Source organism: Cynocephalus volans, chromosome 10 (assembly GCF_027409185.1).
Source record: "Cynocephalus volans isolate mCynVol1 chromosome 10, mCynVol1.pri, whole genome shotgun sequence".
Classification (NCBI taxonomy): Eukaryota; Metazoa; Chordata; class Mammalia; order Dermoptera; family Cynocephalidae; genus Cynocephalus; species Cynocephalus volans.
In genome coordinates this window covers 20,025,820-20,314,177 of record NC_084469.1, presented here as the reverse complement: position 1 = coordinate 20,314,177, position 288,358 = coordinate 20,025,820, and the positions used below count along the sequence as shown (strand labels likewise).

Below are 288,358 nucleotides of genomic sequence, written 5' to 3'. Positions count from 1 at the left end.
ACCCTGGAATGCTCACTGTGTCCCTCAAGGTGGGGATCGACACTGCAAACGTCTAGACCTTGTTTTCTTTTGTGTGTTTGTCTGCAAGGAAGGTTTTGAAAATGGGATTGGGTGGGGCATATTCTCTGGGGGCATGTGTCGTCTGAATGCAACAGCCTGGGACTGACATGGAAGAAAAGGAGAGCCAAACTTTGGAATTCACTGAATGCTGAGGAGAGTTATGGGTCATCTCTTAGAGCAGGAGCTATCACAGTGGGAAGTGGCCTTAAAGGTCATCACTTCCAACTTCCCCATTCTATAGAGGTCAAGAGAGAGAGAGCTTGGCTCACCCAAGGACACACTGTAGAGCCTATGGGGAGAAAAAGAAAAACTGTCAAGTCATGTCATATGTCAGATAAAGACTCATTTTTTCACCACCATGATGACAGGCAACATACACCACTCTGGAAGAAAGATCCAAGGAATCCTTGCATATACCACCTTCTACCATTTGAATACCTTAAAAGTAAGGTTTCCATGATTTTTCTGAATAACCCTGGCAGATTTGGTCTCACTTCTTAGTTCAGGGCACCTCACAGCAATGCAAAACTGGTGCCTTTATTCACTTCTGGCGCCATCCCCGAAAAACCATGACCCAGGAGAAAGACATCAGATGAACCCCCTGTGAGGGATATTCTACAAAGACCAGTATTACTCAAAATTGTCAAGCTCACCAAAGGAGACACAATGATTAATCGTAATGTGGCATCTTGGATGGGATCCTGGAACAGGAAACTAAACTAGTTTATTCAATCAAACTAGTAGAATCTGAATAAAGTGTAGAGTTTAGTTAGTAATGTAACAATGCTGTTCCTTAGTTGGAACAAATGTACTATAGTAATGTAAGATGTCAACAGTAGGGAAAATTGGGTAATCGGACACAGGAAATCTGTACTAACTTTGCAAACTTTCTGTAAATCCAAAACTATTTTTAAATAGAGCATTTATTTAAAACTTTTTTTAAATGGTGCCTTTCAATTTTCCTCAGTCTGGAAGCTTTATAGGATGTTTCATTACAGTGTCCATAACATGGTAGGTGTGGAACCATAAGTATTTGAGAAAGGAAAGAAGGAACGAGGGAGGGAGGGAGGACTAGAGAAGAGAGGAAGGAAAGGAGGAAGGAAAGGAGGGAGGGAGGGAGACACTGAGGCACAAATGCAGAAGAAAATCAACCAATGAATGGATAAACGATGGTATGTCCATACAGTGACATATTAGCCGGCCTTAAAAAGAAATTAAGTACTGATTAAGGAACTCAAACAACCTTACAAGAAGAAAACAAGCAACCCAATTAAAAAATGGGCAAAAGAGCTAAGTAGGCATTTCTCTAAGGAAGATATACAAATGGCCAACAGACATATGAAAAAATGCTCAACATCACTCAGCATTTGGGAAATGCAAATCAAAACCACACTGAGATACCATCTCACCCCAGTTAGGATGGCTAAAATCCAAAAGACTCTGAACCATAAAAGCTGGCGAGGTTGCGGAGAAAAAGGAACTCTCATACATTGTGGGTGGGACTGCAAAATGGTGCAGCCTCTATGGAAAATGGTATGGAGGTTCCTCAAACAATTGCAGATAGACCTACCATACAACCCAGCTATCCCACTGCTGGGAATATACCCAGAGGAATGGAAATCATCAAGTCGAAGGTATACCTGTTCCCCAGTGTTCATCGCAACACTCTTTACAATAGCCAAGAGTTGGAACCAGCCCAAATGTCCATCATCAGATGAGTGGATACGGAAAATGTGGTACATCTACACAATGGAATACTACTCAGCTATAAAAACGAATGAAATACTGCCATTTGCAACAACATGGATGGACCTTGAGAGAAGAGAATTATATTAAGTGAAACGAGTCAGGCACAGAAAGAGAAATACCACATGTTCTCACTTATTGGTGGGAGCTAAAAATTAATGTATAAATTCACACACACACACACACACACACACACAAAAAAAAAAAAAAAAAACGGGGGGGGAGAAGATATAACAACCACAATTACTTGAAGTTGTTACGACAAGCAAACAGAAAGGACATTGTTGGGGGGGAGGGAGGAGAGGGAGGAGGGAGGGAGGTTTTGGTAGGGGGAAAAAATAATCAACCACAATGTATATCGAGAAAATAAAATTTTTAAAAAAAAAAGAAAAGAAAAGAAATTAAGTACTGATACATGCTATAACATGGAAGAACTTGAAAACATTATGCTAAGTGAGAGAATTCAGACATAAAAGACCACAAATTGCATGATTCCATTTATGCGAAATGTCCAAAGGCAAATCCATAAAAGAGCAAGTAGATCGGTGGTTACCAAGGGCTGGAGCGGGGAGAATGGGGAATGACTGCTCATGGAGACAGGGTTTCATTTCAGGGTGAAGAAAATGTCCTGAAATTAGCAGTGATGGCTACACAACCTTGAGAATATACCAAAACCACTGAATTTTACACATTTTTTTTTTTGGTGTTTTTTTGGCAGCTGGGCGGTACAGGGATCCAAACCCCTGACCTTGGTGTTATAACATCATGCTCTAACCAACTAAGCAAACTGGCCAGCCCCTGAATTTTATGCCTTAAAAGAATGAAGTTTACGGTATGTGAATTATATAATAGATTTTTAAATAAAATAAATGAAAATATAAGAAAGTAAACACAACCCAATCTATGAAGTTCACAGTGTGCTGGAAGAGACCATTTCAGTCCAGGTGATTGCAAGGGTCTCCCCCCAAACAGGGGCAGCTCCATGGGGGCAGGAGCCATGACTATTTTGTTCACCATTGTATCCTCACCATCCAGCACAGTGCCAGGTCCCTAGTAGGTTCTTAGTAAGTACTCATCAAATGAAGTAGTGTGTTAAGTCCTGTGACAAGGTATATGTACAGGTGCTATGGGTGACAGAGAAGAGACGAACTTTCTAAGGTGTTCAGAGAAATCACAGGCTGCGACATGGACAAGATTTATGGCACCATGACACTGTAGAGATTTTCAAAGCTCTCCCTAGTGACAAATCCATGCAATCCTGAGTCCCCAAGCAAAGCCCGGCAAAGGTGGCTCCTTCTAGCCCATTGCTCACTCCATGTGCCCTACACACTTCCTCTTGGAAAAAAACTCACTGAGGAAGACCGACCCAGTCTAGACCAATTCAGTCTGTCCTGGGAGCTCTTAGTCTAGAGAAAGTGATGTAGACACACACACCCTGCCTCTGCGACACAGTGTGCTGAGAAGGACAATAGAGGTTTGAGCAAAAGGTAGTGGGAACCTGGAGCACCAGTTCATAGATCCTGGGCAGCGGCAGATCACTGAAGGCTTCCCAAAGGAGGTGACATCATTTCAACCAGAGGGCCCTCGAAGCATAAGGAATGGGTTGATTCTGAAATGCAGGTTCTGGGTTGGTATGTCTCCACTATGCCCTCCATGAATAGTTGCTTGTTTTCTTGTTCCTCCTTTCAAGGAGGACCATAGATCCTCAGATATAGTCTTTAATGTCATCACCAAGCCCCCAATCAGACTCCCACGGTGACTCAGCTACTCCAAGGTAAGTGCCATAAGAAAATAAAGACTGCTTTTTGACTTCTGGAACCAATAAGAAGGAAGTGAATATTCTTTTAATCTGGTTTCCAGTACCTCAAAATATTGGGAAGCTATGGCTGGGAATTGAGAGTGAATGGACACGTCAGGGACTCAACAGAGAGCTCTCCTTGAGGAGCCTGAGCTTAGAGGGCAAGGAGTCTGCAGAACCAGGCGTTGCAGTCTCAGCAGAGTGTCAGAGTCGGGAGAGCAGAGGACTAGCAGTCAGAGGGAGCTGGATGTAAAACTCAGCCCAGCCATTTGCCAGCTATGTCACCTCAGGAAATATAAAGTCTGAGCCTCAGTTTCCTCATGTGTAACGTGGGAATATATTGCCCACCCCACTGGGTCACTTTGGGAGTTAAAAAAAAGATCATCATGTATGTAAAGCATCCTGATCAATGTCTGGCAAGTGAGAGACACTCAAATCTGCAGATATTATTTTTCATTATTATTTCTATTACTATTATAATTATAAAGATACTTTGTTAATTTGGAGAGTATTTGAAAATAAATTTTCATCAAAACAAAAACAAAAACACCTCACTCTCACCCTCCTGTTTATTTTAAAACCTATTTGAAGAACAAATTAAGCTCTGGTTTTTATCCTGGGCTCAATTGCAAAGGGAGTTTCTTTCCCATCTTGTGATGAGTAAGCTGTGATGAAATCACAGAACCACAGAAACTGAATTCAGCTCCTCTGTCTTTCAGCCTTGTCTTAAAAATGAAATAAAACAAAAAGGCTATCGGCCTCATAACCCTCGGTGGATATGCTGAGGATGAGAGATTTTGTTCCTAAAATATCTCCAGCTTTAAAGTGAAATCTGATTTTAATGTCCATTTCTTATTAAGTCTTCAGCATTGCCTAATGCACTATTTTAAAGTAACACTTTATAGATATAGAAACTCACATGTTTTAAACAGAAGGAGGAGGAGGAGGAGAAAGAAGGTGTGGGGAGGAGGGGGAGGAAGAAAACGGGAGGGGAGGAGGGGAAGGACAGCGGGGCGGCAGCAGCGACTGCTCTGCACCCACCAGCTCTGACCCTGGCTAGCTCATTAACTTTTGTTGCTAATGGTACCTCCTCAGGAAGAACATCTAGTCTATATGGAATTGCTCTGGGAAATTAAAGGGGGTGCATTACATGTAGAAGTTCTAGGAACCAGGTTTGCCACGTTTGTTTTACCTGTCTATCAATCAGCATATGCTCCCCCCAAGCCCACCACCACTGACCGAAATACACTTGGAAGTTGTCCTTTTGTCTGCCTCCTAAATCCTACCCATCCTTTAGGCTCAGATCTCCTCCCCGTGAAGTCTCTGGAGACCATTCGCCAATTCTTTTGTTTTGCTGAACTAGACTCACAGAACCTTAAGGGTAAAGTGGACAATAGAGGTTTCTTACACACCCTCAAATCCTGCCAATTCCCAAGCCATCACCCTGCTGCTGCTGAAATGTCTCTGGTGAACGGGGAATGCATTACTGAACATGGCCATCCACAGATGCCCCTGTTGACTAACTAGAAACGTGGCAGAGCCAACCTCAATTTCCCTGCTGCTTCCATTCCGAGGGCCCAAGCCAGCCTCTGGCTGCAAAGGGTAAATCTCATTCCTCCTCCTCAGCAGGGCTGGTTCCTGGGCTTACGACCTGTGCAGTCACCCAGGGCCCTGTGCTCGGAAGGACAGCTATATGATAGGCTCTGCTTTAGCCAAAGGGCATTCAGGGGTATTTAGGTCATGGTCCCTGCCCCCCTGTCTGGAGGGGTGGCAGACAAGTGAAAAACAAGAGGCTCTCAACGTGTGGTCCCTGAACCATCAGCAGCAGCATTACCAGGGAACTTAGAGATGCAAAATCTCAGGGCCCCACCCCCGACCCACTGAGTCAGAAATGCTGCAGGTGGGCTCAGCAATCCATGTTTTAACAAGCTCACAAGGTTATTCTGATGCACTCTTAAATTTGATACAATGCAATATTATACAGCCATTTAAAATTGTTTCGAAAGATACTTAATGACTTTGGAAAATTATATTGATATGACGACAAAGTTGGGTGGAAATTTGTTTACAATATCACATACAAAATAATGGGGGAGCAGAAACTATAGACAGAAAAGTATTGGAAATAAATGTTACGAAATATTAATGGTGGCTCTCTCTAAGATTAAGGTGGTTTTATTTTTTGTTGCTCCATATTATCTACATGTCCCACTTTTATAGACAGAACGTTATTTTTACAATAGATGATTATAATTCACCAAGGCCCTGCCTTCTTTGTCAAGGTTGTTCAGCCTCATTCACACCCGGGCCTGGGTAGCTGGCCGAACTTACATGCCCTTTCCTTCCTACGATAAGATTAGGCCTCTATGTCCACATTACCGAGCTGTAAAGCCATGTGACTACGTCACTTGTCGAATTAGTGCAATAGCTATGCTAATTGTCTGGTTAGGCAATTCATAACCAAAGCCAAAACGTTTCATTATTTTAGTTATACTAAGTTTTCATTTGTATTGTCAGGGCTAGGACTCAAGACCCTTTCAAACCCATTGTACAGACTGGGTCACAAACCCCTCACATGCCAGGTTGGGTCACCAAACCCCTCACACTCAGGTCCACAAGTTCTAGGTAATTGGGAAAGATCCCGGGAGCCATTGGCCGACGACACAAGCTCAGTCCTCAGCAGCGGTGGTGGCAGTGGCGGCGGCAGACTCTAGGCGGGTCCCGGGGACACTGGCAGCAACAGCCTCCAGCAGCAGTAGCAGCCTCCCCACAGCCCCCCCCCCGGGGGGGCATCCCGGAGATGGCAGGTGCCGTGGATCACAGCCATTCGTCCTTTATACTTAAGTCATAACCCAGGACACCTGGGTGCACATGTGCAATTGCATTAGTCAATAATCAAGGAACACCTGGGCGCACGTGCATACTTACAGCAAATGCTAGGCATGATTTTGAACATCTAAAAAACAAAAAGATTCTGAATGTCTGAGGGGCCGTGACCTCTTTCCTATATTTTCCCAACAAGAGCTCATCCCAGATCTGGATTGCTTCCTCCAGAGCAGTAGGAATCTAGCCCTTTAGCCTCTTGTCTAGAGGAGGAAGAACATTTCATGAGTGCCTACCATGTGCTAACTACAGACTAAATGCTTTGCACATGTTGACATATTTAATCTCCCCAAGGACTCTAGCAGGTTGGTTAAATCATCCCTATTTTACAAATAAGAAAATTGAAACTCAGAGGAATTAAGTAACTTCTTCAAAGATCAGGTCTCTTTTCAGTCTGTGCCATTTCAACCAGTAGGGGTTTTTAACCCTTGCTTCATTTTAGAGTCTTCCAGGAAACTTTAAAAAAAAAAAAGAAAAGAAAAACAAAAATAAAAAACCAAGCCTGAGCAACTCCTCAAATCAATTAAATCAAAATCTCTGGGGATAAGCCCTGGGCATTGGTATGTTTGACTAATACCCCAAGTAATTCCAATGTGCAGCCAGAGATCCATGGGATAGTGCCAATTCCTTTGGCTTTTAGCCCTACACCCCCTCAGTAATATGGTAAACAGGAAAAACTTGCTTCTGGTGTCTCCCCCCAAGACCAGTTGGGTTTAGTAAAATTGCGCCAGTATGGCATTATTGTTCTTGATACTGCTGGATGCCATGTGCTTATTGTAAAATAATCATTGGGAACAGGAGGAACCACAATAGATCAAGGCCAAAGTTGAGTATTAGCATTTATGTGTTAATAGAGAAGCCCCAAGGCCTCAGCCAGGTGGGGGTTGCTGTTTAAACACTGATGATTTAGATGGGATTTCAAATACACTGGACCATCTAAGCTGCTGATCTGATCATAGATACTACATCCAAAAAAGAAAGTAAAAAAAATGTTTTAAGAATTTTAAAAATTAAAGCATGGTTGTTTCTTTTCAGCTTTATCCCATCGCTGTTTTCAGGTTGTTTCTAGGTTTCCTCCTTGCTCAAGTAACCACTAGATGGTGCACATTACCAAACATTAGCCCTGAAGTGGGGCTGCATTTGTCACTTTGCAATGACTAGAAGGGAATCAGAGGTAGAGTTGCCAGGTTTAGCAAATAAAAACGCGACTCCAAGTTAAATTTGAATTTCAGATAAAATATTGCATGGGACATACTTATACTAAAAAAATTACTCCTTGTTTATCTGAAATTCTAATTTAACTGGGTATCCTGTATTTTATCTGGCAACCATGGGGGATTTTAGGGAATAAGTAAACAATTCTGTAGCTCTCAGCTTTTTCGAATACTAGAATTTCGGGTGGCATGCTTGAAGGGATTAAAAGACTCAAAACAAAATGAAACGAGCCAGCAATTAATGTAAGACATTCACAACAACTATAGTGTGACAATGTCTTCAGGTCCAAAAACTTTAACAGTGACCCCTCCACTACCTGTTTTGCCCCATGTCATTGTGTCCCTGCTCTTAGGTAATCGAAGAAAAATTCTTAAATTCTGCAGCAAACTCCCTTGCTTTCTTAGGCAAGGGCTTGATGTGACCTTACCTATGCGTTCTAGCTCTTAAAGTGAGCTGGATCTACACTGCTTTGAGGCATATAACCGTGTGTTCAACTTGACAGAGAATAGCAGAGATAGTCATTTGTAAGAAAAATAAGTTTTACACGCTGATCAAAATTTAGTGGCATACATTTAAAGATTGTTGTCACACCTCCTGCTCATAGCTGACATAACCTTAGCCAGCCTCAATTTTAATTCCTCCTGGAGAAGAAAAGCAAAGCAGAAACTTTACCCGCATTCTGAGCTCTTTCTTGACACATGTTGGCCAATCTCCCTTCTTGACCACAAGCTCTCTACAGGAAGGAGCTGTGTTTACAGCATCCCAAACAGAGAAAGGCTGGAGTGCAACCTTGAATTCAGGCACCATACCTTGAATCGGTGTTGCATTCAATGCACTTGCATTCCAGATAATTGATTGCTACAGTTTTGTAATCCGAGCTATGGTTCACGGGGTCTACCTGTGTGACAACTGGGTCCCTGAGCATAGAATAGGGAGATGAAAACAAGAAGGAAGAGTATTGAGGAAGGTCAGTTTGGAAAAGTTAACCTTAAAGGCCCCCCAGATAGAGCCCCCTCTGATATGTGACTACTCTCTACTCAGGCACAGAGGAAGGTCTGACAGTCAGAAATCTCAGTTCAAAGCCTACCGTTAGGATCCATTTTTTTCTCCTGTGAAACAATTGCTTGCAGGAGTAGATACATGGAAGAACACATAGGTGGTACAATCTATACTTGACTCTACTCTAGATCTTGTGAACACATTGCGAAGAACCAACTCTAGGCAGCCCCATGGGCATGCTGCCTCCACCATAACAAAAACAGAATATTTATTTAGCTGGGGGAGAGGGAACACTTGGAGGCCAGGGATCTCTTCTTGGTAGATTCCTGACAAGTTGTGGAAGTCCCTTTGGACTCTGAGGAGTTTAGAGACGCTCAGCTGCAGAATGGGTGTGTGGTCCCTTTGCTTCCTGCCAGTGATCCTAAGTTAACATCCCCACACCTAGGAAAATTTGGGTCCTAAAGCAGCACCCTGTTTAGACAGCCTCATAAGAATAGTCAAGCAATGACATGATTTGGATATTTTTGCTCAGTGAGATATCCTGAATTCCTTAGGTCAACGTGGATAAACATGAAAAGGAAAAGAGCCTGCATTTTTCAGATTTTCCTCATAACCCTCAAGGCATAACGGTCCTAGAAGAAGCTGAGCACTCCTACTTGGGAGGGTAGGAATCAAGATCGATTGAAGTGAGTCATCTTTACTCCCCTGCTGAGAGGTTCCCATCCCCAGGAACTCTGCCAATCTTCATGGATTCATTCCACACACATTAGTGAGTGCCTTTTTATGTGCCAGGTGCTGCAGATAAAAATACCACATGATTTTGCAAATGAGAAAACCTAGACTCAGAGAGTTCCCAAGATAACATAGCAAGTGATGCGGCTGAGATTTTAACCTAAGCAGTCTGACTGCAGAGAAGCTGGAATATTCAACTATTATAGAAACTTCAGCAACCATTGAATTGCAGTCCCTATTCTCAAGGAGGTTATAGTCAAGAGAGATAGATAAATAAATGAACAAATAAATAAATAGAGACAGATCAGTGCTAGAGGGGAGTAAAACAGGGATGCCATGGAGGTACAAACAAGGGGACCTAGACCAAGTGGGGTGGGAGGTGAGCACACAGTAGTCAAGGGAGGTTTCCTAAGATAATGAAGTTGGAAAGACAAGGAAGAATCTACTAGGGAAATAAGGGGAAGAAGTGTTTCCTTGCATAGAGAGAACAACAGAGGCAAAGTTTCTCATGTGTTAAGTAGCTTTAAGAAGTTTGTAAAAAGATCAGTGATTGGAGCAAAGGGTGGGAGTGACCAAGAAGAGTAGTGAGAGGTGAGACTGAAGAGGTGGGCAGGGGTCAATATCACACCAAAAGTTAGATTTTACTTTGAAACCAAGAGGGAGCCATTGAAGGATTTTAAATCGAGGGGCAAGTTATTCTAAAACTTTATCAAGTTTACTTGAGCAACATTCTGAAAAATGGACTGCAGGGGGCACAAGCAGAAGCTAAAAATACTCAAAAGCATCTTCCAAACCTGCTCCAGTCTGAACCGGTTGTCCTCCAGAGAAGATGCACTGCTTTCATTGTGGCTGTTCATTGTCTTCCTGCGCAGGCTCCTATCTCCCTCTTCTTGTCCTCACTTTGTCAGAATAGATTTCCATTAAAAATCCTAAGAAAAATTGATTTATAAGTAAAATTTCCAAGTTCTTGTAAGTCTGACTCGTCTTTATTCTGCCCTTGCTCTTGATAGATAGTTTGGCTGGGTATAGAATTCTAGGTTGAAAAACATTTTCCCTCAGAACTTTAAAGGCATTGTTCCATTGTCTTCTGGTGAGACCAGTCTGATTCTGTTTCCTTTGATCTCACATATATAAGAATTATCTTGCACCTTGCATCATCTTGGACATTATACTTCAGCTGTACTGGCCTTCTTGGTCCTTGAACAGATCAAACTTACCTACCTACTTGTTGCCTTTTCCTGGAATGTTCCCCAGGTCCTCTTACGGCTGGCTTCATTTCATTCATCAGGTCTGAGCTCAGATGTCACCTCTCAGAGAGGACTTTCCTTACCAACTAACTAAACTGGAAAATACTAGATGTGTAAAAAATGTTTATTGAATTAATTTAAAATAATGAATCATTTAAATATCCTGTGGTAATATTTTTAAAAGGTGTTAGTATTTGGACTGTGCCAAATTCACATTTTTATCCATTTTTCAATTGGCTATCCATGTGGGGAAAAAAAATATTATCAGATCCCTGCCAGAGACTTCCCAGCCTCTGAAACTGTAAACAATAAATTTTATTTTCTTTCTAAATTACCCAGTTCCAGGTATTTTTGTTACAGACAACAAAAACAGACTAAAACAAAATGTAAAGGAAAAACTAATAAATATTCTAGAATAACATAAAATGTCTTCATGACCTCATAGGATGGCAGATTCTTAAGCAGGACACAAAAAGCATTAACCATTAAGACAAAACTTAATAAATTGGACTAGATTAAAATTAAAAACTTCTGTTCATCAAAAGACATCATTAAGTGAGTGAAAATACAAGTGAGAAAAGACATTTGCAGTACGCAATACACAAGGAACTCATTTTTAGAATATATAAAGAACTTCCACAATTAATAAGAAAAAGGCAGCCAACCAAGACATCCCAATAGAAAAATGGGATGGGCAAAAGACAAACACCTGAACAGACACTGCACAAAAGAAGATATCCAAGTGGCCAATAAACATATGACGATAGTGGTCAATTTTACAATTCATCAAAAAAATGCAAATTAAAAGCACAATGCAGTATCACTACACAGTCACTAGAAGAGCTAAAATAAAAAAGACAAATAATATGAAATGTCAGCACGTGTTTGGAGTTTATAGAACTCTCATATTCTGTGGTAGGTATGTATATTTATCCTTTCGGAAGTAGTCACTAAAGCAAAATGCATGCTTACCCTATGACTTAGCAATTCCACTCCTAGGTAAATACCCAATAGAATTGCATACAGATGTTCATATTTACCAAAAGAACGTTCACAGCAGAACTATTCACAGCTCAAAAACAACCCAAATATCCCTCAACAGTAGAATGGATAAATTGTGGTATAGTCATAAAATGGAATACTATTTAGCAATGAGAATAAATGAACTGTTGTGACATGCAATGACATGAATGAACCTCATAAACTTACACTTAGTAAAAGAAGCAATACACAAAAGATTTTAAATTCTATGATTTCATTTATATAAAATTCAAAAACAGGTGAGAATAATTGATGAGTTTAAAGTCAAGATATTAGTTGTCTGTACTTTTTATTGGGGTGGATAGGTAATAGGGGGCTGGGTAGAACTGAGAGAGGGCACAAGAGGGATTTCTGGGTGTGGGTAAAGTTTTAACTTTTTTTCTTTTTTGGAGGCTGTCCAGTACAGAGATCCAAACCCTTGACCTTGGTGTTATTGACACACACTCTAACCAATGTGCTAATCCACCAGACCGGCATTAGCTTTTGATATGGGTGCTGGTTCCATGTGTGTACTCACTTTGTGGAAATTCATCCATCTATACACTTATGATTTGTACATTTTTCTATGTGCATGTTATATTTCAATAAAAAGATTTCCAGAAATTGCTGTTGTGGCAATTAAATAATAAAATAAGTTAAAGAAGTCAGTTCAGTGCCTAGCACATGACAAGCACCCATTAAATGTAAATTGTTAAATTTCATAGTATAGATAGTGACGTGTACCCATAATGAGACACTTATTTAGCAGCACAAAAAGCAAATTTAAACAACTGAATTATACCCATTGGGATGGCTATTATTAAAAAAAAAAAAGTGTTGGTGAGGATGTGGAGAAATTGGAAACCTATGCACTATGGATGGGAATTTAAAATAGTGCAGCCACTGTTGAAAATATTATGGCAATTCCTCAAAGACTAAATGTGAAATCACTGAATGATCTAGCAATTCCACTCCTGGGTATATACAAAAAAGAGTTGAAAGCAGGCACTTGAAGAGGTATTTGTAAACCAAAGTTTACAGCAGCATTATTCACAATAGTCAAAAGGTGAAAACAACCCAAATGTCCATCAACAGATGAATGTACAGTATAAATAAAATGTGGTATATCCATACAATGGAATATTATTCAGCCTTGAAAAGGAATGAAATTCTGACACATGCTACAACTTGGATGAACCATGCAGACAGTATGGTAAGTGAAATAAGTCAGACACAAAAGGACAAATATTGTTTTTAAAAAGTCCATTCCCCTCTGCTCTGCAACATTATCTTTGTCATAAGTCAAGTGACCTAAATGTGTCAGTGTGTTTCTAGAGTCTCTATTCTATTCTATTAGTGTATTTGTCTGTCCTTGGGCCACAAGGCCATACCATCTTAATTACCACAGCTTCACAATAAGGCATGACATGTGATGGTATAATTCTCCCAGCTCTGTTCTGCTTCAAGGTTGTCAAAGTTATTAGCATATCTATATATATTTTAGACTGACTCTGCTTATCAACTTCCATTCCAAAAAACATGCTGGGACTTTGACTGGAATTACATTGAATCTATAAATCAATTCGAGGAGAATAGCAATGCTTTCAATTAGGAAATATCCCCATTATGGAGATGAGAAAACTGAGGTTTGGAGAGATTAAGTAACTTGCCCAAGGTCACACAGCCAGGATTTGAACCCAATGCTGCTCTCTTCTATGTCTGTTTCCAGAGCCTTCACAATGAACGATTCCTTCTAGGTAGACTGAAGTATTTCTCCTACTACTGTCACCCATTGCCACTTGAGGACAGAGATTATGTCATCCATGTTTGTATCTCCTTAGCTCTTGGACAGTGCCCAGTACTAAGAAACTGCTCGGTAAATGTCCATTGAGCGATTTGTTAAATAGGTGAATGTGTGAGGGACCGAATCACTAGCTTTTGAGAACACTATGCCACACTGACTGCTAAATGCATTTGTTTTTGCCCCTTAGATACAAATACCTAAATAAACAAACAAAACTAACATTACTTAAAGCAGAATTTTTTGTTACATTTTAACCCCTAAGAGCCCGAGCCTTACCACCTAACTACTATCTGATTTCTTCTAGGGCTCTATCTAACTCATTCTCATTTTGATCCAACTGCCATGACTGACTTGGAGTAACTACTACAGTGCCATATGATCAACATTACTATATGTAGGGGAATTTGGTTGGATTTGGGCAGCTGTGCATTCACATCCCCTCTCTAACAGCATGCTAGTTTCCTTTATTGGAATTACTTCTTCTGCACCAGGCATAGACTGGTGGGTCCTACCTACTCCTAGCTGACAGGTTGGCAGGTGATCCAAGATTGACCGATCTCATGTTCCTTCCCTGGGATTGGAATCTTGAGCAGGGATTGGCCGCAGCATCATCCCACCCCGGCCAGCACTGACCACGCAGCTCCTCCTAGGGGACCACTGTTAAGGTTTCCCAGCCATGCTCTCCAGTCTCCTGTCAATTCTTTGAGCCCCTGGTAGTCTTCCAATAAACTTCTTTTTTTGCTCAAGTTAGTCTGAGTTGCAACCAAAAGATTCCTGATACAGAATCTAATACCAGAAGTGGGATGTTGAAAGGCTACACAGAAGAATTTGAGTGAAGGGAAATAATTGATATCTAAGAATTTAGTAATTCTTTGTTATGTTGTGATAGACAGCTGGTTAAACTGTTTCCTAGTGAGCCTTGAGATTCAGACTGTGTGCTCCCTGAGGCTTTAAAATGAAAGTATATTGTAGGAAAACTTTTGAATTTTGGAGTGTGCTGAGAACTTCTTCAGCAAGGTCTTCCAAGAAACAGGTAAGATTAGACTGAAACTGGCCCATCCGAAAAAGCAAGAGAGGGAAGAAACTACAGGTTTGCTAAGAGTTGCCTTTTCCACCAATGTTCTAAAGTTACAGCTGCTGAGAGTACAGGAAAAGTTCAATTCTCCACCCTCAAATTAAAGTTAACAGAAGAAAGGGGGGAACATGGGAACCAAACGAGAAATAAGATGAAGGCCTTGGAGAGTCCCCTCTCAAGTACCTCCTGTTATGTCTTGAACAAAGAAGTAAACGTTTCCTTTGGGAAGATGCAGCAAGATGCAGCCTGCAAACAGCTCTCGACAGTAGTTAAAGCTCCTGTCTCATAGGGTTGCTGTGAGGGTTAAGTGAGTTAAAAAACACATAAAGCCTTTAGAACAGAGCCTACCCCATAGCAAGCAATCAATAAATGTTATTCCTAATGTGTTTACTGTTATCATGAGGAATGGGTAGTTTTGTGAGTCATCCCCACCCAGACTAATGTTCTGGGTTTTCTCAAGTAAAGGCCAAGACGGAAATATTAAACTGAAGGGATAAGGGTATAGCCAGAGCCCCTGGGCCCAATGCTGGTAGAACCATATTCCCAGGTAGATTCTTGTTTCAAAGACTGTAACTTGATAAGATCTCTGACTCTAGGTTACTACTCATGGCATTAGCCAGAAGCAAATAGATAAAATCCCATTAACTTTTTAAGGGTGTCATTTTGCCAAAGAAACCTCAAGCCTGGCCCACAGTAGTCTGTGATAGCAATTTCTAGGCCCTCAAACCACATCAACAGGAAGAGAGGGGCTAAAACGGTGCAGCTTTCAGAAGGGATATTCTCCTCAATGTGCATGTCATACGGTCCCATGAAAGACAATCAACGGGAGAGATTTTCCCAGAGAGATGAGGAGGGACCACAGAGGGACATGGGCAAAGGGAAGCCTTTCAGAGGAAGACCTGGGGAAGCCCTATACTCACTGCCAGAGGGCGACGCCTGTGTGATCGTAGCAGAGTAAGATATGTGCTAGGGACCAGTGACCACTGTGAGTTGTTTTCTGTCCTTTCTCTTTCCAAATGAGAGTTATTACTGCAATTACCCTGTTCTCTCTCCACTGCTGTTTACTGAGTGTATCAATCATGATTAAATTTACCACTTAGCCTCAGTGGACCACACAGGACTAATAAGAGCTCCATTGACGAGGACTGCACCTCACCCAAAGAACCAGAACCGGAGGACACTGTGGCTTGTCTCTTTGGGGGAAAGAGGTTGACTGTGTTTTAGGTAGAGGGTGGATATTTTCAAAGGCATGTTGCCTGGCATATAGGTGAGTATGGATATTGGGCAGCTAAAGTGGGTGGACTATACTGGACATGTGTTATTTTAGCAACCCAGCATCCACTCACTCTTCTGATAAAATAACCTCCTCCGAATATGGTTTGATTGGCATCCCAATCCTGCCCACAAATCCAGGGATGGGCCTTGAGTCTCAAGCCCATCAGCATATCCTATCCCCATCTCTGAAATTTGATGCATACGCTAAGAAAAAGAAGAGTTCCTCCTCCTCTCTCCCTCTCTCTTCAACAGAAATTACTAGAAAAAGAACTTCTCTTCCCCTGGGTGGCATCCTGTGAAAATGTGAGATTTGCAGTCACTGTGGGCATGTGTGACCACAAGGACCTCATGAAGCCAAAGGATGAAGCCGATTTGACACCACAGAAGGCAGAGCAAGGAGACGGGAAAAGCTGGCCTTTGGTGACATTGTTTGAATCTAGTCGTCACCTGAATCAGTCCCACCTCAGCCCTTCTAGTTACATAAGTCAAAATATCACCTCGTTGTTTAAGCCAGTTTTAGTTAGGTTCTCTGTCACTTACAGAGTAAGAGTCCTAACAGGTACATTAGCACGATTTATGCTTTCATCTTTTAATAATAAAACCTGTTATCTATCAAGAGCTGTATGATTTACAAGACATTTGCATACACAGACTCCTTTGATCTTGACACCTCCTCAATAGGGCAGGCAGAACTTGCATTACCAACCTCCTTTTACCAGATGCGGAAACTGGGTTTGGAGAGTGTCTACTTTCCCCCAAGACATTCAGCCAGTCATTAGAGGGGCTGGAGCTTGACCCCAGGTCTTCTGACTCCAAGAAAAAGTCTCATGTTGCAGTAGAAGTTGCACAGACCCATCACGAAATGTAGCTTCTGTTCTCAATTCTGCAAGAAAAACAAGATAGACACGCACCCAACCCGATGGATGTCCTTTTCACCTCAAATTCTCAACAGCGGTGCCGGGATTTCAAATCTGGAGCCCAGAACAGTTGCTTCTGCAGGAGGGGAAAGGACTCTGAGATATCTCTGAAGCAGTCATGCGGGAGATCATTTTCCCTGTGGTTTCATTGATTTTATGACAAGGGAGTCTGTGATCTTAGTTGGAAATATTTATGCTTTAAGGAGAGAAACTCAGGAGACTCAGTCGTGTCTGTAGGCCACTCACTCCCAAGGACCTTCTTAATTTAACGATTCCTCCCCACCAGCCCCCCTTCCTCTGTCAGTCTTTCTTTACACGGGGCAGGGCTGAGTGGGTGATGTATTTATGGGAGTGGAGCCCCAGAGCCCACGTGGAGGAGTAAATTACAAGTGAATGCACCTCCAGGATGGGGCAGCCTCCCTTGTCCTAGCGGCACTTCAAAGCTTCCTGAAAATCCCCCAAGGAGAACAGCCAGTCTCAGCAGGGCTCCCTTCAACCCTCTGATGGCTTTGTTAGACACCTGTCCAAGTATTCTCCAAGATCTGCAGACTTTAACTCATTTGTTTCCACATCCCTCTCACACGGTTAGCTGTACCCCTTTGCAGAAGGAGACACTGAGGCACAGGAAGGCCCCGGTTGTAAATTTAGCAGGCACAGGAGCTGAATCGCCCTCCAGATGCCCTTCTGGGGTTTTGTCCACCAGTGCTAACTTCCCTGAAGAGCCAGCCAGGACTATGTCTCATCTATCTTTGAATCCCCACCTTTGGCACAAAGTATAGCCAACAGCTGGGGCTCAATACATTTCTGTGGATCTTGTGGACAATTTTGCTGTCGTGGTCTTTAGGCCAAATCTGATTAAAGTCCAATTTGAATTTCCAATTCCTTTGGGTCACAGAGAATAAAGAACTTAAGATGCTCATAGACATTAGATAGTGTCCAGTTTGATTTCCTCAGTAACTCTTCCAGATACCAAAATAAAAATAATTTAGATTAGTAAAATTGCTTTGTAAATTACAAAGCCCTTTTACTTATATCCTGCTGTTCATCTCTGCAACCCTGAGGCTGGCACAGGGGTGCCTACCTCAGAAATGAGGAAATGGAGACACAGAGAGGTTGGGTAATCTGCCCAAAGTCACACAGCTGATAAGTGACAAAGACAGGACTCAAACCCAGATCTTTTTATTCTGAGTCCAGTATTCTTTTTTTTTTTTTTTTTTTAAAGATTTTTTATTTTTTTATTTTTTTTATTTTTTTTTTTTGTCGTTTTTTCGTGACCGGCACTCAACCGGCACTCAGCCAGTGAGTGCACTGGTCAGTCCTATATAGGATCCGAACCCGCGGCGGGAGCGTCGCCGCGCTGCCAGCGCGGCACTCTACCAAGTGCGCCACGGGCTCGGCCCCTGAGTCCAGTATTCTTTCTACCACATCATAACAAGGGGAGTTTTGTTTTGTTATGTTTTGTTTTGTTTTTGTCACTGCCTTCTCAGGGGCCTTGAGAAGCTACTGGAAGAGGAAGATGAAATTGAGGATGGGAAAACCCTGACTCTTCCTGAGGCAGTGGAGCAGGAAAATGAGGGTCATCTCCAAGCTTCTCCCATTTCTTGAGCACCTACTCCATGCCAGGTGCTGTGCTATGCCTCACCTGCTTCTAGGGAAGAATTTGCAGGGAAGCTGAGGCTTCAAGCCCCTGTCCTACCCATACCCGTCCTATGGTCCTGGTTAAGGGGTGTCACCAATTGACTGCACTAGAAAACCAGAAATGCCCTGAGCCCATATATAAAGAGGTTTTCCCACATTTGGCAACAGCCCTAAAATGTGCATGACATTATGAAAAATGAGTTGTGAAGCTGAATAATAAGCTCTCAGTAATCAAACCTAAATTTTGATCAATCATGGTAAAGAAAGACTGGATTATCTTTCTCTTCTGATTATGGAAAGTATTACAAAATCTTGTCATTTTGAGGAGTGATCAAAAAGTATATACTCAAAATGTAGGAAAGAAAGTAGTTTAAAGAGGTATGTTTGGGTAATTAATTTTTTTAAATTGTCATTTCTCTGCATTTTGTGATATTTGTTGGCTTTTAAAATGTATTCTTTTTATCATTTCTAACTATAAATAAATGTTCATTTTGTACCTAACTTATTGTAATTTTGCATTCTTTTTTCTTAAAGAGAGTCTTTTCAAATTGTAAAAGCATCAGGCCCCAGACAATTTATATCTGACCTTGCATGAGTCATCTCATTTAAATTCTATAATAACTCTGTGGAAGAATTATTATTATCTTCATTTTGCAGATGAAGAAACTAAGGTTCAGAAATGATCATTTTTCCCAGATCCCACAAACTGGTAACGAGCAGAGCCTGGTTTCAACCTCAGACCAGACCCAAAGCCCCTGCTTTTCCAACAAAATACCTGGAACTGGATAATTTGTAAGAAAACAAAATTTATTGTTTACAGTTTCAGAGGCTGGGAAGTCCAAAGTCCAGGGAACACTATTGCTACTATTAGGACCAACCTTTGTGGAAACTCATCTATGTTTCAGCCACTTATTGGTTTGGGAAACTTTGGTTTTAAAATATGTCTATAAATCTTTTGATACTCTTCCCTCCAAAAGGTAGACCCTAACTCCCCTCCTCTTGAGTGTAGGCTGGACTGAATGACTTGCTTCTAACAAACAGAATATGGAGGAAATGATGACAAATGACTGGCTCTTAACAGACACTGTGGCTTCCCTGTTGCTCTTTCTTGTATCACTCATGCTGTGGGTTGACTGAATTGTGTCCCCCAAAGTCCATATATTAGAAGCTTGACTCCCACTGTAACTGTTGAGAGTAGGAAATCCCATAATGCTAACTGAAAGGTGGGGTCTTGAAGAGCTGATTAGGTTGTAGGACCATAACGTGATGAATGGATTAATAATGGTGCTCAGGGGCATGGTTCTGAGGGCGTTAAAAGGAGAGCACATAAGAGTCTCTCTCTCTCTCTCTGCTCTGCCATTTTCTTCCTTGTGAGACCCCTGAATTGCTGTAAAGTCACCACCAAAGAACAGCCTCACCAGATGTGTTCCCTGGACTTTGGACTTCCCAGCCTCTGAAGCTGGATCTGGCTGGATCTCATCAGCAGAGGGAGGCCAGCAGCCTGCCATCACTCTGCCCCCAGTGGGGACCTGGGTGTAGACGTGGGGAAGGCGGGGGTCAGGCCTGTGTCCCATAATGTCTTGGGGCAGGGCAAGGTGGTGGCTGTCCCCATCCCTGGCTGGCAGTGCCAAGCCACCTTTTGCTGCAAACTCAGCAGAGGCCAAGTCCACCACGATCCAAGCACATCCCAGCAGAGTTTGCAATCCTGGGGGTTGCCTGTCCACCATGGGTTGGGGCAGTAAGTCCATGCAAAGGGGACATTGACTCCCCTAACCCTGGCCAGGGACCTGCATTTTCATTTTGCCCCCAGCCCCACAAATTACTTAGGCAGCCCTGTCCATTGTGCCTATGAAAGAAGAAAGCAATTCCTAAGAGTTAAAGTTTTTCTGACCCATTATTTGAAAGAAATCCCCCCCCCCCCACATGGCTCTCAGGAAAGGAGAGGCTGGGAAATATTCTTTTCTGCTGTGGCCAGGCTGAGGCACAGGGCCAGGGGTATGGGGGCTGAGAGACTTTAGCTAGCAGGCAGAGCAGCTGGCTGCCCGGGATCTGCTGTGGAAGGAGCTCTGCAACCTCAGGAATCCAACCCTATCCACAGCACTGTGGGGCCCTCACACTCGCCCATGAGGCACAGAACAGGCTGTGCTGCATTCTCAGTGACCAGAAACTTGTTCTGCATGCAGCAAGCCAATTCCATGTCATCTGAGGACACCACAAAAGCAGCAGGACACTTGGCATAAGGGAAGAGGACCCATGCAGAGGCTGGGGCAGCCACTCCATGTGACCTGTGGGCATCCTCTATGTGAGGGGCTGCTCCTTTGCATACAGACAAATCGCAGGGCCCTACACAGGCACACAGACTTGGCAAAGCGGGGGTCCAGGGCCTGCCCCGTGCAGCCAGCCAGGATTGTTGTGGAGTTTTATGGAAAGGATGTGGAGATGAGCGTTCACAGGCTTGTCACATGGCCCTGTTTGGAACAGTCCTCTCCTCTCTCCCCTTCCATTTCCTCATTGTCAAGTAAGGCATTTCCAGGCTGGGTGTCTCTCCCTCTGCAGGGCCAGGCAGGCCAATATGAGCAGAGTGGACAGTGCACTGAGAAGAGTCTGCTTCACTTGTCCTCTCTGGAGGGTGAGTTCTTCTCATTTCAAAGCAATACATTTCTTTTTCCATCAAAAATAATCTCCACATACTCCCTTGAGCTAATGAGCCTACTTGACTTGTCATTGGCATTCAAGGTTTATCCAGGACATTTGGGGCATTTTTGTTTGTCTGGGACTGAGGGGTCTCCCAGGATGAGGGGCTTTCGGTGCTAAAATGGGACAACCCAAGGCAAATGGGACAGTTGGTCACCCTATTGGCATTTAGATAAATGAGAAGCCAGGTAAATCCAGATGGTTTTTTAATAAAAAATTAACGATAATATTTATCACCTGGCTTCAGGAGGCGAGCATAACTTCCCAAGACATGAAACTTTGTCTTGAATTTTCTCAGGAAAGCCCAGAGGTGTTGTGGCGGTAGGGGAGTGACAGGGAGGACAGAGGACCTGCTGACTGGGCTCGTCCTCTTTGCCTTAAAGCTGAGTTCTGTTTAGAGAGCCCTTGCAACTGATAACTCACCTGGAGAACTGTGCTTTTCTAGAAAGACAAGTAAAGTGAGAGGTAAGTTCTGTGTGTAAACATGCCTACATGGGAGAAAACTGCTCAACATCCCCTAGGGACAACTAATTTTCACAGGTTTGCGCTATTCTTGAATATAAGTATCAGCCTACAAAGTCAGTTGTGCAAGAAAAGTAACTCTAAAAAAAAAAAAAAAAGCTCTTAGCTTAATTTCTATTAGGAGTCTCCTTTGTGTCATGGTGCTGGGAACTCGGTCTTAGCCAATCCTGGAGTCCCCGCTTTTTCTTCAAGGTTAACATCTAAGTCCAGAAGGGGCAGAGGAGAGAGTGCTTAATGTAGTGCCAGGTTGCAGGGCACGGGTGGGGACAGGGGCATCTAACCATACTAAGAGCAAATGTTTTTTGAGCATTTCCTCTGTGCCACACACGAAGTACTTCATTCATATGCATTTGCTCTTTTTAAAATTTTTTTTATCTCATATCAACCCTGATCTGGACTATTTCTATCTCCATTCTACAGATGAGTCATGGAGAAGATAAGAGACTTACCCAAGGATGACACAGCTAGTAAGAAGCAGAGCTGAGGTTTGAAACCAAGGGTCTATTCTAAACGCAGTCTACCTAATGCATTCATTTAACAAATATCGGTCGATCGCCTGTCACCGGGTCTAGGCACACAGGATGGAGCAGTGAACCAAGCAGACAGAGGCCCCTGCCTCGCGGAGCTCCGTTCTGGCCTCTTGGCTCCACTGCCTCCTTGAGGCTTCCACATCCTGGTCCTGGGGCATCTGTCCCTCCGGGCTGCATTTTTCCTTGTTCCCATTCTCCAGATCCAGTGCCTATCTTTTTACTTCCACACTTCTCCTAGGAAGATGGACAGTCTGGCTCAGACTTCTACTTCCAGCTGCTGTCTCACCACATCAGTGCCCAGGGGACAAGCTCAGCAGGGCCATTTCAGGCAGGCACCTCTAACAGGCACACAGGCCAGTCCTGCTCAGGGGCCTGATCCCCAGCACTCGTGGAAATCTAACTCAAACGGGGAACAGGGAGCAGTGGCCCCATTTCTCAGGAAGGTCTTCACACACCTCCTTTCCCCCTCTAATTCTCCCCCTGTCTCATGGGCAGGAAAACTGGCTCTAATTCATCCAGTTTGTCCTGTGTCCTGAGTTACCGCACAGCCATGGATTTTGAGTTTCAAAACCCTAAAGCCTTCTCTGCTCCGTATAGAAAATCCTTTCTCTCCAATTGGGTGTGTGTGGCTGATCCTAAATTGCAGAATGGTCAAGCAAGAAATTGTAGAAAATATCAGTTAACACTGCAGAATATTACTTCGCTCCAAGTGTCTTGCCTGCAAGTATCTCTACACTTCAGGCCCTGGGAGCACTTTCATGCACTATCAGTGCTCACAATACCCCTCAACATAATCACCTCTTTGTGCCTCAGTTTATTCATTTGTAAAGTAGGAATAATAACAGTACCCATCTCGTAGGATGGTTGGGAAGATTAAAATGGGTTAAAATGTATGAAGTGCTTAGAGCAAATTCTGGCAGAGTGAGTGCCATGTAAAATGTTAGCTATTATTATTGTCATAATAATTTATTGTCTTATTTGTCTTCCCCTTCACACATTTTACAGGGCAAGGACAATGTTTCAAAAGTTTATCTCTATCCTCAGCACACACCAGGGCCTAGCACACAGTAGGAGTTCGGTACATGTTAAATTTTAATTGAATGAACAAACCATTGTGTTTTGTTCTCTGTCTCAATAAAAAATCAGATTCAGACTTTTGGTGCAATGAAGTCACTTGTCTTCTCATTCACCACCCACACCCACCTCTTGCAGGAGATTATATTCCTTCAAATGTCAGAGCTGAAAAAGACCTGGGTGATCACCTGGTCAGGAAGGGGAAGCAAAGTGGCCATGGTCACCTGGTGGCTGAAAGAAGGATTCACAATCTGGCAGTCAGTGAGAATTCAATCACTTCTTTTGCATGGCTGTTTCTGAGATCCCAAGCTCATCCCTTCCTTATTCTCTTTACTCACTGACAGCACAGATGATGATGCAAGGTCAGGGTTCAAATCCTGGTTCCCATTCGGCAGTTGTAGAGCCTTGAAGAAATCGAGCCTCACTCCCCTCATCTATAAAATGGGAGCAATAATACAGAGTCTGCAGGAGTTTTGTGGAGATGAAATGAACTGTGTCTGTGTTTCTAGCACATAGTAGGAATGTTTGTTCTCTCCCCCTCCACTGTGACAGCAAACCAAAGGAACAGAAGACAGGGCTCTGTCTTCCAAGAGATTAAAATCAAGGATACTTGTATATTTTTGCAAGAGGAAGACACTTCAGCAGAAATGAGCTGCAGGGAAAGTCAAAGGAGGGGAAAAGTTAACTAGGGATGTTTAATTGGAGAGTCAATCCCAGTTTTGAAGGAGAGAAAGAAGATAGATCAGCAGAGTGGATTAGAAAGTTTTTCTAAAGTGCTTTTTGCAAGGCCTTCCCTGACCGTCTGTACCGAGTAGTGCCCCCTCATTTCCACCCTCCCCCCAGCCTTGTTTATCCACGGCATCACATCCCGACACACCCATTGCCCTTTCTATTGTCTGTGTCCCCAACTGTAACATATGCTCCATGAGAGCAGGGACCTGTCTGCTTTATGTTCGGTGCCATGTCTCCTTTTCCTAGAATAAAGTCGAGCACAAAGCAGTTGCTCAAAAAATACTTGTTGAATGAATAAGGAATGGCAAGTTACCAAGGGAGGAACTGAGAGATCTTGGGAAGAAAGAAATGATCAGACGGGGAAGAGAGTCTATGTTTGAAATATTGAGAAATACAGTGAATGGTACTGAGGTATTAAGGGCTGGGGTTTGACCATTTCCAATGGCAGAAAGAAGGCCCCTGGTTGTGGAGCTGGTGGAGTAGCTCCCCTCTCTAGCAGGCTCACATTCCTGACCTTTGGCCAGCTCCTTTCACTCTCATACCAACTGGTGAGCCCAGAGAGAGAATGCCCTCCCACTCAAGACTCCGGGTGCCTTTAGGTCAGCCCTTTACACGGGGATCATCTGAAGTCATAAGTCATTCTCCAATGCATCTGACTTTGTTGAGTGCTGGTCCGGGAAAGCGTTAGAGAGATGGGACACTCAGAGCCCACAAAGAACATGGTCGAATCACCAAGTATCTTGTTTGTGTTGGAGGTGAGGTAAAGCCTAGAAGCCTTCATCCATAAAACCGTCTGCAGTATTGCAAACATGCTTCATAAAAACTCCCTGGTGACCAGGAATGTACCCCTCTAACATGGGATATGGCTGAAAACACTTTTGAAAACCTGAATTGCTACAGGTTGCCCAGATTTAGTCGTGTGCAGTAGAGGGCACTGTTGATACAAATTATATCAATAACACCTTGACTCTATTATATCGACTATGGTCTTGCTGTGTTTACAGCTTTGCACAAACACTTAGTTAACAGGTGCACCAGGAGAGGAGCCTGGCTTACTCGAACAGTTTGAAGGATAACGTTTTCCTGGTCGGCATCCTGTTGACTGTAACTAGTTCTCTCTACAAAAACTTTCTCACCTTTTCAACACTCACCATATAAGAATGGCTTTTCTGCTAAAGATGTTATTTATGTTATTTATCCCAACAATGAATGTTTGGTGTTCTGAGAATCCCTGTGTTAGAAGAATGCTGAGTTGCCTGAAATGAGAGAACACAAGTCCCACCCAGTGGCTTGAAGAAAATCTAGACAAAGTAGGGTCAAGCCAAACTCTCCCAAGGGATGAACTTACCAGGGCTGCAAAGGTAGTTGTTTGGAAAACTGTTCCTGGTTTCCCTGTAAGCAATACAGTCTTTCAGGGAAGAAATCTGCCCCTGGAAATCCCAAAGTGGGGTGCATGAGAGTTTCTAAATGCCAAATATTGTAGGGATGTTCACCCACTTAGGGACTGGGCAATAGATCTGCATTTCTGGAAGCTCTGAGCTTACAGAATAAGGGATGAATAAAGGGTACTCTGGACATGAATAAAGAATGCCCCCCTTACCTCCAACCCTTCACCCTCTCTTAAGCAACAAGTCCCCAAGGCTGGCTCAGCTTCACCATATCCTGCTTGGACCAACTTGGAATGCCCAAGTCACCACATGGGTCAAGAAAGTACCAAGATTGTTGGGATATGCAGATACTTGGATCTTTCCTGGAGTCTAGAACTTTCACTGTTCTCAGCAAGCTTGCTTCTAGTTCTTCTAGCAAAGAAAACAGTAAATTCCCAAGAAGTACCGGTGCTCCTCACTGGCATAGGACTTTGGGACTGGGAATCCATGCTGACTCGGTGTCTTAGGACCAAGCAAGGGGAGCAGCCCCTCACCCCTCTCACCCCACCTCCACACAACAGCAGTGGATGGAGGTGCCAGAGAGAGGATGGGAAACAAAGGTGGCTTTCACCCAGAGCCAGCTGAGAGGGGACGACTGTGGCAGGTCTGCAGCCCTGAAGCAGGGTGCCGTCCTGTGACTCTGAGCTCAAAAATGTGTGAAATTTCTTTTTGCTGGGTATTCTACATCAAGCGGAACCTGTTCTCAGAGAAACATTCCATTTCACAGACCCTAATGGCTTTCCTCTGTGCCGATGCATTAATGAGGCTCCGGCTCATTCTAATCAGAAGGAAGCCATGCAGATAATTGCCTGAATTTTTAATTCAGGGTTATGATAGGGGAATCAAAGTCACACTGCAGTTGCTGAGGCTGCCTCTAGTTCCAGGCCATTGACTTTTGCAATTTTCTTTGATTTCCCCCTCCCCATCTCTTTCTCCCCACTCCCACTTCCCTCTCTCTGAGGCTTGGAGGAGACTGACAGTTTCGGGTTGGGGCAGGGTGGAGGAATAGGGGCAGCCCTTTGGGTCTCCTACACAGCCTTTCTTCCTCCTCCTCTTTTTCAACCCCTCCCCCACCCCATGAAAGTGTGATCCCGCCTGCACCTGTCACCCCAGGACTGGTTCTGGGAGAGTGCCCTGCAACTGGCCTTCCCACTCAGCGTCTTTGTGCCCGTAAGCAAAAACAGGAAATTTGCTCCAGGAGAGGATCCCCCTTGGCAATTGACTTCTCATTTCATCTCAGTTTTTAGGTCAGGAGAGAAATGAAAAAGGGAAAGGGATAGAAATCAGCTGGCCAGAGCAGCTCAGACTCTTCAAGTTCTTGCAAAGGCGATTTGCTCTAGATTGGTGCTGAGACCAAGGGCAGGTGGGAAGCTGGAGGAATCTAACCCTGGGGTCCTTCCTGGATTAATTTACTTCCTGACATGATAATCACTGAGTGCTAGGACTTGCAAAACTCTGAAAACTACAGTAGTGGAAAGAGGCGAAAGCAAACAGGTTGTACTATATGCCACCAACCTGCAAATGAGAAAGGATCTAGCAGCTGATGCTGAAGGAGGCTCCCTGACATTGGCGAGTTTCCCCAGAGTGTCCAGGACCTTGGAGTGATACAGAATTTGCTAGGCTAAGAATCAGCCTTTCTGGCTCAATTCCAACCAGCCAAGCTGGCTTTTCCAGGAGAACAAATGTTTTGCAAGGGAAGTTTCTTCTCCCAGCATCCTCCAGTGCTGGCTATAGCAACACTATAGGCAAATGTTTACACTTTAGGCCAATATTCAGCAGAATGATTCTTTCCCTTCCAGACTGAGCTCTGAATCACTGGGCACCAGTCACATGGCCTCTCAGAGCAGAATTTATCTCTACATCTCTGGCTCTGTATAGGCTCAGGATTCTCTCCTGAAAGAGAGAGGAGATATTTGCCCTGTGATTGAGCATCTGCGAGGTGCCAAGGACTTTATATAGCATCATTCCATTTAATCCTGATAAGTGCCTTGTGAGGAAGAGATACCTATCTCTGCTTTACAGATCAGGAAACTTGGGTTCACTAGAAAGAAACAGAAACCTTGCTGCCATCTGCACCTCACCTTCCAATGGAAGTTTTATTTTGCCAATCCAGAAATCTCTTTAAAGGTGCATTCCCACAGTATAGCAATGCTACTGCTAACACAATTTTCCCAATTGCAGGCTGCAGCTTTCAGAAATTATAAGGGGCAGTTACCTTTATTATGCTGGTGGAATTTGCCCTCCACGGGGCTTTTGTTTCCTCAATAAAATGTTGCCTCATGCTTGAATAGCACCCCTCTTTAAATGCCAAAGCCAAAGCAAGCTTAGATATGCTCTGCAGTCAGCCAAACACTGAGGAACAAAGGGGAGACGCCTGGACTCCTTAAGAACATTCCATCTCTCTCTCTCTCTCTCCTTGGTTGCTGGTCGTTGAGGGGATTCAAACCCTTGACCTTGGGGTTATCAGCACCATGCTCTACCCCACCTCTTTTAGACCAGTGGACCTCATCATGACTATGATATTTTTTGTGATACCACAGAGTGTCTCAAGAGATGTTTGTGAACCTCTGTTGAACTTTTAAAGCAAAATCAGTTTCCGTTTTCTTTTAATTAAAGAAGAAGGCGGCATGTGCTTAGGAACACCTTTAAGCAGAGTTAGGGTCTTGTTATTCAACCAATCAGCAAATATGTAATGAGCACCCCACCATGTGCCAGGCTGTGCCAGCCACTGAGGATGCTGAGATAAAAGACTGAGTTCTGCCCTCCAGGAGGTTACAGTTTAGCGGGCTAGATGTATGAGTAAATGCTCACCGTGCAGGGCAAGGGCTGTAGCAGAGGGAGGCACAATCTGCTATGGACACCGAAAGGAAACCCTGAAATTGACCCAACAAGATGGTATGTAAACTCTGACAAAATTGAGAGTGACAACTGGAGCCCTTGTTCCTGAGCCCGGAGTACAGATCCATTGAGGGATGAAAAACTCCATTCTAAACTTTGGTCCCTTCCCACCTCAAGAGCCATCTTTCTCTTAGCTCCCTGGAGATCCAGCCTGCTCCCCAGGTCCTGTGCATTCCAGCTCCAGCCCTGTGAACTTGGAGTTAATGATTAAACCAGGCATCGGTGCTGTGGCTGGAGGCCGAGGTTTCCTTGGGGTGAGCTGGGCGGCTTAGCTCTGGAAACTGCCAAGTTCCTGGCTCTGTTCCAGCCCCCACACCCACATGCAGCTCATTTTCAGAGTCGGCTGGAGTCTCAACAACACACAGTCCCCAAACCTCCTGCTACAAACCTAAGGCACTATGCTACAGTAGAAAGGGGGATGTAAAAGGAGATGGGGGTCTTGGGTACAAATGCCCGTCCTGCTATTAATTAACTGGGTGCCCTTGGGGCAGTCTCCTTACCTCTTCTGGGCTTCAAGTTCCTCATCAGTAATGGAAGGAGGGGATCAGAACGTACAGCGTCCTCTCGGCACTTCCATGCACTTCCTGCCTGGTAGCCTTCCTACCCATTTTGTCTTCTTCCACATCCTTCAGGATGTGCCATCATCTTCAGAACGCCTTCCCCAACGCTTTCCCCACAGGCTTTCCTTCTAGCCCCACAGCATTCTATGTCTCTCTGTCATGACATTTAGCCTATTGTTATTATTGCTTTTTTGTACCTGTCCCTACCCCAGTCCTCCTCCCCAAACTACACTGTGAGCTTCTTGAAGACAGAAGTGGTAGTTTATCTAGTCTGTACCCCTAGTGCATAGCACGGTGCCTGGCATCAAGTGTGTGCTCAGAAATTGTAAGTTTCATCCAATTAGAATCATTGTAATTATTGGTATTTGTGGACTGACTTCTACCATTTTGCTGTATTTTGTGTTTTCTTTTTATCTTTACTTTTCTTCTCTCTCTTTTTATTTCTTTTTCATTCTACCAAATCGATCATATTTTCTTCATTTTTTTTTTGTTTGGTTTGAAAGTTTTACATTCCATTTCTATTCTTTAGCAGAAACCCTTAAAATTTTAACATAAATATTTGTCTTAATGAGTCTAAAGTTAGTTAATATATCTAACCTCTTCCCCCAAAACATAAAACCCTTAGAACACTTTAATTTGTCCTTCTCGGGCCGAGCCCGTGGCGCACTCGGGAGAGTGCGGTGCTGGGAGCGCGGTGACGCTGAGTGCACTCACTGGCTGAGTGCCAATCACGAAAAAGACAAAAAACAAACAAACAAACAAACAAACAAACAAAAACTATATATATATATATATATAATTTGTCCTTCTCGAATCTCTGTTGTGTCCTAGTACTTTAGTTTCATCTCATTTTTTTTTTTTTTCTTTTTGGTGGCTGGCCATTTACAGGGATCTGAACCCTTGACCCAGGTGTTACAACACCACATCATCTCACTTTTAAATCCACCAAAATTGCTCTTTTTAAAAATTTTATAGTCAATCATTTAGATAAAGCAGTATGTTTACATATGTATTTTATTTTATTTTACTTTCACTCATATTGCTTTTTGCAATACCACTCTTACCATCTGGACTTGATTCCTTTTTTCTTGAAGTCCCTTAGTAGCCCCTTCAGTGAGGGTTTATGACAGATAAACTCTGTTTTTGCCTGAAAATACTTTTATTTTGCCATTACTCTTGAATAATACCTTAGCTGGGTATAAATTTCTACGTTGATAGTTATTCTTCTTTTGCACTTTAAGGATTATTTGCACTATATTCTGGCACCTTTGTTTGCTGATAAGATGTCTTTTGTCATTCTAATGACGTTCCTATATAGGAAATTTATTTGTATTTATCTTTGGTAGCTTTTAACTTTTTTTGGTCTCCATTATTTCTGCAGTTTAATTATGAAGTATCTAGGTGTAAAGTTGTTTTTATTTATCTGTAAAGAGACTCAGTATACTCCTTTAACCTGAGGGGTTCGTGTCTTTTTTCAGTTTTGGAAGCCAGCATCTCTTTAAATATTGCCATTTCCACATTTTCTCTAGGCTGTCTTTTAGGACATCTTTTAGAAGTATGCTGAACCTTCTCATTCTATCTTTAATGTCTCCTAACCTCTCTTTCATGATGTCTGTCTCTTTACTGATTCATATTTCATTTTGGGTGATCTTCTCAGATCCGTATTTCACATCAATAATTCTGTCTTCAGTTGTAGCTATTCTACCATCTAGCCCATCAATTAAATTTTAGTTTTCAATTACTATACTCTGCATTTAAAAAAAATTACACCTTTTCAGATTTACTTATTCTTTTTTACTATCCCATTCTTAACCTCTTTTTACCTTTTTAAGTACTTTATTTATTTATTTTGTTTTATTTCTTTTTAAAGATTTTAAACACACATATTTTATAATCTCTTTCAGAATGTGCTATATTCTCTGCAGTTTGGGGGATACTAATGCTCCTACTTGTCTTTGTTAACTCTCCCTCATGGTGCTTCATTTCCTTGTATAGAATGTCACTTTTTATTGTGGGCTCATCTTCACCAGGGATTATCTTTTGTATGGTTTTATGTATGCCTCTTCTAAGGCTCTAGTGATTTTGTTGCTTTGAACTAGCTCTTATACTGCCCCACCTGGACATTATAAACCCAAACTCCATATCTACATGTTACAGGCTTGGGATTACAATGTCTTGTGGGTGTCTGTTTTTCCACCGAGTCCCAGGTGGGGTATCAAGGCTCCTTGGAAACTCCCTAAGCTGGTGAGCATCTTTCCAGTTCCCATTCTTGTGCAGGGTAACCCTCAGAATCTAGCCCACATCCCCACCTCTCCCAGTCCTCAGAGTTTCTCTTCTGTACCTTCACTAGGTACTAGAAACATAGCCTCCAGCACAGAAAGCCTCTCTCTGAATCTGAGACCCCTGTCAACCATTATGGTCCCAGGGCTCACTTACTACTCTAGCTTCAAACTCTTCTCTGTATGTCTTTCTAACAAGCTCAATAATGTATTTGGAAAAATATTTTTTTATACGTAATGCAGATTTTCTATGTATTTGGAGCAGAAACAAGCCCATGTCAATCTGTCTCATTAACCAGAACCCTACAAAAATTTCTTTTTGATGAATGAATGAGCAATATCCAAGTTTCCTTTAAGTTCTGGACTCTCATTTCAAATATACTCACAGGAGAAGCCTAACATCAGAAATAGGAATCCAAGAGCCCTTTCTATCTTTCCATCTCTCTCTTTCTATGGGATTAGATAGAAAGTCCAGCGACTGCAATGGACACACGCTAAGGGTAATGTAAATAATATAAACTAGTGTTCTCTTCCAGTTACATTTGATGACAATAGACATAAAATATGCCTAGCTTTTTTATTATTCAAAATGAAAGCAATTTTATTGACCCAACTTGGGGAGTATTAGAACTAAAGAACTTTACAAATAAAAGTTCTTGCATTGCATTCTATTGCTAACAGTCTTAACAGTCAAACATCAAGAGCCACTCTGATAAGGTCTTCTTCATGGGCATTAGAAATGTCCAAAGCTATTGGAGGGAGACTAAAATATGATCCTCAGAAAATTCCCATTCGTGCTGAAGCAACTGAAGAAAACACTTCCTAGAATCTGCCTTTCTAGAATGAAGACAGGATAATAATCTGCTACATTGTGGAATTTTATTCATACTGCTTAGAAACTGCCCAAGAGAAGACTATGTTCCTTCATCCCCAGGGTATCCTTGTCTTGCCTATGAAAATCATCTCCATTTGTTTGGTTCTGCAAACACTGACTGAGCTCTTGCTGTGGCCCCTGCACTGTGCCAAACCCTGTGGTCACAGAGATAAATATGATGAGGCCCCTGTCTCACAATAGTCACAGTCTAGATGACATTGAACTTGAATGGAAAATGGAAACTTTTCTGTGCTTTCTTTCATTTGCTTTTTTCATTATTATTTATTTCCATTTTTCATTTTATTTTCATTTACTCACCTATTTAGAATCTTTGCTATCCCTCCTAAACAATTTCCCTTCCTTCTGAACGGTGGCAAGCAGGGCAGCTCCTGTGGCCCTTACTTCATGGCAGCCTGTGGAGCATAGGGCTGTTTCAACCAGCCCCTCCACATGAAATTTACTCTTCCTTTGGGCTCATAAAAGGGCAGAAGTTTCGAATAATCCAGCAGGAGCCTACTCTCTCCCTAAATCACAGAGCACCTTATCTGCACTTCTCTTTGGGCACCTCCCCTTTTCACCCTGTATTGTCATTGCTTCTATAGTTGTCTTATCTCCATCACTGGAATCTAAACTCCTTGAAGGCAAGGCTCATGCCTGGTTCATCTTTTATATACTCTATAAAGTTCTGCTCAAAAATTGATCTGATCCAGTCCAAAGGCCTCATTTCGCAGCTAAAAAATTGAGGCCCTGTGCTGTTAGATGGCTTGCTGGGGTTTGCATACACAGAGTGACAGAGAGTGACAGCAGCACTGGGACCTGTGTCTCTTGACTTTTCCCTGTCATGATACACTTAGCAAACATCGGTTTTCTAATACAGGGATTCTCAGACTGTAATGTACCCCTGGTCACCTGGAAGCTTTGTAAAATGCAGATCCTGATTCCATAGTTTCTGAGTGGGGCCTGAGGTCCTGCATTTCTAACAAGCTCCTAGTGATTCCAATGCTGCTAGTCAATGGGCCACACCTTGTCTAGCAAGGGTCCAATACAAGCCAGGTACTGTGTGCTATGCACACAGGCTATGGGGGTCAGAGGCGATGAGTTGGAAAGAGCAAGAAAGGTTTAGAAAGAAAAACCCAGACTCTCACAGCTAAAAGTTCAGAGGCTACAGAAAAATACAGACAGGAAATATGGTATGGTTATGGCGAAGGTCTGTCTGTCTGTACAGAAAGTTCTAGGTGCATGGCAAAAGGAAGAACAAATTATTTCCCCAGGTGAACCACAGAAAAAAGCCTTAATATATTTCCTTGTGGGTCAGCCACTCCCTCTCTAGTAACTAATGCCAACAATTTCTTTTTTTCTGAGTCCTCAAGCAGAACTGCACTAAAACAGCCTCCTTTAGTCATGCCTACTCCTGGGCCAGGGACCCCATCCTCTCATGCACCCACAAATGCTGCTGCAGCATTTGGGGCCATAACTAGACCAAGTCATTTAATCAGATTACACTGGCACAGACGTCAGCCTCTCTGGTCCCTTCGAGCCCACCTGCTTTTGAGAAACCACCTTGGAAAGGCTGTGAACACCTGAATTCTTAGTGTGGTGTTGAAAGAGGGGAAAATTGCAATGATAAGGGCTAGCCATCTGCCTACTAACTTTCATGCCTGTACTGGCTTTGTTCTGGAAGGGAGAGCCCCTTCACTACACTACTCTGATGCCATGAACCTGTTGTGTTGTGTTTTGTTTTTTTAAAGAGGAAAAAGAAAAAAAATCTTGTTCCAGTAATAATCTCATCTACATTTAATTATACTGCCCCGGGCATTTTTTTTTTTTCACTGGCAATGAATGTGGCCTGTAAAACAGTGTCTAGGGCCCTCAGGCTGTAGTCACTTCTTGCAAGAGAAGCTGAGATGGGATCCCCTGAGCCAGCCCAGAGTGACGTAGGTGTCCAGGGCCTGCACTGTTCCCCAGTGGGATGGGCCCACCAAATCTGACCATGAGCTCCCTAAATGGCTCTTTGAAAAAGGCTAAGAAAGCAAACAAAGATGAAGAAGGAAGTTCTCTGAAGGAGCCACACAAATTTTATTGATGCCAAGGGCCCAGCACTCCAGTTCTGTATATTTAATCCTTTCTTTCTGGAAGATTGACAAGGGGAAAGCAGCTAAGCTGAGTGGAGGGCTGCAAAGTCCCCAAGCCCCAAGTGAACAGTCAGAAGCAGAGCAGTGGCTACAGCAGCCCTCCACATTAGCATGTGGTGGGGGGAGCACTTTCAGAGGGGAGGGACCTGAGCAGTTGCCTAAATCACCCCCTGATTCATAGAGAAATCAAGGCCCAGCAAGGAGAAGGGATGCCTTTCCTGCAAATACCCATAGGGTATTTTAAATGCATTTATTAAGATGTAGGAATGAATTCTTTTATTAAATCCCCCCATTGGCATATTGTCACAGAGAACTTCAGAACTGATTTATGAAATCTCTAAAGCTATAAACCATCAGTCACCAGTAACTTGGCCACCATAGTAGTGAGTGTCCGCTATGGAAGGCACCAGAATTGGGGGAAGGGATAGTGGTTTGCTCCAAGTCGCACTGTGAGGTAATGAAAGAACCAGTCCCTGAACTCAGATCCAGCAGTTCTCAACTCAGTGCTCTCTCCACCCCACTAAAGAGATGTGGTATAATACAGAGTATAAATGAAAATATCATAGCACCGAACTTCACACCCACGTAAGGAAATAGGACTTGTGCTCTGAGGTTTACTGTTTGGCTAAGTGAGATATAAAAACAAACAAACCAATAGCTTCAATGTGTAATAAAAACTCAAGATTCAGTGAGTGGAGGAACTTGTTTTTAACAGTTTAATAAATTCCCCAAGAAAAGAACTAAAGAAGCAGAGAGTAGAAGGAGAGAGTTGACCATAAATGCAAGATTTAAGCAGAAATTTCATTTTAGACTTTAACCCAGAAATAAATTTGGGAAGAGTCATGTTTTAATAGCAAATACTTGAGCCCAGCTGGAGTATATGCTTTAACAAACACCCAGATAGTAAATATCTGCCTTTAGCTGGTCTGTAACCGTGCCCAGCCTGATTTTCATTACCTCCATAGGTCTTCAGATTCCTGGCTTCCAACAAGATTCCGCAAACTGCTGCATCTTGGTTCCTAAAGAACCTGCATATTACTGATCTGCTTTTCTAACATTGTGAGTCCCAAGCCTCTTTTTGCTGCTAACGTTGGACCAAGTATTAGTTACATTGCCAGTGACCATGTGAATTCGTATCAGCTTTTCTAAAAGGCAAAGTGGCAATGCATATCAAAAGCCACAAAAATGTCTATATCCTTCGGCTAAATAATCTCACTCCTGGGACTCTTCCCCCAAAAAAGGAGTCAAAAGAAGAAGAGTCCTAAAAGATGTCCATGATGGTGTTATTTAGAACTATCCAACAATAAGGTAACCAACAGCACATCTCTAATAACAGCTACCATTAGTTGAAGAACTTCTCTGCCAGGTCTTTACATGGTTTACTTCTAAAACTCACAGCAACTCTGCCATGTCGCATTATCCCCACTTCACCGAGGTGGAAACTAAGGCTCAAAGCACAAGGCCATGATTGAATCAAGGTCACATGAGTAGTAAGTGGTAGAAGCAAGGCTTGAACCCAAGGCTGTGTGACTGTGATGTCTCTGCCTGTTCCACTCACCCCTGGGATTTGCTTGGGACCATGATACTAAGGCAGTGAGGCTCAGGAATGAGCCATGACAGAGTGGCTACCATGATAAGCATAAAGAAGGTGTTACTATGTTAAAAAAAAAAAAAAAAAAAACCTTCCTGAGATAACATTTAGGGTAAAGAGAAGGACCCCAAATTAAACCTACACTGTGATTTTAGTTTTCATTAAAATATGCATAAAAATTCAAAGAGATCACAGAGAGAAACAGGTGGGCTAGCATTTTGAGGGAAGAAATAGGTAGGTGCTTTATCCTGTTTATATTTCTGTAAATGTTGTTATGCCAGTGTCTTAACAGCAAGCCTTAAAAAAAAAAAAAAAAAAAAAAAACTGATTTGACCTGACCTGAGCACATGAATGTTTTTCTCTCTCTCTCCTACTTTTGAGTAACTTCTCCACCCTGCTAGTTCTTCTCTCGGTTTCATGATGCCTGCACCTTGCTGAAACCACAACTTCTCCCCGCAGGAGGTTGCTGAGCACCCAGAAGGGAATCACTGGCAGGTCTTTTTCAGTAGAGGTGAGAGGATGTTGGAATTATGACATCACTATTCAAATGGTGGAGGAGACAGGGGGAGCATCAAACAAATTCACATGCCAAGGAGAAAACCGGTGGCCTTTTATGGCTCTGTTTATGGGAAGTGCCTCACCAGCTAAAAGGTCAGGAGCTGATGTGTCCAATGGCACTGGAGCATTACATGAAACTGTAAAAATAGAACCTTATAAAAATTCATAAGTTCATGAAACACCCGCTGGACTGTACAGGTTAGGGGTATGGTGGGCAGGGTTTTGTCAGGCTCTGGAAAAAAGGAAGAATGACAGCCACATCGTGAGCACCTAGAATGTCCTCAGTACCATCGCAGGCCCTTCTCCTAGTGAAAGAATGCTGACGACAAAACCATGCATTGAGAGCTTACTGAGCGCCTGCCCTTTATGGCGCTCTGTCTGTATTAACTGATTTACAACCCTGTGATAGATTCTATCAGTTTGCAGATGAGAAATCGGAGACTTAAGGAGGTTAAAAAACTTGCCCAGCTGAGATTAAAGCCCAGGTCTGCCGGAGGACACAGCCCCCTCACCCACATGATCAGATCTGAAGGAAAGGTCCTTGAGTTTCTTGCCTCTTCAGCAAAAGAAAGAGGTGATATGTACTGTAATGGAAAGAACGTGGCCCCTGGAACTGAAAGAATCCAGGTTTGCATCCTGACTTCCACATTCAGTAACTTGAGTAAGTCACTGAATGTCTCTGAGCCTCGATTTTTTCATCTGTGAAATGGGAGCCTCACTGGAGTCCAGCACAATGCCTGGCTAGAGTGGGAGTATTTTCACTTGGTTATTAATCTATCCCTTACCGAATCTAGAGGAAGCACTAATGTCCTGATCTCCCCATCTCCAGTAAAGCTGCTGTTAAAGGATAGGTACTCTCCACATAGTGAAGTAGGCATGAGAGGCTCGGTGGCCCTCAATGAGAAGGCACCAGTGACCCAGGGTCGCACCTCCAGGCTGCTACCTTTGGCTATTTCCTTCCCCTCCAGACTGATGCCTCTAAGCTTTGCCTGATCCATCCACCAATGGGATTTCTCTTTCCTTCAATGGGAGTTTTCTCCCTTTTGACTATTTATTCCCCAATCTCTTAAGACGTTTATCTTAATCCTCATTGTGCCTAGTCATTGATGTCCTTGTTTTGCATCCTTTTCCAAACTCACCAGATGCTATGTGCCCTGACTGTTCCACAGTGTTCTTTGCATCTCCTGTAGTTGGCACACAGAAAACTCCAGTAGGGTACACTCCACTAGGCAGTGACCATGTCTGCATTCCTCACCTTTTTATCCCCAGGACCAAGCACTATGCACAGCATATAATAGTTGCTCAATAAATGTGTGCTAAATGGGTGAATGAATGAATGAGTGAATGATTAACAAGTAGTTTGTCTGGCCTGAGTGGAGAGTCATCCAGTAAGTCCTTGCAGAGGACCTATTGTTGGCTGTGGGAGGAGAGTCACAAGATAGAGGGTCTGCTAGGCTCGCTGGGAGTCAGAGAGGATTATGTACAGCATTTCTGTTACATGTTTTATATGACGTTGTCTCATTTAATCCCCAAAAGAACCATATACATGGAGTGGAAACCCCATTTTGCAGATAAGACTGACTTAACTGATAACACAGTAAGGTGGGAATTCTAACCCAGGTTTCCTTGACTCCAAGCCAATGTGACTTCCTCACCCCAGAAGACCACTTAGCATGGGCTCTGAGGCCAGACATTTGAATTTGGATCCCAATTAGCCTCTTACTAGCAGTGGGAACTCTAACAATTCACAGGACCCTCCATATCTTAATTATCTTATCTGTAAAACAGAGGTAATAATACTTCTTACTTTAAGGGCTGTTGTGGGAATGAAATGAGATAACACAAGTAAAATTTTATGAGCGAAACGTACAGTAAGTCTTTGGTAGCAGCATTAGCAGCAGCAGCAATAGTAGCAGTAGCAGTGGTAGTGGTAGTAGAAGTCATGGTGGGAGTAGTGACAGTAGTAGCAGTAGTGGTGGCAGTAGTAGTAGTCATCATGGTAGTAGTAGTACCAGGGTGATTTTAATTTCAATGTACCCAGAAGCCATGGTAGTAATTTGAGGTCCCATGTTCTTGTCAACTTAACGTACTTCCCCTCTGGGAGAGAGAGTGAGTATAGGAGTGGAAGAGGGATGGAATTGAAACTGGGGACCCTGTTGTCCAGATGACCAGGAGAGCTTCAATTCCCAAGCATGGCCGCAAGGTGGGGCAGGGATTTGGCACTTGGTACGTCTGAATACACCTAGGGAAAAATACCTGGATTAGGAACTGGGAGTATCCGGAGGAACCTAGGAGATTCCTGATAAATTGCAGAGAGTTGGTTACCCAAGCTTCAGAGATGATTTTACCTGTAGCATTTAAGACATCAGGAGAGCAAGGTTAGGCACAGGAAAGCAGGAAGGGCATGTGAGGAGAAAGCAACAGGGAGTGACCTAAAACAGTGGTTCTCAACTTGTTTCTACCTGACCAGTGATGCTGGAACAGGGTTCACTTGTGCCCCTCACTTCGAGCTGGGGTGGGAGCACGTAGGCCACAGATTATGAGCAGTTCCCCTTTCTCTCTCACTCATCTGGACCCTCTATTTGGTGGTGGGTGTCACAGAGTTTGAGAATCACAGATCTGGATCAGATCGTCATGACCAGAGGACGAGGAGAGAGCGTGTGAAAGGTGGAATCATATTTAAAGAAACCACATGTGTTCACTATGGCAGCACATGTAGTAAAATTGGAACAATACAGAGAAGATTAGCATGGCCCCCGCACAAGGATGACATGCAAATTTGTGAAACATTCCATATAAAAAATACAAATAAATTTTTAAAAGTCATGTGCACACAGAGGACTAGAGTGGAACGCAAGGTTGAGTATGGTATGTGGATGACAACACCAAGATCATGGCTTTGGAGTCAAAGGAATCTGGATTCAAATTCTAGCTCTACCCCTATAGCTATGTAAACTTGGGCAAGGGGATAAAATTAATATCAACCTGGTAGGGGTATTGTGCAGATTAGACAAGACAACATCTGTAAAGTGCTCAGCATGTGCCTAGTAGTAACTACAGTAACTGCTTGAAGAAATGCAGATATTAGTATTACTATCATTCTCATCTCACTGGCGTGATGATGAAGAGAGATTGCTTTCAAGCAATCCCATCGATGTTATAGAACCTCACTTGGGTACTGTCTTGTATTTGGCTCTATGTGTGCCATGTGTGATAGAACTGATTTCCCTATGAGATTTCAAGGCCCCTGAGGGTAAGATTAAAACTCACCCACATGTCTCCTGCCTTTGCACAATTCCAAGTATAACTCTGGACATAGAGAAGTTGGATGACCAATGCATTTGTCCACTGGTCATTGTGCAATTGATAGCTAACAAGTTTTCCAGCACAGCACCTAACAAAGCAATCCAACAATCATTTGCTGAGCACCAGCTGTATGCCAAGAACACAGGGTAATCTACTTTGGGGAGGCTGTCCTAGGTGTTCCTTTTTAATGGCTAAGCTATGACTCTGGGGGAGTCCATTGTACATCTTCCCTCCACTCTGACCAAACTGACCCCACTTCTGGACAGAAACACTGGCATGGAACAGAAGGGACAGTACAAGAAACTAACTTGGTTCAGTGAATTTAGGCATTTGTTTTTTGAGCTCACAAGGCCATTTCTTGAGGGACTAGATGAAATAGACGTGTGAGTTACTCAGACACTGAAGGAAAGAAAGAAAGAAAGAACTGGAAGTCCTGCTTAGATAAACTCAAGAGAAACTGGAGAGGTGAAGGTCCATTTTAAATATCTTCTCTGGCCTCTGCAGTCCTCCTGGCATCATTGCTCTTTCTGCCTTACAGGTCTCTGTTTCCTCATCTGGAAAATGAGGGTGTTAGACTAGCAGGTCACCAAGGTCATTTTAAGGACCCTGGACACAGTTCCATGTGGAGACTCCAAGTGAAAGAATTCTGGCTCCTTTCCAGTCACTAACTCCCCATGAGTCCAGGGCCCAGAGCCATTTATCCTGCAGCACCTCAGCTTCCCCAAGCGCAGATGAGCTCAAAGGTTGCTCTAGATGACCTCCAAGGACCCTTCCAGCTGGGACACCGATGCCACTTCTAGAGTCTTCCCAGTTCTGCCTGCTGTGCTCTCACCCCTGACTCAACACTGTTTGGGGTTTGAGTGGTGGGTGAGTTTCACTTTATCTCTCTCTCTCTGTGTGATGGGTAATTTTCATGATGACATACACCTCCAGAAACAGCATGGGACATTTCAGGTGCACGGAGACAGATATGATTGTCCCTTGATATGAGGGGTAGAATTGACTGGGTTGCTGTTGTCCTTGGAAAATTACCACCCCTCTCCATATGGCTGTTTCCTTCGTTGCAAAGTGGGAGAATATGCTTCATACTTTATCAGTAATATTACCCCTAAAGAAAATTTGAAGGGCAATTCTGCTATTAAATATCTCAAGCAGAAACTTTGATAAATAACTCCTTTTTTTCAAATTACAAGTTGAATGGCCTCTTCTCCTGTGCACCTGCCCTCTCTTCAACCCAGAAATACAGGGGCTCTTTGGAGCGTATTTACCCCTTAAAGAGGAGGAAAGCACTAATATAAGCTTTCTCCTTCACCCTGATTTGCCCTCATTTCATTGCTGGCTGAACATTTTCTGTGCAACCAGATGTATTTGGATAATTAATATTCAATAAGTTGAATGGCTGACATTCAGCAACTGGATGACTCTGCTAAAAAAAACCAAGTGAAGGCAGGGTCTTATAGATGAGTCTAGGAAGGCGCCTGAGTGAAGGTACATTGTGAATTCACAGAATGTGGGGTTAGATCAGAAGCCACCATGACTGCAGCACATGACCCAAGCCTCTTTGGAGAGCTCCTTAGGTAGGAAATGGGCTCAGGTGAAGAGGCAGTGAGAAATGAGCAGTCTTACCATACCTCGGAAGACTGACTATGTGACTGATGACTTCAACCCAAAAGGGCTGAAACTCAAATACCTGTCATAGGACAGGGACTTTTGATTTAACAGGATCCCTGTGGCTACTGCATGGAGAATAGACTGTAGGGAGTGAGGGAAGAAGTAGAGGGACAGACGAGATGAGAGGAAAGATGACTGGCATGACTGAGAGGACGTAGATGCTAAGAAGTGGTCCCTCTGGGTTTCTATTGAAGGAAGGGCCAACAGGATCTGCTGAAGGATCAGATGCAGGTATAAAAAAAATGGATGAGTCCTTGTGTTGGGGCATGAGCAGCTAGAAGGATGGAATTGCCATTTATGGAACCAGGAGAGAATGCAGGAGAAGGAGGTTTAAAGAGGGAAGGAAATGTGTGGCCTATCCGTCCCCGCTAGGAGAGCTCAAAAAATCTTACAAAACCCTGTCAGCAGAGCATGCTATGCAAGCAATATTGCAAGGTGAGAAGAGCCCTGGTTTTTAAGAGTCAGAACACCTGGTTTCAAGTCCCACATTTGCCGCTCTCTAGCCGAAGGATCTGGGGCACATAGGGTAAGCTCTCTGTCCAGTCTACTCATCTTCGAAATCTGTGTGTGTGTGTGTGTGTGTGTGTGTGTGTGTGTGTGTGTGTATGTGTGTGTGTGTGTGTGTGTGTGGATACATATATATGCTTTGTAAAATGCAAAACATTACACTCAGAGGCAGAGATACAGTGAAAGGAGATCAGCCTCTGGAACAAAAAAAAAAAAAAAAAGAGAGCTGGGTTTTGAGCCTCTTACTAGCTACATGATGTTGGGCAAGTTTCTTAAACTCTCAAAGTCTCGGTTTCATAATGTGTAAAATGGAAATAACACTGCCTACCTTGCAAGATTGTCATGAAGGTTTCTGAGATAAAACTTTTAAAGCATCTAGCAGAGAGCTTGGTACATAGTAGGAGCTCAGTATATTATGGCTCTTATGACCCATAAAAGTAAATGTCATATGTGTATTTATTTGTGTGTGTGTTGGCCTTCTAAGTGTGTGGTCACCTGTACAAAAAATCAGGGTGACCACAAAGTCTGGAGACATAGATGTTATTATTTCATCATGTATTGTAGTATAATATCAATAAATGATTTATTATGTATTTGCCCGTGGCCACCCAATGTGCTGTATGAGATTATGAGCTTCCGGGAAACTGCTAGGAGCTCAGAAATAATAAAAGATGAATAAGTATCCATTCAAACTTTCTTGAGACAAGGGACCTCATCTTTTTTTTTTTTTTTTTTTGTATCTTCTACTGCAGGCCTATTTCAAGGACTATACCTGAAAGGTACTTAATAGATAGGATCTAAGAAAGGGACCTTAGAGATCTTTTTGCTCAACCACCTTCATTTAAAACTAAGAAAACCAGAGCCCAAAGAGGGCCAGTGACTTGCCAGAGTGACCTGGCAAGTGAGTGGCAGATCTAGGGCTAGTCTTAAGCTCTCCTGACTCTTAGGTCGATAGCTTTCCATTCTACCTCTCGTAGATGTGGAATGAATGAAACTGGTAAACTCAAGATCCTTATTGACTTGGACCCTTTTTGATGGACTCATCCAATCTGACAAAGACTCAGAGGGTTTCCTTGTAATGACAACAAGATTGAGTGGGGTTCTTGAATAGTCCCTTGAGCTTCTTGGATTTCTCTGGGGTCTGCAGTGTTTGCACTGGTCTAGACATTTTCCACCAAACCTCCTGGCAAATATTTGAAGGCCTTGATACAATGCCATACAAATAACCATATCTAAAGCTCTCCCATGTAAACAGCCTGAAGTCCTTAGTCAGTCAGCAGCGATCAGAGAAAAAAAACCCAAAATCACAGCTTGGCTCCTCAAAACAGTTTTTAAAAGGAAAACCTCAAAGACAACCTAAAAAGTGACCCGTTTTTGTTGTGGTCAAAGTGACAATTGTTACTTAAACCATTCATTGAAAGCTGGGAGAGGGGTGTGTGTGTGTGTGTGTTTATTTTAACAGCTCTTCCAGGATACAGAAGAAATTCCCTCTGGTAGTAAATGCTGTTTTAAAAAGTAACTTTTAAACTTCAAAAAATCATGTGCCTCTTGTTCTGTTCCAAGTGTTGCATGAACAACATTTTAATTTTAATAAAGGTAGGGGAAAGACTTTGGAATTAGTTTAAGTGGAAAAGAAAGAATGTTTTGTTATGGAATTATGAGATGGTTCATATATGAGGGTACTTCAAAAAGTTCATGGAAAAATTTGTATGATCTTTTAATTTTATTTTTCCACGAACTTTTTGAAGTGCCTCGTAATAAGTTGCCTGTCATCGGCCAAGATATATTACACATATTAGCAAACCTAGAAGTAGCACTAAAGATTTGTACAGGGAGATGGGGAGAAAGGTACATGAAATCTCAGGAATGGTAGTTAAAGTTGATACCAAAGAAGCCACAGCCAGTAACCACAGGTTAGAAATCCCAGGACCTTGCCTAGCCTGACTACCTACACATCCCCATCCACCACTCCCAACCTCCATAAAGTCTTCATGTAATCATAGTTACTTCTGCATTCGTTACCTTCAAACCTTGTAAGTTGAGAGTCCTACTTTCTAAAATCTACTTTATTTTTCCCAGATAACCACAGGTTAATCGATAAATCACCCCGTGGTGATCAGTTAGCAAATCCTTTAACAGAAGCAAGTGACATAATAACCTTAATGTACTATTATTGATAATAATAGCAACTAACATTTATTGATGGCTCTCTTGATAACAACACCATGCATTATCTAATTCAATCTTCACTAAAACTATGAATTTGCACTATATTATCTCTATTTTTACCAATGTAGAACCTAGGTTCTAACTAGTGCACTATTTTAGTGTAAATACATGGAGGCTTTTTAGAAATGATTGATAAAATTTCAGGATTGTAAAAGCCTCTAAAAGAGCCTAGGCTCTTAGCATAGTATCTTGCATCTTTATTCTTATCACTAATATTTGATTGGCAGCAATTCATAAGCCATAAATAAGACCATACCACAAAAATGTTTGAAACTTTTAAAATTAATATATTGACATATCTTTAAATAAATAAATAAGGATTAGAAAGTGTCAACAGTGGTTAAGATTAAGAAAACTCGTACTTTCTCATTTGGCTTTAATTTTTTTTACAATGATTGTATATTACCAAGAATTAAAAAAAGAAAGAAAGAAAGAAAGTTATTTCCATGTTTAGAAAATAAGAAAAGATTCCAGTACTGCAGCAGGACACTGACACCATGGATACAAAAAGTCAGTCATCTACGCCTACCTAGAGCTTTATGACTTGCAAAGCACTTTTGTATACCCACTCCACTTTAATCTTAATTATAATCCTATAAGATATGTAATATGATGCCCATTTCTGGGCAAGAAAACTGAGGCTCAAAGCATTTATAGTGTGCATGACTCAAAGTTATTTGTATCTATAAGGTAGACTTGGGTCTATAAGAACTTGGGTCTCTGGACTCCAAGTGCTCACATATTCCAAGACCCCAGGAATTTCCTATAGTCACTTATCCATGCCCCCCAGGCCCTAAATACTTTCTGGATTCTGCTCCGACATCTCTTCCTAAAAGTTCACATTGTGAGTTTTACTCCCAGGAACTACTATTTTGAAAAGGATATCCGTAATGTAATAACTGCTCCTGCTTGCTGGGGAGATAAAGATAACGCTTCTTAACCCTTTGTGGGAAGATGATACACACATTGAAAGTATGAGCACAGCACCTCCAGAAGTCCTTCCCTCCCCTCGCTGCAGACCGCATGCAGAGCCCACGTCATGGGAGAAACTCCCAGAGAAGCACAACCAACGTCAACCCTTACTGCCTATTTCCTAGGTGCCAAGCATCTTCCACTCTTCTTTTTCTTAAATCACAACCAGAATAGCATCCCCATTTTCAGATGGGGAAACAGATTTAGAGAGATTAAGTCTCCAGCCCACAGCCACGGACAATGAGAGGTGGAGCAGCAATCAAACCAGCAGTCTGCTCCCACCTCCCACACGCTTAAGTGCTGCCCTTGGCTGCCCTTGAGGAGAATGCAACAGAAAAGAAAGAATCGGTGACCCTGTTTTGGCTTTTGAAAGCATATATGTGTGTTTGCATGTGTGCCTGAGTGAGTGTACAGAACAGTATGAAGAAACAGATAAACCGAATAGCAATTGCTTAGAGAAAGAGAGGAGACTGGGAAGCAGGTAGTAAACAGGTGAGAAAAGAGCCTTTCTCTTTTTGCTTTCTACGATTTTGATTGTATGAATTTTTGTAATGTCTATTAGTTTTTTTAAGTTGCAGTAAAATATACATAACTTAAAATGTACCATATGACCCATCTTTAAGCGTACAGTTCAATAGCATTAAGTACCTTCACATTGTTGTGTAACCAGTACCTCCATCCATCTCCAGAACTTTCACCTTGTAAAATTGAAACTCTGTACCCATTAAAGCATAACTCCCCATCCCTCATCCTCCCACCCCTGGAAACCACTACTTTACTTTCTGTTTCTATGAATTTGGCTATTTTATGTACCTCATATGAGTGGAATAATACCGAATTTGTCTTTTTGTGACTGGCATATTTCACTTAGCATAATGTCCTCAGGGTTAATCCATGTTGTAGCCTGAATTTCCTTCCTTCTTAAAACAGGATAATATTCGATTTTATAGATGTACCACATTTTGTTTATCCATTCATCTGTCAATGGACACCTGAGTTGCTTCCAGCTCAGTGTGAATAATGCTGCTATGTATATGCGTAGACAAATATCGCTGTGAAAACCTGCCTTCAATTCTTTTGGGTGTATGCCCAGAGATAGAATTGCTGGATCGTATGGTGATGTTTATTAGTTTTATAATTTAAAAAGTAAAAGTCTTCTTTTAAATGAATGCTCACATTGATTAGAGAAATATTCAATAATGAGACAAGGAATATGACAGTGAAATCGACAGGCTTAGGGGTCACTGTGGTTGTCATGGGCTGCAGGAGCACCATGGAGCTGTGAGCTTCCTAAGGAAAGGACCAGCCTTGCAGCCTGATACCCAGCCCCACCCCATGCCCACCACCATGCCTGTCTTCTGGTAGGTGCTCTGTATAGATAAACTAAATCCTGTTGCCCTAAAGAAATGGCTTCAACAGAACACCTAGGCAAGTAACAAATCTTCTCAAAGGAAACAAAAGGACTACATGGAAGCAGTGCTCTGGGGACAACGGACGACAGGACTTGGCCGTCTGCTCACTCACTGCATGACCTTGGGCACATGACTCCTTGGGCCTCAGTCTTCTTAGTTCCGTGAAGACTCTGCCCACCTTCTATCATCACAGAATTATTGTGAAAGTTCACCATTCATTCATTTATTCATTCATTCAACAAATACCACATGCCTTCTGGTTCAGGCCTAGAACAAATTCTAAATAAGAAAATTTCATTCAATAAACAGTGTTTGTGTGTCCATTTCGTATTATTTTATATAGACTTTTGTACTGTTTTAATTTTGTATTCCTTGATTCATTCTACATTGAGATGCCTTGTCTCATTCCTTTGTTTTTAAAGCCAAGATCTCAAAAGATAAAAGTACTCAGAGATCTCTGAGAGCTACAGGAGAGAACTCCCAGGTCAGGAACTTCTGGGAAACTGTACATTGCTCTGCTCTCTGAAAAACCTGTCAGCTTTTCTACTCCATAATAGTCATGTCCAGCTTCAAGCAGAAGTTAATGAGGTGTGCGGGACAGTGATGGGAAAAGGTCAGGCTCCACATCACTCCTGACACCACCGCTAAGTGAGGGCCACGGAGGGGAACTAGCTATAGGGTAAGAGAGATGGACCAGAAAGCAATATCCAATTCATTAGCCAGTGCTTCTGAATGTGTAGAAAGAGGCCAAGGTCCAGCCTATAGACTGTGACGGAACATTCTTACAATGCCATGACTCTGAGCAAAGGCCGAGCAGAAAGCAGAGGCTCCACCTCTGTCCAGGGGCATCTGGGGGCATTTTTCCTTTAGTCTTTGCCTCTCTGCCTCTCTCTATCTCATTCTCTCTCTCTCTCTCCTCCCTACCTTCTTTCATTTCTTCCTTTTTCCTTCCTTCTCTCCTTCCCTTTTATCTTTCTTCCCTTTTCTAAAAAAAAAAAAAGTTTATTTTTCTTACATCTTTTTCTCATTATCCCTCTTTCCTTTTCTTCCTTTTTTTTTTTTTTCTTTCTCCCAACCCATACCTGCAATCCATTTCTCCTTACATACTTCTTTCCAAATCTTAACAAATTCCTGAAAGGCAGCTATCTGGTGACCTCTAGCCAGGTTTCTGCCTACCCAAAACCAAAATAAAATTGACTACTTTCATGTATTAGAACACAGGTCCCAAAATGGGGGTGCACAAGATGATAGATTGAGAGACTACAGGATGAAAATCTTAGGTCTTATTTTTATAGTTATGGCAATTCCATCCATTTTTTGTGTGTGTTAGTTTTATAATGAGCATAAAATATTAGTTTTATAATGAGCATAAAATATTAGTACTTACATGTAGTAAGTGAATTAATTAATACAAATAACAGGAACAAGGTGTTTAAACTTTTTTTTTTTTTAACTGTGAGGAGTATTTTGGGAAAAACATTTACAGACTACCCCTTTAAAGAAAAGCCCTTTAAAAATTTAATAGCACTTTATTCAAGTCATTCCTACTTACAGACAGTGCCTTTGACTGCAACTCACAGGGCACTTCTGGGTGCACTTAGGACCTGAGCTGTGGGAGGGTGGAGAGATGCTGCACACTGGGAAAATACCCTGAGTCTGATTTCCAGCTACATGTCTCTCTTGAGAAGACCCCTCACTTACAGTAGTGCCTCCCACACTCCCTTTTCTTTTTCTCCTGCTCCTTCATTTTTCTCCATTGCACACTGTCATCCTACACACTGTGTATTTACCTGTCTGTCTCCCACCCTCGCTGAAGTGTAAGCTCTGGGAAGACAGGAGCTCTGTCTGTTTTATTCGCTGTTGCATCATCTGTACTCAGAATAGTGCCTGACATGGACATGTACTTGCTGAATGAACAATTGAATTATTGTGAAAATTCACCACTTATTCATTTTTTCATTCATTCAACAAATATTGCATGCCTCCTGTTTCAATAAGTGCTGCAAAGGATCGAGTTAGAAACTCAAACAAGGAATGAGGGGTTTCCATTAGAAATAAGGTCATAGACCTTCTCTCTTCTCTTCCTTTATTTTTCTCAAATCTAATTTCACAGCAACCGTGATGCTGAATTATGCTGACTTAAAACACTCTCTTACCCCATGGCCAGACTGAACTCCTTGAGAGTAGGAATTATATCTTTAACATCTTTAAATCCCCAACATTTTACTTTGAGTAAATGCTTAATCAATGTTTGTTGAATGAATAATTAAATGTAATCTGGGCCTTGGATGTGCAGAAAGGTGGACGCAGCACAGAGCAGAAGACATCAGTAAGAAGCACTTACAGAGTGCCTGCTGTGTGCAGTACACACTGTTCTAAGTACCACAGAGCAACACAGAAGATTCAAGAAGTTTATTTCCTGAGCTTTTGAGATTTACAAATCACTTAAGGAAGATAAAATATACAATCATGTAATGCCTTAAGAATAGCTTTAAGCAGTTTTATGTTTCCAGCAAACACAAAATAATAGGTTCAACTGTGATAAGGTAAGTTCATAGGCCTGCCTGCCAGCCCAGTCAGTGAGCACTGGGAACCAGCTGTGCTCTGTTACTGCCTGAGGTTCTGGTGCTGCAAAGATTAGCAAAAATGTAACCTTGCCCTTGAGGAGCTTCCATCTAACAGGTGATGAGGTCATTCCGACAATGGGGGCAAAGAGCTAGACCAGAGATAAGCACAGAGGACACTGGAAGCAGAAAGGAGGGACACAGAACCCAGGGTTCCTCAACCTTGTACCATGGGCATTTTAGACTGGATAGCACTTTGTCGTGAGGGCTGTCCTGTGCATTGTAGGAAGTTTAGCAACCTCCATGGCCTCTGCCCACTAAATGCCAGTAGCAACCCCCAGCCATAACCATGTCTCTAAACAGTAGGACAAACCACATCATTTGTGAGGCCCAGGGCACAAAGAAAATGGGGGACCCTTTGTTTAAAAAGTAGGAAAAAGTGCCATTATAGATACTCAAATACAAAGTTTTTTCATTTCCTAGAGAACAGGGAGACTAGCAGGGTGGGTGCAAACTCTCATCAGTGTTTGGATCCCACTCCATGATTCAGTGCACATGCTTGTGGCCCACCAGCTGCCACATTTCCCCTCTGACTGGCCACTGGACCATACACTTGCCCGAGCTGAGGGCATGGAAGTCAAGCCAGGCATCTCCCCTCCCCACAGCCTGCTTCTCCAACCCATGGCAAACTGGTAACCCCCAAGGGCATTGTGAGCTCCACACAAGGATACCCTTGGATCGGGGGTGAGCAAAAGGCTTGCCCCCACATGGTCTCTTGCCTAATGCTGCATGGCACTGCCAGCCTAGGGCAGGGGTGGTCACTACCGTGCCTCACCCTGAGATGCCGTGCCCACGATCAGCACCCCCTAATGGTGTAGAGAGCAGTGGTGGTTACTGGGTAGGAGTGGGGAGAGAGAGACCTGGCCAGGCCAGGGACACCAGGGAGGTGCAGGAGCTGGGAGGGAGGTAGGGCCACATGAACTGACACTCCTAGCCCTGGCACCTGCTCCATTGTTCCATCAGGTTTCACTCACAAAACAATAATTTAAAGAGAAAATACTGTGTATTGCAAGACCGTGACTACAGAGCATTAAACGCCAAGCACACCCACAAAGCTGGCCCTGCCAGACATTGCCAAATGCCCCCTCTACGGGTCAAAACCACGCCCAGTTGAGAATCACTCCTTAATAACTCAACCTGGGTCAGGTGGGGCTTCCTAAAGGAACCTAAAGGATCAGCTCTCGGCCGATCCCAGAAGGTTACAGAGGGGAAAATTATTAGAAGGGACAGAGCTGGCAGCTCATGAAGTTCAAACCAAGTTTTCAGGAAAGCTGCAGAATCTGGTCTGTCAGGAAGGACCCCTTTCAGGGGGAGGAAATGGTGGGTGAACAGGTGCGTAAGTGGAAATTAGCAGGGTACTGTAGGGGCCAACAGGGAGAATGGCTTGGCAGGGAAAGGGGCAGAGGGGTCTTATAATCTTACTGAGGTTATCGCTGAACTTTCCTGTTGCTCCTCTGTGGCTTCTGATGAGTTGCTGAACATCTATGCCTCATCCCTCCTAAGGCCCTGATGGATGGATGCTGAGGGACACCCATCAGCACCTTTAAAGAGGCTCCTTCCACGGAGACCCTCATCTGCGCCCTGGTTTCCATCCCCTGCCCCACCAGGGACCTTCACTCCCCTCCTGCCTGCAGAAAGTCAAAGGCTCACTGGAGGTCTCCATCAAAGAACCCACTGGGGCACTTTCTCTCTAGTTGTGTCACCTTGGGCAATAATCGTCGAAGAGCTAGGAATTATTGAGAGCTTGTTGACAGCGTCTCTTCTAATCACTTTACACGTATTGACTCTTTTACTCTTTATAACCTCCCTGCTAGGTAAATGCTATCTCTATCCCCATTTTAAAGATGGGAACACTGAGGCATAGAGAAATTTAGTAAATTGCCCACACATATTGAGTTGCAAATCCAAAATCTGAGTCCTGGCAATTTGGCTCCAGAGTCTTCATATTTAACCATTTCGCTCAATTTTGTATAATGGAGATAATGAGAGTAACCTCAGGTAATTGTAAGGGTCAAATGAGATAACAGTGTAAATCTTAGCACAGTGATGTAGGCAGGCAATAAATAGTCACTACTACTGTTACTGTTGCTATAAGCATTCTTTATAAAACAATTTATTAATGGCACTCACCTTCTTGAAAACTTTCAGAGATTCTTCATTGACTAAGGAGAGAAGTTCAGACCCCGAGTCCTGGCATTCAGTGTTTGCTCATGATCAGCCCTGCCCTTACTTTCTGATGTCACCATTAACAGGATGCCTCCATGGTCCAGACAGCCCAGCCTGCTCTCCACCCCATCACCTCATTACCTGCTTTCATGCCTTCAAGTCTCTGCTTTGCTCTCCTTTCTACCTGAAATGCTCTCTGAATTCTCCTCAATGTCAAAATCCTACTTACCTTTCAAGGGCCCTAAGCCCCCACCAAACTTTGCTGGTTCCCCTACTATTATTAACATTTGCTGCTCTTTATTATTCCAGGTGGTTTACACATATTATCTGTCCTGCCAATTTCTACATTGTCTTCTACTTTACCAAGGAGAAAACTGAGGTTCAGAGTAGCAAGTTACCCAAAGTAAAAAGCACCTAGGAAGCAGCAGGCACAGGTTTTAAACCCAAATCAGCCTGACTCCAAGGCTCATGCTGATTCCCTTATGGCACCTTCCTCTTGGCTGGTACAGAAAATGTTTGAAGCCAGGGAGAGCTGCATTTGAATCTGACTCAGTATAAGCAACAACAAGCTCTCTGCAATTCAAGCTCTCTGAGCGTCAGTTGAGAAAACTAAAAATAGGAATAATAATACTGTCTCATGGGAAGTTATGGGGAGTAAATGAGATGCTTTATGTAAAGCAGTCAGCAGAGTGCTTACGGTAAAGCCTGTTCCGTTCTGTCTAGCAATAGAGGTGAGAGTATGCCTGTCAATCTCTCCCTCTAAACAGCCAACTTCGTTAGAACAGGGGTTGAATCTTGTTCATCCCGGCAGTGCCAGACACCTACCACAGTGCCCACCATGCAGTGGGTGCTCAATAAATGTTTGCTGCATTGACTCAGCAGCCCTGCATTGCTCTTGACCCCCAGGCCTGAGAGCAGGCCTGTGTCTAGTCACCAAGGCATAAAAGGACATCCTGGCCATCCCTTAGCATGAGGCTGAGTGGCACTCTAATGCCCAAGGCAGAAATCATGGACAGCACCTCTGACCAGACACACCAGGCAGAGCAGGACAGAACCCACCCTAGGATCAGAGGAGAAGAGACATCGGTGGGGGACACACAGGTAACATCAAGTGGGTAGAGGTTCCTGACTCATAGGCTCTTTCCTGGCATCCTTTCATGAGAATAAGGGGAAAAAAGAGCTTTTTCATCACTGAAGCATGACATTAGGAGTGGAAATTGGAGTATCTTAATTGTGCCTTACTCTGAGGCCTTGAACTGTGCTTTGTACTAATCTTGTCATTATACAAACACAGTGTCATGAAGAACACACTAGGGTCTGGACACAGAAGACTTGGGTCTGAAGGTGGCACCTTCTGGGGGGTTATCACCTCTCTGAGCCTCAGTTTCCTCATCCGTGTAATGTGAATAGTAACACCTGCCTCGCCTTCCTTGCAGGACTCTTGAAGATCAAATGAAAGGAGAAAGTTCTTTGCACACCATAAAACACTGTACAAATATTATAGTTCTTTATGCGCCAGGTATCTCATTTGACAGGAGAGACTTTGATCTCTCTCTCTCCCTCTCTGTCTTTCTCTGCCCCCCGCCCCGCTACCCAAGGCAATCATGAGATTTCTCTGTCTGCTGATTGTTCAGGGTTCTTCTGTGCATTTGCCCTCTGTTTGGGTGGATAGAGGCCTTGAAAGGTACAAAAACACCAGAAGCAAGGCACTTAACATAGGATTAGGAGTCCAAGTCCAAGTCCAAGGTTCCACCTCTTAACCCTTTGTGGGTCCTTGGGCCAGTCTGTGCTCTTGGAGCCTCCATTTCCTCAGCATTAAATTGGGGATGATACTGCTTACCTCATAGGTTTGTGAGAAGGAAAAGGGGCAGAATGGAGCAAGGGCACCTCGGTAACACTTATTTGACTGTTAATCTGAAAACAGATTCCAAGAAATTGTGGTAAAGATTATTGCTTCTTTTTCTAAATACCATAGCCTAGCACATATCGTTTACTCAGTAAACATTTATGGAATACCTACTGTGTGCTGGTCTCACCATTTATTCCATAAACACTTATGGAGTGCTTACTGTATGCTGGGTCCACTTGCCAATCTCACTTTTCTTAGGCGTTTTGTAGTAAAAGAAATAGGAGTGGATTATTGTTCTGGAGTGAAGGCTCTCTATGCTAGGTGTAGTATTTATTAGTTTAATACCATACTAGGTTGTTGGTTTTTAATTTAATCTTTTACAAGCTACTGGGAATACCCTATTTCTGAAAATGACGCAGCAGAAGGATGTGGGTTGTTGAATCAAAATGAGAAAAATCTCCTCTACCCTTAAGAGTTTCCCTGGCAAAGACTGTCTAATAGCAGCATGTTTGGGAAATAAAAGCTCAGAGCTGGAAAGGATTTTTAGAAAGGAAACTGCTGGCTGGGAGTGGTGGGGTTTGGGATCTTCCTATATCCATTTGTTATTCCCTCACAGAGCTCCCCAAAGTGCTTCACACACAGTAAACACTTGGTAGTGTTTGTTAGTGAACTTACACCAGAAGCTGCGCATTTAGAAGGGACAGAAGGAGTGAGGGAGGCCCTGAGCCATGTGCTACGATTGAGCAAGCACTTGATTAGTGGCCTGCTTGTGCAGTCCCCATACAAGGTGTTTTCCTATATTACCTTGTTTAATTCTTCTAACAACCCTATGGGGTCTACATGCCATTATTATCACCACTTACATATGGTGATAATATAAAGGCCGAAAGAAATTAAGTAACTTGTCCAAAATCATACCTACACACACCACAGAAAGCAGCTGTTCTATCTTTCTCCAAAGCAGGATTTCCCTAGTGCCCTGTGCTGTACCTCTTGGGAAAGTCATGTCTTGTCCCTGAATCTGCTTTCTTATCCTGAAGAGGAAGAAGTAAAGTGAGATGACTTCAAAGGTCCCTTTTGGACCTATGGATTTCTACGTGCATAGATGCTTTATCCAGGGGTGGACAAACTGTGGCCCATGGACAAGATCCAGCCAGCCAATTGTTTTTATAAATAAAGTTTTATTGGAATACAACCCCACATATTCATTTACGTGAATGAATACATAATTCATTCATGTATTGTCTATAACAGCTGAGTTGAGTAGTTATGCCAGAGACTGTACGATCCACAAAGCCTAAAACATCTACGATCTGGCCTTTTACAGAAAAAGTTTTCTGACTCCTGGAATACAATACTCTACAGACTTTAATAGTGATAAACTATACATGGTGAATAGAAAAGAATCTAGAGGGCCACAAGTCAACTGTAAACAATTGAGGGGGGTAAGGAGTGACCTCCACTGTTTACATTTTATACTTTGGAATTGTTTATTTAATTTACTTTTTACTAAGTTATAACTTACATACAGCAACATGCACAAATCCAGTCTTATGATGTATCCCCATCTTGATCAAAATATCGAACTTTTCTAGCACCCCAGAAACCTCTATCTCCATGGGTTCCTTTTTTCCACTTCTTTTCAGTTACCCCACTTCTTTGCATGGTTTCATGATATGCCTCTTCTTTCTAAATATGTGAGAGCCTGACATACTCCAAGAATCCACAGTTGCTAACTCATTTAATCTTCACAAAAATACAGTAGAGTATCAATATCATTTTGCACATTTAGGTCTGTTTGTCTCCAAAGCTTGAGCTCTATTCTCTACTATGTATCTTCCACCTCCCCCCCTGCCCCAGAATTCCCCTTTCAGCTTCTCATCTCCCCAAACAATGAAAGCTGGAGACCTTCCTCTTTCATATTGCCCCAATCTCATCCCCTTCATTAACTTACTCCAGTGGCTACAAGCAACCTCCTTAGACTGTTCTATGTCTTATTTTCCCATCTTTAAAATGGGGTTACTATATTAGTACAACACTACTTTATCCTATGTGAAGCATAAACAAAGACGATTTCAATTATACTCTCTTCTTCCATTTGGGGGAAGTTTAACTGAAGGGTTTTATGAGATAACTCATTTAGTTAGCATTTGTGACCTGCATCCTGAAAGACTATCTGCTGGTCTACTTACACTTTTCTTTTTAAATTTCCAAATGCTCACTTATTGGTGGGAGCTAAAAATTAATATATAAATTCACACACACACACACACACACACACACACACACACACACACGGGGGGTGGGGGAGAGAAGATATAACAACCACAACTACTTGAAGTTGATACGACAAGCAAACAGAAAGGACATTGTTGGGGGGGAGGGGGAGGGGGGGAGGGAGAAGGGAGGGAGGTTTTGGTGATGGGGAGCAATAATCAGCCACAATGTATATCGACAAAATAAAACTTAATAAAAAAAATAAATTAATTAAAAAAATAATAATAATAAATAAATTTCCAAATGAACAGATGGGTGTCTGTTCACAGTTCTATGGTTGTGATTACTTGGTGAGCACCTATATTGCACCAAGTGGCATATATAAGGTAGGTCTGGGCAGGAGGATTATAGGAAGTTGCTGGATATGAATAGCCAGATTACCTGGAAGACATCCCTGGACACCCACAGGAAATTTTCCCTGTACTGTGAAACTTCCTGTATGCTCACATAGTTGGTTGGGGTCAAGAGAAGAATGGGTTTGCTGACACCTGAATTTTGAGAGACAGGGAGGCTTGGGAGTCAGACAGGGCACACAGCAGTTGAAACTACAAATCAAAGCTTTGTTGTTAAAAGGGAAGTGATTGCTGGCTTTTTAATGGGTTTTTCCAGCTTAACACAGAAACTGATCTTCATTACACTTGATGCTTCTATCATGATAGTGAGTGAGAGACAGGAAAAGAGATTGTTCTCTCCTGGGACATTTACTCCGAACACTTCATTATCCTGCTTGAGAGGAGCTGGGTAGGCAGAGAATGTTCTCCCATAGGGTAGAATTACGAGGGGCAAGGATCTGCCATATGTCACAACAAACTAGACAAGAGGGAGAATGAAGGGCCCTCGTTTCCATGAACTTATTATCCCTTTTTCAGGGAAAGAGGGACAGAGATAGGTGTAGACCTCCCCCAGAGCTCCATGCACAAAATCACCCCCTTTCTTTCTGGCTCCCAGCACAGGTGGCCCAGATACCTGTAGCAGACCCTGTATTTAAAAGAGACATCCTAGCCCCTTAGCAGCTTGATTTGGATCAATTACGCCATCAGCCCTCATACATCTAGGAGATTCCATCCTGTACCTAGCAGATGAGAGCTGCAGGACCCTTCCTCCTCCATGCTGAAATTCCTCTTTATTCCTAAACTAACCCAACTTCCTCCTAACTATCTATTGAAAGTGGGAGAGGTGCTTAGAAGCTGCTTTGCAGTTTTCCTGCTGATAGTGAATTTTTGTTCCCAATCTCACAGTCCCTCCAACTCCAGCGCTGGATCTCTCTGAATCTGAGAACCCTAATATGCCAGAGAGGCTAGATTTTGCTCCTGGTAACTGGCTTCCTGCCCTCCCAAATTGTAAAGTGTGAACACTATTATTAGACAACGGGGTTGCTCAGATGGTCTCACTCAATGTATATAACCCCCACCCCCACCCCCGCACTATAGGTATCAGTAGTACCCCTGTTTCACAGATGAGGAAACTGAGTACCAGAGAGGGGAAGAGGATGTCCTCTGCCCCAGGAGCTATGGGTCTGTGAGCGGTGGATTCTAAGAAGCTCCTTCTGCTCTTGGTCAGGTCAGGTCCCAGCCTGTAGGTTTGGGTGCACCTCTGTCTCCTTCCTTCTCATTGGCGTCCCCGGGAGATGCGGGTGAAACTCCAACAGTGTTGAAAGGCCCATGGCTTCTTTCCGGGCACCGGTCAGGGTGGGAAAAAACCTCTTTCCTTCAGCGGCTTTATCAGTGCCTTCTCTGCTTGGCCTGCGAGACTGAGACTCCCGCCACCGCCGTGGTGACCTAGCTTCTGCAGAGCGTATCGCCGCCCAGGAGCCGCGTACGTCCTGAAACTGGGAACAAACCAGAAATCCGTGGGCCCAGGGGACATGCGGCTCCAACTGTCCATCCAGCCGCAGGCCAAGCTTTGCTTTCACTGCTAGGAAAGAGGCCCCACAATCCTACTTTTGCCCCCAAAGCGGAGGCGCTTTGATATTCCGGGTTTAAGCCGGAGCGGGCGGCCCAGGTCCAGCTCCCTGTGGCTTGGCCAGGCTGGAGGCTGGTGCAGCCCGGCTGCTGCGGGAGTTCAACTTTGGCTACTCCCTGTGAAATGAGCGCCTCTTTCCGAGGGTCCTCCAGGCCTCCTTCATTCTCGCCTCCGCTCTCGGGCCTGCAGTTCTGCAAATCCAAACCTCCAGACTTGGAGGGAAAGGCCTGGGGCCTGGAGAGTAGTAACGCAGGTACAAATAAAAGGGGTCCCTGCAATCTACACTCACCCCACCTAGCACCACCCCACTTCTCCCAGGTCTCCGCGCCCCTTCCCAAGTGGTCAGTTTCTCCTCTGCCCCGCGGGTTCTCCGGGGCCCCCACCTCCGTCCTTCCGGACGCCTCCGAGGCTTTCTACTCTTCTCATTCTCCCCCACCCCCTTCTTCCAAGAGCACCCCAACTTCCTCCAGCTCTCACCTGAACCCCTGAAGCGCAGTTTCTTCTCTCTGGACTAAAGCCGAACCCGCAGCCGATGGAAAAGCCCCCGCGCCTAGGCTGCAAGCCACTTGCTTCACAAGTCCAAAGGTCAGCTGCAGTTGGGCTGATGAACGGAACCAGTAAGGAAGGGCTTCAGTCCCGCAGCGTGAGTACGATGGCCCCTGCGAGCCCAGTTCCCGGCCCGGCCCGGTTCGCCCGCTCTCCAGGTCTGCCCCTCATGCTGTCCCTCTCTCTTGGTTTTCCCCCCTCCCCACCACAATTTGCATGTCGCCGAAAGCCGGGTCCTTCCCACTAATTTGCATATCTTATATGGCCTAATGGTGGCGATCATGGCAAGTTAGAAGTTTTCTGTCTCCTCTCGGAGGAGACTCCGGGACCCCGGGAGTAGCAGGTGTCTAGAGGCTGAAGGGTGGAGGGGTTCCTGGACTTGGGGTTCGCTTGTGAAACTCCCCTCCACCCTCCTCTGGCACCCACCCACCCCCTCGCCCCCTTCTTTTTCCGTCCTTGGAAAATGGTGTCCAAGCTCACGTCGCTCCAGCAAGAACTCCTGAGCGCCCTGCTGAGCTCCGGAGTCACCAAGGAGGTGCTGGTCCAGGCCTTGGAGGAGTTGCTGCCGTCCCCAAACTTCGGGGTGAAGCTGGAGACGCTGCCCCTGTCTCCCGGGAGCGGGGCCGAGCCCGACACCAAGCCAGTCTTCCATACTCTCACCAACGGCCACGCCAAGGGCCGCTTGTCTGGGGACGAGGGCTCCGAGGACGGCGACGACTATGACACTCCTCCCATCCTCAAGGAGCTGCAGGCGCTCAACACCGAGGAGGCGGCAGAGCAGAGGGCCGAGGTGGACCGGATGCTCAGGTAGGCGCGGGGCCAGGTGGATAGTGCGCGCCCGAGCCCCTGGAGCTCCGGGCCCCGTGCCTGAGCGACGCTGCGCCCGACCGCTCTAGCCAAGCCTGTTTCCCACCACCGAAGTCCCCCGGGGGGCGCTCCGCTTCTCTCCCAACACCTGGACCCTTCCCAGTTCCTCAGCCGGAAGACCCCGGGGCCCCGAGTCTTCATTTCCCCTGGCCCGGACCAGCGGCAGGGACCCAAGGGCCTTCCCCGGGGGGCTGGGGTACGGCCCGGGAGAACCGGCGCCGCGGAGCCCTTTGCGGGAGGTTTGCCCCAGCGGCCGAAGGTGCAGCTGGGCGCAGTGAAACGGCCGCGGTCTCCCATCAGCAGAGGCTCGCGCGTCCGCAAGCGCCCGGCCACGCGTCTCTCCTCCGCGCTGCCTCGGGTCCGGGAAGCGACAGGCCCGCCTCGGCGACCTGCTGCTCTTTGCCGAGGGACAGGCGGCACCCGTGCGAGGCCCGGGATTATCCCGAATCCCCAGAGCCAGTTTAGATTTGAAAAGGGGAATATCTGTATGGAGGGTCAGGGTGAACCGGCGCGGATCTAAGCAAGCGAGGGTAGGAGGGGGCAAATGCGGCTGAGACCCCAGAGCGCAGCGGCTTTGGCCTCAGTCTGGCGAAGGAGGGCGTTTTCGGATCTTGCCACCGACACCCCGGCGCCCCCCGGGGAATTCAGGCAGGCTGGCCGTCTGTGCCCGGGGCCGCGATCTTTTGCCAGTCCTCCCCGATCGGCCTAGGCTTTGACAGCTGGTTACTAATTATCCACAGAGTCAAGCGGTTCCCTCGGACCGCACGTCGCTCCCGGGCCACTGCGCTTTGGAGCCCCTCGCGTGGCCTCTGACACTTAAGCGCCGCGGTTTCAAGGCTTCAGGGGCCAGCGCTGAAGTTGCGCCCGGGATTCGGGCGGCCTCAGCCGCACGACCCAATCCGCAGTTTGGGGTGGGATGTGACCTTGCATTTGAATTTGCGCTCCGGGGACCTGGCGGCTTGCCCTGTATCCAAGACAATCAGGGGGACTTCTAGATTTTTTTTTTTTTTTTTTTTAAGTATTTTGCTATTAACTCATAGGTTTGAGGTCTTCCTCGCCGTTTCCCCGCGTGGCTGCGATTTCTCCCCGGCCGGGGTTAGGACGCAGGAAGCTGTGAGTGGCGGAGGCCGAGAAGGTTTGGAAGAGGAGCCCCTCGGAGCGCCTGGGGCTCCAGGGTGGCCCGGAGGTTGACCAGGGCCTGGCGCACCCACCGGGCCCCGGCCGCCAGCCACCGGGGACCCACGGGGCCTAAGCCCTCCCGCCTGGCCGCGGGCGCCTGCTTTCCAGGGCGGCGCTGGGAAGGTCCGGGAAGCGCAGCAGACCCGGGGCGCCCTCCGCACCCGGCCCCGCGCCCGGCTGGACGCAGCGGCGATGTAACATAAACTGCAGCACGTGGAGTTGGGGTGTTATTAATTTATTTCTATAAATCATCAACAGAAAGATACACAAAGAGCCGTGATTAGGTTGAAAAGAGAGGCGGGTTATTCATTGTTGAAGTTGTAAACGCGGCTTAGAAGGGGAAGGAAATCAAAATGCAGACGTGGGGCTGCTCGCCGCTCGCCCGCGGGGCGCCCCCTGCCAGGCCCCCTCTCCGCCCCGCCGCCCGACCCGGGCTGCCTGAGCGCTCCAGCTGCGCGCGGAGTCCCAGGGCCGCCGACACCCGCAGGCCCGGCCCGGGGTCCCCGGACGTCACCCCTCTTCCCTCCCCAAAGCCCCGGGCTCCAGCGGGGCGGGGAGGTGAACTAGGGGCCCGCAGACCCTTGCTGGGGTGGGAACGCGGGACAGACCTCGAGGATTTTCTCCCTCTCCCAAGCGGGTGCTGCCTTCCCTCCCCCAGCCCCGGGAGTGTCGGACTTTATTAAAGCAATTTTTCAAGAAATGGCCAGCGGTTCCCAGGTCACTGCACAGTGGGCTCCGAGCGCCAGGCACACGCACTCCCCCCCACCTCTTTTTTTTTGCCCACCCTGTTTCCCAAGGGCAGAAAGAAAAGAAAAAGAAAAGTCACTTTTTGGAGCGCCTGGACGCCCTTTATACCACCTAGAAGAGAAAGGCGAGAAGGGAAGGTCGGGGACTGCGCGCTTCCTGGGCCCCTGTCCCCTGTCCCCGGCCCCTGACTTGCAGGCCTGGAGTTGGCTCTTTCCTAAGGAGCTGGAGCTGAGGCTTCTTAACGAACGCGCCGCGAACCGTGCTGGGGTCCAGGGCTTTTCTGCTCGTGGGCAGCAAAGTCATTGTTTGAGAAGGAGCGTGCCGGGGGGACACCGGGGGAGCCGCGGGCCGGAGCGTGACACCTGCGCTCTGAACACAATGGCCGCGCGCGCTGCTCAGATCAGCCTATTTATCCGGGGTGGGAACCCCTGAACGCGAGCTGCGTCTTCAAATAAAGAAACGTAACCAGCTCTCCCGGCCCTTCCCGGTGAACACAAGTGAATTCTGGGGTCAGAGAGCTATAAAGGTGTAATACGCCATCTTACCCTCAACGCCAGCCTTTTAGTGCGCCCTTAAAGGTTTTGCCATAGTTTATATAAAGTTTTCGTGGGCTTGTTTTTTTTTTGGGGGGGGGTGTTTTGTTTTTTAAAAATGTCCCCAGTTGTTGAGCTAATTCACTCTTTCCAGATAAGCATTCGCACTTAGAACTTTGCACTATTTTGCTAGGTTTCTTAGACACACAAAATAAACACAGGCAAAGAAATTTAAACAAAAAGAAAAATCGCTAGAGAATCGGTGAAAGCAGAATTAACTTTTAAAATCCAAATACATTTTTCTACTTTTGAAGCTATTGTTCGTATCTGTTGAAAGTGCTTTTCCACGTGGAAATATTCTCCAGAAATAAGCTTTTAAATGATCTCTGATGTTTACACGGACATGTCTAAAATGTTTATTATTTTTCCCTTACTCGTGGTGAATTCTCCACGTTTGAAACTGCAACGCACTTCTCATTTTTTTTGTTCTCGTGACTTCCTTATGTTATATTACTTAGAAGTACCTTTATAGATACTTAAGAAATTCGTTAACTTACATATAATTAATTTGAAAAGTTTGCATTTCTCAAAAATATCTCTATCAAATCCTGTATTCTCACGAATTTGATATCAAAGGCTTGCTAAAATAATCACAACTATTCAAATGCTTATAAAATATCTGTTTGATTACTGGGTTTTTTATTCATTAAAAAAATCATTTTTATTTGACATCATAGGTGCCGTTTAGAAATAAATCGATTATTACATTGCAGCACTGTATTTATTTTAGCCTCTGCTTTACACCATTTTTTGTTTCACCTGAAACAAATTTTCCCTTTATGAAAAAATCATGTTCTATCAAGCTAATATATACATCAACATAAAAAGGATGCTGTTTGTTATCAGTTAAATATGTAGCTGCATTAAATAAATAGTATATGTGAAGGTATTGCTTCTCTAATACTTTTGTTTTGTATTGTGCATTATTTTCTTAACTTGTTTTAAATATCTCTTATTTTTAAACACCTATTCAATAGCAAGAAAAGATATTAGCAAAGCTGAAAATAGTTTAAACAAATAAAATTCAAAGGCACTAATACAAGCTTTTTGCTCACCTGTGTTTATGAAAAGTGAAAAGCATAATCATGTTCTTATCCCAAACCTGAAATTTATAAGGAACATTGCCTTCCATATACTCTTATGCTATCAGAGGAGAAAGGTAAGAATACAGGAAAACAAGGCATTCAAAATCGTTCATGTTGGAAACTGAAATTATTCGTCCCCATTAGGTTTTATTTGGCAGGTGGGGCTGTCGATAATTTTATTTTTAGACTTTACTTGCCTTACCTCAGTGGTGTGATTCTTCAGTTCCAAGGAGAAATATCATATTTCTGAAAACTTTTAAGAAATACTGAAAATTATTTAATATTCGGCTAAGAAGTCCTCCTTGCTTCTCAGGAGGTGGACACATACCTTTCACCCCTATTTCATAAGAGACTGAGACACCCATTCAGAAGGAAAATAATGTGGGAGAGGTTGAGGCTGAAATTAGGTTTAGAAACTGAGGCTCCCCCATCATTGTAGGATCAGACAGCCCAGCCCCAAGCTAATGACATCTCCACTTTGCAGTGGGCCTCTTGCTTTTTAAGTCTCACATTCCAGGAAACGAAGGAAAGTGAAATAACACAAGAGCGTTTCTTTCTGCTTAAGGAGAGAAAGTGCTGGTAGTGCTTTCCCATTCCGGAAGATGAGAAGCCGTCTTCTTTCCCTGCTAATCTCAGAAGAAAGGGATGGAATGTACTAACCAGGGGCCTTCAGTTCGTCTTCTACTTAGTTTCCATTTTGCCTTCACACCTCACCAAAGGTTGTAGCTTGGACAGGTGGGGAAATAAGTGAGGATCAGAGTTTTGCGTCGAGTGTAGGTGAAACCCCTAGAAAGAGAATATTTCTCCTCATCTACCCCTAGCACCCTAACCATTTGCTTTTCTGTCTAGCGAGGACCCTTGGAGGGCTGCCAAAATGATCAAGGGCTACATGCAGCAACACAACATCCCCCAGAGGGAGGTGGTCGATGTCACAGGCCTGAACCAGTCACACCTCTCCCAGCACCTGAACAAGGGCACCCCGATGAAGACCCAGAAGCGCGCCGCCCTGTATACCTGGTACGTCAGAAAGCAACGGGAGATCCTCCGACGTAAGTGTTTTAATCCTGCCTCTGCCTCGCCTGGGAGTGACTTTTGCCCTAAGTCTGACCCCTGGGGGCTGCCTCAGTTTACCCTTCGTTAAGAAGCCCTTTGTGAGCATGTGGCAAATATAAGGAAGCTGGCAGGTGGGTTTAGCCTTCATAGTTGCTGTCCAATGGATTGGCTTATGTCATTTTCTTCTCTCAAGTCCCTCGCTACCCAGCTGGTTGCTTTGACAAGCCCTTCCGTGTATGCAGTGTACCTTGAACTTTTTAGTCCCTCCTTCAAACATATTTCTCTTTGAAACCAAGTAGGTAACAGATTGGAACATCTTCCCCAAATACGCCAAGCATCTCCCTTTGATATGTGACCACAGGTCAGAGTCTCCAAAGAAGACATTTCGTAGCAGTCAATATTATTGATCACTGTTACTTCTATTTTCCTCTTCTCTGGGAAAATTAGGAAAAATAGAGGGTGTTTGTTTACACAGATATATTTGGAACCTGGCCCTGTTCTTTGGGAGAATGGGGGGACTGCACTGAGTTCCGAAGCCATTTAATGTGTTTACTCACATGTACCAAAATGGGTAGAATTTGAGTACCTCACCTGGTGACCCTGTGTAATGAAGAAGCTACTTCTGGCTAAGGCAGGGCACAGTAAAAGTGTCTGCATTTGGAACTCTGACCCATCAGTTCTTGTAATTCCTATGCCCAGCCCAAAGTTTTCTTTCTGTCCCAAGATTTCTTCCGCACAATAGAACTGAGAGATTTTTGTTTTGAACACTAGGGAAGTTTGGCTGCATTTGAGTGACAAGAGTATGAATGGCATACTGTTTCATGTTAGGAAAGAATCCTTTGACATTACACTTCATTTTTATCAGCCCTGTTCCTAGGAAAATTTTGTGTCGATTTTCGCACACTATTCTCTGGGCCATGGGCTTCTCTGTCTTTGTCAAGATGTTAGCTTCTGTCACTTTGGGGGTTGGGTTTTTTTCCTCTTGCTGGACAGTCACTTTTTAAAATCACTCTTGTTTTCTGTTACACACTGCTCCAAAGTGATTACTTCAGTATTTTGTGTCTCAATGTTCATGGGCTGGAAAGGCCTTCAAGGTGGAAGGAAAGTTTTAGGCGTTCATCTCATGTTGTGGTCGTTTGCTCTTTTGTTGGAAGCATTAAATGGATAGATTAGAAGAAGCCAAGCCAAAGCTGTTTGCTGCTTAGAGGGGGGTGGCCTTTTAAAGTATGGGTTGACCCACCGTCCACGGTAACTAGCTCTTTCAGAATTTGTGTTCCTGACATGAAGCAACTCTCTGTAGTTTTTGAAAGTTTAAGAAAATACTCAGAAGCCACCATCTCCAAAGGCCAGAGAATCCTTGGAACCTGCTCAATCCAAGCCTTATGTGACAGCTCCAGTTTGAGCTGCCTCTCTGTGTTCAATGAGAGTTTCCTCACAAAGGAGAGAGGGGCAGAAAAGGCCAGCTGGAACCTTCTAATGAGACAGAAGTCCAAGAAAATTTCTCAAGACACTGAGAAGGAACATTTTCCAAAACCTTACAGTAATCTCTGCAAGGGAATTTTTTGTTGTCATTGTTATTGTTTTAAAGTCACATGAGACATAAAGCTTAGGAAACATTCCCCCATTCCGTAATTATGATACGGTCACCTATTTATGTGACAAACGCTATGCTGGGTTGTGGAATACACAGGTCCTTTTCTCCGGGGACTTACAATCCTATGAGGGAGTTGAGATGTTGGAGTAAATAATGACATTCACTTTTAAAAGCTGTTATAAAGGTAAACACAGGGGGCAGCAGAGGAATTGCCTGGAGACATCATGGAGGACTTCTAGAGGAGGTGACATTTGAATCAAGTCTTGAAAAAAGAATACAAGACACACAAGCATGGGATAAAAATTAGAAAGTGAGATAAATAAAAGAGGGACACATGTGGATGGGCTGGGTGGAAGAAGAAAGAAGGGTAGAACTAAAAAAAAGATGGTACATGATTACAAATTTTCTTCAAAAACTAAAAATAAGAGATGGTAATATATTCACGGGCTTATCTACACGCATAGAACCTCCTTGTCCAAGCTGGCTCCTGAGCCTATATAGAGGCTGCTGAAGCCAACTTCGCCAAATTAATTTTTATGGGTAAGGAACATTTTCTGTCCCCTTCTCCCTCCAATTAATCTGAAAGGAAGTGGAGGGGAGTTGGTGGTGGCTGGAGAACATGTTCTTCAAAAATTGATAGAGGCTGGAGCCAAGCCCCTGAGGTTGGTAGAACCTGGGTGTTTCTGAGCACATGCAGGCAAATCCACCTGCCTGATCCTGGCATGAGCTGGGTTTTGAACTGTTCAGGGTGCTGCCCCCTCAAAGGGTAGGTGAGAGACTGAGACAGCCCCCACCATTGGGCGGCCGTGAGTGTGTCTCACATCTACCACAGACAAAACTTCTGGAGTTGGTTTTATTACCTCTGCATGAGGCAGATTTGAGGGGCATGAGGGTGTATTGTTTGGGTTTTGTTTTTAGTGAGAGGTGATGCATCAGCTGATGAGTAAGTTGGAGCCTTCCAGTCTACAGGCTGGGTTCAGACCCCGGCTCCTGCCCCAAGTCCACGTGACTTTGGGGAAGTCACTTAACCAATCTGAACCTCAGTTTCATCATCTGTAAAATGGAGATAGCGATACTTCTCACATGGAGGGGTTGTGATAATCAGATGAAGGGATACATTTAGAGGGCTTTGCACAACACCTCCCAAAGAAACAGTTCAGTAAGTGTTAGTCATTATTATATTTGTTCACATCAAATGAAGATTCTCAGATCGATCCCAGGTCCTTGGGACGATCTGATCGATCCCAGGTCCACACTGGTTTAGGCTACTACTCGTGGAGATTATACAGGTGCCATGCAGGGCCCACAGTGAGGAGACACTGAAACAGACTCCCGATTGAATGCACTGAATGGGGAACTTCTTTCTCCCGCTTTGATTATCTCTCAAGCAACTGCACCTAGAGAGCGGCTGTGAAGACCAAATAAGAGCTGTGAAAGCATTTTGAGAAGTATAATCTCCATAGGGATTCGGATCACCGTCATCATCATCATCAGCCTGACTAGGGGTAGATGTACTAAAAGACTGTTTCATGCCCCTTAGGCTTTCAGCCCGTCCCATTCTACAGGTGGGGAAGCTGAGTGACTGGGGAATTGAGCAACTTGGCCACATCCTCCCATTGTCCCATTGAGTCAGTGACTTCCTGCTAGTAAGTTTGGCAGAGACTCTCAGGTCTCTAAAGGCATTGTTGGGCACCAGTGAAAACAGAGTCCTAAGGTGGCCTGAGAACCATTCAAATTGGGAAGGGCCCAAATCAGAGGCCCCAGTGACAAGGTCGGTCCATCCATCATGGAGACAGCTCATTAATTTGGCCAATCGGCGACTGGTTAAAAAAAGCCCAACATCACCTGCAGCTGGGATCCTAAGTCCAGCCTGGTTAGGGGCCCACTGCTTCCTCAAGATGGCCCAGAATGGAAATGGATTCTTGGACAGGTAGTAAGTTCCCTGCTGCTGCAAGAGGCTGGAGGACCACTTGGTAGGCTGCTATAGAGGGGATTCAAACATTAAGTAGTAGCCTGATGTTTGAACCTTGAAGATTTTGGATCCAGTTGTCCAAAGGAACAGAAAAGATGGCATTTACAAATGACAGCACACCCAGACTCATTACCGCAGAGCCCATTGTGACTGGAGGTGGTGGCCTTCAATGTTCTGAGACCTCAGGACTGACTCCAGGAACTGAGAAAGAAAAACATCAAGGTCTAGAACATGGGGACCAGGAACTGGGAGATGAATTTGTGATGTGTCCTTGCTCATCAGGGTGTTTGGCTGCTATGTTTATTCATCTGTAAAATGGAATTAACCACCCCTGATGTACACTGCTTCCTGCAGATGTGAGGTAGAGGGCAACAAAGTTCTCTTCTTCAGTAAAGTAAATGTCAAATCTCATTTAAATCATATAGGCTAAGGTATCACCACTGGGCCAAGCTGCCATCTTTCCTTCATTCATTCAACAAAAATGTAGTGAGGGTCACAATATGCCTGGGTCTTGGGAATTGGACAGACAGGGAGCATTGTTTCATCTACATTGTCTTGGGTCTGGCCGGTTAGCTCAGTTGGTTAGAGCGTGGTGCTGATAACACCAAGATCCAGAGTTCAATCCCTGTACTGGGCAGCTGCCCCGCACTCCCCCCCCAAAAAAAATAACCCATACACATTGTCTTTCTCTAGCTCATTAAATGCCATTCCTATACAGGCCCTGTGTTTGCAGTCTTCTGCACTTGCCATCTTTCAAATTTATGGGCAAATCTGTAAGACTTTTCCCTCCTAGGCTGTCTCTCTCATAAATTGACCACAGACACACAATCACACACACACATACCATTGCCTTTGAGATCTAAAGAGCATACAAAGCTACAGTTATATTTATTTCAAAACATTCTTCAAAAGGCTTTGGGTTGGGGGTTTTTCTATTAAATTAAAATTATAATATAGGGCCGACCCCATGGCGCACTCGGGAGAGTGCAGCGCTGGGAGCGCAGCGACTCTCCCGCCGTGGGTTCGGATCCTATATAGGAATGGCCGGTGCACTCACTGGCTGAGTGCCGGTCACGAAAAAGACAAAAACAAACAAAAACAAACAAACAAAAAATTATAATATAGATACCTAGAATAAATGAGGAGAGAGAAGGGGTTGAGAGACCTATTTAGTCTCTGAATATTTTGTCTAAGTGTAGATTGTACTTTTCGGCAGTTTTTCCCTAGACCGACAACTTGGTTGAGATCATCCCCTTGACATCAAAATTCAGGATTCAGAGTGTTGCTTCATGTCTGAGGGCCAGTGAACCAAAGAAAAAGAATTGATTTTCTTAATACGATGGTGGCTACGTTTGAGCTCCTTCACAGAAGGAAAGGGTGGTTTGTTGCAGCCGCAGAGATGGGCAGTGAGGGGCTGTCATGAGGCCTCCCCCTGTAGTCCCACACACAATAAGAGCAGATTGCAAAGCTTAGGGGAGAGGAATAAAGGTGTCTTTGTCTGTCTGTCTATCTGTCTGTCTGTCTGCCCAGTGAAGGCTACAGACCCTATCAAATCTACTCCTTTCTCTTTTCAGAATTCAACCAGACAGTCCAGAGTTCTGGAAATATGACAGACAAAAGCAGTCAGGATCAGCTGCTATTTCTCTTTCCAGAGTTCAGTCAACAGAGCCAGGGGCCTGGGCAGTCCGATGACGCCTGCTCTGAGCCCACCAACAAGAAGATGCGCCGCAACCGGTTCAAATGGGGGCCCGCATCCCAGCAAATCTTGTACCAGGCCTACGACCGGCAAAAGAACCCCAGCAAGGAAGAGAGGGAGGCCTTAGTGGAGGAGTGCAACAGGTAACATCACCAGAAGCTCACTCAAGCAGGCAGGCAAGCACGTGGACCCAAGATCTGTCCCCTTAGTCCTAGGATATTGAGACTGCTTATCCAGATAAGACATAGAAGTCTAGGTAGATCAGGGTTTCCCAAAGTATGTTCCACAGAATCCCAGTTTCAATTCACTAGTTAATAAATTTGAGAAACATCATATGGACACTTCCTCTTAGAGAGCCACAAAATACATTAATACATTAAAGGCTCTGAGAAGTCCTGCAGTCACAAAACCACTTAGCTGCGTTGAATTGGTTGTTGACCACAGGATCTGTCTTACGTGGAATACTCACTAACACCCCCATGAATTACTATCCTAGGGAAGATACTCTGGAGAATGCTGGTGTAAAATATGCTAGTAAAGTGAAAATCATGTGTGTATCCTCCATACACAGCAAAACCATCCCTTAGCCACAGATTCCGGCTGTGGCCTCCGCCAGTTGTCGCATACCCATTGGTATGAAACTTGGCAGGAGAGTAAGAATTGGTCGTATCTGTTCAGTCCACTCTGCCCACACTGACTCAACAGTGTTCTATTTGTATCTTAACAACTACATATAATTAAAAAAAAAAAAAAAACTATGGGAAATCCTTGGGCTATCTTTTTGTTTCATTCCTGCCCTGTCCTCTTTGACTCTAATATTTTCTAAAAAGTCTACTCTTTGCTCTGGCCAAGGCCCGTGGCTCTTTCTCTAGGCTGGGCTGGGCTGGCTTTGGCACTGGAAGGGTGTGGCCAGGGAGGTCAGACCAGGAAACAGGGAGGCAGGGCATTCAGCCTGTGTGTGCTACAGAGCCCTCAAGCTGTGCTCTGAGCCTGCTAATGAGGAGTCCCATGGCACTCAGTGGTGTCTAAGAATCTCTGTCACACCTGGATCTGGGGTGGCATCAGCACTGATAAAACTAGAGACCAACCATCTCTGTGTGCCTTCCTCTATAACCCACCTACCTGCCCTTTGGAGGAGATTTCTGGGGTGTAAGTAAGGAATCTGGATTCCCTGGCACCTTTACCAGAAGTCCTTTCAGAGTGATTTGAAGAGACTCAAACAGAGCCACAGAAGGACTTTGCCTCTTGTGTGGTGGGAAGAATGGCAAAATAAGGAGGAGTCAGGAGGCCCTATCTGGACCTTCCCCCTGAACTTCCTGCCACCAGCTTAGTCTCTTCTCAGCAGCCACACGAGAGGCCTGAGCCCCTGGCTTCCAGGGCAGCATAGCTTGCCCTATCCCTGTGCTCAGGTCCCATTCCAGCCATCTCCATCACATGATGACATGGGTTGGCCTTTCCTCAGGATGGCCTTTTCCCTAGCCTTCCACTCTTGACCAAGACCCCTGTGATCGTGCGTTTGGGGCCAAGCACTAGCGCCACCCAGCCGCCCTCACTTACCATCTCCCTTCCATCCATCCCCAGGGCAGAATGTTTGCAGCGAGGAGTGTCCCCCTCCAAGGCCCACGGCTTGGGCTCCAACTTGGTCACGGAGGTGCGTGTCTACAACTGGTTTGCAAACCGCAGGAAAGAGGAGGCATTCCGGCAGAAGCTGGCCATGGACGCCTATAGCTCCAGCCAGACCCACAGCCTGAACCCCCTGCTCTCCCATGGCTCCCCCCACCACCAGCCCAGCACCTCTCCTCCAAACAAGCTGTCAGGTAAGCAGGTCCAGTCCTCACCGCTGCGGCAACCCAACCATCCTGCTTCTCCCACAGGTCTCAACTGCTTCAAGATCTTTTGGAGGAGCAAATGTGTTGGGAAGGTCCTAGGGCTAATCTCTTCCCATTGCCAGAATATTGTCATGAAAATAGCATGTGGCTCTGGTCAGGTTTCCTCCAGGTCCTTGCTCAGCCATCATGGTGTAAGGAATAGCTTGGCCTCCAGGAAGCCCCTCACCCTGTTCTCTTTCCCTGTTCTCCCCGTGTGGCTGCTGACTCAGTGGGTCAGTGCAGCCATCACATCGTATGAGGGTACTTCAAGAAGTTCATGGAAAAACCAATGAAAAGATACTAGGAATCTTTCCATGAATTTTTTGAAGTGCTCTTGTATACGAAGAAGGCTGCCTTATTGGTGTGCCAGGTCCAAACTGCAGGCAGAGAGGTTGCAACCATGCCTTGTCAGTTGCTGTAATGGAGAACGGCATCTGGCCACCCTCTTCTATCCCTGGCCATATCCTTCCCCAGCGCTGTATCCAGCTCTAGCAGGAGAAGCCCAGGGGCCGGCAGGGAAGAGCCACTCTGCTGGTTGGCTTCTGTGCTCCATCAGGGTGAGGGTGGGGTCAGTCATTTGCAGTCTTACAGGGATGAGTTGGCCAAAGCCGACTGAGCACCCACTCAGTCATGCTTGACTGTGTGCAACTGTGTGCCAGGCCCTGGCTAGATCAGAACGCTTCTGCTGTGGGGTCTGGGTGTGTCAGGATGGAATCGTACATCCTCATTGTGGGAAAGCACCCCCATATGGTGATGCTGTGTCAGGCATAGGCTGGAGTTGAGCACTTCTCCCCAGGACCTTTGCGCTTCCAGGAAAGTGGATTTCCCAAAATTGGTGTGCTTCTTGGGGTCTCCTGGGAGCCCACATGGATGAAGTGTGGCACATCTCCTGCCAGCTCTGGGGAAGGGTTTGCAAAAGGAAAACCAAGCACTGTTTCCAATTCTGGGGTGTTTCTGGAACCTGTTCCTCCCCTCACCTTTCTGATGGGAAAGGCATGAGAGCTGGGAGCAGACCCAGGTGTTGGAGTGACCAAAACCACCAGGACAGGCTCAGAGCCACCAGCTAGGCAGTATCCAAGCATTTTTGCCTCCAATAAGCGCAGCCTCTTCAAGGGTCTTCGGGAGCCTGACAGTGCCCAGCAGGAAGCCTGTGCCAGGGCTGGGAGTTTCTCAGGGCCCCACTCCTCACAGAAGAGAAAGGGCTCAGCCACACAGGGAGAAAGTTTGGGCTACTCTTGAGAGGCAGAGAAGACCCCAGGCAAATACTGGCCTGATTGGAGAGTACTTAGCCCCTTTACAGAAATTCAAAGCACGGTTCAGAGGGCAGTGGCAAATGACATGTGGCCGGCACTGAGCAGGACCAGAGTACTTGCCTGCCACAGTGATCCACGGAGCTGAATCTAGAAGCTGAAGGAGGCGTGGCTGGGGCAAGGGGCATTATCGAGAAGACAATGGCCATTGTGCTGAGACCTGTGATCTCCACACCAAAGTCAGGGAGCCTGCAAGCCAAACAAAGGCCCAGCAGCTTTCTGACAAGCTGGGGTTGTGCTGAGGTCACCACAGGGTCGTTAGTTTAGGCATTCTATATTCTGGCAGGAGATATAGAGAGCTACGTTGGGGGGACAGGGAGCAGGTCCCAGAAACCGGGCAGGATGGGCAGGAAATGCAGCATGGAGACCCCTCTGATCAGAGTCTAGGAAGGGCATGTTCCACCAGAAGTGGGTTCTCTGGGGTGCCCCAGAAGTCTGGACCTTTATAAAAAATCATGCAATGGTAGAACTCGGAGGGACTTCAAAGAAAGAAAGTGAGGCCCAGAAAGAGGTAGTGATTTGCCAGAGTTACAGAGAGCAGTGGTAGCAAAGCAAGCACCACGACTAAAGTCTGCTCATTTTCACTTGCACCTTCCCGCAGCACAGCATGTGCTGAGAGTGTCCCAAGTCCCTCCCTGCAGGAGCTAGTGCTGGCAGAGCCTGTTGTCTGGTAGGGAAGATATCAAGCAGCATGGAGTCCCCAGAACCAGGTGGAGATCGAGGCTATCTTTGGGGGCTTCGGGGGTCTTTCCAGGGAGGGAAAGATCGTACTGCTATTTCTGGAGCAACAGTTATGGACCACTGTGTATATTCGCAGTAGCCACTCCTCTGCCTTAATTTTCACTCAGCTCATCAAGATAGTCCTTGCCCCACGCCCAGGGACTGGATTCTCTGGGTGTAGTTTTGAATCTTGGTTCTAACCAGGTTTATAATGTGGCTAATTCATGTAACTTCTCTGAATCTGAGTTTCCTGTTTATACAATGGAGGAATAGTACCACCTCAATACGGTACACGTGAGGATTAAATGAGTGAATGTATGAACACCACCTTTCCCAGTAAACCATACTATGATCATCATCATTGCAGTTATTGTCACAGAGGGCTAAACAAGTGGCAGCAGCAGAAATCCACTTCTTTTTCACATACTGGGGCATTATTCCTAAGAGGCCCTGGGACTGGAAACAGAGGCAGCCACTGCGCTGGTGCCTGGGTGCAGGACACTGGGATCAGAGCCTTGTGCCCCATCTCATGCTGCCAGGATGGCACATGCACTGTGATGGGGCTCCTGAATGATGCACCTGGGGCTAGGCAGACCGCAGGCTGGAGCCCAGCACTCAGGGAAGGCTTCTATCTGCAGGGCCTCACAGTGCCCATGGCCAAGGCACGGTCTCTAACCAAGCCCAAAACATAACTGAATGCAGAGTACAAAAAGAGCCACATTGCTGAGGAGGATCCAACATCCAGAATCAGCACTAGCAACCTCTAGGGCTGAGCTGGGGGGAAGCTGGGCCCCAGTCTCCCCAGTCCCCACTCCCCACTCCCTACCATCTCTCCTCTCCAAACACCAGCACCTGAGCCAAGAGGGCTGGCCATACCTTGGAGACAAATCTTCCCAAGAATCCTCTTCCTGGAGAGGCAGAGCATCCTTTCTTTAACCCAGCCCCTTCCCTCCCAGCCACACTTACTCTGTTGTGGCCCACTTGCCCATGATGACCACAGTGTGACCCTGGTCCTGGAATGTCCGGCACAATAGGGGTGGCAGGAGGAGCACTTTGCCTCTGTCAGCGGCTGATTGGTTACAAGGTGCCCTACAAACACATTGTCAGCAGAATCAGCTGTTTTCAGCGTTGCCCCTCCTTGGCTTTACAATCACACACCAGCATGCAGCCCTGGGTTGTCATGGCTTTGTCTCCCTTATGCATGCTTAATTGACAATTAAGTTGGGGCTTTGAACCAGCCTGGCTGCCGCTGATGGGCCTTCATCTTTCCAGTGAGTGTCACAGGGGCCCCCTTTGTTTGCTCGTCTTGGGGGCCTGAAGTTACTGTAGCAGGCTACGGGCAGCCATTTATCTTCAGCCTGGAAGGCCTTGATCTGCTCCCCCCATTCCAGCATTCGCCAGCAGGAGCTGTCCCTGGTTATAGGCCCCATGACAACCCATTCTGAGGCCATTGAGCAGGCCCGGAGTGATGGCCTCTACCTCCATTCTGGAGCTGAATCAAGAGAAAGGCCCCCGAAAGGTCAGAGGGCAGGGCCACGGCGAGGAAAAGGGCTGGTTGGAGACTGGTGCGTGTATTGATTGGCTCGAGGAGGAGGAGGAGGAAGTTGGCCTGAAGTGGAAGCTGGGCTAGCCTTGGCCCAAGCCTCAGTACCTGCTGCAGGAGCCGTGGTGGCCTTGCTCACTGCACGCTTCGCTCTGTCTGCAGCAGACTCACCTGGCCACCACCTGGAGGAGGCAAGGGAAGGGTGAAAGGTCTTCCTCAGCCTTCCCTCTCCCACACATAATGTCCTCACTCTTGTGCCACTTTTTGAGAAGGAAGTGGGGACTCATTCTCTTGGAAGGAAAGTAAGGCAGAGAAGAGGCCTTTCCAGGGTAACCTTAGCATGTCCTGAGCCACAGCCTCTTTACCTACCTAGAGACATTTACTTCTGTGGCTGCTTCTCCTCCTCGCTTTGAACCTGTTCCTCCCTTGCCAAGCCCAGTGGGCTTGAATTCCCTGACACAGGCTCAGAGATTGAGAAACAGAGAATCTCGCCTCCTGCCTCTCCCTCCCCCACCTTTACACTTCCCCTCAAGTTGCCTGCAGGAAGCTAACCCTGGGTCTTAGACAAGCCAAACTCCTGGGTGGGCTAACTGTGGGGTGCTGCTGTTTTCCCTGACACTGAAATCTGCAGGACCCAAGGAAATTTCAGAAGTTTCCAATGGCAAGTCTGTGAGTACATGTGAATAATTGTAACAGCTAGTGTTGATTGAGTACTTCACGGGTCCCAGGCCCTAGGCTGAGCACTGATGAGCACCTCATACATATATCATCTTATTTACGCTTCACGACAACCTTGCAGGGTGGAAATCACCTGTACTGTTATCCCCGTTTTGCAATCAATGAAAGCGAGATGTTTAGAATGTAAGTAATTTACCTAAGTTCGTAAGCTTAGTAAATGGTGGAGACAGGTTTGAGCTGTGACACACTGTCCATCTCTCTTCGCTTTGTGCACATGCTAAGAACTTTTCTGGCACAAAACTCAACACACGCACAATTTCCCCACAGTCCCTTCTCCCACACACCCACTGTTCCCCTCTGAATGACACAGGGGCTTTGGGAGGGATGGCCAAAGAAGTGGGCTCAGGGCATGGGTCTCCCAGTCTGGCTAGTTTACTGCTTCCTCCCCAACCATTGCCCCTGACCAAGGTGGATTCTGTGCCCTGCCCAGGGAAGAAATTAAAGCCCCCTCTTTCACAACCCCAGCCCCATCTGTGTGGGGATTTGAACTGCCCTTGCAGTCGGCACTGTCTGGGGCACTAAATGCCTTAACAACTTAATGTGGCTTCTGAGACAGCGCATGTACCTCAGCTCACCTCTGGAGCTCCGCCCCCTCCAAGGGCAGCCGACGAGGGGAAGGGGTTTATGAGGGCAGTTGTAAAAATATTCATCTCAACAGCAAAAGGTCCCCACAGTAAATAAGCCCCATTGTCCCTAAGTAGCAGATTATTTCAGTTCAGAAGAGAAACAAATCCTGTTGTGAATCGTCTGCTGTTGTTGGAAGCTCATGCTGACTGGGGGTTCAGTGGTGGACATGGCTCCAATGTCCTCCTTCTTAGGGACTTTTATCTGACTGCCATTTTATCTCTTGAATTTGAAGGTCATTTTATCTTGTGAGTACCAACCCATCGACTGCCACTAGATTGGGGAAGACAATCAGGATATTAATGAGATTAAGAGGCCCAGCCTTCAGGGCATTCTGCTGACAGCCTCCTCTTGATAGGGGACCAACCCTGGTCTGCATACAAAGACGCTGGGCTGCTGGGCTGCTGGGGCGTGGAGCTTCTGCACAAAGAAGCCAGCAGATACTGGAGTCTATCACCGAAGGCAGCCCTGCTGGCCGTGCCTAATCCCCCTGAAGGATCCTTAGAGGATTCAAGGACTCCTTGCCGCCTGCAGTCAGCTCTGAGGAGGACGGAAGCTCCTGCAAGCACTTAGCCCCAGCCTGCAGCTTATGAAAGAAGTGCTCTTGGAATCTGTTTGTTGAAGGGAAGTGACAGAACTTGGAGAGAATTAAGCCCCAGAGGTGCATTGGCCAAGATCTGTGCAAGGTCCTTTGAAGCTACCTGCTTCATGGGAAGGCACAGATCTGGCCTTAGGCCTCTGCCCACTTTTCAAGGGGAAGTAAAAACACAAATGAGGAAGGGGAAAATATATTTATTTATTTGTTTATTATTTATGTATTTAATATATACTTATTTATATATATATTTATATATATATTTATTTAATATAGCCCCAAAATAAAGTCAAATGAGGCTTTCAATCGTGGCTATCATCCTTGCTGTTCACAAGTACTCTAGAACAGGGTTGTAAACTTTTTCTGTAAAGAGCCAGGTAGAAAATATTTTAGGGGGTGGCAAACTTTTTTTCTAAATAGCCAAATAGTAAATATTTAGACTTTTCAGGCCATACTGTCTCAGTCACAACTCAGCTCTGCCTTTGCAGCACAATAGACCATATGTAAATGAACGTAGCTGTCTTTATTTATGGGGACTGAAATTGAATTTTATACAATTTTCACATATGATGATATGTTCTTCTTTTGATTTTTTTTCCAACTATTTGAAAATGTAAAAATCATTTTTACATAGCTCGTGGATCATACAGAAACAGGTTTGCTGACCGCTGCTTTAGGACAGTAGTTCGTAAACTTTGCCACACTTTAGAATCACCTGGGGAGCTTCTAAAAATCCAACACCCAGGCTGCACTCCAGACCTATGAAATCGGAATCTCTGGAGAGTGGGACCAGGCATCAGTAATTGTTAAAACTTTCGAGGTGATACCAATATGCAGCCAAGTTTGAAAAACAACTCTTAGAGCATCTCAAATGTTAAATTGCACACTGATCACCTGGGGATGTGTTAAAATGCAGATTCTGATTCTGTAGGTCTGAGGTGAGACCTGAGTTTCTGCATTTTTAACAGGTCCCCAGGTGCTGCTGAAGAGGATGGTCCAGACTGATTACTGGGGATCTTGGAGCTACTGAATTAGCAACTCATCTAAATCTGGTGGGCATAGCAGCAAAATCATGGGCTACGAAGGCAGACTTGAATCCTAACCTCACCGTGGCCATTTATTACTGTGTGACCCTGAGCAAGTCTCTGGAATCTCCGAACCTCAGTTTCTCTCTGTGTAAAATGGGGACACCCACTCATGCAGATGCTAGAAGGATTAAATGAGATAATATATGTAGAGATACGTAAGGCACCCCGATTTAACAGGCTCTTTTAAATGGTAACTATCATCATTCCTTGCAGAGCCTGGTTTTTGGGGGGGGGGTTTGGTTTGGGGGTTTTTTCCCCCTCTTTCCCTGTCCCTCTCGGAGGTTTAATTCAATCCTGATTTTTAGAGAATTTGAGTATTTCCAACTAGATACTCATTTTGGTGTTTGCAGCAGACTCAGGCTGGCTTCTTATAGCACACTGAGTACGAGGCGGTTCCCCATTCTTCCTAGAAGAACTGCTGTGTGACATCCATAAGGCATTTAGTGAAAGGGATCTGGGAAAGCACCATGGATTGGTTGTGGGGGTTGGGGGATCATGACCAGGTAGCAGAAGGTCAGGTTCATAAGATGACCATGAATTTCTTGTACCTAACAAGGCATTCTCCACCTTTAATTAAAGGATGTGTTAAGTGTCCCGCTTGTGCATATTGCTTATTTAGTAATTAGCCCTGGGAACCTGCCAATTAGAGGAGGTGTAGTACTTTCCTGGTGGAGGCTGTATCTGTGAAGCTTAATGGCTTTTGTTCCTCGAGAGGAAGCTTCCCCAAACTGCAGGCAAAGCAGTGGTATGGACGCGCAAGCCCACAGTGAGCATAGGGAAACCTCAGAAGCTCCTGAGGGCAGATTTTCTAGAAGCCACTTCCTTCAATCTGTCAGCATGCATTTACTTAAGATACCTTCCCATTATCCTCTGCTTTGACTTCAGCAACCTCCACAATAGCACACTTGTGTGAGTTCAGCCACTGAGGAGTCAACCAGCAAGGGACAACTTGGTCTCTCGACCTCTCTAATGCTTTTGGGAAGTCAAAATCCAAGTTTCTCAGGACTCAGTATTCTGCAGGTTCTTCCCAAGTTGGAGGAACACCATGCAGATGATCTTGAGCATTTAATGACTTCCCCAAGGAAAGCCTGCATAACCCTAGGTGAGCTGGTTACAGGAAGTCCCTTCTCAGGACCAGACTCAGATGGGTGTGTCTAGGTAGCAAGGTGTAGCGCCTAAAACAGGCTTACCTTGAATTGTGGTTCTGTCACTGTCTGGCAGTTTTAGCCTCCAACAAGTTACTTAGTCTCTTTGAGCCTCAGTTTCTTTATCTATAAAACAGGTATCATAGTGCCCATCTCCCTAGGGCTGTTATGAGACTTCAGTATGATATATCACACCCAGTGCTAAGCACAGTGCCTGGCAAGGAAGGTTAGCTGCTGTTGCAGTGTTATTGGATTGACTCAGAAACCTTCAGGGTATTGAAAGAGAGGAAAGGCTTTGGATCTCCCTGGGTTCTTGACAGGACTATGGCTTTGCAGTTTCAACCTGGAAGGAATGCTCTTTTCATGAAACCTGTTTGTCATTTGCAACATCAGAAACAATGAAACCCAAGTATTGGCAAGATCTGTGGTTCCCAAATCTCCTTCCCAGACTACATTAAAGTCATCCAGGAGCACACTAAAAATAGGCATGGCTCCCCACACCCACCCACACCTTTAGAATCAGAATTGGCTGGGTTGTGGGAGTGGCTCAGGCTTGGGAAGTTTCAACAAACGCCCTAAGAGATTTAGATGCACAGTTAGGGTTGGACATCACTAGGCTAGATAGAGCAGGAGAATTCTGAAGGAGTTGATAATAATCCTGGTGGCCCCTACTGAGCAGGGAGAAGAGAGGCAGCTTGGCGAGGAGTTGTGGACTAGGATTCAGGAGCCCAGAGCCAGATGAACAGGGGTGACCTTGGGCAAATCATTTAACTTCTCAGGAATTCTGGCAAATGAGGGTGTTGGACGGGGGCTTTTCAGCTCTGACAAGTTATTGCTTGGAGATTGCATGTCACATCCAGTCTTGGGGCCCAGGACTCTGCTGCTTGAAGTGTACAGGGAGGTTTGCTATTGTGATACTTTATTGTTAAACTCATCATCTGTCTCTCTCCCTCTTTCTCTCCCTCACTCCCTCGCTCCTTCCCCATTTCAGGAACTGTGTGCTGTTAGAAGCCTTCCACCTTTATTAGGGACCATTAGAGCTTTACAGCACCAGCAGATTGGGTGGAGCCAGTCACAATAAACAGATTTATAATGGGTATAAACGAGACACCTATAACTGCTGGAGGTTAACACTTTCAGGCCCTCTGAGTGGCAGCCATGCCTTCTGGCCCTGTCCACTGTGGAGTGCCTCTTCCCAGCCGGCACCTGTTGGACTAGGTTGGCAATGAAGCCAAAGTGAGTTTGTGTTCACCAAGAGTGGAAAACCTCTAAACAACATCTACTTGTGTAACAGTTTGAACAGTGGGCACAAAGAAAATGCTTAATTTATCTCAAGGTGTTTTACGGGTAGAAATAAGCAGCCCGTCCTTCTTGTTGTCTAGAACCCTACTGCCAGGTGAAATACTGGGTTTGCATCCCTACCTGTCAAAGAAAAAGAAGCAAACCAAGTATGCCTTATTCTCACCATCAAGAAGGTTCTTAAAATCTCTAGGCATCTAACTCACTATGTGTGTATTCTGAATGGTGGAATTGTGGGCTGTACCAATATCTAAGCCTGGGTTGGATTTCTTCACTCTGTTTTCCAGCCCTATACCTGGCATATGGTAGACACTTCAAATATTTGTGGAATAAAGATATCTATTATAGGCGGCTTTCTGTCCAAGAGCTTAATGTATAAATCTTCTGTTTTGTAAGTTTGGTATTCAGTTTTAGAGTTAAACTGAGCATGGAATTAATTTCATTTTATGTAACACATGTATATATTATTGTTTAAAGCATATTGTTCCTTTTGTAAAAAACAGTGTCATCCAGCTCCACCCCCATTATCACTGCTTAACTAAAGTACATATTCACAAAATAATGTCAACATTAAATGCCACCAGAAAGTTTGCAAAGAACATATTATAGTTCTTTCTCCCTAATGTTCTACTAGTTTCGTTTCTACCAGTTTAGTTTACTAGTTTAGTCTACTCGTTTAGTTCAGTTCTACTAGTTAATACTCTACTAGTTTAGTTCCTTTTACAGTCTTTAACCAGTATCTCTTGGGCAAGAAAAGAGCAAGACCTCTCTTCCTAAGTTTCCGTAGAGCAAACTGAGGTCTAGAAAAGGGATTGGGCTCACTGCAAATCAGATCATCTGGAGAGACAAACAAACTGCCCATCACTTTTTGTCACTGCCCAGTGATAGAAAACTGGGAAGCCATTAGTTTTCTGTGGTGCTCCCTGAGCACTTGGCTGGTACCCCTGTTCTCCCAGCAGAATGGAAGCCAGAAATCATCCACCTTCCAGGCTCTCAGTACCCAACACCTGGTGTTCCCTGGGACCAGGATCCATGAGCCTGTCAGGTGACCAGTGTCTATCTGTCATGATGATGGTGATGATGATGATGATAATGACATTGATGGAGTTGCTCTCAGCGACGGTGATGAAGAGGCTGGGGTCTGGCCAGGCAAAACCCCATAATGAGGCAGTTCTGACACTTGCCAGGCCTCAAAGGATCTTCTCCGTGGATATCCCCTCACAGTAGGACCCTGCTTATGAATAGGTCACAGTGGAAAACTTCTCTTTTCTGAGGCAATTTTATTAGCCCTTCAGTCACAATACAGATGTCTGTTTATAGGACCTTACTTTTGTGTGGACACCCAGTGGCTCCATCTGCTGATGGCTTTATAGCCTTTCTCCTATTGCCCAGACCCACTAGGAGCATCACCATTCTGCTCGTCGGCCAAGCCCAGGGACCTTTGTTGCAGCCACATTACCCCTGCCTGCAAAGGCAGCCTCTCAGAAAAGACCAGACCCCAGGAGCCAGACTGAAGCGGGGCACTGTCTGTCCCCCCAGTCTTTAGGCCTAATGATGCCCACCATTAACCCTTCCTAGTTTTGCCCTCATATCTTTGGAGAAATAGGCATTTAAGTTGCTCATGTTGCCACAGTAAATCTCCATTAATTGACCCTACTCCTTTCCCCAAAATCAACCCAATAGGTCCCAAACTGCGTTCTAACATGGTGAGTCTAAACTTGGGGTTCCCACCCACAGCCCAAAACCTTTAGTAAGGGTCAGCCTGTGCTAATGGAAGCACCCACTCCCATCCCCCTTAAAGAGCCCTAGGTGATGGGAGTTATGCTTAGGCCTCAAGAAGCAGAGAAAGGGTAATCCCTGTGCATCCCACTGGCCGTTTTTGCACAAGCTAAAACACTGCCTAAGATCTCAGGTGTGAGCAGCAGGCCCTGCTGCATCATAGTTACTCCTCAGTGCATTGCCTCCTGCCTTCAACCATAAAATCACCCAGATCTATCAACACTACTTCTTCAATTTTGATTATATTTTAACCTCTCTACCTCCTTGTCTCTCCTTCTTACTTACTCCTCCTTCTTCCTTAAAAAAAAAAAAAAAATGCTTGCCTCTCCCTAACCACAGAAAAACCAAGAGATTTAGAGGATATATCTATACCCCTTCTCCACCACTCAACAGACTGAAGGTGAGGGGGTGTGGAGCCTTCAGTCAGAGCTGAAGCATAGGTCATTCATTATCACTTACTCATTCAGCAAATACTTATTGAGTACCTAGCACAGGCTGGGCTCTGTGCAAGGTGCTGAAGACACAATGAGGAAGACAGGCAAGGTCTTGCCCTCATGGGGTTTATATTCCAGTGAGGAATGCAGCCAAGAAACAAGTAAACCCATAAAATCATTTCAAACTCTTAGTGGGTCGTAATGGGGAAGCTTAGCATATCTGGAGAGAGAAGAATGAGCTTCAAAATGCCACTGACTTGCGGGGAAGACCTTCGTAAGAGGTAGTGAAAACGACCTCATCCTCTGCAAACCTCAGCTTTCCACTCTGTCAAATGGGCACCTGTGGTACGTTGAGAAGCAGGCAGTGTAAAATATTCACATGTGTGAGGACTGCTCAAGTTCTTGAGTGCCAGCCGGTTGCTTTTATGTGCAGCAGCGGTCTCCAGGCTGAAATGCTCATTGAAGGCCCACCTAATGTTTGCCTGCAGAAACCAGTCCTCTGGCAAGGATGAAGTGTGGTAGCCAAGCTAGACCTTGTGGGGGAGGACACGCGGGGTTTCTGTTGCCCTTCTACCTCCCTGCATGTGCAGTTTTTGCAGGTGCACCGTGCACATTAGCTTCTGTTCTCAGCAACGATGCTTTTGATGGAAGACTTTTTTTTTTTCTTTTCTTGGTTACATTTACTTTGATTTTTAAAAGAAAACCAGTCTGTGGGCTTCTCTGAAGTATCACTCAACTTTTACCCCTTGAGTCAACAATGTTTACCATCCATGCAGGCTGGTCTGTGTTTCTCCTCTTCTGAATTGGGCTCCTAACTAAGCCACCTTAGGTAGAAAGGGATCTGGAATTGAAAGCAGCCCAGTGTTTAAATTGCTTTCATCTTGCATCAGCTTTTTCCTCCCAGGCTTTCAGATTTTTAGTCTACTAAACTCTTTACAAACATGAATCTATCCTCAGAGAGAAGGAAATATTAATAAGAACTGGCAAGAGTCCTGTGTTACAAATGAGGAAACTGAGGCAGCAATGGTAATTCATTTGAAAGTTTTAATTTCTGGAGTTCCCAATTTCAAGCCAGTGAATTGTTCACATTCTTTTATGTAAAATGAATGTCTCAGAATTCACTAGACTGAATCATTTGTGTCTCTGCCTCTGTGCTCAGGAAAAGCGACTTGAGTCTTAGGAGGAAGGTAGAGTTAGGACACAGTACTGGGCCCATAAAGACTGGCTCAATTCCTCCCAGCCCTCTCCCCAACACAATGTTTTGGCTTCATAGCAAAGACATTTCTGTCTACCCATAATTTATGAACATGGTTGTTTCCTTTTGGAAGAGTTTTCTCCTTCGTATGCTCCCTCCTGCCTGAGTTTAAATTCCCAGTTTCCAGACCCAATGGGGTTGGGCTGCGCTCTGCATGAGGTTAGGAACACAGGGAAGAATGCGTGTGATAGAGCCCCGGCCAGTTGAGTAATGTTTACTCTGTTGGTGGCTGGGACGCTCACTCGCGCTGGCAGAGGTCCACCAGCCGGGGAACATTCCTGCATTATCAGGGATGGGAGATTGGCTTTGAAATGTCAAGGGTGAAAGGCATCCCACCAGATTTTGGGTGCAGCTCACAGACCCCAGTGAAAGGAACCACCAGGCTTCAGTGCCAAAGGCCACATGCGGGGCAAGCTGAGCCCCACATTGCCCAGGAATCCCTACTTCCCTCCTCTCTTCGTACTAAAAGAGCAATTCTGGTCATGCATTTCTAGCTGATGTTGCTCCTATGTTTACCCAGCTTCTCTGACCATTATTTTTTCATTCATCATTCTGACTTCTGAAGAAGGGAGATCTCTGTGCCCATTTTATAGACAAAAAAATGCCCAGCACCTAGAACTGACTAGCCCAGAATCATTAGAGAGTTAAGGCAGAGAGAATAAGAGAGATTATTAGTTTAGAGACTAACACTGAGTTGAGAGTATTATCAACTAAGACTGTTGCCTTGTTGATATCTGAAATAGTGGAATTGGAGTCTCAACTGTGTTTTGAAGCTCGTAGGGCTGGGTTAGATATTCAGGGCTCTGTGAGCCCTGGTTCTAAGTCCCCGAAGCACAGGATTCTGAAAAGACTCTGTGGTTAGTGACACCCTGAGCATCTCCTCTCTGGGGTCCCCCAGTGTATTAGTCCGTTTCTGTTGCTTATAACAAAATGTCTGGAACTGGGTGATTTCTAAGAAAACAAAATTTATTGCTTACAGTTTCAGAGGCTGGAAAGTCCAGGGAACGCATCTGATGAGGGTCTTTGGTGGTGGCTTTACAGCAATGCAGGGGTCTCACATGGCAGAAAACAGTGGAGCAGAGAGAGAGCTCCTCATGTGTTCTCCTTTTAAAGCCCTCAGAACCACGCCCACAACCACCATTAATCTATCAATTTGTTACTCCTCACAGTCCAATCATCTCTTCTAGGCCCCACCTTTAATTACCAGAATAGGATTTCCCACCCTGTTTACAGTGTCACAGTGGAAACTAAGTTTTGGGGGGACATCAATCCACAGCCTCTGGTAAGGTAGTTGTGTCTGTCTTTGAACACACACGCACAGTTCTGTATAACCTGACATATGCATAAAAATTACCACACTTTGCCAAATTTCACAATAAAAACCACAGGGTTTATGGGAAAAATAGGATTAATGGTACAACTCTCAAAAACTTGTCAGTGACACAGTTTAAAAAGATAAGATTCCAGTAAAAACATTAGCAAAATTTTACACCTGTTAAATGGTTAAGAAATACATAAATGCTGTACAACAATAAATATGGCACTTGAGCTTGAAAAAGTCCTGAAATTTGCTTAAGGAAGTGGGCGTCAGAAGGGTTACAGGTTGTGAGTTACACTGAAGTGGTGGACAGAGAGGGTTATCTGAAATTGAAAGGAAAGTCGTAACTCCATATGTGCTTGGTTGTGGCTTACAGCAAACACAGTGAACTGAGGTAGCCAGTAGAGGCTCAAGGGGTCTGTGTGCGTGTGCACAGGTGCATTTAGTATATTCCCATGTGGCTCAGCTGGGTACAGAGACCTGAATTCACCTAGTGTTTCCCAAATGCAGAATTCATATTACACTCAAATTGTTCCCTAACATATCACTAGAATTGGAGCAGATAGGCACTTTCAATACAATTGTTACTGCAGAACTGATTGTTTTCTCCTTCTGCTAGAAGTGATGCTCCATGTTCGGGACATGGGTACTCAAAGCAGCTGAGCTCTCATCCCTTTATTTAATAAATATTCACAGCAGGTGGCAGGCTGCTAGGCTGTAAGGATGCAATAGTGAGTACAAAGCCATCTCTTCCTTTGAGAGGAGAAAGAAGTAAACATACTGTCAGAGTCCGGGGTGACTGACTCCTGCCGTTAGAAATCTCTAGCACACGTGGAATACAGAGGATGCAGCAGGATGAATCAAGGAGGGCTTCACAGAGGAGGTGACATTTATGCTCTTAAAGGATGTGACACAGTTCTCATTTGAGGGAAGAGCTTTCCAGGCAGAGGGAAAAGCATAAGCAAGGGCACAGAGGCAGGAGATGGCAGGGCCATTTGAGAAAGGTGTGCATGCTGGTGTGGCTGTATGGGATGTGGTGAGAGATGAGGAAATAAGGCAGACTGGAGTCATGAAGGCTCAATTCTGCCAGTCTCCATGCTGGGGCTTTCCCAGAAAGCAGTGAGGAGCCATCAGAGGTTTCCAAGCAGGGCAGTGACACAGTGCAATTTTGTTTGAGGAAAAAACCCAGGCTGCAGCAGTGTGATGAGCACCCTGAAGATGGGTGTTGGCACAGGAAGGCAGGGCAGGAATGCTGGCTTCTTGGAACCAGACACTTCTTCTATGCTTTCCACACTTCTGATCAGTCATATTGAATAGAAACCAAACGTCTGTCCCATATGCTGTCAGGAACTCAGAAATGACCCAGCGCCCATGATGCCCAGTCCTGGGAACAGGAGAAAGTAGATAACCTCCTCCCCAGGGCCTCTGGGATGTCTCTAGACTCTACCCGGGATGTCCTTGCTGCTGGACACACCTGCTGTGTTTCCTACAACCAATGATGAGGGCATGTCCAATAAGTGCCTTAAGCCAGGAAGTGAGTGGAAGGTGTGTGGTCACCATCCTGCCATTGTCATTCCTTCTGTGGGTCCTCTGTGGCTATCAACCTGGTATCTTTGGCCAGTCAATATTAAACCAGTACCCTTGTCATGTATTCATTTTGAGAGCTTGCAGTGGTGAAGGAAGAAGGGAAGACACCATTCCACTTCTTAACACAGGCTCCCTAGCACAGTGCCTGTCATATGATAGGTGCTCAATAAAGCTTTGTGATCTCGGCCTTCCTAAAAATGTGTTTTAGACAAAGACAGTCCCAAAGTAGGAGGTGTTTTGAGCAACTGCTATGTGCCTAGCATGGTCTGGGTATTTTCACATTCACTAACCCATTCAGTCTTTTTCCCGATGATCTAAGGGGTGGATATTGTTAAAGAAAAAACAAAAAAGAAAGAAAGAAAACCAAAGCCCAGGGAGGTTAAGTAATTTCCCCAAGATCACACAGCTATTACATGGTAGAGCCAGGATTTAAACCCAGGTCACCTGGCTCCAGAGCCCACGCACATGGCGCTCCAATTTCGTTCTCATTTCAAGAGCTCTTCCGAGTTTGTGAAATATGAGGACTTGGCCTCTCCTTCCTCTAACAAGAGCACCTGTTTCTGGGTATGGCCCGCAGACACCTTGTGATCCACCCTCCACCCCGCACCCCCTATAAGATGGCTGGCTGATTACAGCAACCCTCTCAGGGTCCACTGATTACAAAATCCCTGGTGAGAAGAGCAGCAGTGGGAAAAGCTAAAGGTGGATCTGGAGCTCATGAGCAGCCTCATGCCTAGCTCCCACGATACTGCAGTGACAATACCCACTCCTCACAGCAGGCAGTCCTCTGGCTCATAGACCAAGAAGCTGGAGTTCACTCAACACATTGATGGCCAAGCTGAGATCAAAACAGGGATCCCCTGATTCCGAGCCAGGACTCTATCCCTTAGCTGGAGGTTTTAAAAGGAATGTTCAGAGGTCTAAACCAATCTGTCTTTAAAGAGAGCAGCTCCACCATTACATTTCTTATATAATGAAGTTCTTGCTAGGGGAGAAAAAGTGTGAAAACCTCAGCAGCCTTGGGCTATGCTGCCTGCATTCTAACAAATGGCTCTTGACTCTCTCCTGCCATGGTCCCTTGTAAAGAGAGCTTTTGTTTCCTGCGGATATCCTTGGTTAATTATTTTTAAATAAATAATTGTGTAGCCTGTGGTAGGGGAGAAGCCTCTCTGTGACCCATATTTGATCGTCAGAGGGCTGGCCCTTTTCCTTCAGCCAAATTAAATAGGCTAAATCCAGAGACTGTTTGACTTGAGACTGAATCGATGATGGGGACATGCTGGGAGGTGAAAACACACCTCACTCCCAGCGTTATCACCACTCTCTCAGGAGCAGAGCATCTTGGGGAGGCAAATAGCTGATCAGGGAGTCAGACAAAGCAGGAGAAAAACAGGATGAAGTCCAGCTCTTCCATAAGGAAAGAACAGGACAGCAGCCAGACAGCCCTCCCAAGTTGCTTCCAGGGCAAAACATTAGTGGTTCTACTACTGTAGAATTCTTTGGAAATTGCTCTCTATGGAAAGATAACTCCATTCTGTAGTTGGAATCTGCCCTACGTTGTCTAGAATTCCAGAATCATAAGGCAAATATCTTGGAGTTCATTCCTATATCAGCCCCTTCCCTCCAGCACTCCCACCCACAGTTGCCATTTCTTTGGCATTATGCAAGGAGCTGTACAGATGTTATCCGTAATCCAAAATTAGCCCTGTTGAGGAAATATTCTCTCCATTTGACAAGAGGAAACTAAGGCACAGAGAGAGAAAGGAACTTTCTCATGATCACACATCTATTAAGAGCAAAGTCAGGATTTAAACCTGAGTTTGTGTAGTTGCAGAGCCCACAGTCTTCCTCCTCCCCTCCTTGTTAGAAAATTCTCCCTTTTGTTTATTTGAAATCTGCCTTTCTCTTTTTCCATTGGTCCTGCTCTGCCTTCGGAGCTCTCAAGGTTCCAGTCTCTTTCTTCTATACAACAACTCTTTGTACTGTTTGAAGCATCCTGCTGGGAACCCAGTGGCAAATGTGACTGGTGAAAAAGGTCCTAATTGAATCCAATGGGATGGAATAGAGGATGGTAAATAGGGGACTGAGGATCCCGCAAATAGGTGCAGAGAAAGATGGACAGGACCAGGCAGGGGCTGTTGATTTGGAGAGGTGGAAGCATTTCCTCCTCCTAATTTCACGGCTCCTGTTCTTTTCAAAAAATATAGAGCCCTAGCCCAGTAACCACAGAATTCCGGTGCTGTCCTACTGCCACCACCGTGCCCACCAGCAGCCCTTTGAATCAAAGGATGGGGAAAACAACCAGTAGAAAAAGCCCATAGAGCAAGCATTGAGCTACTTCATAGTCAAACAAGTTGACCTTGAAGGTCAGAACCCTGGTTTAGCATTTATTCCCCCACCTCCCCACCCCTGGCCCTCTTAAGCTCTAAGTCACATCAGCTTTGAGTAATGTCCTTAGGAGGATCCAAGGAAAACTGGCTTGGATCTCTTGTTGGTAGGCTTCATCTTCATGAATTAGAGGCTGCTGGTTATGGCAGCTTGCCAGGCCCCTGGGGGGACTTTGTGGCCTCCTCTGGAAGGTGGGGCAGGAAGGAGGGCAGGGGGGAAACAGCAACAGAATCAGTATGCAGGGATGGCTCATCCTGGAACCTGGGGAAAAGGAGAAGTATAGCCCAAGAGTTGGCCCACTTCTCCAAATGATTCCATGTCCAGAGCATTTGGTCTTCCTGTCTTGCAGGACAGGGCCCCCCAAATCATTATGTCAAATCCAAAGCAAAACACAGGAACACTTGGTCTTTCTAAGCATTGAGCTTAGGGTGGGGATGCCTCACAACCTTGTCCTTGGCTATTTCACAGGCACATCAAGTAGGATGTGTATCTGCAAACTGGACCCAAGTTCTTTGCCTCCTTCAGTTTCTTTCCCTTGACTGGTCTCTGTCCAGCACTTTCCCTTTACTGGGAGTAGACCTCCATTTTGGTTCCTGAGCAAGAGGGAGGGTCAGAGCGGTGAGGCTGTAAACACACTGTGTTCTCCCCTCCCTCGCAGACCTAACTGCAGTGGTTTACTAAGCCTCCACATCCCGCCCGTGTGTGCTGCCTGCCCCACCTCCCGGCAGACCTGCCTTTCCCCATGCCCTAGAAATCAGCCAAATGTGACCCCATCAAAGGAATGTGAGTGCCACAGCCAAAGACTCCTGGCTGCAGCCGCTTGCCTGTCCTGCTCTGCCTGTGTCCTCCTGGCCTCTTGGGCTTTGGCCCAAAGGTGGTACACAGAGACTGGTGCATAAGTCATGGCTCTTGCAGGGGTCACTACACAAGTGCCTCTTCTTCTTAAAATGGGGCTACTCATACTTTGCAGCCCCACATAGCCGAGAATGCCAGGGAAACGTTTCTAGAAGGCATTTTGAGGAATAAAAGAAATAGAAGGCCCATCTTAGCCAGTAATAGAAGGCCCATCTTAGCCCCTAAATCCTAAAAGTACTGTGCTGAAGCAACAAGTAGTAGAACCCATTCAGTTGTTCACTCAGATGTTTACTGAGTGGCCACCAAGTGCCAAGGTACTGGGAATAGATACAGCACTGAACAAAACAAAACAGATTAAAACGTCCTGCCCTCATGGAGCTTATGTTCTAGAGTTAAAGTAGAGGCCACGCCACCTTTATGATACAGAAAAACAGCTGATATTTCTTGTGGGTGGACAGGGGAAGAGAAGTCAACTTTGTCTTCTTGTCATCCACCCTTGAAAACGAGGGGAGCCGAGTCATCAGTGTTCCAAGGCCCCAGTGGCTCTAATGTTCCCCATCGGCTTTGTGTTGTTTTGCAGGAGTGCGCTACAGCCAGCAGGGAAACAATGAGGTCACTTCCTCCTCAACAATCAGTCACCACGGCAACAGCGCCCTGGTGACCAGCCAGTCAGTTTTACAGCAAGTCTCTCCGGCCAGCCTGGACCCTGGCCACAATCTCCTCTCACCTGATGGTAAAATGGTGAGTACACCTGGGCCATTGTAGCTCTGGAGCTGATAAGATAAGAGGCAAAACAAACACAACTTCTCACAAGGCCTGCCTGGAACAATGAGCCATTGTAGCCCCACAGGGAAAAATGGGGGCTGTCCAGAGTTGGAACGGAAAGGTAGAGCTGGTGACCCAGCCTTTGGTGGGGAGAAGAGGTGTTCGGTTTGAACCCAGCCAATAAATGTGACAGAGCACTGCTCTCATTTTATTGATTGAATGCCTCATAAAGGAGCAAGCCGGGTGGGACACTGTTTGTTTTGGGGCTGCCAATGACATTTGTGTTGATAAAACGTTCATTCACTCCTCCCCCCCAAGGCCTGCAAACCCAGTTTTTTAACCCAGAGAGCACCTCACTTTGAAACAAGCCCCCTCATTCTCTTTACCACCCCCTTGGTATTAGCAAGTTGGGATTTAGTGGATGGGAGGAGATGGGGAGAAGCTTCTTGAACTGGGATTCTGAAGGACACTGGATGCCGGTCAGTGAAGATCACAGCACAAAATGGCAGGTGGGTGGGGCGATGCTTGCAGAGTGTTGCAATTACCTGAGTTCAAATCCTAGCCCCAGCACGGAATAGCTGTGTAGCCTTGGGCAGGGTACTGAACTACTTTAGGTCTCTTTTCCTCATCTATAAAATGGGGCAATAACAATTGGATGGTTGGGGGAATAAGTGTGACAGCACTTGTGAAACACTCAGCACAGTGTTCGACACAGTAAATAGTCAATAAATCACAGTGTTGTAACATTCATGTCAATATTGTTCTCATTAAATAAAGTTCTATGTTCACAACCACAGCCCCGCACCCATATGTAAGTTTAGCACATTGGGTAAGGAACTGACGATTCGAATTTGAACTTTCAGGGTTCTAACCCTCTAGTAACACGCATGCGCAGGGCAGCAGCTTATGAGCGGACAGAAGCGTTAGAGGGTAGGAAGTAGGAGACTTCGTTCCTTGGGTCACCCCGGGTGTCAGGGGACGACGGGGGAGAGGGGGGTGCTGCCTTCCATGCTGAAGGTGGAGCTGCACACGTTCCCTCGGGCTGTCTGACCCAGAGGCAGGTGGGGGCCAGGATGGGGGAGGGCGACAGCGAGCAGGTGCCATTTTAGACCTTGACGTGTGTTCTGTATAGGCAACACAGGAATAGCAAGTCACAGGTCATCGAGTCCCCCGCTCCCTGGAGTAAAAACAAAGTGTCATTTCTCAGGGGAGCACCAGCCTGGCCAACTCTAGTTTCAGGGGAACTAAGCGGCTCTCTGCAGACAAAAATGAAAGGGCACTCCTGGGGGGGAGGGCATTCTGTAGCCCCCTGGCCCTTCCCCCATATTCTTCTTCATGAAAAACCATCCGTGTCAGCTGCCTTGTGAGAGGGACAGATGAGTCTTTGATTTGTTAAGAGTCACGTTGAGACCCAAACAAGGTAGGGTTAAGAATCACCCAGGCTTCTCTGGAGAAGAGGGCCTTGTGGAAGAGGTCTTGACTTCTCGGTGGATACGACCTCCACGTCTCAGCTCTTATTGCTTGAAGGTCCTTGGGGTTTCCTTTTGAGCTCTCCCGCTCTTCCTTCTCAGAGGCGAGCTGCCTCACCCAGGCTGGGGCTGCGCCCAATGCAGCCTGCAGACTGCTTTTTTCTTCCAATTCTACTCGGCAGTGCCCTAACTGGGCAGTATATTATTGGATTGATGATTGACCAAGACAGCACACCTCAACGTTAGCAAACACCTGGAAGCTTGTTTGCAGGGACTGGCTTTTCACTCGTCTCCAACACCCTGGCTCATATTTTGTGTCACTATTGCTGGATGCCCAAATTCAAGAGTCTGTTCTCTGTTAATTTATAACAAGCCCATCACAGGTCTTAGCCCACCAAGGCAAGAGTAGAGTACGGTTAAAAAGGAGTGCGGGCAAGAGACCAGTGTGTCCAAGTCTTGGCTCTATCATTTACCATCAGTAGGGTGGACAAATTGCTTAACCCCGGTTTCTTCTTCTGTAAAATGGGGGACAGTAGTGCCTATGTCATAGAGTTGGTGTGAGGATTGTTTATAGCTGTGTTGTTCTTTGGGTAAGCCCTGGTCTATGAATGACCATTTCTGTTTGCTGACTTTCAGTAGGACATGCCCTTAAAGTCTTCCCAGGGACTGGTTTTGGAATGCATAATGCTGGTGCATTTGAGCTCTCTGTTGCACTGTCTGTCCCCCACCCCCATGCCCAAATGGCACACATTGACAAAAAGCTGGCCATGTTTAAGGTTGAAGTCTGTTGTGCTGAATCTTTTTTTTTTTTTTTTTTTAAAGCACATACTGGATACTTCACAATATCAAGCAGTATGACCTAATGGTGAAAACCTCAGGCCTTGGAGATTTCCACCCCAACTCTACCACTCGGGCACATTTCTTAACTCCTCTAAACTTTAGTTTCTTTCTCTGCAAAATAGGGATAATGATACCATCCTCGTAGGTTATAGGCACATAAAGCACTTAGCACAGTGAAGGGACTATACATGGCAGCATTAATATAATTCAGGCTCTCCAAATGATCATTTAAGGGTCACCACCAATATATTTGGCAGCTCCCTGGCTTCCACCAGTCCTGGACACAAACAGAAAATAATGGTTACATTTTAGAGTGGGCAGTAACTTGACCAAGGTTGCCCAAACATAGTAAGTGGATGGGATTTAAACTCTGGGAAAACTGGGTTTGAATTCTGGCTTCTTCACTTGCCAGTCAGATGACATGAAGCTTGTCTCAACTCTTTGGAGGATCAGTTTCTTAATCTGCAATATAGGGACAATAATAATACCTGCCCTATTTTGTCATTGTCTATTAAGGACAGTCAGCAAAAGCACTTTACAAACTCTAAAGCAATACACATTTCAATTGTTTTTATCATTGGCATCTACATTTCTCTTGCAACACTAAAAACAAATATTGAAATGGCAGAGACCAGCGTCACTTCGTTGACTTTCTCCAAAGGACTACATTACCCAAGGGATTTAGTCTGAGGGCAGGTTACTACCTTTTTTTTTTTTTTTTTTTTTTTTTATTTTTTTTTTTATTATGACTCTGACATTTTGAAAAACAAGCCCAGCAAACAGGCTGGTTCTCTCTTGTTTGATGTGGTCAGAATTCCTTCTCTGTCATGTGACCCCCTAACTCATTTCTTGATGCTCATTTTAAAAACACAAACAAACCTGTTTGGTTTTTTCTTTCTTTTTTTTTTTCTTCAAATTAACCTTGGAAGCTATGGGGCTGACCAGAAGTATAGGGCGGGAGACAGCAACTTACCTGGGTGCTAGTGTGAGACCTTAATCTGAAGAGCTCTGGGTAGCAAAAGGTGGAAGACGGGAAGCTGAAGTATTCAGACAGCTGATATATCCTAATCCTAAGGAACCTCTCAGAGTACCTGATGCCCTCAGGGGTGTCTGGGTTAATTCAGAATGAGAGAAGACAGTCTTTTCTTAAAAATAATTTTAAAAAATGTTTTAAACTATGAATAGTAAACTACTTTATCATGAAAAAAAGTATGAGTGGGTATAAAACTCATAGCTCCCTTATAATTATAATTAATGGGAAAACATTAGAGACAATTCCGATAATATCAGAATCAAAACAAGCACATCTATTACACCTGCTATTGTGTAAGACTATTCTGAAAGTTCTAACCAATGCAACAGGACATGTAGACATATTAGTACTAACAAGGAAGAGACCCTGTTAGCATTATATGTTTGTGATGCGATTATACACTTGGAAAAATGAAAAAAATCAATGAGGAAAAGACACTAGTAGGAATAAATAAAAGAATTCAGTGATGTGTCTATGTACAAAGCAAATATTAAAAAACCGGTAGCTTTCCCTTACTAATCTGTCCTTAAAATATAGTGGTGAGACAGAATGAGGGTGCCTAGGACCAACGCTTATTTGGTAGCTTTGTCATTACAATATCAGCTCCTTAACAAAAAAGAAAAAAAGGAAAAAAAATTTAATATATACTGGAGATTTGGAAAAAGTAAAGAAACCCAATAATGGCTGATTTCCCCCAACCCATAGTAATAATTGTGGGGTGAGGGGGGAGTCCTATATAACAGATAAGAGCTTGGATTCGAGGGTCAGACAGAGCTGGGTTTGAATAACAGATGTACCATTTACTAGTTATGGGCTCTTAGGCAAGATACATATCTATTCTGAGCCTCAGTTTTTTCATCTGTGAAATGGGAATGACAGAAGTATCTAACTCATGGGACTATAGTGAGGTTTGTGAGTTAATGTATGAGCAGCGCTTAGTAGAGCCAGCACTCAGTGAGAGCTTCCCTGTGCTCCTGCCTGGTCTCTAATCTGCTCTCACTGGGGAATCCCAGGGTGTTTCTTCAGTTATTATTTTTAGCAACCACGTGTCTCTAGCACCAATAGTATAGAAGGCAGAAAACAGAACAGAGGATACATGCAAAGTGAGCAAGTGACAGTCATGTAATACCCATGAGCAAAAAAAATTTCTGAAGCAGGCTAGTAACTCAAAGGTAGTCTAAGTGGCATGAGGGCAGGGACTATTGTCTAGTTTACTTGCTGTATCCTCAACACCTAGAACAGTGTGTATCCCATAGTAGGTGCTTAATAATGGTTACTGAGTGAGCGAAAGAATGAATGAATGAACCAGTGAATTTGCTGTGCTAAGGAATTGCTGAGTCATGGCATTTTGGAAACTGCTCTTTGCAGTTCCCATGCCGCTCATGCTGTTCTTGTTTTTTCTCTCCAGCAGATCTCAGTCTCAGGAGGAGGTTTGCCCCCTGTCAGCACCTTGACGAATATCCACAGCCTCTCCCACCATAATCCCCAGCAATCTCAAAACCTCATCATGACCCCGCTCTCTGGCGTCATGGCCATTGCACAAAGTAAGTTCTGTTCTTGGTCAGAAAACTTGGGGGCAGGGAGAAGAATGGGAAGCGAGTCGGCATGATAAGAAAGGACCATAGAAGACCCCCTTCATACACACCCACAACTGGTAAATTTGGTTTAACTTCTTTAGTTTCTTATCTGTCTCCTCAACAATATTTGGATCGTTTAGCCTAAAACAAGATAAAATTATGGAATGGATTTGGTCACAGTTTACCAGCTGTGTATCCTGGGTCAAGTCATTGAAACTTTATGAGGTTCCATTTTCTCATCTATAAAATGGGTTGTTGAGACAATCAAATGACAGCGATTATAGACATTCTTGTAAATCTGTAAGGCTTGAATATGTTTAAGATCATAGCTTATACTTTTGTCTGTGTTCGTGCCTATCCCTAAGTATGTGGTAGGAGATTCATTGTGGTGGGAAAGATGGAGCAAGACATGGGCTTCTTTCTAAATGGGAAGTTTTGTGTGGTCATACAAGACCTCCTTGGCCAGTGGTGAAAATACACTGAGAGAGGAACCAAAGGGAAACTGTCATAGTATCTCTGAGCTTTGAAAACCTTAAGGAGAAATAGGTTGCTTGAAGAGAGGGAGATGGATCAGGTCCTTCCAGGAAGCTCATATTCCACAGTGAGCCTGTGCCCTGCCACAGATGAACCATTTCAGGACATAAGAGGGCTGAAGCAGGCTGGCTGTGGATGTCTCTGGGAGCTCTAATGTTGATGTGTATTCGACCTATTTTCAGCTTCACCATGACAGCTCAGACCAAGTCAGTGTTTCTCAAAGCCATCATTGTGACCCTTGGAAGTGTTCCTGAGATGTCTCAGGAAGGACCTAAGGGTAGCATATCGGTCATCTTTCTTTCAACCTTGTATTGACCTGTTGTCCTCTTGGCCTCCCTTATATCTAGTGCCCATGTTGATGGCCTCTGTTTTGTTTCTGCCTTTTTCTTTCCTTCCCTCTCCTCTCCCCAGATTAGCTCCAGCAGGGATAGGAACTCTGATCGCTTCTGAAGAGAATGACTTCCATGTCCTTTGCAGGCAAAACAGGGCTAGGCTCATAGGAAGCACATTTGTTGAATGAAAATGCATGGTCGTCACTCAATCCATAGCTACTTGGAAACTGATGCACTCTGCATTTAATTTTGCAGAAGGAAAATGGGTATGGAGAAGGCTTTAGAGGACTCACAAAATAAAACCTATTTTAAATTTACTGCCTTTTCACTGGGCCCGCTGGTATACGGAATATGTTAAACACACTAATGCCAGGGTTTGGACTGAGAATGAGATAGGATACCTGAAACCAGCTTGCTCACCTTCTAGAAGATTTGGTCAAAAGACCCATGGGTAAGATATCCCACTTCCTTATTTTTGCAACCAAAATGATGCACAGAATGTCTCATTTACCTTCTTTTTTCCCACACCAAGCTTTAATTGTTATACACAGTTATATATATTTTAAAGGTACTGTCTGCAAATCTTCCCTAAGGCTATTCCATATGTTTCCATTTTGTTCTTCCTAATTTTCTCCACACATACTTCCCTACTTTCCTATTAATCTCCTACTGCAAATGGGCAACACCAGAGTATACACTGACCTTAGGAAGGTTGTGTGTGTGTGTGTGTGTGTGTGTGTGTGCGCGCGCGCGTGCGTGCGTGCATCAGCTGACTTGTGCTGTTGAGTACATGTGCCCTGCAGAGGCCCATGGAGAATATGGGAACAAATTACTTGGCAATGCCAGTTTCTCATTCTCTGCTCACCTACTGGACTGGATAGCATGCTTCCTAAACAGAAACCAGTAACCAGAAAACAGATGAAAAGGCCAAGAGTCACACACTTTGAGAACTAGAATGACATCAGTGGCTCTCAATCCTGGAATTGAGGCACATTAGGATCATAGATTGTGTTGAAAATAAGATTCCTGGGCCCCACCTCTGAGGGTTCTGACTCATTAAGTCTTGGGTGGGGCCCAGGAATGTATATTTCTTAAAGAGCTCCCCCAGGTGATTCTGAAGCACAGGCAGGTTCCAGAGCTATGCCCTCAAATGTCATCTACTCTAGACAGGATAATTTGCTTTTCTGGGCAAAAAAGTATAGCAGCAATGGGCTCCTAGAGAAACAGCAAATTTGTGAGGCTTCCCAGGAGGCAGAGACCGTAAGTAGGAGATAGGAAAGGGAAACAGGGTGTCAGAGTAGCAGGTGGGACACTGGCTTGGGGAGAGGCTGAGCCCCCTGGGGAACCGGAGATAGTGCTATTCTGAGGGTGATCAGAGGGCCCTACCCTTCCCCACCTCACCCGGCAGAGACAGTAGGGGGATTACACCCCCTTCCTTTTTGCTCAGGGGTCTCACCTTTTAGGTTTCTGATAACACTATCAGCATAAGCTCTGAGCAGGCAATTGTTGAGAACTTTGTGCTATCTCCTTTGAGGACTTCTCACAAACTTGCTTATGAAACCCTCTCCATTTCAGCAAAGGCTTTCTAGATGTCTCTTCCACATCTACGTGAAATAGGCCTTTTTCTGGACTTCCTTCTTCATCTCATGTTTCCCCTCCCCTCCTTCCCAGAAAGCAAGAACAACGAACATGGGCTGCTCCAGGAAAGAGTTGGGGTGTCTTCTCTCCTGATCCTCTTGTCCCATCCAACCCTGCCTCAGCTGTCTTCCCCAGAGCCCCACCCAGGAACCAGAGAGAGCATGCGTCCAAGGGGACCCGATCCTTGCAGTGCTGCCCCGGGTTCTAAAGAGTGGCAAACCACAAGGCCCTCAGACCTCCAGGACAGAATGATGGCAAGACCCACTATAACCACCAAGGGCCAACCTTTAACTTACTACTTCTTGCTTCTAAAACCTGGTCCTTGATGCCAGAAGCCCTGTGCTGCCAGACAAGATATGCCCACTTCATAGACTGGCTGAGTTCTAGTGTTTTCTCTCCTCTCTGCCACAGTCAGTAGAATTGGCACCTGACCTCTGTCAAGGTCTTTGCATAGTCACTAAATGAGGGTCTTTAGACTTCATACTCCCAGGACTATGGAGGGTGTTTTGATTTTAATCAAAATGTGGGTCCCTGCACACTCCTGCCCTCTGCTGGACAGACAGGTCTGGGTGATAATCCTGCCTTAGAGTGGACACCTTTAACTCTGCCTGAGGGCACGAGGGCAAGCCTCTCTGATGGACTGTCATGGATGGAGTGGGCAAGTAGAGTACTCTTACCCAGGGCTCTGGTAACCTCTAGGGAGCTAAGTTTGGGAGGTCACAAGATGACTATGAGACACTTTCAGCCTTCAGTCAGGTCTGTTTAAAGCCTGTCTCCATCCCACAACTTACTGTGGAATGTGAGCAGGTCAATTAATCTCTCCAAGTCTCAGTTTCTTTGTTTGTAAAGTCACCTCTCATGCAATCACTTAGGTATGTAACAGGCTCAGCCCGGTGACCGGCACATTGAGCAGGGACTTCATGATGGCTGCTGCCACCTGTCACCTCTCCTCATCCCTGAAGGCATCTCTCATTCTCCCCTCTTGCTCCCACAGGCCTCAACACCTCCCAAGCACAGAGCGTCCCAGTCATCAACAGTGTGGCCGGCAGCCTTGCAGCCCTACAGCCTGTCCAATTCTCCCAGCAGCTGCACAGCCCTCACCAGCAGCCCCTCATGCAGCAGAGCCCGGGCAGTCACATGGCCCAGCAGCCCTTCATGGCTGCTGTGACTCAGCTACAGAACTCACACAGTAAGGACATGGCCCTCAGCAGCCAGCCGCTTCCCTCTCTGGGTCTGAGCTTTCTTGGAAGTTTATTGGTTTGGTCCCTTTTCCCTACCTATGATCAGCCAAGACAATTTCTTGAGCATAACTCTTGTGTGTTGCTGCGCCTTTTCTAGGCCTCTTTTCCACCTCCAAGAGTTCCAGGGAAAGGTTCGAAGAGGACAATTTAGGCCTTCATGTAAAGGCAGGTTGGAGACAGAGCAGGGGTGGCATATATATAGAACACGTGACACAATTTCCCATGTGGCACCCATGGAAAAGATGTCACCAATCAACCACAGCGCCTTTTCTCAAAGAGCCTCAACTTGGCCTTTTCAATCCAAAATTCCAAGCAGCCATTCCCAAATGATCAGACTTCACATGCAATTTGCATCCTGTTTGCCTGCCCTGAAATAGAAGAATCATCTAGCGTTCCTGTGTCCTCCAATTTATACACTCCAAACATTCCTAATCAAGAAGCATGAGCATAGGTAGAAAATACCACTTGCACACCATCCCAGTGTGCAAGGAGTATTAGAGTGTCTGCCGCCCATACACAGGCTATTTCCCAGATCCAATGTCTACACCTACTCTACGTCTACCTTTCTCTGCCTGCCATCCTGAGCCCCAGGCCTTTGGTCCTCTGGCCAGATCTAGCTATACCCCCGAGCGTGCAAATTTGGGGAAAATCACTGAAGTTCCTGGTTCAGGAACACCAGGGAACTGTCTGGTATAGAGTGCTAGTCTTGGACTAGACAGACCTGGATTTAATCCTGGCTGTGACACTTACCAGCTATGCAGCCATTGGCAAGTTACTTAACCATTCTGGGTCTCAATTTCTTCATCCCTAAAATGGAAATAGTATACATATAGGCTCATTATGCAGATGAAATAAAAATAGGGTGAATCAGGTTTGATAAGCATAAAGAGTTACAAGAATGCAAGTGATTATTTATCAAGGGACTCCTAGAAGGCAAGAATGGTGAGGGGGATTTGAATTTCTCCCCGCTGCATCAGCCAAAGCTGTGGGTCTGAGGGAGAACAGCCAACTTCTATCCTTGGGGCTCAACCCCCACTCAGGCCTGCAGAGCTGGTTTCAGAGCACCATCTCACATTCCAATCACATTTTCGTGGCTTCTAAAAATCTGCCACAGCCTGTAGCAGAGTCTGGAACCACGTGTGCCCCATATCCCTTCTCCCAGTAACTGGTAATATGCTCCACACTTACCCCAACCCCATAACCTGGGCAGGCTTCCTCGGGTGCCAGGCCTGGATGGGACAGTCAGAGAGTGGTCACCAGCGACCTGTGAACTGCAGAGGCCCAGCAGGCCTGGCTGGCCATGAAGAGAGAACCCATGGGGCCCTGGGCCAGGAAATAACCAGTCTCCCTGCATAGGAAGGACAAGCAGAGGTGGCAGCCAGTGACCTTCACCCCCATTCCTTACTAGAGGACTCCTTGGTAGGCTCTGTGTTCTGAGAACAGGCTGGTTCCTCCCTCGTGGCCAAGCATCTGCCTGAGTTCATTAGTTGGTCATGTGACCTGGAATTTATATGAATCTCATGGATAACTAACATGAGTCAAAAGGTTCCAAACCTGGTGGAAAGTATTGCAAAAAACTAAAAATAGAGTCCCATGCCCCTGGAGGTTTTATTTGAATCTTGTCCATTTCTGTCTATCATGTTTCAGATTTCTGTGATGTCATAAGGCTATGATATCATTTTTGTGCAAACTGGAACAGCCCAGAATTTGACAGTTAATTAGACCCTTGTCTAATTACAATTGTTAATCAATCTATACCTGCTAGCATGAGACCTCATGCTTGAATCATAGCAGAAACAGTACGCATGTGCTGGCCAGATACTGCATGTTGTCCAGCTGTTTAGAACATATTCTGACTTAAAATCTCAGATGTACCACATATGCCTAAGGGTCCCTTGTTGATGCCCAGGCTTCTAATATTTTATTGAAAATCAGGAGAACAGAAGTGCTCCCAAGTACCACAACATACTAGGTGCTGTGCAAGGCTGTTTATTTTTTGGAACAAAGTACGTTAAACTTAATCTCTTCTAATCCTAAACATATATCATCCCCATTTTACAGGTAAGGAAACTGAGGTTAAGTAACTTGATTAAGAAGCCAAGATTTAAACACACATCACATCACACTGCCTTCTCAAAACATAACCAACATCCACTTTTATCTGTCCAGGGAAACAGGAACTGTGGTGTGGGATGGGGGTTCTGTAGCTATGTATTATGCACCTGTGTATACCTTGATTTTGTCTTCATTCTGTTTCTCCAGTGTATGCACACAAGCAGGAACCCCCCCAGTATTCCCACACCTCCCGGTTTCCATCTGCGATGGTGGTCACAGATACCAGCAGCATCAGTACACTCACCAACATGTCTTCCAGTAAACAGGTAATGCCAGCAGGATGGGAGGAGGGACTATCACTAAGGCTGTTGATGTGCAGAGGGTGTGGCAAGCATGGATTTGGCTATAAGTTTTGTCCTTCCAAGGCTCCCTGTTACTTGCTAAAAGAATTCCTGAAGTCACAGGGCAGAGAAGATGGGCCATGGACTAACGGGGCTTGTTGCTTGCCCACCTTCCCCAACATGAGCACTAAACAAGGACTGAAGTTTGACAGGTTGCTGCAGACTGGATTACACAGAGCTATTAGGCACTGAGATTGAGTATGCCCCAGTGGAATGATTGATGACCTATGGAAAAGGTATTTCCAAGGAGGACTCAGGAGGTCAGATCCTCCATTCATTTCACACTTTGCAAGAGGGATCCCTGAGGATCCATAAGGTAGTCAGTGAAGAAAGTAAGTCAGGGTTCTTAAAGCTGATTCCTCCAGTCCAAGACCCATGCTGGACCCCGGATGCTAGGAGCTCTAGGGAATGACCCAATTCTGCCAACCCTTGGCAACTCCCCAGTAGATAGCCTGACCTTTCCAGGGGTCTGCATTTACTTGGTGTTTTATCAAGAAACTTAGAATCAACTTCCTGGGGCACTGAAAGTGGGGAATCCAGAGGCTTAGTCACTGTTTCGGTTGATGACTAATTCCCACCTCTGCGTGGAGCTGATGGAGTAGTAAAAACAGACAACCAATGGTGAGGCTCATCACTGCCGTCTGGACAGCTGGACTGCAGTGGGACACTCAGAGTCAGAACACAGGACAAGATGTCTGAACACAGATGATGATTCCAGAGTAGCACAATAAGACCTTTTAGTAAGTGGGGTCTGTGCAGCGTGGGAACTGTTTGGCCTTCATCGATTACTAGATAAATAGGCGACAACCTTGAACTTCATGCATGTCAGAGGCTCTCGGCAGAATTTGGTCATGTTGACGGTCTTTTGTCCATCTGAGTCCTGCAATCCATACCTCGTCAACCGCCATGGGCTTCTGAGCCGGTTCTTTCATGGGCTCAGTGTTCCCTGTTCTTTCCTTTGCACACCTCCCTCCTGCCTTCCCTCCCCCTCCCCCCCAGAATATAGTGGAGCAGGTGTAGTGGAGCTGGTTCTGCCATTTGCTTGGTGACCTAGACCTCCCTGAGCCCCCTTCCTTTATTACTTCATCTTTAAAATGAGGGTTGTAATATCCACTTGTTCTGAGGATTTCATGAGGCCATGTAGATTAAGGACCTGGCACGTCTTGGGTGCTGAAACATGCACATGACCTGGGCAGCTGGGCTCTGGGGCAGGGGGTAGAGGGAGAGGTGTGTGGACCTGCTTTGCCACCCTTCTCTCACCTAAAAAAAGATGAAAGGACAGCCACCCTGTTGCCCTGCCCTTTGACTCCCATGAGATTTCCCACTCTTTGTAATGAGCAGGGAAAACATTTATCTGCACTCAGAAATCTCAATCGGGGTGCAGCCAGGCGCAGCAGCCCTCTTCGGGAATACCTTCCCCTTTGAAAGGTTTATCAATCCATCTGCCGCTTGGTCAGCCCTAGACAGGACGGTGATTAATTATTCCTGTCTTTCCCAAGTTGACTTTGATGCTGCTTGTTGAAACAAGTCCTCTGAATTCAGGAAATGGTCTCTTAATCAAAATACATCAAGATGCTCCCTGAGACGCTGGACCGGCCCCCAAGTGGCTTCTCCCCTCCATTGGACAGAGTGTCCAGCTGACCTTGAAGCTGCATGAGCAGCCCTCTAGAACGATTACAAAGTTGTCTCCAGGTCCCTGGGCATTTCAGGAGTCTGACAAGAGACTCCTTCCTACATGAAAATGATGATCACACTTCGTGAGGATAAGAAATACTTATGTAGCACTTTACAGTTTATACTTCTCATAAACATTATCTCATTATGTTCGTTTTATTGCAGCCTTCTAAGTGACCTGCCCAAGGTCACACAGATGATCAGTTCTAGAGCTGGACCTCCAGACTTTGGTCTTTTACTCTAAATCCTGGACTCGTTCCACTTAAACAACACTTGCCTGCCAGTACCCGTCTTTAAAATTCCCATGATAATTGCAGCTGCTCTCGTTGTCTTTAATGGCCAAGAACAAGAGTAAAAATTAAGCCCATATACGATATTTCAATCAGGAAACATTCCTCCTACAAACTGAAGGAGAAGAAGGAATAGAAAAGGCAGAAAGATGTAAGATGAGGGTAAAGGTGCACCTCCTGACAACAGAGGGTGTCCAAGGTAAAGAAAGATGTACAAACTCTGTTTCTAAAGCAAAGGGTCAGAAGTGAGTTCTGAAAGAGACCTGGTGGCAATTCTACTTTTTCTTTGTTTTAAAGTATTATTTTTTTCCAAAAGAGATTTCAGAACCATTGCTAGGTATAAGGGGCATATGGGGTGAGGGGAGAGAAGGATTCCTTGGTTAAGTATGTTGGTTGAACTGCTGAATTAAACAAAGTTAGACACCACTGGGCAGGGCTTCTTAGAACATTTCATGTGCTGATATGTTCATTGAACTGGGCTATTAGTGTGCACCAGCCCAGGTCAAAGGGACACGTTGTACAGTGATAGGAAAATCCAGCAGACCTGAGTTAATCCCAGCTCCATTGCCACCTGCTATGTGAACTCGGGCAGTTAATTGTCCTCTGTGAGACTCAGTTTCTTCATCTATAAATGGGGAAAATTCCACCCCTACCTCACAAAATATTCTAAGTGCCTATCAGAGTGCCTAGCACATAGTCAAGTATTCAAAGTAGCAGCTCACCCTGCCCGTTCCTTCTCCTGTCTGCCTGTGATCCTTCAGGAGACAGTTGGCTCCCCTTCCACCAACTCCTTCAATATTTAACTCAGTGCTTCATCTACATGAGGTCAAAAGAGGTTCTGAAAATAAAATTTGTCAGGATTAGGACCATCTCTCAAGCACATCCCACTTCTTGGGCCTGGGATCCAGATACCTGTTCCTATTCTCTTGCTGACATGCAGGCATTCTCACCCACCTCCAGGGGAAAAAAAGCAGGTAGTTCAGGGACCTCTTAAAGCACCCAAGCCCTTGCTACTTAGGCAAATGCCTGGGATACAGTAGATGTTCAGTCAATATGATTGGATGGGTGGATGGATGGATGTATGAATGACTTTAGAACTAGTATTTTTTGAGTGCCTTCCATTTTCCAAGTAGCTCTCCAGAAGCTTTTCTACCTTACCTTTCCTGGCTAACCCTATCCATCCTGCAAAGTAGATATTTTTATGCCCAATACACAAAGCAGAAAACTGAGGTTCAGAGATGGGGGAGGATCTGGCCAAATTCACATGGATGATAAATTCTGGAGTTGGACTTCCAGATTTTGGTCTTCGCACTCCAAATCCATTAAACAATCCTCACCTCCCAATATCCATTTTTAAGCACACATGGTAATGACCCAAGGTCATATAGGTATAAGGCTAAAGCCAGGATTTGAACTTAAAGTTGTCTGATCCCATACTTCCTGTTGTCAAGACAGACATGCCCCAGGGGCCTTGGGGATCACATTTCAGAAACCCCAGGCTGGGACTTTCTTGCCTGCTGCCAAGAATCCTTCTGCAGCCACTGCCATCTGTCCTTTCTAGAGTATATGCCTCCCCCTTCTCCTTAACTCTTGGGTGCTGGCGTGCTACTGTCTGAGTGGGTTTGTGCCTGAGTTCAATGCCCTGCCAGTCTGGAAAAAAGAACAGAACAAGCACTGACCTCAGTTAGAACAAGTACGGGCAGGCTGTGAGCTGACTCCTGTTTCCACAATGTTCTCTACCTGCTGCTTGACTTCCTAGTTTATAGGGAGGTCAAGAGAGGGCCCCTAGACCAATCACCAGTCAGGGGTGCTGATGAGCAGGTGGGCAGCTTCATCATAAATTCCCTGTAGCTCTTCTCCTCCCTCCCAGTCTTCTTCACTGGGTGCTCTGATGGTTAGGAACACCAACCTGGGAGTTGCACAGATTTAGGCTCAAGATTCTAGGACTTTCTACCTGTGTGACCTCAATAAAGTGTCTTAGCTCCTCTGAGCCTCAGCTTTCTCACCTGTAAAGTGAGAATAATGATTCCTGTTTTATGGGATCATTGAAAGGACTAACTGCAAGAAGACTTGTAAAACAGTTCACTCGGTGCTTGGCCCAAAGGATGTGGAAGCTGGGTCACACTCGGCATCCCCCGCTGGCAACCGTGAATGTCTCAAGAGCTTGGGAAGGAGGTTTTTAAATGGCAAGGGGCCTTTATTCCCCCTGTTGCAGCATTCAGAAGGTAGAAGGAAGGACCTTATACAGTGGTTAAGAGCACGTGCTTTGCTGTTGTGAGACCCTGGGCAAATTACTTACAGTCTCTCTAGGCTGCACTTCCTTCACTCGTAAAATTGGAATTTGAGTCAGTAGGAAAGAGCACACACTGTCTTTCCTCTGCTCTCACAGCAGAATCATCAGCACAGAAGACAGACTCTGACTTCTGTGACCAAATGTGTGGGGATTTCTCCCCACTGGCAAGCAAGCCAGCAATTCTCCAGCAGACACCAGCTGGGCATCCTCTAATTCAATTCCTTTTCAACACTGTCAACCTGGAGATAGCGTCAGATCCCACAGGGTGAGGGCTCAGTTCCCAAGGCTGCCCTTACTTCAAATGCCAGTCACAAATCCAGGCCTCTGGAACTTCTGACCAACCAGCTATAAATCAGGGTTCCCACAACCCCCTCCTTGGGTTCAATTAGTTTGCTAGAGCAGCTGACAGAACTCAGGGAAACACATACTTAACATTTACCGGTTTATTATAAAGGATATTAGAAAGGATACAGATGAAGAGATGCACAGGACAAGGTATGGGAGAGGGGCTGCGGAGCTTCCATGCCCTCCCTGGGCACACCACCCTCCAGGAACCTCCACGTGTTCAGCTGTCCAGAAGCTCCCTGAACCCTGTGCTCTTGGTTTTTTATGGAAGCTTCATTACGTAGGCATGATTGAAGCATGGACAATCAGGTAGAAATGTGATTGCACAAAAAGGATATGAACTATTACTAGTAGACTGGGTGGGGAAACCCAGCACGGCCTGTCTGTTCAGGTTCTTCTTGGCCTCTCTATGCAGCATTCCTCCCTCGCAGGTATGAGGCAGGGCCCCTCCTGAAATGGGGGTCTTATGACCTATAATCAGACCAGGTAGGTCAGAGAATTTCCTGCCTCGGGGATGAAAAGGAACAGGTGAAAGGAGAGCAGGAGAAGGTCAGAGGGTAGCATGAGCCAGGAACCATGGATGAAAACCAATATGTAAATATCATAATGTCACAGAATTATGATCATCAGTTTAATTAATAGAGGTACAATTAATCTCACACAATTTAATAATAATAGAAGTGAGTTATCTGTACTGTCTCCACTCCCCACCCTGAATTTTCTCTTGAGGCCACTACAGACTGGCTTTTGAACTCACACACTGCTGTGTTCAGGTCACTAACACCCCATGTTGCTAAATCCAAGGATTACTTTGCAATCTCTATCTACGTGTTGGAGGACACCAGGGCTCATTCTTTGGCCTCTTCTTTTCTGTGCTCACTCCTGGGTGACTTCCCCCTGTCCCATGGCTTTGGATCAAGTGCACACGCTGATGGCTCCTATAATTCCATCTCCAGTACAGTCCCCCCCACTGAGTGCCCATTCACAAATCCAGTGCATCTTTGTCAAGGACATATATATACTTAATATATCTGATAAGCTCTCAAACTGAACATGCCTAAAATAGGAACTTTTCATTTTGCCCCAATTTCTTCCTATCCAAATTGCTTCATCCTTTGGCTTTTCCATTTCCAAGAATAGTACCAGTTGTTTAGGTGAGATATGTGAGAATCACTTGATACTTCTCTTCACACCTCACATCCAGTCCCTCCATAAGTTCTGCGAGGGGTCCTTCAAAATACATCCTAAATCAGACCACTCCCATCAGCACCTACTCCTACTCCAGCCCCCCTTGTCACTCACTGATCTCTTTAAGGGGCCGTTGACTGTCACCCTCTTCCACTGTGGTCCATTTGCCACACAGCAGCCAGAGTGATCTCTTAAAAAAAGAAATCAAGCATGTCACTCCCTGTGAAAACTCCAGTAGCTTTCCATTACAACCCAACTAAACAGAGACTTACAAGGCCCTGCATGGTCAGACCACTGCTGGTCACCTCTCTTCCCTCGCTCACTCCACTTCAGCTGGATCGGAACTGAAGTGATCTCGCTGCAGGGGATCTTTTGTGGAATCTGCATTTGTGGAATCTTCTGCCTGGAACACTCCTTCATGTGCACCTTTACCTGCCCGCTCCTTCATTTCATTCAGCTCGAACGTCACCACCTCAAAGAGGCCCCTCTCAATCCCCCACCTAATTATTCCCTTTTCCCTCAAGTCACCCTACCCTCTTCCCATGCTTATTTTTCTACTGAGTGTTCCTCTCCACCTAAAATTGTATTATAGATTTGTATATGTGTGCATTTGTTTATGTGTTTATTGTTCAAAACCCTCACCAAAAGGTAACACTCTGTGAGGATGTGGGCAGGGACAGCTGCATCCCCAGTGCCTAAAAAGATGCTGACACACAGTAGGCACTCAAATACGTTAAATGAATAAATGATAATAACCTATGTCAAAGGGCTGATGTAAGGAGTAAATGCAATGATACTTACAAAGCCCCTAGCATGGTGCCTGGTACACAGTAGGACCTCAATAAATGTTAGCTATTACCATTATGTAGCAAATCCTCTTAGAATGAGGATGTCCTTAACAATCGCCACAGCTACTACACCTTTCAGATGGAGGGCTCCATAGTCACTCAGAGATTCTCTGCGCAAGGCCCCCGTGGGGCTGGGTGTGCTGGGCCTCCAGTTCTAAGGGACCACAGTGCACCCTTTATCAGATGTTTGTGTTTAGACTCTGAAGGGGACAAATAACTTTAGTTCCTTTGACAACATTTAGGGCTCTGCCACCATTTTATTATGTGAGCAAACATTTGATAGCTGGGAAGCCCATCCCTAATGACAGGTCATAGAATCTCACTGGCGTCTCCTTATCTGCCCTTCTTGTTTGCTCTTCTCTTGAAACCTGCAAGGTCACAAGCCATTTTCTCTCTCTTCCACCTGAAATCTGAAAATTGGAAAAAGGCTGATAGTGGGAAGTAAAGAGACTGAAGAGTGGGGGTGGGCAGAGGGAGGAAGAGGAGGCAAAGGGTATCAGAGGACCCTGATCAAGGCCTCAAGAATGTAGAAGGGTCAGAAACCCGGCTTCTCCTACGAACGCACAGCTGAGTCGCACTCACAGGAGCACTGGAGAGCAGTGTGGACCGAGGAAGCCTGTGCCATACGGTGTTAACAGTAACAACTGTGCCAAGCCCCGTTCTCAGGTCTTCACATGTATTCTCATCTAATCTCACAATAACCTCCATTTTGTAGGTGAATAAACTGAGGCACAGAGAGAGTAACTTGACCAAGAGCACAAAGCTTAGCAGAAGGCTCTTAATCTCAGAGCACAGCAGAAAGCGCACGGGCTGGGTGACCACCCAGAACTGGTTTGAATGTGGCTCCAACACTCTCCTAGTTCTGAAACCTTGGACAACTCACTGACTCTCTTTGAACCTTGTTTTGCTAATCTTTAAAATGTACATAATGGTAACCTCGTATAGGCTTATGGTTGGGAGCATTGATGAGTGACATAATAATGGAATAATAGGCCTTTAGTAGTAGGGGTAGGGGCGTGTGTGTGTGTGTGTGTGTGTGTGTGTGTTTGAAAGGGTTTCTTGAGAGAATAATCCCCTAAGTCAAAAGGCAGAACCTTAGATGCCAACAGAAGCAAAAGAGGAGAAAGAGGGAAGCCAAAAGGGACCCCCTGGAAGTAAACAGGAGAGTAAAGATGTACCCCGACAGTTAAAGCGAGTGAGGCCCAGGCCTGTGGGAGGGGAGGCTGCCCCGGGATGGTGGTATGGCTCCTCTCAGAGGGTTTCCTACAGCCATCCTGGGGTCTCCTGCCCCTGGCCCACTGAAAGATGGCATCAAAGGTCTTCAGCCCTTGGATCCCATCCCTGGTCCTCCAGGTTTCTTGTCCCAATAGTAACAACTCTGTAGAAAGCACTTTGCAGTTTCCACCGCTCCTTCCCTGGTGGATAGGTTGAGTAAATGGTCTTTTTCTCATCTGCTTTATGGCCTGGCTGCTCTAAGTAGACCAGCGGCATCAGCACAACCCGGGAGCTTATTAGAAACACAGACTCTTAGGCCCACTACCGGCCTCAGAATCAGAGTTGAATCAGAATCTCCATTGCAACAGGATCCAAGGTCCATTCGAGTTTGGGAAACAGTGGTTTAGGGGACCTCTGCTCTTGTCCTAGGAGGAGACCCTTACTCCCATGAGAGGCAAGATCTCCCCATTTAGCTGCCCTTGCAACCACACTCAGCTCTCTATAAATACCACTTTCACACAAAGCAGAGCCACTTCAAGATTAAGATCGGTGAGTATGACTATTTCAGGTCCCGAGCAATTTACTTCTCTCTTCTGAAGTGGCCAGGAAAGCCGGCTCCCAGATTTTCCTAAAGGAAATCTGCTTCAGCACCAACATTGCAGAACTGAGCAGACAGGAGATCCCCAGCACCCCGCCCCCAACTCTTTACATCCTGAGTTGGGTGTCAGCTCCCTTGGAGAAGCCAAACTAATTTCCCATGTTGCTGCCAAATGCACACAGCTGAGCTCTCTCTCCTCTGTCTCTGCAGTGTCCTCTGCAAGCCTGGTGATGCCTGCATATCACTCACTTTGTGTGCAGCAACAAGGACCCTGTTTTCCACACCGTCACGCTCTGGGCAGCTGTCATGGAAAAGCCCAGTGACCTGCCAAGCACCTGTAAGAGGTCCCTGCTTACGTGACATTCTGCTGGAGCCTTGGACAATCCACTCTCAGGAGGCACAACCTGAAGCCCAGCTTCCTTTCTATGCAGTATTGTTGTGATGCCTCTCCCAAGATGTCACGTACTTCTGTCTGTCCTAGAGGTGGGAGACAAGAAACCGCAGAAGAGGAAGAGAGAGAAAGCGGTAGTGTCTATGTTGTAATCCTTCATCGAACAAACTGATGCAAAAACTTGAATCTGTTACGAAATGAGGAGAGGAGGACGCATGCTATTGAACTGAGCCAAACACACTGTAAATATCCACAAACTCCCTCCCCAATCCCTGTCCCAATTGATCTCGAGATTTCTTTTAAAGAAGTAAATTTGTCCAATGGGTGTAAACTATAAACTACTGTAATTAAGTGCAATTTCCCCTCCACATCTTCTCCCCTTTGCCCTGTATATAATACTAAAGTGTCTATTAGTTTTCTTTGTAAAGGTCAGAGTTGAAATTTCAAAAGTGATTTGTTCCCTCTCTCTTCCCCCATAGAAAAACACCCTAAGAGGGAAGTGAAGTCCCTTGTCCCCTCCCTCAGGCCTGGACACACACAGGGACAGCATACTTTGGACTGACTGCCAGCTAACTCCGATCTCCTGATGTTAAGACACACCTCTGGATCCTTGGAGGGGCTGAACATAGTGTCAGAGTGACGTCCTAGTTTCCTGTGGAGCTAGGAGTTCAGCCAGTGCACCCCCAAGAAACCCCAGGGCAGGGAAACTGGCTGTTTAATAGCAAAAGACAAAGTTGCCATCTCAGAAAGCCTCCCATTAAAACAATTTATTTTATCACTGCCCAGAGTCTCATATTTCTGTCTCCGACACTCCCCCTGCCATGGCTCCACCACGATCTCCTGGCACCTGGTCTTCATGGAATTTTCCACTTACCTCATGGGATCACAAAGTGTGGCATCTGGGGCTGTAGAGAGGCGGTGGCCTGCACTCACTGTCGTGTTCCCAGGGTCTTCATGTCAACTTTACTGCTAACCAAAGTAAGGAAGAGTTGGTTCTCCTGGTCAGACTCCACAAGTCCCTCAGGGGGATGTGGCCAGATCAAGAGCCAACGCCCTTTGCTTCCCTGAAACTCACAGGGATGAAGTCACAGAGCCAATTCCTAGTGACTTGCTGTCATAAAAACAAAAAGTAGGAAGAATGGAGCCCCTGTGGTAACTCTTTTAGCCTTATTTTAAGCATTAATTCTAGTCTTTCCTTCTACCTTCCCTTCCTTCCATAGGGTGGTCAGTCACCAGAAGAATGGGCTCTGGGGGACGTCGCCTGTTGCCCAGAATTCTCTCTCTCTCGGGGAAGGATGCTAATGAATACAAATAGTCCGAAAGGTGAAAAGCCAAAGGTCCTGGAGACTCCACCAGCAGGGACTTGACCACAAATAATTCAGTATTGACTCCACGAGGAAAGAAGACAGACCTGGCCTCTTTGTGGTCTGTCTTTTGCACAGCCTAGGTACTGGCCTGTGGTCTCTCTCTCACTTCTAGACAAAGCGTTTCCCAGATATAGTTTAAGCAAGGATTGTGCTGACCAGGCCCTGAGTGACAGGTTTTTCAAAATCCCAGTGTAGAGGGAGATGCGATTCTCAGTGAGCTTGGCAAATTTACTGAGTAACTACTGTAAGCCCAGAGCAGGGATGAGTGGATATGGAACTGCTGACCTCCATTGGTTCCTGTTTCCCCCAAACAATGTAATTTGGGCTGAAGTGGTCAAGAGAAAGCTCATGGTTGAGTGGAGAAGCATCAAGGACAAGGACAAGCACTATGTGTGGAGAGAGGCCAAGATGCTCTTTCACTAGCTGAGATGCCCTGTTCGATGGCTCCTGTGAGTTCCAGGAAGAGGAAAGGAATATAGACCTCAAGCCCCAGCCTCAGTGGGAGCCCTATATCTGGACTCATGTTGTTTGTGGAACAGCAAGTATCTGCATTTGGTAGATTTTAGATCTTGCATTGTTGCAATAAGCCTGAGAACCCAGAAGATCATATTGATCCAAGGGGTCACCTGGGCAGAGGTGTAGGAGAAATGGAGGGACGATGGGTGGGTTGGGGACAGTCTCTAGGGACTTTTCCTAGTCAAACCCTATATGAACCAAGACATGAAGAAAGGTGACCCTGGCAACTGAATCCCCAAGGTCAGCACCTTTCTAAATCAAACACAGACTTCTCTTCACTGGCTGTAAGAGGGGCTGTAATAGGGACAAGGGCTGTCACCCACTCTGCAGATTCATTTGTGACTAAAACCCTCCGTACCTACCTCTGGCCACTTATGGACCAACATTTTCCAGGGTCTCTCTTTACACCCTGAGCTCAGGCTAACAGACAGATAGTTCCATTTTTACCAGGACCCATTATTTTCTAGGGTGAGCACTGGGGAAGGCAGACTTCATTTTAACATCCATGGATAGGAAATTAAATCAGCAATAAAAACCTGCCTTAAACCGTATTAAACTTTTCCATGCCAAAGAGTTGTGGGGTATTCCCTCCAAAGGCAGAGAGAAAGCAGTATTAGCTGCTGAATTCAAGTGGATAAGAAAGAATACAATGCAGACAGTCGGGGAATCTGAGCTCTTGGCCCACAGTTGGGGGCAGGTCTTTGAATTCTTTTTGAAGCCAGAATGCCTTGATTAGAATCAACAACCCCACCAGTTAACCTCTCTGATCCTCAGTGTCCTCCTATGTGAAATTTGTATGATAATAATAGTACGCAGTTTACAAGGCTGTTTGAGGAATCAAAGTTAATATGAGGGTACTTCAAAAAGTTCATGGAGAAATAGAATTGAAAGATAGTACTGATCTTTCCATGAATTTTTGAAGATCGCTCGTATATGGCAAATGCTTAGAACTGTGTACGCAGGGAGTTCTGTGTGTTAGTGAGGATTATTTCATCTCAGAGTGGCTTCTCAGGTAGTCTTCTGGGCGGTTGATATTTCCAGATAACCTCATCACCGATTTGAGGCCTGGTAAAGAAAACTGCCAGTAATTGATAAAATGTTTTGTTCATTTCTTTGATATATGGCAAATCAAGCAGTAAGCCAAGTCTGAGTCATGAAGCGGGGGCTGGAGGAGAGGGGAAAGGCTTGACTGGGGAGAGTCTTTGTCTCCATTAGGGAAAGAAGATAAAATCGGGTGATCTCGCGTGAGTGGGAGGGCCACAGTGAGCACCAGGAGGCTGAGACTAAGCTAGCTTCATGTTCCTCAAAAGGGGGGTGGGGATCACAGAGGACAAGTCCAGGGAGCAAGGAAGGGTGGGGATTGGGAAGAGGCAGGAGCTAACTTCTGCCCAAGGAAAATCAGGGCTGATGCGTCCCCTTCGAATGAGGAATTAATTCAAACAAATGCCATTGAAAGCTGCTCTGGAAATTGAGATATGACATATCCATTGTCTTAATGCTTCAAACACCTCCCTACCGCATCGCACAGGCTAAATATTGATGAGATTGCAGTCAGCTGAACCAAATACCTATAAGGTCCCTCCCTCCCTCATTCTCTCTCCTCTCCCCTCCCCCTTGGGTGCAGAGGTCATTCTGGCTAGGCAAATACTGGATTATCTGCTGAGATTTATAACACGACTATTGTATAAGTGAATCTTTGGGGTGCAGGAATTCGTCCACGCCTGGATGAACATTCCTTTTTCCTGGGTGCATGTATACAGAGGAAACAGTTTCTCAGGGAGAGTGAGCAAAGCAAACGTGGGGGGGACAACATCAAAAGGAGGAGTCATGAAAGCAGGTTTCATGCAGTCTACATACATGTGTTTATGCCAACAAAGCATACAACACAAATACATTTCTTTAACACATATTTTATTTTCATGCCAGAGATGTACCATTATATTCCCCAAAGGAAGATTTCTTTCTTGTGCCCTATTGTCCTGACATCCTTAATAAACCGATATGTTAAATTATTCCCAATTAAGGGCTGGCCCCGTGGCTCACTCAGGAGGGTGCGGTGCTGGTAGTGCTGATGCCGTGGGTTCAGATCCTGTATAGGGATGGCTGGTTCACTCACTGGCTGAACGTGGTGCAGACAACACCAAGCCAAGGGTTACGATCCCCTTACACATCAAAAACAAAAAAATGAAAAAAACAAACAAAAAAATTATTCCCAATTAATTATGAAAGGGATAAGCAAATAAAGCTAACTTTTTTAAAAAATCAAAAATTCCCAGTATAAGGAAAACACGTCTGATTTCCTGAGCCATTACAAGACCTTCTGTGTACAGCTTTGCTTTTGGAAACATCTAGTCCACAATAATCTTTCCCCTTCATTTATTAAAGAAATATTTATCAATACCTGCTGCATGTCAGGCACCATTGTTCTAGACACTGGGGATACATCAGCGAACCAAACAGATAAAAATCCTTACCTTCATGAAGCTAACATTCTAGTCAGGGAGACAGACGGTAAATAGATAGGTGAATATGTGCATGTGTGCCTGTGCATGTCAGATGGTGAAAAAAATCTATGGAAAATATAGCATGCAAAGGGGATGCAGGCAGTGGGGGTAGCTATTTTAAATAGGATGGCCAAAGAAGAAGAGAGTGGTCACTGAGAAAATGACATCCAAGAGCCTTGAGGTTGCAAAATGAGCTAAACAGACATCTGGGATTAAGAGTATTCCAGGCGGAGGGAAGAGCAAGTGTGAAGGCCCTGAGGCAGGAACAGAAAAGCTAGAATGTCTAGAGCTGAGTGAGAGGGAAAGTGGTGGGTCAGAGAGGGCAGCAGAGTGCACAGGCATGATGACAAATGGCATGGAGCCTTGTGGCCATTTGTAAGGACTTCGGCAAGCTGCTGTTAGGACTTTGGCTTTTACTCTGCATGAGCTGGGAGCCATCAGAAAATGTCGAGGAGATGAAATTTTCAAGAACAGACATGTTTTAAAAGGATCCCTCTGACTGCTGAGCTGGGGGGCGGGGTGTGGAAAGGGGTTTGCCAAGAGGGACAGCAAAGAGACCATCAGGAAGCTATGGCCATAATCCAGGTATGAAACCAGAGGGGGGATGCTGGAGGTGATGAGAGGTGATCTGATTGCATATGTGTTTTGAAGGTGGAGGATTCAAAGGTACCAGCATTTCCTGATGGTTTAGGTGTGGAGTGTGGGAAAGAGAGGTACCAAAAATAATTCCAATGGGCTGGTTGCTCACTAAGTTGCTTAGAGCTGGTAACACCAAGGTTCAACTCCATACCAGCCAGCCACACAAAAAAAAGAATAATAATTGCAAGGATTGGGGCCTAACCAAAGTAGGAAATAGAAATTAGTGTTGTAGCAAATGAAAAACAGTGTTATCTGAACATACACTCTATCTTGGCTATTCTTTAAAGTGGCATCTTAGGAAGCGTCTTGATAGTATGTCATACTGTGATATTTGATATTATCATATCCCTAATGTGATGTTGGGTTCTCCAGTAAAATGACATTCATTCATTCAACAGATGCTTATTGAGTGTTTCCTATATGCTGCATACTCTTCTAGGCATACGGAATAAAGCAGTTTAAAAAAAGGTCACTTCCCCATAGAGCTTACGTGAGCTGGGAGAGAGCCAATAATAACTAAATAAATGATATACTAAGTATATACTAAATAAACAGATATGCTGGATGTTGATACATACTAGAAAGAAAACAAAGCAGAGAAAAGGGAGAGGGGAGAGCAGAAAAGGAGATGGATTCATTTTTGTATGAGAATCTCTTTACCCTTGCTTTCCAAGACTGCATTTCATTTGGGCATCTTAGCCAGAAAGATCCCTAAGTGTATATTTCTGAATCACCTACGGTGGTGAAGACTTATTCCCCCTGCTACTTCCTCCTCTAGGAGACTCTTATCAGTTTCCCCTGGCTGCTAAAACAATTTACCAAAAACTTGGTGGCTGAAAACAACAAAAATGTATCATCTCACAGTTCTGGAAGTCAGAAGTCCAAAATCAGTGTTGCTGGGCCAAAATCAGATGTCAGCAGGGTTGCACTGTCTCCAGAGGCTCTAAAGGAGAGTGCTTCCTTGCCTCTTCCAGCTTCTAGTGGCTGCCAGCATTCCTTGGCTGTGGCCACATCACTCTAATCTCTGCCTCAGTAGTCACATTGCCACCTCTTCTGTGTCATCTCCTGCTTGCCCCTCTTATAAGGATACATTTGATCATATTTAGAGCCCACTCATATTACTTAGGATAATCTTCCTTAATCACATCTGAAAGACCCCTTTTTCTTTTAAGGTAACATTTACAGTTTCCAGGAATTAGGACCTGATATCTTTTGAGGGTCATTATTCAGCCTAATACAGAGACTTTACCAAAAAGCCAGAAATTCAAACCCAGAAATTCAAAAGAAAACTTAAGGTGATAATTTCTTTTGTATAACTTTCTCCTTATAATCCATCATTAGTTTTATAAGATAGGTGTCTTGCCCAGGAAACATGGATGGTAACGATAAACATGTTTATTTCTTAATCTTTACAAAATCTACTTTTGGAAGCCACACTTTGAGGCAGCTTGGATCAGTTAGTAAATGAAAAACTTAAACATGTTGCTCATGTTTGTATCGTGGAGACAAAACAATAGGCTGACACTATAGTTAGGGTTAACCATTCATCCACCCATTTGTTCCTCTAGTAAATATTTACTGCTGTCTCATACAGTTGTGGTTAAGAGCTCCAGGTAGGGAGTCATTCAAATCTGCCTTCAGATCTTGGCTGTACCATGTACTAGCTGTGCAATCTCTGGGAGGCTACTTTACCTCTCTGAGTCTGTTCTTTATCTGAAAATGGGGTTGTCTGGGGATTAAATGAGATACAAGATGCATAAAGCCCTTGCCTGCTACATAAGAAAGTGCTGAATCAATGTTAGTTATGAGCATTCACTCCTGCTAGGAATACAACATGAGATAGCATGATGGGCCCACCCCTATACTCACTGAGTGTCTTCCCTGCACTAGATGGTAAAGTCAGTGAGAGCAGGTGGTGTTTTGTTCACTGGTTTGTCCCCAGCATCATTTACCTGGCAGATATTAGGCACTCGGTAAATTTGTTTTGAATGAATGAATGTGTATGTACATGTTGTGGAATTTACTAGTTTTGTGTTTGGAATATGACCCAAATACACACCTACCACCACCACTATCACCACCACTCTGTGGGGCTTCCCAAGATTCAAAGGAAGGAGTAAGGCGTTGATATTACTTTTATAGGTGGGGGTAAGGAGAAAGGAAAGATATAAAGATGGAGGTCCTGGGTGGTGCTTTATGGCTAATGTAGTACTATGGCTAGTTAGAATTGTGGCTTGTTTAGTACTGCCCTAAAAGTGAAAGCTAAAAGGATTGAGAGAGTTAAAGAAAAAACAGGCCACCTCTCATACCTATTTCAGCTTCCAAGCTGGCACTCAAAGAGGGAAAAAAATACACAAACACACCCACCTATCTGTGGGTCCAATCTCTATACTTCAACTGCAAATATTCTTACTATTCACAGAAAGAAGACCAGATTGCAAACTTCTTAAGGACAGAGGCCTATGTTATGCCTGGGCCTAACCCAGGTCTTCATTCCTTTGAATATATTATTTGCATATTTTCAATATGCAAAGTGTTTAAGTGTGGTGGGGAGACACATAGTAGGTGCTCATTCACTCATTCATTCAACAAACCTCTTTCACACACAGATTTTGAGCCACACACTGTGGTGAATGCTGGGGATTCCAAGATGCCCTGAAAGAGTTCCCAGCCTATCTGGGGAGACGGACAAGTTAGCAAGTGATTTTGATGCAGTGTATAAGTGTTAGAAGGTATAGTGGTAGGACAATGGAGGAAATTCTGCTTGGGTGGAAATCAGAGGCCTTTCCTTGTTGAATACATGAACTGTCATGACAAGTGAGTTCACCAGGTGGGTGGGTGTAAGGAGATGGATGGAGAAGTCATTCCAGGCTGAGGGATCACAAAATGCAAAGTGAATATCCAAATCAATGAGTTCCCAGTGTTATTTCAGCCCAAATCTGTCCTCATTGATTCCCGGGCATGCCTGGGACCCCTGCCTGAACTTCTCTTGCACTGGCTCTGTAAATCATGATCTGACACAGTGAAATGTGTTCTCTAGGTCGCAGGGTCCTCAGGTCAAGGTAATGGGTCACTAGCCAGCTTGTGCTTCGGTGGAGTGAACCAGGGTCTGAGAATCAAATACACAAGCCCCACATCTCAGAAGAACAGAGGTAAGGCATGGGGTAAGGCATGTGATGTTTACGTTCAGAAACTACAAAGCCACTAGCCTGCAGAGTGGCATGACGTCTGCAGGTGGAGGGTAATTTTCCTGTTACTCAAGGGTGATCAGGCTCTGATTGGTTTCTGGAGAATTGTTCTGTGACCCTGAGCCAGGCAGCAATAGATAGGAGATGTAGTTTGGTGGGCAGACGTTTACAATGTGAGAAATTGCTTCACTGGTCACAACCATTCGTTCATTAGAAATACCTCTGGGAAAAGGAGACCCAGGCTCCTGGCAGGTCTGCCCCTGACCATTTGTTTACATCAGCAACAACCCATGTTCCTAGTTACACAATGTAGTCAGCGTCACTTTGGTGGGGGATCTTTGCCCCTTGGAAGAATAAACACATTCCTCGCTTGCAATGGAATTAGCAAATCTCACAGACTTTTCAGTGACTCTCCTGGAGGCCCTAAAGTCATAGGAAGGTGACGCTAAACATGATCAGCTGTATAACCTAACCCACTCCAAATTCGATTGAATTTTCCTTCAATGGCAGAAAAGGCTTAGATGAAGATACTCGAAAGGTGAAGGATGCAAAAGAGTGACAATCCTTCGTCAGGCAGTTCCTAGAGCCATACCAAGTTTCTGAGGATCAATCCAGTCACTGGTTCAGTGGTCACTGGTCAGTCTTTGGGAAGGAGGGGACATGGCTGTGGGTTGTTTGGATATGTTTCAAAGCCCACATTCCCATTGTCCCAGCAGCTCTCTGATTCCTTAACTGAGGTCTAGAGTCCAGAGTTTTTAGCACCTAGAGCCGTGAAATCTGCACACACCATGAGAAGGAAAAATAAGGGGCCATGGCCAGAGTCTCTAGAACCATGGGGGTCTGTCTGGTGAGTCACTGGTGGCCTCCAGCCCAGCACTGTTCAGTAGCATCAAGAGTCACACCCCTGGGACCCCCTCCTGCCCTCTTCATTTGTAAAGCCCATTTCAGTCCTGTCCTGGCCAGGTGAGCTTCTGCAGGCCACTTCACCTCCCTAGGGTCTCAGGTTCTGTATCTGTGAAGTGAAGAGAACCATACCACTTAACTTTGCAGCTCCAATGTGAGGATGACATGAAATAATGAATTTCCTCATCTCTAGTGTGTTTGCACACCTAGGATTTGGTGCATTGTCTCTGGGGCAGTTGGGCAGGTGGGGAGATTTGGAGGGGAATTTCATTTTATGTTTTTTTACCTTTATGTGAAGAATTGTAGACAATCCATCATTACCCCTACTTAGTCCTGGACCTATTAACTCTTTGTATCCTTAGGCTTTGGGGCAGAACATCCAGGAGCAGTCAGCAGCAGAAGGCCCTTGCCCCATCTGAGCTTCCCTGGGGACTGTTTATTTAATCCTGTCTCCCACTTGCCATTCTAAGGGGTCCCAGACTATGCCATCCTTGCTCACCCCTGTATCTCCGGTACCTCACACAGTGTCTGCTGCACAGCAGGTTCTCTCTAAAAACTTGCTGGATGAAAAAGCAATGTATTAATGCATGAGTGCATTAATAATGAATGACTTGTACTTCTTTTAAAATTTGAAAAACATAGATATAGTGAATCCATAACAAACCTACTATGGACTTTGGATCACCTAACTTCTCCATTATCAGATAAGCAGGCAATCTTGATTCCTAGGTTTTTTGTACAGGTAAAGTTGTTGTATCAGGGAATGCAAAGTGGGGTACTGTACTAGTGCCTACCAAGGTGGTTGCAAAGACAATCCCCCAGCGCAGGACCCTTTAGATAATTAGTTCATTAAGTATTCACTTTAGTTGTTAGTTGTTTCCACCTCCCCTGAGGATTCCACACTTACTGCTGCCCCTGCCCTTCTCTTTCTCTGTGGAGGGAACTGCAGAAGGGTATAGAGCCACTGCACCAGACATTTGGGGAATAGGGTTACTGGCCACCTGATCTCCAAACCAGAATAAGCCCAGAGGTGGAGGCATGGTACTGTGGGGTCAAACTGTGGGAGTGCATGGCCAAGGCACATTGGACAGAACCAGAGGCATGTTTCAGGATCAAGGGCGTGGGCCACATGAGCAGGTTAGAGGCCTGCTGTGGGGTGGTAACCCTGAATGTGGCGCGTGTGTCTGGGCCTGATGTCAAACTGGGCTATAAGGCAGAGAACCAGGGGTTAAAAGAAGCCACTGGAAAAACAATTCATCCTCCTGGAGCATCAATTTTATTCACAGATAAGTAGTTTTAACTGCATTTTCATATAAAAGCACACCGATAAGTTATGGTAGAAAACACACTGTTTAAGTGCATTTTAAGATAAAACATGGGGCTTCAAATAAATTTCCTGTTTCCAGTGATCTACAACCCCAGACCCCTCAGGAAGTGTGAATTCACTCTTCTCTGCCACTAATGGTACTCCCTATGAAAACTTTCAGAAGCGCTGGCTTCTGAAAAGCCACACAGAAAATACCACCCATCAACAGTGCACTAGGTCCCCCCACACACTGCTAGGCCCCCACTCCACACAGTGAAGGTCCCCTCAGTGACACAATGGCATTGGTATTGCAATGGCCTGTCACATCATTTAGTCTAGTCCTTGGTCCCCAAGAGATCAACTTGCTGTCCTTTTTCTCACAGGTTCTCAGATATAAGTTCCCTGAGAGGAAGAGTTACACACCTGTGTTATTTTTTCTATTCCTGGTGGCCAGCACAGACGAGGTATCCATAAATGTGTTTTGGATGAACTGAACTCCAGAAGGACATCTCCATCTCTTTCTTCTTTTCTCCTTAGGATGGAGGCAGCTCTGGCCTCAAATCCATGGGGAGTCCAAACAGAACAACTAACAAATGTGGCTCCAGTTGGGACCCAGTGGGGGCAAGTTTCACTACTTTTTTCCCCAGAACTAAAGGGCTGAAAAATTTACTAGAAATTACTTTTATTCACAGTTTTGTGGCATTGAAATCACATAGGGAAAAGCTAGACATGTAGGTAGTTGGGGAGATAGCAGCCCCACTCTGGAATATACTGAGATCGATGTTGAGTGGGTATCTGGGTCTGGGACATCCGCAGTAAGTTCACTCTGGGCAAACTTTCCCAAGACCCCAGGACTCTGGTCGTCAAAGCAGATTCCCCAGGTTCCCCTGCTCCAGCTCCCTCCTCTGACTTCCAGACAAATGAAGAAGCTTCACTGGGTCTCCCTGACTCCTGCATAAGCCCCTGAGAGAGGGAATGGTGTCTAATTAATCTTTCTACCCCTACTGCTTAGTGGAGTCTGCACATAAGATGCCCTCAGTAAATACTTGCTGGTAATGAGATGACACCATTCACCTAGTCATTTAACAAGATATTTATGTTTGTGCAGTCTGCTGGGCCTGAGGATTCAGTGATGAGTAAGAAACAGTCTCTTTCCTCAAGAGGCTCAGTAGGGAGTCTAACGCAGAAAATGACAGTTGCAGTGTGGTATAAGTACTGTGGCAGAGGCATGCACCAAATGAAGACGGAGCACCAAGCCCTCCCAGACAGGGCAGGTGCTGCCTGCATTCCAGTTGATGGACTAAAGTGAGGCTTCTAAAGTCATTGAGGTGGGCTTAGTTAGTCCCCTGTTTCTGAAGTCATGGGGGTGGGGGGCAAAGGGAGGGTCACATTCAAAGGTGGACTTTCATAATCACAGGAATGCCCAGCGTGGGTGGGCCAAAAGGTGACCTCCTCATCACCCTGTAGGAAAGTGAGGCTCAGCTAACACCTGTTGAGACAGGTAACTCCAATTTGCCCATTGTCCTGTGTTTGCAGAGGAGGAGCAGGGAACTCCAGGGAGTAAGAGGGGATGGGTCACAACCAGGTGAACCTCCTTTCGGCACCACAAGCATTAGCACAGAGATAGGGCAGCCGTCCTGGCAGGATTTATAACTCCTGATTTCAAGGTCTTATCATAAACAAGCTCTTTCTCAATTGCAACATGTCAGGGGTAGGGGTGGTAAGCAGATAGGAACAGACTGGAGAGCAGTGTTGGGGTGGGGGCGAGAATCTCGTAGTTATGTGCATGTTGGCATGTGGCAGATAGGAGAATTTAGGGGAGAGAGAGAAAGAAGCAAAGCTGCTCATGGCTCATACTGTATGGGACATGAAACTGGTTAGTCACAATGCTTTACTTCTTGTCCCATTCCCATGGCCCAGGCCTGAAAGGTAATAAGCATGCTTTGGAACATAGGGAAATCCTCGGGCAAGACCAGAGAGCCAGCCCAGTAGGAGCATTGTCTTACCCAGGCTCCTGATCTCTAGAAGTTTCTTCCCTACTCCCAGGATTTCTCACCAGTGCATTTTATTGATTGTGGGAAGGGGGCAGGTGGGCAGGGTCTCTGAACATTACCTTAAGCTTCCAAGTCAGGAAAAAAGCAGAGCTGTCCTTGGGAAATAGCAAATCGCCCACTGTAAAAGAGAAGGGGTGGGGCATGGTGCAGGAGTCAGGGAGGCACCTGGAGGTGGGGGAGCAGGGGAAGAGGGGACTGGGACTGGTTACACCTGCCCATCGCACAGTGTTGCCTTTGGACGCCTTTCTCCCTTCAAGTCTTCTCTTGACTTTCATTCTCACCTGATGCCACCGGAATAAAAACAGTGCCCAGCGGAAGCAGTACATTCTGCAATTTGCCCTGGACCACACCCCTGCAAACCACCTTGAAGGGAAAGGACTAGGTGTTCCTTCCATTGCAGGCTTGTCCCCGGCCCTTCTGGACTTGGGCCTGGATTATGTTCCGCTCCTAGCCAGGACTGCAGGCTCAGCAGGAATTGGAAGATGTCCCTCGGAGGACTCCCAGAGCATGCCTCCCTCCTCCTGCTTCTCCCAAGACATCAAATACACCAGGCCTGGGCAGGCATGTGGAGTTAACAAACAAAGCTGGGGGGAGGCTTGCGGTCCCCTCCTCCAGACTCCCAACTCTGGCCTGAGCAAATTCCTCCTGCAACTTCAAAGCCAGTGGCTTGTTTGCCTGGCTACAGGGCAGCAACAATGCTTTCCCTTTTGACCTAAGAAAGCATCCTAGCATCATTGCTGGGGGACTGCTGGCCAAGGGGCCAGCCTAAAGCATGGAACCCTGTTTAGGGGCTCTGTGGTGAACATTCCTGCCAGCCTTCCCTGCTGATCCAACACTAGAAGGGTATGTAGGGCAGGTCTGATACAAACTGTGTCTCCACACTTCTGAAAAAATTGCCCCAGCCAGTACAGAGGGCAGGCTCCACCCCACCAAGCAGGGCATGACTGACGTCAATGCACCTGCGATGGAAACCACAACACCAAACACTACCCTGGTTTCCAGGGATTTCTCATCATGAATGTGGCAGTGTGAGCACTTGTCCATGCTAGGTATGAGTGTGCCACACATGTGTGCACAGGAGTGTGCATCTCCCAGTGATCTCAGACGCCACCACATGGTTCTCTAGGAACTCTGTCCTTGACTCACATTCTGAAAGCAAAAGTTTATGCTTGATCTAAAAGCAAGGGCCAGAGAACGGTATATGAGAGCAGTAATTTAATTCAACCTGTCAGCTCAAGGGATGGAGAAACCTAGCTTAGGACAGGCACCTTACCCACCCTTCACCTTACTTCTGCCAAGTCGATGATGAAACATTCATATTTTCAGGGACCCTTGCTCTGAGATTTGAAAAGCCGTCCCAGATTGCAGCATCCAGCACCCAGGTAGACCTTTAACAAGGTATTCTGGTAATGATTATGGTGATGATTTTTCCCTGAAGAAGGGCCTCCATGCATTCACTAGCCCGTGTGAAATAGGGTATTGAGAGTGTCCAGGCTCTTTCTGAAGATACAGCTCCACGACAGAGGCAGTGTAGGGTTGGGGGAGGTGTGTAGACACTAAAGTCACTAGAGCTGGGTTCACATCCTGATTCTGCCACTTATTCCCTGCATGACCCTGAGAACATTATTTAACGCTCTGAGCCTATGTTTCTTCATCTGTAAAGGGGCTAAAACCTCTTGGAAGATCTTGCCTTAAGGAAATAATGTCCTTGATAATTATAATAATAAGAAATCATTTGGCAAAGAATAGCTCTTGGGCAGAAACCCAGGTCTGGGGCTGCAGACCCCACACAGATGATATACACTGCAGCTCCCTTAACAGTTTGGAGAGACAGAGTAGCTTAGTGGTTAGGAGCCTAGGCCCTGGAGTGGGACTGCCTGTTGTCCATTCCCGCCCTGCCACTGTTAGCTGTGAGACTTTGGGCAAGCATTTAATCTCTGTGCCTCAGTTTCCTCATCTGTAAAACAAAGATAATAATGGTGTCTACCACAAAGGACTATTGTTAGGATGAAATGAGTTAACATATATAAGGTGCTTAAAACAGTGGGAGTGTATTAGTCTGTTTGTGTTGCTTTAACAAAAATACCTGAGACTGGGTAATTTATAAAGAACAGAGGTTTATTTGGCTTACAATTCTGGGACAGCTGTATCTGGCACAGGCCTCAGGCTGCATCTACTCATGGTGGAAAGCAGCAGGCAGCTGGTGGGTACAAGCAGATCACATGGTGAGAGGAAGCAAGAGAGAGAGAGAGAGAGAGGAGGTGCCAAGGTCTTTTAAACAACCAGCTCTCACGGGAACTAATAGAGTGAGAACTCACTCAGGCCCCCGCCTGCAGGGAGACTATTAACCCATTCATGAGGGATCTGCCTCCATAACTCAAATTGCCACACTGGGGATCGAATTTCCACATGAGTTCTGGGAGGACAATACATCCAAACTCCATCAGGGTGGCACACAGTAAGTGCCACATAAATGTTTGCAATTTTCATTATTGCATTGTCAGTACTAGGTACGTACAACACTGTCCTTGTAAATACTGCACAGGCAAAATTACAAGCATTTAGTAAAGATAAGGAACATGGGATGGGGGCAATGTTTATTGATTTGCAAGTATGGATTTGTGAGCAGGGCAGAGGCAAGGGAGACGTTCTCAAAGACATACCCTGAAGTTGATTCGTGCTAGTCAGATAGAAGGGTGGATCGCAACCCCACGAAACCAGGGGGTGTAAAGCTGCTGAGCAGAACACTCTGACTCCTGTCACCCCTTCCCTTCATGTGGGTCTTCCTAAATCAATTAAGGTTTAAAAAAATCGGGAGATTTCTGATCTCATGTAAAAAATAGGATTTCAGCTTTATCATAAAATCCCAAATTACAATAGTTTGAAATTTGAGGACAGTGTTTTATCCTGTCCTGGGACAGCAGTCCTAATGACTTCACCTACCCCTGACAGCAGATGTTTCCTGGTAGCCTGTTAGTAGCCTCCACACTACAGATGCTACCCCTTTTTTTCTCCATAACAGAGTAGATTTCTGTCCTGGTTGCCTCCCCCACAGACCTCACCCTGACCTAGAGAGGTCCAAAGTGCTGCAGAAAAGGGTATAGGGGATGGAAGATTAAAAAATAAATAAACAAATAAAAGCCAAATATGCCATAGTAGTTTCCGGCCTGGGCGATTAGGCAATCTGTCCTTGCATTCCCCGAGTCCAGACCTGACTCTACACAGAAGGCATGCTTTATCACATTTATAGATGGCTGATTACAAAGTAGGAACACAAATGATTATGTTTAGTGAGGAGCAATATATATATATAAATTCCTGCCTTCAAGGATTTTGTCCTTTCTTTTTTAACAAACAAATATTACATTTTCAGTAATGCCATTCAAATGAAAAATATATAGGGGGCTTAGTTAACTCCAGACTAAACACAAGTCAGCAATGTACCGTAGTTGCTATAAAAAAGACAAAAATTTAGACAGCATCGATAAAAGTAACTGTGTCCAGATCATGTCACGAGTTCCACTTTGTTTGCAATCAGACTACACCTTAAAGCCTGAACATCACTTTCAAGAAGGATATTGACTAACTAGAAAGTATTGAGAAACTATTTAATTCAGACAATAACTAAATATTCTAGAGATGGCTAGTCTTAGAAGGGATGACCTAAAGAGAACAAATATGTGAGCAGTTGTTATGTAGAGGAGAAAACACACCACTCTCCAAACCAGTGGGCAGACTGTGAATCTTTATGAAAATTATTCAACGGCTCGTCAGTGAGGTAAACCCATCCCTCTCAGCTGTAAATGCTGGAGGATGGATCTGTCAGAGATACTATACAGGGATAACTATATTAAATAGGGCATTGAATAAGATAAGAAGCCATTCAACTCTAAGAGTCTATAAATCTGGGGAAATATGTATATATATAAAAAAAATTAGCAGAGTCTTCTGTTTTGGCAAAGTAGGATACCTGCCTAAAACATCTGTTGTTAGAGTCATTTAAATGAGTAAAAGCATTGTTTGTTCTGGAGTATCTCTTTTAAAATGCAATATGTTACCCAGAAAGGGTAACACATTAGCACAGATAGATTTATCAGATAACTAGCTGAAAGGAAGTATGAAATCACGGAAATGGTATTCAACTGAGAATCAGAAGATTTGGGGTTGAATTTCCCACTTATTAACAGTGTGGTCTTAAGCAAGTTACTTACCTTTCTGGGTTTTTGTTTCTTCATCTAGTAAATGAGAACAAAAGTACATATTCTCAAATACCAAAGGTATATGCATTTTGCTGGCACAGATCTAGCAAGCACACAGCATAGTTCCAGAGCCAATAGTTTTGGTGACATATCACAGTAAAGGTGGCATGTCCCTTTAACTAACAGCTATCAGTTTTCACTACTTTCCTCCAGCATTTTACTGGCTGTCCTAGCCAATGCAATAAAGCAAGGAAAGAAATAAAAGGTATAAGGATTGGAAAGGAAAAAATAAAATGCTGCTGATTGTTGACAATATGGTTGTTTACACAGAAAATCCAAAAGAATGCATAGGCAAACTATCAAAACTATTAAAAGAATTGTGCAATGCTGCTAAATTTAGGATCAACATAAAAAAAGTCAAAAGCATTCCTACACAGCTGCAAAACTAATTACAAAATGTAATCCTTAAGAGTTGCTGTCACTACATCCACAAAAACTAAAAGGTAGTGACAATGGGTGTAATAACAGAAGTATTAACCCAGATGGAGAAAATCATAAAACTTTATTGAAGGACATGATAGACATCCTAAATAAATGGAATAATATACCATGCTTGTGGATGGAAACCCCCAATATTATAAAAACAGACAATCCTTCCCCAAATTAATTTATAAATTTAATGCAGTTCCAATAAAAATCACAACTTGGCTATATCTTTGTACTGGAAATTTACAAGCTAATCTTAAAATATGAAAAAGAAAAGAGCCAAGAATAGCTCAGACAATTTTGAAGAAGAATAAGGAGGAGGCATCTGTCTTACCACACGTGAAAACTTATAATAAAGCTTTATTAACTAAAACAGTATGGTATTGACACACAGAGAGATAAATAGGTCTAATGGAATGGAATAAAGCACTCAGAAATAGACCCATGCACATAAGAACTTGGTATATTAAAAACAGAATTACTATATGATCGAGCAATCTCACTTCTGGGTATTTATTCAAAAGAATTGAAATCAGTACCTCAAAGAGCTATCAGCACTCCTGTGTTCATTGCAGCACTATTCACAATAACCAGGAGGTGGAAATAACCTAAATGTCCATACACAGATGAAAGGATAATGAAAATGTTGCATATACATACAATAGAATACTATATAGACTTTTTAAAAAAATTATTTAGACACATCACAATATATGATGACATAGATGAACCTTGAGGATATTACGCTAAGTGAAATAAGCCAGTCGCAGAAAGACAAATACTGCATGACTCTACTTGTGTAAGGGTATCTAAAATAGTCAAAATTATAGAACGAAAGTGGAATGGTGGTTACCAGAGTTTCAGGGTGAGAGGTAAATGGGGAGTGAACTAATCAATGGGCATAAAGTTTCAGTCAAACAAGATGAATAAGCTCTAGAAATCTGCTGTACAACATTGTTACCTGTAGTCAACAATAACGTATTGCACACTTAAAAATCTGTTTAAAAAGTACATCTCATGTTAAGTGTTCTTACCATAATAAAATAAAATAGAACTTGGTACATTACAGAGATGGCATCACAGATCACTGAAAAAAGGATGGACAATTCAAAAAATGGTGCTATGACATTTGGTTATCAATATGAGAGAATAAAATAAAATTGGATTCCTAACAAACACTATACACAGATTAGCTTAAAGTCCTTGGTATAAAAAAGCAAATTTCAACAGCTTTTAGATGAAAATGTGGGAACTCCTGAGGTAGGACAGGACTTCTTAGGTAGAACCCATAAAGCACAATAGCCTAAAGGATAAATTTGACTATATTAAAATGGAAATTTAATATATTATTGAATATATTAATTATATTAAAATGGAAAAAGACACTACAAAGAAATTTAAAAGTCAAGCCACAGAGTGGGAGAAAACCTTTACAATGAGTACTACTGAAAAGGGTAAGTTCCAGTTTATACAAGGAGTTCTAATAAATCAATAAGAAAAAGATCAACGACCTAAGAGAAAAACTTGCAAAGAGTATGAACAAGCAAGTCACAGAAAAGGAAACTCAATGGCCAAAAAATATATGCAAAGGCACTTGAACCCAGTATTTAGAGAAATGCAAATTAAAGTCACAGTAAGAGAGATTTACAGGTAAAGATAGCAGATTAGGCATATTGCCATCTCTTCCAAAAAGCTTACTAAAATCACAAAAAACCTTCCTTTTATGAAAAGCATAAACTCACAAGAACAAAGAGAAAGGAAGAGGAGACCACAGTAACAAAATTTTGGAAGCAAGAAAGCAAATAAATGAGAGACAACTGACTCAGTAAACCCAATTAACCTAATTAAGTTAGTTTTTAATTTTTTTTCTTTTAAATTAATTTATTATTATTATTATTTTACATTCTAAGATGTTGCAGAGCACTTGGGGGGGAAGAGGAGAGGGGAAAAGGGAGGGAGATTGGGTGGGAGGAGGAGTAAGAAGGGAGGGTGGGGTGTGGTCAAGGCCCATGGCACCCCTCTCCTTCCAGCAGGGGATCCCAGGGGGCTTTCAGCAGCAGCTCAGTGGTCATCTCTGGGCTGGATGCAGATGTTGAGGGGCCTTTCTGAGGCCCTTGGTGCCCGCCCCACCTCGGCTCGGGAGCCCGGGGCGCTTCTGGCAGCCAGGTGGTCGTTGCTGGGCTGGATGTGGATGCCTTCGGGGGCATGGCTGAAGCCATTGGCCCTCCACCACCCCCACTCAGGAGCCCTGGGCACTTCCAGTGGCAGCCTGGTGGTCATTGCTGGTCTGGATACTTACATCAGAGGGGCACAGCTTTTAATTTCCTTTTTTTTTTTTTACTTGTAATTTTTTTTTTTATTTTTTTTTTATTTTTTTTAATTTTATTTTTTTTTTAATTTTATTATGTCGATATATATTGTAGCTGATTATTGCTCCCCATCACCAAAACCTCCCTCCCTTCTCCCTCCCCCCTCCCCCCCAACAATGTCCTTTCTGTTTGCTTGTTGTATCAACTTCAAATAATTGTGGTTGTTATATCTTCTTCCCCCCCCCCAGTTTGTGTGTGTGTGTGTGTATGTGTGTGTGTGAATTTATATATTAATTTTTAGCTCCCTCCAATAAGTGAGAACATGTGGTATTTCTCTTTCTGTGCCTGACTTGTTTCACTTAATATAATTCTCTCAAGGTCCATCCATGTTGTTGCAAATGGCAGTATTTCATTCGTTTTTATAGCTGAGTAGTATTCCATTGTGTAGATGTACCACATTTTCCGTATCCACTCATCTGATGATGGGCATTTGGGCTGGTTCCAACTCTTGGCTATTGTAAAGAGTGCTGCGATGAACATTGGGGAACAGGTATACCTTCGACTTGATGATTTCCATTCCTCTGGGTATATTCCCAACAGTGGGATGGCTGGGTCGTATGGTAGATCTATTTGCAATTGTTTAAGGAACCTCCATACCATTTTCCATAGAGGCTGCACCATTTTGCAGTCCCACCAACAATGTATGAGAGTTCCTTTTTCTCCGCAGCCTCGCCAGCATTTATCGTTCATAGTCTTTTGGATTTTAGCCATCCTAACTGGGGTTAGATGGTATCTCAATGTGGTTTTGATTTGCATTTCCCGGATGCTGAGTGATGTTGAGCATTTTTTCATATGTCTGTTGGCCATTTGGATATCTTCCTTAGAGAAATGCCTACTTAGCTCTTTTGCCCATTTTTTAATTGGGTTGCTTGTTTTCTTCTTGTAAAGTTGTTTGAGTTCCTTATATATTCTGGATATTAATCCTTTGTCAGATGTATATTTTGCAAATATTTTCTCCCACTCTGTTGGTTGTCTTTTAACTCTTTTAATTGTTTCTTTTGCTGTGCAGAAGCTTTTTAGTTTGATATAATCCCATTTGTTTATTTTTCCTTTGGTTGCCCGTGCTTTTGGGGTCGTATTCATGAAGTCTGTGCCCAGTCCTATTTCCTGAAGTGTTTCTCCTATGTTTTCTTTAAGAAGTTTTATTGTCTCAGGGTGTATATTTAAATCCTTAATCCATTTTGAGTTGATTTTAGTATACGGTGAGAGGTATGGATCTAGTTTCATTCTCCTGCATATCGATATCCAGTTATCCCAGAACCACTTGCTGAAGAGGCAGTCCCTTCCCCAGTGAATAGGCTTGGTGCCTTTGTCAAAGATCAGATGGCAGTAAGTGTGTGAGTTGATTTCTGGATTCTCTATTCTATTCCATTGGTCAGTGTGTCTGTTTTTATGCCAGTACCATACTGTTTTGGTTATTATAGCTTTGTAGTATAGCTTAAAGTCAGGTAGTGTTATGCCTCCAGCTTTATTTTTTTTGCTGAGCATTGCTTTGGCTATTCGTGGTCTTTTATTGTTCCATATAAATGTCTGAATAGTTTTTTCCATTTCTGAGAAAAATGTCTTTGGAATTTTGATGGGGATTGCATTGAATTTGTATATCACTTTGGGTAGTATGGACATTTTCACTATGTTGATTCTTCCAATCCAAGAGCATGGAATATCTTTCCATCTTCTTGTATCCTCTCTAATTTCTCTCAGCAGTGGTTTGTAGTTCTCATTATAGAGATTTTTCACCTCCTTGGTTAACTCTATTCCTAAGTATTTTATTTTTTTGGTGGCTATTGTAAATGGGCAGGCTTTCTTGATTTCTCCTTCTGCATGTTCACTATTGGAGAAAAGAAATGCTACTGATTTTTGTGTGTTGATTTTGTATCCTGCTACTGTGCTGAAATCATTTATCAATTCCAACAGTTTTTTTGTAGAGGTTTTAGGCTGTTCGATATATAGGATCATGTCATCTGCAAACAGGGACAGTTTGACTTCATCTTTTCCAATCTGGATGCCCTTTATTTCCTTCTCTTCTCTGATTGCTCTGGCTAGTACTTCTAACACTATGTTGAATAGGAGTGGTGAGAGTGGGCATCCTTGTCTAGTTCCTGTTCTTAAAGGAAAAGCTTTCAGCTTTTCCCCATTCAGGATGATATTGGCAGTGGGTTTGTCATATATGGCTTTAATTATGTTGAGATACTTTCCCTCTATACCTAACTTATAGAGGGTCTTTGTCATGAATGAGTGCTGAACTTTATCAAATGCTTTTTCAGCATCTATAGAGATGATCATATGGTCCTTGTGTTTGAGTTTATTAATATGGTGTATCACATTTATTGATTTGCGTATGTTGAACCAACCTTGCATCCCTGGGATGAATCCCACTTGATTGTGATGAATAATTTTTCGTATGTGTTGCTGTATTCTGTTTGCTAGTATTTTAGTGAGGATTTTTGCATCTATATTCATCAAGGATATTGGCCTGTAGTTTTCTTTTTTGGTTATATCTTTACCTGGTTTTGGTATCAGGATGATGTTTGCTTCATAGAATGAGTTTGGGAGATTTGCGTCCGTTTCAATCTTTTGGAATAGTTTGTAAAGAATCGGTGTCAATTCCTGTTTGAATGTTTGGTAAAATTCTGCTGTGAATCCATCTGGTCCTGGGCTTTTCTTTGTTGGGAGCCTTCTGATAACAGCTTCAATCTCCTTTATTGTTATTGGTCTGTTCAAATTTTCTACGTCTTCACGGTTCAGTTTTGGGAGCTTGTGTGTGTCCAGAAATTTATCCATTTCCTCCAGATTTTCAAATTTGTTGGCGTATAGTTGTTTATAGTAGTCTCGAATGATTCCTTGTATTTCAGATGAATCAGTTGTAATATCGCCTTTTTCATTTCTAATTTTTGTTATTTGAGTCTTCTCTCTTCTTTTTTTTGTTAGCCATGCTAATGGTTTGTCAATTTTATTTATCTTTTCAAAAAACCAACTTTTTGATTCGTTGATCTTTTGAATTGTTTTTTGGTTTTCAATTTCATTCAGTTCTGCTCTGATCTTAATGATTTCTTTCCGTCTGCTAACTTTAGGATTGGATTGTTCTTGTTTTTCTAGTTCTTTAAGGTGAAGTGTTAGGTTGTTCACTTGCCATCTTTCCATTCTTCTGAAGTGAGCATTTAATGCAATAAATTTTCCCCTCAATACTGCTTTTGCAGTATCCCACAGTTTTTGGTATGATGTATCATTGTTTTCATTAGTTTCAATAAACTTTTTGATTTCCTGCTTGATTTCTTCTTGGACCCATATGTCATTAAGTAGAATGCTGTTTAATTTCCATGTGTTTGTATAGTTTCCAGAGTTTTGTTTGTTATTAATTTCTAGTTTTAATCCATTGTGGTCTGAGAAGATACATGGGATAATTCCAATTTTTTTGAATTTATTGAGACTTGATTTGTGACCTAATATGTGATCTATCCTGGAGAATGATCCATGTGCTGATGAGAAGAATGAATATTCTGAGGTTGTTGGGTGGAATGTTCTGTAGATATCTGCCAATTCCAATTGGTCTAGAGTTTTGTTTAGATCTTGTGTTTCTCTACTGATTCTTTGCCTAGATGATCTGTCTAATATTGACAGTGGGGTGTTCAGGTCCCCTGCTATTATGGTATTAGTGTCTATTTCCTTCTTTAGGTCTAATAGAGTTTGTTTTATAAATCTGGCTGCTCCAACATTGGGTGCGTACATATTTATGATTGTTATGTCTTCTTGATGGATCAGTCCTTTTATCATTAAGTAGTGTCCCTCATTGTCTCTTTTTATGGTTTTTAGTTTAAAGTCTATTTTGTCAGATATAAGAATAGCTACTCCAGCTCGTTTTTCTTTTCTATTTGCATGGTAAATCTTTTTCCATCCTTTCACTCTTAGTCTGTGTGAATCTTTATGGGTGAGGTGGGTCTCTTGTAGGCAGCATATAGTTGGGTCCTGCTTTTTGATCCAGTCAGCCAGTCTGTGTCTTTTAATTGGGGAATTTAAGCCTTTAACATTAAGAGTTGTTATTGAAAGGTGTTGATTTATTCCTAGCATTTTATTGCTTGTTTGGTTGTCTTAGGTGTCTTTTGTTCCTTGCTTTCTGATTTACTGTTTGGTTTCTTTGTTTGTTGGTTCCTTAGGTTGTAGATAGTGTTTTTGTTAGCTTGTTTTCTCTTCATGAATGCCATTTTTATTGTACTAGCGGGTTTAGATTTTTCTTAGGTTTTTATGGCAGTGGTAGTTATTTTTCAGGAACCAAACCCAGTACTCCCTTGAGGATTTCTTGTAAGGGTGGTCTTGTGGTAGTGAACTCCCGCAGTTTTTGTTTGTCTGAGAAATATACTATTTGCCCCTCATTTCGGAAGGATAGCCTTGCAGGGTAGAGTATTCTTGGCTGGCAATCTTTGTCTTTTAGTATTTTGAAAATATCATCCCATTCCTTTCTAGCTTTTAGGGTTTGTGATGAAAAGTCTGATGTTAACCTGATTGGGGCTCCCTTATAGGTGATTTGACGCTTCTCTCTTGCAGCTTTTAAGATTCTCTCTTTGTCTCTGAGTTTTGCCAATTTGACTATGACATGTCTTGGAGAAGGCCTTTTTGGGTTGAATACGTTTGGAGATCGTTGAGCTTCCTGGATCTGAAGATCTGTGATTTTTCCTATACCTGGGAAGTTTTCTGCCACTATTTTGTTGAATATGTTTTCAATGGAATCTCCATTTTCCTCCCCTTCTGGAATACCCATGACTCGGATATTTGAACGCTTGAGGTTGTCTGATATCTCTCTCAGATTTTCTTCCATGTCCTTGATTCTTTTTTCTTTCTTTTTGTCTGCTTGTGTTATTTCAAACAGCCCATCTTCAAGTTCAGAGGTTCTCTCTTCAACTTCGACAAGCCTGCTGGTTAAACTCTCCGTTGTGTTTTTTATTTCGCTGAATAACTTCTTCAGTTCAGCAAGTTCTGCTACATTTTTTTTCAGGACATTGATTTCCTTGTATATTTCCTCTTTCAGATCCTGTATACTTTTCCTCATTTCATCATGATGTCTAGCTGAGTTTTCTTGTATCTCATTCAGTTTCCTTAGAATTATCACTCGAAATTCCTTGTCAGTTATTTCAAGGGCTTCTTGTTCTATAGGATCTAGAGTATGAGATTTATTAACTTTTGGTGGTGTACTTTCTTGATTTTTTGTATTTCTGGTGTCTTTTTTTTGGTGTTTATTCATTGTGGCAGGGGGTTTCACAGTCCACCGGTTTGAGACTAATGACTAACTAGGATGTTGCTGTGGTTGCCAATTTGGTATGGCTCCCGCCGTGACTGCTCAGTTGGCCTCTAGTGTCTTCTGTGTGTGGTTGCCTCAGGTCTTGGGCTTCTCCGGGGATCCACCTTTCTGGTCAGCTTGTACTCTGCTGGGCTGGTGGATCACGTACCACAGGGTGTGTGATCTCTGTTGAGCTTTCACTTTCTGTACAGGACTTCTCCCCGTTCCGTGTGCTCTGGCCCAGGCTGTTAGATCGTGCAGTGGCGACCCCACCAGGTGTGTGGTTTCTGTCGAGTCTCCGCCTCCCTGGCCGCACGTCTCCCCCCTCTGTGCACACTGTGCTGGGCTGGGGTGTGTCTTCTGCACCCCTCGTCTATCAGCTGGGCCTTCAAGACCCTGCTCAGCACCGCCTCGCCCAGGAAGTCTACCAGGTTTCTGCTAGGCACAGACGACCGGTCTCTCTGGGTGCCTTTGTAGCACTGTGTAGATCTTTCTCGGGTCTTGTTCACCTTTGTATCCCCCTGGTATAAACCGAGTCTAGTGCCCGCCTGCAGCCTGCTCTCCGGCAGGTTCAAGCGGACCTGGGAACTCTCCTGCCACACTATTCCCAACCAGAAATTCGTTAGGCTTTTTTCCAAACTGGTGGTCGCAGAGATGGTATCTGCCTCCCAGTAACAGGAAGTTTACTGGGGCCGGAGTCCAGGGTGTGGTGGAGTGACAGTCGGCCCGCCCATACTTCCTAGCCCTCTCAACACTGGTCGGGACGCCCCACACCCCCAGCCCCGCCAGAGAACCGCAGAGGGAGTGGGAGAGGAGGCCGGCCCGCAGGGTCCGGAAAGCCCCGCGCCAGGCCAAGCAAATGGGCTCAGTGATGGCCGAGCAGGGCGGAGCTGCCCGCACCTGGGAAAATGGAGGCAGCACCGGGGCAGTGAGTGGCCTGGTGGTGCAGGCGGGAGCCGCGTGGGCATCCACCCCCCGAACAGAGCTGTGCCAGGGATCACTCACAGTGCTGTGCCAGGTCGGGCACTCGCTCTGTCTCTGGTTTGTTGCCTTCCGTGTTCTCGGCGCTGCCGCCTCGGGCTGTTCAGTCGCGGCGCCGCTCGGGCGCTCCCAGGAATCTTCTTTAATGCCGGCCTGAAACCTCGAATCCTGAATAGGGCAGCTGGCCGCCTTCAGTGCGGCCCCAGCCTCCGGGATCCTGGCTGCATCCACAGCAGCCCTGGCGCCGTGTTCCCTGTTTCAAGACTCGCTTTTGCAGCTAAGAATCAGTTCTTTTCCTGCTCCACACTTCAAAGCTGTTGCCTGTAAATGAGGCAGCCTCTCCTGCCGGGGGCAAAGTGGCGTTGAGCCCCCACGACCGGCCAGCAGCAGCAGTCCTCCCTTAAGAGATGGCCAGAGGAAGGTACACAAGTTTCCCGACTGCCTGAGGCCCAGTGGCCACCTTTTCCACCTCAGCTACTCCGCGCCAGCCGCCGCAGCCGCCGCCATCTTGAAAACCCCCGTAATTTTGCAGCTTTTAATTTCCTAAAAACTAAATCCCATCCTAGAGGTAGGGGGAGCTGTGAAGTAATCCATGTTGGTCTATGTCTTAGTCAGCTCAGGCTGCTATAACAAAATACTACAGACTTAAACAACAAATGTTTACTTCTCACAGTTCTGGAGCCTGGAAAGTCCAAGATCAAGGTGCCAGGAGATTCAGTGCCTGATGAGGGTTTGCCAACAACTGCCTTCTCTCTTTGTCCAATGGAGGTGAAAAATATAAAGACTGATGAAAATATTTTAATAGCGAGTAGGTCCCCAGATTCCTTTCCTTGCTTCATGTGGCCAGGTCTTTGAAGGAGGTAAAACAAAGTGTCTCTGCAAAGCAGAATAACAGATAAAGCTGAGGTTTTATCTGTTACTTCAGGTTACTTCATGACGAATAAGAAGACTAAGTGAATGTTTATATGCCCAATGTGGCAAAGTGAAGGGAGCCTGTATCCTTCAGGAAATGCATCTTTAGGGATTCTGATTAGTCCAAGAGAAAAAGCTTAACACTAATGACATCAGTGGTTTCCCCCAAGGAAATGGCCCAGCCAAATAATCCTACGGTGAGCCATGTAATTGACAAGCCCTACTCTCAAGCTTAGAGCTTTCGATCAGTTTTTCAGTGCCCCACTTTGAAATATGTATGGGTATCCAAGATCACCAGACTCCTAATGAAGACCTCTAAAATCAAAGGGAGAGAGCAAAACAAACAAACAGAAAAAAGTAACCTGGAAAAACAAAACAAAACACAGATTCTATGTAGCAAAAAGAAACTGAAAACAAACAAAAAATCTAAGCAAAATAGAAGAAACTGTAATTATTACTGTTAGAGGGGTAAGATTAAATATTATGCTCATGAAACATACATACATATCATTAAACATATAAAAACGCAGAATTAATTCAAATTTAACAAAGTGCTTACTTCTGAAGTATGAGAAGGGAATGGGAGTATAAAGTGATATAGAGTGGGCTTCAACTAAATCTATAACCTTTCTTTTTTTAAAAAAATGAATATGGCAAAATGTTAACTTTTATTAAATATGGGAAAATGGGCACATGCACATCTGTAATATTTTCTGAACTGTCCCGTATATATTTTATAATTAGAATTTAAATGCAATGGGGCTTAGGAAAATATATAAGAATGATTATAATAGCCAAAAAGTGGAAACAAATCAAATGTGTTTCAAAAGAAAATGGATAAATTATGGTATAATCATACAGTAGAGTAGTATTCAATATAAAGGAATGGAATACTGATACATGCAACAACATGAACAAATCTCAAAAGCATGTTTAACAAAGGAAACTGGATACAAAAGAGTATGAAATCCAACAACAAACTAATCTATAGTGACAGAAGTCATTAATGCTTCAGGAGAGAAAAGAGGAGAATTGGGAGATTGACTGGAAAGGAACAAGAGGAAACTTTCTGGGGTGATAAAAAATGCTCCATACCTTGTTGTTTTTTTGTTTTTTTCTCACGGCAGGTGAGAATTCTACCACTGCACCACCAATGCAAGTCTATACCTTATTTTCAGTGGGCGTTACATGAGTGTATACAATTATTGAAACTCATTGAAATGAACACAAGATTTGTCATTTTATTCTATGTAAATTATACTTCAGTAAAAAACGAATGAATAATGAATGAATGAATAAATAAAGTGGGAAGAACACAAGACAACAGGAAGCTTCAAAATTAAATACTGGGTAAAGCCCCATCTTGCGGTGGGAGAGTCAGTGTTCACAGATGTCCTGGCTATGTCTGTTCTGTATTTTCATCATTTTATGCTCCAGAGTCCATGTGCAGTGGTACCAGAGAGATGGTCTGCTTCCTAACTCTAGGAAGAGCTAGGCATCTGGTTCTAGTAAACTCTACGACAGTTAAAAAGAAAATTCACAGAACCCAGACCTCATGTGGGCTAATCCATGAATCTCCCTTAAACATTCCTGACAAAAGTGTAAGTCAGTCTCATGCTTGAAACCCTACAGTGGCAAAGAATCTCCTCTTTCCCAGTAATGCCAACAACTAACTCTTACCAAGTGTTTACTGTGTGGCCAGCCCTGTTTTAAGCCCTTTGCATGTATTGATTCATCAAAATCGGCTCATTCCAAATTGGGACAGCTCTGTCTGCAAAAAGTTCAGAGAGGGCTCCAAAGTTTCCCTCCTATCCTCATGGGCCTCTGAGGAGAAATGAGGATTTTCATCTTGGGATGGGACACCCATGCATTTTACATGGGAAATCAGAGCTGGCATTCATTTTGTTACATGTCTATCATCTAAGCACAATCTATACTGGGCACTAAAATAAAAGCAATAGTAATAGTAAACATATATTGATGCATGTGTTCACTTTATGTGAATTTGTCTCATTTCATCCACATAACCCTGTTTTTCTACAGATGAGCAAACAGACACTTTGAAAGATTAAATATCTTAAGGACACAGAGCTAGCATTCTAGCCCAGGCTGTCTAACCCAGAGGCTGAGCTGTTACACACACCAATCTGCATGAGTTTTCAGAGTTAGTGTGTTTCTCAGAAGTGTGTAATGGAAATATCTCTGAAATGGGAGTGAGAAGACTTGAGCTCTGCTCTCTCTCTTCTGCTACTTTCTCTGTGAGCTTGAGCAAATTGCTTTTCTCATTTCCTTAAGTATGAAGCCAGAGAGCTGGACTAGATGATCTCGAAAGCCCAGGTCTAACTCTGATAATCTATGTTCCAAGCTAAAGGTGTCTGTAATCTTTCCCCATCTGGGTTGTGCCTAGCATAACATTTCTTGGGGCATCCAATTAACATGTAGAGATAATGATGATGACGATGCTGATGAAGAAAAAGAATGAATGAATGCAGAAATGAATGAAGTGGAATCTTTAACATTTTCCTTTATAGAAGGCTGCTGCTGGTCAAATGTGCCTAGAGGAGGAAAGAGGGTTTTTGTCTCCCTTTTCAGATTCGGTAGCTTTTCACCAGTTGATCTCAAATCTGGGGGCATAAATAAATAAAGCCAGCTTTGCCCCAGGCCTTTCTCTCTAGGCCCAGCTGTAGGCTAGAAGCAGAAAGTGAATATGCAGAGTGGCCAATTAGTTCACTGCTTGCCCTCATGACCTCTGACCCCTGCTGGGCCACCCCATCCATTAGCTGTCCTCTTCCCCCTCCACCCCTCTCTCTCTCAGTTTGAATCGTTGTCCTGCCATTCTCTTTCAGCAAAGAAACATGCTCAGGCATTTGGCCGGCTGCTTCCACTTTCTGCTCTTTTGTCTCCTCCCTCTGTTGCCCTTGTTGCTAACCTCGTCACCACTCCTTGACCCTACCGCTCTGCCCACTCCTGGGTTTGGGGAGGAGCAGTATTTCAAGGCAGGAGGAAGAAGGCAAGCTCTTGCTTTTTCTTTTCACTTGGGTTTCATTTCACAAACTTGAGTTTTGATCCTACTCCTTTTTGCAAGAAATTCCCTGTAACACTTTCTCTGGGATGATGATTTCTTTCAAATGCAAGTGTTTTGAAAAGTCCAGGTGGGTGAAAGCAGCAGCATGTTCCTTCAAGATGTTGGCTATTCCTCTAGAGGTTGGAAAATATGTATATAAATATATATATATATTACATATACATGTTATAATATTAATATTATATATTACATATACTCTGTTGATTGAGAGGGAAAAACCTAGTTCAAAATTATAGGTGTGTGGGTATATATCTGTGAATAAATATGAAGCAATCATCTAAAGAGGAAAATCAACTAATTAACTTTATAACACTTGAAAAAAAGCCTTCCAATTGTTGATAGCATCTGCTAACTCTTCAGAATTCCCCCTAGGAGAGAAAAGGAACTGGTGGTGAGTTTATCAGAAAAGGGCAAGTGTTTCGGTGTCACACCCACTGGATTTTAATCTAAGTCCTGCCACTTGTCGAATGGGTGACTTTCGGTAATAATAATAGCTTTCATTTTCCGGGCTCACTCTATGTGCCAGGTGCCTTACAAACGTTGTCTTATTTCATCCTCATAATAAGCAGAGGTAGAATTACTTATTATCAGCCCCATTTTACAAATAAAGAAATGAAAGCCAAGAAAAATTAAATTACTGACTTAGGGTTGCACAAATAGTAAGTGGCAGAAAAGGAAAGCGAACCAGGTATACCTGGCTCCAGAGCTCTTCTGTCCAGTGAGTGCTATACTTCCTCCAGTAAAGTACATAAGTTATTTAACCTTTATGAACTTTGCTTTCCTCACGTGTAAAATGATCATCTGTAAAGCACCTAATAGTAATGACTAACAATAAATGCTTACTATATTACAGGCGTTTTTCTAAATGCTGACCTGCCTTATCTCATTTAATCCTCACAAAGTCCAATAAGAAGCATTATCTCCATTTTACAAAGGAGGAAACCGAGGCTTAGAGAGGTTAAGAAACTAACCTAGATCACACATAGCTACTAAGTGATGAAGCTGGGATTCTAATTTGATCCTGTTCAGCTCCAGAGCCCATGCTCTTTCCACTTTCCACTCCACAACAATTACCTCAAAAAAGCCTACTGAGGAAGATACAGCATATGCACAAAAAGAAGGCTACGGGAACATAAGGAAGGAAGAAATTAATTCCATCTGGGAGTAACAGGGATAGCTTTATGGAGAATGTAGAGATTCACTTGGTGGAAATTCACTTGAATGCCAGAAAGGCTCAGAGAATCTGTTTTATAAAGTTAGGTACACCCTTACTATGTACCAGAGTTGATACTGAAGAACCAAGCCAGGTCCTTGTCATAAACATGCCTAATAAGTAGTAAAGCAGGTGCTGTATCTTACTCATCTTAGTAATACTGCACCCGCTTCCTTCCCTTCCCTCCCCCAATAACATCTACAATAGTGCCTTGCACATAGTTGCTACTCAACAGATATTTCCAAAATAAATTAAGTGAATAAGACCTGAAGAAGAATTTGGTTGTGGGTCTTGCTGGTTTGGGGGATATGGCATCCCCAAAGCTCAAAGACCCTTTTGCCTCACATCTTTCTCTCTGCAGCTCTTCTGACAAGCCTACAGGCTGAGTGATAGGTGGCCCACTGCAACAGAAATGATATATGGTTCTTTGTTATACAAATCTTTTCACATTCCTCCCCATCCTCTTTTTGCAGCCAATTCATTGTGACTTTTAAATGAAACTTTGGATAGGATACTGTGGCTCCCAGCCCTGAAGACAATTGTTTAGGACACTTTCTCTCATATTCAAATCTATAAAAAGATCACTGCTCCATCAGGATTATCTTAGATTTCTCTGGTTTTCCCAAGGACCCAAGGAAATGCCTCTATTTCTACCTTAAAGAATCCCAGGTGAGAAGTGAAAAGGGGGCAGTGATATGCAGCTAACTGGCATGGAAAGCAATACTCTGTAATTGCTCCATAATTAAAGTAACAGAGGCCCCAAGGAAGAGATGATCACAGTATTTCAGCCTACGCCGCAGAATAACTTTGCAAAGATGTCTCAGGTGTTTTACACAACGCTCTGGGAATCCCAACTTTGTTGAGTCAACTTGCCTTCAAAATGATGATGGCAAAATAAAGTGAAACTTTCTTTCTTTCATGCTATTAATAAAATCTGATGTTTAATCAAAGTAAACCCTTTATCATGTCTATAGGAGTAAAACAGGAGTAAGCATTTCCTTCCAGCTGTCATTAGCCTGTATCAGTGACATCACTCATACGATATATGCTGCCATTATCGTGACTGTGTCAGTACAGTCAGTAGAACTGAGACTTAAATTCTTGGGCAAAAATCACATATACTAGGCCGAGCCTGTGGCTCACTCGGGAGAGTGCGGCGCTGGGAGCGCGGCGACGCTCCCGCCGCGGGTTGGATCGTATATAGGAATGGCCGGTGCACTCACTGGCTGAGTGCCGGTCACGAAAAAGACAAAAAAAAAAAAAAAAAAAAAAAAATCACATATACTAACTCTAATACAAGATCATGTAGAAATGGTCACTTTTGATTTTATTTTTTGATTGTTATATTTCATCACCTTATTGTGAAAAAAACTATGGCTGTTAGATACTAATTACATGATTTTTTACAACTCAGATGAGTAGGTGATGCCTTCTAATTTCCTACTGTGTGATGCTAAATAAACTTACTGCTTCTCTCTGTGTCTCATTTTCCCTTTTTATACAATTAAGACACGACTATTTTGCTTCTTATCCTCCTAAAAGAAAGCTCAAAATGCAATATTAAACAACAAAGAGATCCTTTATAAAACAAAGTATTCAAAAAATTTAGGCATGCACCTCAATTTCAGTGAACAAAATTATACTTTAAATGTACTAAGGAACCTCACATAATATTCTTTTGTAAAATAATTGAGCCCCTTGTACACTAGTTTAGAATATTCAAATTTCAAGCAATAAATTTGCTTAAAAGAGAGGTTCGATTAAACTTGCAAAGTTCCTTGCATTCACCCTATACACTTGGTGGTATAAAATATTTTTATTACATATATTATCAGCTGAAACATTTATCATGTACTGTCCTTGCTTCCCACTCCTTAAATGTAAGCATTTACCTTTGACCTATATGATGTTAACATTTTATTGTTCATTCCAAATGACTCCATTTCTGTTTCGTTGTCTGTAAAATAGAAGTCGCTCCCAAAGCAATTAGATAAAACAAAATATATGCATTTAAAAGATACATGGAGAGCAAGATTTTTTAAAATATTAACTCTTCATACAATTTGTTAACATTCACACTAATTATTAAGTAATTTCAGATATGACAATCTGATTTTGATTTTTCTCCAAGAATTTTGTCCGCAAAACTGAAGAACAATTCTGTGGTAGAACCACAGTTCCCACACTGTGCCCCAAGGCACCCCCGGGTGGAACAGCCACAAGTCCATGGGGCAACACAGGATATTTTCAGTTTTCAAGGGCAACATAGAGATACTCAACATCTGTTGGAAATCATGTGAACTACTACAATAAGGTAGCAGTTTTAGCATTAGACTGTTATGGTTATGGTTTTAACATTAGATTGTTAATGATTTTAACATTAGATTGTCATCCTTTGATAATGTCATATTTTTGCCAAGCTAGATTTTCTGGGATTGCTTTGGTGAAGAACAAGTACTGTGTGAAGATCAATGTGGAACAGGAAATGAGTGTGACGATGTCCAATGTGAGCCCAAGGTTTGAGAAGTCCTGTAGCACCCAACAAGCACACACATCTCATTAGCAAGTAAGTGTGATCACTTAAATATGAAATAAAAATATTTTCCTTTCAATTTATATGTATTATTTTTTCAAATGGCTACTAAGTTGTGAAATCATAAATATGTGTTAAGATATTTGATCCTCACAACTTTAATAAATGGAATTATTAGGTATTTCCTTTAGCCTGAATTGCTATGAAAAATTTACTTACACACTAAGAGCTCAGTTAATCAAGAAAGTTTGGGAACCTTGGTTTTCTCAACTGTGAAGTGAGTCTAATAGTAGTACCTACAACATAGGGTTGCAGTGAGATAAAATGAATTAATATACAAAAAATATTTGGAATAGTATCAGGCACCTTGTCGAAGTAGTAGTATTTAAACACCTCATCGCCTTGGACAGTTTTCTTCAATGATCTTACACTCATTTCTGTGTGATAGAAAAAAGAGTTTGGAGTATGTCTGCATCAGTAACATTAAAACTTTATAACTGCCATCATAATCAGAAGTTTCTATTTAAGTTCACTCTCTGGGAAGAGAACAGAAATTACTCCATTTCTTTACTTTTCTATTTCTTTGAGTTTTTAGGTCTTCTAGGATTGAAATCTTAAGACTTTTTTGAGTGTGTATGGCTGCTGGCCGGTGCAGGGATCCAAACCCTTGACCTTGGTGTTGCAATGTCATGTTCTAACCGACTGAGCTAACTGGCCAGCCCTAGGATTGATATCTTTGTCCAATGTTTTTTTTCAAACAACTAGAAGCATAGAATTTGTCTCTGGTACATAACAGAGTTTTTAAAAAGAGATATCAAAAGCTCTTTTGCAACAGGTTTACATGTTTTCAAAAACAAAATATTTTTAAAAATTGTGTTCAAGGAAACATCCAATAAGGTTTTTGCCCTCTCCCCAGCTATGGCTTTCTATAAGCTGTTCCACTAAGAAGGTGAGCAGAATTGACTTGCTATGCATTGATTACAGCCTTTGTTTTGCTGTACATAACAGCAAAGCACTGCTCAGAAGTGCTTTATTTATGTTTTCTTTTTAACTTTTTATTTTGATATCATTTCAGACTTATAGAAAAGTTGTAAAAATAGTACAGAAAAATTCCTGTATACTCCTCACCCAGATTTCCTAAATAGTGATATTTTACCCTATTTGCTTTATCATTTATACTTCGATCATTTTGTTAACATAGTGTCTGACAGATTTCTTCACTAAAAATTTATAGTTTTTCTCTTTGTAATTAATAAATATCTTGTGGGAACATAATTTGTGACTATGTAAATATCTTTTTTCTCATCCAAATTTCACCCACTAGTTTTCCCAACCATTGATGATTCAGTTATTACTATGATGGTTGCCAAATAGTGATTTCCTAATCCCATTATTCCTTCTACATTTATTAGTTGGCATTCTACTATAAGAACTCACTTTCTCTTTTCCCATACTTATTTATTTACTCTTTTATTTTTATGCCTACATATTCTATTCAATAGGTTATAATTACTATCATTATTTATTTTTATGCTTAACTGCTCCAGATTTGGCCAGTAGGGATACCTTCAGGGCGACTCTTGGTCATTTTGACATGTCGCATATTTCTTGAGCACTTCCTAACTTACTAGCTTACTAAAATATTCAAGGCTCACTTATACTTTCCCAGCCCTAGCCCTGGAATTGACAAATTTTCCGTGGGACCACTTCCTGAGACCAAGGGTATACACATCAGCAATGTGGCTGCCCTTGAAGGACAGAGGTGGAGAGAGGCCACAGGCTGGGGCCATAGGGCAGGAAATTTCCAGGCCCTGGTTACTTGGAGCAGGGTCTAGAAGGAGACATCACTGAGTCCAGGTGGGCACACCCTCCTGATCCCACAAACTTTTAGTAGCAAACAGAATTTAGAAACCAAGATCTGGGTGGAAGGTATGCTCACTGTTCCTGGTGTGTCATTGCTCCTGGGCTTTCTCAGTGAACAGAGCTAGGAAATAGACATACACATAAATAGCTGTATGTACATATATATATATATACATACACACGTACGTACGTACACACACATATAAACACATATTCATATCCACCTATGTTAAAAACCATGAGTTTATATTGTCATGTCCAATTCTAATCTCACACTACAGGATTCATTCTACTCTTCTCCCTTTCCAGATTTGCAACTCTCTTCCCTCTCAGTGAGGAAACTGAATCTCATTATCTATAATATTTTTACTTATTTCCTCAATCCTAGAATACACAGAAGTAGTTTTAGAATTCTAGCCAAAAAATCCCCACAACTGTCAAAAAAACCCAAAAACTAAAGTTTAATATTCACATACAATTTATTTTTTCTTTAGTCCAAGAGTATACAGTAAAAAAAAGTTGTATGTTAAAGTTACTTGGATTGAGTTAGTCCCCTCCCTCCACACCTGCTTTTCAGTGTGATTATATTATTCATTTGAAGCTGTTAGGTTGATTTGTTTGTATTTCATTTTAGGATTTTCCCTCATTTATGGTTTTGTCTTTTTGTTTTTTCTTTTTTTGTATATGAACATGAACATGGTTCCAAAGGATAGAACTATACAAAAAGGAATCCTTTAACTCAGTCCCCAGCCCCCTCACCCTTTCTACCTCATTCTCACCCACCTCCTGTAGGTAATCAATCTCACTAGTTTATGGTTTATCCTCCCATTTTTCTTTTTTTAAAAAAGCAGACATATTTTTTCTCAGTGCCCTTTTTTTCTTACAGAAAAGGTTGCATAGTTTAGACATTCTTTTGTACTTTGCTTTTTTCACTAAACAATATATCCTAGAAATCATTCCATGTTGGTTCCCAGATATCTTCCTCATTCTTTTTTACCGATGTATAGTACTCTGTTATGTGCTTATACCATAGTTTATTCAACCATTCTCCTCCATATGGGCATTTAGGTTGTCTCAATTATTTTGCAAATACAAAATAAATAACTTTGTGCATATGTGTTTTAACATTGCTAGAGGTGTATATTCAGGGTAAGTTCTTAGAAGGATTACTGGGCCCAAAGTAAAAACATGTGAAGTTTTTTCTGGATATCTGTAAGGTTTTAATATAGAGATTTAAAGTAGCTTTTGTGGTAATGTTCATTATATATGCGTTCACATAGGTTTTTGTTTTAGATTTTGAGTCATCAGACGTTAGATATCTTTTATGCAGCACAATTATACCTTAACAATGTGTTCTGGTGATTATAAGCAATTGAATAACAAAATTCTTCCTAAGTAGTATTATATTTTATATGTACTAATTTAAACCAGATTTTAGCTTCAAGAGTACTGCTGTATAAAAATATGGGAGGGGGGAATCCCTTGGATCTGAGAAACAATAGGTATGTAAGGATGGATCACATTCTGCCTGTGGGAATTATCAGGGACATAATATTTTTATACTCTAAGGAAGAGGTATTTCCTCCCAGCAGAGTTGATGATCTGAAGTTGCTGGAAATATGATGAATAGTGAAGGGAGCTGGTCTGCTGGTGCTACAGGGCTGGTTAATTATACTGTAAATTATAATTACACAAACACCGACGTATTGAATAAAAAGCTTCTCCAGACATCTTTTCCTTCTCACTAAAAGAACAGTTCTTTAAAAAATAGACAGATTGGTAATTATCTCAGGCAGAGAATATACAAAATGTTGACATTAACCCCTTGAGAGGCACAGAAGCTTTATGACTTTGAAGTCCACAAGGCATTTAAAAAATGCTTCATAAATATGATTTGACACTCTTGATTAACCATTCTAGGAGTAAGGACAACTATCTCCCACCCCCCACAGTCTCTGCTCAGTACTAAAACATTATTCTGGAGTTTTATTATTTGTGTCTTTCTTTTGGGAGGGTTCCCTTATAGACAGAGTATAGGATTCACAAATAATACTCTACCCCTTAGAAAGATAAATGTCTTATTTGGAAATCTTTGCAGGATTTGGGCTTTCACAGATGGAGATCAAATATAGGAATTAGTCCTCTGCTCCACTTCTGGCCAAGGTCAACAAATCCTCCCTTGTCTCTCTGTCTATATAAAAGCAAAAGAATCTCTCTATGGTGCAAATATTGACATTTTACCACATTTTCTTTATCATTTTTACCTTGATCATTTCATTCACATGGTATCTGCCAGGTTTCTCCACTACAAAAAGTATAAGAATTTAGATTTCTAAGTACTTGATTTGGATTTCTAAATTTACTATTTTTTTCTTTGTAATTCATAAATAACTTTTGGGACATACGTTGTGACTATGTAAATATCCTGTTTTTCATATGTGGCATAGAGTTTCATTAAGAGGACTCAAGTTCACAATAGGGATCCTCACTAGATCTCCTTAAATATGGTATTACTTAAACCACCTCATGCCAAAGGGTCTATATCTGAAGAAAACCAAATTTCATTAGTTACTACTTTAATCTTGGCATCAATAATCTGAGGTAATGCAGCCTTGTTTAAAGAGCTCAATCTCTGGAATCACACAGATTGGATTCAAAGTCTGTCATGGCTACTTACTACCTATATGATATGAAATGTCTCTGAGCCTTAGCTTCTTCCTTGGAAAAACACAAATAATATCAACCTCATAGAGCTGTTGTGACAGTTCAGAGAGCTCATATAATCTGAAAAGTACCCAGAACTCAATGCAGCACACAGTAGGCATTCAATAAATGGTAAATATTAATAAATAATAATGAGTTTATTATTTTGTTAGTATGGAATGCTGATGAAATTTCTTTTTTGGATGGAGACATTCTGTCATATTATATATCTATATCGTTGATCCAGCCTTAGATCAGAGCTGATTTAAAAACAGAAAAGCACATCCTCCCCGCAAATTCTCTCCAGGAAATTAAACTGTGGGGTCTATGAATCCAGAGTTCATGACAACTCTTTACTTCAGTGTATACTGTCCACGTAGAGGTTGTAAGATGATACCACAACCCTTTGTTCCAACAAGACTGGAGTGCCACCATGAGGTCAGCTTTAGTTCTAGCGATATTTACTTCGACTCCATCCTGATTATAAGAACATTTGAGCAGTTACATTTACATTGCATTATATTTGCATTAAAGCCTGAAAAAGTACACTCTGTCGACTCTTGATGGCAAAAAAAAAATAGTGCAAAAGGTATAAGAATTTGGATTTCTTAAGTACTTGATTTAGATTTCTAAAGTACTAAAATATTGGTAAATTTTGAGAATTTGAAGTTGAAAACTAGCTCCAGGGAAAGCGAGGTTTTTGTCTTACTGTGTGAATGGCGGCTGGGTTATCTACAGACAATCACCCTATCCTCGACCTATATTTTAATTAAGTCCCTGAAGACTTAATTAAATCCAGAAATTTCTAGCTCCCTTTGCAAGGAAATAATAAATCCTATTTCCAAATAACATTAGAAACTCCACTCAGGTATCCCACAGAAATCTCAAACTCAACCTATTCAGAATTAAACTTATTATATTTACCTCATAAAATCCTAGCCCTCCAGTACTCTCCATCTCCGCGAACAGACTCACCCTCATCTTGTCTCCTACATTTGAGACCTGGGAGTTATTTTAGGTTTCTCTCTCTCCTCCTGTCCTCCCATATCCAGTCTCTTTAACTCCTTAATGTCCTCTACATCTCCTTTTCTCCTTCTCCCACTGCCACCTCCTTCTTCCTTCACTAGACTACTATTGCAAGATTCTCCTGGTCTCCCTGACTCCAGACTTGCCTCCCTTCCATGTTGCTGCTGGAGCAATCTTTTAAAATTAAAAACCGTTTATATCACTGGGTTAACATCCTTTAATGGCTCTCGGTACCTACAAGATCAAGTCCAAGCTCCTCAGTATACACACAAGGCCTTTCGCAAGCTAGTCTCCACCCACCTGTCCAGTTCCATCTCTTGCTACAACATCTGCTTCAGCTTTGTAGAACCCCTAGAAGATCCCCAAACACAACAGGCTGTTTTCATGCCTCCTTACATTCCTTGCTGCTGTTCTCTCTACTCAAATACCTCTCCACTTGTCTTGTCTAATTAGTCAACATCTTATTTCTTTAAGGTTACGCAAGCTTTATGTTCACTACAAAGCATTTCCCAACTTCGCACAAAGCCCACCCCATCCTGCCACCACAGAGCATCTACTTCCTCACTTCCTATAACTTATACTACAGTGCCTAGAGAATTTTCTTGCTCTGTTTGAGAAGAGCTTTCTACCCCTAGCAGACTCTAAACTAGTTGAAAGCAAGGACTGTGTCTAATTCATTTCTGCATCCCTAGGCCCTAGTCTATTCCAGGCACACTGTAAAAACAACAAAAACAAAGTTTGTTGAATGGTAAGCAGGGAGTAGAGGAGAAAAAGTTTTCAAAAACATACTTTTAGGGCATGGAGTGATCACTCTGTTCACAACAGGTCATCCCAACTAGCTCCCACTGCAATATTATACAGACTTTGTGTTTGTTCTCACTTGCTACACTTGAGAAACCATGTGTGTCTACCAGTCAGACCATACTGGTTTTTAGAGAAATTCCAGTTATACAAAACCATGATTCAATTTCCTCACTACTTTTATTGACGAGGCTTTTAAATAGTTCTGTTTTGTTTTTTCCTAAGAGGAAATGGTCCCTTAATGAATCAGCTGGATATTTTCAATGTAGTAAGTGGTATAACTCCAACAGTTTCCATTTGACTTGATTCATTCAACCAAAATAGATTATAAAGCACCAAGCAAAAGATATGGGTCCATTCCTAAATTCATAAGGTTGGAAGTTTCACCTTTGTCTATTTTATTTCACTTCATTAATTCAACAAGATTTACTGACACTATGAGACAGGCAAAGCATGGGCAAAGCAAAAACAATATAAAGATAAATGAGATGCCCACCCAGCCCTCAAAAAGCTTGGTCTGTGGACAAAGGTGGAAACATAACTGCAATGCAACAGGAAAAGAGATAAAATAGAGGTACTGTTGTCCCTTGGTATGCATAAGGGGATTGGTTCCAGGACCTCTCACAGATACTGAAATCTGCAGATGCTCAAGTCCCCAGTATAAAATGGTGTATTTGCATATAGCCTATGCACATCCTCCCATATACTTTAAGTTATCTCTGGATAACTTATAATATTTAATGCAATGTAAATGCTATGTGAATAGTTGTTATACTGTATTGTTTAGGGAATAATGACAAGGAAAAAAGTCTTTATATGTTCTGTACAGATGCAATTTTTTTTCTGAATGTTTTTCATCCCCAGGTGATTAAATCCACAGATGTGGAACCCACAGATATGGAGGGTTTACTGTACTTACAAAGTGGCAAGCGAACTCAAAGAAAGATGGACTATGTCAAGGAGAGGACAGTCAGGATAAGCTTCACAGAAAATAAGACATGTAAACTGAGTTTTGAAGAATGTAAGTAGTTTGCTAGAGAGGAAAAGGAAAGAGGACATTCCAAGAAGAAAGAAAAATAGGTACAAAGGTTCAGAGTTAGAAAGAGCAAAGCTGAAAGGAGTTGAGAAAACCAGAGCTTAGAGATAAGTAACTTGCCCAAAGTCACACAGCTGATAAGCAATAGGGCTGAGAGATGGGCCCAATCTGAAGTTCTTTATGGGTGTGTGTCATATTTCTTGAGAACAACCGCTTAGTGCATGGCATACAAGTTATAGGAGCTCAGACTACATTCAATAGACAGTAGAGAATCGTGAGAGGTTTTTAAGCAGAGAAGCAACATCGTCCCATTTGGACTTTAGAAATATAATTCCGACAGTGATTCTTAACCTTGACTGCAATTAGAATCACTTGAGAAGCTTTCAAACCCTATAGGCCAGGGATCCACTCTAGAACAATTAAACCAGAATTGCTGGGGTTGGGACCCAGTTTTGTTTTGTTTTGTTTTAAGTTCCTTGGGGGATTCTAATGCATGGTTAGGGTCAAGAACTACTGTTCTAGGAAGATGGACTAAAATTCAGAAATGGTCTAATATTTATGAAGCACCTACTATATTTGAGATTTTGCTCCAAATGCTTTATATGACAACTACAATCTACACATGCTGAGATTTTATACATATCTAGTATCCTGACCCATGTCAACCATTTTGAGCCCCGTGTTGTAAGCAGTTATGTTACTCCTAGCCTTCAACGTAGATATAATCCTATAATCCCTATTTTACCAATGATGAAACTGAGGCACAAACCACTGAAATAACCCATCTGAAATGATCAAATTATTAAATGACACAAATGGACTCAAATGTAAGTTTTTCTGATGCTTAAAACCCACGCTCCTTCTACTATACACCACTGCCTATAAGCCTAGCTTAATCCTCGGAACAATTCCTAAGTAGGCATCATGATCCTCATTTTACAAATGAGGAAATTAGTACCAGAAAGGTTCATTTGACCAGGTCACAGCTAATAGGTGGAGAGGCTGTGAGGGATTTAAGTTTAGATCTGTTTTACTCCAAGTCCAGGCTTATGAAGGTAAAGTATATAGCACATATTCAACACTCAATACAATTCTCCTTTCTTCTGAAAGGAGGGAAGCAAATTGGGCTATTAATATCCTCCAAAGTATTATTCCTAATAGGGATAGTCATCCCTAGGAATTTCCTCTTCCTCCTGGGTCCTAGAAGGTTAACCCTCTGTTGAACTATCAATCCCAAGGGGGCTATTTTGGGGGTGGAGGGTAGAACTCTGCCATAACCCTCCATCATATTTACCTGGCAAAACTTTAATCCTGGCTAAGCCCAACACTACAAACTCCTTCAACCCTTATCCAAGTAGCTGAATCATGCTGACTTGTCTCTTTTTATTAATCATCCCAAACTTCAAATGGGCATTCATTGCCCAGTAATGTTACTGCTTTTACTCAGTAAGTTCATTTTCCCACTCTTAGAGAATATTATTTCATTTCATTTCTTCTCTCCTCAACCTTCCAATATCCCCTGACAAAATCCCATCCCACCCCCATCTCCCTTCCCTGTTGCATCAACAATCTATACCTTTCCACTGTATCATTCCATACAATTTACAAATATCCCTTAGTGCTCATCTTTAAAAACATCAAAAACAAAAAAGCAAAACATCTCCTTTGAATCCACACCTGCCTCTGGCTACCACCCCACTTCTCTTCCTTCCTTCGCAGCTAAATCTCTGGAAAGAGTTGGCTTCATCAGTCTCCACTTCTTCACCTTCACCACTCAATCATATCCATCTGCCAATGCCACTGAAACTGATATTATCAGGGGCACTAGTGACCTCTGTGTTGCCATCTGCAGTGATCTTTCTTTGTCCTCAGCCTCTCAACAGCCTGTGAAACAGGTGATCACTACCTTCTTCTTGAAACTTCCTTCCAGCTTTAGCAATACCACATTCCTGGTCTTCCTGTCTCACTGGTTGCTTCCTCCCTCACTTACTTCCTCTCAGACTCATTTTACAGGTGCCTCTTCCTCTACCTGATCTCTAAATGTTAGAGTACTGTAATGGTCAGTCCTGGGTCTCCTTCTCTTCTCTGTTCACACACTTTCTCTAATTGATCACATTCATGCTTTAGCTTTTGGATATGGGTTTGTCATCACTTACAGAGGGATTGGGTTCTAAAGTCAGTTCATAAAAAAAAAAATCTTATGAAGTTGAATTTTTATTGAAAATTCCTTAAATCACCCATAAAGCACAATGGTTGTGGTTTCATACATGTTGATTTCATACTTGGCTGTTGCCATATTTATGTGCTGAATTGAAGATCAACACACCATTTCCTAATAAGCTCAAACAATTGATTTTTTTCCCTCTTATGTTGAGACAAATTGTTTTTGCTGAGCAATAAATGAAGTACTTGGAAAATTTATATTTTTAAAGAATAAACGCACTTGGGACAGCAAGATGCTCCCACTATAAAAGGGAGTCAGGGACTGGATCCATCTGAAGGAACAGCAGATTCACATCCCCTATCTCATGCTCATTTCACACCTGCTTTCCTTAAGTGTAAAGAAATCACACACACGTATCAATTTTAATAAGTTAAATGCTTGTTTGATGTGACTCCTTCACACCATCTATATGTTGATGACTACCATACTTCCCTAGACATGACTTTTTCCCCCTGAGCTTATTTGGATGTCTCCATTTAAAGTCAGCTGGGCATCTTAAGATGTCCAAAATGTAACAATTAAGTCCATGTCTCACCCACACCCAAAAGCTGTTCTTCCCTTAGTCTTTCTTAGCTCAGTAAATAGCATGCCACCTAACCAGCCAATAACCTAGGAGTGATCTTTGATTCCTCCCTTTTCTTCATCTCTGCATGAAATTCATCAGGTACATGAAGCTCTTTTTCTAAAACATATCCCAAATCTATCCATTTATGTCCATCAGCACAGATCCCAACCTAGACCAAGCAGTCATCATCATTTCTACTTTGACTGATCTCCCTGTTTCAACTCTTGGCCTTTCTATGGTCCATTTTCCAAATAGCCTGAGTAATCTTTTATGAAACATTCACTGATTCATTTATCAAACATTCTTTTTTTTTTTTTTTTTTGTCTTTGTCATGACCAGTACCCAGCCAGTGAGTGCACCGGCCATTCCCATATAGGATCCGAACCCGCGGCGGGAGCGTCGCTGCGCTCCCAGCGCCACACTCTCCGGAGTGCGCCACGGGCTCGGCCCTATCAAACACTCTTTGAGAGTACACAGGAACTAGGGATACAACACTGAAGCAAAGTTGATCCCTGTGTTCATGGACTTTCATTCCACAAGAGAAAGGCAATACACAGGTAAATAATTTTGTATAGTAAAAAGGCAATGAAGAAAATAAAAATCAAAAGTGACTGACTAAAACATGTTCTCTTCATAAAAATATTGCGGAGGCGTGCGGGGGGGGGGGGGGGGGGCAGCTGTCCTGAACGGTGATCTGAATTCTTGACCTTGATATTATCAAAACTACTCTCTAACCAACTGAGCTAACCTGCCAGCCTTCATAAAAATTTTTGAATAGTTTCCCAGTGTGTTTAGATTAAAATCCAAGTTCCTTACCATGACCTTTTTACAAGAGTCTGTGAGATCTGGCTTCTGTTTGTTCTTCCACCCTTATCTGTACTACTACTCCACACTGCAACTTGGCTCGTCACCCTAGCCTTCTCTCTATTCCCCCAATGTTCCAAATCCTTCAGGCACGTGTTTCCTCTATCTGGAATGCTGTTCCTAGATCTTAGAACGGTTTGTCTCCTCTTGGCTTAAATATCACTTCATCAAGGGTTCGGATCCCTGTCCCAGCCAGCCGCCTGCCCCCACCTTACCAACCCCGCCCCCGCCATCAAATATCACTTCAACAGAATGAATTTGACTAATCTTGCTAAAAGTAGGCCCTCCTTCTCTATCAATTACACCTTTTTATTTGTTTTACAGCATTAATCACTTTCAGAACATCTTGTTTATTTATTTGTTAAAATCTTCTGTCCCCACTAAAATGGAAGTTTCTTGAGAAGAGGAATCTTCGGGTGTTGTTTAGCAACGTATCCCTCAAAGTCTAGAACACTGCCCGGGACTAGAGGATATTGATAAATATTTTTGGTAAGAACTTATAAATAACGACGGACTAGACGACGATGAAGAGCCTGGTCTCTCAGCTTAGCCAGGTTTCGCCTCCAAGAATCACTTCCGCTCACGGCCCCGCCCCAGGCCGTAGGGGGAGAGGGAGTCGTCTGCGCAGGCGCCGTGGGGCCGCGGAGCTTTCTGGGTAAAGATGGATGTTCACGATCTCTTTCACCGGCTTGGCGCGGGGGCCAAATTCGACGTGAGACGCTTCTCTGCAGACGCAGCCCGATTCCAGGTATAGTGCACAGGGGACCGAGGCTTGAGTAACTGAGGAGGAGCAGGAGCCCGAGAATGAACCGGCGCACACGGAGACCTCGTGGCCTGGTCCTGACCACCCTTTCGGGCATATTCTCTTCTTTTGCGTTCGCCTGACTCGCAGACCTACCCGGTTCAGGCCTTCTGAATGAACTCTTGCTATTCGTCTGTACGCTTAGTTTGGCATGGCACGGAAACACTCTTTCCCTCCTTAATTTATTCAAAGCAAAGTTAGAATCCTTCTTTCAAAAGGGTTTTTTTTCTCCGAAACTGCTGGAAAGGAATTTCGGAACAAGAAACAACCCAAAGTGGAGAAAACAATTTCTTTCACTTTAATCTACCCAGGTTTGGCTTGGCATGCATATAACTGTGCTGGGCGTGGTTCTTTTTATTCTTACAACCCTAAGGCGTGTTAAGTTATCAGCACCGCACTCTCCCGAGTGAGCCACGGGCCGGCCCACGCGTGTTAAGTTAGAAGTGGGGGAGCTTACGTAGAGAAGTAGTGAGTGATAAATCGGTAGAAGTCAATTGGGGTTCAAGTGTGGAAAATCTTGAATGTATGTAACCTTGCAGTTAAGGACTAGGGATTTTGTGTGTGTGTGTGTGTGTGTGCGACGTGTGTTTCTTTTTTCTCTGGTTGTTAATATAATGTAGTTAAGAGTTTGAACTCTGTACTGAATCCAAAGCCTGAGTCTGCCAGTTAATAGTTTTGAGATTTTGGTTAAGTTACTTAACCTCCTTATGTACCTCGGTTTTCTCATCTGTAATACTACTATTTACTTCGTAGGGTTGTTGTGAGGGTGAAATAATTTAATATGTGTAAACACGCTTAGAAATCTGCTTGACATATACTAAGCATGTATAAGTGTTAGTTGCCATTATGATTATTGTTACTGTTATGAGGTCAGAAAAGGTGTCTTCTTGTATTACATTTGTCCAGAAACACTTATTAACTCAACAAATATTTGGAGAAAGGGTAAAAAAAGATGGGGAGTCATTGGACCCCAGCCCCGCTTGGATGAAAGCAATGCTATTCTGTCAGTAGATTTCATTTTAAATTTTGGGGGGGGTTAGGTAGGAAAAAGGAAGAATGACTTTGATTCTTCAGAGGTGATGCGGGGACTGGACTTTTTTGGAAACAAGAAGTCTGTCCCAGGTGCATGTGGAGCATCACAAACATATCAGGAGCTCCAAAATGAAGAGAAAAAGGAGAACCTAACAGAAAGGAAGAGGGAGCAGAACAAGAAAAAGAGGAAGAAGATGACTTCAGGTTAGTGTTTGATTTCTGTTGTTTTTCTTTTTTAATTTTTTTTCGATCACAAAAATAATAAAAGCTTATGGTTCCAAGTCAGACAATATATGGTCATTTGGCAGTTGTTTCTGGGTACTTGCCATTGCAGATATTGCTACAATAAAGATAATTGTACTTATATCCTTTTGTACAGGTACTGTTATTTCTGTAGAATAACATCCCAAAAGTGGAATCACTTAGCGAAAGAGTATACACAGTTCTTTCTTTGAACAGATACCGCAAAATGTCTCCCCACACTGTTGTCAGTGCTGAATATTATTGGTCTTAAATTTTTTGCCAATCTAACGAATGAAACTTTTTATTTTATTTTATTTATTTATTTATTTATTTATTTATTTTAAATCTCATTTACTTTTTATCTTTCAAATGATTTCCTTGTCTTTTTTTTTTTTTTTTTTTTTTTTTGTCTTTTTCGTGACCGGTACTCAGCCAGTGAGTGCACCGGCCATTCCTATATAGGATCCGAACCCGCGGCGGGAGCGTCACCGCGCTCCCAGCGCTGCACTCTCCCGAGTGCGCCACGGGCTCGGCCCCGAATGAAACTTTTTAATTTATATTTTCTAAATAACTGGTGAGGTTGAGCATCTTTTCATATGCTTTACTGGACATTTACATTTCACCTTTTTGTGAATTGTCCTTACTTTTTGCCTATTTTCACAGGGTTTTTGGCTTTTTCTATACTGTATTATAAGGATATTTATCTTTATAAATATCTGTTATATCTATTAAGTTGCCTAATGTTTGTTTTGCAAAGAATATATTAAATTATGCAATGATGAAAAGTAAATTTCCTTCCCACTCTTTATCTCTAGTCCCCTTTTTCTACAGAGGCATCACTGTTAATCAGTTTCTTTTGTTTTTTTCTAGAGGTAGTCTCTCACATGTATTTATGCCTGCCTTAAAAAACATAAATACTCTATATATGTATGTTTATATACTCTATAAACATGAATACTCTGTGTACTCTATATACGTTCTTCCCTCCCTCCCCCCTTTTTTATAAACAATGTATCTTGGAGATTGTTTGGAATCAATAGGATGTGCACTGCCTTGTTCACTTTAACACAGCATAGTATCCCATTGTACATTCCATAAATGATTAACAGGCTCCTCTGTGATGGACATTTAATTTGTTTCCATACTTTTGCTGTTACAGTGTTGCAGTAAATATCATTTTACTTATCTTTGTGTGTATGTATATCTGTCTGATAAATTCTTAAAAGTGGAATTGCAGAGTTAACAGATTTATTTTAAATTTAGATATTGTAGAATTATCCACCAGAACCATTGTATCAGTAGGAAGTATGCTACTTTGTTCATTGTAACACAGCATAGTATCTCATCTTACATTGTAGGAATGGCCCATAATTGATGTGACAAGTTTCTGTGTGATAGATTGTTTCCATACTTTTGCTGTTATAGTGTTGTTGTAAGAGTCATTCTTCTTCTCTGGCCACAAGGAAGTTTGATAAAATCTTTCACCCAGATTAATAAGGAAGGCATGTCACAGAGTAGGAAAAAGGTTCAAATGTTGGGCAACCAGAAAGACACAGATATGTGCTGTAACCATTTAGCCACAAATGTATATAGGCTGTAAATCTATGATATATTTATAGGCACATATCTATTTTTAATTGAAAAATTTAAGATCTTATGAAGTAGTGATGATTGGGTCTGTTAGTTACAACTGTCTCGTAAAGGGAACATAATTTTATTTTTTAAAAAGTCATTCTCTGACGCCCAACAGCAATGTCCTTTTTTTTTTTTTTTTTTGCCTTCTGAGCATTAAGTTTATTTTAAAAAATTCTCCCATGTTTCATTACTTTTTGTTTCATTTTGTTATATTGAAATCTTTGACCATTTGGGATTTTATTTTGTGTAAGGAGTAGAGAGGGAACTAATTTGATGTTTTTTCAGATGGCTGGCTAATTGACCTAATACCATATGTTGCTATTCATCTTCAACCTGTTGGGTTTAAATACATCTTTTGTTGCTAACTTATTTCCCATATATATTCAGGTGTATCTCTGGGCTGTGTTCTATTCCATTGATGTATATTTCTGTATTCATACATCAATACTAGCTTGTTTTAATTACTGTGGCCTTATAATGTATTATAAAATCCAGCAGAGTGGTGAGGCATACCATATTTATTGATTGAGCAACTGAATGTTTTTCTCTCCATAGGGATCTACAGAATCAATGCAATCTCAATTAAAATTTCAGCAGGCTTTTTCTTTTTTGTAGAAATTGATAAAGGACCTCATATAACTGAGGCAATTTTTTAAAAGATGAACAAAGTTGGAAGACTTACCCTACCTGATTTCAAGGTTTACTATATAACTATAGTAATCACATAGTTTCATATTTCCAAAAAGATAGATGCATATGTATAGTCAAGTAGTTTTCAACAGAGGTACTGAGGCAATTCAATGGAAAAAGGAAAGTCTTTCAAACAAATTATTTGGATTCATACAGGAGTGAACATTAACCTTTACTTCCCACTATAACCAAAAATTAACTTGAAATGACTGATGGAATAAATCTAAAACTATAAAAATTCTAGAATAAAACATAGGAAAAAAATCTTTGCAACCTTGAGTTACACAGTGGTTTCTTAGAACACAAAAATCACAGATCTTAAAAGAGAAAATTGATATATTGGACTTTATCAAAAATAAAAATTTTTGCTCTTTAAAATATAGCATTAAGAAAATGAAAAGGCAAGCCCCAGACAGGGAAAAAGTACTCACAGCATGTGTGCAAGGATACTTCAAAAAGTCCGTGGAAAGATTCATATTATCTTTTAATTCTATTTTCCACGAACTTTTTGAAGTACCCTCATATATCAAACATAGGACTTGTATCCACTCAGCAAAGAAGATATATGCATGGCAACAAGCACATAAAAGGAATTCAGCATCATTAGCCATCAGGCAAATTAAAACCACAATGCAACGCTACTGCATGTCTTCAGGAACGTGTAATAACCTAAAACTGGAAATGACCCAAATGACCTTCAACAGATAAGGATAAATAAGTTGTGTATCCATACAATAGAATACTACCTAGTAATAAAATGTTAAGAGGTTATTGATACATGCTGTAACATGGATGCATCTCAAAATAAATATCCCAAGTGAAAGAAGCCGAACTAAAATTAGTACATACTACATGATTCCATTTATATAAAATTCCAGTAAAAGCAAACTAATCTACAGAGACAAAAATTAGGTTAATGCTTGCCTAGAGATGGAGTGATGAATTGTAAGGGGCCACGAGGAGATTTTGGAGGGTGATGGAAAAAACCTTGAATGTGGTGATGGTTTAACTGGTGTATAGATATATCAGAATTCATCAAATTATGTACTTTAAATATATGCAGTTTATTGTATGTCATTTAATACCTCAGTGACATTGAAAAAATTAAAAAGAAATTCCAGTAGAACTAGTCTTTGCTTATTACTCCTAGAGTTTTTAGGTTATTACATATATATTCTCCCACATAAACTTTAAAGTCAGCTAGTTCACTCACGAAAACAATCTTGTCATTACTTCTAATTATAATGAGTGTTATTTATAGAGTTAGAGAAAATTGCTATCTTTATTTTTTTATTTTATTTTACTTTTTCTTGTGGCTGCCTGTTACAGGAAACTGAATTGCTATCTTTAAAACATTGAGTAGCCCTAAGTATTCTGTGATGTTCATTGCTGTCGTAAGTGAAATCTTTGTTTCATCATATTTATTTTCTAGCTGGTTGTTGTTTGATATAGAGAAGCTGGATGCTTTATTGAAATCTCTTATTGTTTAAGTAGTTTTTGATTGATCCCCTGTTATTTTGAAGTATATAATCATCTTATCTGCATATTACACAACCGAAACAATAAACAAAGGAAAGAGAATGAGCTTCAGATCTCTGATTATACCAACACAGAACTTGCCTCTCCATTTCCAATTTTTATACATCCTATTACTTTCTCCTATCCGGTTGCATCAACTAGTACTTTTCTTTTGTTTAGCGTGAGGATGTGTGTGGCCTGTTTGCTACACCCAAAACTGTTGCACTTAAAATCTTTTAATTTTTTAAAATGTATTTTAGAAATTACTTCTCAAGGAGAAGGTACTACTATACAGTGGATGTCATCTGTGGAAGCAAAGATTGAAGATAAAAAAGTTAAAGGAGAAAATAAACTAACTTCCAGAAAGTTGGAATATCTCAGAAAGGAAAAGGTTAGAAAACTGTTTTAAACTGCAAAAGTATATGTTTTTCTGACCAAGTGACTTTTCACTGGGCTTGGGTTAGTCTGTTGGTAAAGTGAATATAGTTTTGTTAAAATAGAAGATTATTTACATTTGTTTAGATTTTGCTTTAATGAAAGGTTAAAGCAAAGTTGGTGTTTGCGCCATAGCTGAAAATTTTAAAGTTAAAATAAAAGGTTTATATACCTCTCTGTGTGTGTATACACACACAGTTCTTGACCTGCTTAAGTTTCAAAATTAATAGTGTGCTTAGGATTAAATTTTTAAAAATTTCTTAACCCCTTTTGATAAACATAATTTGGCACCCTTTCTCCTCTATGTTGAGCTCACTGGTTTAGAAGGATTTCCTTTGACAGAGATTAGAGGGTTAGAATTTTTAAGAAACCTATTTTTATAACTTGGGAATAAGGGGAGTAGGATATAGAAGAAACTACAAATATAGCATTTTCTTGTTTGCTGTACACCTGCCCTGTTACAGATGGAGAGGTGTATTCAGCTTACTTCAGAGATTACCATGGCAATGCTTCAGTAACCCAGAATCCAGAATTTGGCTATCTCTGGACCAAAGAATGGGGAAAACAGACCATATCAACACCACTCTACTTATGGCACTCAGTTTTAATAAGTATTGTTTTAGGATAAATCATCAAAAACATGGGCACTTATATGCTAAGCACCATGTAAAGGAAATAGATGGATTCAATGCCTGCCCTCTAGAAGTTTATATAAGATTATACATTATGGCAATGACAGTAACACATTAATATGAGTAACGTATTACTCATGTTATGAAATTAATATGAAGAATGCATATAGATTGATAGGTTTCATTGTTATGAAGGTCTTCTGTCTATGAATGGGCATGAAATGTACCTAATCTCTGTGATGTTTTAGGGCTTGGAATTAACCAGAAAGTTTCATGTGCTACTAAAGCTAATCCCCAAAACTGTTGCTTTTGCTTTACGACATCTGAGAATGTATTTATAATTTGCCCACATCCATGGTGGCCCCTTTACTTTACTTTTCAGATAAATTTCTTCCGGAATAAACACAAAATTCACATTCAAGGAACAGATCTTCCTGACCCAATTGCTACATTTCAGCAACTTGACCAGGAATATAAAATCAATTCTCGACTGCTTCAGAACATTCTAGATGCAGGCTTCCAAATGCCTACTCCAATCCAAATGCAAGCCATTCCAGTTATGCTGCATGTGAGTATGAAGGTCTAGAATAACTGTAACAGTCCTTTCTTTGGGTGTTTGCTCATTTTCTTTCCTCTCTCCTTGAAAACCTCTTTTCTACCATATCTCCCCTGTTAAAAGTCCTTCACTTGCTTTTTTTCATACATTTGAATGATATTGTTGGCTCACATTATAGTAAATTTGCTTTTAATTTTCAGTTAAGATTGTCTCTGTCATGATTGTAGCTTAAAGTTTTAAAAATCAGTGACTTGTTGAAGATTGTCACCTATAAATTACTCTGTCACTCAGGTAATCACCACTTTTATATCTTACCCACAACCATTCTACTGTTTAATAAAACCTTTCCTAGGGATTGAGCAGTACAGATACCAGGATAAAGTGTTAGTTTTGTAATCTTGTTTTGGTAAGAGTTTAGTGGTAAAGAAAAATTGAAATAGTGGATATAATTGAGGTTACGAATTATCTTCATATGTTTGTTATCCACATTCTTTACTTATTTAAACGGACTTTGAGGGTGATGCTCAGAAACTCCATTGGTGCCATGGATAGATGATGTTAGAAAAGCAAATATGGGAGAAATTAGAAAAGCAGATAGGGCTTAAATGATTGAATTCATTACCTATCATTTTATTTGTTATTTCTATGGTTGATAGCATTATTTGAACAGTCTGAAAAATTTACATTATATTAAGTATTTTATATTATATTACCTTATTTCCTTATATTTAACGTACTCCATGTTTTTAGGGTCGGGAACTTCTAGCTTCTGCTCCTACTGGATCCGGAAAAACTCTGGCTTTTAGCATTCCTATTTTAATGCAACTGAAACAACCCACAAATAAAGGCTTCAGAGCCTTGATTATATCACCAACACGAGAACTTGCCAGCCAGGTATGACTTTTAGCTTTTGAAGAGAATGCATTTGGTGTTTGCTTCAGTGATCTTTCTTATTTGAGGGTAATGAAAAGATCTAAAAAGATTAAAGCCTGTGTCTTTTATGATTAAGTATTCTCTACACAGCACACTGCTCTGTATCTGGCTGCATATGGGCAAGTCTTTTATGGCTTTCTGTAATTTTCTAAAACACAATAATTTTACATTTATACCTCTTTGGTAAATGCTCTGAGATCCTTGAAGTTGAAAGGCTACTGTAATATATAGTCCCTCTCTAAAATTTATTTTTCTCATCTAATAAAATGAAGCCTTATCTCAGTTTTTGTGAAAATAAAAGTATGCAGTGATCTGTTCCACCCTCCCAGTGTGCTTCGTATAAAATGAGTACATGCTGAGTATGAAATAGTCTTATAATAGTACTGTATTTTAAAAACAATATGTAACAAATTGGAAAGTATTGGTTTTACCTGTTCTTACTAGTTTACTCAGTCTGAGGAAACTATTGAACATAAAGGCATGGAAGATCCAAAATGCTGAGATTCTGGTTAATCTACAGATTAATCTGGGTTTAGTTTCAGTTATTCATGGGTTGGTAATAGATTTATTAATAATGCAAAAGAGACTATACATCTTCTCCAAGTATCTTAGCAGCTTATGTTTTTATTGTTTTCTGTTTTAGATTCACCGAGAGTTAATAAAAATTTCTGAGGGAACAGGATTCAGGATACACATGATCCACAAAGCATCAGTGGCAGCCAAGAAATTTGGACCTAAATCATCTAAGAAGTTTGGTAAGGAATTCATGCTTGGATGCAGAGCATGTAAGGGATTTGGAAATTACAAATATCCTAATTGCCATGTAAGAGTTGTTATAATTAGTTTGATTTTTAGAGAAACTAAAGAGATTCCATCCCCACTCGGCCCATTAGCTATATAAATATATACCAGTGGTTCTCAACTAGAGATTATTTTGCCCCCCACCTTCCACCATAGGGACATTTGTCAATATCTTGGAGACATTTTTAGTTGTCACAACTGGAGAGGAGTGCTACTAGCCTATAGTGGGGAGAAGCCAGGGATGCTATTAAGCATTCTACAGTGCACAGGACAGCACCCTAGAACAAAGAATTGTCTGGCCCAAAATATCAACAGTGCTGAGGTTGAGAAATGGTGCTTTAGCCCACTGATTTTTAATCTGCCGTGTAAATACCCTGGCAGATAAGAATGGCTTACATCCCTACCCTTATATCAGCCAGAGAAATGTGCTTTTATCTCTTTTTTTATTTTGACCTTCTGAGTAAAATTTCATTTAAAGAAAGGATTGTCCTGAAAAAATAAAGTTTGAAAATCAGTTAGATTATAGTGTTCTTGTCTCTTAGAAGTTGAGAAGGCTGCTCAAATATAATAAAATAAGGGCATAGATATAATCGTTTGTGCTATCATGGATTAAAACATAACATATATTAGCTTACTCATAAGGAAGAATTTTTGTGTTGTTGGCTATGAGTATAAGTACTTCCTCCTCTCCCCACTTCAAGTTTTTAACTAAAATGCAGGAAGTTTAATTCCTTAGTTCAAAAGGGATGAATCTTGTTTTTGCAATGTCTACCATTTGTTTTTCCTACAGATATTCTTGTGACTACTCCAAATCGACTAATCTATTTGTTAAAGCAAGATCCACCAGGAATAGACCTAACAAGGTACAGATAATATTTTAATGTCTTTTATATGTGCTTTTCATTTAGGTGATTATATTTAGTCCTCAATTCCTTATATTTTTGCCCTTTGGAGTTTGTTTGCCAACTTTAGTCAGTGTTGGTGCTGGGTATAATGGTTTTCATTAAATTCATAGAAGAAAATAACTATCTAGTCTTTAAGAAAGTTACATTTTCGGGGCCGGCCTGTGGCTCACTTGGGAGAGTGCAGTGCTGATAACACCAAGGCCATGGGTTTGGATCCCATATAACGAGGGCCAGTTGCTCACTTGGGAGAGTGTGGTGCTGACAACACCAAGTCAAGGGTTAAGATCCCCTTACCGGTCATCTTAAAAAAAAAAAGTTACATTTTCTAATAACCCATTAGTACAGAATTCCACTAGACCCTTTCGCATCTTTCATCAGTGGTGATGGAATTCATGAGGTTTATGCAGTGTTCTGTTGATGCTAATGAAACCTCATATCTTTGAAGCTAACGGAATAGATACTAAGTACATTGAATAACTTTTATCTTGTTTTTACCTTTTTCCTGCTTATTTTTCTTACACTTTTTTTCTGTTATAATAAAGTGGATGTGAGAAGAAGCATCATGGTTTGACTTCCTCATATATTGCCACAGTTTAGTGAAGTGTCTTGGATCTTCTGGCTTAATACCTATGAGTTGTTTTGTTATTTCTTAGCGTGGAGTGGCTGGTAGTAGATGAGTCAGACAAACTGTTTGAAGATGGCAAAACTGGGTTCAGAGACCAGCTGGCTTCCATTTTCCTGGCCTGCACATCACACAAGATCAGAAGAGCTATGTTCAGTGCAACTTTTGCATATGATGTTGAACAGTGGTGCAAGCTCAACCTGGACAGTGTCATTACTGTATCCATTGGAGCAAGGTAATTAATTGTTCTTCCACATTATCCCACTGATTTTTTTTTTTCAATACACATATTTTTAGACTCAAGGAAACAAGTTGTTTGGCCTGAGACTCATAAGGGAGAGAGTTTTAGTGATAAAAATGTATTCTTTTAAGTCAAGATTGATTAAGGATTTTCTATTTTAAAATAATCCAAAGGGAGGCTTTCATATTGTCATTAATATTCCTATCATCATGCCTTTTTAATGTGCTTTTTGCTATCTACAATAATGACATGAACTCTGTGGCCACTCAGAGAATTTCATTTCTTTGATGGCTTAAATAAGTAGGACCACAGAGGAGAAAGCTGATGTTTTTCCTTTTAAAAAATATTTTGGGGGCCGGCCCGTGGCTCACTCGGTAGAGTATGGTGCTGATAACACCAAGGCCCCGGGTTCAGATCCCATATACGGATGGCCGGTTCACTCACTGGCTGAGTGTGGTGCTGACAACACCAAGTCAAGGGTTAAGATCCCCTTACCGGTCATCTTTAAAAAAAAAATATATATATATATATATATTTTGGGGAGCATTTTGTGATAAATAAATGCTCAAGAAAAAATTTCAAGGGAATTGTGTAATTGCCACTTGATAGAATATTATGCAACCTGTGAAATTATAAGTATGAAGATTGTAGCTATATGAAAAAGTGTTTGTAATACCATATTAAGTGAAAAAGAAGCCAATTAGAATAGTAAAGAATACATACCCTGTCTACCTTAAACTTAAAATTTTGTGTATAAAAAGAAAGCAGAACAAATTCACCATAAACATAATTTAAAGGCAAACAACAGAATGGGAAAAATATTTGTGACAGTATAATATATTGCAGCATCTTATAGAGTAATAAAGCCTTCATATACTTTACCCCCAGCTGTAAATGTATAAGTAAACCTTTGCTAATCATTAAGAACAATGTTTAGCTATATGTAATAACAACCTTTAAAATGTTCTCATTATTTTACCCAATAATTTTATATTTAGAAAATTTTTTGTAAATAAATAGACATATCAAAATTTATGATTGGAATACAACAAAAGACATCAATGTTTATTCTAAAATTGTGGAATTATGGGCAATTTATTTTATTCATATTTTACTGGTTTTCAAATTTTGAGATAACATTTTTATAATTAGAACAAAGCATTTAAAAATAATGATTTTGACTTTAAATTATAGATAATTACTTACATTAACATATTTTCTAAAAAAACATTATCTTTATGAATTTAAATTATCTATAAATTATAGATAATTAAGTACTTCATTAAAAGTTGATTTTGTTGGAGTTGTGTGTAAATTTTTTCATTTATATAGAGATCAGGTGGAAAAAGCAGAAATTGGCTCTTGCAAATTACAAGGTATATTTTCTTCTCAGGAATTCTGCAGTAGAGACTGTAGAACAAGAACTTGTCTTTGTTGGGTCTGAGACTGGAAAACTTCTGGCCATGAGAGAACTTGTTAAAAAGGTATATTTGGACTACATTCTTAAATTTTGGTCAAGTTCAGTAAGCCTTATATTACTGGTAGAAGGCTCAGCACTAACTACATCATCATCTTGCATCACATTTAGTAATCCAGTAGTAAACTGTTAGGAAGCACATTGTGCCAACTCTTAGCCCAGTGGGGAGAAGCTAACCTCTCAAAATATGGTAAGTCTTCTGGTCCCAGCTCAGAGTAGGCTAGGAAAAGATCTACCTGATGCCCTGAAAGCCTCATTTTTCCACATCTGTATATACATCTGCCTCCTTCATTCCCCCATCCTTCTGCTGGTTTCTTGTAAAAGAACTGGGGCATTACAGAATGAGTAGGACACTGAGTGGGGTTTTCTGTTTTTAATCCCTTCAGTAAGTATCGAGTAGAAGCCCATAGTTAAAAAGTTAAGTACTGAAGAGTCAGAGTGGGAGACAATAAAAGAAGTATAAATCTTAAGCTCTGCTCCTGGAATTTAGTCTTATTTAGAAGATAAAATAAATATACTTGTGTAAGATAGTTGTGATAAAGTGCCATAAAAGGCTAGAGTATTTTTCTTAAGCATCCATATCGTCATAATGGGGCTATTGGGGTGAACTGAATTGGTGGGAGAAGGCCTTATAGAGGAAATGCTACTAATCTGAGCCTTGAAGAATTTGTAGGACAAAGTAGGGAGGGGAAAGAGTATTAAAGCCTGGGGGAGTGGCTTGAGTAAAGCCTTAAGAGGTAGAGGTGAACACCATGTATTTGGAGACTAATGAAAAGTTTACCTTTCTAAGGCAAAGAGTTTATAGTGGGCAATTAAGAAGATCAAGTTGGGCAGGAAAGTTGGGGTCAGGTTGAAAGAGACCACTGGATATTTTTGAAGAATGTGGCCACATACTTTTTAAGGAAAATGAATTAAACAGTAGTAAGTAAGGTGGGTTGTAGTGGAAAAAGACTGAAAGTAAGGGAACCAATTAGCAGGCTGTTAAGTTAGGCTGGGCAAAGATGAGGAGGAAATAAACAGGGTAACAGCCTTAGTGACAGTGGAGTGTAAAGAATAGTTGGACGATGAAAGGCAAAGGTGTTCGCGAGTATCTGGTGACTACAGAAGTGGTAAATATGCTTCAGTGGTTAAGAGCATGGATTCTGGAGCCAGACTACCTGGATTGAAAGTCTAGCTTCACCATTTTAACTTTGGACAACCTAACCTCTCTGTTCCACAGTTTCCTCAACTGTAAAGTGGGATAATAATATCTGCCCCATAGAGATGTTTTAGTATTGAGTTAATACAAACATAGTATTTACAATAGTGCTTGGCACATAATAAATTCTTTATGTCTTAGTTCTATTAATGTTCTTAAAGGTATCATTTGGCACTAGAAAATTTAAGGTTTTCACAAACACTCACATAGAGATTATACACCAGAGATTTTTAGCCATGTGAGAGCTTGTGAGCTTTGGGTGGTCTGCGAACCCTCTGAAATTATATGTAAGATTTTATGTGAGTGGTTGCGTATTAGAAAGCTTTATAGTTTCATTAGATTCCAAAAGGTTGTGTAAACTAAAATAAAAAGGTAAGAAGACCTAATATGTAATTTGCTCAGAGCTAGTAGTTGACACTGGGATTTTATTTGATTCAGTAAGATAAAGACTGTATTGAGAAAATTGAAAGCCAAAGACTAAACTTTGGGGAATACCATAATTAGGATAAACAATGAATTAAAAATTCGGTTATTACATTTTTAAGCTGAATCAAAAAAGTTCTGAGGCACAGAAGTGAAGAGATGATTGTTTCAAAGAGTAGGCATCCAATATTGTGGGAAAGTGAAGAGGGATTGATTAGACAAGATTATTGGAATTAGTAAAATGGCAAATACAGATCAAGTTGAGTGGAAAGAACCCACGATAGAGAATGGATGGTGAGGAAGATGGAGGCAGATTTAAACCACTGGCCTGAGAAATTTGGCAATGAAAGTGCTCTAAGTTGAATTGGGTTCTTTTGTGAACCAATATCTTGTTATGAAATACTGAGTGATTATATTCTTGATTACGGGTTATGTATACTGTTTTTTGCCTTCTTTCTTCTAGGGTTTCAATCCACCTGTTCTTGTTTTCGTTCAGTCCATTGAAAGGGCTAAAGAACTTTTTCATGAGCTCATATATGAAGGTATTAATGTAGATGTTATTCATGCAGAGAGAACACAGCAACAGGTAAATACAGTCAAATGTATACTTTCAAAATCATAAAGAACTACTTAATTTGAAAACATTGGCATTAAATATATGAAGTACCTGTTTTCCATTCCTAGAGTGGTACTAAAGCATGTAATATATATTCTTTTAACCAGAGAGATAACACAGTTCACAGCTTCAGAGCAGGAAAAATCTGGGTTCTTATTTGTACAGCCTTGCTGGCAAGAGGGATTGATTTTAAAGGTGTGAACTTGGTAATCAACTATGACTTTCCAACCAGCTCAGTGGAATATATCCACAGGATAGGTGAGTTCTCTTTTTCCTTCCCCTTTGTCACCCACTCATCTGTCTTAGCACTTCTGCTGTTCCCCTTTAGACATGCTCTTTAGTGTTATGAATATCCAATGAGTTTTACATGTGAATCTTGAGAGCCCCTTTCCAACACAAAAGGGTCCTTTTATCTTCTGATTTCTCTTAGGTCGGACTGGAAGAGCAGGGCATAAGGGAAAAGCTGTTACGTTTTTCACCGAAGATGACAAACCATTATTAAGAAGGTAAATTAGGAAAAATAACTTAGTATTAAGTTGGTAAATTGCTTTATTATTCTTATATGGATATTCAGTTAACAATTACAAAATGGCTTTGTCCCAAATTCTGTTAATGGTATTAGTCATCCAAATTTTAGCCATGAGAAAAGGAAAAATGGTCAAAGGGTTTTTCTTTTGCACTTTCATTATTAGAATTCGAAAATATTCAAAATTGAATATTATTGTTTCAGATTCACAGGACTCTTCCAACAGCCATCAGTTGATGTTACTTACAATGTATTATTATATTTTCTGAATTAGTGAATAGTTTAAAAGTTAACCCCTGAGTCTCTTCAGCCTACTCAACATTATCTCTTACCATAGTGTTTATCATTCCTGTTACTCTTAGGAGCATCTGGAATTTTATATTTAGTCCTAGGACCACCTGCCATATAGGAAAAACTATTTTAGTAACATATTCTAATATTATTCAATTGTAGCCTTTTGAAGCCTGAGTAACATGAGATATACTTTTAGAATCTCAGGTCTTAATTTAGCCCATCATCATAGATTTTAATATAGAAGCTGAGTTTCCCACATTTTGGCTGCCAATAGTAATTTTTGGTTGATGATAATTGATAGCACTTCACATTTCTAACAAAGTTCACTTACGGCTGAAGAGGGTTTGTACTTTAATCTGTTCATCACATTTGCTAAATATTTTGACTTGTGCCTTTTGAGCTTTGGCTCTGTCAGTCTTTGTATCACTTAGAGGAGACTTTCACATGTGCATGTGTAGGGGGGTGTATTGCAACAGTCTAGGTCCCCCTAAGGTCTCCTCAGCAACCCCAGGCATGTGAATCTGATGACCCCAATGTCAGCTAACTGTGCATCTCAGTTTTCCATCTGTAAAACAGGGATAATGATAGTATGTACCACATAGGGTTGTTGTGAGGAGTAAGTTATTATACATTTGTAATATTAAATGTATTATTATTTATTTATTTAAACTTTTATTATTAAACTTACAATTCCAACCCACTAGTTAGTACGGTCATATTTAATACATTTAAGTTTGATTTTGGCTTCAGTCATTTCCCTCTGAGATCGGGCTTAGTAGCTTTTTAGGGCTTGATAAATGGTGAAATAGCTGCTATCTAAAGTTAATCATTAGTGCATTGATTTCAGTCCAATGGATAGTTCTCTAAATCCAACATGCTTACATCTGATGATAATTGATAATATGAGAGTACTTCAAAAAGTTTATGGAAAAATAGAATTAAAAAATAATTAAGTCTTTGCATGAACTTTTCAAATACCTTTGTGTATCAGTACCCTTTACTGGATTACTTTGTGTAGTCTTAGTTCCTCTTGTATTGTGCAGAGGGGTTTACATACATAAAATTCAGTTTGACAAGCTACAAGTTTATGTTTATGGGTTCTTTTTTCAGTGTTGCCAATGTTATACAGCAGGCTGGTTGTCCTGTACCAGAGTACATAAAAGGTTTCCAAAAATTACTAAGGTACAATCTTGAATTTACCTGGAGCTTCTCTATTTCTGTCTCTCTGCATATATATTCTTGCTTTTTGTTTTTTGTTTTCCTGCCTTTTACTTATTTTATGGTATAAGTACGTATCCCTAAGTACTAAGTATAAGTATGTATCACTATTTAGTTTTGCATGTTTTTGATCTTATATAAATGGTATCAAACCGGACAGTGGTATTAAATACATTCATAGTGTGTGTAAATGGTATCTTATAAATGGTATCAAACAGTTCAGTGGTATTAAATACATTCATAGTGCGTGTAAATCACCACCATCATCCATCTCCAGAACTTTTCATCTTGTAAAACTGAAACTCTGTATCCATTAACAGTAACTCCTCATTCCCTCCTTCCCACAGCTTCTGGCAATCACCATTCTACTTTCTGTCTCTTATTTTGACTACTCCAGCTACTTCATATAAGTGAAATCATACAGTATTTGTCTTTTTGTGACTGACCTATTTCACTTTTCATAATGTCATCTAGTTTCATCCATGTTTTAGCGTATGTCAGAATTTCCTTCCTTTTTAAGGCTGAATAATATTCCATTATATGTATATACCACATCTTATTTACCCATTCGTCGATGGACACTTGGGTTGCTTCTACATTTTAGCTGTTGTGAATAATGCTAATGGGTGTGCAAATATGTCTTTGAGACCCTGCTTTCATACAGTCTTGCTATTACACTATCAGACATTATAGTTCTAACAATACTACTACTTTTAAAGCATTTTAAGATAAAAATTTTCTTTTTAAATATTTATGAATACTATATATTATTTCCTTGCCAGTGTTTTTACCCTTGAAATTTTAAATATTCAGATTTTTTAAAAAGGTATTTAGTGTGAGTAAAATATGCTTAGAATTATTTTAGTTCACAAAACTAGTTAAAAGCAGTTAATTGACCAAAATCAAACTCTAGTGCCTGTTGACATAGGATATAAGGTTGACACAGGACACATTTTAATCACAATCAGTGCCTTTTTAAAAAGTTGATTGAATTTATCATCCCTTTGAGTTAACTTTCTAAATGCTATTAGATAATGTAGTTTATTAACATGGATGCAGCCCCATCTTAAAACAGTAAATGGTTAAAAAAAATAAATTTTGTGATCAAGAATCAAAACTAATTTTAGCTTTAGCTCTTCAAAATAAAGTTGCCCTTAATTTATTGCTTCTCTTACTTTGTAATTTTCAGCAAACAAAAGAAAAAGATGATTAAGAAACCATTGGAAAGGGAAAGCATTAGTACAACTCCAAAATATTTCTTAGAAAAAGCTAAGAATAAACGGTAAGTATATGATAAGAAAAGTTGCTGTTTGATTCCATCATATAGTTATGGTTGGCTTTATTTCTTCTTCGGATAAATTTTCAGAAGTAGAATTGATAGGTCTACAGTCCATGATAGAATGTGACATAAATAAAATAACTTGTGTTGCCTATGATTTGGGAACTTGGATGATTTAATCTTAATCTTGGAATTTTTCTGTATCTATATATTAATGATCTGGTTTTTTCCATCTTTGAAAATATAATTTTCATTCACTCTGAATCAGATTTGCACCTTCCACCATCCCCACACAGTCTGCGTTAGGACCTTGACTTGCATTGATTGAGGCTTCCTTGAAGCTCCATATTCTGGGGAGGATTTCAAAATAATCTTAGGTTTATGCTCAAGCACATTGTAATGGCTTTAAAAAGTATTACTTGGGTAAATTTGTAGTAGCTGGGCTGGGTTTTATGAGGATTTTAAAGCATAGATTTTTTTTAGCACATATACAGGGCTATCTTATTTCGCCCAGTAATGCTACATATTTTGATAGGGGTAGGCCAAAATATTTTGAACAGTATACTCTTTCCACTATTAAAGGAAAATGGCACTCTTTAAATTCTATCAATATTAGATTAATATATGCTCTCATAGAATTGCTCAGTTCTAGTTATTTCTTTATTTTGTGTATGTGTATTTTTCCTGAGACTGCTGTCAGTGGCCTAGGATTCTACCGCTGTGAAATAAGCTAATGCTTATTTCCATTACCTTACATCTGTTCTGTGGAAGTCATTAGGAAAAACTGTTCCCATCTACCAGTAGGCATTTGTTGAGTTGTCCTGCAAGGTACTTGGTGGTAGTAGGTATAAAAATTAATATAAAATGAGAGCCTTTCCTGAAGTTAGTGAAAGGAGATTAGTGTACATGAAAAAAATTAGAAAATGGTTTTTAAATAAAATAGGAGTTTAGAGAAGGGAAAGGTCATTTTGGATGGTATAGTTATAGAAAATTTCAAAGAGGTAAAACTATCTTTAAGAATAGGTAAAATTTAGGCAAGTAGAAGGAACAAGGTGAATAAAGGCATGGAAATTGAAACGTACTTTCTTTGTAAGTGGAACAAGACTCTTACTTGACATTTTGGTATCAATTATGGGAAATAATGTTCCCTTCAAGTGTATACAGTGTATGGTGTCCCAAAGTTTTAGTGCACATTTAAGCTTTAATAAGTTGGGAAAAATAAGTGCTACAAACTTCCAAAAATATTTGAAAAATGAATCATTTTAATTCTGTATTTACTTAGTTTTGTGGATTCTTAATTTTTTATTTTATGACACAAACTGGTAGATTGGTAGAGAATGTCATGCTTGGCCACCTTGTTCACCTAATCTTTCTCAATAAAGTTTTTCTTCTTGGGTGTGGGTGGGTCACATCAGAACTGTTGTATGTGCATCAGAAACTTATTCTTTGGATGATCTTAAAAGTTAGTATTACAAGTGCAACCCTTTCAGGCACTGAGCAGCAACTAATAAAGGTTTTTACAGAAAATCAACTAAGAGCATAAAATGGTGGCTATGTTTGTTGACTTTTAACAAGATACACCAGTATTTTAAACACTTTAAATGTTGATTTTTGTAAGTTTGTAGAATTTATACTTCTGGGGTTATTAAAACTTAAAACTGCACTAGGATGAGCATTGGTTTCTGGTCAAGGTGGCAGAATAGATGGTCCCCAGCATCACTATCTCCCACAAATCCACAAATTTACAAGTATTAAAAAACAACAACAGTTAAGCTGGGGCCACTAGAGCTCAGGGGAAGAGGAGGAGAGACCTATGGCGTTCACGAAGGCAGGAAAAGCCATGATGAGAGAAAGAAAGGATTGCTCCCACAATTTCGTGCCCTGGCTGCTTCAAGGCTTGAGCTGGTGAGTGCATGGAGCAAGAGATGGCAAAAGCCATTGCTGTGCCCTACATATGAAGTTGCTTGGAGGTGGCAGGGGAGAAGAGGGTCTTGGTGGCCCCCAAGCCAGCAAGACCACTAACAGGGTTCTGTGGACCCACATAGGAGTGATGGGCCACAGATAGCTGAAGATAGGAGCCACTCAGAGGCTGGTGAGTCATTGCAAGGGACCAGTGCATGGCCCATCCCATGGGAAGTGTTTGGAGTATGGGCAGTGGGGAAGATGGGCCCACCCGGGGAACACTGGGGAACATCATGGACAGCTGATCTGCCCCCCAGTGAGCACAGGACCACTCAGTGGAGACTGGTTAGAACTTCAGGGGGTGCAGTTTGCTGAAAAGACTCAGGCCCAGACCAGTTTCCACACACCCCAGCTGTACCAGAACTCACAAGACCCAGAAGTACATACAAGGTCAACCATTAAAATGTGAGCTGCATAAAAAGCCTTCACCAGGGAATCAGCAGCAAAGCAGCAATTTAGCTCAACTACAGGGCTCAAGTGCTGGTTCCCACAGGCAGTTCCCCCATTTTAGAAGTAAGCAAAGGACGACAAATTACTTCCAGTGCAAAGTTTAAGTGGCAGGAACAGTGAATAATCCAACACAGAACTGAAAGAAAAACAATACACACAGATCAGAGACAGAGTCTGATATTAACTAATAAAGGTCTAACACCACCAAAGAACACCTATAAAACCTAGGACTGGCAGTCCCCTGGGCTCCCAAGCCAGGGAGGTGGGAGAGCCATGCGCCTCAGCCATGTACCCCTGGTGACCACCAGGCCACTGTCAGAAGCACTCTGGGCTCCTGAGCTGGGGCAATGGGGGGCCAAGGGCTTCAGGCATGCACGCACCTCTGACATCCACAACCAGCCCAGCAACAACCATCCCGCTGCCACAGGAAGCACCTTGGGCTCCTGAGCTGGGGCAGTAGGGGGCTGATGACCTCGGCCATGCCCCCCCGACATCTGCAGCCAGCCCAGCAATTAACATTGAGCCACCACCAGAACCCCCATAGTCTCCCCTGACTGAATGAGGGGGGTGCCACCGGCCTCAACCAAGCTCCCCTCCTTCATATTCCTCTCACCCTAGTGCTCCGCAACAGCATCTTAGAATGTAAAAAAAAATGCTATTAATAGATAAATTAATTTTTTAAAAAACTGCACTAAGATATTGTGAATACTTGGTATAAATCTCATCATACCAGCCCCCTGGTTAAGGTACTTTGGTTGTCTCCATTTTCTAAACATTTAAAGGCCATACTTCTTAGCATACAAACAAGACCAATCATGATCTGACTCTAGCCTACCTCTCCACTATACATGTTCCTTGAATGATCCCACCCACACCTGCAGCCTCAGCTCATACCTCTATTCTGATAACTCTGAACTTCATATCTTTAGCCCCAGCTTCCCCACTGAGCTACAAACCTGAATTCCTGATGCCTATTGGGCCTCACTTCAGGCACTACAAATTCAACTCAGTATCGTGGAGGGAAAGATTGGATTTGGAGCCAGAAAAGTTCTAATAGCTACTTTCCTGTATAACTTTGGGCAAGTCACTTCACCTCTCTAAGCCTCTTTCGTCATGTATAAATATAGGAAATAATTATGTAAACAATACAAAGTCTGCCACTCAGGGTTGGTCAGAGGATTAAATGAGTTAGTGTACATTAAAGAACTTTGTGTTACTATGATTATTTTCTCAAGACTTTGTTCCTTTTCCTGTGTTGCTAAGTTTAATGGCATTCACCATTCACCAGGCTCTAGAATCAAACTGTCAGGATTCGTGTCTAGCATTTAATAACAGTGTGAGATGATCAGCAAGCTACTTAACCACTCAATGCTTCATTTTTCTCATCTATAAAATAAGGATGATATTAGAATCTTCCTCATAAATTATTAGGAAAATTACCTGAGTTAATACATGAAAAGCATTTATAACAGTGTCTAGCACTTAATGAGCACTGAATCAATGTGAACTTTTATTAAGTCAGGATCAGAATCTGTCTTTCATACATGTAGTGGTATAGTTTGTTGTGATGTTTCTGCCTCACTTAGGTGATTGTGATTTTCTGAAGGGCAGAGACCATGTCAGTGCATCTTTGTATTCCTGGTGCCTCATGTACTTGATGGGCAGTAGGTTTCAGTAAATGTTTATTAAACTGGTAAGTGTTACAGAAAGTAAATATATCCAGAACTTCTGATTTGTCTTTCCCCATTTTCTTTTTCACAGGAAAAAGGCCACTGGTCAGAACAGCAAGAAAAAAGTAGCTCTTGAAGACAAAAGTTAAAAACAGACCTTTTGAAAGACTATCCCAGAAATGTAATTTTACTTTCCCAGTGTGAATGTTGTTTTCATAGAATACTTCAAGTGTTACCATCACCTGTACCAAACATTTGAAACCAACTACAAGCACTGGGATTGCTGAAAAATGATTCTAAAGTATCAATGCATCATGTCAAATTTCAGTTTGTATGTGACTTTTAAGTGATTATACAATGGAAATTTCATTGACATTTCTGTGGTTTGGATACAGAGAGATACTTCTTATAGAAGAACAAAAGCTTATGCTAAAAATAACAAAACCCAAATGTGGTGAACTCTTATGGATTTTTCCTTCAAGTGTGAAGGAAGGTGTGATGTATGCTGTGGAAAGGCATCTGGAACAGAATTTCAAAATAAAGCCTTGAGACTGAATGCTGCTTCCACCTCCAGACACTTTGATGGATGAGATGAAGCACAGGCTATCCACCAAGAAGAAACCTACTGCTCTTTATTTTACTATTTCTTAATTTGTTCATGGCCTTTTGTGGTGTGAGCCACAACAAAGAGATGCCTCTTCTGAGGCTGGTTATTCAAGTTCCCTAGGATTTTAATTTGTTGGTCTTAAGTGTCCTATACCTCATTGGTAAGGTAGCTTATACCTTAGCTATCATAATGTTGCAACTACAAGGTTATGATCATCCTCTCCCTTTCTTCATTTTCCATCATATAACCATGCTCTTTACTATCTCTTTCCACTTAAGGTGATTTTACTTGAAAATTGATAAACATTCTATCCTGATAAGGAAGAATGTTCCTGTTACTTTATATACCTCTGGCTTCATTCTCTTACAGCTTATCTTTCCTGAGGCATGATGAATTTCATCCATTTAAGCAGGATGAAATTAGGTCTCTGCTAAAGGTAAAGGATTATGATCATATGGTGATGAAGACTATTTGCTATTAGATTTTTCTCAATTGCTAGTTTTGTACAGTGGTATAAAAGATTGAGTTTATACATGTAAGGTAAGAGACCTTAGACATATGTTATCAGTACTATAATATAGATAACCTGTTCTCAGCAGTATTTGAATTAAACTTATTTCCTTTACTCTCAGCCTTTTATTCTGGAGTCAGGACAGGAAGACTCTGTCTTGACCATTTTAGATGGGACAAAAATTGTTCATCAGAATTTATTTAAATAACCTGTTGCTACAGGGTGCAACGAATACTTATAAGAATAGATTTTTTAATTTTTATGCAACTAAATCCTTGACTCAATATACGTTCTGGAGGGTAGGCATACTGGTACAATGCATTTGCGAGCTGTGTGACTTTGTATAAGTTTAACTTTTCAGAGCTTCAGATGTTTTCATCTATGAAATTTTGTCAAGATTGGAAGTACCTAGCACTGTGCCTGACATATAGTAAACTTACAACAAATATTCCTCCAACAAATATTACAGATTTTGTTAGGAATTCAAGGCTTGATAACACAGTCCCTGCCCTTACAATGTAATGGTGGAGATGAAGTAAAGGAACAAATACTGGCAACTGTTCTGTTAGATGAAAGGCCATGATGCCGAAGTACCATAGGACATCTGATCCATATTGGGGCTGTCATGGAAGGCTGACATCCTGAGTGGAGTCCTGCAGATACAGAAATCAATAGGCAAAGAAGAGGAACAAAGTAATCCAGGAACAGAGACCACATCTTCTATGATCCCTGATTGGACTTTATTTACTCTTATTTTCTCCTACGTAAACTACCCATCCACACAGAAACCTACACCACCTTGGTTTGTCAATGGATTAATACTAAGTATAGTTCCTTTAAATGAGTTGGAACTATCTGCTACATAAATTTCAGTTTTGTCTAAGGAGGGGGAGGAGTGAAATTATTGAATAGACAATTACAGCAAAAGAACATAAAAACTGAATAGCTGGCTGCAATGAAATGACCAAGGACTTTGGAGTCACACTAACCTGGATTTTAATCCTGGTCCTGCTTCATGTAGCTGTATAATCTTAACAAATTACAGAAACTTCTTTTAACCTTGATTTTCTCATCAACACTAACTTTAAGGGGACACCTAGGAGGATCTTTAAAAATGCACGTAAAATTCCTGACCAGTGATTTGGGCCCAATAAATGATAAGATTACAAGTTGTTTCCCAGTAAAAGCCTGGAAGCAAGAGTGGAAAATAAAGCTAATTATCATTGATCTATTATTTGCTAGTAAAGAAACTCCACCTGAGGGCTTGAAAAAGTTTACACCCGACTTTTATATTTTACTTCCCTAGGGGTAGTTTGATTAGGAAAAAAAAAAATCACAGTAAAAAATATGCCAGTTAGGTTCAAAGTAATTATGAACTGTTTAACAAATACTATTGTTCAGCACCTGCCTGCAAGAATAGTAAAAACAAATGGACGACTGGGTGGCAGAAGTAAACACAAGAGTAGAGCACCATGGAGGTTTTTTATGTGGATTGGGCTTTTATGTGCGTTTGGTTGGTTTAGTAAAATAAATTTTAAATACCTTGAGCGTCTGAAGTGGGCGCCGTAAGGAAGCTGGGGAGTTCCAGGGAAAGAGGGGAGAGAGCTGATCACTAATCAGCGTTGTGAAGCTCTCAAAGGGCCAGCCAGAATGCATGTATTCTTTACGTGTAAAGAATAACAAATCACCCGTGTACCCACCGTCCAGTTTAAAAACCAAGACTCAACCTCCTCTTTCCACTAACCGAGATGATCGCTTTCAAGGGAGGAACGAGGGCGCTTTGCCGCTCGGCCGCCAGCCAGGCCCTGCAGAGGGCCTTGGTGAGAGAATGAATCAGCTCTCTTCGGAGCCGCGGCCGCCCCCGCCGCCCCCGCCGCCCCCGCCGCCCCCGCCGCCCCCGCCGCCCCCGCCGCCCCCGCCGCCCCCGCCGCGCCAGGACTGCACCTGCAGGACCCCAGCGGCGCCGCGTCACGTGACGGGGCGCCGCTCCTCCCCGAGGGCAGAGGGAGTCACGTGGGCGCGCGGCCCCGCCCCGTCGCCGGGTCCGCGGCAAGGTGGGGCCTGGCGTTTCCTCCGGAAGTGGCTGTCTTCAGCTGACAGCTGCTGGCGCAGCGGCGGCGGGCAGGCCCGGAGCAAGATGGCGCTGCGGCCGGGAACCGGAGCTGGCGGCGGCGGGGCCGCGGGAGCCGGCGCGGGGGCCGCAGGGGGAGGCAGGTGGGTGTGAAGAGCGGGGTCGGAGGCCGGTGGGACGCAAGCTGGCCTCCGCAGCGGCCAGGGGTGCTTGGCGGTTATGGTGGGTTTTGCCGGCTCCGACCCTTTTCCTTTGGAACCGGCTGTGGGAAGGGTCGTTCTCCAGATACCTAGGCGGAAGGGGGCGGACAGAGCCCGACCTCCGACGCTTGTGTTCCAGGCTCCGGGGCACCGGCTGCCTGGGGGCTGGAGGGCGGAGGTGAGTGTCCGCTCGGCGGCGCTGGGTGACGAGGAAGCCCGACCCCTCGTTTCTAGTCCTGGCTGCACCTGAAGAGACCGGGGGTGATGGAGGGAAGGCTCTGGAAAATCTGGTCACAAAGCTGGAGGAACTGTTTGTTTCTTCCCCTTTCAGAGTGTCCTGTCCTGTCCCCCTTTTGATTTATTTCTCTAACACGAAGAGCGGCAGGAAAATCTGAATACCTTTGAATTAGTAATTGCCTAGAGGTAGAGCTTCTGTCTTGTAGAGAGAACTCTGACTTGTAAAAAGGCATTTAAAAACAAAACAAAACAAAAAAAATTCACAGTTGAACAGCAGTTACGCATTTATTAGAACAAAGCTTCCGGACTTTTACTTAGTCCTTAAACAAATGTGTCCTCTATTATATCTCATCTAGTAACTGCCTGATTCTTATACCCAAAACGATAAGGGAGATGCACCTTTGTGACTTGACCAATTCATTATCATCTAGGGAAATATTATATTCCAGAAAGTTTTCACCCCACTTCTGTGATGACCCAGTCGGATTTTATTAGCCAACTCACACTGCGCACACGTTTGGAGGTAAAATTAGCTCTTCATCTTCAGTACCCTAAATTATTTTTGGAAAACGGAAGTGTTGGTTTTTTGATACGTAGTGTTTTAATTTTGGAGTCATAAACACTACAAAAGTGTAAGGTCTTAAAATTATCACCTTTTGCAGGTGCTTATATATATGCTAGGGGAAAAAAGCAGTTGCTGTTCAATAAACCACCTGTGTGCCATCCCATTTTTCATTTCCTCTACACATCTTCGACTTTAGATTTAAAACCCTTTGCTTATTCTTTTGTTCTCTTCGCTGTTTCATTCACGTTTTTCATGAATAATTGGTATAGGTCAGTTTCTGCCTGGAGAAGAATGTTTAATAATCTCTTTCTTTTCTGTATGTGATGGCAATTTCTAAAGTGTTCCTAAGTGGCATTAATTTGATCAAGTATGATCGATCATGGCACGGAGTTCTAGAAAATAGAAACTTAATTTGGCATTCTAGGCCTGAATTTCTGTTTATTTTTTGAAAAAATATTTTGAGTGGGAAGAACCTCAGGTTTAGAAAGTTGAATGGATCATTACCTTTAGTTTATAATATTTTAATATCGTTGGTCCATGGACACAAATTTTTATAAATTTGGCCTGAATTTTTGACAGAAATTAGAACAATTGATATTAAAATTTCTCTCCCCTGTAAATGTACATGTAGTAACATCTACATTCTAAAACTCTAGAGGATATGTGGTAGATAAAAGTGGTTAAAATGTTCCTTACTATGAAAAATGTATGGTAAATATGTTACATATATTGGAAACTTTCTGGGGCTGAGAAGCTGTATGTTCCCTAGAGAAAAAGAATATTATGGTTTTTAGGGAACAGTGGTAAGGACTGAAGTTATTTTATAAGAAAACTAACATTATAGTAGCCTAAATGTATTTTAGGAAGAAGAAAAAGAAACAGGCAACCTCTTTAAGCTTTTAATGGAGAAAATTCGTGAACTATACTGACCTTATCTCTTAGATAGTTCCAAGAGATAAGCAAACAGGAAGGCATTTTCCAAATTTAATATTAGCCTAATTTTGATTAGTATCCTGAATAGTCTACTTTAGAATAAACGGTAGAGTTGTTTAAAGGGCAAAATTTGCCTAAGAGATGAGAAGTATAACTTTTTTCCTTAATCAAGACAGAAAAAAAAGACTAATCCAGATTAATCAGTAATCATTTAACTCATAGTCATTGAATGCCTATGTGTGTAAAGGCACTGTTCTTGATGCTGTGAAAAGTTCTAAAAGATATCCAAGACATGGCTCCCATCCTGGGAGAATATACAAAGTAAAAGAGAACAAAGAGATTACATTTTTCTGGGAGATCATCATTTGTCAGCTTGTCTATTTTTTCCCGCTCTTTTATAAAAGCTCTTAGAGGGCTTTCTCATCTTTTCGTCTTCCAGTGCGTACAGCACATTCTTACACACGGAAAACATTCTGTAAATATTTGTGGATTCCAGCTATATTGAAGGCGAACAAGTATTTCAGCTGGGCCACTCTGTTGGAGGAAGAGGAAGGGGTCAAGAGATCATCATAGAGGTGGGAAGGCTTAGGGAATGCTAAGGGAACAACATACCTGCAGCGCCAGACTGATTATGGCACTGAGTTGGGGAGGAGAGTTTTGTGAGATAAAACTGAAAAAGGAAGTTGTGAAAGAACTAGAGAGGACCTTGAGTTAAACTTAGGAAATTCAGTTTACAGGGGAATCATTACATAGTGTTAACCCCAGGAGTCCATCTTCCTAAAGAACAATTTAATAATTTCATAATGGTCCTTTAGGAAGGTGCATCTCACCTGTGCTGCCTGAGATGAATTAGAAACCAGAGTCTGGAGATGGGGAGATCCATTAGGAAGTCTTTATTTGGGAGTCCAGGCCTGAGAAGTGAAGGCTAGTAGCAAATCTAGGTTAGTGGCAAAGATAACTGGGAAGGGAGTATGAATGAGGTAGACGTGACAAGTCGAGCTTACAGGTCTGCTTTATACTGAGACACCAGAAATACATGAATTAGTGGCTTTACCTTTGAAATCACATTGTTGGTCATCTTGCTGCCCAGCTTTTTGCCAAGCTTTTGCTGTCTTATCATTGTCTTAGCTGCTTGTCTAACCAGTCTCTGAGCATGTTGATACTCATTTTTTAAATATTTCATGGAATCATATCAGTGGTACAAGGGTCACTAAGCAGTTTGGGTTGCTAAATGTTTTCTAGAATTAAGTCATGTTTGTTAGTAGTGTTCTTAATTTTGTTTTTATTTGTTTTGTTTTCAAAGTAACCTTTATTTATCTATACATGTGTTCATGTTTATGTGGGTGTCTTAGTTGAAACCTTGGCAGATTTTTGGTTCTGTGTCCTCATTTGACAAAGAGTAAGCCAGACAGGGTAGTAAAGGGGGTTGCACAGAGTTTCACAGTTACCTTATGGCAGAGCTGGAAAAAAGGAAAAATAACTCAAGTTTCCAGTTTTTACTGAGCCACTAACCCATGCTGATAATTTTCATCTTTAAGGCTGATTTTGAAAAGTCTTGACAGGTTGATTACTTAAATGCATTTATTGCTCCTAAATTTATCAATCTTAGTAGATGAGTAACATCTTTTGAAACCAAATACAGTAGTCCCCCCACTTATCCACAGTTTTGCTTTCTAAGGTTTCAGTTACCTATAGTCAATTGTGGACTGAAAATATTAAGTGAAAAATTTCAGAAATAAACAATTTGTAAATTGTGTCCCATTCTGAGTAGTGTGATGAAATCTTGCACTGCTCAGGACATTTGTCCAGCAGATCCATGCTGTATACCTTACCTGCCCATTAGTCACTTAGTAGCCATCTTGGTTATTAGATCCACTGTCAAGGTATCACAGTGCTTGTGTTCAAGTAAACCCCTAATTTACCTGTTCTATTTTATTATTGGTTATTGTTAATCTCTTACTGTGCCTACTGTACAAATTAAACTTTATCAGAGGTATGTATAGGAAAAAACATAGTATATATAGGGTCTGGTGCTATCCGTGTCCACTGGGCATCAGTATGGATGAACCTTGAAAATGTTTGCCTAAGTGAAATAAGACAGATACAAAAGGGCAAGTATTGTATGATTCCACTTATACGAGGTACCTAGAATAGACAAATTCATAGATACAAAAAGCAGAATAATGGTTGGGGCTGTGAGGAGGCAATAATGGCAACCTATTGTTTAATGGGTACAGTTTCTGTTTGAGATGATGAAAAGTTTCTGGAAATGGATAATGATGATGGTTGTACAACACTGTGAATGTCCTAATGCCACTGAATTATACACTTAAAAATGGCCAAAATGGTAAAATTTTTATGTTATGTATACAAAAAAAACCCCTCTGACTTCATACAATATTCAGAATAAAATTAAACATTTAAAAGGCTCTCTATCATCTGCCTTCTTTTTAATCATATTTTATATTTACCTTAAATCATTTCTCTGAACATCCCTGCATCTCTGGCCTCAGCTTTTGCTCAAACTATATAGTGTGCTTCTCTTTTCTGTTAAGACTCAAAAGCTGCCTCCATAAAACTTCCCAAGATAAAACACATTAATCTTCTCATCTTTCTTAGTAGTTTGGACCTTGCTTATAGCAGTTAGCACATTTACTTACTTGTGATATGGATATTTTCCTGGATCTGTCTCTTCAAGATTGTGAGCTATTCCAATCCTTTCATGTAGAAGACACTCAATAAATGTTCACTGAATTGAATCTAATCCAACCCTCTTGATTTGTGGATGGGAAAAATTGGAATCCAGGGAGGTCACACGGTGACAGAGCCAGGACTAGTTTCAGGGTCTCCTGACTTCTATTTCAAAAATTTTCTCACTATACTAACACACCAACAGTCATGCATCCTGTGAATGTTCACAATCTGTATTGATGTTGGGCAATTCAATATTGTACTGCAGAACAAACACCAGGCCTGGTTTAATTACAATTCATTGATATAAAAAATTGTGTGTTTTATTAGAAATCTTTATACATGTGAAGATCATATTGCATTTTTTTTCTGTTTTCAGCTTCATGTTTCCTGTTGCAGGTGGAATAAGACCCCCTCAAGGTACGTGAAATCTGAAGTTTTGAAGTTTCATTTTTCACTATTATGTTTTTGAACTTGGGATTAAATGGGTAAATAGAAAGTAAGTTCTATTGCTGACAAATAGAGTAAATGTTTCCTACGGTCTTAAACCTTTTTGACAGGTACTCTTAAAATTTCTCAAAAATTATATAATTTGGGGAGTAATGAGGATCACTCCTCATTCCTCCCAAACTTACTTAAACATTATGTTGACCAATTGTTATTTAAGCTTAGAGATGGAGACTTTCAAGACAAGAGTACTAAAGAACAGGTAATAAAAGAACTGTATGTAGTTCTCTTAGTGTTGTCTTTCTCCTTCTGTCTAGTCTTCTGCTAGATCATCAGTGCCATAAGGCAGGGGCCACTTCTTTCTCACGTATATCATTATTTCCAGCACCCAGCATGCTGATGAAACATAATAGTTTCTCTGTAGATGTTTGTCAAATGAATAAATGAAACTTTTTATTATTTTACACTGCTGTGTTTTCTCTATATGATATGGTCTTATAATCATGTACATAAAAGAGATCACGTACTCTGATTCAGTTTAAAGTACTTAAGTCTCAGTTTTATTCCTAGAAATTTCTCTACTAGATACACCCCTTCTCTCCCAGTTTTAGGCCTGGGTTCACCAATATCAATTCTAGCTTTGTTTTCAAGGAAACGCTAATGAAGGGATATAATCTTAACCCATGCCACTGTGCAACTGGGACACAACACTGAAGGAGGAATATATCTTCCCTTCCCTTGCTTCTTTCTGCTCACTTCTCCCATACCAAGGTGTATCTGGAAATCGGCCCTTCTCACAATGTCAGAATTAATTGGGTGTGGTAGACTTGCTAGAGAAACAAAGACTCCTAGGTCACCATCAGAGATGAACGATAAAGAGCAACTCCGTAGCAGGTGGTCAGTGGCTCATCCTGACTTTGTCTCCATTTATAATCAGTGATGGAGGTTGAGTTTCAGGTAAAATTTTCCAAGGGTCAATTGTATTCTTTTCATGTGTTCACATTTGTGCATTATTTAAGCTATCTGTAATTAGATGTGTTCCAGATTTAGATCAAATGGTTTGAGAGATTTAAGAAGGTGTTACAAGTTATGTGTTCATTATCACAGTGCATTATTTTGCATTTTTATAAACTTTCAAGTAAAAATCTACATATGAAGCCAAGGAACTGGACAAGAAGAGATCCTAAATGGTTGCCTGATGTTTTCTTCTGGAATTTGTCATTGTTTTTGGATATTATTTATAAAAAGTATTTTAGAATGGACTTTTTGATCATTTAAAGGCTTTAAATTATATATGGAACATTTCCAAAAGCATATAAGAAACTGACAGCAGGGGTGGCCATAAGATCACGAGTACTTGAACAGGAGACAGGGGAGAGGAGACTTATTTTTCACTGTGTAAAATGTTTTACACACTTTTTAAATGTACCAAATATGTGAGTTACTCATTCAAAAATAAAAATTGAAATAAATAAAACTTTAGGTCCAAAGGGATAACGGAAAAATATTATTACGGCTGTATTCAATCTGTGTGTTCTAATTCTCCATGACACCTCGAGATGTCGTTTGGTATTCCTCTATCTGGAATATTCTTCCAGAATATCTGCGTGGCTTACTCCCTTACTTCCTTCAGCTCATATCCCACCCTATTGTGAAATCTTTTCTAACTGTCCTATGTAAAATAGCAACCAATCCGTTTCTTCTTACCCTGCTTTATTTTTTGCAGCTGCTCTTATCACCACCTGATATGTATTTATGTTTTTATTATCTATCTTCTTCCAGTTACAGTGTAAGTTTCATGAAGGTAAAGACCTGGTTTTATTCACTGCTGTGTCCCTAAAATGACATGGAGTAGGCCCTCAAATATTTGAATAAATGATTGAACGAATAAATGAGCAGCCTGACTCTATTAGCTGTTACCTGCAAATATGGCTGTCCCTGCTTCTGAAATTAAACTAGGTATAAATAACCTGGAAGGTACACAAAAAGCACAAGATAAACATGGTATACTTCCAGACCTTTAATTTTTTTTAATTGAAAATTTAGTGAAAATCTCCTTATATTAGAAACAACATGTATGTGATACTCTTATATGGTAAAATGCAAAATTAGAATGAAATTTGTGCTCAGGCTATGTAGGGATCTTGTTTTATTCACTGTTGTATACTGACATATAGTAGGCATTTAGTACTTATTAAATCCCAAAGGGATGTTTGTTCATTATCCTGTATTCTCGGGAATAATTCATTGCAAGAGTTTGGGAGATACTAGTCTAAGTCATACTTTCACTATAGTTTTCATGTTATTGCATTATATACTTTGTATGCTGGTGGCTATTTTGTGGTAAATGTTATACTAACTATTTGTATGAGGAAAAGGAAGAAAAATAACATTTCTTTGAGCATATTAAGTGTTAAATAGTTTTATAGATGTGAAACTAGGGCAAGAAGTTAAACAAATTGCCCAAGGTCCCAAAGCTAGTAAGTGGTGTTTCTAGTTGGCCTCCAGAGTTCATGCTCTTAACTTACTGTATGTTATCTGCTGCTGCATAACGAATTACCCTAGAACTTAAAAAAATAAACATCATTTCATAGTGTGTCTGAAGAGCAAGAATGTGAGAGTGGATTTGCTGGGTAGTTCTGGCACAAGGCCTCATGAGATTGCGGTAAAGATGACAACCAGGGCTGCAGTTATCTGAAGGTTTTGCAGAGCTGGGAGATCTGCTTCCAAGATGGCTCACTCGCATAGATGGCAAATTTGTACTGCTTTTTGGAAGGAAACCTCAGTTCCCCACCACATGGATTCTCCATAGTGCTGCTTGAGTATTCTCATGACGTGGCAGTGGCTTGCCCCAGAGCAAGTGATCCGAGAGAATAAGGAGGAAGCCACAGTGTCTTTTAAGAACTAGCCTTGGAAGTTATACACTGTCTTTTCCTGTTCATTATACTGGTCATACAAGTGTATGAATACCAGGAGGCAGATATCATTGGGAGCTATCTTGTAGTCAGACTACCACAGTTAAGCCATTCTGTTAACTTTTTAAGATGCATAAAAATTATGTGGAACAGATATTATCGTCTTCATTTTATAGATGAAGTTTTGCAACTTGCCTAAGTTCACACAGCTAAATAAACAATGGAGCTGGAATTCATACTCAAGTCAGTCTCAGTCAGGAGCTGGTGCTTTTTCCACTATATGTGCTGCCTCCCAAGTAACAAGTCCTTTTTAGGTAGTATGGTTTTAAGAAAATAAACTTTAAAACATGTTGACTTAATTAACGCCTTTATGTTTTTCAGCAGGCTTGATGCCGATGCAGCAACAAGCATTTCCTATGGTTTCTGTCATGCAGCCTAATATGCAAGGCATGATGGGAATGAATTACAGCTCTCAAATGTCCCAGGGACCTATTGCTATGCAGGTACTTGCCTCTTTAGTGGATTGTTTACAAAGTTATTGTTTGTTGTTATATGTCTACATACCAACAGCTGCACTAAAAACATTATATTTAGAAATAATTGTATTCCACCTCTTTCTGGCTTCCTTCAAACTAAAATGAAGATATGTTCATAAGAGTGAGAAAAAAAGCAAGAGAAAATTTTTAAGGAAAATCTGGTGACTTCCTTATTTGACTACTGGCTTAGAAGAATTTTAGAATGACATCTTGGAAAATTCAGGACCTGATGCCGTGAAGTAGCATTGTTAGAAGAAGTAGCACCATTCTCATGAAAGGAACCATCTCATTGCTGGGAAGACTCGGTTATTAACAACTCCTTCTCTTTATATTGAAATATCACGTCTAATCCCCATAAAAACTTTTCAAAGAGCTGGTATCTCCATTCTCCTGGTGAGGAAACTAAAGCTGTGTGGGGATGCCCACAGTGCATAGTATGCCAGGATTTGAATCTAATCTAATACATATAATACTTAACTGTATTATATGTATTATACATTGAATTCTCTCTTAAGAGCATTAGGTCGCCATTAAGTTGTTGGAAGCAGTGGAGCGACGGGATCAGATTTTAATTTCAAAATGATCATTCTGACTGCTGTTGAGACAACAGTTGGAGGGAGAGAGGAAAGCAAGAGTGGATGTGAGGAGAATCCTTAAAAGGCTGATGTAGGAGAGCAGGTGCAACGTTGGCTTAAATTAGGGTGGTGGTAGGTGGATAGACAGATGTATATTTCTGAGAACTGTTTAGGAAGTAAAATCAGTAGGACTTGCTGAGTGATTGGATGTTGAAAATAAAGGAGACGGTATTAAGTTGTCTCGCAGTTTTCTGCATGACCAACTAACCAATGCTGCCATTTATTAATAAAAGAAACACTAGAGGAGATTGTTTGGTGCTGCATATTGACTTTGAAGAATCCATGAAACATTAATAAGCTTACCTGGAACTCAAGATTTTTCACTCTAGGTTGAAAATACAGACTTGGGAATCATCAGCGTATAGAAGGTAATTGATGCTACAGGGGTGAATTAGAACATCCAGGAAGACTATAGATGGAGAAAATAGTCCAGGACAGAGCCTTCACGATTTACATCTAAGAGAGAGCTGCCAACAGAGGAGACTGAAGAGGAGAAGCTACAGAGATGGTAGAAAAATTTGAAGAAAAAAACATGTTTTGGTGTCAGACAAACCTAAGATCAAATCCCAGTTTTGCCACTTACCTATAAAATGGGAATGTAATATCTTGCCAGTATGGTTGCAGAAAGAATTGAGTGAAAGAATTATATAAAGCACTTAGGATTGTACCTGGCATACAGTGCATGTGCAGGAGTGGCAAGGAATTTTTAAGTCTTATAGTAATGATAATAACATCAAGTGATTTTCCAAGTGATATTACATTATTTCATGTTCTATCTTTAATATTCATCTGACTTTTCATGTTTCAGTGCTTTTATGGTGGCTCACAACCACCATTTCTGGCTGAAACATTCTTGAATAATAGTAATAACCAGTAATAATAATAATAATAGTAATAACCACCATTTGTTGTTTTACATGTGCTGTATTCATCGTTTACATTATATCATTCAGTCCTCATACCAACTCTGTGAGCTATGTAATATTTTTATTTTCATTTTATAGGTAAGGAAACTGTAATCAGAGTTTCAGTGACCTGCTGAAGGTTACACCACTTGCTTTACAGCAGAGATTTAAATCAAAGTTAGCTTATATTGCAGAGCCTGAGTTCTTAACTACCAGTGTTTCCCAGACTTCAGTCATTTAAGTATCACCTTCATGATATTTGCCATGAATTAATCAATTAAAATTAATTAATATTAATATTTTAATTAACATATTAAAATTAATAATTAATATTTTAATTAACTTTTTAACGTAAATTTTAAAAAGAATCTATATTGCTAAAATAAATACAAAATCTATTTGTTATAAACAGAAGGTAACAAAAAAATAAATATGATAAAGTCAAAATAATATTACCAAATTCTAGCTAAATACTATTACTTGTTGGAGTTTATAAACCTCAGGCTTACTTTTCCTTTGTTAAAAAAGGAAATCATGTCTTCAACTTACCTGCAGATGATTCAGCAAAAAAAAAAAAAAAAGCGTAAGTATATATAGAGACAGGCACAAATAGGGCAAAATGTTAATATTATATTCTTCTTTCAAATTTCCTAGAAGTTGTAAATTTAAAGGGGGGGGGGTGGATAAAACATCACTAACACTTAAGACGTAAAATGGAATCCAAGTGAGAATTACCAGTATTGAAGAGAATCTTCCTGCTATTGTGCTGTGTATCCTGCATCACTGGCCATGACTGTAGATGGGGAGCATGTATTAAAGCAAATACTATTAATGATTTTTGGTGGAGTTGGTGAATGAAATTGATAGTATTATGATTTAGTGAGTACAGCCTAAGATTGACTTCTTTCATTTAGATGTTCATATCTTTGTAAATTATCTTCTTCAGCTCTGATGGTCATTAAACCAAGTAACTTGAATCTAAAAGTCAGACCTTTGAATAGCTAAATCCAAAGTGTTACATTAAAAAAAAAAAATTAAACTCATTCATTCACATTGCTTTCACTAAAAAATAAGCCAGAGTGAAAAGGGTTTTTGTACTGTTAGTAAATATTTTAAATGCTGTGTATTTCGTTTTTATACCATACTTTAAAATTCTCTATTTCTGTGCGTTTTATCATTATATATTAGTACCATAGCACATGTATATAACTTATAAATAAGTAATATTGGGAGTTTATAATTAGAATTTTAAGTTGAAACCATTGTCATATCAAAGTCAATAAAGCAAATAAAACTCCGTTTTGTTTAAAGATTTAGGAAACCTCCAGAATTATTTTTTATTCATCTCCAGTAGGAAGAAAATGATAATAAATTGAGCTTTTGTAGGTTTTAAATCCATGTTAGTCAGCTTTCACTACATTATGCTGCAGACATACAGTCCCCAGATCTCAGTGACTTAAAAAACAAAGGTTTATTCCTCACTTGTGAAACATATCCTTTATGGGTTGGCCCTGACTTTGCTCCATGTTTTCTTTATCCTGGGACCTTCACCCAGGATACACCAGGCTGTTGGCATAGGGAAAAGAGATGGCCAAACCCTGTGATGTCTTTTAAAGCTTCTGCACAGAGGTAGCATTTATCAATGCCTTCTGCTCACCAAAGTCATGTGGCCAAAACTAACATGAGCCGGGGGAGGAGTATACTTGGAGGAGTGCAAACCACGTACGGGTGTGTAGTCCTCTTAGAGTAAGGGCAGCAAATAATTGGAAACAATCTACCTTAGAATACAAGTAATTTTTAATTGATTTAGTAAGCTTATTTGCTGAATCTTAGAACAACTGATACAATTTTTAAGTCATTAATTTTCACACTAAACATTATTTTATGACTTACATAATTATCTGAAAAATATTTTTAAAGAGTTTGAAACAACCAAAAACAATAAGGATCTCTAACATGCAGAACAACAACAAAAAAGTAAACTAATATATGTGTTAGTGCCCAAATAATTTTCCTGAGTATCAGGAGCTTGAGTATCAATGATTCTAAGACAAAACAACAAAAATCTTTTTCATTAACCTTTATTTTTGCTAACAGGCATTATACTGCTTGGAATCTGTTCATTATTCTTTAGGGGAATGTCATTTAGATCTATTTTTCCCCAAAGTTCAATAACCCTAGCCAACCTCAGACATATACGAGGCAAACCCAGTATTTTTTTAGCCTATTCATCAGTCTTTGAAGGGATATATTTCCAAAAAAAAGTCAAAATGAAAGTTAGTTCTGGTTATTACATACCTCTCCACTCCCCAAAACACATAAAAGAAAACACTCCTTATGATTTACAATAAATTTTTAAGTTATTATTCTGAAATATTTCAACCATATAGGCAAGAATAGAGTATATGATGAACATGTGTGAGCCTGTCACACAGCTTTATCAAAAAAATTTTTTTAACTATATTTTGAGATAAATGTATATCGAGGTACAATTGTAAGAAATAATACAAAGAGATCCATTACCTGGTTCCCGCAGTGGTAACAACTTGCAGAACTATAGCATATCATCACAAGCAGCATATTGATATTTACAGTCGAGATGCAGAACATTTCCATCTCACCGTGGATCCCCTCAAATTGCCCTTTTATAGCCGTACTCACTTTTTTCCTGCCCCCACCTTACTCCTTTGCACTCACTTCAGTGTGTTCCCATTTCTATAATTTTGTGGTTTCAAGAATGTTACATAAATTGAAACATTTTGGGGGGATCTTTTTTTTCACTCAGCATAATTCCCTTAAGGTTCATTCAAGTTGTTGCACGTATCGATAGTTCATTCTTTTTTATTGCTGAGTAGTGGTCCATGGTGTGATGTATAACACTTTGTTTAACCACTCACCCACTGAAGGACATCCAGGTTGTTTCCATATTTTTTGCTATTATAAATAAAGGTTTTTGTGTGAGCATAAGTCTTCATTTCCCTGGGATAAATGCCCAGGGGTATAATTGCTGGGTCTCACGCTAGTTACATTTTTAGTTTTTTAAGAAACTGCCAAACTGTTTTCTAGTGTGGCTATACTACATTCCCACCAGCAATGTATGAGTGATCTAGTTACTCTGCATCATTGTCAGCATTTAGTCAGTTGTCATTTTTTTATTTTAGCTGTTCTGATGGATATGTTGTATTTCATTGTGGTTTAAATTAACATATTTCCCTAATAGCTAATGATGCTGAACATTTTTTCATGTGTTTATTTACCATCATTACATTTTCTTTTGAGAAATGTCTCTTCATATCTTCTGTCCATTTTCTAGTTGCATTTTTTTGGTATTTTACTGTTGAATTTTGAGAGTTTTTTTCTGTATTTTAGGTACTAATCCTTTGTCAGATATATGGTGCAAGTATTTTCTCCCTGTCTATAGCTTGTTTTTCCATCCTCTTAACAGAGTCCTTCACAGAGCAAAAGTTTTAAATTTTGATGAAATGGTATTTAGAAGTTGTTTCCTTTTATGTATCGTGCATTGGTATAAGTCTAAGAGTTCTTTGCCTTGCTGTAGATTCTGAAGATTTTCTGCTATATTTTTTCTGAAAGTTTTCCATTTAAGTTCATGATCCATTTTGAGTTAATTTTTGTGTAAAGTGTGACACTAAGGTTGAAAGTTTGTTTTTTGTATTGTTTTGCCTATGGATGTCTGATTGCTCCAGCACCATTTGTTGAAAAATCTGTCCTTCCTCCATTGAAATACTTTTGCATTTTTGTGAAAAAATCAATTGGCCATGCTTGTGTGGATCTTTTTTTAGGCTCTCTGGTCTGTTCTGTTGATTAATGTGTCTGTGCCTTCACCAGTAACACTCGGTATTTGTTATGGTAGCTCTGTGATAAGGCTGATTCCTCCCTTCTTTTCAAAATTGTTTTAACTACTGATTCCTCTTTCTTTCCGTATTAATTTTGGAATAATTTTGTCTCTGTCTACAAAAACTCTTGCTGGAATTGTGATAGGAATTGTGTTAAACCTTTCTATCAATTTGGGGAGAATTGACATCTTTATTACGTTAAATCTTCCAATGTATGAACATGGTATGTTTCTTGATCTTTGATTTCTTTCATTAATGTTACATAGTTTTCAGCATACAAGTCCTGTACAAGTTTGGTTAGATATCCATCTGAGTATTTTTATTTTTCTATATGCTTGGTTATATTTACATCTAAATATTTTGATTTTTTTGAATAATTATAAGTGGTAGCATTTTTAACTTCAGTCTCCATGTGTTCATTGCTAGTATATAAAAATACAATTGATGTTGAGTGTTTGTCTTGTATCCTTCAAACTTGCTGAACTCACTTATTAGTTCTAGGAATATTTTGTAGATTCCTTAGAATTTTCTATGTAGGCAATCATGTCATCCATTTAACAAATTTTAACATGCCATGTTTGCTTCACTTTTTTTTAAAGGATTGAGTAATATAGTTATAATTCCCTTCATCTACATCTCCAGTGGTAGTTATCACCATCATGAATTTAGTATTTATTGTTACCATAAATTTATATATTCACACACATTATATAATATTTTCTAGGTTTTAAATTTTTACATAAGTAAGTACCCTCTGCACCTTGATTTATTTAATTCAATGTTGTTTCTCCCTAAGATTTACCCCTGCTATAGAGTTATGCCAAGTTTGTTCATAATAGCTGCTATGTAGTATTTGATTGCATGAATGTATATTCTTCTACAGACAGACATTTAAGTTGCTTCCAATTTTTTGCTGTTTTAGTCTTATTGATTTCTTCTCAGAAATCAATTCATTATATTTTGAATGAATTATAATATATTAATTATATTATATTATGATTATAATGTAATAATTATATATTATATATACAATCAGTTCATTATATATTCTAGATTTTAATCCTTTGTGATTATTTTTGTTGCCAGTATCTTCTCTTAGTCTTTGGCTTCTCTCTTAATTATGTTTATGGTGTCATGTTTTCTAGAAATTAATTCAGATGACTAAATTATTTCTTTTATAGTTTGAGCTTTCTTTGTCTCATCTAAGACATCCTTCCCTACCATGACATCATAATGATATTTTCTTATATATGAAAAGAAACTTAAGAAATTTTTAACGAGTATTTAACCTACCTAGAGTTGCTTTTCTGTATCAGTATGTGGTAGAAGAATGTAATTTTATTATTTTCTATTTGGGTAGCCACTTGTCCCCAAATCATTTATAAATAGCCTGTTCTTTACTTATTGATTTCTTGATTACTCCTGTAATATCACATTTCTTTATTTGTTTTGGATTAGTTTCTGTGCTCCTCTGTTTGCCCAACTGCTATATCTGTCTATCCTTGTGTCAGTAAATATCTTATACCTTAATTACTCTAGCCTAAGGTAAGCCTTGATATCAGGTACTATGGATCCTCCTCCTCCTTCTTTTAAAGAATTATTGCTATTCATGGTGCTTTGCCCCTCAGTGTACATTTTACGATCAACTTGTCAACTTTCACATAAAGCCTATTGGGATTTTTATTGAAATTGATATTTTTACTTTTTTATTCTTATCTGTTGTACTTTATCTCTCCACTTATTCAAATCTTCAGTATCCTTAAATACTTTAAATACTTTAGTATCCTTAGATACTTCAACTTGGAGGTGAACTTCTTTATCTCTAGTCTTTTAGTGACTTATTGAATGTTTCTCAAACTTCTGTTCTTTCTTTTGCTATGTCATTCAGTATATTCCTAAGGACAAGTATCTCTTAATCTTTTGATTTATTTAGATTTTTTTTAAAAATGTAAAAACTTAGATCGTCATTCCTTTTCAGGAGTAGGGGAAACAAAATGCCATAAGTTTGAATCTTCTTGAGGAACAGAGTTTTGTAAATAAGAAGGCAAGGTGCATAATACCTTTACTTCTTTCATTTCTTATTATTTTTGTAGAATACCTTATTTTATTTACTCTCTATGATTTGTGTGGTTTCTTTTGTATTTTATGTGCTTTAGGTAACAAAAAGAAAGAAAGAAAATGATAATTTAATCCCAGTAGTGTGGTACTAATTTTTAGCAGCAAGAGAACCACACTATGATTAAAAATCATATACACAGCTACCCCCACTGAAGATTTAGAATAGTGTTAGTAATAAAACAATATTGTTTGTAACTCTAGTTGTAGAATCCTAGAAACTGTTCATAAACCTGCCAAGCTGCTTTGAGCAGGTATGTGTCTAAGTATATGAATAAACATACACAAAAGAAAACACATAAGAAGCATTTTTTTTTTTTAAGATGACTGGTAAGGGGATCTTAACCCTTGACTTGGTGTTGTCAGCACCACGCTCACCCAGTGAGCAAACTGGCCATCCCTATATGGGATCCGAACCCGTGGCCTTGGTGTTATCAGCACCACACTCCCCCGAGTGAGCCACAGGCCGGCCCATAAGAAGCATTTTTAAATAACCTCTGATTTTTGTGGTTGTTGTTGGTGATTGGAGAGGCAGCATAGCACAGCATAGTATAGCGATGAAGAAACGTGAACTTTGGAGCCAGAAGCTGGCTGGTTGTAATCCTGGTTCTGACACTTAACAGCAATGAGTAAGGTACTTGACTATTCTCTGCTTCATCTGTTAATGAGAATAATAGTAGCACCTATTGCATAGTTTTGTTATAAGGATTAAATTAATTGACATATGTAAAGCACTTAGAAAAGTCCTTGGAACATAGCAAGGGTTCTGTAAGTATTTGTTATTATTAAGGTAACTGTCGTTGATTATAAACAGAAATATCTCTAATTCTCATGTTCTTGCATATATTGAGAGTAATATATGTAAAAGGCCTAGTACTGTGGCTGGTACATGGCAGGAACATAATAAAATGATACCTATATTATAACTATCAAATGTTTATTTTTCTTATCTAGTTACCTTAATTCTGTATTTGCTTGTGGTATCTTATTTTGTTCCAGAAAAATGGGATCATCATCATTTTTGAAAGCGTCCTATTTTATCATCATCAATATATATTATTTCTAATAATTATAATAGCTGCTATTTATTTACTTATGTGTGCTGGACAGTGTTCTAGGTGCTTTACATGTATTTTTTCTCTAGACCTTAAAACAGTCCTCCACTGTTTCAGTGAGGTACACTTTTCTTAGTTTCAGAGGGTGTATTTTTGATAATTTCTAAAAGAAATACTTTTATTTGAGGGAAACACTAGTATGATTTCTTCAAAAACATTTTAAGATTAAAATTAAGATTTTAGTCATATTAAAAACTTCATTAAAAATGGATTGATGATGTCCATTAATGGATGAATGGATAAACAATAGGGAATATATATGCACAATAGAGTATTATTCAGCCTTAAAAAGGAAGGAAATTTTGGGCCGAGCCCGTGGCGCACTCGGGAGAGTGCAGCGCTGGGAGCGCAGCGACGCTCCCGCCGCGGGTTCGGATCCTATATAGGAATGGCCGGTGCGCTCACTGGCTGAGTGCCGGTCACGAAAAATACAAAAAAAAAAAAAAAAAGGGAAGGAAATTCTGACATACGTGATAACATAGATGAACCTTGAAGACATTATGCTAAGTGAAATAAGGCAGTCTCAAAAAGACAAATACTGTATGTTTGCATTTACATGAGGGAGGTAGAGTAGTCAAAATCATAGAGACAGAAAATAGAGTGATGGTTGCCAGGGGCTGGGGGATGGGAGGGGACTGGGAGTTACTGTTTAATGGATGTGGAGTTTTAGTTTTGCAAGATGAGAAGAGTTCTGGAGCTGGACGGTGGTGATGGCTGAGCAGCAGTGTGAATATACTTAATGCTCCTAAACAGTACATTTAAAAGTGGTTAAGATAGTAAATTTTGTGTTATATGTGTATTAAAAAATTGAGAAAAGATGGATTGATGAAAATCTGAATATATTAAATTCAATAGTGTGAGTACAAACTTCACCTTAGAGTAATTTAACTTTGATAGTTTACACTAATCAATTTCATACAAGTAGAGGAGTTGAGCTTAACTACAAACAGATCCCTCATCTACTGTAACTGAAAGTGGTCCTCCTGTAATAGTGGTGTAGGCAGTTTGGACAACTAAAGAAGCTGGGTGAAATTTTCCTTTTAAAATATACTTGATAATAAAAATTTTAAAAGTGAGTAAAACAAAAATGCAAAAAAAAAAAAAAAGAAAAAGAAAAAATATACTTGATATAATATTTTAAAGAGCCAAAATATAAGGTTGTTTCTCCAAGGAACTTTTTCTGTTTCTGCACTTAAGAACTGTAGTGCAGGGGCTGGCCAGTTGGTTCAGTTGGTTAGAGCACAGCCTTGTAATATCAAGGTCAAGGGTTCAGCTCCCCTTACTGGCCAGCAGCCCCCCCGCCCCCCAAGGAAAAAAACCCAAAACAAACTGGAGGCAGAAATGAAGCCAAGCTCTATTAACAGGAAGGGAATCCAGATTTTTTTTTTAAAAAAAAAGAAAGAAAAGGAACCGTAGTATAGGTGTGCCAGAAAAGAGAAAAAGAGTAATTATAGAAAAAGATACACATGCAGACTCAGACAAAGGGTGAGGCTGTATTTTTTTTTTTTTTTTTTTTTTTTTTTTTTGAGGTAGGAAGATGAGAGTAGGAGAGAAAATAATCTCATTTTCTTCTGTATCTCTTTCATGACTGAGGAGACTATTCATTAAGTTATAGGAGACATCCCCTTAAAAAATACCTTCTTTTTTTTGTCGTTTTTTTTTTTTTTTTTTTTCGTGACCGGCACTCAGCTGGTGAGTACGCCGGTCAGTCCTATATAGGATCCGAACCCGCGGCGGGAGCGTCGCCGCGCTGCCAGCGCAGCACTCTACCAAGTGCGCCACGGGCTCGGCCTAAAAAAAAAAATACCTTCTTAAAAGCATAAAATTGTTTACAAGGTACTGAAGATTCCTGGGCCAAGAATCCAGAGAAGAAAGCCCAGCCACTGAAAGCTGATTTTTCTCTGAGGGTATTTGCCAATATTGAAGAAGTAATTGTAAAACTGTCACTCTGAGAATGGGGAAAAGGTTATAGAATCAAAGCTAGGAGCCTGCAAAGGGTCTCACTTTGAAATGGGCATCCAAAGGTCATGCTTTCAGAGTAAAATTAAATTGGAAATGAGCCTGTTCTCACATGGACTTGAAGCTGATTTCCCATCATTTGATGGTCCAAGGAAATTCATATCTTGAATTTGGATTAAGGTGGTCCCAAACTTGAGGTGTCCTTAGGTACCTGGCAAAGGCTAACAAAATCCTTTCTGGAGAATATAACATTACTTTAGCCATCAAAATATTTCTGCAAATAACTCTTCATACACAGTGTTCAACACACAAAGTCAACTGGTTATACAAGGAAACAACACAGTGTAAGAGCCAGCAGACCCAGAGACAACATAAACAAAAATCCCCAAAATGTTAGTTATTGGAATTAGCAGAATAGACTATGGAACTATGTTTTCTATGATCTAAGAAATAAAAGCTGAAGTAAAAAATTTTGTCAGAGAACTCAAAATTAATTAATTTGAAAATTTTTTCAGAATTGAAAAATACATGAACCAAAAGAAATGATGAGTTGAATGGCAGATTAGAAATGGCTGAAGAAAGAATTAATGAGCTGAAGGTAGGTCAAGAGAAACTGTCTAGATTGTAGACAAGATGGAAAGATAGAAAATACATGAGAGATTTTGAAGATTCAATGAGAAGGTCTAATAAGTGTTTAGTTGGAATTCTAGAAAGAAAGGAAAGAGAGAGTAAGAAGAAATAAAGGCTGAGAAATTTCCCATACTGTTGAAAGATACTGATACATAGATTCAGGAAGCCTAATAATCCCAGCAGTTCGGATCCCCACACTAGCCAACTGCCAAAAACAAAAACAAAAACCCAGCAGGATTGTATTAGTTATATGTATTGTTGTTGCATAGAAAATTACCCCAAAACTAGTGAGGACCAGACACCTGATCCGCTGGCACCTTGATCATGGACTTCTCAGCCTCCAGAACTGTGAGAAATAAATGTTCGTTGTTTAAGCCACCCAGTCTATGGTATTGTTATAGCAGCCTGAACTAAGATAATAATGCATGTTGTGATTTCAAGGGTAACCTTAGAAGATTTTATAAACACTTTCTAAACAAATGGAGGTGAAAAAAATAGAATGAGAAGAAAAATACTCAGCCAATCCAAAAAAAAAAGGCAAGAAAGGGAAGAAAATGAAACAGAAAAGGTGGGACAAATCACAAAATAAGGTAATTTTAAACCTAAATGTATCAGTTATATTAAATGGAAGACAAAATTCTAAATATTTGATTCCTGCAAAGGACACATGTAAAACAAGGATACAGGAACATTTAAAGGAATGAAAGAACATGTAAATCCTGATGGGAAAAAAAGCTGATGTAGCTATATGAAAATCAGACAAAATATACTTTAAGACAAAAGCCTAGAGTTAAAGAGGACCTTTCATCATAATAAAAGGTTAAATTTACAAGAAAGATATAACGGTTCCAAATTTGTATGCACCTAACAAACTGCCCTCAAAATTTATAAGAGAAATTGACAAATCAACAAGGAGAAATAAACAAATCCACAAACAGTAAAGATAAAGCTTTAAATAATCTTAACAAGCTTGCCTAATGGATATAAGAGGGTACTTAAAAAAGTTCATGGAAAGACTTGTATTATTTTCTAACTCTGTTTTTTCCACAAACTTTTTGAAACACTATTGTATAATAAATAGGACATGATTCTCAACAGCTGCAAAATATACTTTCTTTTTGAGCAAACATGGAATATTTATTAATATTCACTATATATTGGGCTATAGCAAATCTCAATAAATTTCGAAGGATTGAAATCTTACCTAGTAAGAATCCTCATAAGACTGGCCTGTGATGGGGATCCATTTGAGGTTTGTGGTCAAGAATGTGAAGTGATTCCCCAATGTTTTTCTCTCCAGCAAGGTTCAGCGGTTTCAAGTATAAGCGTAGAGAAGGTGATTAATTGGCACTAACTGAGATAAGGTTTCCCCACAGACCATACCAAGGAATTGACAGGTGAGGGAGTTAAAGATGTTACAAGGGCATTTAATGTTGAACCCTGGAATGTGAGCTGAGCAAGAAGAGAAGTGAGGACATGATGGGAAAAGTGACAGATCAGAGGTCTTTATGAGATAGGAGAATTACTGGTGTAGATGAGCTGGAAGAATAGGAGGTAGTGGTCAAGTGTTTGGATGCTTAAAATCAAGATTTGGGAGATGATGCTGTTATTGGTGCTGATAGATCAAGGGTATAACCGTGGAATGGGAAGCTAGAATGGTATGTTGGACATGATTGCAGTGAGGCAGTCAAAGACCTTTTGGCCACAGTTTTGGATGAGTCATCCACGTGATTGTTGACGTCACCAAGAGCAGCTTAGGGGTAAAATGGAAAATAGTAAAGTTCTAAAGTCTTCAAATGAAGAGTGAGGCCGTTGAGGGTCAGTAGATGACATGAACAAGAGAGGATAGTAAATGAAATAAGATGGCAAGAAATTAAAATGTTTTCGGATTTTCGAAGGAAGAGAAAGGGGAGAAAAGGTTTAGAAGAAGCAAGGAGAAATATTCCCCACTTATAGGAAATGTAGAAGAGAAGCAGCAATCTCTAAGTAAAAGGGTTTCAGGGAGCAGCCAGGTTTCAGTCAGGGACAGAAGGAGTACTTTCTCACGGAGAAAGTTGAGGAGTAGATGTTTTCACTCAGTAAAAATTAGCCATTATCATCATTGTTGTTGTCATCATCATTTTTAACATGAGATTTGGGGTTATATTGTTCTTATTTCTGGGCACTTCAGTAAACTTTATACTGTTGTATTGGTATATCATTATTGATTAAATATATTACTTTCTATAAAAGTTTCGTTATCAGATTTATGATAATGAGCATCAAATTATTCATTATTCTATCATACATATTGGAAAATCCAGTTTTATTTCATTTGTGGAATGACTACCGTAGGCCAGGCTCTCATCTATTGCTGGAAATACAAAGATCTGTAAGATATGAAACGTCTTCTCAAAGAGCATGGATTAGTGATCTCATAGGAATGTAATTTGTGTGCATGTGCTTCCATGCACACACAGCCTGAAGGATATTACACACATGCACACCTCTCAGACTATGAGCAGTGGTCACCTCTGACACAGTGAAGGGAATGGAGGGACAGGATGTTAAAGGGAGCTTCCCATTTTTAGCCTGTGTTCTTTGAATCTTATGTTAGAATGTACTTATCTAGTTTACTCATAAAAAAATTAAGATAGAATTTATGGAAATTTTATTTTTCTTTGTGATAATTAAAAGGAGAAAATGTTTTTTAAGCTTTTGTTTGTTTATTCTAGGCAGGGATACCATTGGGACCAATGCCAGCAGCGGGAATGCCTTACCTGGGACAAGCACCATTCCTGGGCATGCGTCCTCCAGGCCCACAATACACTCCAGATATGCAGAAGCAGTTTGCTGAAGAGCAGCAGTAAGAGATCCCCTGGATTCAAGGATAACAAAGATACATAATAGCTGTTTTTTAAATTGTCAAATGTTCTCTAGTGCAGATTTGAAACCAAAACAGTCAAGTTGCCCTTAAAACTCTTTAAAATACTTTTATTATAAGTTTAGACACAAAAGGGACTTTAGAGATCCTCTAATTCAACCTTCTTGTTTTATATCTAGTGAAAGTGAGATTCAGATAAATGAAACAACTTATCAGTCCAGGTTACACAGTTACGAGCAAAGCGTGGACTCAGATGGAGGCCTCCTGATTCCCAGAGCATTACTCTTTCTCATATATGACAGTGCTTTCCCAAGGAAGTTTCTTTTTTATTTACGGAGCAAAGAGTGTATTTATGTTTGTCTGCCTCCCTGTTTTTTGATATTACTTTTGTTTGCAAAAGATTGTTTCTTCTCTTTGCAAACTAGATAAGAAAGAAATTCATATATATAGTTTAGGTAAATAATTTTCTAGGCTTATTTCAAATATTTTAGAATTAATATAGCAAGGAAACAGGAGTGTCATAGAAAAATTAGATATAATTAGCAGTGAAGTTCGTAGTTCTAGAAATGCAAGATGATATTGCTGGAACTGTTAGTAGAAATCTGAATATAACACAGTTGATAATCCCTGAAGTTCATTCTTTATGAGATCTTTTTTCCTTCAGAAAACGATTTGAACAGCAGCAAAAACTCTTAGAAGAAGAAAGAAAAAGACGCCAGTTTGAGGAGCAGAAGCAGAAGCTCAGACTTCTGAGTAGTGTGAAACCCAAGGTAATATATCCACCGCCTCTCCCCACCCAAAGCACACACTCCCTGGATGTGCTTCCTCTCACTCATTCAGTAGATTTTGTCACTGAGGCACCAGCCCAGGCTGAGGCTGTGATTGATTCCTTTCATTTTGGTTTAAGTCCTAAAGTGAAGGATTTTTCTTTTTCTGTAAAGATGCTCTACTGCTGATGGGAATAGAATGTCAGCCATTATCTTCTCAACTCTCTTTTACTACCATGGCAGTGTTTGTAATCTTTTTCTTAGGAAGCATTAATCCAAAATTTAGTAATATGAAATGGGTTTCTCTTAGGACCTCACAGAATATCTAACAGCTCTATCCTAAAGTATTTACAAAGGGGCCTTTTAATATTTTCATATTCTGTGGAGTATCATTTTATGCCTTTGTTTTATACACTTCTTGATGTCTTTCTGACTTGAAGTATTCATTAACAGAAGTATGTGGTAAAAAAATATTGGAAATAGACTAATATCTGTGCTTTTCTTTTAATTTGGGACAGTTTAGGACAAAGAGATAAATGAAGAAATATGTATACATTTGTTGTCTCTTAGACAGGAGAGAAGAGCAGAGATGATGCTTTGGAAGCCATAAAAGGAAACTTAGATGGATTTTCCAGAGATGCTAAGATGCACCCTACTCCAGCATCGCACCCCAAGAAACCAGGTAGTTTTAATTTTAAGAGGCATTAAAATTTTCCTTTCTTGGAAGGTGATTTATAGTCTCTGTTTAATTGGCCATTATGTGTGTGTGGAGTCAGTGAGAAACTCTTCTTTTAAGCTAGGTACAATGGCTTAAGAGCTCTGGTCTGGATAACAACTATCTTGGGAGGAAAAACCTCTATCTTCTAGTTAAATGTCAGTATTACAACTTCACTTGTAAATCTTCTGTATATAAATGAGTATGTTAACATTAGTAAAATTTGTTCACTAAAAGCAAATGTAATAAAGAAATTTACTATTTTACTCTCATTGTTTTGAAATAATTTTACTTTTTGTGAGCTAATTCAGATTTTATTATTCAACCTGATTAAACTTATAAGTTCTTAAAATGCCCCATTTAAAAAAAGCCATGGGTTTAATAATGCTTCTCATGAGATTTTAGTTTCTTTAATACATCTCTTTGTAGTTTTTATCATCATTTATCAATAGGTAAGCAAAAAAGTGCCTATTTAGAGCAGAGTAAAAGGATTTTTTTGTGTTTTTTTGTTGTTGTTTTGAACATTTAGCAGTTGAAGTGAGTCTTTGCATAACTGTTACCACATCCTATTTTAAAATTTAATATTTTGACATCTTATTATCAGCTGATTTCAAGAATAACATTATTAGTAAGTGAATAGGTTTCATAAATCATTCAGCCAACAAAGAAAGTATTATCTTCTGCTGGAAAATATTACATTGATAAATTTTATCTTAAACCCTTGTTTAAGTACCCTTAATACCTTTTATAGGTGATATCAAGAGGGAATAATCAAATATCAGCCCAGTAACCAATTCTTGATTCTCTGGGACAGCTTTGACCCTGTCCTATTAAGTTCACTTGTTAGATTATATACTTAGATTTTCATTCCAAAAGTATGCCCCCAAATAAAATATACACCAACGTTGAAAAGAGAATAGGTATTAGTAATCAGGTTGAGATTAGAAATATCTAAAAATGAAAATCATAAGCTGAATAAGCTAGTCAAGAAGTATAGTCATGTGTCGCTTAATAACGGGGATACATTCTGAGAAATGCATCCTTAGGTGATTTCATTGCTGTGCAAACATCATAGAGTGTACTTACACAAATCCAGATAGTATAGCCTGCTACACACCTAGGCTATATAGTATAGCCTGTTGTTCCTATGTGAGTAATGCCTTGTGCTATGGCATTATGACAGCTATGATGTTACTAGATGATAGAAATATTTCAGCTCCATTGTCATCTGATGGGACCGCTGTTGTATATGCGGTCCATCGTTGACCAAAATGTCGTCATTATGTGGCATTTGACTGTAATTTTAAGTATAGACATTGGCCAAGATCAAGGGTTTTGATGCCCATACTGACCAGCTGCCAAAAAACCCCAAAAAGAATAGCTATTGGAAGATAATGCTAAGCTGGACCCGGCATGGAACTTAGAAAAAAGGAGAGGAAGGCAGAGAAGAAGGTCATTGTTAGGTCAAACACTGTTCTATTCATATGATTTGCCCTCTGTGGCAACCAGATGTAGTTTAACAATGAGTATTAAGAATGAGGCATACTCTATGTTAAGTAATAAATTGATGTTCTCATAAGTTCCATCAACAGGTAGGCAGTCAACAATTTCCAGTTAACCACTCCATGCTGAGCCAAAAAAGATTGTTCTGAAGCAAGCCTGAGAAGATTCCAGAGCCTCTCCAGTTGGGGTCTTAAACCTAGGCCTAAAGTATATAAAAAGATTTTCCAACCTTTCTACCACCAAAGGCATCTTTTAATTTTCCCCCAAAGACTGTTTATATTAAAATATTGGATATACAAACTGTATTTATCATATCATTTTTATGTTTCTTTTTAATCATATATATGTAGTCATAAGAGTTTAGAAGCCAAAATATATACCACATAGAATTAACATAATCCCAGCCAAAATTAAAGAAACATTGGTTTAGCCTTTATAGTATATTGCTGGTAAATAGTCAGGGTTCATTTTAAAAATATTCAATGTAGCTGAATACACAAATTGAGAACCTAAGTTCACATTCTTGATAACCATTGTTGAGAGGCTTGGAATTCAATATAGTATGGCTTTTTTCTTTTCTAAACAAAATTAATTAAGGCAATAATTTTGCATATTCATTTTATATCTTTTATAGAACTTTCATTGCCTCCAGATTTTATTTCATTGATCCTAAAAAGAGGTAATAAGTGGGTAGTATCCCCATTTTTCAGATGAGAGCCTTTTTTAAAAAAAAAAACCCTGCTCCTTGTGATATTAGACTTGAGTAAATATTAAAGCAATTCAGAGTAGTTAAAAATGTGAAAAAGCAACAGTAAAATAGTATTATTAATGGGCTTTATGTTAAATGTAGCCCCTGTAGAATAGATTTATTACATAAGTGAATCTCACATTTAACAATAAAAAGCCACAGTGATGTTTATATCCTTTAGTGCCAAAGATCTTTTAGACATAGTCCTCAGTCATGGTTTACTTTCTTAAATTGACTGTTGAGTTGTTTGATTCACCACTTTTTGGTATCCTGATTTTGATGCTTTGCACAAGAAAATATCGCCTTGATAATAAGTTTGTTCTTGTGTTTTGTAATTCTTATTCCTCATACAGTAACTTTACTGAAATGTGATGTATGCAAAATATGTAGATCAGGCATGATATATCAGAAATTACAGGTTTATATTGTGCTTTATTTCATACTGAATTTCTTAATAAATAATGAAATTTAATCATCAGGGTATGTATCTGTCCAAAATGTATTCAGCAGCATGAACACATTGAATGAATGTATGAATAGGCAGGTTTTCTTATATCTGGTATATATTGGTTTGAGAGAATATTATCTAGGTAAACAGATCATTTGGATTTCAAAAATAATCAACACTTTGATGTAAATTACTAGTGATCTCAGGAAAAAAAAATACTAACCCAATAAAAGAAAGAAATTTTGAGTTCTACATTTTTCTGTTTTTGAACCAAATGAAAACTATTTATAGGGCCAGCCCATAGCTCACTCGGGAGAGTGTGGTGCTGATAATACCAAGGACACAGGTTTGGATCCCATGTAGGGATGGCCAGTTAGCTCACTGGGTGAGCACGGTGCTGACAACACCAAGTCAAAGGTTAAGATCCCCTTACCAGTCATCTTTAAAAAAAAAAAACAAAAAACTAGTTATAAAACTTCCTTTTAAAAAGACATGAAATTGTGTATAGACATCAAAGTGTTTTGCATAATGTGTAATTCCACTTGACCATTGTCACTTGTTATTTCTTGTTCTCCACTATTCGTGTTTCAGTGTGTTCTTTTGGGATCGTACTACATCTTAACTTCTTTTTCCCTGTTGATTTTCATTTTTCTATGTTTCATTACCATTTTCCATTTTGCAGATTGTCCCACATCATCTCATTCTACTAAAACTGTCTCCCCATCACCTGCCTTTCTTGATGATGAAGAATTCAGTGACTTTATGCAGGGGCCTGTTGAAGTTCCCACATGTGGGCCTTCTTCCACAACCCAGTCCTTTCAGTCTTTCCATCCCATCGCCCCACTTGGCCAGTTGCATACACAGAAGGCCAGGGCCCAGCCTCTCCCTCCAGGTCAGATTCCAGTGTCTTTTGCCTTACATGGTGTCCCTGGGCAAATTCCTTATTTCTCCACTACTTCAGCTTCACACAATGTACAGAAAGCAGGTAACTCCTAGCATTATTAATGAGAATATTCTCGTTATTCTAGGATGATTTATTTGTTATATAAGTAGAATAACACAATATAATACAATGATGTTGGCAAAGAAACATGTACATGAATGTATGAGTACTGTTGAAATTCACCAAAATAAGAGTCTAGATTTTTAAGTTCTAGGGTCTTCACATTCCACAAAAGTAATTTAAAATTTTTGTTCCTATATTAGGAGCAATTTAAACTGCCTTAGAAGTTTAAAAACAAACTGATTTCTCCCGTGGCTCACTCAGGAGAGTGCGGTGCTGGTAGCGCCGAGACCACGGGTTCGGACCCTGTGTAGGGATGGCTGGTACGCTCACTGGCTGAGCGTGGTGCAGACAGCACCATGCTGAGGGTTGCGATCCCCTTACTGGTAAAAAAAAAAAAAAAAAAAAATTGATTTCTTAAGAAGATTATTCTTTTGTTTGGGAAAATCACCAATATCATTTTTTAAAGAATAATGAGCTAGAGAAAGCTACTTTAGAAAGTGCTACTTCTGGTTCAGTGACAGAGCAGTTGGGGGGCACAAGTTCAGTTGTTCATTTACTCTCAGTTTGTTCTTGGACAAGTCTTTAAACATTTCTGTACCTTAGTGTTTTATCATCTGTGAAATAATGAGGGCAGCTACAAACTCTGTCTTGAGACATAGTATAGTGCTGAGAGGGATCTTGACAGACATGTACTTAGTCCCAATTCTCTCATTTGCCAGATATGGAAACAGACCCAGAGATGATGTTACTAGTAAAGGCCTCCCCAGTAGTTAAAGTGTCTATATCTTATGTAGGTTGCCAGATTTCAAAGGTAGTGCTCCTTCCATTACACTCTTGTACCTACCTTCTCATAGAATTCTTAAGAATCGAAGTAGCTGATTATGTTTGTTTTCTAAAATCTCTGAAGTCTCTCAAGTCCTATACAAATGATTGAATTATTTCCAAGTTTACATTATGTGTGGCAGGGCCTTCCCTTTAGAATATGAGGGTGGAAATAAATGAATGAAAAGATTAAAAATATGCATTTGTATACAAATAACCTTCATGCTGTTTGTTTAGGCCCTTCCTTGGAAGAGAAGCTCCTAGTATCTTGTGATATAAGTACATCTGGGCAGGAACAAATTAAATTACATACTTCTGAAGTTGGGCACAAAGCCCTAGGCCCAGGTTCCAGTAAGAACCATCCCAGTTTAACAGCCAATAACGGGGGTGCTGTAGATGGATGTGTAAGTGGTACCACTACTGCAGAGGCAGAAAAGACTTCAGACCAAAACCTGTCAATTGAAGAGAGTGGTGAGCTCATGAGACATTCAGCAAAAAAATTGTTTAACCAAGTGTCGCTCAAATGCTAACACCTTAAGCGTTAATCTTAAAATGAATGCTGCTTGATTTTGCTAACCAAAATTTTGCTTAAAATATATTCAATGCATTTCTTTCTCCAATTAACCCCTAAGACTTTGCTCTAAATCCTTGCAACACACTATTACTCTTTTTTAAAAAATGATTTTAATAAACAATTTTTTAAAATCAGAATCATTCCTGATTTTAAAAATTTTTTTATAAAAGCTCTCTTTTTCCCTCTTATGCTTCCTGTTCTTTCATAAAGGTTGAAAAGTTAAATATAACTGGAAAAGTCACCAATGAGAATACAGTTTTGCTTTCTCTGAAATAAATCATATGCACCATTGCCTAAAAGATTCAAATTTTATGAACTCAACCTGCAGATATAATTAGAATGTGGGAGCTTAGGAGCTAAACTTTTGGAGGCTATTTTATTAGATAAAAACAAACAACGAAAAATCCTATACATCTAAGGCATCAGTGTCATATTCAGACCCAAAAAGAAAAAAATCAGACTTTGCAAAAAAGCATTATTAAAAGCTATAAGTAAAACTCAGGCAGTTAAATTTTTTTACATATTTGATTTTTAAACTACCATTTATCATGTTTTTTCCTTTAATTTGTAATACATATGAAATGGTTTAAGCCTCGCATGGTTCAGAATATTGATTTGGTACATTTTAGTTTTTCTTTAATTTACTTTTTGGGACATAGTTAATGTACAATGGTTGTTTAGAAACCAAATATTTTAGTTGTATTGGTGACTTTTTTTTTTTTTTTTTTCAGTGTCTCCAGCCAGTATTCTTATTTATAAAAAACCATGACTTTGGTGTGATTTCCCCATCTTTACATGGACTATTATGTACATTAATGTTTCTTATCTTCTAGGTGTGGGAGTATTTCCCTCACAGGATCCTGTTCAGCCCAGAATGCCTCCCTGGATTTACAATGAAAGTTTGGTACCAGGTAAAAAGTTTTCTTTGCTCAGGAATTGTCACTTCTCTCTTTTATCCGAAAGAGTACAGAAATTAAATAGATCTAGTGTTTCTGAAGACTGCCTTGTATATGGAGTAACTATATAAATGCAGGAGAAATGTTTTGCTTTAATGTTTTATTGGCCATCATATACTTTTCTTTCTAAATCTTTCTTAGATTTATTATGCTTTAAAAGACATTATAAAATTTTTATTTCAGAAATATTAATAAATTATCAAGAATTGTACTCATTTGTTGTAGTTTCCTGAACTCTTAATGATTCGTTTATATTTTTAAAAATATTCTTTTTATGACTTGTCATGTGATACTATATGAACTAAAAGACTTTGTGTCATCTATTTCTACATTGGATGATGATGTTTATTTTTTTCTGTATGTATGTTATGACTGCTGAGCCAAAAAAAAAATCACTAAAGTACATTTTGTGATAGTGCTCAATTGATATAAGGAAATAGTCTATTTAAGCCATGATTGATGTGCATAGAATGACTATTAGAGCAGCATATGTTAATCTTAATATAACTTGTTTCACTTACCGTACTTTACCAACACCTTGAAAATTAATGGTAACTTTCATTAGATCTTCGGTTTTCTAGATTGGTCATAGACTAAAGTAGCTCTACACTTGACTAAAAAAAACTCATGCAAGATTTCTGTAGCTGAACTTCTTTTTTTGTGGCTGGCAGGTATGAACATTCGAATCCTTGACCTTGGTGTTATCTATACCATGCTCTAACCAGCTGAGCTAACCAGCCAGCCCTGTAGCTGAACTTCTTTTGGGAAGAAACTGATAATGTTTACTTTTTATCATAATCACATAATTACACACTGAAAGGCTAGTTATTCCCAAAACCATATGGGACTTCTATTACATACATAAAAATAATAGAGTTTCTTCCAACTACCCATTAAAGAGTTTGCATTTTTTCCTCTTCTCTGTTCTCAAACCAAACAAACAAGCAAAATCTAAATCTTAGTATATTTTGGAGTTTTATCCATTTTCTGCCAGTTTGTATTGCTTTCTCCCTCCTTCTTCCAAACATATATTCATGCATATTTTCCTAATCAAAATATGTGCTTTTATGGCCAGTCTACTAATCCGTAATCCATATTTGTAATCCTAGATGTAAAATTTTTATTTTAAACATTTTTCTTGTATCCCTACTCACTTTCATTCTCAACAGCTCCTCTAGGGCCAGCCCGTGGCTCACTTGGGAGAGTGTGGTGCTGACAACACCAAGGCCGTGGGTTCGGATCCTATATAGGGACGGCCGGTTGGCTCACTGGCTGAGCGTGGTGCTGACTACACCAAGTCAAGGGTTAAGATCCCCTTACCGGTCATCTTTTAAAAAAAACTCCTCTAACTAGGCTTGCCAGATTTAGCAAATAAACATACAGGTCACCCAGTTAAATTTGAAATTCAGGTAAGCAGCAAATAATTGTTTGTTATAAGTATGCCTTGTGCAATGTTGGCATTCTTTATTTTATATGACAACCCTACCTCTAACAGCCCTTCCCACTTTGTCTTTGGAAAACCTGTGTTGTGAAAAACTCACCAACAGTCTCTTTTTAAAAAACACCTGTTCTGTTTCTTCACCTTAACTGAAACTGGGTCTTTCCCTGAAGGCTGTATTTCCATAGCACCTTCTCAAATGGTGTTTTTTCTCACAGCCTCTAATTCACTGGGTCAGGAAAAGGGTGTTAGTGGTGTAATTTTTGCTTCCTGTTGCTGTTTTTAAATTGTTCCTACCATCATTACTTTACAACTTGTCTTTTAAAGTCCATGGCATCTGCTTATGCCACCTCCACCTTATTGTTGTTACGATCTTTTACTGAATTATAAGACCATATCTTACCTTTAGTCCTAAATCTTCATCTTTAGAACCAGCTCCAGACCTTAACTGTCTGCTGGATATTTCCAGTTGAAAATATAGCAATTCAAACCTTGACATGGCTTCAGTTCTATTAAAACAGTTTGATTTAAGATTGATTATTCTTGTATACCAATCACTTGTAATGTGTTTACATTTGTAATCTGGTCTTTCCTTTAATAGATGCGTACAAGAAAATTTTAGAAACCACAGTGAGTGCAACTGGAATAGATACTGCTAAACTTTATCCCATTCTGATGTCATCTGGACTTCCCAGGGAAACTCTTGGACAAATATGGGCCTTAGCTAATCGAACTACACCTGGCAAACTTACTAAAGAAGAACTTTATACCGTTCTCGCCATGATAGCAGTAACACAGGTAGACAATGTTTCTTAAGTTAGATCAAATAACTTTTTAATATAAATTGAAAGAATATGAATCCTTTTTTACTGCAACGTTGTAGAACTTCTTGTATGTTAACATTTAGGTTATTTTCAGGATACTGTACTTCAAAAATGTGTGGTTTATATGATGTACATACTAGGAAATATTTCTTTGAAGACTTTTTAATGTGTTAACATTCTCTAGACTAACTGTATTCCTTCTGAACTTGAAAATTAGTAATAGGTGAAATTACTCTCTCCTTTGAAGTTCTTGTTTGAAATTCCTTAGATATAGATAAATTATTTGATTTAATAATGTATTATAAAATCATTTTAAATGATTTGATCATAGCAAATTAACCAAACTTGTCATAGAGGGAAAATGTCACAACTGATATGTGTTGGCCGTTTTTTTGCTAAGTATTAGGTTTGTATTAATCTTATAACTTTTTTCTTGTATCAAATTCATGAGTTTTGGGAGAGTCAGAGTGAAACATGCAGGCTACAGATTTTACCTTTAGATCTCTCTTTGCCAGATATGGATTGTATGTGGTTTGCAATCTCCTAAAATGTTTCCATTACCTCTTTTTCTGTGTAGAGGGGCGTTCCTGCCATGAGTCCTGATGCTTTAAACCAGTTCCCAGCAGCTCCTATTCCAACTTTAAGTGGCTTTCCTATGACTCTGCCTACCCCAGTGGGTCAGCCGACTGTGATAACTTCAGGCCCTGCAAGCTCCATGCCTCTCAGCCTCGGACAGCCAGTCATGGGCATTAACCTTGTTGGACCAGTGAGTGGAGCTGCAGCCCAGACTTCTAGTGGCTTCATGCCAGCTTACGCTGCGAATCAGGTAAATAGAGAAGCTGTGCGTATTCCAAATAATCCCCAAAGTGAATCTGGGCACCTTTTTGCCCCAGGGATATGTAGAGAAGATTGCTGGATTGTGATGGACATTCGAGGTTAAAATTAAATAGTATTAAACAATACAGAATTTAATTTTTTATTTTTTAAAGAACATGAAGATATTTCTTAAGCCTTAAGATATTTGAATTTTAGCTGAAGATTTATAGTTCTTTATAGTATATGCATTTTAAGTATCAAACCTAATAAAGTTAGTTAAATTTTAGGTTGTGTCTTTTGAGAAAACTTAAACTAAAACTAAAATACTTCAGTTTATTTTTCATTTCTCAGATTAGCAAAAAAAAAATTTTTAAATGAATAATACTGTAACTGAAAACGTAGGAGAAAAGTAACTAATATACTGTGTAGATTTAGGCCAAGCCCGTGGCTCACTCGGGAGAGTGTGGCGCTGGGAGCGCCGAGGCCGCGGGTTCGGATCCCATATAGGGATGGCCGGTTTGCTCACTGGGTGAGCGTGGTGCTGACAACACCAAGTCAAGGGTTGGGATCCCCTTACCGGTCATCTTTTTAAAAAAAAAAAAAAAAAAAAAATACTGTGTAGATTTATTGGTACAACCTTTTTGGAAGGCAGTCCTGGCAATAGCTATCAAAATTTTACAAGTTTGTATCTTCTGACCTGGCAGTCACACTATTAGGAATCTATTCCAGAAAAATAGTAACTCAAATTAGCAAAGATATACAAGACTATTTGTTGTAATATTGCTGATTAGAGTAAAAAATTGGAAATAGCTAAACATCCATCAGAAGGAGAAAGGTTAGATAAATTTCAGTTCATCCATACAGTGGTTAACTAATCATTAAAATGAATGAGATAGATCTACATGTTACTACATGGAAAGATGTTCATGTTATATAATTACATTTTTTTAAAGTACAGAACAATATAGTATAAGCTCATTTTTCTATAAAACAAATGAACTGTTAACAGTACTCACTTCTGGAGCATGGGATTAAGAGTCAGTGTTCACTATTTACTTTATACATGTATGTGGTTGGTTATGATGAGCTGATGTCACTTTTGTAATTTACAGACATGCATGAAATTTTTAAAATTTTATTTATTTATTTTTTTAAAAAGATGACCGGTAAGGGGATCTTAGCCCTTGACTTGGTGTTGTCAGCACCACGCTCTCCCAAGTGAGCTAACCGGCCATCCTTATATGGGATCCGAACCCTTTGCCTTGGTGTTATCAGCACCGCACTCTCCCAAGTGAGCCACAGGCCAGCCCATAAAATGTTTCTTAAAGATGGCAGGATCTCAGTAACCCAATAAATATGATACAGCTATTTTTGAAAATGTGTAGATTATCTCGTTAAACTAGTCTTTTGCCATTTGTACCAGAGAATATCTAAAAACACAAAACGAGATTTCTGCCTTAAGCCCTTAAATCGATGTTATAGCTAAAATGTGTTCTTCTAAAATGAGGTAGTTGTACCTAAGTTGAGATATTTAAAAGGCATTTTTTGAGGTTGACAGTTGGAGATTTGTCATTTACTTGTTTTATCAATTTGGTGCTTTCTATTTAAATGTCCTCTATAAACCTAGGTGGTAAAGCCAGAAGAAGACGACTTCCAGGATTTTCAAGATGCTTCTAAGTCAGGATCCCTTGATGACTCGTTCAGTGATTTTCAGGAGTTGCCTGCTTCTTCAAAAACAAATAATTCCCAGCATGGAAACAGGTAGAAAAGAGATGAATATATTTAACATTTTATTTAATCATTAAGAGGCATCCACAATAAGAAACCTAAGTATAAGTAAGAGAAATTTAAAAATTAAGACTCCTTACTCTAGTACTTCGATTATTCTCTTTATTCGTACTTCTACTCTTCAAACTTCTCTCCCTTTTGTTCACCTTAAGCTTCAGCTCCTGCCATTTCCTCCCAATACACACCTACTTGTCAATGTTTGGGGCTGTGCTAAACCTGATTTATTATAGCTACTAAGTACTCATACCTGTGCAGTGATGGCTTCATGTTCTTGTGTTAATCCAGGTCTTCAACTGTTGAAAAGCTTTCTAGGCAGGAGCAAATAATGTTATATATTTTTTGTAATGTAATGTACTGTTGATTTACCATAGAAATCATAATTCAGAACTCTAAATATAGTTGTTCATGTCTCTCTTATATTTGACATCAGTGGCTTTTAGGCCTTCAGATTTCTGTTTGTTTTCATAGACAGTTGTATAAACATTTCTGCAGTGTTTTATGTGTCAGCTTAACCTTTAGGTACAATAACTGATTCAGTCAGTACGTTGTCAACACATTTCCATCTCATTTATTATTATTTTTTTAAATTTTATTTTGTCGATATACATTGTGGTTGATTATTGTTGCCCCTTACCAAAACCTCCCTCCCTCCTCCCACTCCTCCCTCGCCCCCAACAATGTCCTTTCTGTTTGCTTGTCGTATCCACTTCAAGTAATTGTGGTTGTTATATCTTCTCACCCCCCCCCCCGGTTTTTTTTTTGTGTGTGTGTGTGTGTGTGTGTGAATTTATATATTAATTTTTAGCTCCCACCAATAAGTGAGAACATGTGGTATTTCTCTTTCTGTGCCTGACTCGTTTCACTTAATATAATTCTCTCAAGGTCCATCCATGTTGTTGCAAATGGCAGTATTTCATTCGTTTTTATAGCTGAGTAGTATTCCATTGTGTAGATGTACCACATTTTCCGTATCCACTCACCCGATGATGGACATTTGGGCTGGTTCCAACTCTTGGCTATTGTAAAGAGTGCTGCAATGAACATTGGGGAATGGGTATCCCTTCGACTTGATGATTTCCATTCCTCTGAGTATATTCCCAGCAGTGGGATAGCTGGGTCGTATGGTAGATCTATCTGCAATTGTTTGAGGAACCTCCATACCATTTTCCATAGAGGCTGCACCATTTTGCAGTCCCACCAACAATGTATGAGAGTTCCTTTTTCTCCGCAACCTCGCCAGCATTTATCGTCCAGAGTCTTTTGGATTTTAGCCATCCTAACTGGGGTTAGATGGTATCTCAGTGTAGTTTTGATTTGCATTTCCCGGATGCTGAGTGATGTTGAGCATTTTTTCATATGTCTGTTGGCCATTTGTATATCTTCCTTAGAGAAATGCCCACTTAGCTCTTTTGCCCATCTTTTAATTGGGTTGCTTGTTTTTTTCATGTAAAGTTGTTTGAGTTCCTTATATATTCCAGATATTAATCCTTTGTCAGATGTATATTTTGCAAATATTTTCTCCCACTCTGTTGGTTGTCTTTTAACTCTGTTAATTGTTTCTTTTGCTGTACAGAAGCTTTTTAGTTTGATATAATCCCATTTGTTTATTTTTCCTTTGGTTGCCCGTGCTTTTGGGGTCGTATTCATGAAGTCTGTGTCCAGTCCTATTTCCTGAAGTTTTTTCCATCTCATTTAAAAAAAAATTATTTAGATACTTCTTCCACAGGGCGAACACACCAGACTTTGAGTAAGCAATATGAATTTCTTTGGTTTTATTTTTGGAATTTGTTTTTGTCAGGGTACATCTTCTATTTCTCTTCTCTTCTTGTTTGTGCAATTTTCCTCATCTCTTCCATTTTAACCAATTATTTCTTGGTCATATACACTGTATACACTAGTCATATACACTTCATATACACTGTAACAAGGACTAAGGTCATTATAGACTTACACATTAGTAAAAGAGGTTATTCTCCTGATTTTAAAAATACATCAAACACATATAAGTAACATATGGAAGAAACATATGAGGGATGTGACTGTAGAGCATTGGAATTTCCAAGACCACTGCACCAGCACATGTACTGTTGATCTTATAGACACATAATCATATTTCTATTCCATATCTCTTCCTTTGAACAAATTTTATATGTCCTACTGCCATCTAAGCATCCGTATCTGAATGACTCAAGGCATCTCAAATTCACTGCGTAAAATTAAATTCATTATTTTGCTTCTCAAACCCAAATAAAAATTTGTTAAATCATCGTTCCCTTCCTTGGTGAATAGTATCACCATATCCAGTCACCAAATTAGAAATATTATTTATTTTTGGCTCCATCCTCTTTCCTTTACCACTATCAACTGTGTTAGCTCTGCTTGGTGTGACCTAGTCTCCCTACTCTTGCTGTTTCCCCACAGCTTATACTCCAGCCATGCCAAAATGACTTCAGACTGACCAGGCTCTTTCAAGCTCCTACCCTTTGCACATTCTATTTTCTTCAACCTGTTCTCTCTATAGTTAATTCTAGTTCCATTTCAAATATCAGCTAAATATAGGAAATTTTTCCTAATCTCTCTCTATCATTCTCCACCTCCAAGATGGAGTACTGCCATAGTACTTTATGACTATCTGTGCTCTAATTACAGTCACTGGATTATTTGACTGTTCCCTCACTGAGGTGTAAGAACCTGAAAACAATCTTTTATGTTCATGTATGTTGTTCTTAGCCCATGATGTATAATTAACAAAGGTTTGTTGGGTGAATATAATATATGAGTCATAAACTGAATATATCAAATTGGTGGTTCATTCCTCTGGGGAAAAAACTCTCACAATAGATGAAATTAAAATTTGGGGGTAGAAAGTTTTAAGGTGGTGGCCAGACCTGAGATATATGGGGTATTAGCAATTTTGTGTGGCGTTATCTCCACGTAATAGTTTACTTACATAATGTGCCATTCCTTGCAGGTGTTCCTTTTACAGTTCTAACTTGACTGCGTCCGTGCTTTCCTTGCATGAAAGTATTTTGCTTATATCTAAGAATCTATAGTCACTGTTCATTTATAATTCAGCAAATATTTATTTAGCATCTGCTATATGCCAGACACTAGGGTAAGCATGAGAAGTACAGAAGCAAAACCTACAGCTCCTGCTCTAAAGAGTTTTAGTTTTATCTGGGTGTTTATGTTATCTGATAAAGCTCTCAGGATTAGTCCTTAAATGTATATATGTAATGAATTCCCTAGTTTATGATAATCTGTATTCCATATTGTGAACTTACTTTAAAAGCTATGTTAATAAACTGGAAATGGCCCTCACTTCTGTGGACCCATCGTTGATTTCTAAGCTGTGTTCGGGTGATGTCAGTACCCTCAGGCCCTGCATGTATAATCTTCACTAGTTCATGATTGATTTACTGTAACCTTTCTCAGGATGGGTGTGAACCAATGTTAGCTAGTGACAACTACTACAACAGCTTGCTGTTATTAGAATGCGTGTGCTGTGTTGGGAGCACAGGAGTAGGAGGCAGGGGCTTTGGTGTGGGGGACTAGTTAAGTGAGTGACAACTGGCTCTTAAAGCAGTTTAAGACCTTTGGTGAGGATCTTGGCCTGATTGTCTGCCTGTGCCTAGTTAAAGCAAATGTAACACTCTGGAATGTGAGCTGTGGACAGTTGCACCAGCCTCCTGAGAAGAAAGGCTTGGCAGGGAGCTCAACTCCACAGTTCCTACTCCTTCCTTCTTTCCTACTTTTCACTTAGGCTGACTATGTAAGCCCCTTTTTAAGGCTGAGAATTACATAGAGATAGCTGCAAACATCCCTATAATGTGCATTTAGGAAGAACTGGGGAAGGGAGGTGGTTAGGGTTCCCAGATCCAGGTGTGAGAGACTGGAATAGTGCCAGAAGTGCCCTCGGGTGCCAGCCTTGTCAGCCCTTGTCTCTGGGCCCCCAGAAGAACAGGGCCTTCTTTAAGCTGTCTGGTCCCAGCAGGGAGTGGGGATGAGAAGAACTTTTTCCTTAGGTTATATCCTCCCCTTCCCTGCTGCCTCTCCCTTAGCTTTTGAGCCCAGAAGTTAGAGGACTAGACACTAGGATGTAGCTTTATGGCTGCTGAAAGGAGGTCTGAGAGTCTGTGCATGTGAGTGTGCATGTGTGTGTGTGTGTGTGTGTGTGTGTGTGTGTGTGTGTGTGTGTGTGTCTTCATTTGCAGAAGTCTGTGTGTGTGTGTCTGTGTCTTCATTTGCAGAAGTCTTGCTTGCCATCAGTTGGGGTATTGAGAGCATCTTCTTTGGGGATAGACCCAGCATTTGTTTTCTGTGTTTTAGAAAATGACATGCCCCTGTCTGTAAGGGAGGAGCTTTTGAGTTTGACATTTTCCCTATGGGAATCCTTCTGGTTTTGGTTTGTGGAATGGGGGGAATGGATAAGTGATTTTTATCTCTAATCGTCAACACAGCGGTTCTTATACTGAATTTGTGCTGTTGTCTACATGTAGACATCTTTCTTTTCACTGCAGCAGTGTTTATCAGTAATTCAAATGATTTATTTGCTCTTGGAGAGTAAAACCTTTTTTATTTAAAAAAAGAGGAAAAAAAGGAAATGTGTGCCCTCCCCTCCCCACTATGTTAGCTATAGGATTATTGGGCCACAGAGGTTATCTGCAAGTCCCCGTCATAGATCCTATATCCTGTTTGATATTGGGCCTTCATGTTCAGCACAGTGACAGGCAGCCTTGAGAAACTGGAGAACAGAGTTGGGAAGAGTGAGATGGGGCACTCACTCATAGAGACAGGCACTAGGGACTCAGGTACTACAGTTAAAAAAAAATAGAGTAAGGAGTTGTATGTATTTTTTTTTTTTTTTTAGTGTTTGGTTGATAAGAACCAAACCCTTGACCTCAGTGTTGCAAGACCGTGCTCTAACGAACTGAGCTAACCAGCCAGCCCAGGAGTTACGTTTAAAATAATGATTCTCTAATCTGCCAGAGAAAGACCTTCCTTTACATGCAGATTTCATGTTGTCTTTGTCCTTTCCATTGTTTCTTGACCTTCCTGGTAGGTGTCACCCAGTTTCTTCCTGTTTCCCTTCCTGTCCTCTCTACACCTTCTCCTATCCCTTCCCATTCCTACCTACCTCCAAGGAAGCCAGTCCTGCTTGCTGAGTTTATGACATGCCTTCCCTCCCTTTGCATCTTCAGAGGGTCTTAGAGGGTACCTGGAACTGCTCTTTTCTCTCTCCTACCCCCTTCCCTCAGCAGTGCCAAGAGACACCAAGGGGCAGGCAAAGAGCAGCCAGCTGTGGCGGGAAGATGTAAGTGTTTGGTAGCAGCTGGACTGAGATAGTAGTTGCTCCTGAAGATGGAGTGTAAGGAAAACTTAGGGCACCCTTCATTAGAATCCAGGATAATTACAAACCACAAAGCCCTACTCAAGTTGCATCCTTAGCTCCCTAACCAGCTCTGGTAGAGCAGGAAGGCTGGTCAAACCACCGCATCCCTAGTGCTCGCTTGAACAGGGGCGTGCCCCTGACTGTTGGGCCCAGAACCTTGTCCAAGGGACAAGCAGGATCCAGGCACCGCTCTGTGGTAGGCTGATCATTGGAATGCCCAAACTGGTGCTGCCCATGGCACAGCTGCTGCCATACATTTTTGGTCGTTTTTAAGAAATTCAGTAAAGAGGGATGTCATTCTGGGCTCAGGGTAGTTGCCAGTTCTTTACCAGAAGGGAAGCCACATACACCTGTAACCACTTCTGTCCTCTTTAGCCATCCTTGCTGTCCTCCAAGCCACAGTGTGGCCTGGCTTTTGTCTTGCTGTTTAGTTTTCCTCCTTTAGTCTCCCTTTTTGTGCTTAATTTTTTAAAATAGTTGCTGTATAATTTATTTTCATAAACTATAAAAAATTACCAAATGGTTAAAATAGGCTTGCAGGTCAATCTAAATGGGATGGGGAAAGGGAAAGATGTTTTGATATAAACAAAACAAATGCACTCTGGGTATGTTTTGTTATTTTTCTGGGGCTAGAGGGGATGGGTGTTGGGATGTCCCTGTAAATTAGTTTCAGAATGGGATGCCTGTGTATTCTGTAAAAATAGAGATGTTTGATTCTTGTAAAGGGACATTAGCTGCTGCAGGTCCTGTTTGTAAACCCCACGTACAATTCCCAGTTTTTTGTAAGGGTCAGTGTGGGAGACATTTGACTTTTGTGTTTGTATTTCCTTTTTATGCTTGTGTACCAACCCATGTCTTTTTGGTGAGAGATGAAGAGATTTGAAATAAAAATGTTTAGAAATTAAATAAATAAATAAATAAAAGATGTGTTAAATCATGATATGAATAGCTGAACCTAGGTGAGACTACTTTATGCAGTATTTTTAAGCAGAAAATGGGTGCTATTTGTCAGAAGATGATAAGACAAGTGAGATGTTAGGAGTAGACTGGGGTAGAGAGCGTTGTTAGTCTGTGAGAAAATGACATTAGTTAAGGGCACTACCAGTTGTGGGATGCTTTATGATTGTGACATAATCTATAAAGCATTTTAGGAATAAGAAGTGACTGTGAAAGTGGTTGTTGCTGCTGTGTGTGGGATTAATTCAGCTGCTGTGGTAATCCTGTTGTGAGATGATGAGAGGTTTAGAGTTATAGACACTGAACAGTTTATAGCTGAGAAACTGGTTGGACTTGGTATTGAACTGGATGTCAAAGTCAAAGGAGAGACGGCAATTGAGCCTGCCTCTAAACGTGAAAGGAGGTCTGGAAGACAGCAACATTATCTAGTTATCCATTCAGAAAATACTTACTGTGTGCCAGGCACTGGGGAGTCTAGAGCAATCAACAAAGCAGACATGGGGCACTGATGATAGAAAAGTTGAAAAAGGTTAAGGTACAGGGGTTTGGGATTGGTAAATTTATTTTGCTGAGTTTGAAATATTTCTTTTTAAATGTATTGTAGCGCTCTTTTACCTGCCCGTAACTCTGCCGAGTGGGCCAATTGACCGGCTAGGGCTGGGTCTGGAGCTCACAGACCCCTCCAGCCCATTCACCAGACTGGATCACAAACCCTTCACATGCCAGCCTGAGTCCCCAGACCTCTCACACGCCAGGCTGGGTCACCAGACCCCTCACACACAGGTCTGTGAGCTAGGTAACTGGCAAAACAGGTCCTTGGAAGCCATACGTTGCATAGCATGACCAGTGAGCGGTCGCCTGAGGCAGACGCCAGCCAAGTCCTGGTGTCGCCCATGCGCATTACACCAACACAACCTGCCCCGAGGCGAGGGGGTCTGATTAAATTACTCTATTTTCCCAACTTGTATGTACTTACCAAGGTGAGCAACTAAGTAAAACAATCTGCCACAGCCAATATGGAGTGATTGTAAAACATAAATGGATTCGCTAGAGAAAAAGCAAAATATTTTTTGGGGTGGCCAGATTGTTTCAGTCTTGCCTTTCAAAGAATGTAGGTTCTTACATTTTAAAACAATACGCCTCTCTCACTTGAGTACTTTCATTAGTGTTAAAGAGTAGAAATAACTGTTTTCATGTTTGGAACAGATTATAACTACTGTATATAACTTGAATTAACACTTTAGTGGTGATCACAGTGTTTTGTTTTGTTTTTTTTTAATAATAACCTCAGAGAAAGAACTGGAATGAAATATTCATTTGCAATATGCATGAAATTACAGTCTGAGTCATAGCTTTTTTTGAATGGAATTTTATTTTGTTGACTTCAATCAGCAATACTTCATTACCCTGAATATATTCTATTTTTTTCCAATTCTGTGAATATAATTTTAAAGTTAATATTCGATTAAATGTCATATTTAGAAGGAAGATTTTAGCAATGAGCTTTAAAAGACCTTAGCTAAAGTTGTAGGGTCATGAAAAATAAATAGATCATTCAACTTTGGGGTTTTTTAATAAGACACTAATTACCTTTATTCCTATATAACATTTTGTACAGTGAGCTGAGTTTAATTTAAAAATCCACCTGCAGACCTAGTAGTACAGTGGTGGGGGAAAAAAATCCACCTACAAGTGTAATGTGTAGATGACCACCTATTACATTTGTCACGATCAGATATGTAGCAGCTGTTTGGAAGTGATGTGAAATTATAATATTTGATGGAACTAAGTCTTAAAGCCCTGTGGACTCCCATTAGCATGCAGGTGACAGAGCCTGGATTTTACCTTGCTTGTAGGCCACTGATAAGAAGATTTAAACGACTGTGGAAAGATTTTTGCTCCAGGGCAAAGAATTCAATAGAAATCCATTTATATAATATATGTGTGTGGTACTGAATGACACAAACTACTGGTGGAATGTAATCATTCATATGTAAAGATTGTTCTTCCAGGGAGCTGCCTGGGTCTGATAAGGAGGGAGGGAAAGCAGTGCTTTTTAAAGTATGTGTTTAAGCCTTCCAAGAATTACCCACACAGATACTGCTCATTACAGTTTTTCCATTCAGGAAGAAATAGGCCCACAGGCAAAAGTATCTTTATCTAATTTTGAAGTAACGTGATTATTGTTTTGCTACGAAGATAGCTTCTGGGACTGAAGAAGGGATCCTTGGAACTGCTGATATGATCCTTGTACAAATGCAAATTGTATTAACTGTATTGTTGCTTAAGTAAGCAATGCAATATGATCAAAAAAGAACAATTTACATCTTGGCTTACACAACATTTCACGAATAGATTTTTATCTTAACTATTCCACCTCTGCACTCATTTTAGAGAGTAATTTGTATTAAGGTTAAACATATTTCATTTTAGAATATTGAGTATAAATATTTGGAGCAGGTCACTTTTGTGGTTTTATGGGCCTTAAATTAAAATTGCAGGAGGTCATCATTCTTTAATCATCTATTTCGAATGCCATTCCAATTGTTATTATGGCTTAACAAGATGCTTAAATGGTCGACATGGATCTAACGCCTCTTAGTTTGTCAACAAAATAATTATTGCTTGGTTTAATTTAAATAATTATTGCTGTTTTAATTTTCTTTTTCAAGAAAAAGACATTGTTTTTAAGCCATTTGACTTTTAAAGCAGAGTGCCATGAGTTTTAACTAGGTACCTGTTTGCATTTTAATTCTGAGCTCCTATTTGATGATAAGGGAAAGATTCAATGTTCTGGTCATTGAGACATGTTTCTTTTCCCCTTTAGTGCCCCTTCTTTGTGGATGCCACTTCCTGGAACTACAGCATTGGCTTCACGGGATAAATACGCTGTGTTTAAAGGAATTACAGCTGACAAGACCTCTGAAGATACTGTTCCACTTGGAGGTATAAACAGTTTGTAGATTCATAACCCTGTGAATGTAACATTTAATTAAATTGTATGAATCTTTGTTTTGAGTGGTGGCCTTTTATGTTAAATGTGTAAAATGCTTATACCACATGTTAAGTGTGTTTGGTTATCCCAATCTGCCACACTTCCTTGAGCTGTGTTCTCAAGGTTCCTAACCCAACTGAGCTTCTGTCTTTTCTGTCATAGAGCCTGGTGATAAATATAGTGCTTTCAGGGAACTCGAACAGACAGCAGAAAATAAATCTTTAGGTAAGTTTTTAATCCCTTAAATGGGTAAATTATTTCCATTTTTAATAAAAGAGACTTTTGATGGTTTTTTCAGTGACACTCCTGAACATTCCTGTATATTATGATGTGTGTTTGTGTGTTTAGGAGAAAAAAAGTGGAATAGGAAAAACAATATGGTATGGTAGTGATTTTTATGATAGATATTCAAACTGCAAATATTTTAATTCAAAAAAGCCTTAATGGGTACCCTACTATGTTTAATAAATATTTTGATAAGTACAGGGTGGGAGATTATCTTGTGGAAGGAGGGATAAGACTTACCTTTTTGTATCTCTAGAAAGTGTAGGAAGCAAATGTGTTTTAGTTATTAGGAATTATTTTCTAAAATGTAGGGCAAATCCCAAATCAATGCAATTTTTTCTGAAGATAGTACGTTCTCTTCCACTGGAAGCCTGTACGCCAAATCATATTCCTGTGTCAAATGAGAGCTATGTCTAATTTTATTTATTGTAACATTCGACAAGACTTTAACTGTTGGCAGCGTAACAGCTTGTGCAAAAGGCAGCAACTTACTTTTCGAGATTTTTTTTTTGTTACTGTTGTGGTACCTGGCATGATTTTTTTTAGCTTCTTAATTATCATCTGGAAAGAAAACATAATAGAATAATGTCTTTAAAAACAGCTTTGATGAAGCACGATTACTACTACCTGTCATAAGACAGGTATAAGATACTTTACATTCACAGAGGTATGATATAGTACTGTCTTACATCTATCTATACTACTAGAAGATACAATTATAAAGGCATTATTTGAGACTTGATTCTACTTTTGCAGAAGTGGGCCCAAAGGATGGTATGACCCAACTCTGGTAAAGAGATGCATCTTCTTAGACAGGATTTCCTTTCATTAGTAGCACAGTTCCAGGTATTCAGTGCTCTTCATGAACATCAGCTAAAAATCACCAAAAAACAAACCAAAAATTGGATTAATACAAAGATGACCAAGTGGAGGCAAGCAAGACTCAACCTAACTAGTAACCAAATCTGTCATGTTTGAATGGTGAGAGCTTCATGGGAGAAAAGGGATGCCAAGTAGCATTTCAAAGCTTTGGCCCACAACCAAAACATGGCATCATTTCAAACAGAAGCAGTAGCAAAACAATGCTCACTTGGATATAGTCAAGGATGCTAACATCACTATTTAATCATCTGCTCACTCATCCAGGAAATAGGAGAGATCAGTTACTGTACTTTGTGTTCAACTCAGTCATCACTTTTCAAGATTTTCAAGATTGGCTGTAATTGAATAAGAAAGATGAAGGGCCGAGCCCGTGGCGCACTTGGGAGAGTGCGGTGCTGGGAGCGCGGCGACGCTCCCGCCGTGGGTTTGGATCCTATATAGGAATGGCCGGTGCACTCACTGGCTGAGTGCCGAGAAAGAAAAAGAAAAAAGAAAGATGAAGAGAAAGAGGTTTATGTGCATGTGCAGTTAACTTCTCAGATAGAAGTGCTTAAATAGAGTAGAAAGAAATATGGAATGATAATTTGCAAATTATGTCCTCCAAAGCTTAACTGTGCATGCTATGAAATGTATATCTCTAATGAGGATTTCCTTATGGGAACAGTACCCTGTTCTACCTTTATGTACTGAATGCTCAAACTTGGCACATCTTTCAAAAATCATTTACAAGAATTTCCACCCTTCGGCCGGCTCGTGGCTCACTTGGGAGAGTGTGGTGCTGACAACACCAAGTCAAGGGTTAAGATCCCCTTACCAGTCATCTTTTAAAAAAAGAAGAATTTCCACCCTTCTGTGTGGGGTAGGGGAGGTTATATGAAAGTAAGACAGGTATGATAGGAACTGTATGTACTTCTCTAAAAAGGAAAACCCACCTCTTTTTTTTTTGACTGGTAAGGGGGTCGCAACCCTCGGCCCCCTTGCAACCCTCAGCACAGTGTGCTCTGCACCACACTCAGCCAGTGAGTATATTGGCCATCCCTATATAGGATCCGAACCCACGGCCTCAGTGCTATCAGTGCTGCACTCTCCCGAGTGAGCCACGTGGCCGGCCCAGAAACCCACCTCTTAATAAGAATATTTAATCCCTTTTAGCTCTTAGATTCTGGAAATGTTTCCTTGTATCATCCATTCCTTTAGGATGTTTCAGCTATTTCTTCCTCAGTGCCTGTATCAGACACTGGGAGTACAAAGATAAATCTTCGAGGAACTTTTGACTTGTTTTCATTTGCTCCAAGCATTGCTTTCATCAACTCTCAGGCCAAGGCAAGTTTGGAGTAAAGAGCATGGTTTAATATCAGGGTTCTTTGTATAATATGGTATTAATGATCATATGATATGTATGTTATTGCTGTAAAAGACAATAGGGAAAGACAATGATGCCACCAAAATGTAAGCAGTACCTTAGTCCTCCTTTTTCAGTACTTTATTAACAAAGTTCCAAATTGTAATTTTTGTTTGCTTGCTGTCATTCCTATCTTAATTTTAATTCTAAGGCCTTCCAAGTAGAGTTGCCAACTTTGTTCATTTTAGGAGAATATGTTTTATTCTCCTAAATGGTGTGGTAACTTTTTTTATACTATCATTAAAAATACATTGACTTGACTTCATGAAAGTATGATAGTGTCTTAGAATCTATGAGGAATCTTATATTGTATTTAGAGCTGTGAGTTTCTTAGATTACTTGAATGACAGAGTTTAATAATACTTCCTTTTTTCTGCTTCTACAGTTTAAGCCATAAATTAAAGTAGATGAGGAAAATGTTCTATATAGAGAAGTGACCCTTTTTATTGAAGTTTTAGCAAAAAGTGGTCTCTTTTGAGATTTTTCAGTCCTAAAAAGTGACAATTAGAGAATGAAACTTTCAAGAATTCAGAAATTAACTGAAAAGCTACCCATGAAATAATATGCTTCTAGTGACTGCAACTAATTTATTTGCCAAAAAACTCTGTTTTTGAACTTGTAAACCTACCCATTTTTATTTCCTTTTAACCCTTTGACCCAGCTTACATTTCTAATGGAAAAGTTTACAATTCATCAGTAAGTTTAGTTTGCTGTGGGTATTTCTTTTTAAAAATAACAAAGCAAAACTTGTCAATTTCACATATATTTCAAAGCAACACATTGAAAATTTAGGATGTGATAAAATTGGCTGCTTATTACCTTTTTATTTTTAGAAATAATACAAATATAATCAGTGATATACTTGTCTAAAATTCTAGGGTGATTTTTAGTATATGTGCTGCCGAAGCGAGCACTAGGGTGATTTTTTAAAGTAAAGTTTTACGTCTATTTCTCCTGTCAATTTGTGAAATTGACTTTAGTTTTGTTAGTGGTATGTCTTTAAAACATAAATTACCGGACATCTGAATGCCATTCCTCTCTTTTTCTAAAATTTCCCTAATAATATTAGATGGATTTCTCTGTGTTGATGGATTATGCTGGTGAATTGGTTAAATATCTAAGATTAGGAAGAAAAATCAGTTTCTGTTATTTTCAATGCTTTTTTCATCTGATATATCAAAGTATATATATCATGATACAAATACAATATATTTAAAGCCTGCTTTATTTTATATGCCAATTTTAAGAATTGGATTTTGGTTTTAAAAACATTTTTATGGTTCTTATGCTTCTATATCTCATTTTGGGGGAAAAGTAGAATTTCAAAATATGGGTGAGGAAATTAAAGCTTGTATTTTAATTTATAAATCTCCAGAGATGGCAGTCATATTTTTTAATAGTAAGTGGTGTTGTTTGGTACAGCTATATTTATATTTGGTTTATCTCTGGTTTTCATTACTGGCATAGCCTAGTGGATATTATGGTAGAACTTCAAACACTAGTAAAAAACTGAGATCATCTGCATCCTAACATCATACCTGTGAGCGATAACATTACTGTGATAATAAAGAATAGAAACAGTATTAAGAATCATGGGCCCAGATTTTTATCAGTGTCTTAATGGAGTCCAATTAATTACTTATGAGAAGTACATTAGTACCTCTTTTCTCTAACCAAAAAATAAAAAATTCCGTCAGTAACCCTGTCCTTAGAATAACACAATATAAACTAAAGTCTAAGCTGTATTCTCTGAGACTTTAACTGATAGTTGGTATTTATTCAAATCCCTTTGATTTTAATAAATAAGAATAAGTGCTCATTGGTACAGTGAGATGGCTGATTTCAAGAAAAGCCCAATTTCTCACAGATTTTTTTCTATAAGATTCAGCTTATTTGTTAAGAGAATATGGGGAGGAGCTGCTTTAAAATATGCCCTTAGCCAGAATGCTTTGCAAACAAGTAGGTACCTTTTCAAAAATTTTCATCAAAGTTCCCTTCAAATTAATGCTTCCACATACTTGAACAAGACCACTTAGTATCTTAAGATCCCTAGTTGAACAAAGTGCTATACATCTTGAATATTCGGTGCAAGATTTCTCATAATGCTTCATTGGTACCTCTGATTTTTTTTTTTTTTTTTTTGGTAACATGTAACACATAACATGTTTTTTCTTTAGAGGACCACTATTTGGGGCTGGCCCATGGCTCACTTGGGAGAGTGTGGTGCTAATAACACCAAGGCCAAGGGTTTGGATCCCTAGATAGGGATGGCCGGTTAGCTCACTTGGGAGAGCGTGGTGCTGACAACACCAAGTCAAGGGTTAAGATCCCCTTACTGGTCATCTTTCAAAAAAATAAAAAATAAGAAAAAATAAATGGCCCCTATTTTATTTTTATAATTAAAAAAAATTTTTTTGCAGCTGGCCAGTATGGGGATCCGAACCCTTGACTTTAATGTTATCAATACTATAGCTCTAACCAACTGAGCTAAATGGCCAGCCCTAGGACCACTATTTTAATATGCCTCTCTTCAGGAACCTCCAGAACCTATTTCTTATTCTATTGTATGAAAAAGTATTGAGAGCGGTGCTTTTGGCCAATTGAAGGATCTGTCACTAGGGGAGATATCACACTAAAGTCATGAGCAAATGAACATGGTACTGATAGGTACTCTCAGTTTGATTTTTATATATTTCCATATCGCTACACTTCACTGTGGAAACAAATACGTAGTTGGATACGGTTTAAACTGTGATTAAATAATGTCAAGCCAGTGGGGAAAGTCTATAAAATTATGCTTGCAATTTAATATGCTGTGCATTTTGTGGTTTTTGGTTCAGCATTCTTATTTATTTGGTTTTTTCTTTCAGGAGAAAGCTTTGCAGAATTCAGATCTACAGGAACTGATGATGGTTTCACTGATTTTAAAACAGCCGATAGTATATCACCACTAGAGCCACCAATGAAAGACAAAAGTTTTCCAGCATCCTTCCCCTCAGGAACTATACAACAGAAACAACAAACACAAGTGAAAAACCCTCTGAACTTAGCAGACCTAGATATGTTTTCCTCAGTTAATTGCAGCAGTGAGAAACCATTGTCTTTTTCAGCTACGTTTAGTACTTCAAAATCAGTCTCCACACGACCACAGTCAACAGGTTCTGCTGCAGCTACAACAGCATTGACATCAACTAAAACTTCTAGTTTGGCTGATGATTTTGGAGAGTTCAACCTTTTTGGAGAATATTCTAGTCCAGCATCTGTTGGGGAACAAGATGACTTTGCAGATTTTATGGCTTTCAGTAATAGCTCTGTTTCATCTGAGCAAAAGGCAGATGACAAATATGGTGCCCTTAAAGAGGAAGCTAGTCCTGTTCCTCTAACCAGTAATTCGGGCAGCATAGGGAAGAGCGGACAAAATCCAACTGCTGCATCTAGCAAGTATGATGTCTTCAAACAACTTTCTCTCGAAGGATCTGGACTAGGTGTTGAAGACCTGAAAGATAACACTCCTTTAGGAAAAAGTGATGATGATTTTGCTGACTTCCACTCCAATAAATTTTCTTCCCTGAACTCCGACAAATCCCTGGGAGAAAAAGCAGTGGCTTTCAGACACACCAAAGAAGACTCTGCTTCAGTGAAGTCCTTGGATCTCCCTTCCATTGGTGGCAGCAGTGTTGGCAAGGAGGACTCAGAAGATGCACTTTCTGTTCAGTTTGACATGAAATTGGCTGATGTGGGAGGAGATCTTAAGCATGTCATGTCTGATAGCTCTTTGGATTTACCAACAGTTAGTGGCCAGCATCCTCCTGCTGCAGGTGAGGAATTGGTTAGATTGCTCTGGTGATGGTGATGTACATTTCATAGATGATTCTGTTGATGTTGATTTACAGAAGAGTAAAGCTCTGGTCCTTCACTTTTATGAATTTCTAATTAACCTCTTTGTTGCCAGTCTCCTTAAAGCAGTGTTAAATTCGATACTATGGATACTGTGACTACTATGGAACATAGATTGGATCGCTAAAATATTTTTATTTTTGAACTCTAACACCAACTTGGTGTTAGAGGTACATAAAAACCCACTGCTAAATGAACCCCACATTGCCAGAAATTTTATAAAGGCTTTCGCAGTGTCAGCAATGTTCCCTCCATTTCTATGAGCAAAATCAGTGTTCCCCTCTCCTTTTTTCTTCTCTTGGGTATATTAAGCAGTTGCCAATATAGTATTCTGTTTGGTTTACAGAAACTGACTCTGGTTAGGCCAAGAAAGTAAAAATTTCTTACTAGTTGTATTGCAGTTTGCCACATTCCTTCAAGAGAAGAAGGAAAAAGCTCATACATGGATGTCCTGTATGTCAGGGTTTGGTAAGGAGGGAGGGCATGTGGTGTTAGTGGAATCCAGGTCCTGTTTTCAGTGTTACTTCTGTTACTGAAAGTACTGAGTTGTAACAAATCTGTAGATGCTAGGATAGGGTAACTACTAACTTTCTGAAAAAATGTTTGATAACATCTTATTAGAGAGCCCTCTTTAAATTTTAAGTGGATTTACATGTAGCAGTTTATTCTCTTGTTCAGCTTCCTGTCATAAAAACTAGATTCCCAAGTGTCCTAGTTTTGGGGGTGTTTTGTTTGTTTGTTTTTTGATATGTATATAGAAAGAAAAACCTATTTTATGGCCTTTAATAATGAGAAATATCTCAGTATTACTCCATTCTAGAAAATGTATTATGTATATGAAGGGTTTTTGGGTTTTTTAAAAAATTTTTTGGTTTTTTTAACAAGAGAGGAATACACAGACACTTCTAAGTTTACAGATTCAGGCAGAAATTGTAAAGTACTGTAGCTTTTGCTTATATCAAATTGGTAAGTCAGAAAACAAAATGCATTTATCCTTTGGCTATTGATGTGTTGGAGGTATTCTTAAACAGGGTGCTGAACTAGGAGCAAGTTAGCAGAGAGATTACATGTCTCATGTCGTTACTTGCTAAGGTATTTTCCAAGTGCAGTGGGCGGTCTGAAGAGCTCCTTATGCCCTGGACTGTCTGCTTTCTTTCTTTCTTTCTTTTTTTTTTTTTTTTGTACTTTTCTTCAGAAGTTTTTTTATTTTTATTTTTTTGCTGCTGTTTGATAGAGTAATTTTGATTTCCTCTTTCATATGAGCTACTTGAACCACACCAGTTGGTTGCAAAGTGCTGTTTTCTGAACAACATTTGATTTTTATTTTAAAATCTCATAACATGTATACTAGCCTTTTGGACTCTGAAGTTATTAATTAACTATTTTTCTGAAAGTGAATCTATATCTTTCACAGTGCCAAGCTAGATGTCTTTATGAAATGAGTCTAATCTGGGTGTGGGGTTTTGTTGTGGGTTTTTTGGGGTTTTTTTTCCAGTTTATTTGGGGAGGGGAAGTTGGTTTTTTGACTGAGTTTGTTCTTATCGACCTGTTAAAATTATCTTCTGTGCTCATGTTCTTTTATGTATGTTTGGAACATTCCAAGCTTGGAACCTGTAATGTTTTAAGCCAACTCTCTTCAGTTTGAGGATATTCTTAAAAGCAGATTTGTTTCCTCCCATTATCTGTAAACCTCCTGTCAGAAAGGAGCAGTATCCCTTGAGAGCGGTTGTTAAAAGGGGTTGATGTCCTATCAATGACCCTATATTGCTGTTGAGCAAAATTGCTGCATAAATGTAGCATAGAGTGTAAATGGCAGGAACTTCAATATGATGTGGTTTTATTTTATCCTCATGATCACCACAGTATCTCTTGCTCTCTTAGTTTGAGGGTTAAAGGTACTTCTTGTTGGAGAAATAAGAAGTGGGCTGATGAAAAGAGAATAAAACCTACTAGATTGCTGCCTATGGACCTTAATCCTATTTGGAAACCCTAACTTAACTCTGAAAGGGATACTGTCTCTTTTAACTCTTGCTATAATTCTTTGTATGGAAGGTAGATGATACTAATAACATTGCCTGATTTCTCCGCATATTATTACATTTAACCCTTTGAGCCCTTGCTGCATATAATTTCAACTAGGCTGCTTTTTTCCCCCACCAAATTTAATCTCTGTGGCATTGAAGCATCTTGATGTGCAGTCATTAAGATCATCTGGTTTTGTTGGCAGCAAGAGCTTACCTTCATTTGTGATGTTCTCAAAGGGTTAGCAGGACTTCTGTAGCTACCTACCTACCTACTTGTAAAGTAACTCTTCTTTGACATGAAAATCTTTGTATTTTAATCAGCACCTTATTTATTTATTTATTTATTGGCAGCTTTTCTGATGTCTTTTTTTCAATTTAGACATTTTCTGTGTGAACGTGCCTTTTCGAACTTGCTTTAGTATATTCCTCTGCGAATACTGATCTGCATGCTTATTCTGATGACTTATTTTCCAGCTCTCCTGTACCACTCTCTTTTGTGATCTTGTAAGTCCTGTGTTAATAAATAATTCTTTGGCATATTTTGAAAGTGTGGGGATGTGTGTAATTTGTACATTTTCAAGGTCAGACCAATGCAATACCTGGCTGGTATCAAGTTTAGAGCAGTAGTATTCCCTGGGACAAAAAGGTTTTGCCCTTTTGCTTGTTTGTTTGTTTTCCCCAAACACCTGTCTCCCAAGAAACTATTGATACATTTTAGCCATTGCCCTTTATAATTCCATTGATGTAAGTTTTTAACGTGGCGTTGGATTGAAATATAACTTTAAACTTGAAAAATACAACTTCAAACCTTACACTACTTTATGTAATAGAGAGAAAAAAATGTACTCGAGTTTCCTCTAATAAAGAAACTGAGTATATTTTATTTTAGAGAGCCTGTCTCTTACGAGGAGTAACACTTTAAAGAAGGGGAAGGTGAGGAAGAAGACCTAATAGTTGAGTGTTGGGGAAAGAGGGACACAGTTACTAGCTAACTATATACTTATAAACTTAATTTAAGATAAATCATCAAATGGTATTGAGATAGACTTCTGAGCACAGTAAATGTAAACTGAATTTATAATTGATAATCTATATAATGGAAAGTGTTCAGTGTTAATACCAGGAGGCCTTTGGGACTGAATTTGATTTGAGTTTCAAATTGGGTACTCGATCCTCTAATTGCAGAGCATGTTATCTTTCCAACTTCAGGATGTTTTATAAAGCAACCCTCAGTCTTTTTTTACTTATAGTATATAAAGCAAGTTCTTGAAACAACTTTAGGGGATATGTCAGACAAAGCTTTAAAGCACTTTCGTTTTTAAGAAAACAGTTTCTAGAAGGACCAATGAAACTTAGCAACAAGAGTAGGTCAAATTTGGAAAATATTTTCACCATTTCAAAATATGATAATAGGGAAAAACCTTGAGATTATTATTATTTTTCAGGTCAGAAACCTAAGACCAGGCCTGGCCAGTTTGGCTCAGTTGGTTAGATTGCAGTCTTATAACACCAAGGTCAAGGGTTCAGATCCCCATACCTGCCAGCTGCTCAAAAAAAAAAAAAAAACCCAAGACCAATAAAAACTTTGAGAAAAGGGTTGTTTCCATGTTTTAAAATTTTTATTCTTATGTTTTGAGGCTTTTCAGTTCTTTGTTCTTTTTTAGAATTTGAGGAAAAAAGAAAATTAAACTACTGAAGATGAGGGTTTTGAATAGGATTCCTGAGAGATCATTTATCGTATCTGAAATATGCCATTTGAGAAAAAAAATTGCATGTTGGGGTTTAGACTAAGAAAAGCTAGGCCTGCTATTTAAAATACAGTGTTTTTCAGAGCATAATGCTTTAGAAAGTTGAATGATACTTGGTTTCAAAAACCTTGTATAAATATATTTAATTATGATGTGTGGTGCTAACAAATTTGGAAGAAAGAGATCTTAATGTAGCCTCCATCTAGTGATAAAACCAGCTGCCCTTTGTTTAGGATTTTCCTGTGCTGTGTATAAGACCAATCTCATGGTGGCTTTGACTAAGGAATTCCTTTGCCAGTGTAATTTTCTAATGCTAGATGGTCCATCTAGGACTGCTTTAACTCCTTTCTGCATTTATCAGAGCAGACTGAAGAAAATGACTGAATATAACTGTGTAAGGCATACATTCACAAACTCAGCAATTAATGTTTCCAAAGTAACACATTACTTTTTAGGGAGCTACTTTTAATAATAAAATATAGTGATGTAAACTTTTTTTGCAATAAAGACTTGAAGAACTCTGCTGTAGATTCAAAAAAAAAAAAAATACTGTTTTGTTTACCCTGATGCCAAGTAAGATGGTTAGTGCTTGACTTTATATATCCGTGCCTGAGAAATTATAAAATGTATTTATGTTCTACAGTTCACATTAAAATCCCTACTGTGTTTTAGAAGTAGCAAATGAACATGAAAGGAACACTAGCAATAGCAAAGAAGCAGTGCTAAATCCTAAAATAACTCAAAAAATCAAATTATTTTTAAAGAGCTGCTTCTAGCTCTTTGTTTTTCCGTCATTTGAGTACTTTCGATTAGTTGCTTTGGAAAATGTTGACCCAATAACATTGAGGTGCATAAGAAGGTAATACACACAGGTGGGTCTCCTGGTGCTCCCCTCTCCCTTGCATGGCCAAAAGGCCTCAATTGCAATTGCCGTCTTCAGTACTTGTTTGGTGCTTTTTGATGAGATTTTTACTGATGATCACGGGCAATCCCACTGTGTGTTCTGACACCATTCCTTGTCCTTCTAGCCTCCTCTGACTTAAAATATCCGCAGGATTGCCACTTTTCTGTATTGAATTTAAAATGCTGACACAGAAACCTGAAGGTTCTTACAGATAATACAGATATAATTTAAACCATAGAGTCATGTGAATCAGTACAAATGAAGGATGGGAGATTTTCATGCAAATTAGGAGATTTTCATGCAAACTAGAAGGCAATTATATAGCAGCATTTTATAGCCTGTCACGCTTATACTGTGATCACTTTCGTTCCTGTTTTCTTCAACAACACCTATCAGGGTGTTTGAGATGCATAGGACACAGTTAGATCAGGTTTTATAGTTAATAGAGAATATGATTATGCTTGATTTCATAGATCCAAGATAGAATAGGGTCTAAGGTAGGCTAAGGCCAGGAGTGATGAGAAACTGAAATGTACAAATATTCATGGTTTGCTTTGGTAAATGAAGTCTGGATTAAATCATTATTGGAAATTAAAAGCTATTTCTTCCTTAGTCCAATGAACATTTTTATTACTATATTAAACACTTGGGAATAGAGTGGAATTTGCATGTGTATCTCCTTTTTTTTTTTTTCTAAACTCCTTCCTCAAAAGCCAGTAACTCTTAATTACCTGGGCATATGCTTACAGCTTTAGAAAGTGTCCATGGGAATGGATATTGCCTTGTGTGTCCCGTAGTGGCAGCTCACGTTTTTTGTTCTAAGAAATACCTTGTTTTCGTATACAACATCCATTCAAAAGAGGTTATGGAAAAGACTGATAGGGTTACTTGCCAGCATAAGCAAGAAATCCATGTCTTGATTTGAGATCCATGATGGCAAGTAGATTGTATAAGTTTATTCCTTTGGCCTTTGTAATAGGACATTCCTGGTTGCAAACAAATACATGTATTAAAGCACACAATTTGGCGTATTATCTGTGCAATTGTAGCTCAACCTAGCACAGCATAGGAGTTCTCTAGTAGAATTGGAAATATAGTAGTGATTCTCCGTTCATTTTATTGCATTCATTCTCCAATTTCTTTTTCTTTTTCTCTTGCAATTTTCAGAATTCAGCTATCAAATTGAAAATCCATCTATGGTAACTTCAGTGATTACAAAATAAAATGTGGGTTATTTCACAACATTTTTCTAGACAGGGTTTCTATCGATTATGTTGTAGGTCTTATATAATCTTTAATAATTTCAAAAGACCATTATATAATGGCACACATAACTGGACTGCTTAGAAAATGTAGAACTGTTAACATGGGAAATGAGGAATTTTCTTGCTTTAACCTACTTTCAATGAACTGATATACCTCATTTTTCTTAGAAAATCATTTATAAATATTCACTATGCCAGGAAATATTTCTCTATATTTATATTGTTTATAAATGCTAAGGTTTAGAGATACAGTGTTTCGTCTCTCAGTCCTTATGTAACATCAATAACTTATGTGTTCAAGTGAATTATGCTTTAATAAATTATTTTTTTACACCAAGCGGCCAGTAAATAAGCAAAAGTAAATTTAAAACTCAACCTTGAGGCTTGATTGTAGTGAATATTGTATATTTACTCTTCGTTTTTAAAAAAGTATAAAATATTCCATTTTAAGTCTTCCATTTAGTCATTTCTGTAAGTTGCTCCAAAAGGCACAAAATCTTGTATGCATATCATTTTTAATAAAAATAAGATTTATTGAAGACCTGTATAGTTATAAAAATGCTTAAAAGCTCTTTACTAAGGCAATCCCTTATTATTTTGTAATGCCTTTTATCTGATTATATGAATCATTTCTAGTTTTTTTTTTTTAAAAAAAGGGTTTTTTGTTGCATAATTGCACAATTTTTTTTTTTATTACCATAGCAACTTGGTTGCAGTGTTTGAACTGGAGCTGTATTTTCATTAAATTTATCTTTGGTCTCTAGGAAAATTGCTACCCTTTTAATAGAAGAGATTCTGGGAGCAGTTCTTAATATAGTTTTCCCAAAAGAGCTTTCTGGTGGGGTCTAATAATAAAAATAGCTGTATAGTGAAACATTCTTCAGAAAGTAACCTTTGAAGACTAGTCTTGTGTTTAACTGCATCTGTTTTCTGATGAATTTCACCTCATTTGAGTCTGGGCAACTTCTGATCCCTTTACGTAGTGGGAAAAACACTACAGCAAGAGACTAAGAAAGAGTTTCATCTAAGGGCTTTTTTCATTCATTCTAAACTATAAATTTTTTACCTGAATCTTTTTTTCCTTCTGTTTAATAAGCCACATTTGAAGAGTACCATTTGCACTGCAGAATTTTAAAATATACCATCGTTCTGTGAAAGATATTTGCTTTTCACTGGTTGGCTTTTTGTACATCTAGTGTTTTCCATTTTTATTATTAATGTCGTACCCTTTTCCTAACAGGACTTAAAGAAAGAGATTTGGGGTGTACTGTTAGAAGAGCTATGGAAATGTCAAGAGCCCCCGACCTCTCATAAACTATCAGTATTCCTGTGAGAGAAAGAAAAATGACCCATTGTTGGTTCACCTATTGACTTAGTTATGAAAATCTGGGTCATAAAACTTTTGAGCATTTTCCTTGTAAATCATGTATGTGGTTGTCAGAGGGAGAGTCTTGCATTTGGCCTTCTTGCCTCCTGTACAATGATAAAAATGAAACTGAGTGGACAGTGCTGCTGTAAAGGGGCTTCTCTACGCCAGCTTTATTCAGCCTCAGCTGGTTTTGCTTTTTGAAATGAGTAAGAAACTTTTTCCCTAGTAATATCCCTAAAATATGAGTTGATTTTTCATTTTTATTCAAAATAATTCCATTTCAGGCCCTAAAACAACAACTAAATATCAAATTGAGGATGGTGACAACTATGCTGAACTAATACTAGCTATTATATATTGCTCATCAGGCACTGAGCTGGCTTTTAACATACATTATCACAGTTAATCATCATAACACAGCCCTTCCAAGAACACGGTCTTCTTATTTTACAGATAAGCAAACTGAGGCTGAGAAATGTCAAATAATTTGCCTAGGATCACATAAGTAGTAGGTGACAGAGCTGGACTCAGATCTAAGTCAAAAACCCGCATTTCTTCTGCTGTCTCTTAAATTATTTAAACATATATTAAGAGTGCTTTGAGGGGCCAGCCCGTGGCTCACTTGGGAGAGCATGGTGCTGACAACACCAAGTCAAGGGTTAAGATCCCCTTACTGGTCAACTTAAAAAAAAAAAAAGAATGCTTTGTAAAATGAGTCTTCTGCCCCAAAATTTCTTTCTTTTTCTTTTTTCCTTTTTTTTTTCTTTTTTTAAAATGGGGATAGCAGATACATAATTGAAGGAGAAACAGGAGCCTAACATGACCCAGATCTTTGATTCTATTCTTTAAGGGCTAAAGTCGATTAGATTGATTTTTCTTTCCTCATCTTTCATCACAGCAATATGATGTCTAAATTGACCAAATTAACTACTAGGTAAGTAGTTGCTTGATTAAAATCTCATGTTGGAGGGCCAGCCCATGGCTCACTTGGGAGAGTGCAGTGCTGATAACGCCAAGGCCACAGGTTCGGATCCCTATATAGGAATGGCCAGTTGGCTCACTGGGTGAGCGTGGTGCTGACAACACCAAGTCAAGGGTGAAGATCCCCTTACCAGTCATCTTTAAAAAAAAAAAAAAAAAAAAAAAAAATCTAATGTTTGGTCTTGCCTGAGACAGAAATTCCTAATAACTGATTAAAAGTTAGGTGACGTTATTTTCACTTTAGTTTTGAGAAACTCAGTTTTTTAGTAGTTTGTCTTGTACATTTCATATGACTGTGTTTTAAAGGAACATTTTCCAGCGAAGTCAAGATGAAAGGAGACGTGCTTTAGGCAGGGAATATGTAAGTACATTTTAAAGTTTATAAGGGAACAGACAATTTATTAAATGACCCTAATCTTACATCAAACAATATATACATTGGTACATGAACTTCCTTATCTTTTTTAGTAATTTTTAAATCCAAGAAAATTGTTCTTGGTAACCAAGTCTAAATGCCAACTCAAGGCTAAATGTGTGTTTTCTAAGATCCGATTTTACAGCTCAACTCTTAATTTTAGTACAAGCTCTAAATTTAGTTAACTCCAACATAGCATAAAACGAATCAAGTATGCTAGGCATTTTGCTTCTGCAGAATTTAGGGCATTTTGCCTAAATCGTGAGTTTGCCTCTAATTGTGGGGTTTTATTTCCCTTTCAGATATAGAGGACTTAAAATATGCTGCTTTTGGAAGCTACAGTAACAATTTTGCAGTGAGCACACTTACAAGCTATGACTGGTCAGACAGGGATGATGCATCTCAGGGCAGAAAACTCTCTCCATTTGTCCTCTCAGCAGGAAGTGGATCCTTCTCAGCTGCCTCAGTTCTTCAAAAGAAAGAGACTTCATTTGGCAGTTCTGAAAACGTCACCATGACATCTCTGTCCAAAGTAACGACCTTTGCAAGTGAAGATGCTCTTTCAGAGACTACCTTCCCAGCTTTTGCCAGTTTTAAAGATGTGATTCCACAGAACGGTGAGCAAAAAGAATATGAAAGTGGGGACTATAAAGATTTCACAAGACAGGACCTTCCTACAGCTGAACAGAGCCAAGAGGTCACATGTCCAAGCCCAGCTTCCAGGAGCACCTCTCATGAAACCCCCAAAGAATGTCTAGATGACTTTGGAGAGTTCCAAAGTGAAAAGCCCAAAATCAGCAAATTTGACTTTTTAGTAGCCAATTCGCAAAGCAAAATGAAATCCAGTGAAGAAATGATCAAGAGTGAGCTGGCGACCTTTGATCTTTCTGTTCAAGGTGAGTAGCTTTCCAGGTAGATTTTACTATTGTGGTTTTTGTCCATTGAGATATTAGATGTTCTTAAGAATAAAATGTTGGTGCCTGATTTAGCAGGAAGTAGATTTTTCAACCTTTGAAATCAGAATCATTTACAGTTAGCTATGATAAAGCCTTCCCTAGACTGAACTGAAGTCAAGTCACTATTTCTCAGATAACTCAGATAACTGCTTTTTAGTGCTTTTAGTCCAAAAAGCACTAAAAATAAGCATAACGTGCAGTTATTGCTCATTAGCTTGTTTGGTTATGAGTGTGCTGTGTTAAAAGAGCCAGAGAAATGGATTTGATCCACTTGTGGCCAGGGTGGCTCTGCTCTTATTCCCTAGCTATAGACAGTGTCTTTTAATCCAGAGGTTGCAATGTGGTTGCTGTGGATCTGAATCCAGCCTGCAGATCTGTTTTGATTGATCCACATAGAAGTTTTTTTTTTAAAGTGTGAAGTAATTGCCAATATTGAAAAATCATAAGGTTTTACAATCTGGATTTCTAGCTTCTCTTGTAATATCATAATACCTGACAATAGTAGGCCTGCATTCCTGTGTCTTGACAATCAGCTGGAGCTATGTAGCAGTGTCCTCTATAGATGGGATATGCTCTCCTAATTTGCCACAGTCCCCACCACTTCCTATCTCCAGCTAACCTACTTCAGGCATTTACTTTACTTGCCTGATCTCTGGCATGTGAGTTTGCCTGTTTAATCCCATCCTGATGGAAAGGATCATTGATTTCAGTTGGATTGAGTGTGTAGTGGCTCAGTTGCAAATCTATAACTAATAACTGGAAAAGCAACACAGCTCTTATGCACTGATATTTAGAAAGGCACTTTAGTACTCCAGACTCCAATGGTTTTACACTTAGAATTATGGAAGAATAGGCTGGCCAGTTAACTCAGTTGGTTAGAGCACAGTGTTGATGACACCAAGTTAAGTGTTCAGACCCCCATATTAACCAGCCACAAAAAAAAAAAAAAAAATAGAATTATAGGAGAATTGTGACCGATCAGAGAAGAATAATGGAGAAAACTAAAGACAGGGAAACCAAGCTAGAGAGAACAATAGAGAAGATTCAACGTGTAGTTTCCCAGAGTGAATGAATGAGGATTATGTTTCTGAATGCCTCATGACAAAAACATCTGAAAAAGAGGGTCATGTTAGCAAAGAAGAGCCTCCACTTGAACTGAGCTGAATAATCAAAACCTTTGACTGTACCATCCACTTCTCCCAGGATCACACAAGAGGAGTTTGAGCCTTGGTGATAAAGAAATAACCCGTTCTTCTCCTTCTCCGGCTTTGGAGCAGCCTTTCAGAGACCGTTCCAACACTCTGAGTGAGAAGCCAGCTCTGCCTGTCATCCGTGACAAGTACAAAGATCTGACGGGAGAAGTGGAGGTGAGCAAGGTCGTTTTCTCTCGGGGGCAGGCAAAAGACCAGCTGAGCATTGAGGACCCCAAGAAAAAAATGCTTTCTCTGCTCTGACATGAGGAAATGAGGGGCAGAAAAGCATAACCCACCAAATATAAAATAGTAATTGAAGTGAGCATGACAACATTAGCCCTGGGTGAAAATACTTCTCAGATGTGACATCCACTGGAAATACTCAGTCCCCCTAAAACCAAAGTTATTCATAGGACTTCTCAAGGAGGGAAGTGTTCGCAGAATTCTTTTTGAGCACTTAGAATTTATCATCTGAATGACTGTTCAAACCTCAAAACAGAGAGAGGGAAAATGTTCTGGATCTTCTAACTATTTCTGTTTGCTGCATCTTAGTCCCATGCTGTCATCCCCCTACATTGTAGCCAACAGGCTTAACTCTCCTCATTAACCTTCTCCTTCACACACACACACACACATGCATGCACGCACGCACGCATACACACGCACACGTACATACACACAGGTACATGCACACGTGCGCCTGCAGCACTATAACTGGGGAGTGGAGAGCCAGTGGTTTGATATTGGCTGTGGTACTGGATACCTACATGCTGAGTACCTTTGAAGAAAGGTTGACACTGTTGGGCCGAGCCCGTGGCGCACTTGGTAGAGTGCTGCGCTGGGAGCGCAGCACGCTCCCGCCGCGGGTTCGGATCCTATATAAGAATGACTGGTGCACTCACTGGTTGAGTGCCGGTCACGAAAAAAAAAAAAAAAAAAAAAAGGTTGACACTGTTGAATGAGGCAACATTTATAGAACATTTCCCTCACATTCACAGGTCGTGTGCTCAGGAGTTACATTTGTTAGTAATTTAAAATAATCATTAGTGGTCAAATATGAACTGCTTAAACTAGAGTGATTTTAATAAAGAGCAAAGTTTTCCAAGCTCTTTGAATTGACAGAGTCATTAATAGAGGATTCCAGACTTACCTGTTTAACCCAATTCTTTTTATAAAATAATCCACAGGAGAATGAGAGATATGCATATGAATGGCAGAGGTGCCTGGGGAGTGCCTTGGATGTGAGTATGTCATTTTGTGTTCACGTGTATGTGAGTGCTCTCTTGTGCCATTTGCCTTCTCCTTGGTTCCTCTGGATGGTCAGAGGAAACTTGAGGCAAGCCTTACTTCAATGGTCTTGTGCAAAATGAAACTCTATGAAAAGTCATGTATCTTAAGTGAGGCTTCCTTTCACATTTATAATAGCAAACACTGGCTCCTTTGTCCGTTATCCCATCATCTGTCACTGTGTTTAAGAAATAATTAAGTATTACCATTAATTCTGCCTAAATCAAAATAATATTTAAACTAAAGAACCTCTATCTTTTTTCTCTTTCAAAGAAGTGGAGGATTGTTTCCTCAAGGTTAAAATTAAATTCTCAGATTTGTTTCAGCACAATCATATACATGCAGTACATCAGTCAATCATGCTTTTGGTTGCATTTTCTACTAATAGTAAATTGATTTGCAATGACTTCTCAGTTATATAAGGTGATGTGATTTTATTTCTTGTAGGTCATAAAGAAGGCAAATGATACTTTAAATGGAATAAGTAGTAGTTCTGTTTGCACAGAAGTAATTCAGTCAGCTCAAGGCATGGAATATTTGCTAGGTATGTTCTTTTATATTTTACTTATTCAACTGGCTGGTTAGCTTAGTTGCTTAGAGCATGGTGCTGATAACACCAAGGGCCAGGGTTCAATCCCTATACCAGCCAGCTGCTCCCTGCCAAAAAATTTAACATATATATATATGCATATATATATATATATATATATTGTTCAAAATCATGGCACTTCGCATTATTTTCAGTTTTCCCGTATGTTAAGTATTTTAAGCTAGATCTCTCAAGCTACATATAACTTCACTAAGTAGCATCTGCATTTGTAGAAAAGGCACTAAAATCATAGTAATAACTATTTGTACCATTATGTAAAATTATATCTGTATTACTGGTTCATCAAAGAGTTTGAACTAGTGAGGCATTAAAGTGATGAAATCATTTTGTCTCCAACCAGTGCCTTACGATGCTCTGTGGATTCATCCTCTCTACCCCTAATGACATCACAAACAGATTCCTTAACTTCCTGGCCATCTTTAGGTATTAAACTTCCCAATCCAATTGGAAACCTCAATCTTTGTCCAATTCATTGTTCCTCCTTCCCCAAGCTCAGGGTTCGCCTGTGGCCAGAGCTCTGTGTATTGGATCCTAATCTTTCGTAGATCTTTACTAAAACGTCAACTTCTAAGTGAGCTCTTCCCTGGCCTCCCTTTCTCAAAACAGTATCCCCTTTCCCCACCCCTGGCACTTTCTATCCCCATCTCTGCTTTATTTTCTCCTTAGCCCTATCACCTTTAATATCTTGTCTATTTTACTTATTGTGCTTGTGGTTACCATCTCCCTCCACTAGAATGAACCATCAAGGAGGCAGGAATTCTGTTTTGTTTACTGGTGTGTCCCCAATACCTAATCTAGGGCACACAGTAGGTACTCAAAAATATTTAGTGGATAGTAAAGGGATGTAGTCTCTGCGTTACTCCTGCCACCTCACTCCAGTTCCTCTTTTCCTGCTCATACAAGCACAATTCTACTGCATAAGCATGTTCACCAGGAAATGGGGTGCCTGTTTTTCCTTCTAATAAGATTCTCTTAGAAGCCCCCTCACTTGGCACAGGATGGGCAATAATTCCTGACCTGCCCTTGGGGAAAGGGCAGGAAAAGGCATAGTGCTGTACACAAAGCTGATGATGGACCACTTGGAAGATTCCCTGGAATTCTTCTAGTATTCACTTATGGAGGCTGGGGTAATGTGTCTGGTGACTGTCACATTATAGGGGCAGGGGATATGTCTGGTGGCAGTCCTTAGAACGTGGAAATACTTAGCATCTCTCATCCTTGCTTAAAGAGCTCAACCAGAATTCAGAAACCACAGGAAAAGAACCGTTCTGTGTCCTAAATGTACGAAAGATATGTGAAGACACAGAGTTTTGTAAATCCTTAGAGATTCAGAGGGATGAGATATTTCTTAATTACTTTGCAATGATATTAACATTTAGATTCTTTTAAACTTTTACTATTCCCATTTCCAGCCAGTTTATTTCAAACGGAGAGACTCAAAAAGAAACCTGACCCCCCCCCACATACACAAAAAAAGAGCTAATAACTTTCATAACACCTCCTCTTCTCTTGGCACTGTTCTAAGCCGTTTACAATATTAACTCATTTAATCCTCTCAATCATCCTTTGAGGAGGTATTGTTATTATCTCAGTTTTAAAGATGAGGATACTGAGGCACAGAGAGGTTTCATGACTTGCCCAAAGTTCCATAGCTACTAAAGAGGCAGAACTGGGATTTGAACCCAGGCAGTGTAGCTCTAGAGTCTGTGCTCTTACCAGTGAGCTATACTGTAGGGTTGAGAAGGGGATTGGTCCCCAAGAATAGTAAGGTCCCTTGTGCCCAGGTACATTCCTTAATTCCAGCTAAGATATCAGCAAGCAATAATGTTGCCTTGTCTCATTCATCTTTCTTGACACTGCCAGCACCTAACTCTCTACTCTCTCACCCCATCAGGTGTTGTTGAAGTGTACAGGGTAACCAAACGTGTGGAGCTGGGGATAAAAGCCACTGCAGTGTGCAGTGAGAAACTCCAGCAGTTGCTGAAGGACATCGACAAAGTATGGAATAACCTAATCGGCTTCATGTCACTGGCCACACTCACAGTAAGCCCCTTAGACACTTCAGCAGTTGCTTTCCTTTCCAGAAACCCAAATTGTAAAGCAGGGTTTGTATTCCTGTGATGGTGCTTATTGGAGGGCAAAAGTGCCTACTGGATCGTGTTCTGTTAGAGGTGGAAGATAGTGTGTGTGCAGTTAGTTGAATAGTCCCAGGTTGGCTTCTGGATAGCACGAAGGCCCGTTGTACCTAAATAAGAGTACAGGAAAACATTCACTTTATCTACATCTTTCTTAAATCACATGCGTACATGAGAGTTTTGCAAAGCATTCATTTGAGTTTTTCCCTTTGCACTTCTAGTTATTTATGTCCCCATATGCATCCTTTTATTTTTTATTTTTATTTTTTTTGTGACCTGTAAGGGGATCACAACCCTTGGCTTGGTGTCGCCCGCACCATGCTCAGCCAGTGAGCGCACCAGCCATCCCTACATAGAATCTGAACCCGCAGCCTCTGCGCTCCCAGCGCTGCACTCTCTCAAGTGAGCCACGGGGCCGGCCCTTTTAAAAAGCTGTATGATACATCATGTTGCTATCCTGTACTTCATTTAGCCGTTTTTACTTTTTTTAGGTTTTTGGATTATTTTCATTTTTTCCTGTTTTGAATAGTTCTACTCTGAATAAGCAAATAACTGTTTCTCTTTTGGGGATATAGTTCCTCATAGTCAACTTAGGAGGTCAGAATGTGTGTTTTGCACATGTATATGCATGCATGCATGCATGTATAGCTGTTGTTATGTTTCTTAGATGGCTTTCCAGATAGCTTGACTGTGCTACCAGCAATGTATAAGTAAATATTTCTCTACATTGTGTTCTAGCTTTCTTTGTTAATTTCATAACTTAACAAGTGTGCAGTGATTCTCTACAGTTTTTTTTTACATTTCTTTAATTTCATGAGAGGCTTTGCAGTGTTCCAAATGATAATTTACTTTTTCTGTTTCCTTTGTGTGTAAACTGATCATCTCTTTTGACTATTTGACCATTATTCACTGGAATATGGTTATTGACCTCACATATTTCATATTTTCAACAGATTTGTACACACACACACATATATATATAAGCTAGTATTCTTTTATCAGCCTTTTTTCTCCTATCACTGTCCCCCTTTTACATTTCATTGGACAAAAATATTTTATTTATATACATTCGTACCTATTCAATTTGTCTCTGATAATATCCTTTATTTCACAATATTCAGAAATTTATCTTCCTTCCACAGCTGGAATAAATATTCTATTTCTTTCTTTTTTTTTTTTACATTTAACTATGTGACCCATCTGAACAGTTGTATGGTAGGAAGCAATTCTTATTGCTCTGACTGATAGCCAGATGTATATACCCAGCTATCCCAACATGTCTTAAACAGCAGATTCTCTCACCATTGTTATACTGCTAATGGTTCATAATATTAAATTTTCAGAGTTTAAATAATTTCCAAAATCTCTATTTGTTCCCTTGAACCATTTTTCAACTTATAACCTAAAATCGTATGGTTTGGATAATTATTTTTTAAAAAAATACTGTTCTGGCCAATACATTAAGAAATGGAATATAGATATTTGGAAAGAAGAGATAAAATTATGTTTATTTGGTGATATTAAATTCTTCTAGAAATCTGAATTCAAGGGGCCGGCCCGTGGCTCACTCAGGAGAGTACGGTGCTGATAACACCAAGGCCCCGGGTTCGGATCCCATATATGGATGGCCGGTTCGCTCACTGGCTGAGCGTGGTGCTCACAACACCAAGTCAAGGGTTAAGATCCCCTTACCGGTCATCTTTTAAAAAAAAAAAAAAAAGATCTGAATTCAAGAGGCTAAGTTTACTGAGTTTAGAAAAATTCATAGCAGGGCCGACCCCGTGGCTCACTCGGGAGAGTACGGCGCTGGGAGCGCCAAGGCCGCGGGTTCAGATCCTCTATAGGGATGGCCGGTGCGCTCACTGGCTGAGCGCGGTGCGGGCGACACCAAGCCAAGGGTTACGATCTCCTTACCGGTCACAAAAACAAAAACAAAAAAAATTCATAGCATTCTTACATATAAGCAATAGTTAGAAAATATAGTGAAAACAGAAACCATATTTAAGTATTAAATCATTCAGGCCCTTATCACCTCTGAACTTCCAACCTCATAGCTAGGGTTACGGGGGGGGGGGGGGGGGGGGTCTTTTACTTTCCTGCTGAAGGGACTGGTTCCATTTTTTTATTCCCTATCAATCTCTTCTGCGCGCCACTACCAGACTGTTTTTTCTAAAATCTGATCATGTCATTTAAATCCCATTTAAAATCCTGCACTGAGCTCTCCATGGTTTTCAGGATCAAATTCAAACTCCCTAGTTCAGGGCCGAGCCCGTGGCGCACTTGGTAGAGTGCTGCGCTGGCAGCGCGGCGACGCTCCGGCCGCGGGTTCAGATCCTATATAGGACTGACCGGTGCACTCACTGGCTGAGTGCCGGTCACGAAAAAACGACAAAAAACAAAACAAACAAACAAAAAAAAACTCCCTAGTTCAGGGTAGATCTCTTTCGTGACTTGGACTGCCCTTGCCTGTCTTTCCGTCAGGCTGCGTTTCCCTCTGGAGTCAGCATTGTTTTCCCCAGAAGTCCTTTCAAGACCCCTTTGGTCTGAGTTAGATGCCCTTCCCATGTGTACGCATAGCACATTTCTCACAGCACTTACCTCACTTCTTGATAATTGTGTTTGTTTCTTCTCTATTAGCTTGTCAGCTTTTTAAAAGCAAGATTGTGTCCTTAATTTCTTTGTCTTCTAACACAGTGTTTGGTGGGACTTTTTTACTTTTTGTTTTATACTTTTTTGAACCTTCCAATTTTTTAAAAACTAGACACCAGGCATTTTTGTATTTCATAATTTCAATAACTGGTTTAAATTTTTTATTATTTTTTTAATTTTCTTTTTTTCTTATTTTGTGTTTTTGGTTTAAAGTTTTTAAATAAATGGATAGGAAAATGAAACAAAGGGAAAATGAAAGTAGGAAAGGTAAGATAAAGCTAGGAGTGAAGTTAAGTGTACAAAAATGTGTGCTTTTAAAGTGTTTGCATTTGTTAGTGGTGGGCTGTTAGTTGACTTTACATTTTCTAGGAGTTGATATAAAGAAGACATGATTCACTGTATTCATAACATGAAAATAAACTTAGTAGTCAGGAGAAGCATCATTGTTCCTGGTGTAATATCAGAAAGAAATTTCTTTTGTAGGATCTCATAAAGAGGAAACTAATGTAACTAACATTATCTTCAAAAAATATCCTTTCAGTAAATAAAGAAACAGGTTTCATTGAGGAGTTTCTTATAACATCTCTCAATATAGATATTTATTCTGTATCAATATAGATATGCCAAGTGGCATCTCTCCAAAGTACAATTTAGTGAAAGTCATTCTAAATGTGAAAAAAATAGATTAAATGGTAAACTAGGGAGAAGTGCGACAGTACATACTAATGGTGGCTCATATCTTTGCTCTGTAAAGGAAGCATACAAATTAATGAAAAATATACCAACATCCCAGTAAAACACAAGCAAAAACATGAAGTAATTCATAAAAAGGAGATATAACTAATCAGTAAATATTAATTCAAATTAAAACAAGGTTTCATTTTTTACCTATTAATTAGGCCCAGGTTTTGTTTGGTTGATTTAGATCATAATAGTGTGGTAAAATGTGGACTATACCTTAGGGTGGAATCACATTATGGAAAAGGAGTTTGGCAATATACTTTCCCCCTGACTGTGAACTCCTTGAGGACAGAGACCAGGACTACATTTTGTTTGTTCTTGATCTGAGCACACTCCCGGGCATTGTGTAAACACCTAGTAAAAGCTGAATGGATTAAAGGATCTAACAAACATTAAGAACAGTTGCCTCAGTAATTCTACTTCTGAGAAAATTTCCTAAGGCAACCATTCTAAATAAAAATTCTCAAAAAGAAACAAATACACAAAATCGTTCTTTATAAAAGTTTAAAATTGGAAACAACCTAAAAGTCCAAATCTAGAGTATTTGTTAAAAGTACATTGTGGTAAATCTTCATAGTAGGATGTTATACAGCCGTTTTGTAAAGGGGCACCAAGTTGGAAATAACACAGACCTGTTATTACAGGGCTGGAAGGAAATCTGCCGAGATGGTGATATGGTTGCGTTTGGGTAATGAACACTGAGTTTTGGGCCGGTCCGTGGCTCACTCGGGAGAGTGCGGTGCTGATAACACCAAGGCCCCGGGTTCGGATCCCATATACGGATGGCCGGTTCGCTCACTGGCTGAGCGTGGTGCTGACAACACCAAGTCAAGGGTTAAGATCCCCTTACCGGTCATCTTTAAAAAAAAAAAAAAAGAACACTGAGTTTTTTAATATTCTTTTAGTTTCAACATTTTCTCAACTTTTAACAAGCATTTATTGCATCTATAATGGAAAAACAAATGTTTTTACTCTGGCAGGAAAAATTTATCATTACCCTCCCGTACAGATACTCTTTGGTACCCTTGCCCACTTCTTTCAATTGTACTGATAGGTTATCAGGTTCTCTAAACTATACTTTAGGGACTTTAATTGCATTAAATCTGCCTGGCACCTTGACTTTTTTATTCTGCCATCATTCTATCCTGAAGCACAGAAGAGTCATGTGCAAACTACCAGAGACATCCTCTGTCTGAGCAGACCACCTGATTAAGGAGGACTGTGGCACCGCACATTCTTCACCGAAAGGAAGCTGAATCAGCATACTGAGAATAGAAGGAGCTGGGGAGAAGGAATGGGGCTTGATCTACTGCTTAGCTTCCATTTCTCTATTACATTCAGAGGGGCAGAATCCTTGGTCTCTGAATGAATCTTTCCTTAATAGATTGGTTAACTTTTGTAATGACTGATAACGAAGGACTTGTGGGGAAAGGTACATAGTTTGCTACAGTTCTCAAATTTTCTTTGAGCTTCTGGAATTCAGTTCATTATCCTCCACATCAGAGAAATGCTTTAAACTACGCATTTACTTTTTAAGTTCCAGCTACTGTTAAAGTTGGTTGGCTAGTGATGTATGCTGAGGGTGCCTATGAGGCTGTGGCAGAGAGAAGGACCAGTCACCAGTTCTTTTATTGTAGAGTTTAGTATCACCTTTGCTTAGTCAGCATTGCAGTTAATCAGAACCTCTCTTCTCAGTCTTACCAAGGTCTTACCTCAAAACCCATTTGTTCCATGTTTTTATAGCAACAAGATTTCTAAGACCAAGCATTAGGGTATCTGGAGACCAGTATGTGTCTGAGTCCTTCCTAATTCACCCACCTTCTGCTTCATATCCTTGTCCTAATATAGAGCAGGTTAAGCCTGAATATCGTCATCATTAGCCAGCTTTTACTGAGGGCTTACTACGTGCTAGGTCCTATTCTTTTCTTCTTTCATTTTTATTTATTTTTGTGGGGTACAATGTGTTGTTTCAATGTATGCATATACTGCACAATAATTCATTTAGGGTAGATAGCATAGTTTTGTTCCCATTACTCTACCCCCTTCCCCCGCCCACCCTCTTCTCTTCTAACAATTAATTTGTAACAATTAATTTGTAACAATTAATTTGTCTTTCTGTGCGTGATTTACTTCACTTAACATGATGGTTTCCAGTTCCATCCATGTTGCTGCAAATGATAGGTAGAATATCATTTCTTTTTATAGCTGAATAATATTTCATTGTGTATAAACACCACAGTTTTTTTTTATCCATTCATCCACTGATAGGCATTTAGGCTGATTCCATCTCTTGGCTATTGTGAATAGCTTTGTGATGATCATGGGAGTGCAGGTGACTTTCCAGTATATTGATTTCATTTCCTTTGGGTATATATTCAGTAGTGAGATAGCTGGATCATAAGGTAGATCTATTTTTAGTTCTCTGAGGAACCTCTATACTGTTTTCCACAATGGTTGTACCAATTTACATTCCCACCAGCAATGCAGGAGGATTCCCTTTTCTCTGCATCCTTGCCAGCCAGCATTTGTTATTGTCTGTCTGTCTTTTTTTTTTTGGTGGTGGGCCAGTATAAAGATTTTCTTTTTTGGTGGTGGTGGTGGCTGGCTGGTATGGGAATCTAAACCCTTGACCTTGGTGTTTTAAAGCTGTGATCTAACCAACTGAGCTAACCAGCCTGCTCTATTTTCTGTCTTATTGATGATAGCCTTTCTAACTGGGGTGAGATGATATTTCATTCTGGTTTTAATTTGCATTTCTCTGACAATTAGTGATTTTGAGCATTTTTTTCATGTGCTTGGCCATTTGTATGTCTTCTTTTGAGAAATGTCTATTCAAGTCCTTTGTCCATTTTTTAATTGGGTTGTTTGTTTTTTTCCTATTGAGTTGAGTTCCTTAAAATATTATGGGTATTAGCTCCTTGTCTTATGTGTAGTTTGCAAACACTTTCACCCATTCTGTAGGTTATCTTTTCACTTTATTGATAGTGTCCCTTGCTGTGCCAAAGCTTTTTAGTTTGATGTAGTCCCATTTATATATTTTTGCTTTAGTTGCCTGTGCCTTTGTGGTCTCATTCAAAGAACTGCTGCGCACTTCCATTTCATGTAGTGTTTCCCCTGTTTTTTCTTCTAGTAGTTTCATAGTTTTGGGCCTTAAAATTAGATCTGTAATCCAGTTGAGTTGATTTTTGTTTATGGTCAGAGATAGGAGTCTAGTTTCAATCTTCTGCATGGAGATATCCAGTTTTCCCAGCACCATTTATTGAAGAGGCTGTCCTTTCCCCACTGTATATTCTTGGTACCTTTATCAATCATTTGGCTGTAAATGTGTGAGTTTGTTTCTGAGCTGTCTATTCTGTTCCATTGGTCTATTTGTCTATTTTTTTGCCAGTACCATGCTGTTTTGGTTGCTATAGCTTTATAGTATTTTAAAAATTAATTTATTATTATTATTATTATTTTGGCAATTGGCAGGTACTATAGTATATTTAGAAGTCAGGAAGTATGATGCCTCCAACTTTGTTCTTTTTCTTTAAGATCACTTTAGCTATATGTGGTCTTTTGTGGTTTCCTGCAAATTTTAAGATCATTTTTTTCTCTGTGAAAAATGTCATTGTTATTTTGATAGTCATTGCATCAAATGTATAGCTTGTTTTGGGTAATATGGACATTTTGGTGATGTTAATTCTTCCAACCCATGAACATGGGATATCTTTCTATTTATTTGTGTGCTCTTCATTTTTTTTCACCAGTGTTTTTATAGTTTTTACTACAGAGGTCTTACACCTCCTTGGTTAAATTTACTCCTAGGTATTTCACTTTTTTGGTAGCTATTGTGAATGGGATTACTTTCTTGATTTCTTCCTCAGCTATTGTGTTATGGCTTATAGGAGGACTATTGATTTTTGTGTATTGATTTTGTATGCTGCCACTTTACTGAATTCCTTTATTAGTTCTTAGTTTTTTGGTGGAGTTTTTATGGTTTACTATGTATAGGATCATGTCATCTGCTAATTGGGATAGTTTGACTTCCTCTTTTTCAATTTGAATACCATTTATTGCTTTCTCTTGCCTTATTGTGCTATCTAGAACTTCCAGTACTACATTGAATAAGAGTGGGGAAAGTGGGCATCCTTGTCTTGTTCCAGATCTTAGAGGAAAGGTATCCAATTTTTGCCCATTTATTATGATATTAGCTGTGGGTTTGTTACATATGTCCTTTATTGTGTTGAGGTACATCCCTTCTGCCTAGTCTGTTGAGTGTTTTTATCATGAAGGTCTGTTGGATTTTATCAAATGCTTTCTCTGCATCGATTGAGATGATCATATGGTTTTTTTCCTTCATTCTGTTGATGTGATGTATCATGTTTATTGATTTGCATATGTGGAACCATCCTTGCATCCCAGGGATGAATCCCACCTGATTATGATGGATGATCTTTTTAATGTGTTATTGAATTCTGTTTGTGCTACTCTTTTGTTGAGGATCTTTGCATCTGAGTTCATTATGGATAGTAGTTTTCTTTTTTTGTTGGGTCTTTTTCCAGTTTTGGTATAAGGTTAGTGTTGGCCTTATAGAGTGAATTTGGAAATATTCCCTCCTCTTCAGTTTTTTGGAAGAGTTTGAGAAAAATTTGTATTAGTTCTTTAAATGTTAGGTAGAATTTGGCAGCAAAGCCATCTGGTCCTGGCATTTTCTTTGTTGCGAGACTTGTTATTACTGCTTCATTCTCATTACTCATTGCTGGTCTGTTTAGGTTTTCTAGTTCTTCATGACTCAACCTTGGTAAGTTGTACGTGTCCAGGAACTTATTTCTTCTTCTTAGAAGAAGTTTTCCAGTTTGTTCACATATCGTTGTTTGTAGTAGTCTCTTATGATCTTCTGTAGTTCCATGGTATCAGTTGTAATATCTCCTTTTTCATTTAGGATTTTATTTATTTGAGCATTCTCCTTTTTCTCTTGATTTGTCTAGCTAAAGGTTTATTTATATATTTATCTTTTCAAAAACCAACTCCTTGTTTCATTGATCTTTTATATTTTTTAAAAATTTCTAATTCATTTATTTCTGCTCTGATCTTTATTATTTCTCTCCTTCTACTGATTTTGGGTTTGGTTTGTTCTTGTTCTTTTAATTCCTTAAAGTGTAATGTTAGGTTGTTTATTTGAAGTCTTTCTTCTTTTCCAGATCATACCATGTCATTTCCTCTTGCTAGCTGGTAGGTAGGTCCTCGGTCTATAAGACTTACTTGAATAACCCACTGCATGAAGAATAGCATATACGATACAGAGGAAGTATAAGGTGAGATTTGTCATGAAGAAGTCTTTACTCTACCAGCACTGACAAGAATAGCTGCCTGAATGTAAATGACATACAAACCAACATCTGTGCAGTTTAATTCTGTTAAAAAAGCAATACAAACTCCAGAGACTCTGGATTAGAAGCTTAAAGCAGGGGAATTATTTCTAGAAAGAAGCTTGATTGAGGTTGTATAGGAAGCTTTAACTCTTTACACCATTGCTTCATTTCAGGTAAATGAGTTCCTTAATGGACCATATTGCCATGACGAGGCACTTTGATTCCAATACTATTACTAATAATAACAGTTACCATTTAATTTGCACCTAGGCCTGCCAAGCATTGTGCTATATGCTTTACATTCATTCTCATTTAATCTTGGTAATAACCCTACGAGATCAGTAGTATAATCCCAATTTTTACAGGTGAAGAAATCAACGTTCAGAATGTGAAACTTAATGGAAACTGAGAAACCTGGATTTTGAATCCACATCACTGCTTCAAAATCCATTCTTCCTGCTGTGTTATTTCCAGCTTCCAAGATACTGAGAAAGACTAGTTTCTTCCCATGAAGGCTCTGTGAGACTGTTCCCATTAAAAGACTGCTGTGTCACTGTTATCCAGTGAAAAAGTCACAGAATTTAGTGCCACATCATAGTAGTGATGCTTGGGCTGAGGAAAGCAGGGTACACAGTCCTAAACTCCACATTGTAGCTCCATGATGTTTGCTGTAGCTGGAAGTTATACTGGCAAAGGTTTATGCTTCCCTTTCCCTGTAATACTCCCGTTATCCATGGACTAAGACTCCCTCTTGTGGTGGGAACATATCTCCTCTGAGCACAGACTATGAAGGAACTGTTTTTTTCTCAAGAGGTACAAATCATCTATGTTAGTGGGATGTGATGTGCTGAGATGGTTAGCTCCCTAAGTGAATTGTTATCTAAGGTTTTAGCTCGTGGATGTGTGTTGAAGTTTAGTAGGTTTGGAACAAAGAATTCCTTCTTGCCATATAAAATCTAAGAGAAGAGAACGGACTGTTATTCTCCTGACTTGTAGTCAACTGGAAATCACACAGGCCCTTTGATTCCACTGTTATCCTCAGTTTAGTACAAATTCTTTTGTATTTACTTTCAGCATGAAATAAGCAGTGAATTTCAGAATACTTACTTCCTATTGCTGCAGCATTTTAGGAGAACAGTTTATGTTTAATGATGGTAGCGTTTTTGTCATCTTGTCATTCTGCACAATGTTTTAGAGACAGAATCTTCACCATGTTTCTGCATGGCTGTCCTCGGTTGACAGAAGGTAGCTGTGATAGACAAAATAATGGCCCCCTCAAAGATGCCCATGGTCCTGGAACCTATGAATATGTTACCTTATATGGGGAAAAGGGACTTTGCAGATGGGATCACATTAAGAGTTTTAGTGGGAAAATTATCCTGGATTATCTGGATGGGCCCAGTGTCATCACAAGGATCCTTATAAGAGGAAGGCAGAGAGTAAGAGTGGGAAAAAGTGATGTGATGCAGAAGCAGGGAGAGAGATTGGCAAACGCTACGCTGGCTTTGAGGATGGGACCATGAGCCAAGGAACACACAGGAAGTCTCTACAAGCTAGAAAAGGCAAAGAAACAGATTCTCCCCTAGAACTTCCAGAAGGAATGCAGACCTGCCAACCCATTTTAGACTTCTGACCTCCGGAACTATAACAGGATAAATTTATGTTGTTTTAAGCCATTAAGTCTGTGCTAATTTGTTACAACAGCAATAGGAAAGTATACAAAATACTGTAACCATGCCAGTATAAAAGTCTAGCATTGCTTGTGGAACCTGTGTCTAGATCGCTCTTTATATCAGTCAAAATAGACTAGCTTATGCTACAGTAGCAAATGATCCCCCCAATCTCCGCAATATGAAATAACAAAGCTTTATTTTTTGCTCATGCTATGTGTCCACCTTAAATTGGAGGGGCTCTGTGCCGTGTTCTTCTCACTCAGGGACCCAGGTTGACAGAGCCTCCCCCTCGTGAAACATAGCTGGACACCCTGGGAGGGTCAAGGGACCATGACAAATAGCAGCACATTGGTCTCAAAGGCTTCCTCCCAGAGGTGACACATAGGACTCATGCTCAGGCTGTTGCCCATGGCACGGCCAAGCCTAGTTTCAAGGAGGCAGGGAAGGCCCATCCCACTGTTTGCCTGGAAGAAGGAGAGTGAGAATATTGGTGAAGAACAGATTACTCCCAAACCCTTCTTCCTTAATAATGATTTTCTTGGACCTCATTTTAGCCGTTTATTGTTGGCTAAAGATTCAGGATTATATGTTTCAGTCTGATTCTGGGACTTGTCAGTGTATGCACATCATGTATAACTCTTTTTTTAATCTTTACTAAATGCATGAAATACTTGCCATTTAAAGTAGATTATCAATTTAAGGTGAACTGTAGAGGGCATACCTTCTTAAGCAATTGCAGCCACTGATTGGTGTCTTAACTATTACCATACACTAAATAATCCCACTACTTATAGATAGGTATTTAGAAAGGTTAATTTTATCATTTGAAAGATTAATTTGATCACAGGGTAATTTATGCAGAGCCTTATAGTTTTCACTGGAGATTATACTATGACCTTTTAATTTGCTTTCCTTATGCCTTTGGTAAACAGATATTAGAAGACTTTTAATTTGATTGATGTGGAAATTTAGAGTTTTCCCAGATTCTAATTATTTCTCAAATAGTCTTGATTCATTAACATGATGAATATCTGTAATGTAGATTACAGACGTGATACTATGTTCTTAACCTCTTTGGAAAGCATGTTAGAATTTATTTGTCAAAGTGTATAATTGTGATAGTCATTTAGACTATTTTTTTTCCTTTCCAGAGTGCTTTTTATATATCTCTGAGAGTCTCAACGCTGACTGAGGGAGGGAGGGTGGGCAAGTGAAACCATTACCACTGTGCAGGTGACAGAACAGGAGAATAAACAAGTGATAGTATCAGCCACTTCTGCATTTGACCAAAGTGGCCATGATTGCATTGACAAAGAAAAGAGAGAAAAGAACAGTTATCCTCTGACTTGGCTAAGGCCATGTAAGTTTACTTGGATCACCTAGACCATCTTACTTTCTGAACTCAAATTGGTAACCCTCTAATTTTCTAACACTTTACTTGCACTGCTGTTGATTTTGGTTCTCAAGGCAGAACCATTGTTCGACCCTTTTACTCTGTTCCAATCAGCCCCTTCCATCTTCCTTTCCCAGGCGCTTAATCCCTGTGGTACACGCTGTCACCACCCATTCCCTTCAGTCATACTCGTTAGACAAAGCTGGATCGGTGCACCTGTCCACCTTCTCCACCCCCCACCTTGACCCACTGTGTGTTGGGGGAGAGAATCACACCATCATGGAGTTCGCTGCTCTGTGAGTTCTCAAGGCTACTGCTGTGTCAAACACAGCTGATAATCTCACTTCCTGCTTTAGACAGAGGATAAGCCCTCTGAGAGGAACGCCTCAAATTCCAGGCCAATCTATCACAGTGATGTGTTGGATCCAGTTCTTACTGTCTTGCAAGAGCTGATTGTTAAATTTTCAGAAGTTTTGTGAGCCAGGTTAATCACAGACATTACCAAAAATTAAATTATACAGACTTGCAGTTAAATAAATTAAATACAGAGCTAATAAATACACAAAACTTTCTAGTTCTTTTCTTTCTTCCTTTTTTTTTTTTTTTTTTTAAAGATGACCGGTAAGGGGATCTTAACCCTTGACTTGGTGTTGTCAGCACCACGCTCTCCCAAGTGAGCTAACCGGCCATCCCTATATGGGATCCGAACCCATGGCCTTGGTGTTATCAGCACCACACTCTCCTGAGTGAGCCACAGGCTGGCCCTAGTTCTTTTCTTACATTTTACTATTATCTAGCTTTTGGGGTTCTGTGTGTCTATCATAGAGCAACCAACTGTCCCTGTTTGCTCAGGACTGAGGGATTTCCTCAGTGTTAGAACCGGAAGAGTCTTGGACAAACTTGAACAGTTGGTCACCCTAGAATATTGTATCTGTATGGCAGTAATACTAGATAATGGTACTGTACACCACTTTCCAACTCTATGTTCAGTGACATCACTTTGGAAGCTTGAAATCAGCCATAGTGGGAGTATTTATATCATGGAAATCAACAAATGCTACAAATCAGGACTTGATTTACTGTTTTGTTGATTGTCTAGACTCAAGAAAGTGATGGAGAAAATGTTAATAATATGGATTAAATTTGAAAGTGTGCTGTGTCTGTAGCCATTATATTGTGAATAGCACAAAAGTTAAGGAAATATTCTCTAATATTCGAGAACTATTATGTGATTCAGCAAAGAAGTCACTCAAGTCTTTGACAGAAGAGTGACAGAAATTCTGAAATAATGTCTTTGTTACATTTTAGTTTTAGTCTACGCAAAAACATCTACCAGCATTTGCGTCAGAATTATACTCTTTCATGAACTCAACCGTACATTGACCATGAATTCAAGAGTTGGGCAAAAGCTGCTATGAACTTTTTTTTTTTGGCGGCTAGCCAGTACAGGGATCTGAACCCTTGACCTTGATGTTATGAGCACCGCACTCTAACCCAGTGAGCTAACCAGCTAGCGTCATGAACACTTTGTACAAGACTTTTTGTTGATACATGTTTTTATTTCTCTTGGACAAATATCTAGGAGTGAAATTGCAAGCCCATATAGAAGGTGATTAACTTTTAAGAAATGACAGCTTTCCAAAATTGGGACCTGCCCTTTGAATCACTGCACTATACTCCTTATTTCGTAGATTTTTTTTGTGAGGAACAAATTAGAGAATGCGTGTAAAGAGCTTAGCATAGTGCTTGGCACGAGTAAGGGCTTGACTTATTAGCGGCTGTTATATTCACTGTCTCTAGTTGATGAATTTCAAACCTCTTATTCTTAAGCACTAGGCCTATATATCCAGCTACCTGTATATATAACATCTGACCTTAGCTGTCCCACAGGCAGCTCCAACTCATCTTGTGCCGAACTGAACTCTCCTCCCCAACCTCCATCCCCAAACCTGCTCCCGGTCGCTGAAGTGTCCTCCCTCCGCTCACATCCAGCAGATTACTCAGGCCTGTTGATTCTACTGCTTTAATAGCTCTTTCATGTGTCCGTTTCTCTCCACGTCCCACTGTTGTTGCTACCTTAGTTCTGACCTTCAGTATCTGTCTGTAGGATTGCTACAGTAGCCTTCTAACTGAGGCCCATACCTTGAGGATTTGTCACCCCCACCTCATTGCCTACACTGCAACAAGAGAGATCTGTCCTTCACACAGACCTGATCCTGTCATGGTCTAATTAGAACCCTTAGTGGCTTCCTAAGATAAAGCCAAAAAAAGACCTTAAAAAACCTCCTTATATTCCTTTTAAAGTCCCTCATACTCCAGCTTCCTCTTCTACATCTTTTAATAAGGTCGGCTCCCATCCTCCAGCTTTCTTCCCATGCCTCGTCTTTTGCTTAGAGGCCTTTGCCTGAACTGCTGGTTTTACATGGAATATCCTCCCTTCCCCTATGTCAGCCAACCCTATCCCTTTACCTCACATATTTCCGTCAGGACTCAGCCAAGGTGGTTCTAAGTTCTAGGAAGCATTCTCTGACCTAAGGCTCCTTCCCCCTCAGCTTGGGCTAAGTGCCCCTCCCGTGGGCCTAGCACTCAGGACTTACTCCTATAAGGACTCATGGCACTGTATTGCCTGATACCCACATGGCCCCCACCCTAGGCTGTGAGTTCCCAGAGGACAGGGAATGTGTTTTACTCATACTGGCATTCCTAGCTCCTAGAACGTAGCAAGTACTTGGTAAATGTTTGGGAAATTGAATTATTGTATGGGTGGTATTAAAGAGTTAATATGCTGCTGGACCTACTCGGGATGAGTGATCAGGGAGCGAAGCAAAGGGCGTTTGGAATTGCTGGATTCTTACCCATTTGTCTTGTCATCCTCACAGCCAGATGAAAATTCGCTGGATTTTTCCGCCTGTATGCTACGGCCAGGGATTAAAAATGCTCAGGAACTTGCTTGCGGGGTGTGCCTGTTAAACGTGGACTCCAGGAGCCGGGTAAGTCACGTGCTTTCCCTCTGCAGCTGGCAGAGTGCTTCCCTCACTTGACTTGGGGGACAACCTCATCTGGCCCACTTCACTGCAGGGTTTGTGCCCAGAGGCGAGGATTTTCATAAAGTTCTGAAAACCTACCATAGAAGCAGGTACATCCTTTCAAAAGGGCAGCGGGGCAAACTGTTGAGGGAATGGACACAGCTCTTCCCTTCCTAGTGAACGTGCTGTGTGCCTTGTGCCTGCAGCCCCCTGGGCACAGTGGGTGGGCAAGGAGAGAAGAGGTTAGCCTGAGTGAGGATGGATTGAGGCAAGAGGCCCTGTTCTGGGATTTTTGTTGACCTTATGGTTTCAACGTTATTTCAGAAAGAAGAGAAGGCTGCAGAAGAACATCCTAAAAAAGTAGGAACCAGTTACACGTTATCTTAGCGTCTCCATTTTAATTTTGAGTGTAAAAGGCAAATGGGATAATTCCGTTACCATCCTGAACCATTCCAATCATGAATCCTTTACTGAGTCATTTTTGTTACCATAGTGTTTGATTTAATCAACTAACATGTCTGTGTGGATCCACTTCTGTCTTGTTTGCATGCTTGTATCTCGTAATTGGCTTCTGGTGTTGTGGTTGTTTTTCTCTGCGATGAACAGGGTAGCAAAATGAGCAGCTTTTGGAAGACTGGAAGTTGCAGTGACACACAGAATGAAATGAAAGAGCTTCAGGCCATTAACAGACAAAACAAATTGTTTGGGTTTGAGTTTATTTATTTACTTGTATTGCTTTAGAAAACTAACCCCAGGAAGGGTTTGAAGTTTGAACTACTTTTCCCTGGCTGACCATAGCCTACCTCTGAGCATTACTCATCTGGAAATAATTCTTATGTGTTTAATGTCCCTTTTTTATAAACCCTATACCTGTTTGGACTTTTTAATTATGACAATTCAGTTATCAGGTCCCAAAGGCAGTTAGACCCTAAGAGTTGTTATCTATTGTTCTCTAACTCTCTTATAATTTTTCTTTCATGATAGGACTGTAATTTGCCACAGAAACTTAAGAGATTGCATGTTACAGTCAAATGCCAGCCTTAGGCAGAGGGTTTCCTTCAGCACAGTGAAGGATAAAAATTATCCACAGTCCTTGGCTCTTTTAGTTCTCCATGTCATGATTCCTCCTCTCCTCCCCATAACCTCTGTCTGCCTTTTCTGAAAAAGATTTGGCCTTCTTTTGCTGAAGCTGCATTTAATGGTAACAATTTTTATACCTTGAATTAGCAGTAGAAAACTTTCTCACTTGGATTCCTATAGCTTGCTCAGCTCTTGTGTGTGTGCCATTGTGACCTCAGCCTCTGTGACCAGGAGAGGTACATGTTGGTTGCTGATAAGCTCTTAGATGCAGAAAAAGCCTGACTTGCCCCACATCTGTGTTTGTTTCTGGCAGGCATTCAACTCAGAAACAGATAGTTTCAAGCTGGCATATGGAGGGCACCAGTATCATGCCAGCTGTGCCAACTTCTGGATCAACTGTGTTGAACCGAAACCTCCTGGCCTCATCCTGCCTGATTTGCTTTGAAAAGTGCCTCTATGAAGTACCAGCTGGTTTTTATTTTCCATCACACCCCATGGGGCGACAGGGACCAATAAACAGAATGCAAGTAGTGCACGGTTCACCTCCATAAATCTAGGTAGGGGGTGAAAACACTGGAGGTTTCCCAGTCATTCCTACAGACAACCTTTGGTCCCTAATTCCCGCTGCCAGTCTTTGGGACTTAAGGTAAAATTGCCCTACCCACAGTGCATGTGGCACCAGAAATTTGCTCACTTATCTCTAGTTCTCTTAAGATGTTTTAAAATATGGACCACAGTTTTCTTTATCTAAAGAATAATTTGCTGCTGCAGTATTGAAACTGTGAAGAATTAACGTTTGAAGAAAAATAAATTGCTATTATTGTAGGACTGGAATTGGCAAGACTGTCTCGAGTCTGCACTTATTTATATCTAGAACAGTTATTGTCCTGTGAAGTAGAAAGCATTTATCCGTGTTTAGTTTGTTAATATCTGAAATGAATAAAAATGAGAAATTGTGATTAAACTGATGATCTTTCTATAGAAAAATTCCTGCTCATCTCCACTGGACAATGGCAGGCCGGTGAGAGCAGATTTACCAAGGTTGCTATTACAGTCGAACCAATTCTCGACTTCTTTCCTTCATTTCTGAAACTGTCAACTGTTGAGAAGACTTTTTCCCAAAACATACCTGGGCACTTTGCAGTGAAGAACATTTATTTTGACAGAGGCCCGAATCCTGTGTATTAGGATGAATATCCTTCCCCTTAAGAGCCTTCACTGAAAACCTGTTTTGCCTCACACAAAGACTGTGAACATGATACTTTTTCAGGCAAGATTTGGAAAGGCAGCACAATGGAATCTCTTTGCAGTGGCCCATCTCCAGATTTCCAAAGATGTCTTCATACGGACCAACACTGCCTGACTTTGCAGTATCTATGAGAGACCTGAAAATTAATTTAGAGCAAGAAGGTAAGAGTTCCCACCCTAGTGAGGAGACAAGTAAGATGTGGGTTTATGGTAGAGAGATACATGACTTAGAAGCACTGGAAGGATATTGTTCAGAAACAGCACTGAATTTTAGAAGGAAAAGGCTCATGTTTTCTGGTATAGAGAATTTTCTTTGCCATTTAAACGGAATGCATAAAATCAGGGGGGGAAAAGCCAAATGGTTAAGGGCTGATATTCCGAGTATTCCTAGGAAGAACATCCAATTCCTAGGACACACAGTTTTCTGAATTGTTGATTATGTGCTTTGTGTAGAGATTCTGAATCTTGCGTGCTTCACTTTGTATGACTTAGGCTCTCTGACCTAGACTTAGTTTTCATTTCTAAGCTGAAAAAGTGGGTTTTGTCTATATAATTGCTGCTTTTACATAATTAATTAATTTTCCCCTTGAGGGAATGCTGTCTTGTTTCATCTTACACCTTTTATTTTCTCCAGGAAAGGTGTAGAACATTTTCTTTAAACAGTTGCTGTGCTGAAGAGGCTTCTCCTTTACCTTGCTGTATACCAGCATGCACAGAGAAGCATTGAGGAGATAAATTTTTCTCACTTGCTCCAGATGACACCATCTCCACCTATTAATGACTGATAGCTATCTCTGAATTATCCCTTTCAGAGCCTTTCCTGCCACGGGTCTGATGGAGTGTTTTTAACAACACAGATGGGCTGGTTTTTAGCAGGCTTTTCCTGCGGCCCCTGTGCTCCGCTTCACCCTGGGTGGCACCCGTGTTTCAACATGGCACAAGAAATCAAGCAGGCTTCAAATTGGTCCTGTAAATTCCGTAATAGAACTATGATATGATAACAGAATCTACCTTTGCCATAAGGATTTATTGCAAGTTTCCCAGTTTGACAGAATTTATATTGCTGAAACATTTTTTTGGAAATGTTGTATGGACTATTATTTTGTCATAATGGCCTGTATCAAAGACATTTTAAATAGTACGTTCAGGCTGGCCGGTTAGCTCAGTGGGTTAGAGCGCAGTGTTGATAACACCAAGGTCAAGGGTTTGGATCCCTGTACCGGCCAGCTGCCAAAAAAAAAAAAAATCAAATAACAAAAGTACACTCACCTGTTAACTAGATCAGTTTCCATTCCTAGATTTTAAGAATGCTGCAGATAAAATTCCTAAGTACAGTTTTCTTCTTCTTCCGCCTCTCCTTTCCTTTCCTTCCTTCCTTTCTCCTCCTCCTTCCCCTTCTCCTCCTGTTAACCACTTCCCTCTCTCAGCTGCTTGACCCCCGCCCTGCCCCACATGTAACTGCTGTCCAGGACTTGAAATACGCACTGAGGAAGTATAATCACTGCTGTCCTGACAGTATGATAGGTTTAGTCACTCCTTGCGAGGTGCAAGAGGAAAATTCAGCAGACATCAACAAAAAGCCCTTGCTATGAGAAGTATTCACTACTGTTAATGATCTGTTTAATACTTGAAATGTTTAATTAGATGCCACCAATAAGGATTTGGGAAGGGTAGAATACCATTGTGCTGATTTTCTTTATTTATACACGTTTATTAAAATGACTCAACACTGCATTCAGCTTCACCTCAGCTCTTGTTAGCCAAGAGCCCAGTGTCCTTGGAAACAGTAACCAAGGTTACTTATTTCCATACCGTGTATTGTGTCAGGTGGCTCCAGCCCACTGCTTGAATGGCGATTAATAAGCACTTTTCTTTTCTGATATTGTGTTTTGCCTTTAAAATTTTTAGGGCTCACTGTGTAATTTAGTTTTTGTCTGGACATGCTTGAAATAGAAGAGGTACGAGGTACAGAGTATATTAGGATGTTATTTATGCTTTATTTTTCCTGTGGCTACTAGTTAGCATCCCCTGTGAGTTGCATATTTTTAAATTATTTGAATATTTTGTGTACATATACATAGTTGGGTTTGTTCGTTTTTGCACTTATTTTATTAAAGATGCCTACTTAAATAATTAGTGTTCTTAAGCTTTCAAAAGATTATCAAGGGCTATATGTTATATCGCTCGCTCTGAACTAGGGAGCACTACTCGCTCTGAACTAGGGAGCACTACTAAAATTCCCCTTAACACCTTCTAGGTCAAACACTTTCTTTTTTGAACAGCTAATAAACTCTGACATTTTCAAAGACATCTGCCATTCAGAAGAGAGCATTATAGCCTGCTGTAGACCATTCCAGCAAATGTCAGAATGCAAGATGTGTTTAGCCTGTGTTTTTGCATGTTCAGGTTACTTAGCATTTCTTTGGAAAACTGTCTATCTAATAACAATATTGAAAAGCCCTGTCCTTGCAAGGTCAAGCCCAGGAAATAAAGCTTAATTTAAGTAAAAACCCTCTCAGGTAAAAAATGCCCCTTTACAAATATTAACAAAATATCATTATAACAAAATTTTTACTTAATTCCTGTATTTATATGTTGATGTAAACACAGTGTAAGTGGTTAGGAAAAAAAGTATTCCTGTGTAACATCTCATTACTTTGTAGCTGTGGCTGTATTAACCAGTGAATGCTGTGGATCCATAGTGAAATGGGTTGTTTTGTGTGTGATGTGGAATATGGTCCTGTATTTTAGAAGATGATGTAGCTTTTTTCCTTTGTTTACATTTTAATAAACAATTGCCCTAATTGACATGTTTAAACATTATAAAGCTTGGCCTCTAAAATATTTTCAGGGTCTGTTCTGAAATAACCACTTGTTAAGCTCCACTAAGTGCTTTACTGTTAGTAATGAAGACTGTCTCGCTACTTTCTCTCTTGGATTTTTTCTTTGCTGGGTCAAGACTGCACGTAGATACAAGTTACTAGGATGAACAGGGGCCTAAGCACTTAGAAATGTGTTAAGTCTTCCCAAGTGCTAAGAACACTCTCAGGTCCATCTCAATAGTTGTGTTTGCCAGGATTTCTACAGGAAATTTTCTGTAATTGCTAACATCTGTCACCAAGTGTTTTCTTACTATATACAATGATTAGTTGGGGGCTCTTATTCAAAAACTGCCAGACTTAAAGCTTGGTTTCATACTAAAGAAGCTGTGGCTTCCCTGGATTATTATTATTGTTATTTTTATCATATGCTTATGCAGCATTTGTTGGTTCCTCTGATTTCCCATAGAAACTATTAACAATTTCATTTTAATTTTCCTATTTAAACAATAATGATGCATGTTTATAAGAGAGGGCAAATGGTATAAAACAAGGTAGAATTTAGATGGAAACCCATTGCCACAAACCAGGTAAAATCTAGAAGATGGTTTGTCTAAACATGTAGCTACTGGCGTATTTGTGGCTTCCTGCCAAAATAGACCAGAAAATCTAGAAAATTATTCCACGGATAAGAAAGCTATGACCTACATAGTAAATGAAGTAAAATAAAGCAAAATAAAGTAATAAAGTGCTGTGACAGTGGTTCTGGTAGACAGTGGTATGGTTAGACTTCCAGGTGGCTCTCCTATCTAAAAGTAAGGGGCAACCTGGTGAATTCCCAGTGGTTTCCCAGGGGTGTGAAATAGGGAAGAGCTCATTAAACTTCCACCACATCCCTGCTGAGTTGTACTGTCAAATTTATTAGCAGTGAACTGGATGACATTTCCAAAGTTAAAGCCATTGCTGTTTGCTTATCACTTATATTGAGGCTTGGTTGAGAGCATTTTTGTGTGTGTTAATAGTCAAGCAGAGGCACACCTTTCGTTAAAACCAATTTCATGAATGGAGGACTCGCCTTTTATCAGAGTGAGTATACACTCTATACTGTTTTCCACTGTTCTAGAATTGTAAGTGATAAATCTGCCCATCTGCAAGATGTGAAACGTTGACATGATTCAGCTAGGATGTCTATTTTAAGTAGCATTCATAATTGTCTGTCATATGAGCCATATTTTAGCACAATTATTGGACAGCATCTTCCATCAACATACATACACATACACCCTTATATTATTAGTAAAAATTCTAATATGTTAAGCAGATATATTTATTAAAAATAATGCTAATATAATCCTGGGGCACATTGATTCCAGGAGGGTTGTTGCAGCAGATTTCATTATAATTACTTAACAGCTAAATAATAAAGGTTTATTTATTTTAACTTACAGAGTCAGTAAATAATAGAGGGGAAAGGAAAGAGTAGGGCTAATCCAGTAGACACTGAAGCTGGTATCAGTCTTCTCCTAAGCAAGTGTTTTGGTCGGCAGCCTGGGGTCTCTAAAGGGTTAATCAGGGCCCAAAATGATTTTTGCACTGAGCTCCTCCTGCACCTGCCATGATGCCAAAAGGCATGGGATTCAGAATACAGCAGAACCAAACAGTTTATTAAACTGTTCAAATTGTTAAAAATGATTAAAAGCCAGTTAAAGATTTTCATAAACACTATTCCAAAATGTTAGTTTTAAAAATGTTGCTAGCATTGTATACATTCCCCTCGTGTTCCCCCCACCACCCCATCTCTTAAAATAAACTTGAACACCCAGTGTAAAAAACACTTGAGGGAGAACCAAAAGTCAACCATTTGAAAAGAAAAGAGGGGAGCAGACGGTGTGTAGCAGATGCTGGTACTGCTCAAGGGGCTGCTGATGCAGGCCTTGGTGGCATTAAATCCCCCAGTAAGGCATCAGGTGTCGGGACTCTTTCTCATAAACGTCTGGAACTATGCCATAAGGTGTCTGTACCATTTTAACTGTCGACTTCCCAAAGAGCTGGCGCTCGTAGTCTATCAGCTGCCTCCAGAAGCCCACATTGGGCCTGATGACAGGCCTCCGGGCTTTCACCCAGTTGTACGCCTCCAGTAGGCACACATTGTGGAATTTCATCAGGTAAGCGATGCAGAGTGTGGCTGACCGGCTTACCCCTGCAGCACAGTGCACCAAGGTGGCCCCATGCTTCCTGCTCACACTGTGGATCTTGTCAGCCACAGTGTCAAAGTACAGTCCAATGGGGGCATGAGGCATGTCGGCCAGAGGCACTTTCACGTATTCAAATTGGGGCCAGTTGAAATTAGGGATCTCAATGGTAGCATTAACGATGCAGGTGATGCCACGAGCTTGGAGGAGGTGCCGATTGGAGGCCACACTGCCTCTGCCCAGGAAGAGAGAGGAGGTGATTTGAGCAATGCCTCCTATGTCTCCCTCGGAAATCATCCGAGGAGCCATGAGAGTCCGTGGTAGTGTGCTGTGACCTCTGGAGCTCATGAAGAAGCCAGCAATCACACTTGCATCATTGGAGACAAGACCAGTGAGTTTTGTTTTCCTCCACCAAGGAATCCGGAATTACAATCTCCTTCCTGCAAAATACAGATATCTGTCAGTACTTTAAATATTGATTCTTCCCAGCCTATAGTGTTTGTGGAATGGGAAGGTGAATGGATCAGAAATACTTATTTTCTATAACAGAGTGCATTCTTTCAAGGATGTAGACACATCTTTTTGTATTGATTAACAGTTAAGAAAATTAGCCTAAGATGCCAGTATGTAAAATCAGTACAAAAGTCAGCTTCCGAGTAATTATCGGGGGAAAAAAAGCTCTAAGTGGAAATAGTCATCTTATTTTTGGAAATGTTAACGACAGAATCATACCCAATGTGTTCCTGAACAATAGTCTTGTAGGGTCCTGCTCTTACTGAATGAAGGGAGTGGTATTCCTTGGTGATTAGGAAGAAATGAGAATTCTGATTCCCCCTATAGCCATGTCTTTTTATATACTTCTTGCCTCCTTCCATAGCTATGGTGGCTATATTTTCAAAAACCTAATTCTAGACAGAGATCTTACAAAAGTATAAAAATGATATCTCATTCGGTAACGTATTTAATGATCTGCCCTTAAGAACTAAAAAGATACTGAATTGGATCAGCTGCAGAAAAGCCAGGTCATCTTAGCTCTTTATTATTTAAAAACAGCTCATATCTGTGACATGTGAACACTTTGGAAATCCAATTAACTTTGGCTAACTTGTGCTGTGGCATTTCCACGGAAATAATCGCAGGCAATTTGAAAGTCATGGTCTTAAAAGACCTATAAATTAAATCCTGTAAGTTATATGAGCATTTTAGCTGACCTGACCATGGGTGTGGCTAAACGATAACTTTACCAGGCCAGCCCGTGGCTCACTTGGGAGAGCGTGGTGGTGATAACACCAAGTCAAGGGTTAAGATCCCCTTACCGGTCATTCATAAATAAATAAATTAAATAAATAAATGAACTAGCTAACTAAACACAAACGCACGCACGCGCGCGCACACACACAACAACTTTACCTTTCTCTGCCAATTCTAAGCTCCAAGAGGAATACCACTGGCTTCACTTTAATATCTGAAGATCTATATTCTCTCGTGAGTGTAATGTTTACTAGAAAATGTCTACATAAGTAATGATAGAAAAGGAAATTCTTAGTTTCCTGAGATTTTAGATACATCAATTCCTCTCACCACAAAAATCACAAGGCTTTATAGTCTGTGCCCACTGGCTAGTGTGCTTGTGCACGTCCAAGTGCTGTACGGAAGCCTGAAGTGACTTCAGTCAGACTAGAACATTCCCAGGCTCCATAGACAAGTGGTGCCTGGTCTACTTACTTGCTGAAGAGTCCGGGGAATGTTGGAGCCCTCAGTCTGGATCCAGAAAGTCCCAGGTGAGCAGTGCTGGTTACAGTGGATATAAATCAGACCTGCAAGAAGACAAGGAAGCAAGGACATGGCCAATCAGGAAGTTCAAAAGAATTCCTCCTGGGTTTTTATTACTAAACTGGGTTTGACTGGAATAAATCTAGGAAGTAGAAGTTGTGCTAAATACTTGTAGATGTGTAATTAAAGAATGCGCCAATAAGAAATATCAACATAAGTCCCAGTTTTTCATTAAAGACATATTAACCCACGGGTGACAAATGTTAAATACAGTTTTGGCAATAACAGAGACGAATCTCTCCTTTTGAAAGGAGGAGATTCAGAGACCAGAACACATGGATGAAATTTAAGGCACTGCAGGATGCTCACTGGGCCTGTAAGAGATGCAACACTGAGCTAAACGTCTCTTCCATGTACCCTCAGTCACCCAGTAGTGTGAGGGCCAGACATCATAGTGGGTACAGCAGCTAAGCAAGATGCAGTGAAGAGAAGACAAGCAGCCATGTGACTGTAACACAAGGTACAGGAGAGTGTGTGCCAGGAAAGAAGTCTACATCAGCTGCTTGCAAGCATGGCCAGGAGTGATGACATTGGACCTGGCAATGAAGACAGCTTCTTGGGGAGCAGGGCTGCTGCATCAAGAGAGCAATCTGATATTTTCGTTGATTTTATTTTCTCTGTTGGCTCTATTTTATTCATTTATGTAATAATATGATGAGCACCATGAACATCATTAAAAATGTGTTCCTCTCCCACCTGTTCCCCTGCCTATTCCAGGTAACCATCACACTTAATTTTTTTTTTTTTTAACAGTTCGGCTGAGATGTAATTGATGTACAAACTGATATACAACTTAAGTGTACAACTTGAGTTCTGACATGTATATACACTTGAGACCCCATGACCTCAAAATAATACACATATCCATCACCCCCCCCAAATTTCTTCACGCTCCTTTATAATCCATCCTTCTTGCCCTCTACCCTCGTTCCCAAGCAACCATTTGTTCTTTTGTTACTATAATTTGCATTCTCCAGACTCTTTTTTTGGCAGCTGGCCAGTACAGGGATTGAACTCTGGACCTTGGTGTTATCAACACCACACTCTAACCAACTGAGCTAACTAGCCAGTCCTTAGACTTTTATGTAAATGGAATCCTACAATTTTCTTTTTGTTTGGTCTTGCTTCTTTCACTCAGCATAATTACTTTGACATTCATCCACGATGTTGGGCATACCAATAGTTCATTTCCTTTTATTGATGAGTAGTATTACATTGTGTAGATATACCATGATTTGTTCATTCACCTGGAGATGGACACTGGGTTGTTTATAGTTTAAAACTATTACAAGCAAAGCTACAGTGAACATTCATGTACAGGTCTTTGTGGAGACATATGCCTTCCTTTCTCTTGGTTAAATACCTTGGAATGAAGGGTTGAGTCATATGCCATTTTTATGCTTAACATTTTAAAATAGTTTTTTAAAAGAAAACTTTAAAAATGGTTATATTATGATGCAGTGGTTCTCAAACTTAGCTTGCATTATAATCACCTGGAGGGCTTGCTAAAACAGATTGCTGGGCCATACCCCCCCCCCCCCGCCCCAGTTTCTGACTCAGTAGTTCTGGAATGGGACACGAGAATTTGCATTTCCCAGGTGATGCTGATGCTGCTGGTCAGGGGACACATTTGAGAACCACTGCAGAAGCAGGTGCTGTGCGGTGCTGCTCAGAATGCTGATGCTGACAGCTCACAAGTCCCTCCCAGAAACTGCCCTTGTCCAAAGGGAGCTGCTCCACCCAAGGTTATACGCCTCTTTGAGGGCTCACATCTGATGACTAGCCAGTACTACAGGGGTACACAGAGAGGTATACAAGTGAAATCACATCATGAAGAGGAACAAGGAAGCAGTGATACAAGGAAACTCGTGTGTGTGTGTGTGTGTGTGTGCGTGTGCGCGTGTGCGTGCGTGTGTGCGTGCACGCGCGCGCGCTGGATGTAAAATATAAACAGGGCAGAAACTTTTAAGGTGAAAACATCCTTTCCCACAACAGAGCGCAGTCTCTTGCCACCACCAAGTCTTTCTCTGGCAGAATCCTACTAGTTTTAAAAGCAAAGTCATGGTAGTAATAAATACAAAATTAGGCCTTCAAACTGCTGGTGATGACTCTCTCCTCAATGTGAAAAATCTGGAAGATGCCAATCAGATTTCCAAGTAGGTTCTCTAGTTGTCTAATTAAGAGGGACTCAGCCTCATGTCCTCCCAAATAATCGTGCTGTCTGGGAAGCTGCTTGTCCTCCTGAGGCAGAGGTGCCCAGGCTCATTGGTCGTTTCAGCTAAAAGGTCTTTATCAAGGACCAACGGTATGTAATGGGTGGGCTGGAGCCCAGCTTATTCTGTTAATTCTCATTCTTTAGGCAGTGATGGGGTACTTAGTGCTGCAGGGGAAAGAAAACAGATTGTGAGTCCTCAGGGCAGAATCCAAGTGAGACAGACATGATGCTCCATCCCTGCTGCCGATAGTCAGTCTCATGCCAACAAACCTGCTTAAAATGCCAAAGCTGGTCTCAAGTTTTAGAAAAACAACTTCTGCCAGAGAGCACAGATATTTTATATGCTCCTCAGACAAACACTACTGACCTCCTTCACAGACTGGAAAATACAAGGTTCAGAAAAGGTGAGTTGATTTCAACTTAGAGAAGACCAGCAGTAAAACCACAAGAAGATCCAAGGTGTCTGGGCTTCTAGCTTAAGACCACACACTTCTCTGTGTGACTGTGTGCGGTGGCTGTGTTCTCATTACCTGCCATACAGTGCTCTAACACCAGCAGCCAGTGCCTGCAATGCATGGAAGGGGTCGAGGATCTACCTAAAAATATGTTTAAATGCTACTTACAGAAAAGACAGCCTAGATGAGCTGAGCTGCTCCAGTTTCCCTTAGTGCCCAGAAAAGGGAACTCCTGCCACAGTCTGGCGCACTGTTCAGTGCACAGAAAGCCCTCCTGACAGCAAAGAGACCTGGGCAGGGAGTAGTCCCAGAGTATGCACAATGAGAAGCCCTAGTCTGGTCCAGGTCTAAGATTAGCAGAACTTGACTGTAAAGAATTTTAAAAACCCACAGGTATTATTACATCACGGGTGCATCAAAACTGACTTAGTAAAGTGTACTGGGAGAAAAAGATCTCTTAGGACAGCTTGACCCATATTTGAGGGATCAAAGATTGCACGGCACTCTCTGAGTGAACAGCCACTCCTACTGCAGCACACTAGTCTCTGATTCGAGGACGACCACAGAGAACACCAAGGAATGTCCACATTGCTGTCCATGGTGTTCAACACAGCCTTCCCAAGCTGCTCGGGCAGCTGCATTTACTTCTTGGAAGAAGAAATGCTTCCCTGGTCAGGGGGAGGGGGTGGGATGAGGTGAAAGAAAGAAAGGAGGAACTGTTCTAAACCAACCCCAGAAAGCTTTTTTTAACCAGCTGTAAGGAACATCTTGTCAGAGATGATGCTGGTCTCTGTGAATAATAAGCATCAAGCACTAAATGCTAAACACAATGCAGAATTAGTGTCTGCCCAGTGGGCCTGTGATCTCTATAACGCATAAGCTAATAACAACTAATTGCTCCATGCACTGAAGAGCTTCCTGGGATGTGGGCACCAGCCTTGTGGTTAGCACTGGCATCCACACCTGGAGCAATGACGACTACCACACCGAGTCACTACCCGGAGGCACGGCCTATTCGGAGCATCCATCCTGTTGCCATGAAGACTACTTTCCTATTTTTTTTTTAAATGATGGCAACCACTAAAATCAGCAGTTAAAGAACTGAAATTCTATCTACTGCTTTTTGTTCTCATGTTGAACAAGCAGAAAGTGGCCACAATAGTGCTAGAGATGACTGTAAAATGATCTGACTAAAATATTTTTAGCTTTAGGAATTTCAGAGGGTCAGAGTACATACTTCAGGTCTACACTGTTACTTTTATACTTGAAAAGCTTATGTAATCACATTTTCTCTTTCCATTAAATGTCTGTCTAGTTTGTTTAAAAAATTAAAAAACCTTAAAGCTGCTCTTTTTAAAACAGAGGTATTTTAGCCTACACTGTCATAAATAAATAAATTCATACTATTTTTCTCATTCATTTTCATAATTAAATCAGAAATGTGTTCCACTGGGGGAAAAGTTCAAATATTCACTCTTAAAAATAAAATCACAATGTGAAAATATTTCATTAAGGAAAAATAATTTTCTGGCAGAACATTAGGAGTAAAATTCAAACAATTAAATGTTGAGTTATAGTCATATTAAAGTAAAATGAAGCAAAAGATATTCATAAATTATTCTCAGTCACCTGGAAAGATTTAGCAATTTGGCTAAAATCCCTCAATACCTTTCAACATCTTACATTTGGAGGATGGGTCTTTTTTGCTTTTCCCACCATATTAACTGATGTGACAGTGTTCTGGAGTGAGGATAAAAACACATAATACACATAAGGCTAAAGGCTGGGAGTCACCATTCTGGTTCAGCCAGATATTCCCCCAGTGTGGCGCGTAGCTGTAGAGCAACTGCCTATGTGGTCGTCACCAGGCTGACCATCTTGATGTCCATATGTGGACCATCTGCCCAGCAACATGGCATCTGATGAGCCTAACAAAAACTGACCACTGTAAGATACTAGCCAGCTGCCAGATGTGGAATATGCCACAGCCCAAAGGAGATGGGCAGTCCACTTGATAAGAGCAGAGAGAGAAAAAAAAAAAAAAAAAAGACAATATGGTGACATACGTGCACAGATTTTAAGTTTTGTTCCATATGATAAATTCAGAGATGCTCCATGCTGGAAACAGGGTGAGCAGAGTAAGGTATGTTTTTATAATTATAAAAGGTAATTATAAATAATTATAAAAGGTAGAGGTATGTATTTTTTTGGATACCATGGAGTGATCTGTTCACATTTAGAGTTGAATTTTTGAATTTGGTCCTCACCCACCCTGATGCTTACCCACTCTTCACACAACAGTATTTACTGAGTTCTTGCCATGTTTTCAACACTATGCTGAGTGTTGTTTTGGACCACTGCAAAATGTATTTGACAAAGATGGCCACAACACTATCTCCCCTCCCACATGATGTTCTTACAGCGTAATCTTGACACTCCTGCCATCCAATAGTGGGGTTTATGTCCCCTCCCCTTGAACCTGGAGAAACTTTTGTGATTGTATCAACCAAAAGAATACAGTAGAAATGATGCTTCTGGGGCTAGATTATACATACTTCACAGACTTTTACCTCATTCTCTTGGGACTTGTTCTCAGAACCCAGCTGCCATGCTGTGAGGAAACCCAAACAAGCCCAGCAGAAGTACCACATGGAGAGGCCATATGGAAGTGGTCCAGCCCACAACCCAGCCAAGGTCCTAGCTGATAGCCAAGATCAACCATTAAATACATGAGTAAAGACATTTCAATATGATTCTAGCTCCTAGCTATCAAGTCGCCTTTGAATCTCCCAGCTAAGGCCCCAAACACTGTGAAGCAGAGACAAGTTGTCCCCAGTATGTCAGATCCAAATTCCTGACCTACAGGAATCCATGAGCACAATAAAATAGTTATTTTACACCACTGAGTTTTGGAATTATGTTATGCAGCAATAGTAACCAGAACAGAAAAGGTAACATAATACATAAACCTGTGCTAAGATTTTATCATCTTAAAGAGGTGACACAAGATATGCATGTAAAAACAACCGAATAACAATAAGAGACAGATAACACTAAGTGAATCAAATGACTAGTGCAGCAATGCAAAGAGAACGCACAGGATCACAGTAAAGTAAAAACAGTCAACAGTGCTGAAAAACTGAGTTGTTTCTTGAGGAGGTGTCTTACAGATTGTACTATCATGCTTTTTCTCCAATCCATTTAAAACAGGCTGCCATTCTTGCTTTTCAAGCACTTCCTTATTTTTAGATTCCAAATGGAGAACACAAGCCCTTTTCTATAGCCCCTCACTACTCAGAGTGTGACCCAAGGTCCAGCAGCATCAACACCACATGGAGCTTGATAGAGAATTTCAGGCCCTACCCCAAGGCCTACAGAATCAGGTTCTATCGTTTAACAAGATCCCAAGTGATTCGTATACACATTCAAGTGGGAGAAGTGTCGCTTTCATTAATCTGCCTCATTCTGTCCCACTGGACTTGCTGAAGCAAATTTGAGTGCCTGTCCTGTTTAAGCCACATGAGCTTGCTCAGCCTATCCCGGATCAGTATCATTCTGCTGTGATTCCCAGATGAGAAATCAGAGATAAATGGAGGTGAAGAGCCTTTCCCAGACTCTACATAGAAAATTAGTAGCCCCACTGGGACCAGAACCCTCCTTCCACAAGTTGTCCATTTGTTGATTAGACATGCAATCTGACCACAACAGATCAACCAATCTAAAGACCAAAACGTACACTTCATCAGGGAAAAAAATAAAAACTGCAAAGGGGAAAGAATTAAGGAACGTAAAGCCAGTCTGATTGTGCTTTATCTATAATCTGGATATTAATCTCTAAAAATCCTAAACTGCTACTGGCATGAGATGGTCTTTGGGTGTGAAAAATCTGATGAAACTGAGCCAAGAAAATGCTTGCAGAAGTCCACAATTACATTTAAACTTGTTTGGTGATAACCGGAAATGAGTTTGTGTGATTGCTTATATAAATACTTTAAAATCTTCCAGGAGTAAGTGGTAAAAATTAAATGTGAATCACAGATATTTGGTTAAATGGTAAACTTTGATTTATATATTTATTTTTAAAAAAACAAACAAACACACACATCAGCAATAAAATCCAGGTAGACATGTTTGCCTCAAAACTGCCAAAGTCACTACTGCCCTCTGAGAAGCAGGACCATGAAATCTCAGAAAATGCAGGTCTTTTCACAAATAAGATCTCAGTCCTTAAAAATTCATTATTACTTTAAGGAAGACAAAAAAGGAATTTATAAGTTAGAATAAAGTTCACAGGGCTAAGAGCTCAGTAGTTAATAGTTAATCACCCTTTGATCATCTTTCCCTTTGATGTCTCCTTGGACTTATCAAATCCTTAAAACTCCAGCAGTGAGCTTCAGCATGTTCCCTTACAAGGACTTCCTCATCATACCCCTGGCCCAATCCCACCTTTTTTTGAGTGTGAGTTTATACCAAATTACGTTCATTTATGAAGCATTGATAAATTTATTTCCCATCTTTCTTTATAAATCAAAGGCATCTATAACTAACCACTAGAGTTCCTGAGCAGGGTGTGATAACCAGTTAAGTCTTTTGCTTTAGCTGGATGGAGGGAACGTGGTGAAGCTACACTCCCCTCTCATGCAGACAGACAGCAGACCTACTGCATTTTGACGGCAGCTGGGTGTCTCAGCCATCCTGCAAGCTAAGGGAGGAATCAAGTTTTCAGCTGGTGAACAGGAGTCAAAAGGCAGAGGATCTTAAAGTTGTTCCCTTGGCTTTAATTGTCTCCTGAAAAAAATATTTTCTTAAAATACAATAAGATAATATACACAATTCTCTCTATATTCCAAAAACTGTTAAAACATTCCTAAATTACAGTTCACACTCTATAAGAGAATGCAGTGGCCTCTGGCTTCATGGCTGGCAGCCCAAATCTAGCCATCACTTGTTTTTGTACTGCCTATGAAGCTAAGAATGGTTTCTACGTTTTTTTAAATGGTTGAAAAAGAAACCAAAAGAATAGTATTTCATAGCACATAAAAAATTATATGAAATTAAAATTTCAGTGTTCATGAATAAAATTTTATTGGAACGCAGCAAGATTCATTTGCTACTTAACTACAGCTGCTTTCATGCTACGGCAGACTTAGAAACTGCATGGCCCACGAGCCTAAAATATTTACTACCTGGCCTTTTACAGAAAAAGTTTGCCAACCCCTCATTGAAATTAATAAGTTATAGGGCCGAGCCCGTGGCGCACTCGGTAGCGTGCTGCGCTGGCAGCGCGGCGACGCTCCCGCCGCGGGTTCGGATCCTATATAGGAATGGCCGGTGCACTCACTGGCTGAGTGCCGGTCACGAAAAAGACAAAAAAAAAAAAAAAAAAAAAAGAAATTAATAAGTTATAAAATCATCATGGTATTGTAAAGTATTTTTCTAAGTATGGTCCTGGGCTGGCCGGTTAGCTCAGTTGGGTAGAGTGCAATGTTATGACACCAAGGTCAAGGGTTTGGATGTCCTTACCGGATAGCTGTCAAAAACAAACAAAAAAACAAACTGTGGTCCTAAGGAGGCCTACATGATAATCACCTGGGCCACTTGTTAGAATGCAGACTCCTAGGCCTCACCCCAGATCTACTTAATCAGAATTTCTGGAGGTGAAGGTTTGGGAATTTTTATTTCTAGGAAGTACCTCTCTAAGAAGGAATCTAAAAATATTAAAATTAAGCTGCTATTGTAAAAAAAAATCTACTGTAATTTCTAGGATAAATGGAACAAGAAACTCCACAGATGTAATTCATTTTTTAAAGAAGGTTATTCTCAAATAAAATAATACAGTAGTTATTTGGACTTAAGATATAATCCAGGACGAAGCAAGTTCCATTTCATTGCCATGTCGAATCATCTTTGGCTAAAAGTTTATACCAAGTAATTGAAGATCCATAAAACACTGAATATGAATACTTTTCTAATTTTTGTTATAAGAAACATCATGTGACATGATGTACCACCTTTAATCCTGAAAGAGTTCTGTCCTCTAAACACAGAACACGTGACAGTACAAAATAAAGACTAGTAGCGATTTCTGTGTCCTCTTGACATTCATCAAAAATGCACTGTTTGACTTAAAATAGGTATTTAAATAAATCAAGTGGTTTGGAATGTGTGATATTATGATATGTGCATTTTGGTTTTTGTCCACAGTTCCTGGTTTGCTCTAAACTTCCCTTGCCTCTCTGTCTTAGACCTGGCCATAAAGAAATCCTCTGACCTACCTTGCCTGACTATAGGTGATAAGACCCCCATTTCAGGAGTCCTGCCCCATACTCAGGAGGAAGGAATGCTGCACAGAGAGGCCAAGAATCTGAACAAACAGTCCTTGCTGGATTTCCACACTCAGTCTATTAGTATTAAATCATACCCTTTTTCTCCAAACACATTTCTACACAATTGTCCATGCTTGAATCATGCCTGCATAATGAAGCTTCCATAAAAACTCAAAATGACTGGGTTCAGTCTCTAGATAGCTGAACACATGGAGGTTCCTGGAGGTTGGGGTGCCCAGGGAGGGCATGGCAGCTCCACACCACTCCCCCATACCTTGCCCTATGCATCTCTTCATCTGTATCCTTTGTAATATCCTTTATAATAAACTAGTAAGCATAAGTGTTTCCCTGAGTCCTATGAACCACTCTAGCAAATTAATTGAACCCCAGGAGGGGGTTGTGGGAACCCCAATTTATAGCCAGTCAGTCAGAAGCCTAGGTAAAACAGCCTTGGGCTTGCAATTAGGACCTGAAAGTTGTGGGAGAGGGGAGCAGTCTTGGGGACTGAGCCCTCAATCTGTGGAATCTGATGCTATCTCCAGGCAGATAGTGCTAGAATTGAATTGGAGGATACCCAGCTGGTTTCCACTGCAGAACCACTTGGTGTCTGGGGAGAAATCCCCACACTTTTGATCACAGAAGTCTTCTGTATTGATTTTTTTTTTTTCCTTTTTATTTTTTGGCGGCTGGCCAGCACGGGGACTGAACCCTTCTCCTTGACCTTGGTGTTATCAGCACCATGTTCTAACCAAGTGAGCCAACCAGCCAGCCTTTCTGTGCTGACTGTTGCTGAGTAGGAGTATAGGAAACTTTATTTCTATACAAGTGTACTTCAAAAAGTTCATGGAAAACCAGAATTAAGACAGTATGAATCTTTCCGTGAACTTTTTGAATTACCTCATATTCTCAGAAGGAAACCTGTCAACTTCATAGGCATGAATGTTGTCTCAATGGGGAAAGAAGAGAACATGGGTCCCAAGGGTGAAGGCTTCAGCTTTATAATGCTTAATTGTTTTTATGAAAGAAAAGAGAGATAAAGTAAGTATGACCAACGATTATGAGTGCTGAGTAATGGCTGGTTAAACTGCTCCTTGTAATTTCCTATTTCAATTTCTAAAAATAAAAATTATTTTCAATAGAAGAAAATCAACTACAACAAATGGCTGTCAGTCCAAGCCCCCTCCCCAGTCTCTGGCCTGAGCCTGGCAGTGTTCTTTACATGGGAGCCAGAATAATAAGTTGATTTGGTGAGAGAACCTGGCAAGGATACCAGTGTGGCACAACAGCTAAATTAGCAAAATTGTTCATTGTAAATCTTGATTTCAAATTTATATGTAATTGGTATTCTGACAGTGCTCTCCCAGATTTTATTTTCACCTGTGCTTCCGCAAAACTTCAAGCAAATTCAGCTCACGGTCCCTCTCTCCCATGTGTGGAGGGCCGTTGCTCCACGTGTTCTCCCTGCCACCTAAATGTTTACTAGTCAACAGAAGCAGCATGTTCTTGTTAAAGACTTTTCTCATGTGTACCCACAAACTCAGAGACCTAAGAGTGAAAAAAAAACCCCGCCACAGATCATTGATGCTGACACTGTTCTGAGATAAAGGCAGAAGTAAAGTAAGCTCAGCAGTTGCACATGAGTTCCTTTCTTTTTTTTTTTTTTTTTGCAGTCAGCCGGTACAGGATCAAACCCTGGACCATGGTGTTACCAGAACCACTGAGCTAACCAGCCAGCCCTACCTATGAATTTCAAAGAAGCCTTTTTGTTCACTGAGACTTCCAACTGGACGGGAGGTCTCTGTCATTGTAAGAACAAAAATGGGAAATGCAGAGGTGAGCTGGGTGGGCCATACATGACAGGGCATGGCCATGACCACCACACCCTGGCTCCTCGCCTGGGCAGTGGGTGTGAAAACAGAGATCATCTGTGAACACTGCCCACTGGAAGGCCAACGGGGTACATCAAAGAACACAAACAAGATCTCGCCCCCCGTCACTCAGATTAAAAGGTTCTGACACTACCTTTTACTCCTCCTCCTATGGGGTGTCTTTTCTTGAGAGTTCTCATTTATACATGTGTGGTCTTTAAAATTATGATTAGAGACTCTGACAAAAATCTTTATTATATAAGCAAAACAGTATTTGTGACTTATGTGAATAGAGACTAAAAATAAGAGTAATTTAGCCATTTTCCAAGATGCCTTACAGAAGAAACGAAAAAGATCTACAAATCTCATATTCTTTGGGCTGGTGTTCTTCCATCATCCCTCCAGCTAAGAAAAAAGATTTCCCTGAAGGTACATTGTAAACCTGTAGAACTGTAGAATATTCTGCTCTAAGGACAGAAACAGACTGTTAGCACATAATACTAGGCACGTACTCAACAAATACCTGAATCTGATACCTGCCCTGAGGTGACTTCCCATTTCTGCCCATCCTCTCTCGTAAACACACACACACACACACTCACCCTAGCTTTAAATCCAGCTAGCAAAACCAAACTCAGGCAAAGTTAACCTGGCAACTGTCTGCTCAGAAAGCAGGAATTCTCTATACCAAATCCAGCTCTTAACTACCTATACCCTTGCATACAAAGGAAGACTTGGAGAAAAATACATTTTAAAGATTGTAGGGCCGAGCCCGTGGCGCACTTGGTAGAGTGCTGCGCTGGGAGCGCGGCAACGCTCCCGCCGCGGGTTCGGATCCTATGTGGGACTGACCAGTGCACTCACTGGCTGAGTGCCGGTCACGAAAAAACGACAAAAAAAAAAAAAAAAGATTGTAAAAGAGTCAGTTATTCCGTAGCAAAGGAACTATGGTTACTTCAGAATTGACTAGGAAGAAGTACAAGCCACCGTATGAGCAAGGTCTGTACTCAGGGCCTTAAGCACATGCACACAAGTGTGAGAGTCCCTGTCCTCAAAGAGACACTTTCACAAGCACAGGCCTGGTTCCTGCACACATCACACACTGACTGTCCTACACATTTAGGGCTGGGCACAAGGTAAGCATTCACCAGTAGGATTCACTCAAGACCTTTAAAAGACACTTTTATTTTTAGTACTTCTTTTTTAATTTAAATTTTCCTATGTGTAGTGGATTGAATTATGTCCCCCCACAACTCACTGAAACTTGAATTGTGTCCCCCAAGTTTTATGTATTAGAAACTTGGTCCCCATTGTGACTCTTAAGAGGGTGGGAAATCCTATTATAGTCATTGAAAGGTGGAGCCTTGAAGAGGTGATTGGATTGTAGGACCATGCGGTAGTGAATGGATTAAACACGGTGGTCATGGACGTGGTTGTGAGGGCTTTGAAAGGAGAGAAGAGTCTCTCTCTCTCTTGCTCTCTCTGCTTCCACCATCTTGCAATGTGAGACCCCTGTGTCACTGTCGCCATCACCAGATGGACTTTGGACTTCCCAGACTCAGAAACTATAAGCAATAAATTTCATTGTCTTTATAAATCACTCAGTTTCAAGTATTTTGTTATAAACAATGGGAATGGACTAGTTTGCTATGACTACTTATCTAAAAAAAAAAAAAAAAAAAATCAATGGAAGGATTCTATTGGTTATCTGTCAACCAAATAAAGTGAAAAACCATTTCATGTTTGAGTGGTATGTTAGTTCAAACCACATAACTAAACGTAAGTAAATATAAATACACTGGTACATAATGGGCCAAGAGTCAGACCACCTAGGTAACATTTATTCACTCATTCAAGAAACATCCAAGCATATTGTGGTTAAACAGCAAATACAATGGATTATAAATTCAAGGCTGACACCACTGAAGAATGTAAATTGGTACAACCACTTTGGAAAACAGGCATCAACTAGTAAAGCTGAAGGTATGCACATCTGACCCAGGATTGTTCATAATTGTCCCAGACCAAAAACAACCCACGTGTCCATCAACAGCGGAAGGATAAATAATCTGTGGTATGTTCATACAAAAATTAACTACAACAACATGGGTGTATCTTAAAAAACAGCATGCTGTATGAATTTAAACAAACAAAAGACTACGTGTATATATGCACAAGTGTGTGTATATGTATGTATGTGTGTGTCTGTGTGTGTATATATATATATAAAATGCTGACCAAAAGAAAGAAAAAGGATCCAAAAGAATTCCTACTTTGAACCCATTTACAGAGGTGAAAAAAAAGCAAAACAAAACTATGTTGTTTACAGATTTATACTTGGGGGTAAAAACTACAGAAAAAGAAGGAAGTGATTTCCACAAAAGTTAGAGTAGGTTACCTCTGGGCGAAGGGGAGAGGTTGTCCTAGAGAAAGAGTAGGGGGAAGATACTTCTTGACCTGCAAGATAGTTACACTTGTATTTTCTTTCAGATAATTCAAGTCATCCATTTGTTGCGTGTTATAACTCACAATTAAAAAGGTTAAATAAATACAATGTTGATTTCCAGGAATTCAGAACTATGACACTAATTCTAGCCAACCTGGGGAAACACTTACTCTCTGAATGTCACTATTAGCCTGTCAGCTTCATAATGTCAGGGACTTTATTTGCCTTCTACCCCAGTATTCAGCACAGTACCTTTAGCATGGTAAAAAGTCCTCAATAAATGTTTAATATATAAATCAACAAACTCCTGACATGAATTTTGTTTTAACTCACCCATTTCCTGAAGTTGGTGATTCAAAATGTGCTCAATTAACACTTTCCTTCCCTTTCTTTGTCTTCACCCCAGTGAAGCTTTTATAAATAATAAAGCTACCACCTTAAATGTTAGCACTGTTAAGTTTATACCCAGCCAGTCGTTACTTTAGCAACTCTCCCTGTCTCCACTCCCGTTTATGCCTCTTTATAAGCAAAGAAAAGGCAAATATACTAGTAGTCCTAGGCTTTTTTTTTTAAAGAAAGTTTTCATTTGCACTTGAGAATAAAGCCTAGGATCATAATGATTCATCTATTCTGAAGTTGTTTAAGAGGGGGTCATTTGCCCATTGCCCTGAGAAATACCACCATGCTATCAGGGTTAAAACTTTATAACCCAAAAAACAAGACGAAAACCTTACAACCAGTTGTACTTAAAAGCATGCTACCTGTTCTGTACAGAAGCCAAATCTCTAGGAACGGGACTAGTCAATTTTAAAATAATTAATTTCACTTAAAAAAAAAAATCACTTAAAAAAAAAAATCACTTTATGCAAATAGACATTTATGAAAATGCTTAGAAGAGTCTAAAAGAATACATACAAGATACACACAGCAGTTACTTTTGAGAAAGATGCTCAAAAGAAGGCCTCTTCAGTAAAGTTTTAATTTTTGCAGAGAATGATTAATATATTTTCCTGCGATATTGGAAAAAAGCATTTTTAATCCACCTTGCCTTAAAACAAAATCCCAGTTGCAAAGGAATCCATCAAAGCTCATCTTTGAAAAATGCTAACGTTTTTATGCTAAAGTTTTAAAAGATTTCCTGTACTTATATAACTGGCCAGTTTTTATGACACGAATATACATTTATGCCATTCTATTAAAGAATATTACAGAATTCATACCTGCAGTCAACCAATATGAAAGATTTCAGATGAGAACTCAGCATAAACACGTTCGACACCGACGTTTAAAAGATCTGGAATGAAGGAAACTGTCTCCAGTTTTATGGGGGAAAGCCAAAAATATCAAGCAACTAACTACCTCTCCTCCCCCAAGCGTCAGAAGATGAGTCAGAGCTGGAGGCAGGAATAGGGCCCATGTGTCAAGCCGCCTGTGCAGGGCTCCTTCCTACCTCCTCCAGCAACCCTCTTCCCTCACCCAGGTCGGGGGTCTCTCCCCTGGCCTGTCCTTGATGTAAATTCTCAGGTGTCTCTGGCAAAGACGAGGCAGTTATTCTTTCATTCTGGGAGTGCCTCATTCCCTGCGTTTCTCTAGGGAACCGAAACTGGGGGGCTTGATGAGTCCACAAGTTAACAATAACCAAATTGCAGCTTGAAGGAGTGGAGCTTCCAGAAATACATACACACAACTCTGGGACGAATACAGCACCTTTGTTCCCCTCATTTTAAAGAGCAGGAAATAAGCAGAGAGAAGCTGTGACTTGTCTATTGTCATTTAACTTTGTAGCAGAGCTGAGTCCCAGGCATGGATTTGGCTCAGAGAAGATGTTCCAACATTCCATTATACTTCTGAGTGGCCTTAGGGACTAGGAATTCCAGGAAACTCTGGGTTAAATCTCTTGGTCCGTATTCTTTCAAGGTTAGTAAGGAGTCCGGAATTCGCTCTTTGCCTCCATTTTTACATCTGTAAAACGGGATGGTAACGTTCTCCACCTACCTCTCTTATAAAACTATAATGAACAGCTAACGAGTTAACACATGCTAAATGCCTTGAGGTCCTGCTGGATGGAAAGTACAAGGTGGTTTTTAAAAAATCCCTACACAGGAAAACTGCACTTGTAAGCCACTCCTCCTTCCCTTGCCTCTGGGATGCCCAGTTGCCATAACACTGGCTGGTACCATGGGCACCATCCACCTAAATAAAATAGTTATACAATCCGCTACAGCAGGCAACTGCTCTCTCACACAAACAACTCAACTTTGCTCCGGAGCAAGTGCACTTAGGAAAAATGAAAAGACATATGTTAGCACTGTGCACACCAATCTACCAAGCGGAGAAATACTCAAGTGGAATACTTGGCATCGCTCAAAGTCAAGTTGCTTCTGTCGAGCACCAGAAACCTTTGGAAGATGCAGAAAGCCGCCGTCGGCGCCTCGGGCTCTGAGCGGGTGGACGCCGCCGGCGGGGTGAGGAGGTACAGACAGAGGCCATGGCGGGGCCGGAGGGCAGAAGGGTCAGGAAGGAGGAGGAGGGGCCAGGAGCAGACGAAGAGGCTCGCGACCGAGCGCAGAGGGCCGGGGTCCGGTGCGCCCGCGCGTCAGCGGCGGAGGGGGAGCAGCAGGGGCTGCGCGCCGAGGGCAGGCGGGGCCGGGCCGGGAGGAGCGGGCGCTGCGGAGGGCTCCGGGCCTCTCCTCCCCCGCCGCCCCGAGGATGCGAGAACCGGCCGGGAGCAGGTGAGGGCGCCGGCACAAAGTTTCCAGAGACGAGGGTCTCGCGGGCCTCGCGGTCCCGCCGGCTCCCCGGGGCCCCGTTCGCGTGAAGTCCCGCCTGCCCCCACCCCCGTCCCCGCCCCCGCCCCGCGGGCCCCGTACCGGCGCGGTGCGGCTCGCAGCCGGGGATCCGTCCTCCTGCGCTGCTCGCGGTTTCTGCGGGCTGAGCGCCGCGCGCGCCCCTCCTCGCCGCTCCGCCCGCGCCCGGGGCGGGCCGCGCGCACGCTCCCTGAGCCCCGCCGCTCTCTCCCGAGGGGGGGGGCGCTCGGGGCGGGGGACGCGGGGGACAGCCGGCGGCGCGCGTGCGCGCTGTGTCTCGGCGCCGTGCGGTGCGGCCCCGGCGCGCCCTGGGCTCCCGCGACAGCCCGTGCCCAGGCACTGCCCTGTTGTCTCCTAACCTGTCTTACGCCCTGGCGACCCCTTCCTTCCTCCCTTCAGCATCTTCCTACTAGGCGGGTTTGAGGAGGAGGTGCAAGGGTGGTGTCCTAGGGGACTTTGTGGATGTGAGAGGATTAAAGGCAAGAAAACAATCTCAAAGATGTGAAGACCTCGGGGAGTGACTAATCGCCGCCTCTCACCCACCCGCGCCTTCTATCCAACACGGGAGCGCCCAGGAGTTGGGACGGAAGAGTGAAGGGAAAATAAGTGTCATGGCAACTGTTGGATGCATTTTGCCAGGACAGGTATGGGCAGTTTCTGGTAACTGTGGGAAGCTGTATCGCTCAAGAGGAGGTGTACACATGGCCAGCTTCTGCCTGCCGCAGACCCCCCAAACACCACCACACCGCGGGTGCCTCTCAAAAAGCCGGATCCACAGCCCCGGCCTCCGAGGTAGGGCCTCCAGAGCCCGGGCTGGACACACGGGTTCGTTTGACGGCTTATTTGCTGTGCCATTATGAGGGTCTTTTTAAATTAGGTCTGCCCGTCGACAACTTGAATAGATGCAAAGCGGACTTTTCCCAGCACAACCCCGCCCTGCCTTCGGCTCCTGGCAGGTGAGGGGAGAAACGGGGGAGGGGAGGTGTAAACGACTTCCTCAAGGCTCTGCGGTGAGTCAGACACCTGGGAGTACTGACTCCATGCCCAGTGCTTTACTCACCAGACCCAGCTCCTCGCCGTTGTAAATCGTTGGCAACAAAACTGCTGAAGAGTCAAAGGAGCAGTCATAGGTTTGCGGGGAGGGGTTAGTGGGAGAAGTAAAAACTGAACTTGGGGTTTACAGCTCCCGACATCTTCGACCCGAAGCCTTGAGGCTTTTTCTTGCTCTTCCTGAACTCCACTGGCCAAGCGGATTCAGTCATCCTGTGGGTGCTAGAATATCTATAAGTTCTGTCTGCTTCCCAGGCAAAAATATAAAATCAAAGGCATTTTAGTGATAAACCTGGGAAGGCCAAGGAGAGAAAGGACTAGACTGGAGAGATTTATTTTTGCCTTCGTAAGAAGAGAATCAAAGCTATAAAAGTAGGCAAAATCAATCTATGAGAGAACAAAGCAGAACACAATTCAGGGTAAAGCACTAGCAGTTCAAATCTTGCCTGGGAAAGGCACCTTCCCAACACTAAATTTTTCCATTATCTAGTGACTTATTTTTCACGTGACAATACAAAAATAGCAAAATCTCTAATAGAAATGCTTGTATGTCACTTTCATTTCTGCTTCTCCCCCTACAGTCCTTCTTTCAGTCAATTCAATGACTCAGCAGCACAAATAGATATGTCCCTCTTCAGATCCAGCTTGTTACACAGAAGGCAGTTTTCCAGAACAAGCTCTAGTTAGTGACAAGGAGCTGTGCATTTTTATAGATTATTGGGAACTAAGCTATCACAAAGAATCATACCCTCATTAGCGAAGAGGCGGGAGGTAGTCCAGAGTATGTGTGGTGTGCTTGCTATGTGTGTAAAGATCTAGAGATTAAGAAAAGTAGGAAGAAGTGCTGAAGTCAGTAGGACCATTTAATGACTACACATATGCCTGTGGGCAGGGAGGTGCTTTATGCCACTACAGAATTTGGAAATGTGGGCTTCTATATATGCCTCTACAAAAATGTAATTTGAAGGTATTATCTTCTAGACCAGCACTGTCCAATAGAACTTTTATGTGATGATGGACATCTTCTGTATCTCCACTGTCCAACACAGGAGCCATCAGCCTCTTATGGCTACTGCGCACTTGAAATGTGGCTAATGCAGCTGAGGAACTGAATTTTTATTTGTATTCTATTTTAATCTATTTAAATTGAAATAACCACATATGGCTAGTGGCTACCTTACTGGACAGCACATGTCTAGACTATAAATATGTGAGTTTCTTTATAAGTATCAACTATTTTAGATGCAGAAACATTTTAGAGGCTGTCTGCTTGTACAAAAGTACAATTTGTCAGTGCCCAGGGAGGGCTAGGTTCCTCCTGACTACAACTAAATAAGCAGTGCTTTAATGTGGTGCAACTTCTGTGCAGAATGAGAGCTGATCTGATTGGAAACTAAGTACAGAGTGGAAACTTCTACTCTGCTTAGCTTCTAAGGCCCGCCTTTCCAAAAACATTCTCTTTAATTGCTTGGGCAATGACTATTCTGTAGATTAATCCAACTTTTATGGATCCCTCAGAAAGAATAGTTGCATCTTCCATTCATATTATTGCCTCTGGTTAACAAATCAGCAACAGCTCTGATGTATTGGTCAGAATTGGGGAACAGCAGTGATCAAGGCTCCCCAATTCACAGCAGTTTGATTTCAGGGTGCCATCAGGTCTGTGGC

General features: G+C 41.1%; 4 protein-coding genes and 1 non-coding gene across 20 annotated transcripts; 4 read left to right on the top strand and 1 right to left on the bottom strand.

Moving 5' to 3' along the window:
• The first annotated feature begins 38,974 nt into the window (after positions 1-38,974).
• Positions 38,975-39,081, top strand: LOC134389775 (U6 spliceosomal RNA). The gene has a single exon (XR_010024751.1). It is a non-coding gene; the product is annotated as a U6 spliceosomal RNA (small nuclear RNA).
• Positions 39,082-58,264: 19,183 nt separating this feature from the next.
• On the top strand, positions 58,265-109,792 carry HNF1B (HNF1 homeobox B). Of its 4 annotated transcripts, none has more exons than XM_063111993.1 (9): positions 58,265-58,608; positions 63,122-63,321; positions 68,544-68,730; positions 70,169-70,404; positions 89,714-89,874; positions 94,652-94,784; positions 98,316-98,510; positions 100,825-100,943; positions 109,680-109,700. In XM_063111993.1, exons 1-9 carry the CDS (start codon positions 58,265-58,267, stop codon positions 109,698-109,700), a joined length of 1,596 nt encoding a protein of 531 aa, XP_062968063.1. The 4 variants fall into 4 exon arrangements, with proteins under 4 accessions (XP_062968063.1, XP_062968061.1, XP_062968062.1 ...); XM_063111991.1 differs by having other exon boundaries at positions 68,466-68,730; XM_063111992.1 differs by lacking the exon at positions 100,825-100,943 and having other exon boundaries at positions 68,466-68,730; positions 109,680-109,792.
• Positions 109,793-155,117: 45,325 nt separating this feature from the next.
• Positions 155,118-177,974, top strand: DDX52 (DExD-box helicase 52). The gene is made up of 15 exons (XM_063111595.1): positions 155,118-155,214; positions 156,309-156,504; positions 160,647-160,777; positions 161,836-162,021; positions 162,760-162,903; positions 163,586-163,697; positions 164,534-164,606; positions 165,302-165,505; positions 166,905-166,995; positions 169,073-169,195; positions 169,333-169,483; positions 169,656-169,731; positions 171,156-171,227; positions 172,453-172,545; positions 176,716-177,974. Exons 1-15 carry the CDS (start codon positions 155,128-155,130, stop codon positions 176,771-176,773), a joined length of 1,797 nt encoding a protein of 598 aa, XP_062967665.1. The 5' UTR covers positions 155,118-155,127; the 3' UTR covers positions 176,774-177,974.
• A 1,885-nt stretch (positions 177,975-179,859) lies between these two features.
• SYNRG (synergin gamma) lies at positions 179,860-265,474 on the top strand. 13 transcript variants are annotated; one of them, XR_010024573.1, is made up of 25 exons: positions 179,860-179,956; positions 184,819-184,859; positions 188,183-188,304; positions 202,265-202,395; positions 203,078-203,183; positions 203,751-203,862; positions 207,277-207,579; positions 208,660-208,893; positions 209,830-209,907; positions 211,992-212,188; positions 212,792-213,040; positions 214,658-214,791; positions 223,995-224,113; positions 224,325-224,387; positions 229,602-230,549; positions 239,637-240,230; positions 241,494-241,657; positions 242,671-242,724; positions 243,218-243,314; positions 245,275-245,423; positions 260,205-260,315; positions 260,676-260,711; positions 261,745-261,879; positions 262,414-262,841; positions 263,314-265,474. XR_010024573.1 is itself a non-coding variant. In XM_063109391.1 (24 exons), exons 1-23 carry the CDS (start codon positions 179,880-179,882, stop codon positions 261,874-261,876), a joined length of 4,251 nt encoding a protein of 1,416 aa, XP_062965461.1. In that variant the 5' UTR covers positions 179,860-179,879; the 3' UTR covers positions 261,877-261,879; positions 262,414-265,474. The 13 variants fall into 13 exon arrangements, 12 of the variants coding, with proteins under 12 accessions (XP_062965461.1, XP_062965466.1, XP_062965462.1 ...); XM_063109391.1 differs by having other exon boundaries at positions 262,414-265,474; XM_063109396.1 differs by lacking the exons at positions 262,414-262,841; positions 263,314-265,474 and having other exon boundaries at positions 188,186-188,304; positions 207,277-207,486; positions 261,745-262,400.
• Positions 265,475-266,809: 1,335 nt separating this feature from the next.
• On the bottom strand, positions 266,810-285,795 carry DUSP14 (dual specificity phosphatase 14). The gene is made up of 3 exons (XM_063111314.1): positions 285,704-285,795; positions 269,416-269,507; positions 266,810-268,130 (listed from the first exon to the last, which is right to left on the bottom strand). Exon 3 carries the CDS (start codon positions 268,036-268,038, stop codon positions 267,442-267,444), a length of 597 nt encoding a protein of 198 aa, XP_062967384.1. The 5' UTR covers positions 268,039-268,130; positions 269,416-269,507; positions 285,704-285,795; the 3' UTR covers positions 266,810-267,441.
• Positions 285,796-288,358: the final 2,563 nt, after the last annotated feature.

Bases quoted from the DNA above. Each gene is read 5' to 3' on its own strand.
- HNF1B (XM_063111991.1), top strand. From the start codon at position 58,265: ATGGTGTCCAAGCTCACGTCGCTCCAGCAAGAACTCCTGAGCGCCCTG. The intron at 70,405-89,713 runs GTAAGCAGGTCC...GTTGTTTTGCAG, and splicing joins TCCTCCAAACAAGCTGTCAG to GAGTGCGCTACAGCCAGCAG. The intron at 94,785-98,315 runs GTAAGTTCTGTT...TTGCTCCCACAG, and splicing joins CGTCATGGCCATTGCACAAA to GCCTCAACACCTCCCAAGCA.
- DDX52 (XM_063111595.1), top strand. From the start codon at position 155,128: ATGGATGTTCACGATCTCTTTCACCGGCTTGGCGCGGGGGCCAAATTC. The intron at 164,607-165,301 runs GTACAGATAATA...GTTATTTCTTAG, and splicing joins CCAGGAATAGACCTAACAAG to CGTGGAGTGGCTGGTAGTAG. The intron at 165,506-166,904 runs GTAATTAATTGT...TTTTCTTCTCAG, and splicing joins ACTGTATCCATTGGAGCAAG to GAATTCTGCAGTAGAGACTG.
- SYNRG (XM_063109391.1), top strand. From the start codon at position 179,880: ATGGCGCTGCGGCCGGGAACCGGAGCTGGCGGCGGCGGGGCCGCGGGA. The intron at 179,957-184,818 runs GTGGGTGTGAAG...TTCTGTTTTCAG, and splicing joins GGGGCCGCAGGGGGAGGCAG to CTTCATGTTTCCTGTTGCAG. The intron at 241,658-242,670 runs GTGAGCAAGGTC...AATAATCCACAG, and splicing joins ATCTGACGGGAGAAGTGGAG to GAGAATGAGAGATATGCATA.
- DUSP14 (XM_063111314.1), bottom strand. From the start codon at position 268,038: ATGAGCTCCAGAGGTCACAGCACACTACCACGGACTCTCATGGCTCCT.